Source organism: Nyctereutes procyonoides, unplaced genomic scaffold (genome assembly GCF_905146905.1).
Source record: "Nyctereutes procyonoides isolate TBG_1078 unplaced genomic scaffold, NYPRO_anot_genome, whole genome shotgun sequence".
Classification (NCBI taxonomy): Eukaryota; Metazoa; Chordata; class Mammalia; order Carnivora; family Canidae; genus Nyctereutes; species Nyctereutes procyonoides.
In genome coordinates this window covers 41403517-41691874 of record NW_026575052.1, presented here as the reverse complement: position 1 = coordinate 41691874, position 288358 = coordinate 41403517, and the positions used below count along the sequence as shown (strand labels likewise).

Sequence of the window (288358 nt, the reverse complement as noted above, 5' to 3'; positions counted from 1 at the left end):
AGCAGGCAACTACATTTCAGAGGAGCACTCTATTCCAATGACTCTTGATCATTGGGGCCCCTGGAGAGTAAGGAGGGGGAATGAGAGGATAAGGTAGAGATGAGCATTCCTCCATGCCAGACCTCAAGAATAGCAAAGGGAGAAAACCTACATAAGAATCAGCTTCCAGTCCTCTTTTCCACCTTGATATTTTCATTTCCACTATTTGTGTGGATGGGAAATAGGTATGTTAAAAAAAGGAAATGAGCATTTCTTAAATTCGTACCAGGGTTCAGGCATTGGGATTTTATGAATAAGAAAACTGAGACTCAAGGAAGTCAGATGAGGAACAAAGACAAAGGGAAGCAGGAAGAAGGTGCAGTTCTTAGCAGGAGCAAAGATAGGGAAGATAGATGGAAGTCCCAAAGAGTGTCAACTGGGAGTGGAAAACAGCCCTCTGTTCTCCGACTACCAATTTCTTATCCCTGACTGAAATGGGGATGACATTCTGAAGACTATTTCTACATATGGACTAGATGTAAGGCATGCATCTGTATTCTGATTTCCATTCAGGTGTTTTGGCGTGTACTCACCACCATGGCCCATTGCAGTTTCTACCAAAACAAGAGAGACTCAGAAGAATTTATACTTTAATGTTTGCAACCAGCCAGCCACCCCACCCTCTCCAGCCTGCACTGACAAGCTCTGAATTTGGTTGAAAGATCCATCCTACTCCAGTCTACAGTCTTCAATGCTAAAAATAAATTGCAATTTAAACATGAATTTAGGGATCCCTGGGTGGCGCAGCGGTTTAGCGCCTGCCTTTGGCCCAGGGCGCGATCCTGGAGACCCGGGATCGAGTCCCATGTCGGGCTCCCGGTGCATGGGGCCTGCTTCTCCCTCTGCCTGTGTCTGTGCCTCTCTCCCTCTCTCTCTCTCTCTCTCTCTCTCTCTCTCTCTCTGTGTGTGTGTGACTATCATAAATAAATAAAAAATAAAATAAACATAATTTATTATTTTCAAACAGAATGGTGCATGTCTTACTTTCAATTATTCTTATGTGAACTAACAGGCTTTTTTTTCAGGGAGCATTCAATTCTAAATTTCATTTCTTCTTTCGTATCCCTCTAGCTGCTTCTATCATTTTTTTCAATGTTTTAACCTCTTCGTTCTAAAGCTTTCCAATAAATCAAAGTTGTAGACACTTTCCTTACGATCTCTAGAAAAGCAATATTTCCTATAGTAACTTAGTCTTCTCATTTTAATAAATCACTTAGCATTTGTTGTTATTCTCATCGATGAACAGTATTATCAACAAAGACAGCAACCATAAAACCATTCCTAAGCAAAGGAGATGGATTGGAAAGTTCAGGCAAGAATTGATAATATTCTCTCATACTTGGGAAATTCCATGTTATTGATCAGTTCAGAATGTGGCATTACAAATGTTGTGGAAACAAAAATATGAGCATTCCTGGGAGAGTTTTGTTTTAAAAGAGTAAGAAAACATTTGACAATCATGCAGAAAAGGTCTAGACCTTCCAGAAATAAAACAGGAGGAAGGTATAGCTCTTACCAGCAGTGAAGACAACAAAAAGGTATATATGAGAAGAATCCCTGGACTGTCCATTATAAAGCAAAAATTCTTTGGGCTACTTCCTTTGCCCAACTGTCACTTCAGCAAAGAATATAAGCAACTGCTTTATTAGTACCACCATCACTTAGAAGTTCTTCACAATCTAAGCATAGTAGACAACTTTATTGCTGAAGGGAAGCAGGATCTAGTTCCTGGGTAATAGCCATGTCAAAATTCAGAAGTGAAACAAGATTTTCTTCATTGTTCTGATGGGACACAAGATGTTTCTGAGGTTTAGAGTTCAACTTTTACAGGCACCTTGTTTCTGCCTTAAAATTACTTTATATTTACATAGTACAGTCACTTAATTTCCACAGGCAAACTTATTACCTATTAAAGAAGTCAAAAAGTCAAAGATGTTTAAAAAGCTCACAGACTTCAGTCCTGAGACTTATGAAGACTTTGGATTTGATTTATATTTTCTGTGCCTTGGTGTTATTTATTTATATGGGTTAGGTTATTATGGATAAAGAGAACTTGTTCTTAAAATTAGATGAATGGATAAATGAATAAAGAAGATGTCATTCATATTCCATATATATATACATATATATATGCACACACACATATATGAATAATTTTTAGCCATGAACAGAATGAAATGTTACTATTCACAACAATATGGAGGGACCTTGAGGGCATTATGCTAAGTGAAATAAGTCAGAAAAAGGCAAATACCATATGATTTCACTTACATGTGGAATGTAAAAAAAAAAAGAGAGGCATAAATACTGAGAACAAACTGATGGTTGCCAGAGCATGGGGAGTGGGGGAATGGCAAAATAGGTAAAGGGGATTAAGAGGTACAAACGTTCAGTTACAAAATAAACAAGTAATGGAGATGAAAAGTACAGCCTAGGAAATACAGTTAATAATACTGTAATAACTTTGTATTGTGCCAGACAGTAACTACACTTATTGTTGTGAGCATAATATACATAATTGTTTAATCATTATGTTGTACATCTGAAACTAATATAACACTGTATGTCAACTCTACTTTAGTTTAAAAAATACATAAATAATTAGGTGAACAGGAAATTATTACAAGTATTTTTGGCATACTAGTAATAGCCTAATACAGACCATTGCTTTAGTTTCACTAATCACTAATAATTATATTTTAATAAACCCTACCTTTCATCATGTGTTATTTACAAAGCACACTTTCAATAGCTATACTTTTCCTTTCTAAAGTTTTATGTGATATTTTTCAAACAAACAAGCTCTCTGTTTTAGTATTCATTCATTATAATGTTCCCCTAATTTTATTTTTTATGATTTTTTTCACACCATCTTTTTTCTCAAAACTTTTTCTTATTGAAATACATTAGAAACTCAATGTTACATTAGTTACAGGTATATAAAAGTGATTTGACAAGTCTGCGCAATATGCTGTATTCACCACAGTAAGTGCAGCTACCATCTGTTACTATACAATGGCATTATAATACCACTGACTATATTCCCTATGCTGTATCTCTCATCTTCATGACTTCCTCATTCTATAACCAGAAGTTTGTAACTCCCACTTCCCTTTACTCATGTTGCCCATCCCTCACCTCCTATTTCCTTCATTATTTTAAACATACTTATTTTATAGTATCCTAAATTTCACAGTACTGTATTGAGTTCCTGGGATAGAAATTTTCCAAATTTTTATTCCCCTATTACTTCATTCTATGGCACATGTGTGTATGTATGTGTCTGTGTGTGAATTTTGTATGCTGTGAACTGCAGAAATGTACTTTGGGAATGATTTTGAGTTTTCCTATAAAGGAAGCCCCGGGGGTTTCATTACTCTACAGTAGTTTGTATATTGATTTTTCAGCTTGGGATTCCCGGAGATGTAGGGAGGGTAAATTTGGATTCTATAACCAGGCACAGCACTCTCATGCGGATGTATTTTTTTCACCAGAACCCAGAGTACTCATGAGCTGCATCAGAGCTTTGCTGGACCAATGAAGAGTTTTTAAAGTTCACTTTTTATTGAAAGAGAAGGCATGGGCCTAGCCTCATGCTAGGATCTCAAGAGCCTTGAGTAATCCAAGGATAGATCTTTGGGCATTAAAACTCCACCATCTACCTAGGCATTTGGGTCATAGATCAAGGTCTAATCCTCTTCTGGGTCACGGTGACATCTGTTCATTAGCTTACCACTCTGGATTTGTGTTCCCTCTTTGTTTCTGGTACTAGGAGATTTCCCTTTCTTCCTTTTAAGTACCACTTTCTATTTCTAATATTTTATGAGTTTTTTTAAAATTAATTATTACCGTGTGTTTGTTGTGTGCAGTTCTTCTACAATAGTCTGTCAGGATGCTGGAACAAAAAATCCAAAGAACTTTTTTTTTTTAAGATTTAGTTATTTAAGAGAGAGACAAAAGGGTCACATGCATGGAGGGGAGGGGCAGGGGAAGAGGGAGAGAGAATTGTAAACAGACTTCACACTTTTTTTTTTTCAATCTTGTATCTTTATTGAGTAAACCAATCCTCGGTAAAGAAAAAACAACACTAGGTTTTGCGACAGCAGTTAGGAAGGTGAGAGAAGTCCCCTTCCCTCCTCTGCCCTCACACCACAAGGTCTGGGTCACTTATAAAACTCATGCTCCTTCTCGTCCTTCTTGATGACTGTCTTGTATGCTTTCTCAAAGTCCCTTGCCAGAACAATGTAGCGGTTCTTACAGATGGCCAACACTGTGCATGGCACCCAACACATGGCTCAATCTTACAATCGTGAGATCACGACCTGAGCTAAAACCAAGAGTAAGATGCTTAACCAACTGCACCACCCAAATGCCCCAAAAATCTAAAGAACTTTTATGTGATTTTCCCATTTGTTCATCACAACAGTGAGGTAAACAGAATTAGTTCTCACAATTTTACAGATGAGGGAATAGAAAGGCACTTAGACCTATTAAGTCATAGAGCCAGTGCATGATGAATCAAGGCCTACAATATTTAGACCTACATTCTTTCCACTCTGCTAGAGACTCCTAAACAGGAAGTCCTTTAATCCTTTTGGGTCTAGGCATTATCTTTAGGCTGAATAAACAATGCCTTAACATATATATTCTACTACACTTTAAATATCTAGATTTTGTGATTAATAAATATAACTTGATTAAAAGGAGAACTCCCACAATTCCACTTCTTGGTACCTATCCCAAAAATGGCAAACTATACAATCCTAAGGAGGCACATATATACAAAGGATGTTTTTCTGCAGCACTTCTCATAACAGCAAAGTGTTAGGAAAAATGCAAATTATCAACATTAGGGGAATGGATAAACAAACAATGGTATTACATATAGTTTAAAAAGAATACGTGGGGTTCTCTATAAACTGACATGAAATGATTTCCAAGACAGAGTTGAGCTGCAGCATAATACATACAGTATGGTACAGTGTGTGTTAGAGAACATATGTACCACACATAAAAAGCAGCACCAAATATATACAGATTTTTATATATTAATAAGATAGCAGGAGAAAGGTATGGATGGATACAAGTTATAGTACTAATACCAGTTTCCTCCAAGGAGAGGCCCGGAAATGGGGCAAAGCTCAAGAAGTGAGAAGGAAGGTACAGCTTTATGAGATATATCTAATTTACCCAGTAAAAATGTAGACATATATTAATTATATAACTAAAAATTGATGAACAGTTATATATACATTTAAACAAATACCATGTACCTGAATTTGCAATAGCTTTTTTAATTTACATTTTGTAATTTCTCAATCAACAGATACTAAAAAGACATATGTTAATGAAAATTGTTGAAGCATAATGGGCCTCACAATCACATAACTGCAGGCCTCTGTCCTTAGCCACATGCCTCTTTTAGGTAATTAACGGCTATGCTGCTGAGGATGGAAAAGCAATATGGCATTATTGTGAATTGATAAGTCCTGGGTATGTCAAGTCCACAACTAAGGCTAGTAGATCACAATGAGGTGTGCACTAAGCAAGAAAGTGTCAAATGAACCTGCCATTGCCACAAAAGTTAATGTAAGAAAGGCAATAAATATATTAGAGGCCCTCACTGTAAATTCTCACATGGAGCAATAAAATGGACCAAATGCTCAAACAACCAAAAGCAAAATACACATCTTCTTGTGTCTTTATCACATTTTATTTTCCGTCTTTGGAGATTCTTGCTACCTGACATGGGTTAGGCATGCTGGGTATTTCTCCTACCACTGAAAACATAGCACTTATTTGTTTTTCCCTCAGCTTCTTGAAGTTTTTGTTTAAAAAAAAAAAAAAGGAGGGGGAGGGGGTTAGCCCAAACCTATTGAAACCTAGCCCTCCTTGTGGGAGAAATTCTCACAAATACAGACTGAAGGACCTTTAGATTCAAATCAATTTGTACCGACTAAAGACTCCATGGTACTTCAGAAGGGCTCATGGTGAAGAGGCCTAAGAAAACATAACAGGGAAAATGTGCAGCCTTAAACAATTAGACATCAACTGTGAAACAGCAGTGCATGAGCCGATGTATACCCACTGCTGACAAATGGTTCAGCCTCCCTCATTCCAATAAATTTTTTCAGAGCACCACGAATGTACCTCTGTCAGGAATGAAAAAGAAACACTGGCCAACATGTAACTTTAAGATGGGAAATGTCGGGGATCCCTGGGTGGCACAGCGGTTTGGCGCCTGCCTTTGGCCCAGGGCGCGATCCTGGAGACCCGGGATCGAATCCCACGTCGGGCTCCTGGTGCATGGAGCCTGCTTCTCCCTCTGCCTGTGTCTCTGCCTCTCTCTCTCTCTCTCTCTCTCTCTCTCTCTCTCTCTGTGCCTCTCATGAATAAATAAATAAAAAAGCTTTAAAAAAAAAAAAAGATGGGAAATGTCTTTAAAATGGGAAGGTCAAATTCTTCCATAAATACAAAGCCATTTATAGATCTGGAATTAGCCAGAAGGAAGTTCTACAATGCCAAACTAAAGCAGTCAGGTAAAATTTGACTCCTGCAATGATCTGCAAACTCCTCTTTAGAATATCAAGAAGCCTCAAGAACATGCAAGAGTCTAGCCTATCTGATAAAACCTCACAGAGAACCACTCTGCACTTTGAATGAAACCAAGTAAAAAACAAAACAAAACAGATCAATAGGCAAATCAAAACATTCATGGATAGCAGTGCCTGTAGTGAGATTTAGACCCATGTTTCTGAGTGAAACCCCAACACAACAGGATTTAGAGAAAGTCGTTCTTATCAAAAGAAAGAAACATGTTCAGAAAGCATGGGAGCAATTCTCCAAATGGTTGTTTTAGGAAACAATTTCCCATCATTTTTTTAAAATCGTATTTCCTGGTATATGAACATTTTCATACAGATTTAAGCACTTTATTCAATTTGCAAATGCAGCCAAAGTCATTTCTCAGATCTTGGTAGATGAACACGAAGACTTCCATACCTCATGGGACCATGGAAGTGCAAAAAAGCTCTGTTTTTTAAGATCCACTAACTTTAGAAATGCCAACCGGGCAAAGCCCTTAGCTGTTTTTTCAGTTTCTCTATAATAAGCACCATTGTACTCAAACTTTAATGAGTTTTAATATTATCCCTTCAAGCAAGGACAAGTCTTGGTCCACTTCTGGGTTCTCTGTTCTGTTCCATTGATCTATGTGTCTGTTTTTGTGCCAGTACCACACTGTCTTGATGAACACAGCTTTGTAGTACAACCTGAAATCTGGCATTGTGATGCCCCCAGATATGGTTTTCTTTTTTAAAATTCCCCTGGCTGTTTGGGGTCTTTTCTGATTCCACACAAATCTTAAAATAATTTGTTCTAAGTCTCTGAAGAAAGTCCATGGTATTTTGATAGGGATTGCATTATACGTGTAAATTGCCCTGGGTAACATTGACATTTTCACAATATTAATTCTGCCAATCCATGAGCATGGAATATTTTTCCATCTCTTTGTGTCTTCCTCAATTTCTTTCAGAAGTGTTCTGTAGTTTTTAGGGTATATTTTGAGAACCATTTGAATGGTAAATGGTTCTCCAACCTTTTATTTTCAGGTTGTAGGTGTCCTTCTGTCTAAAATGAGTCTCTTGTAGACAGCAAATAGATGGGTCCTGCTTTTTTATCCAGTCTGAAACCCTGCGCCTTTTGATGGGGTCTTTAAGCCCATTCACGTTCAGAGTTACTATTGACAGATATGAGTTTAGTGTCATCATGATATCTATTTAGTCCTTGTTTTTGTGGATTGTTCCACTGAACTTCTTCTTAAAGGGGAGTTTTAAGAGTCCCCCTTAAAATTTCTTGCAGAGCTGGTTTGGAGGTCACATATTCTTTCAGTTCCTGCCTGTCTTGGAAGCTCTTTATCTCTCCTTCCATTTTGAATGAGAGCCTTGCTGGATAAAGTATTCTTGGTTGCATGTTCTTCTCATTTAGGACCCTGAATATATCCTGCCAGCCCTTTCTGGCCTGCCACGTCTCTGTGGAGAGGTCTGCTGTTACCCTAATATTCCTCCCCATGAAAGTCAGGGACTTCTTGTCTCTTGCTGCTTTAAGGATCTTCTCTTTATCTTTGGAATTTGCAAGCTTCACTATTAGATGTCGAGGTGTTGAACGGTTTTTATTGATTTTAGGGGGGGATCTCTCTATTTCCTGGATCTGAATGCCTGTTTCCCTTCCCAGATTGGGAAAGTTTTCAGCTAGGATTTGTTCAAATACATATTCTGGCCCTCTGGCCCTTTCGGCGCCCTCGGGAACCCCAATTAAACGTAGGTTTTTCTTCCTTAGACTGTCATTTATTTGCCTTAATCTGTCTTCATGGTCCCTTAATTGATTGTCTCTTTTTTCCTCAGTTTCCCTCTTTGCCATTAACTTGTCTTCTATGTCACTCACTCGTTCTTCCACCTCGTTAACCCTCGTCGTTAGGACTTCTAGTTTGGATTGCATCTCATTCAATTGATTTTTAATTTCTGCCTGATTGGATCTAAATTCTGCAGTCATGAAGTCTCGTGAGTCCTTAATGCTTTTTTCTAGAGCCACCAGTAGCTGTAGAATAGTGCTTCTGAATTGGCTTTCTGACATTGAAGTGTAATCCAGATTTTGTAACTCTGTGGGAGAGAGGGCTGTTTCTGATTCTTTCTTTTGAGGTGAGGTTTTCCTTCTAGTCATTTTGCTCAGTGCAGAGTGGCCAAAAACAAGTTGTATTGGAACACGGGGGAGTATCACTGGTCCCTCTAGCTGGTCTTCTGGGGGAGGGGCCTGCTGTGCTGATTTTCAGGTGTTAGCACTTGGGGGAGCTGCTCTGCCCCTGCCTGCTGCAGGGCTCAGCGGGGGTTGTTTACCCCGTCGGGCCCCAGGAGGAACAGCCCCAGTGGCTATGGCAGCTCTGGAAGCCTGGATTCAGCCTCCGCAGGAACTACGGGGCTCGGGGCTCTCTGCTCTCCGTCCGCAGGGCCTGGAGGCTCCGGGGCGGGGCCGCTGATCTGCTCAGCTCGGGGCTGGAGCGTCCTTGCTGTCCTGGGCCCTCCCGGCCTCTGCCAGTCCCAGGGGAGGCCGGATCCTGGGCTGTGTCCCGGCGCCCTGTGCTCCGGGGCCTGCGCTGTGGGATTCGCGCTCCCGCCCCGCAGCTCCCTCCCTGGAGCCGCTCCCGCTTATACCCACAAAACATCCTTATGAATCTGAACAGAAGTATCTCAATTACTTTCACCCACTAGATAGCATTTTGGTTCAAAGGTTACAAAGAAAAGTCATATCATGTAGGGAATTCAACCTTGAGTTCTCATCCTTTCAATATGGCTTAGCTGTTTTCAGCCATGCATAATATCTCCACCTGATGTCAAATGGGTTGGCAGTTTTGCTAGATATGGCTAAGTACAAAATGGGAGTACGAATAAGGATCAGGATTCCATCAAAAGCATGTGTCATCATGCAAGTCAGACTACTCATCACGGGATCCTTACAGATCTACCTAATTTTTCCATCTGACATAGAAGGAAGGAGACTATAACCATAGCTATCATCAGTCAGGCATTTTGCTCTAGTGCATTCTCTGATTGAGTTCTCAATGCTACCTTGTGAGAATATCTTAATCTAAGAATATCCGATACTATCATCCCAATTAGAGACAAGGAAACTGTGGCTGGAGATGACCAAGGGCTTCCTTTGGATCTCCACTCAAACGTCATCTTATCTGTGAGGTATTACCCTTGCAAAATAGCAATCTCTCTGACACTCTCCCTCTCATCCTGCTTTATTTTTCTCCCTGCCACTTATTTCCATCTGCACATTTATATTTTCACTGTCTATATCCCCTTCTAGCATATGAGCTTCATGGGGGCTTTGCTTTGTTCACTGCTGTATCCCCAGCACAGAGAGTACCTGGCACATAGTTCATACTCAATAAATATGTGGTAGTTGATACTCATAAATAAATATGAATAAAAAAGTTATTAAAGAAACCTGCCCCAGGCCACAGAGCTTATAACTGATAGACCCAGAATTTGGACCCAGAATTATAATTCTCAAGCACGCACTTTTAACCATTTTGCTGTTACCTGACATTACTTCATTTTCTCTATGGAATCAGCTTACTTCACATTAAGATACTTTGCAGGAATTCCACACCATCTTTAATTATCTCTGGTTATTCCACCTTGCTGTGGCTATAAGTATACTTCTTTGAAGGAAAGAGGAACATGAGCTGGTGGTCCTAGAAGAGGCATCACGTTTAACTAACTGGTTATTAAACCAGTTACATATCACTTTCTACATATCACTTCATCAACAATGAGCATTTTTTCTGCTTGAGCTCTAACTCTATTCTAAATTCTTAGAACAAGTTTTACAATGTGCTAAAGAATAGTGATTCCCCAAATGATGGCAGAAGCCTCCTAATCCAAATTAATTTTAATTGAATTAAAACTTTAAAATAACTGTGTACATTATACCCACATTCTGCCTGCCCAAGACCTTCCCTGACAAAATTTTTTTAAAAAATTTTAATTCTTGATAGAAAAGTCTGTATGAAAATACAAAAAAATATTAACAGAGGTGGTATTTGAGACCAGTAATGATTTTTTTCTTCTCACTCTTCTGTATTTGCCAAATTACTTTTTTTTTTAAGATTTTATTTATTCATGAGAGACACAGAGAGACAGAGAGACAGAGAGAGAGAGAGAGAGGCAGAGACACAGGCAGAGGGAGAAGCAGGCTCCATGCAGGGAGCCCAGTGTGGGACTCGATCTTGGGCCTCCAGGATCACGCCCTGGGCCAAAGGTGGTGCTAAACCGCTGAGCCACCCCGGCTGCCCCCAAATTACTTTTGTATTGTAAAAATATACCTTATTTTAAAAATAAATCTAAAAGTAAAATAAAGGTATATTCGATATAATTTTTGAGGCAAATAGAGTTTTATCAAGAATGCAATAATTCGTTCATTCTATAATTTATTAAGTATCATTATGTGATAGGCACTAGATTATTCCTTTGTGTTCATCTCCCAAAAAGACTATCAGTCTTTAATTTAGTAAGTGTACTAACACCAAGAGTCCAGGATAAAAGATTTTGCTAGATTTTTCTTCACTTTACAACTAAGTTAGACTTAATGATAAGACAGGAAAAAAAGGGACTTGGCCACCTACTCTGACCCATAAACCCCCTAGAACTGCCTAGAGTTTCATTCTAATTCAGGTGATCAATAGATTCTAATTCATGTGAAGAGTCAACATAATATTGGATCAGTACTAGAGTAAGCCATGGATCTTAATCAGAAGCTGCATACCTTTCTAATATTGGGTGGAATTCTTAGTTTAGAATCCTTTCTCCTTCCCTTTTCCCATTCTGGATGTCCCCCTGACCCTCTCTCATTCTCCTGGTCCCTGAGTGTCTGCTCACTCTGATATATATTTTTATTTTATTTTTTATATTTTATATTTTATATTTTATACTTTATATTTTATTTATTTATTTATTTATTTATTTATTTATTTATTTATTTATTTATTTATTTATTTTTATCAACCAGTATTCTCAATTCTAACCAACAGCCAACTTCACAGTGCCCATCCTCTCAGATTTGGCCAAAGCAGAACAATGTGACTAATATGAAAAGGAGCAAGAAGAAAGCAGTCAGGTTTTTCTGTAGCCCAAATTTATTGAGTCATTAATGGTCTTGGTGTCACCTAGTCTTCCAAAAACAACAGGGCAGTGATTAGCTTGGCTTGGCCAGTTAGCAGCCCTCAATAAAAGGCAATAAAATGGAAAGACAAAAAATAAAATAGGTTTACAAGCAACATACCTTTAAACATTTTATTATCATTTAAAATGAAAAGGTTTAGACTTTTAATTACATAATTAATAGCCCAAGAAGCTACTTGTCTGGACACAAGGCATACCAACTTCAAGCACCAGAGTGAGGGTGCCTAGGAGCAACTGGGCACAGGAAGGTGCAAATTATAAATTCTTTTACAGACAGCAACAATGTCTAAAATCCTCTGATCTTCCTCATGAATCTTCTCTCAGAGAGAAATAAGTGTTCTGCTGTCCCCAAAGGAGTTGCCAGGACTGGCAGCCTAGGCACCTCACAAGGCAATTAGTAGATAATCTTTTACCTTCAGTAAAACAATACTTTATTTTTGGACTTGGTGCCCACTTCACAAACACCCCTGTAATGTTTTCAGTAAATATATAATTTCAGTACATATGTATTTATACAAAGATACATATAAATAAGTATTTTATAACACCCACACATATCAATACATGAACCAACCACAAAACCAAACATAAATATCACTTCAGGTTAGCATCAACGAATTTCAGTTTAATTACTCAGATTTTTTTTCTGTGCTCATCTTATCTTGACTTACAATGTTACAATGTAGAACTAAAGAAGCCTTAGATGTTTCAAGCCAGAAGTGAGACAGTTGGGTATTCTCAAAACCACTGTCTAGTTCATCTCCAAATCTTTATGAACAAAATGTTACCATTGTTATTAAGAATGGTGATGGTCCTGGTGATTTTGTCTCTCCTCATTGTCACATTTGAATGAGTACTGCTACTGCAGTATCTTGAGTGAGGGTAGGAGCAATGAGTTGTGCTGAGACCCTAATGCCAAACCAAAGGGAAGAAAGAGAAACCCAAGAAAGGAGGGAGCCAAAGCTAAGGGAATATGACCAAGTAAAATCTAAGCCTTAAGGGGAGTGGCCAGCAGTCCAAACTAGAGTGTGCAAAGAAGCAAAGTAATCTCAAGCACAGTGCAGAGCAGTATGAATGATGCTCTGAGATGCTGAGTGGACACAGCACCTGGAGACCCCAGACAGACAAGTATCAACCATGAATTCTAGAATATCTTAGTTTAAAGCAGAATCTAGTCCAGGGAAAAGGTCTCTAGAAAGAGTTAAGGAAGATGTGTAGGCTCCAGCTAAGCAGGCTTCAACCCTAGTTCTTTTTTTTTTTTTTAATTTTTTTAAAGATTTTATTTATTTATTCATGAGAGACACAGTGAGAGAGGCAGAGACACAGGCAGAAGGAGTAGCAGGCTCCACACAGGGAGCCTGATGCAGGACTCGATCCCAGGACTCCAGGATCACGCCCTGGGCCTAAGGCAGGTGCTCAACTGCTGAGCCACCCAGGGATCCCTCAATCCTAGTTCTAAGAGAACAAAAAATAAGTAATGAGAAGAACAAGGCCAAGGCTCATATAACAATGCTTACTTAGGCTCATGGCTGTAGGGAGGGCAGGGAAAGTCAGGTATAAGACAATGAGAACTCTAGTGGCTAATACCTTCAAAGCCTTAACTAAAATTGGCTCAGAACTGGAATCTGTTGGTAGAAGTTTCCTGATACTGTATCAGAGCTGAGGAGGACTGAGGGAAATCAGGGACTGACTTGGGATTCATTGAAATTCATGGGTGAAGGTTCCTAGGACTCTGGTATTAAGTAACTGAAAAGCCCTAATGGGGAAAAAATGTATTACAATAACTATGATACAGTTATTAAACTCTGGCATCTACCCTAGCCTGAGGATTGGTGGGAAACTGCTTTTAAACTTTTTTGTGTTTCCTAAAGGTGACCATTTGTGCGAAAATCAATACTGTGAATTCCTCAGTATATTTCTGCTATAATAGACAGGAACATGACTCTTCAGAGTACAGGCCTGGGTACATCTCCTTAGATACCAAGAAGATCCAGGGCAAGGACAACTGTCTTCTAAGTTCTACAAGGAGCCACCCTCTAAAGCCAGAAAAGAATAGTTGAGACTAGGAATTTTAATAAACTATCATCTTGACACAAGTGAATCCAGTGGTTACATCTGCTCCTGGCCAGGAGTTCCTAACCAGCTTCTGGATAAATGCTTAATTAACAGTATTTTCACTCTGTCTGGAATCTGTGGTTAAAAGGTTAGTCATGTTTTGTTTTACAATATGAGGGGAATTTGGTACCTTGGAAACACAGTGGCTAACACAGACCACAGGCCAGTGGTGTTCAACTCAGGCAGCATATAGAATCATCTGGACGCTTAAAAAAAAAAATTAGCAGTGCCAGGGCTCCACCCCTAGAGATTCTGACTTAATGCATCTGGGATAGACAATATGCCAAGGAATGTTTTAAAAGCTCCACAGGCGATCCTTCCAACCAGGTAGGTTAAAAGCAGCTCTTCTCAAACTCTAATAGGCATATGAATTCCACAGGACCTTACAAAATAAGCAGATCTTGATCCAGTAGGTCTAGGGTGGAGCTTCCTAGGTGATGCCCAAGCTGTCTGCAGGCCACACACTGAGATGTTTAAAAAGTGAGGGGAAAAGTGTTAGGAAAGAGGGTCCACACTCATGTCCTCCCAGAAGTATTAGTAGGTGAGCCCTCCCTGACCAAGGCAGAACACACCCTCACTCCCAGGTCTGTGGTTCTGCCCAAACTGTGAAGTTGAGCAGATGTTCCAGAGCTCAGAGATGACCTTCTGAGTTATGAAAATAAGCAATTGTCCAAATGTCTAGTAAGGCCTCAAATCAATCAGAGCAACACTAATGGGAATCCCAGAATGAGTAAATAAGAGTCAAAGCAATGAACTTTTAAAAAATGAATCTGCCTTTGTTTCACTTTGGCTCTGTGTTTGTGGGGAAACTCCACAAGCAGAAGCTTGTGTGGCCCTAGTTTAGTCAGATGGTGTGCACGGACTATAAGGGAGGAAGGGAGACACCAAAGAAGGAAGGCTCTGTTTACACAGAGTGTCTTAGTAGAACACAACACAGCGTCCACTAAATTCCACAGACCTAAGTCTTGGTCACTGAAGAACAGACCCTGTGATGTCCTCCTGCACTGACTGCCATTCTTTTCTGTCTTCACTTTCCTGACACCCTGCTTTTCTCATCTCCCTTACCTAATCAGAAATGTCTAGCAAATGAACTCCAAACTCTATGTGACCTCTAGATCTGTATAATTCCTCAGCCTTATCCACCAGGACATTCTTCTTTTCTTTCCTTCCAAACTCAGGGGTCATCTCTGCATCAGGGCTGTCAGCATGACATTTCCCCACCTAGAATAGTTTCCTTTGCACATTTCCTATTATTGAAATTCTCCCACTCTTCTCAAGGCCCAGCTCCAACCCACTCTTTCTTCTCATGGCTTCTCTCACCCTCCAGCCACCACACCTTCCTGGCCACCTCCAGAGCTTTCCCTCGTAGTCCACACATCTTACTTGCTCTCCTGCTCCCATCTTATCTTTTCATAAGAATATAGTGTATCCAAAAAAAAAAAAAAAAAAAGAATATAGTATATCTTTCTAATCACATCATAAACTTCTGGCTGGCAGTACTGTACCTAAACCTTCTTGTGCCTCCGATACCCAGTATGGTTTTATGTAAATAACAGATGCTGCAATAAGATTTGTCATCCGTTTACCAGAGAGCATACCACAGCTGATATAACTGAGATTCCCAGAGGCAAGATTCTCAAGAGTTTCCAATCACAGACAAGACTACCCACAACTAAAAAAAAAAAAAAAAAAAAAAAGACTACCCACAACTAACAAAAGTGTCAGTTGCCTCAATGCCTCAGATCCCTTCCTACTCCAGTTATGTTAGCCATTATGTGGCACCAGACAGTCCCTGTTCTGGATTCCCTCAAGGCCCTATGCTTTACACTTTTAGAGTCCTCATCCCCAGACAACCCTTGTGCTAGAGTATGCATCCAATCCTATAACCTAATCTTCAGGCCTGCCCAATTTTCAGTCCTTGTAAGGAAGTCAAAATTCTTTTCAGGATCAGGCCCTCAGTCCATTCCTCTAAAGAGAAAAACAGTAGGGTGTGGTCAGGAGAAAAGTGGAGACCCAGCCAAACAAATGTCTCCTAGAAAAACTACTCATACAGCTAGAACAAAAAGGTATGGCCACTCCACTAGCTCTGATCAGAATTATGCCAATGCAAGGCTGTAGATACATACAGTAGAATGCTGTCCAATACCATCTATACAGGAAACACTGAACCTTTCTATGGGGGAGGGGGGACCTGTCCAAAAAATAAATAAAAACAATGGAAACTATGGATGTGATCTTGAGAATGTATCAATGTGATCATTATCATTCTCTTGGGAGACACAATGCTTTCTTTCTGAAAGTAGACCTTGCCGAAGGGTCTTGAGAATATCCTAGTGTACTGGCAAGCCTTCACAAAGGTCAAAAGAAAAATGAGATTTGTTTGCTGTATGTTTTGTATTCTCCCCCAGGGCTCAGTGCATAAAGGCCCTGCTCCTTTCTCCCCCAGGACTCACAGCCAAAAGTGCTAGTCTCAGTGGCACACAAGGCTTGCCTTAGCTAGGTTGTGTTGGCCTTGGGCACCACAGGCTGCTCTGAACCCTCCCCCACTGCCCTCAGGCTCCTCTTTTGTTTCTGTCATACTTCTCTCAGGTCTCTGTCCATAGCATTTCAGACAAGTAAGAGAGTTAAGTTCAAGAAGGGAGAAGACTTTGCAATTAAATTGCTAATTGAGGAAGTACCAACCTGAAGTAGCTAATTTGCACTGACCTATTTAAAATATCTAGCAGCAGATCAGGCATGAATTGAGGTACAGCCCTTTTATGCATCAGCCAACTGGCCTTCTTTCAGAGTAGCAGCTATCAATAATTCCATACTGAGGACCATCTGATAGGAAATCAACCACAGGCCCCTGGAATGCCAGCATTCCCCACTGCTCTGTTTTCCCAGTTGTCAGATCTGTTTATAAATTGTCCATTTATAGCAAATCCAGCACCTGCTATGAACACCTCATCCTGCCAAGTGTTGGAGTGCATCTCAGGAAGAGCCACTATAGATTTTTTCAGTTCCTTTTAACCTTTCCCAACCCAAGAGTTTGAATATTTGCCTAGGAATTCTGAGGGAGGACATACTGTATATGGAAAAAGCTAGTCTATTAAAAGTTAGCATTTTGCTCCACTAAAAAGAAAAGAAAATTATCATTCTCTTGGGAGACACAAAGCTCTCTTTCTGAGTAAGTCTGACATTGGGACACATTTAAAATAACCCCTAAAATATTCAGCAGGGTAAAAATGCTCTGGGGAAAAGTTAAGGGAGGTTTTCTTTTTAACTCTATTATGTAGCTTTTTAGCTCACTGTCGGTACTTCCACTTAGCAGACAATGGAGTCTGCTGCTCCAAACCATTATGTAAAATATATTTAAAGACACCTTCCCAGTGCTGAAAACCCAATATATGGCATAGATTTGGTTTTTTTCTTGCCAGTTATCCATTTGCAAAGGGCCTTGAATTAACTCTCAAAGTTCCATCCTTCCCCCAATCCCAAGATCCTTCTGTTCATTTTTTCTTTGCAAAGCAAAATAGAATCAATGGTATACATATAATATTTGTGGAGTGTGGGTTCACGGTTTCTAGAGAGTTATGAAATTCAACCTAGATGCCATCATGGACAGAAATGTGTGGGTAACCCTCAGGAGTTGGAGTGACCCCTGGATGCTTACACCTTCCCTCAATAATCCTTCTCAAGCATAAAACTGTCACTTTTTTTTAAGCCATAGAGGAAGACCCTAATTAAAAGCACATGGCAGAGGCAGGTAGTCTGAGGGGGTAGCACTTTTGATCCCCAGTGCTGCATTCAGCCAAGAGGGCAGCCCCACATTTTTATAGGAGGACTTGATCACTTAACATTTCTTTAAAAAAAAAAATGCTGAGGTATCTGCATATAGAAAACAATTTTTGCAAGGTAATTATCATTAGTTAGGCAGTCATGAGATCAGGCATAACAGAAGTGACTCAAGAAACAAAATTAAAGGGCACGAAATTAAACACCTGTGAAATTAAAAATGCTTGCTCTAGGTAATGGGTTTTCCTTTGCAGGGGCTAGGGGCTTCAGCATTCCAGTCTGGGATAACTTGTAGCTTTTTGCTACAGTTTATATAGATTAAGCTAATCTTAGATTACATACGCATCAATTATTTATTTCCAAGATGGAATTGTGCTTAATCCGTTATATGCCACTCCAGTGCAAATCATCTTTGCTTACTTTCTGGTCATTTGATGGCCATCTGTTTTACCAACCTGGATTCTTTCACTCATCACAGAAGTCAGTCCCCATTACTTGAGATGATCTCCGAGATGCCCCTGCTGGAGAAAGGAATGTGCAAATTAGGAGACTACAAATCAGTTTGAAAACTCAATGACTCCTTCCCATAAATCTGTGTCCTTAATATTAAAAATCATTTGGAGGTGCTGAAAAGAGAACTGATAGCTAACAGAAAACAGCAGCCCTACTCTCTTCAGGGCATGGATTAGCAGCAGAGAGGGACTATGCAGATCTAAATCCATATTCTGCTACCAAAAATAGAAAAGAGGAAACCTTTGAAGCCAAAGAAGGCCTAAGAATAACTGTCAGCAAAGAGGGAGAGCTCCATGGGCAGGAAGCAATGTTCAAGGGCCGTTTTGTGCTGCTTTTTTTTTCCCCTCCTCGGTGGCTTTCACATTTATCCTGTTAGATAGCTTTCAAAGACTTCCCTTTAACACAGACACATAGGCCTTCACAACCCGCCTTTCTACAGCAGCTCAGGGGTTTGGCGCTGCACATCACTTCCACACAGCCCTTGGTTTTGGTGGATTTCCCCCCAAGAGTCATTTCAATCTGTTTAAGGCTGAACAGTGAACTCTTCATAGACCACATTACACAGAGAGCCTCAGTAGGAAATGGCTGGCCGAGCAAACATTTGTTTCCTGTTTTGCTTTTTATAATTTCACATTTCAACTCAACCTACCTTTCATCCTTTTAATTCTTTTTCTAGTCACAGAAATCAATGTACCAAACCAGTTAAGTTTATCTCATCTGCTTTGAATGACACTAGAAAAATGCACACTTGAATCTAGCTTACAAAAGGTATCCAAGTTAGGAGAGGTTTTTTGGAAACAAGGCAGTAAGGGTGCTTTAAAATGGCCTGTGGGACAGATGGAGAGGCACAGAGGCTGAGAGGGTTACTAGAAGGAGATCTGGCCAATGTGTGGTGATAAGCAGCTTAAAGGCCAAGCAAGGAATGGAAAATAGGGTATGGAGGGATCCCTGGGTGGCGCAGCGGTTTGGCGCCTGCCTTTGGCCCAGGGCGCGATCCTGGAGACCCAGGATCAAATCCCACATTGGGCTCCCGGTGCATGGAACCTGCTTCTCCCTCTGCCTGTGTCTCTGCCTCTCTCTCTCTCTGTGTGTGTGTGACTATCATAAATAAATAAAAATTAAAAAAAAAAAAAGGAAAATAGGGTATGGAGAACTGAGAGAAGTAAGACATTGAGGAAGACAATAGAGCCTCCCCTAGCCAGGCAGCACTTATGCAAGTTAGGCAAAGGCACCCCTTCTGAGCACATACAAACTTATGTGAAGGTGCATGGCTGGATTTCAGCCTTCACTCTTCCTTATCCTTTGGCCAACTACCCTCTGCAAGGCACAGCCTACACCATACCATATCTGGGGTTTGGGGAAAATGTGGGCAGGAGACCGAGAGGCTCAAATGAGGAACTTTAGACAAACTGACTAAAAAAAAAAAAAAAAAAAAGTCACGGATGCTTCTGGTAGCATACAGGAAATCCTGTTTTGAATCAAAGAATTTTGCTGACAAGTAGGGTTGGGGGAAGATGGCTGGCATAACTGCTTTCTCCAAACTAACTCTCTCAAAACATGCCGATGGAACATTTTATCTTTTGTCATGTTTCATACCATGCATGTATTGTTCAATTTAAGAAAGCTTTGTGTTCATCACATCTAATGAGTATCTTCCAGGATTGATACAATTTATATTTATTTGTCAGGATTACAATCTGTGCCCAAACACAAATTGCTAGAACTAGTTATAATATGAGCACAGTTCATAGAATGAACCATTGGGGATGCTTAACTGCCTTTATCTCAAAGTTTTTGAATGTTTAATTGAAACAACTGACTTTAGCCAAAAGAAAAAATATAATCGCCCCCACCACTCAGACAGATTGCTTTTTCAAGGTCATGGCCTCAATTTGTACTATGATCCTTTATCAGTCTGCTTGAGTTAGGTCCATGGTTGCATCATAGTCAGCAAAACTAAAATGGGCAAAAATTATAATCTCATAGAAAACAGAGAATCAAAGAATAAACAGTAAAATATGACATTTTGCTATTATTAAAATATAATCAGTATGTATCAAATGTACACTCTTGCTCTTGCTCAGGACCTGAGCATTCAATGACTATGAGGGAATCATTAATGATTATAAAAATTTACAGGTTTTACAATCCTCAACAACTGTAACATGCACCATCTCAGTGAATCCTCAAAAAAGTCCTTAGAAGTGGGGAGTCAGGGTGGCTCAAGTGGTCAAGTGAGGAGTCTGCTTGTTCCTCTCCCTCTGTTCCCACACTCCCACCCCTCTCCTTGAGCATGTGCTGTATCTCTAAAATGAATACATAAAACCTTTTTTAAAAATCCTTAGAAGTACGGTTTTGTCATCATATTTTGGTAGATGAGAAAACTGAGAATTCAGACAAGATGAAACCAATCAAACAGTAACAGAACCAAGACTCAGTGCCAGGCCTTCTGGCTGAAAGCAATGATCCTACTAGAATACTGGTTCTCTGGTTCAGAGACATTTCCTGATAGCTTTCTGCATCATAGACATGTCTACCTATTTCTAGGATGACAGCCTGAGTGGTGACGGGATCAGTAGTTATTTATTCTAGAAATCTCAATGACTTAGCTTTTGAGTATCTATTTTATTTTCTAAAAATTTCTTCTTCATGCACTCGCTCTGCCAAAAACATTTTTGGAGAAGTTAGAATGCTAACTGATTTCAGTTAATAACTGCCTCTGAGTTATCTGTTTCTATAACCCCGTATCTCTCAATTCTATGAAGATTTCTGATTAAAAATGCAGAACTATTTTTTAAAAATTAAAAACTTTTTAAAAATTAAGGATACATTTGTACTTATAATTGCATGTGTCTGAAACCAATATGATTAGCTTCAGAGTATCAGAGTCTCAAGTTGTCTAACAAGTGACAAAATAATTTGGGAGGTTTTAAGGTCAAGGCTGTCAGTGATCCATCAGAACTACTTCCTAAGAGATTTAGCCATGTGACCAAGTGATGACACCAGATGATCAAACTCATCCATCATCACATTTTTACAATGAAAACAGCATCTCTTAGAATAGATCTATTGGAAATGGCATATATAATCTAACCAATTACCTAATGATAGTTCAAAAAATGGTCCCTTACTGCTTATATCCAACTTAGTCCTAAAAGTTTAGGTTACATCATTAAAGGTATCATTCCCCAACCTATTCTCTAGCACCAGAAATTCTACTTCTGGTTTTCTACCCTACAAAAAATCTTGCACATGGGAGATGTACAAAAATGTTTGTGGCAATGCTGTTTGACGTTTTTCAAAAGTTAGAAACAACGTAACTGTCCCTCATTGGAGAAACAGATTTAGATACTTATAGTTAATGTAAATGCAGCAGATGCTATACAACAAATAAAATGGGGACATCTGGGTGGCTCAGTGGCTGAGCATCTACCTTTGGCTCAGGGCATGATCCTGGGGTCTGGGGATTGAGTCCCAACATCAGGCTCCTTGCAAGGAGCCTGCTTCTCCCTCTGTCTATGTCTCTGCCTCTCTCTGTGTGTCTCTCATGAATAAATAAATGTAATCTAAAAAAAAATAAAATAAAATGAATGAATTGAATATATACATCAGGATAGATAAATATATTGTTAAAGTTGAAGAACAAAATGGAAAAATTTATATTTAGTATGCTAGTTTTCTAAGTCCATTTTGGCCACTACCACAGACTGGGTAGCATATAAACAACAGAAATTTTTCACAGTTCTGGAAGCTGGGAAGTTCAACATCATGGTGTCAGCATGTCCAGGCTCTGGTGAAGGTGCTCTTTCTGATACAGATTGCAAACTTCTTGCTATGTTCTCACATGGTAGAAGGGACAAGACTCTGAAGTCTCTTTTAATCTCATTCATGATAGCCTTCATGACCTAATTACCTCCTAAAAGCCCCACTTTCTAATACTATCACCGTAAGGAGTTAGAACTTCAACATATGAGTAAGGGTAGGGACACATATATTCTAACCATTGCACTAGTATTTAAGTAAAAATTTAACACAAAAAAGAAGTTATAAAAGTTTTTTTATTATAAAAGACATAATAAATATAAGACAATATTCATGAAAATTATACATACTGACTTCACAAATGGTCACCTCTAGAGATGGAAAGAAAGAAGAGACGGAGAAGAGAGCTTTGTACTACCTGTAAATCTATCTTCAGATAGATTTACATTTTTTTTCACAGTAATGGTATTCACATAAAAACAGGCGTATAGATCAGTAGAGTAGAACAGGGAGCCCAGAAACAAACCTTTGCATATATGGTGAAATATTTTTGACAAGGGTGCCAACATCATTCAACAGGGAAAAAAGAGTCTTTTCAGCAAATGCTGCTAGGAAAACTGGATATTCACATGCAAAAGAATGATATTGGGCTCATACCTTATACCATATATTAAATTAGTTCAAAATGGATCAAAGGTACAAACATAGAAACTAAAACCATAAAACTCTCAGAAGAAAATAGAAAGGAAAAGCTTCCACTATGGAAGACAATATGTTGATTCCTGAAAAAATAAAAAATGAAGTTACTATCTGATCCAGCAATTCCACTTCTATGTATATACTCAAAAAAAGTTAAAAGAGGAACTTGAACAGATATTTGTAGAGCAACATCTTTTCATCTCAATAAAAATTTTTCTTCAGAGGGGAGAAAGAGATGAATCAAATATGGTGAAATCTCAAAATTACTATTTCTTTAAACCCAGTGGTAGATTTACAGATAGTCTATTAGTTTCTGTACTTTTTATGTACTTGAAGTGTCTAAGCTTAATTTTTGTTAATTTGTAGGTTTTGAAGAAAAATTTTCATAAAATTATTCTGACTCTCACTGTTAAGTAGAAGGATGAGACTCTGGGATAAGGTACTAAAAGCTGATGGCCACCTCTCAAATTATTTGATTAGTATCCTGTGCTGTAGAACAGTGCTTCTCAAATATAAAGTGCATACAAATGATCTAGAGTTCCCATTAAAATGTAGATTCTGATTCAGCTGATCTAGAAAGGTCTGAGTGTCTCCCTTTTTTTTTTTAGTCTCCCTTTCTAATAGGCTCCCAGTTGATGCCCATGCTGCCAATCTACAGACACATTTTAAGTAACAAGGATCTAATGAACGATTGCACTCTACATATATTATCTTTCATCTCAAGTTTTCTTAATTATGTACTTTTGGATGATAAAGAGCTGAAGCCAGCATTGAGTACTCTTAAATGGAAAATTCATCATCTTATAATTTGTTTGATAAAGACTACCATAAAGCAAAATAAGAATTAAACCCTAAACATCACTGAATATATTTCAGAAAGACTACACCTCTTTTAAAAATACTAAATTAGAGGATCCCTGGGTTGCTCAGTGGTTTAGCAAGGAGTGGCCTGTCTCCTCATTTAACCGGCCCTTTCCCAATTCACCCTAAGACTGCGGGGGTCGGCTCCCTTGTAACCAGCCCATGTGGGCAAAGAAAGCCTGGAACATGAACTTGCGGTCAGGAACTTGTAACAGAGCTACAACTAGGAAACTTAGAGCGGTAGTAGTCACGTATTTAAGAGTACATTCAGGTAAACAGCCAGCCGCACCCTGTGTACCCCTTCAGTGACAAAGAAGCTGTTCCAGTCTCCTGAAAATGATCACTACGAGTGCTATAATTCTGAATGTAATGTCTCTTAATTAGAATTCATACAAGAACCAAAAAAATAAATAAAAAATAAATAAAATAAATAAAATAAAAATAAAAATAAAAATAAAAATAAAAAATTCGCCCCCAGGGCATGATCCTGGAGTCCCGGGATCAAGTACCACAACAGGCTCCCTGCATGGAGCCTGCTTCTCTCTCTGCCTCTCTCTCTCTCTGTGTGTGTCTCTCATGAATTAATTGATTAAAAAAATTTTTTTAACTAAATTATAAACTTTGATTCAGCTATCCAAATATATAATAAATGTATGGTTTAGGACATATTAATCCCTCTTTCCCAAACAAGTTGTGGAATAGAAATTTCTATAGCACAAATTTCCACTGATGGCATGTTACTTCACTTAATTATACAGTCCTTAAATAGCCTCTTTTTACTTTGTAAATTCCAGGATAATCCTAGGTTGGGAGCTAATAATTTCACCTACTATAAAATGACTGATTAATTGCCTAAAATTTTAAGAGCCTCTAGGACAAGATTTCTTGCCAGAATGGTTTAGAATCTAGTCTGTCTGGTGGGCCCCAAGGTGCCAATCTAGTTAACTGAATTAAAGCTTCGGGAGATACACTGCTCCCAGAATTGGCACAAAAGTGATCCACCCCATGCCAAAAAGGAAGAAATCCTCTATATCCTTCAGTTAATCAACAGATCATCAAATTCCTCCTTGAAATCAAATAGTACGGTTCTCCAAATAAATATAGTTGATTAAGAATAAGCAGACTTCAGGCATAATGATTACACTGCTGAGCTGGTTTTAAATAACATAAGACTATAGTACTTGCAGCATACTAATCTTTCATCAGCCTCTCACTTCAGAGGCATGAATTGTCTTTAGTTCAAACTGAAAATTTTGACATATTTTCTAGGTCAATGGTTCTTTGGAATCTTATCATACTCTTCCAAAGTAATAGTTATTACAATAGTAATATATACATAGAACCCACTAAGTTTCATGGTACACTAACTCTGTGCCAAGGTCTGTTCTACATGGATTATTTACATGGATTATCTCCTTGAATCTTTATAACAATGCTGTGAGACATATTATAATATCCAACAGACTCAGAAAATTAAGTAACAAGTCCAAAGTCACAAGTGAGTGGCACTTTCTGACTCAGGAATACTGTTCTTCACCATGATGCTCACTTGCTGACTTTGTTGTTGCTATTCCCCATAGTGAATAGTGTCAAATAAGGCTGCTCCAAACTGCTTGATAGAACTACAGCAAATTGGAAGAATGGCCCTTTCTTATAACAACTAACCTCCTCTATGTCTTTATTCAATCTCATTTGGAGTAGTCATTAGAAATATATGGGTCTATGGCTAATAGAGCCAAGAAAAAAAATCATTATTTTTGGCAGAAAGTCTGCAATATTTAAGTGGAAGATCAGGGATCCCTGGGTGGCTCGGCGGTTTAGCGCCTGCCTTTGGCCCAGGGCACAATCCTGGAGTTCCAGGATCGAGTCCCGGGATCGAGTCCTGCGTCGGACTCCCGGCATGGAGCCTGCTTCTCCCTCTGCCTGTGTCTCTGCCTCTCTCTCTGTGTGTGTCTATCATGAATAAATAAAAAAATTTTAAAAAAATAAAGTTAAGTGGAAGATCACTCATACCTCTTTTGAATCACTCAGTTCAGTTTGCCTACTTAAAGCAGCGAGCTGCAGAGCTAAAACTTAGGGGTGTGTTGAGGTTTCTTTTTGAAGAATGGCTAGTTCTAATGGAAGCCTGAAAATAAAAAGCTGGGTTTGGGAAAATATCAGCACATTTTCATTTCTAAGGCAATTTGAATTCCCTCGCAAATGACTTATTTCCCTCCACAATACTAGGCTCTTAACTTTCTGGGCTTGATATACTTCAGTGAGTTGAGAGTAGTTCTATATACATAAAAATATTAACAGCCCCAAAGGAGGTCACATGGATTCAAGAATCATCTATTTACTGTGCCAGTGTCAGAAAGCTCACACTGGGTGAGTCAGAGGAAGAAAGGGCCAAGGGATATTGACACTATCAAGTCAGAAATCAGAAAGCCCAATCTATTTCAATCCCATTTGCAGTCTTAAATCACAACTTTTACTGACAAAGTCATTATTTCAAAAAGACATTTCTCAATAAAATGTAATTCAAGGGCAATTTGCTTGCCAGAGGCCAAATGGCTAGCTTATTCTACCAGACTGGCATAATGCATTTTCCTAAGGACCTGAAGGCAATAAAGATATATTTAACTTGAGAGAGGAAACCAAGAGACCACAACACTTCCTAAAGATACAGAAGAATGAGTGATGGTTCTTTTAAAATTAGCAATTGCAAATCAAACACTAGCAAAGAATCAAAGAAAAGCAATTATGTCATTAATCACAGTGATTAATTATAAAGGGACCTAAAGTACATTTCTCTTATTTATCTTCTTTCACCTCACAAACATAGGGAGAAAATAGCAAAGCTAAAGGTTGCATCATGAGTGGGGTCAGAAATACAGGATGACCAATAAGTATGAAACAACTTTTTTTTAACAGATTAAACCCTTTTGATTATTTCTTTTTGGTTATACTAAAAGCATGGGTTTACTTAGTAAAAAAGCAGAGTCACAAATCATTTGAGGCCACTCATCTGAGATGCCTGTGCAGAGATTTATGTAAATATCTGATTAATGCACAGGTTCATTGCGGTTTTGCACAGAGCACTGGACTATGTATTGCTGAAGAGAAACAATACAAAGAACACATCATATCTCATAATATAAAAATTATCTATTATGTGTACTTGCCATATTTCCAAACTTAAAGATTGCCCTACAGAATTCAACCAATTGTTCTAAAAGACTAGTGCTTGTAAAATATTTCAATCTTGGGAGTTTTTCACACTGTTAAAGACTAATGAAGACCTCAAATAAATTGTTTCTATGTATGTTATATCTATCAAGATTTACTATATTGGAAACTTAAAAATGAGAAAATTTTAAAATACTTATTCATTAAAAAAACATTAAAAAACAGTAACTATATTTTTCAAAAACAAAAATTAGTGCGAAGAGTGGCACTGTTTAAATGCTTGTCAATCTTTTTGATGTCTGACTTAATAGACAACCGAGTCCTCCTTTTTTTATTTTTTAATTTTAATTTATTTATGATAGTCACAAAGAGAGAGAGAGAGAGGCAGAGAGATAGGCAGAGGGAGAAGCAGGCTCCATGCACCGGGAGCCCGACGTGGGACTCGATCCCGGGTCTCCAGGATCGCGCCCTGGGCCAAAGGCAGGCGCCAAACCGCTGCGCCACCCAGGGATCCCCGGAGTCCTCCTTTTATATTCAATCTGTTCTGATATGTTTTGGTTAAAGTATATGAAAAAGATACACTCTCAGACACATACACAGGTGGAAAAGAGAGGAGCATTTTAATAACCTCTGCAGATAATCGTGAATATTCTTTTTGATACTATACTGAAACACAATAAATAGTTTTTTAAAAATTAGTTGCAATGTGGAATCTAAAAACCTTATCAACAAATTTTTCATACTGTTGGGGCATGTCGGTGGTGCAGTCTATTAAGCATCTAACTCTTGGTTTCGTCTCCAGTTATGATCTCCAGGTCATGAGACTGAGCCCTACATTTGGGCTGAGCTCACCACGGTCTGCTTGGGACTTTCTCCCTGTCCCCTATCCCTCTCCCCCAATAAGCGCGCACCCACTCTCTCTCTCTTTTTCTAATAAATTAATAAATAAATCTTTTAAAAAATGTCATACTGTTACACTAAAATCCATTGGCCTTATGCATTTAATTTTAATCTTTTACCCAGGTTATAATGTAAAACTATATACTATCATTTGGAAAGTGTTAGTTCACTAGAGTTACTAAAATCTTCCAAATGTTGACATATTTCTTTATGCAATAACAAAAGTTGACATTTGTTGATTATAATCATGCTAGCATATAATATTCATTAATGTAACACCGATCTCATAAAAAAATTTTTTTAAACATTGGGAAGCTATCAAGCTCACTGTGACAAACAGGCTTTTTAGAATTTTTGTTGGTTTGAAACCTCAGGTTTTTAGCACTGGCAAAAATACTGTCAGTTGTTTTTCTGAAAGTAGCAGAAATTTACCCAAATTCAAATATCCATAGTTTGCCATTCCTTCAGTAAAGATGGTGTTCCAAATTCAAAAAATTGTATAACTTCCTTTTTTCAAGATGATGTACTTTATAAAGGGGATTTCCATTTGATCACAATGGATATTAAAAATTGTGTCAACTGTGTGTGATGAATAATAAATACAATTACAAATACTCCAATTTGGTGCCTTTATTTCTGTTGAGACACTAGCAGTTTTACCAACTACTACTTTTGTGCCATCTGTGCAAATGTCAACACAAATACAAAGTAAGCTCTTACTTTAAAAACAATAAAGTACTGACCTTGCTGGCTCCCTGAAGAAGTCTCAGAGACCCTATTGGCCTGTGGGTAACACTCTGAGAAGCACTGGAGGAGACTACAGCTCACATAAAAACTCATCATGTATAAACTGTGTATTTTAGGAAACAGTAACTGCAATTCTGGAGTGTAGTTTCTGAACAGAAGGCCTCCCAGAATGAACTCTTGACTGAGAATCAAATGTTATACGTCAAAGTGTCATTTTCGTTTCAAAAACTGTGTTACTCTCTTTGAATGTCATCATATAGTAGATGATAATAACCATGACTGTAGAGAGGGATAGTTGCAGAAGATGGTGAGGAAGATAAGACTGGAACAACCCAGGAATCTCAATGACAGACCTGACCTAACTGATTTGGAGCCAATGCCCAATCATCCAATCACCCAATGACCACATCTCGTAGGCAGTGGAAATGCCAGGAGCCCCAGGAAGGGAAGAGAGGCCTGGTATTTGGCATTCCAGATAGGTGCAGCCAAAAAAGGAAGTTGGGCAGATATTGCTAGCATCTGTGAGTTACATATTTCCAATGAAGACACCGTTATGACAAATACCACTGGGGGTCCTCTCCTTGTCCCTCTGGCTTAGCTGGCAAGACTTCTTTGTTAACATCTTTTTAGATCTCTTTGAGCACATACATCCACGCTCTAGTCCCATATTTACAACAAAGTTTCAAAAGGGGAGTTAAGTGGCTCCTTACCTCCCTACATCCCAGATCTTGAATAAACAAACATCTTATTGTATCACTCCAAGAATTCATGTTTATAGTATAACTTTGTACTTTTCACTTTTTATGTGAATCTTTAGTTATGCTATATTTTTTAAATCCTCATTCTTATTACTCAGAAGTGGCATCTCTTGTTCTATTGATTCTGATGAGATTTTTGTTGGTGCTGTTTGGGTAACAAGAAGGAACTCCTGCGGTCAGACAGGGGTATACAAGGTCTTTCATGCTGTGTACAGAAAATACTAAAGAGGCACTGTAACTAAGTTTCCCCACATATCCTACATGATTTATCTATCAGCAATTCCTGTGGTATTAGTAATATCTGTAATTTCACTTTATAGGTGGAGAAAATGAGGAACCCAAGGTTTAGCTAACTCAGTTAAATCAGCGGACACATTTAAGATTTGGATACTCTCAACCTGATATATTTTCTCCTAGGCCAGTGGGTCTGGGGGATTTCAGCATCCAGGCTCATGTCCCACCTCTCTATCCACCACCAATCTTACACTATAACCCCACCAAAAAAAATCCGCACCATTTTTTAACCATTTGTTGTTAATATCTGGGTAGTTAGAGAAAAGTGATAATGACAGCGAATACTGAGTAAGTATCAGTAACAAGAAAGAAAGAAAATAAGCAAAAATTTACTAGAAAAACTTTTCCATGCTGGCTTTTAGTTATAAAAATATGTTCTAAACATGAGCTTGTTTTTTAAAAATACATTTTGAATATAGATTCACTTGCCCATTTCATCTCACCCACCAGTATACTGATATCTATAATTAATGACTGGAAGCAGAACTCTTTAACTTCTTTCAATTTGACTGTTAGGTCTATATTTGTATTATGGAAAGTGCTCTGTAATTTAATACTTATTTTTTAAATGTGCTGGTTTGAATTGATCTGTGACCCCAATTGTCTTGTTTTCCCTGTCTTTGTTCTATAAGAGCTTCTGTTGGATCCTAATTTATAGAACTAAATATATTCTGACAGAAGCATAACCCAAGTCCCAATGTTATTAAGGCTTCATTCAATTATAGGTAGGAATGAAATTAAGAAGCTTCCTGTAGTGCAGAGAACATTCATATTGGGCAAACTATATTATTAAAACAGTGGCAGTTTCTACTATTGCTTATTTCTACCTTTCCACTGGACCCTCCATCAGCTCATTATGGATACTTGAATTATTGATAATAACTACTTGGCACTTAATTAGGGCACTGTGCTAATGAGGCCAAATTGCAGCTGTGTGTCTGTGGCTATGATTGGTTTCACTCCATTTGCCCCAACTTCAGCTCACTATCTTGCATTATGCTTTCCACCAAGTTCAAAAACGGAACTTAGCAAGCAATCAAGAGTTGACTCAATAAAAAACTAACAACTGCTGTCAAATAACTTTCAAAATGCTTAATCTATGATAAGGAATCAAAAGCACTACCTAAAATTACTGTGTAATTCTTATTATGTCTTAAAGTTGTACAAGGCATTTCAACTAATAGAAACTAAAGTACTACTGAAGTTACTTTAAATTACCTTAACAAACACTCAGTGTCTATAATGTTCATAACATGCTAGCCACAGTAAGTGATTAAAAAAATGGATAAGGCCTGGTCCCTAGCTTATTATAGCCCAAAAGAGAGGTGGGAAGATAATTATAATGTGTATGTCATTATTAAACTGTATGTTGAAGATAATGTCCTAAGCACTGTATGTACATTACCTTATTTTCTCCCCAATCATTTAGGTAGGTATTATTATCCTTATATTACTAACAAAGAAACTGAGGCTCAGGAAGAGTAAGTGATTTACCAAAAGATATTAAATGCTTGAGCTATAATTCAACTCATGCCTCTTTGATTCCAAAATCTTGACAATTAACTACAATGCTACAAAGTATAAAGACTCAAAATGGTAAAACAAAGCACACCAAAAAACCTACTTAATATAGTTCACATTCCTACACTTTGCCAGTCCATTGATGAAAAAAAAAAGTCACAGAAACATCAATACTGTACAAATCCTGTTTTTTGCTTCACCTGCAAAAACCACAAAGGAGATGCATTTTCATATGTGCTCACAAACCACTCTTCCAGTTACAGTCCTCAGGAGGCACCTAACTGAGGCATTATGGAACATGAAGAGTTTGTATTGGACTTTTTAGAGCCAGAATCTTACCCTAGAATGGAGGAAATAGAAACTGGCTATCACAACAATGATGTTTAAAGAACACACAAATAATCCCACTAATATATACTTACTTTTGGGATTCCCTCAGAGATGGTCACTCACATACACACTCAGATTGAACCTGGTCCCTTAAATCTCTCAGTCATTACTAAGGGCATTCAAAGGGTTATGTCTGCAGCTTGAATCAAAAACAAGCATATGCAAATGTGTAACTGAGAAGTTGCTTTTTTTTTTAATAGGGAATTAGGGGTTTTATTTCTGTTACATAGACAATACTATATGTTCCCTATACTATTTTTTTGTGAGTACACAGAATGTATTGCCCAGATTTCTCTGCAGATAGGTTGGGAACTGGCAGGATTCAAAAGAAAGTACTGAAGCCACTTGTTACGTTGGTCATCAAAAACATCTCCCTCAATAGGCTAGCATTCTCTTCCCACTTTGTGGTGATCTGGGAAACCGTGTGTCTAGATAACATGGTCAAATGAGGAAAGTCCTACTGCATCCTTGAGTTATAGCCCCAAGGCAAGCTGCTAAGAAACACTATCTGATCTGAGTTAGACTCTTATGTGAGACAGAAATAAATCTGTGTGCCACTAAACCAATGAGATTTGGTGGGTTATGTTACTAAAACATTGCTTTATCTATCCTGACTGATATTGCCCCTTAGTGAAAGCCCCATGACTCTTAGTATAAAATATATCAACAATTTTTTTCCAATGATATCACTGTGTTTGAGATTTAGGATAACAAACAATGGGTTAGGAACTATGGAAGACAAAGAGTTGTGCCACCCAAAAACCCCATGGTAACAAACTGAAAAGGGAGGAAAGGGACTAGAGGGACTATACCATAAAGGACTGCCAAGAACTACTATATGTACTGGTAGGTCCAGGGAAGGACATGGATTATGGGGTAGGGATTGGATTATGAAGTACTTCATCAAGGGGGCTGGAACATAAAATTGGGTAGTGGATAGTAAACGGACTAGAGATTGTTTTTCTGAGATGTAGGATTTAACACCTTGGAGAAGACCCTAGGAAATGGTAAACCCACTACAATGATAGCTCCCAGAAGTTTGGAAAAAGGTATGGACATGCTGAATGAAGTTGAAATGCTAGAGTTACCACAGTGGATGGTGAACAAAGGGATTAAGAGGCGCAGGGAAATGGCCATACTGGAACGGATATATTGTTTATGGTCAGAAGACTCATCAGAATATTATGTTACACAGGAAAGCCCAAAGGACACACAATTTTTTTTTAAGGACACACAATTTGTAAAGCCATAAAGCATACACCAGTGAGAAGGGTAAAAAAAAAAAACAAAACAAAACAACAGTATTGGCTCCTTTTTGTAGGCCAGGGCTGACTAGGGTAAAAGATACCATTATAGAACTAGCCTGACTGACAGCCAAGGAGATAATAGGGCTCCAAGAGCATACAGTCCTGAACTGCCAGAACCCAGCACTTTACAGTCATTGCAGGAATCAGTAAAACTCAGGTGGCAGTCAAGGGTGCCTAACTCGGAGCACAGCATCCAGAGGAGCAAAATAATAAATGACAGACAAAAATACTATTCAACGGGCAGCCCCGGTGGCCCAGCGGTTTAGTGCCGCCTTCAGCCCGGGGTGTGATCCTGGAGTCCCAGGATCGAGTCCCACATCAGGCTCCCTGCATGGAGCCTGCTTCTCCCTCTGCCTGTGTCTCTGCCTCTCTCTCTCTCTCTCTCTCTCTCACTCTCACTCTCTCTCTCTCTCTCACTCTCTCTCTTTCTCTCTCTCTCTCTGTCATGAATAAATAAATAAAATCTTAAAAAAATACTACTCAACTTGTACCAGCAAAAAATTAAGGACAGATAACTGGCAAGAGAAGGCATACATCTGAATAAAATGTCACAGTCCTTGCCCAGTTTCTTGACCTGAGGTATTTTTCAGATCTAAACCCATGACTGAAGATGTGAACAAATCCACAGGAGAAAGGACCACCATGCTACATCATTAATAAGGAAGCACAAACCTGGTGAACCTCTTGAGGTTCTGGAGACAATGGGCCCACATGCAAGAATACTTTGTCAACCCACATGGGTGATACAAAAGGCTGTCAGATTTCTGGGTGGCCTAGACAGAAAAGGCTCTATGGCAGGTCCAGGCTATGGTAAAAGTAGCCCTGCCACTAAGGCCATATGGTCTATAAACACTATGGTGCTGGAACTATCAGTAATAGGAAAAGATACCATGTGGAACTGATGTAAAGTCTCAGTGGAAGAATTATACTACAGAGAATCACAGGTTTTAATTCCTGTCTCATCTATTTCCAGTGAACCCAATCCATGATCAGGGTAAATGGGATACTTAGAACCTTGCCATGTGATGAGGATGTACTACAGAAAGAAACACGAAAAAATATAAAGTTCATGAGAAGCATATATCGGTATATCTCTATGTTTCTGCATTTTAAAAAGGAAAATTGCACCCCAAAACAGGCAATTCATTACTTTATCCATGAAAAACTTTCTGAAGTGTATTGCCAAGATCCACTCCATGCACCTTTCATAGGAGGAGGCCACTATTCTCCCAAAGGCACACAAGACCCAACACTCAAGTAGCAGTGCCAAAGCCTGATCCTTGTATTCACTGAAGAAGAACATCAAAAAAATCTTGAAAATTTAAAGGATTTTGTGGGTCTTTATTCTCACTGGTAGAGCCTGACATCATACTAGGGAAGTGTCTAATAGTCACTTTCCCACCTTCCTTTGCAACTATGGCATGGAACCTATGGAAAGTTTGCCGAGATCTTCTATGAAAGGTTTCCTCCCTGATTAAAAAAAACAACAACAAATCTCACAAGAAAGTATTCTCTTGACGCCTGAAACCACAGCAGCCATCTGTAACCATCAAGAGAGACATCAAACTAAAGAAGATAGTACGATAAGACAAAAGTCTGTGTCCTTGATTATAACACTGAGCTGTTGAACCAATCCATGAAGTAATCTTAAGTCCAGAGTTTTTATTTTGACATTATATATCCCTTATTTTTAAAGTCATTTTTACTTGGGTATTATGATTTTCAGGCAAAAGTCCTCTGTTTTGGCATTATCTAATCCAATAACTTTGTTTCACGGATAATGAAACTGAAATTCCAAGTAAGTAAGCAACTTGCTCAACACTTACAGTGATTAAGTGAAAAAGCTACAGCTCAAATGCTGGTGCCCTGATTCTTGGACCAGGGCACTTTCTACCAAACCTTGGAGAACATTCTAGTCGGAATCAAAAGGAAATAGGAAGACCAAAGAAAGCAGCCTGGTAGGCTCTGAAAGGAAGTAAAGGCACTCAAGATTTGTGATAGAAAGTACAGACTAAAGGGACAGGATTCCAGCCAATTATGAGTGACTTCCTTGTCTTGTTTCTGACCTCAGGGCCCACCCTTGTATCCCCAGAAAGCCAATTAAAAATAAGCACTGACCATGTCACTGTCCTAGATACATAAAAATAACATTACTGTACATGACCAAAAGTGAACCAGATTCTCTGAATTTTTTTCCAACTTCCAAAAATAGTTAGGACTTTCTGCCAAAGACAGTGGGGCTTGAATTCCCATGAAAAAAAAAAAAAATCAGCCCATGGCATTTGCTCCAGTGTAGAAATAATTAAATACACACTCAAGAATGGAATTCTCCATGCTCTCTTACCCTACTAGCCTGTTTTCTGAAAACAAAGGGGGAAAAGTGGCAACCAAGACGTAGTGAAAAAAGCACCAGACCTGGAATCAAGAAAACTGGGTTCAAGACTCTAGGAAACATTTGCCATTCTTTTTAGTGAGCCAGGAGCTAATCTTTCCTTTACAGGCTTAAGGAATCTCTCACCTTACAATATGGAACCTATCTCTTATATAAGTTTCAAAGGCCAGAGATATTTATTATCCCAGCCTCCCTTGCAGCTAGAATTTGGGCACATGATGGCTCCACTGTGATGACTTACTTGATGTGTCAACTTACTGGGCCACAGGCTGCCAGATATTTGGTTAAACAACATTCTGGGTATGTTTGTAATAATATGCCTATGAGGGTGTTTCTGTATGAGATTAATATTCCAATCCACGAAATAAATAAAGCAGATTGCTCTCCAATGTAAGTGGGTCTTGTCCAATTCATGGGAGGCCTGAATAAAATAAAAAGGAAGAACAGAAAAAAATTGTGTTTTCTTCCTATCCTTCCTCAAGCTGAGACATCTATCTTCTCACATCCTCAGGCTCAGACTGGAACTTAAACCATTGGCTTTCCTGATTCTTAGGACTTTGCGTTGGAATGAACCTATACCATTAGCATTCTCGAGTCTCCAAGCTTGCCAACTACAGAACTTGAGACTTCTCAGCCTCTATAACTATATGACACATTCCTCATAATAAATCTCATTCCTTATTACCTAATTCCTTACAATATATCATATATATCCTACTGGTCCTGTTTCTCTGGAAAATCCAGACTAATACATCCACCAATCAAAAGCACCATCCACAGTTTTTCAACAAGAAGTCAGTGTGGCAAAGAAGGATCCAGAAAGAGGGGTTGGTGAAGAGAAGGGGAGGGAAAACAGACAATTGATTAGATCCTCTTAGTTGAGATTTGACCTGGAATCACAGGAAACAACCCTCAGACTTTACAAGAAACATGTAGGGTGTGGGGCTTTTATTTCTCGGTGTTGAGGCAGTGAACATCACTGATTCACAAGTCAGCCTTTAACTCTTGGCCAGACTGCAAGCTCCATGAAGAAAGAAATCTTCACTGGCCTATTCATCACTGTACTCTTGCACCCACCTCAGGCCTTGGAGCTAGTAGCTACTCAAAACTATTTGTTGAATGAAGTCATTTTCATAAAGGAACACATTTGACTTGCAAATAGAATCATTTGGCTTTAAGATTTTTTTTATACTGACCAAAATCAAATCTTGTCCAGTGTAGGAACTTTGGGGAAACCCCAGCTAAAAGAAGCACAATAATAACCAAAAAGGTTTGAATTTGGACTTAACCAGATTTGACTGTGGTGGGCAGAATTCACAACACTAAACATTTCTCTAACTATGATCTAGTGACTGGCACTTTGGCTAGGAGGCCATAACCTCCAGCTATACAAATTCTCGTAGCTCATGCCAAGATGAGCTGGGATACAGGGTGATAAGACCTGCCTGGACCACTTTTGACTAGACAATTGCACCAGTGGCTCAACTCACCTTCTAGTCTTGTATCTTGATGTTGCTATCAAAGGGCAAAAGGAGGATCAAAGGAGCAAGTAGATTCCCCCTTTATAATCTGCCTTGTAATCTAATCTCTAAATCTAATAATGCCCTTGATGTGTTTATTATATTACAAAACAGCTTTAGTTCAAAAGATAACAGAAGCCTACAGTAAAATATGTATAAAAATGGAAAATGTAGCTTCTTTTGTCAGAACTATACTTCAGGCCACTGTATGGGTGCGGCAGCACACAGGCAGGGCACAAACAGATACTTGACAGCGCTTAATTGGAACAGAAATTTCTCCCGGCTGATGCCAGGCATCCTAACAAGCTGCAGAGGTACAACTTACAAGCAGATATTGTATGTGGGTCACTATCTAACTTTACATGTACTAACTCAAATAATCCTCACAAATCCCAGTGACTATGTTACCATCATTTTATCATTTTACAGAGGAGGCAAAGCAAACACAGAAGTAATTTACACAAATTCACACAGCTAGATTGGGAAGAACTGAGATTCAGACCCAAGCATTTGGCTCTGGTCTACGCCCTTAACTACTATACAAGTGAACACTAACTGAAAAACCCAGTACTTCCTGCCATAGATAACATGGCACGCACTGCCAAAAGATGAGCCAGGGCTAAGAATTAGTGAGTGAGGGGATCCCTGGGTGGCGCAGCGGTTTGGCGCCTGCCTTTGGCCCAGGGCGCGATCCTAGAGACCTGGGATCGAATCCCACATCGGGCTCCCAGTGCATGGAGCCTGCTTCTCCCTCTGCCTGTGTCTCTGCCTCTCTCTCTCTCTCTGTGACTATCCTAAGTAAATAAAAATTAAAAAAAAAAAAAGTAAAAAAAAGAATTCTATAAAAAAAAGAATTAGTGAGTGAGGAAGGGGCTGAGGAACAAAGAACAAGTTTAAGGCCGTTAAACACACACACAGACACACACAGACCAAAGTCACCTTCAGTTTTTTTACTGATTATAAAATAATATACTTACAGGAGAAAAATGTGGAAAATATTAAGTATAAAAAAATTAAAATCTCATCTCCGTTGGAGTCTTTTATATTCATCCACCGATCTTGTTCATCCATCTTCCCATGTGGCCTATCAATTATTCAGTATACTTTTGCATTGTGCTGTGTGCCTGGCTCTGTGGAGCAACTGTAAGTCATATAAACAAACTAAGCTTGGTTTAGAACAAGAAATAAATTTCACTTATGAAATGTCTATTACCTACAATTTTAGGAAGGTTGTTATTAAAAGTGATACAAATGGAACACAAAGGGTTTAAGGCAGCAAAACTAGGCTGCATGATACTATAACAGACATTTGTCAAAACCCAGAATGTACACTACTAGGAACTAATCCTAATGTAAATTATGAACTCTGGGTGATAAGGATGTGTCAATTGTAGATTTATCAATTGTTACAACTGTGCCAGTCTGGTGAGGGATACTGATAGTGAGGAAGCCATACATATTTGGGGAGCAGAGGATAACGTGGATATCTCTGTACCTTCTGCTCAAGGTACAGGTTTGTTGGAAACCTAAAGTGCTCTAAGACAATAAAATCTTTTCAAAACTCAAAAAAAAATTTTAAGTTTGAAAAATTGATACAGGGATCCCTGGGTGGCGCAGCAGTTTGGCGCCTGCCTTTGGCCCAGGGCGCGATCCTGGAGACCTGGGATCGAATCCCACGTCGGGCTCCCGGTGCATGGAGCCTGCTTCTCCCTCTGCCTGTGTCTCTGCCTCTCTCTCTCTCTCACTGTGTGCCTATCATAAATAAATAAAAGCTAAAAAAAATAAAAAAAGAAAAATTGATACAAAGTTAAAATAACTAATGCATTGTGTTTATTGTGCGCCATACATAGTCCTAAGAAGCTACATGAATTAACTCATTCAAACCTCTCTACAACCAAACAGATGAGACTATCCTTTAAATCCTTTTTATAGATGAGAGAGCCAAGGTGCAGAGAAACTACGTAAGTTGACAAAACTCACAGGTATTAAGTGGTAGAGGCAGACTTTGAATCTGAGCAGGGAGCTATAGAAGCTCCACCCCTGATTTCATGATGACTTGGGACAGCAAAGGATGGTGGGATTGCTTTGTTGAAGGACATGGGTGAAAAGAAGGGGGGAGCTCTAGAGTGGTAGGAGCAGGGCGGAGGAGGATTTGAGGCAGATGAAGGAGGAATCCTCATTTTCTTGTTTCTGGAGTATTTCAGAGCCTCCCAATACCTTGTGGGTTCACTTCCACCAAGGCACAATGCTAGATTTCTGATCACTGGGTGGAAGGTTCACACCAAGCAAAATGACAACCATTTCCAGAAAGACAGTCACAGTGGACTTATGCTCGCTGTTAGATAAACAATATGGAAGTACTGTATCTTTAAGCCAGAGTTGAATATCTCTGCCTCAGTCACATGGTCCTGTGCCTGCCCCTTCCCTCCCCTCATAGCCCTATCTCAAGTCTCTTTCCAGTGCCAGCTTGCCCTCCAGGCCTGCCCCAGGACAATGTTCTGCCAGCATTCCCCACCTTTTCTCGGGGCACTGCTGCTCAGGTTGAGGTTTGGCCCTGGAGGTCTACACTGGACAGGGACAGCCTGATCTGAACTTCAGATAATGAGAAAGTTCTGTGTTTGCTCCAGGCATGACAAGTCATTCAACAGAATTTCCTAGTAGTTAGTACTCCACTCCAGCTGTGCCCTCACTGTATCTTTAGGGCTGCTGAGCGCAGCCAATCTTGACAGGCCTGCTTCTTTACTTCATTCTTCTTTAAGGGGCATTACTAAGATTTCTTTCTGACAAAAATTTCTTTCTGATTTTATGATATTTCAACCACTTCACAAGTTTGCTTAAAACTATACCAAATTATATTTGAATACATTTTCAAAAGTCATCTGGTAACTTGAGTCCAAAGTTACTGCCATTAATTCCTACCCTCCCAGCAGGTACACACCACCTTTCTTCCATCACAAACTGTAATCTTAAGAAAACAAAACAAAACTGTAATCTAGGCTGGTTGTTACTGCTTTCAATAACAAAATATGCTAGAAGTGACATTGTGCCAGCTCTGGCCCTGGCCTTGAAGGGACTGATAGCTTTCCTTCCTACTCTCGGAGCCCTGAGTGCCATGGAAGAAATCTCGGCCACTTCACTGGGGAGAGGCCATAGGGAAGAGCACAGAGACACAAGACATATGTAAAGAAGCTCTGTTAAATGTCCAGCCCACTGAAGCCTTCAGATGACTCCAGACCCTGCCTCCACCTGACTGCATGCGATCAGAAACTAGAACCGTCAAGTTCAGCTCATTCAACCCACAGAATCATGAATGACAATAAATTTTTTTTACGTCTCTTGGTTTTTGGATCAATCTATTTCATAGCAACAGATAACTAAATTATGATCATTCATTTTAATCCAGTAATTCTGGCAATCTAGAAAAAAATTCTGAAATATGGACCAAGATTCATTAACAAAGAGGTTTAATATATCATTGACGCTTGCTATAAAAAAGTAGAAAAATGTAGTATAATAGTCAAGTAAACTATATTTATAATTTATTATGTAGCCTAAGAAGAGTTTTTAATATAATAAAATGCTTAAAACATATGTATCAAAAAAAGGAAAGAAGGAAAAGAAACTGAGTTCCCCAAATTGTACATACTCTATGATCACAGACATATATAGAGAGGTGAGTGAAAGTAAATCGGCCAAAATGTTAGCATTTTTAACTAAGTGGTAGATATAGAATGACTATTATTTTCTTCTTTATACTTCTCTGGATTTCCCAAATTTTCTACAGTGGACATGTATTTTATTTTTCTTATCATAAAAGTAATACATGCCTATTTTAAGGAAAAAAATTTTCAAATACAAAAGGTCATAAAAATAAAGTGATAATTAACCAAAGCCCACCTTATAGAAAATAACCACTGTCAATATTCTGACATTAACATTTAGGATTTACTTTCTTCTATACATTTCCATGTGTAAATGCACATTTTAAAATAGGCAATGGTACTCTATGCTGTCTTATATTCTAATTTTTGTACCTGTTTTACACTAAAGAAATAAATCTTAAAACATAGAATCAGTATTATTTTTCTCAGGACTTCTCATTGCCTTTTTATCCCTCTTCTTACATACAGGTTTTCAGAGATGTGCAGATATTCATAAATAATGTAACCACAGGAACATAACATACCACATCCAAAAATAGCAGTGTAAAAAGTTTGCCATTAAGCAGTAATTTATATATGTCAAAACTGATATTTAGCAACTTGGAGAAAAAGGCTTCTTGCTGCTCCTTTTTCCTTAAAGTTGCTTTGGAGGATCTTGAACCTGACAATGACCCACAGCAACTGAAGCCTGTTTAGCAAAGAGGTTATGGGCAGAGCTATGCCCAGCCAGCCTGATCTGGCTTAAACCCCACTGAGACAAACAGGATTTAGTCCTTTGACTATTCCACCAACATTAAGAAAAAAAAATCAATGGGCAAAAAACATTACACATTATATAATATATATCTAATAAAGTAATGTTCCACAGGGGTGCCTGGGTGGCTCAGTCGGCTAAGCCTCTGACTCAATTTTGGCTCAAGTCCTGACCTCAAGGTCATGAGACCAAGCCTCATGCTGGCCTCTAGGCTCAGGGTAGAGTCTGCTTCAGATTCTTTCTCTTCTGCTGCCTCTGCCCCTCCTCTCACTCAAGTATATACTCTCTAAAATAAGTAAATAAATAAGATATTTTTAAAAAAAGAAATGGAAAGAAAGGGTAACATCTAGATTTTTATACATTTTGTTAGGCATTAGATATAATAATAACAAGAGGAAGAGAGGAGGAAGAGACCAGCTATAATTTTTGCAAGCTTTCCATGTCAGGTAGCATACTCAGGGTAGTTAAAATACCAAATGCTCCTTACAAGTATTTTTGCCTCCATTTTACAAAATGGGGAAACTGAGGCTTAAGGAAATTAATTTGCCTGAGAATACACACCTGGTAAATGGATTTGAACTCAGTGTTATTTAATTCCAAACATCTGAGCTCAACCACAAGGATAATCTTCCCAAAAATTCCACCAAGCAGGCATGAGCTGGAGTGTTACTCAAGGTTAACACCTAACAGTCTTTCCACGCTGGAATTTACAAGATCTTTCCTGGAATAGTCACACTCTGAAAACCTACCTGCTAGTTCCCTGATCAGAAGCTGATTCCACAGCTGCATGGACAAAATTACCTAGACAGGATTTTGTTTTTTATTTTTTTTGTTGTTGTTGTGTTTTTTGTTTTTGTTTTTTGAGAAACAGCAGGGAGAAGGGGCTTAGGGAAAAGGAGAGAGAGAAAATCCCAAGCAGGCTCCACACTCAGCCCAAAGCCCAACAGGGAGCTTGATTTCAAGATCCTGAAATCAAGAGTCAGACACTTAACCAACTGAACTATGCAGGTGCCCCTGGACAGGATTTTAAACACAGCGAATCTCCCTACAGAGATTCTAATATAACTGTGTCTGTTGGCCCCAAACTCAACTTAGCCCAACTGAGCCAGCAGAGAGAAGCACTGCACTAAATGGTGCCAGAAGCACCCATGGCTTCAGAATGGATTCTCAAGTGGTTTCCCCATCGCCTCAGCTCCCCAGGATTCCAACTGCATCCAGCAGCACTTACAGCTCTTGTCCTGGGTTTGCTCTTCTCTCTCTCTCTCTCTCTCTCTCTCTCTCTCTCTCTCTCTCCCCTTCATTCTCTCCTCTGTCACCAATGACCTTAAATCACTTCCCTGGATGATCTACTTCCCTCCTCACCCTTCCAAAGTTTCCTAGAAAGCTTTGGTGAAAGTATGTTCTATTCCTTTGTTCCAGTGAGTCTGGGAAACGACTCTTTCTGTGGTTTCAACAAAAAAAGGGGGGGGGGAATAAAAGAAAATAAACTGAAAAAAAAAAAAAAAGAAAGAAAGAAAAGAAAAGAAAAGGAAGAAGGATGCTCAAAATCACCATTCCTTGTTCCTGGGAACCTATCCTGTAAGTGATTTTTAAGAATAAAGAAAGGAAAACTTGTCGATCTCTTCTGCTCCAAAACTGCCTGATAGGAATTTTGTTGGTTTCTTAGGTGTTTTTCTGAATACAGGATCTTTCAGTATCTTGGGGACCGAGTGACCCTGAGAGATAGCTTCTTTTTTCTAAAAGTTACATTATATAGTCTGTGGAAGACATTTATCACATGGTTCTTACTGCTCAAAGAGTGTTCAGTTCTTGAAAATTTCAGACCTTCTAGCTGCTAAAAGAAAAACCACACTGATTTGTTTACCAGTAAAAACGTAATAACATATGGCCTAAAACGGACATATCTAGTTTTTTGCTTAAAATGATATACCACTCATTACTACTGACTATTCCCTTAATCTTTTTGTATATGCATGTATGGAACACAATTCTGAAAACACTCCTTTTAACCTATCTAAATCTTTATCTTCCCATTTTATTTATTTAACTCCACCTCAAATCGCTCACAGAGGCATTAGTCAATGTAAAACTTTCACTTCTTTTCATTGACAAATCCATAAAAAAAGACTTCTGAGATGAAGTGACCATTCTCCCCCCCCATCTTTGACAGTTTAACATCTACGTTGCCAAAAGAAAAAGCCTTAAGTAGCTCAACCTTCACCTCTGCTTCTAGTGAGAATCAGGAATGAGAATGACTTTGTCTGAACAACCTGAAACGGATTTTAACCTCTAAATAAGGGTTTTGCAGTTTTGCATCTGAGGTTTTAAGTAGAATGTAAGAAATGAAACCATGATATTGCTGTAGTCTCCTCTTGAAAGGACTTTGGCTTGATTCATGTGCATCTCATTATTAATTCAGGTTTTGATGGAGAGACAGAAAGAAAAATGCACAAGCACCAAATCTCAAAGAGGCCATACTGAAAGAAAAGGACAGGGTTTGCCCTGTTTCTGGAAAGGTGTTCCAAAGAGCACAGAATTAAGAATAAATTGTTTCAGCAACACAAGGCTGCTTCTTGTCCAAATTGGTCTTAAAAACAAAACAACACAACAACACAGAAAAACAAAAGTTAAACTATGGCTCAAAAAAATCACAAAATTAAACAAATGCAGCTAAACTGGAATAAGCAGTTACTTAGGGATAACTTACGGCTTTGAAACATAGAATTCTAAAATCCTAATTTACAAATTATATAAATTATTAACTATAAAAAGTCACTCAAAATCATGTTTGTTGTAATTATCACCTTTTGGAAAAGACAATAAAATGAATGAGATGTACTCAGCTTTATAGATGATGTGGAATAAACTGAAATTAGAATAAGTTAACAAGTAAGTGGATGAGGTCTATTTTCTTATCTAAATACATTTGTTTAAAACTTCTCCATGGAGGGGCTCCTGGGTGGCTCAGTCTGTTAAGCATCTGCCTTTGGCTAAGGTCATGATCTCAGGGTCTTGTAATCAAGGGCTCTCTGCTCAGCAGTGGGTCGGCTTCTCCCTCTGCTTCTGCCCCCCTCCCCTGCTTGTTCTCACAAGCACACTCTTTCTCTCTAATAAATAAATAAAATCTTAAAAAAAAAAACTTCTCCATGGATACAGATATATCTGTAGGCGTGTAAGATATATACATACAATTTTTTCTGGTAATAATTATGAATACTTATGTTTAGTTTTCATCTCACATTTAGTTTAAAGCTGTCCAATTGAGTTTTTAACCATATACTAGTGAGAGTTCTTTTTAATAAAAAAGAAAACCTGGGCAGTGAGGATATAGCCCATTTTAATTTTTTCCTGTTTTCTTGGGTTAAAAGCTGCATACATACCATTTTAAAATTAAATATCATTATCTCTTCTATTATTTAAAAAACTGGGGAAGGGGGCAAGGTTATCACATTAAAGTTAGAGCTGGTTTAAAAAAAAAAACATGATTCAAGACATCCTCTGGGTATCCAAACAGATTTTTTTTTCCTGTTCACAAATTTCACTGTCCATTCACATCTGGACTTTAGTTTTATATTATATTCTAGTAAAAAGAAAAAAGTCTGAAAAAAAGTACCTCAAGACCTACCAAAATAGACGGTTTTTATTTTATTTTGTTTCCAATGCTAACAAGTTATTACATGGTCTTATTTTAAGTAGAGCCATGGGTGTGTTGGGGGAGGGAAGTGGGGTAGGGGTTGGCAAGGGATCTACATTTTCATGAACTGTACTCAGATTTCAAGTATAGTATGCTGTTCCTCACAACTATGGGTACTTTTATACTTCCTTTTCCTCACAAAGTATAATTGTTTCATGTTTTCCATTGTCCAGCCCCCAAGAACCTTGACTAAAGAACCAGCAGTCTGTGCCGGGTTTGAATTCATCATTAGCACCCAGGGTAACCTCAGTCCACAGAATGTAAGAAGACAAGTGAGGCAATGTTTGTGGAGTCCAGTGGCTGAACCCGCTCCACAACAGAAGAAATGCCCCAATTGTCCTTTCTAAGCAAAAATTGCCATGATTCCCCATAAACAAGCAGTTGTCCGTTGACTGTTATAAATAGACTTTAATATACAACCAGCTGTCTGAGAAAGAGTTTATAACTGTTGACCAAAGACACAGTAAGGAAGAGAAATGGGAGGTTTCCACATAGCAGGAGAATGGCTTGTCTGCAGTGAGTGAGGGTACACACAGATCCCTCATTTAAAATATGTTAGCATGCCTGATTTCAAGCTAAAATTAGGAGATAGCACAATGGGCTTCATGTGGGAGTCTTTTCAATAGAGGCTGTATTCTTCTCTGATGGGCACCCTTGAATTCAGGATTGTGAAATAAGTAGGAGTTACCAGCAGACATCCTATAAAGTGCCGGTCAAAGGAGATATTTCAGAAGATGCATAGCAAGATGCACCAATTTGGCTGTGATAAGAACTAACTTCTGTTCCTCTCTTCCCCATTTCCTGTACTGCTTTTATCTTTTCCCAGATGACTGTCCTTCTATGCCTTCTTTCCCAACCTCTCCAGATAACAACTCTGTGAGAGTGTTCTGAACAGTTTATTTTAACCAGGCCCAATTCCTGGGGCAAGATACAGTCTCAAAAATCTGATGGGCTATGACAGAGAACAAGGCCCAGAGCAGCCAGCCAGGGCACATGTCTCTCTGTACTGCAGCAGGATCCCACCCACGGCTGCTCTGAGTTCTGATCAGCCAGCTGGAGATAACTGGATGTGGCTGAGGCTGAAGGCTGTTGCAAAGCTCAGTAAAACTAAGCAAAGAAAGACTAACATGCCTCAGAGAAGTATGGAAATAGAAGGGTGGAGACAGCAGACAGACACAGGAAAGCAGAATGTAAAAGGAAAGACTTATCAGAATATTTCTCCCTCCCGTAAAATAAGTAAGGATGAAGAAAGGAAAGGACATTTTAACACAAAATAGTACAATGTGTACATTTTTAAATGTACATTTTTTTCCAAATGAATTTCTAGTTTGATCTGCACCCTCTAAAAAATTTTAAAGGGATAATAAATTTTTAAAAACCATTTATATTAAAAAAAAGACTATCGTAATTGTTTTTGAACTTTCCAGAGCTAGCACCATTCTATGATCACAGCTTACCCTGAAATTTACATGAGTGGGAAAGTTTGTTTGGTTTAAACTGGATAATTATTTTTCCTTCTGGTTGAGACACATGTAATTTAACACCAGGTCTTATTTAAGGGTTACAAGTTCTATTTTAAAGATTCTAAAACTTAAACTGAGTAGGCAAAAGAATATACCAGTAGAGATGTATACCGTGAAGATCTGAAATATTTGGTATCTCCTACTACAAACTTGTAAATGATTACTCTTTCCTTGGAAATCGCCATTCCTCAATTTCCTTTCATAAAGCAGCACTTCCCTCAGAATGTTGTAATAGAGCTAAGCGAGTGGGAGAGTGCCTTGCACATGGCACTCAGTAGCATAATATAGCACAAATTTATACTCTTTAAAACTTGCCACTGTTTTCTTTTTCTTTGCACTTTAAGATTCAGACGCAAGCACACGTCAGTTTACAGCCTAATGAATTTTCACAAACTGAACATATCCGTGGGACCACCACACAGATTAAGAACATTCCCCATACCTAGAGAGCTCCCTTCATGCTCCCCTGGGGCCACAACTACCCCCACCTGCCAGCTAACAGTATCCATTATCCTAACAATATCATTTTTGCTTTTTTTAAGATACATACTTTTAATTGTGGTAAAAAGACAAAATAAAATTTGCCATCTTAATCATTTTTTAAGTGTACAGTTCTGTGACATTAAGTAAGTTCACATTGTTGTGGACCATTATCAGCTTCCATCTCCAGAACTCATCATCATCCTAAACTGAAACTCTGTACCAATTAAACAATTTCTCCCTACTCCCTGCTCTTCCCAGGCCTTGTCAACCACCGTTATATTTTCTATGTCTATGAATTTGACTCTTCTAAGGTACCTCATATAAGTGGAATAATATATTATCTATGTTAGTGTCGCCTAAGAGATACATATCCAATGTTAAGAGACCACAACTCTGGTACTATGGTTAAAGAAGGTTATTAATGATAATTAAAAACCTACTATAATAAAATTAAGGAGTCATTAGGAAGCTCCTTCAATGACAAAGAGAAACTTAACCTTTCTATGAGACCAAAGGCCCACCCTTCAACCAAAGATGGGTGTCAGGCAACATCTTCCAAACCCAGAGATTCCCAGGCTCTCAACTGACACTAATAGTTAATGCCTTAGTGTCCTGCACCCAAGCTAGCCCATGACAGAGTCCTCCAAATAGGTTGGGCATGCTAGATGGTGAGGAGCCAATAGCCCGAGGTCCAGGTCAGCTCTGGGCCAGCCCAAGGTCTATGACACAAAGAAGGACAAGAACAGGGGACTGGTTGTATCCCAATCAGAGACCTGTTTGACAACAAGTTTTACCCTCACCCCAAAGGCAAACACACCCATTCCAGCTCCTCCTTCCCAACCTAAGTGACCTTGAAGGTGGCACCAAGCCTGGCTAACACATAATCCAGGGCAGAGCACTAGTCAGACGCTCATACAGAACAGGCCCAGCTCCCCGCAGTGAAGGGGGTGATGAGATCAGCACTAGACGGGCCTCCACCGTATCAAACACAAGTGTCCCGTGAGGCGTTACTCCCATAAATTCATCCATTTTTGAGAAACAGAAACCCAATTTCACTCTCCCTCCGAAAAGCTCTCGTCACGGTGAGGACTCTCCAGTCCCTCCCTGAAGTCCTGAGACTTGAGCGGCTATGGGGCCACAGGGAGCCTCCAGAGAATGTCAAGGCAGCCACACTTTTCTATCAGGCATGTGTTCAGGTGGTCCACACACGTGTCGGGTTTGTCATCAGGGAGAAGCGTCTGACCTAAGGGACGACGGACAGACCTGGGGGAGCCAGGAGCCGGCAGGGGCGCCCCTCGAAGCAACACAGGACACGAGCGAGGGCAGCACCGCAGCCACAGCCCATACTTACAGCATCGGCAGACTAGGTGGTCATTTACATCCCACTCCCCCCCACCAGTCCACGAAACGCTACCGGGAAGCTCTGGAACATTCCTGACCCCTGACAGGGACCAGACAGAGCAGCAGTTACTTACCGGCGGACCTGAGGGAAAATGACCTGCCACGTCATTGGGCAGGAGAGCTCCCATTCACCTGGGAAGGCTGGGGTAATCCAATGGCTCCACCCCGCAAAAACGCCTGACCAAAATCTTCAGCGCCCCTCCCTCCACACCAGTCTCGGGGGGTGCTGCGTCGGACATGGCAGCGCGGCCACGACACTGCGAGCTGCCGGGGAAGGCGGCGTGCGCATGCGCAGCTGCTGCCGCAGACAGCCGCGTGCGGGACAGCGGGCTTCCCGAGGACGGCAACGTGGGCGCCCTGCGCCCCGCACTTCCCGCCTTGCTTCTTGGGGGCCGCAGTCTACTTCCTCAAAGGCTTTCCGTTCAGAATATCCTGAGGGCTCCATGGATGTAAAACCCATTGCACGAGAGGAGGTTGAAACCAAGAAAGCCCTCAGGAGCCAGTGCAGGAGACCAGCGCGCAACATCAGCTGCAGGCCTGCTTACGACCAGGACGGCCCAGATGCAACCCTTCCGTTGCTCCACCTTGGAAGTACCTGCCGTGCTTGCAAGTGCGAGCTCTTGGCCAACACGCGTATCACAGCCCTGCTATGTGTCTCCCAGCGGACATTGGAATCCTGCATGGTCCACCTGCGGTACAAATGGATCCCGTGTAAGACAGTCACACGGCTGACATTAGCTCCCGCTAATTTTAAGAAGCAGTAGGCTTCACTAAGTCAGGGAAAGGGGAAGCAAGGCTGGGGTCCCCCATTCACACACCATCTGCGTGCATGGCTTACCTAATGAAGACCAAGCAGTTCTGCCTGAAGGATGCCTTTGATCACATCCAGCAGAGGAGGAGTGCGGTCTTCCCCAAATTTGGCTTCATAGGCCAGCAGCTCCTGCGATACGAGTCTGAGATCCTGCCTTCCACACCCACTCCCCAGGATCCCTCTGCCAAGGAGAGGCAGCCAGCTCTTTATTCATGGCCCATTTGCAGATGCTGAGCCCTGATATGCAGGGTTCCTACTGCACATTCCCTACCTCAGTGATGGTTTCGGTGCCCATCCATTCAGCAGGAGCCTCGTGGCCACAGCCACATCCTACAAAAACTGGGCTGGGGGAATTAGCCCAACCCCAGCAACTGCGATTTTATTTTTTGAACTCAGACATTTCATACCTTTGCAATACAGAAAAACTCACTCTTTTCTACCATGAGTGATAGTAAGTAGTCACCAGGCCTGCGAATGAACTTCAGACCAACTTTAGGGATAGATTTTTGGGACTAAAGGAAAGTCAAGCTATTATGAGAGCACAGCATGTGCTGACTACTGTACTTCCAGACCAGGTGCCTTCTCAGGACTGCACAGTCCGTACACCTCCTAGTTCACCTTTTCATTTCAAGCTTAAGGCAATAGATAACTTCTAGCAAAATGGAAAAAAGCAGTTGCTAGATTAAGAAAAAAAGTGGTCATGAAGCCAATGCATTTTGAAGGAAGCATAATTTCCACCTTACTTTAACTTTGGCAATCTCAGAATCTGTTTCCGTTGCTTCAGGGCACAAGCTTATCATTATCCAGTCAGGAAAATAAACCAACAGCGTTTGTAGGGACAGTCTATATACTGATTTGAAACCTCAGATGTTTTTGAGACTCCTTCATGGGCCCAATGGAGGCAATTGGTTGAAGTAGGGAGACATGGACCTTTCTGAGTGTCCTGTCCCCTAGAGATTCTTCCCCGATTTTAAACTTTGTGTGATTCTTATTCATACTTGAGTCTTTCTTATTGCACCTCTCCTCAAACCATCTCTTGTCTCATTTGAAGAAAGTTCTTCAGACTTTAATCCAAATCAGGCCTGTGAGGTGGTCGCATCAGGTAGAAGGAGAACAAAAGTACCTACTAAGTCAGGTGGAATTGAAATATTAGTTTCCCCCAGCTAGTTTCCCTCAGCTAGTTGTCCTTGTATGTGCTTGTCTCATCTCTTACAACAGGCATTTTCTTCTCTGCCCCCAGGGTTGTCTTCAAGCTGTTGATTTCTGGGATTTACAGATGTGGTACTACTATTTTTTTGTCTGCAGGTTATTTCTTCAAAGGTAAAAGCAGTAATTCCATGAATATCCTTCTACACAGATGTGGGCCTTTTTCTAACCCCTACAGTGTAGGACTGATTATGAATCCTAGAAGAATTGAATTTAGGTAAGAGAATTTTACATTCCCAGGGCGACATCAACACCTACTCCTGGTTATAGAGGTGCAAGAAGTAATAATACAGAGTGCTTCTTAAATTAAACCCCAAAGCACAAGTATATCATAGTAGATAGAAGGTGTGCATTGGCAGACTATATCAGTTCAAATGCTGACAGCAAACACAGATGTGGACAGTTTACAAGTTATGAACACTCTAACCCAACTCTCTATCCTCCAGAGCAGTGCTTCTTGGACTTTAGCAAACATTAGAATCACCAAGACGATTTGTTAAAGCACAGATTGCTAAACTCCCTCCTCAGAGTCCCTGATTCAGAGGTCTTAGGTTAGGTTCAAAATTTACCTATCTAACATGTTCCCAGGTGATGCTGGTCCTGTGACTACACTTTGAGATCATCTAACCCACATTACCAAGAACAGGATTAGTAGAAAAGTGTTCACTCAATGTATTAATTCATTGACAATAGGCTATGCCTGGTGTGTTTTGCAGCTCTGGAATTTTTTTTTAGATTTTATTTATGTATTCATGAGAGAGAGAGAGAGGCAGAGACATAGCCAGAGGGAGAAGCAGGCTCCCTGTGGACCGCAACCTGAACCAAAGGCAGAAACTCAACCACGGAGCTGCCAGGTGCCCCTGCGGCTCTGGAATTCTTAAAAAAAGAAACCCAACAGGTAAAAAGGATAAAATTTACTAAATCTGGAAAATATCAAAGGAAGTATCAATGGAAAGAATATAGCATTTGAAATTCATACTCCCAACATTCTTTTGTTCAAGAAGAGGAAAAATTTGGATCTCCAAAAATTAAAAAACAGCAAAGACATAAGAAGACAGTTCAATCCTCTTCATGCTTCCCAACACTTACTGCTTATTCTAAATATCATAGAAATAGTCTGTTAATTAAACATTCAAGGTAAGTCAAACTTTATTAACAAACTGGCGGCTCACAATATTTGTTTTTCTTAGAAGATCAAATCACATTGACACACATATACGAAAGAAACTTGAGGTCTATTTATTCTCATTAAAAATTTCAGAGGAAAAAAAATTTCAGAGGTCTATTCTCATTAAAAAATATCCCAAATTATATAAATAAATATATCAAAAGTAATGATAATCAGTACATTCCATCTTTAGAAATGTTTTACCAGCATTAGCTAATGAACTCACACAGCAAGCTTATGAGGTAGGCATTATTATCCTTGTTTTGCAGTTGGAGAAACTGAGGAAGGAAGCGGTAATGACTTGCCCAAGGCAAGCATGAGTCAGTAGCAAATGCAGAGTAGACTCTAAGTTAAGACAAATGCTTTGGATTTTTGTCTCTTAAAAGTCAAGACATACAAAGCAAAACCAGAGAATAATTCAATTTAGGGAAATGAGCTTTGGTAAAGGGAATAGATTTTTTGTTTTTTGTTTTTTTGGGGTTTTTATGGGTTTTTTTGTTTTTTGTTTTTTACTGAGAACAGAATTTCCAAAGCAAATAATTTGTATGTCCCAAAGTTTCCCACTAATTACCACCATCTCCTCTGTGTTATCTTTCTAGTAAGTGAGAAGTTGATAACTCTTTTGGCTTGAGAAGCTTTGGTTTTTAATGAACAGGATCTTATGGAACCTGAATTAAATGAGTAGTGAGCTTATGGAATTTCTAGCAAACATGGCTTTCCTTTTGGTTACATAAATTAATCTTCACATTATCAGTGAAGGAAGAGGAGGTTGCTCCTGTAATAATCCCCAGATCTTCCCTAAATGCCTTCAAAAGCTATATCAAGTGTGAATGTATTAAGTGAAATCCTTCCTGAATTTGAAAATTGCTTTAAATAAAGCCCTTCAATAATAATTTTGCAAGAGAGGCTTGTTTTTGTAATTTATAGCTAAGCAGCTGTTGTTTTTGGTGGCGTCTTCAGTTTCTTTTACACAAATCTGAAAATGAGTCATGTAGTCAGGAAGACCAGATTGTTTTACATAGTAAATGTTTTTGTATACTTGCCTCTTAGGACTTTTAAAATCTCAAGAAAGTAAACACCAAAAAAAGATCATTCATTACCCATCATACTGGAGAAAATGTTAAGCAATAATATGTGCAGCTCATACTCCGATGGATTTTTGTATTTCATGAGTATTGCCATGCAATAGCTGAGTATGTATGCTGAGCACATAGGCTAGCAAAATACGAAACAACTTCTTTGAGGCCCTTCAAAGACTAGCAAATGCCTCATCAAAGGTGTAGGGATTGACCTCAGATCATTTACTCTAGTATGCCTATGTCTGCACCATTCACTTTTGTCCACTTGGATGTGGCAAGAATCAGAAGCTGATAAAAAGTACATAGTTACTAATATGCTTAGTATATTCCTGGCACTTGAGGTGATATATGTAACGATGCTTTGAAAATTATAAATTACAAGTCCCTTCTGTGGACAGAAGTGTCATATACTTGAGTAATGGGATCATTTCTAAGCTTCTGAGTACCAGTTACAAGAAATTAACATCCATTGCAATATCTATATACATGTTAATTCATTGATTAATAAACTATATATGTATACTTCTCTACTAATATATTATACATTTTATAAGACATACAAAACTAGAAATTGAAAAGGATAGTAGAAATAAATAGGAAAGAATTTCTAGTATTTTCTTCCTGCTTCCAATGAGATTATCTTTGGAGATTACTACTCTAATGGAATGTTTAGTCTATTTTGAAAATAAGGCGTGATAATTATAATTAACATTTATATAGTATCTATAAACACTGCTAAATATTACTAATTCTAGTGTTTTACATATATCAACTTGTTTTATCTTGGTATCAGCCTTATGCAAGAAGTGTAATTATTATCTCCACTTTACAAATGATGAAATCGAGCCACACGCTAGTCACCTAACTTGTCTGTGGCCACACAATTATGAAGGAGAAGGGATGGGATTTAAATACAGGCAATCTAGAGCTAGACTTTAGCTAATCTGAAACTCTGAATGCCTGGCATATTATTATTATACTAACCAGTAAGTAAAGGGGCTCTTATGCATTAGTTTCCATAATATCTTCATAATGGCATGTATCTGACCATATTATAACTTTTGTTTTGAATGTTTGGTCTCTCCCACTAGAATGAAAACTTCTCGAGCTCAAGGACTAAAGTACTTTTATATTTGAATCATAGCTTTGATCACAGTGCCTGGTATCTGGAAAGCATCTTTGAGTAAATGACTATATGAAAGAAAAAAAGATTTTAAAAATGGGCATATGGATGAATTTACCCTAAATTACTCTATATCCACTGAAATTTGTATGTCCTTAAAATAGGGATAGGAGGGTATCCTTTCAACAAAGGTCTTCTCAGACTTTCCTCTTAATGGGATATTGTTCCATTGCCAAACCAACATGTAGAAAAAAATAACTTTATATTATCTGAGCCCGTTCAGGTAGGAATACTGTCCTACCCATGGCCCTTCCAATCCTTTGATCCTAGAGAAACCAAAAAGGTGAAAGTAGAAAGATAGGAATGTTATTTATAGAAATAATGTCTCTTGGGAGCCTCATTCATATTTCCTCTCATAAAAAAAAAAACAAAACAAAACAGAAAGAACCTGCCCTCGTGCTCTAGAATCAATAGGAAACCTATTTCATTACAACCTTAGCCTGGATACCTGCAGGGGGAAACAAAAAACAAAAAACAAACAAACAAACAAAAAAAAAACAACAGATGAATGAATGATGATGAACTGTGGCTTCTGTGATGTGGAATCCAGTTATCCTGGTCTCTATCCAGTCTTAATCAAGCATATATGATTACACTTCCATTAGCAGTATGATTTATTACAAGTTATCCAGACTGCAGGACTGATATCCCCAAACCACGACATTTCATATGCTTCCTTTTCTTCATTCTGAGTGATGCAAACCAGCACCAGGATGCTAGCCAAATCTTAAAATTTTCCTTCCTATATTGGATGTTGAAAAAACTTCAAGGCGCTCTGACCGAAACACACACTCTAATAAATGTGTGTTATTTTCATCCCAGTTACTTGTCTATAGCTTAAGGTACGAAAGTCTCTGACAAAACGATGACCGTAGAATTGCTTTAACAAATCTAATGTACTTAGTGTAATGTAATGGGTTCCATCTAAATACTATATAATTTTGTCTTTTTGTTTAACATTTTATTTATTTACTCATGAGAGACAGAGAGAGAAAGAGGCAGAGACAGAGGCAAAGGGAGAAGCAGGCTTCACGCAGGGAGCCCTATGCGGGACTCGATCCCGGGACTACCAGGATCACGCCCTGGGCCACAGGCCGGCACCAAACCGCTGAGACACCCAGGGATCCCTAATTTTGTCTTTTTTTCATTGCTTTATAAGCTTCTTATGCTAGATATTCTTGCTCTATATTGCTTCATATGTTTTATATTGCTTTATATTCTTTCAAATAAAAGATGATTTTATAGAAGTTGGATTTTGGACTTTCTTGTAATTACATAAGTAATATAATCATACATATTAATATTAACTGTATATATATTACATATAATATGATAATATAATATGATCTCGGGACTCCAGTCCCGGGATCGAGTCCCACATTAGGCTCCCAGCATGGAGCCTACTTCTCCCTCTGCCTATGTCTCTGCCTCTCTCTGTGTGTCTCTCATGAATAAATAAAATCCTTTTAAAAAAAGGCTATTCTGTTTTTTCAAATGGGCAAAGGATAGGAACAGATACCTCACACAAGAATGATCAGTAAGTATGTGGGAAAAAAATTCTCCTTCTCATCAGTAAACGGAAAAACATTTCATACACAATTTTTAAAAAAAATAAAAGTCTAATAAATAAGAATGTGGGGAAGCAAGCACCTTCAATGTACTCTATAAAATTCGCTAGTAAATTTTAGTAAATATCTAGTGAAATTAAAAATGCATAAATCCTACAAACTAGCAATTCTACTTCTAAGAATTGATCTAGAGTTCTTCATTCCCATCTTCACTGGAAATCTATACAAGGATATTCCAGCTAGCATCCCTTACCTTAGGGGAAAAATGGAAGCTATCTAAATGTTCATTGATAAGCCAATAGTTTAAAAAAAAAACTGAGGTAGGGGATCCCTGGGTGGCTCAGCGGTTTCACATCTGCCTTTGGCCCAAGGCGTGATCCTGGAGCCCCGGGATCGAGTCCCACATCGGGCTCCCGACTTGGGCCTGCTTGTCCCTCCTCCTGTGTCTCTGCCTCTCTCTCTCTGTGTATCTATCATAAATAAATAATAAAAAAATAAATAAATAAAAATAAATTAAAAAATAAAATAAAAAAATAAAATAAAATAAAATAAATAATAAATAAATAAATAAACTGAGGTATATTTACATAATGGAACACAATAGAGTCTTACAACATATGAGATAGTTCCACATGCTTCAACATAATTAAATCTCAAAAGAACAAATGTCAAAACATTTCAAGATACATTCATGAAAATTTTTACAAACCATGAAACTATTATATTTTGTTTATGGATGCAAACACATGCAATAAAAGCATAAAATATAGACCAGCTTCAGGACGGTGATTACCTTTGGGGTTCAGGGAAGGTAATAGGAAAAGCAGGCCTTCACATTTATTTGTTATGTCTTATTACCTCAAAAAAAAAATCTTTGTGAAGCAAGAGCAGCAAAATATTAGCACATATTACATAGTAGCTAACTCTACTATTGTCACCAATTTTGTAATTTTTTTGATTTAATGCAAAATTACAAGAAATAAAACATAAGCTTCATTTATTTATGTTCTTAAAATTTTGTTCCAAGTAAAGTCATCAGCTAAATTTACAAGCATACATGAGAAAAGTATTCCTTAAAAACTGATAAAAAAAAACTGATGATAAAAAAGTCACAAACTTTATTTTTCTCAATTGTCACTGCGATATCAGATCTATAAAATTGTGAAAAAAATATGAAATGTACAAATAAAAACATTTTTAGATGATTCTGGAGTAAGGTGAATGGCAAAGAGAATTATCCATATCTTTATACTACTTTATACTACTACTCATCCCCCTCTGTCTGGCTACTGGCATCCACTAATTAGTCAGTTAAATGCTTATTTTGTTTTAGTTTACTTTTAGTTTATTAATTGATTTACTTATTCCCTTTCATTTCCATGTTTCACTCCCTTTTCCCTCTTACCTCAAAGACAGCCATTCTGACATATTTAACCTATTTAAAATAAACCCGAAGGATATAAGGAAGAAAAGAGGACTATAATTTATTTTCATGGATCCATCTAGAATGCACTGCTTAAATGAAGCTAGAAGTGGCTGTCCAGAGCATCAGAGCTTTTTCTAGAGGACTTGAGTGACTTACTTAGATACTTAGCTATTTGAAGCAGGATAACAAACTTTCAGCCACATCTAGGACTTCATTCCAATGGATTTTTTTTTTCTGGTAGGAAAAGTTTCCATATGCCCAGCTGCTAAAACCTTATCTCAATCTCACCTGCAAAAATTAATTATCCAATTTACACATGGGGTATTAGAGAATTTTCACTTGACTTTGTACATACAATATATGGCTTCTTGGAACTAGTGCCCTTTGGAGATTGAAAAGATTATGGGCCCTCCCACCCCACTCTATTGGTAATTTAAAATTTTATACTGACACAAAAGCTCCATGAATGCCAAAATAACGAATTCTTTTCTAGTGAGTATAACATAATGTATAAATGTGTTGAATCACTGTGTTGTATACCTGAAACTAATGTAACACTGCATCAACTATACTTCAATAAAAAAATTTTAATAGCTAAAATATAAATTTAAAAAAAGAGTTCTTTTCTATGTTTTTGAATGTAAAATTCTAGACAAAAAATGTCAAAGTTAACTTAGTTATTTTTAGGGAGAGGGTGCCCTTTCATTGCTGCTGCCCTAAACACATCATAATCTGTTGGTTAGTCCCACACTATCTCAGTTATCAATAAACTAAAGGGCTTTTTAAGGCAACTCATTATTTTACACTTTCTAAGTAACCAGGAAAAGCTATTAGAGGTTGTTAAGTGTTCTTACTGGTTTCAGGACTCAGATTCTAGTCTGAAACAGCAAAGGCTCACATAATTAAATGAGTAGTACCATGTGGCTGAAACCTAAGATAATATAGAAATTTTCATTTCTCACCCTCTCCCACAAAACTAGATATAAGACATCAGTGGAATTCGGACTTACAACCTTCTGAATATGCTACATGAACTCTTTTTGAAAAGATCATCATCTTCAGCTTTGGGACAGCTTTTGTTGTGTTTGCTATGGTACCATTATTAATATGAGACTGCTGAAATGCCTTTCCCAGTCAGCGCTACAGATCTTTGGAAATAAAAGTCTTTTAGGAATATGTGCACCCAGGTTTCAAAAATAAGGTTGCTTGTAAGAAGTGTGTATGGCTTTAACACAGTTAATCTTAAAATCATGCAATCTTACCAAAGAAAGGGCTTTATATTTTTATAAACTTATTTAGCAAACTCAGCAAGGGAAGATTCTATGATTCTCTATATAGTCCCCAATTAGGTGGATGGATGAACTGTTCATTTGTTAATTGTAAATTATAACAAGTAACTTGTTTTCCAGTTCTTTAAAGACATTAAAAGGTATATATGCTAAAATGCACATAAATCTAAATAGGTCAATATACTGATTTTTAGAAAGTAATTCACCAAAGGAATCACACACAATAGTAAAGTACCCTTTATGACATTTTTTTAATCTTTTTTTTTTTTTTTGAGACTGCCGTTTGGTAAATCCAAAACACAATCTGTCAACTTATCAGTGTTACGGAGTTCCTGTTATATGAAAAGAATCATGATAGTTACTGTGTGAAATATTAAAGAGCACAAAGTATGAGTTTTTCCCTTAAGAGTTTTATAATTTGGTCAGGAAGAAAAGATTTAAGTACATTAAAACATAAATTACAATATATGAAAGCAACAAAAAAGCAGACAGAAGGCAGTTCATGACCAGTCATCCAGTCAGTGATGTAAACTCTAAATAAAAGTAAAGCTTTCATAAATGGAAGAAATAATTACAAAACAAAATTTTGTACATGAGAATTTCATTATTTAACCAAAAAAACACTGAAGAACAGGCAAGTCACAGACCAGTTAGGCAAGAGCATTTCCTTACCCCAATGTTAAAATCCAACTCTCAGTTAAAACTATTTGCAAATTAAAGGTAGGGCCAGGGTGTAATCTCAGGAAGACCAAAAACACCTATCGCTTGAAATATTAGAAATACAGTGCCATTAAACTCAGTTTTTAAGCTTCTCTTTTTTCTTTTTGAAGCATAGGTGTAGATGGCTGATTTAATCATACACCTTGGTTCATACACACTATCATTGGACCATGCAACGCCCCTTGCTTATTTTGTTTTAGTTTACTTTTAGTTTATTAATTGATTTACTTATTCCCTTTTATTTCCATGTTTCACTCCCTTTTCCCTCTTACCTCATAGACAGCCATTCTAACATATTTAACCTGTTTAACATGTACGGTCATATTTGCATATGTTCTTACAAAATGGATATTACTGTTTTGTCTGCATGTATTTTTTAAGAGCCTTATCAAGATATACTTCTTGTACCATACAATTCACCCACTTAAAGTGTACAATAAATGGTTTTTAGTATATTCACAGAGTTGTGCAACCATCACTACAGTCAACTTTACAATACTTTTATTGTCCCAAAAAGAAACTGCACCTATTAAGGAACTACTACTCCTCATCCCCCTCTGTCTGGCTCCTGGCATCCACTAATTAGTCAGCTTTCTTTCTCGAAGGACTTGCCTCTTCTAGACGTTTCATGTAAGTGGAATCATAAAATGTGTGGCCTTTTGTGTCTGACTTCTTTCACTGAGCATAATGCTTTCAAAGTTTACCCATGTTGTAGCATGAATCAGTGTTCCATTCCTTTTTATGGCTGGCTAATATTTCATCATATGATCATGTTTGTTTTATCTGTTTATTAGTTGATAAACGTTTGGGCTATTATGAATAATGCTGCTATGAACACTCATGCACAAGTTCTGTGTTTTTTAAAAAGATTATTTATTTGTTTAAGAGAGAGAGAGCACAAGCAGGGGGGAGGAGCAGAGGGAGAAGGAGAAGCAGAACCCCCACTGAGCAGGGAGCCCAACATGGGGCTCTGTCCCAGAACCTTGAGATCATGACCCTAGCCAAAGGTAGATACTTAATGTACTGAGCCACCCAGGTGCCCCACATATACTAAGGTTTTGTGTAGACTATGCTTCCAGTTCTTTTGTATATATACCTAGGAGTAGAATTGCAGGGTCATAAACTCTACATTTAGTATTTTGAGAAGCTGTCAAACTTTTTCAAAGTGGCTGTACCATTTTACATTCCCATGGCAATTTCTCCACAATCTCACCAATGCTTGTTATTTCTATCTTTTTTATTATAACCATCAGTGGATATAAAATGGTATTTCATTGTTTTTTTTAAAAAAAGATTTTATTTTTAAGTAATCTCTACACCCAACATGGGGCTCACATCACAATCCTTAGGTCAAGAGCGGTACACTCTACCAACTGAGCCAGCCACATGTCCTCTCATTGTGCTTTTGATTTGCATTTGCCCTACAGTTAGTGGATAGGTATCTTCTCATGTGCTCATTGACCACACGTATATCTTCTTTGGAGAAGTGTCTATTCCAATCCTGAGCCTGTTTCTAAATTGGGTTGTCTTTTTATTATTGTGCTGTAAGAATTCTTTATGTATTCTAGATACAAGTTCCTTATCAGGGTTGTCCCTTTAATTTTTTTTTGTACTACCCTGTGAAACAGAAAAGTGACTCATTTTGGGATCCCTGGGTGGCGCAGCGGTTTGGCGCCTGCCTTTGGCCCAGGGCGCGATCCTGGAGACCCGGGATCGAGTCCCATGTCGGGCTCCCGGTGCATGGGGCCTGCTTCTCCCTCTGCCTGTGTCTGTGCCTCTCTCCCTCCCTCTCTCTCTCTCTCTCTCTCTCTCTCTCTCTTGTGTGACTATCATAAATAAAAAAATTAAAAAAAAATTAAAAAAGTGACTCATTTTGATGAAGTCTAATTTGTCTAGTTCTTCTTTTGCTGCTTGTGCTTTCAGTGTCATACATAAGAAAACAATTATGAAATACAAGGTCACAAAGATTTACTCCTATGTTATCTTCCAAGAGTTTTATTATTCTATCTCTTAGACTTGGCCTTTGATCCATTTTGAGTAAATTTTTATGTATGTTGTAAGGTATGTATTCAACTTCAAAATTTTGCATGTGGCTGTCTGGTTGTCCCAAAACCATTTGTGAAAATGCTATTCTTTCTTCCATCTAATTACCTTAGCACCTATGTGAAAAATCAGTTTACTGTAAATGTGAGGATTTATTTCTGGGTTATCAGTTCATTCCACCTATCTGTATGTCTGTTTCATATGCCAGTAGCATAATATCTGGATTACTGTTGCTTTATAGTAAGTTTTGAAATCAGGAAGTATGAGTTTTTCAATTTTATTCAAGGTTGTTTTAGTGCATATGTTTTTAAATTTATAGCATGTTTAATTTTAATAATTGATTTTTTTTTAAATTTATAACTCATTTTGAAACAAAGTCTTAGTGATAATCCCATGTAAAACTGCCTGTTCTTTGTGGAGGTGCTCTGCCCTTCTCTTCTCTGGGTTGATTAAAAGGCAAGGTTCCTCTTGCTGAAACTGACTAAGGCAATGTTTGCAAACAATGCTCTTCTGTGAGGTTTGGTAATTCTTCCTTCTTCCTCAAAGTTTCTCATACCAGGTCTCATCTCTTTGGATTGTTTTTTAAACTCCTGAGACTTTTTGAATAAATGCTCTGTTTCGGATGATTCCAGTTTTAAATGCTCAAATTGAAACAGTGAATATTGTAATAATTGGCTTTGGGGGATATATTTTTTAAAGCTTGTGTATACAAAGCATATACACAGAGACAAGCATGAGTCATAATGGTACAAGAGTGTACATTTATTTTTAACATATGAAAGATACTATGATAGATGTATATATATAGAGTTATCTTACTTTTTTTTCACAGAAGTTTCCACACACAACTTTCATAATTGACAAAATGTGGACTTGGTTTCACTCTTTTACCAGAGTAGAGTATACATCTTAATTTAAAAACAAACAGACCTTCCCTCTCTAGGCATTAAGCTATCTCTGTTGATTGTTTTTGTGTCTTGAGGAATACAAGTTCCCTGATGCCACTACACTGCCTATCTATGCCACCAACCCTGAGACCAAATGCAGTTGCCTCCAAGGAGGGGGGAGTGGTGGAAAGGGAGGCAGAGAAACACTGTTTTTATAATAAAACTCATGGATCTATTTGAGTCCTTTAATAATTTTTATTGATAAAATTTTTTTAAAGGAGGAAGAAGAAGGGAGAGGAGCTTGGAAAATAAATCAGTGAACAATTATAATAATCCAGGAACAACTGAATTCTGACAGAAAGGGTGGAAATGGGGAAAAAGTGGAAGAGAATTGCAAGAAGTTTCTTAGAAAAAAAATTTTTTTGTCTTAAGATTTTATTTATTTCTTTATTTAGAGAACACAAGCAAGGGGATGAGCTTAAGAGAGAATCTCAAGCAGACTCCCTCCTGAGCATGGACCCCAGCCTGGAACATCGATCTCACAGCCCTGAGATCATGACCTGAGCTGAAATCAAGAGTCAGACGCTCAACCAACTCTGCCACCCAGGTGTCCCTTCTTGGGAAAATTCTTAGGAATTAATGCCTGAATGTGGAGGAGAGACACCAAGAAGGCCAAAATCTTAGTTTACTAGGAGAATAGTGTATATTTAGAGGAAAATAAACTACACTATATTGCATATTTTGTCCACCTCTTATGATCAGTGCATCATTATACATAATCATGTTTTCTAATTATGTAATGGTAGAATTTAGCACCTGTTTGTACAGGGCTGTCATCTGCATGAATAGCTTCATGTTCATATCATCATTTTTTAACAACGGTAAAACCTTTTTGCTCTATATTACTTTCGAATGCTTTCTTGGTTCCACATAGGTAGGGATATTACAGATACTCTATAAACAATCCATACTCAATTGATGATGTAAGGTAGAAAAGACAGGTTTTAAATGTTGGAGCCTGGTAATTAAAAAGAAATCCAAATCTATAATTCTAAAGTTACTTTATAAGTATTTTATATGTGATATTTTATAGAGAAGTAGAATAACTAACACTTATATAGTATTTTCTGTGGTCCAGACACTATTTTAAGTGCTCTGTATGTTTAAACTCATTCACCCCTCTTACTGACCCCATAAGGTAGCTATGACTATTATGCCCATTTCATAGTTGAGGAAACCAGTGCTCACAGAGATTAAGTAATTTGCATAGTTACGCAGCTACAAAGTTGCAGAATCAAGTTCAAACCCAGACAGTCTTACCCCCAGTTTACATTTGCATATATATATGTCATATGTTCTTACCAATTTGGTATGATACTATGATGTGGTATAAATAAAGAATAGCACAGCATATCATAATGTACAGTATGATTCAGAGAGAGGACATTCAAGCAACCAGAGAAGAGAGAGGTCCTTATGAATGGAAACAAGTGGAAAGGAATTTCCTAAGGAAAAATGTTATGAGCAGATCATAGGTCAGTTTACCGTAAGTCAATATACCAAATGAGTAATTTGCCAAATGACAAATTCGCTGAAATTTTTCAGAAAATTCATCGCAGCTATGTAACTATATGAGCCACCCGCATGGCCTGGAGCAGAAGGGACAGAGATACCAAAATTGTGAGACTGATAACCAAAATTGATAATTTGACAAGTCTAACAAATCTGCAGCTGTAGAACTATAGAAAAGCTTTAAGGAAACAAAAATAAAGAAAAAGTCACCAGTAAGGCAATGAAATAACGAGTCCATGAATAAATGATTCATGGAATGGATTTTCAGTGAACTGGCATGTGGTGAATTCACTCACTGTCAATGAATAGACTTCTGCCACATGGACCTGACTCAGCATGTAGAACTGAAATGTATAAATGTACGTTAGGTCCTACGGTCCCCACCACAATGATCTTGAATCCCACTTTATTGCAACCTATGGTAAGGAATACTCTTTACAGTGGGGCTTCTTACACACACATACATGCAAAAGATTCATGTTGCCCTTACTCCAGGCAATGCACTCTGATATATTCTAACCTATCGGGTTTTTTTTAAATAATAATTACAACCCAATAACATGATCCTAATCATTTAATTGGTTTTGACCTGCAGTTTAGAAAACCTTGTAACAGAAAATCTGTTGTAACTTTGAATACATAATACAAGGTAAATAGTCCTATAGCACCAATCTAACATGTCTAATACTGTTTTGGAGAAAATGATGGATATAATTCTAACTCAGTGTTCCAGGATACAACTCTTCTCTGCAAATAAATGTTCTATCTATTCTAAATCCTGTTGTGGGACTGAAGGGAGATCTTGCAGCTCCAAATTGCTAATATGGAGCCCGGGCCTGATAGGTCATCAAGGAGCTAGTTAAAAGGCTGAAAGGAGAGAGAGAGAACTTGGTCACAGATGCCCCACTAATGGAGCCATTTCTTTTCCTCTACCAACCTATCTCTTTCATCTTCAGCTGCCAGAACTTCCTATCTGCTGCCCATAGGAATTATTCTCTCCCTTTTTTCACTAGTAAGCCAAATACCATCTTACGCTTTTCACTTCCTCTTCTGTTCTGTCAACAACCCTAGAGGCTTCCTAAGGGTATCATGCTGGCAGTTAGAATGTACAGATGGGGTAGAAAAGATGCCTTTTCTTTTTCCCTTGTGCTGGCCAGGAAAAGCCAGAATTGCGCATAGATACTTCTGAGTTTTTAAGTGCAGCAGCATTGATTTATCTTCATTTTAAGGAAAACCGGACTTGGGTTGTTCTGACTGAGCTTTCAGGTCATCCTAAAACTACTTTTTATGATACTGCTTCTAATTCAGTGACATAGAAATATTGGAGGGGAAAATGATAAAAACATATGCCGTATGCTATTATATAATGTCTCATCATTTAGCCATGCATTTAAACAAATTAGATGCTGATTATACTTCAAGTGTAAAATGCTGAGGGCCTCTTCTGCCCTTTTGAGTTCAATTAAATTTTTAATTACTTGGTAAAGGGAAGCACTTCAGGAAATAGAGGTAACATTTCACCCCAAGGCTTTTGTAAAATTAAGAGTTGAAGAACAATGATATTTTTATCTACTATTGTTCACTGATGGCCAGCTAATGTTTTTGTTTGGTTTGTTTTTAACCATCTCCACATATCCATCCCCAATAGACTTGTGTCAGCCCTCCTGAATGGTAATAAATAGAAAAGATTAGAAATCAAGGATGAAAAATAAATAAAAATCTACCTGTTTTCAGGTATTTGCAAATTTCTGGGACTCATCCTTTCTCACTAGAGCTTTCCACATTGAAGTCAGTCCAAAACTCAATTTAGGGAGAACATGTGATTAGCGTTCCTTCAGTTATGAGGCTTTTACAAAGCAAAGTATTTTCTTGGCATATTTTTTAGATTTTTTTTTCTTCCTTGTCTACGTGAGCATCTTTAGAGGATGAAAATGAAAGAGCTGAACTTCGAAACTAGGAAGGTAAATGTGAAGTACTTTATTTGCAAAACTGAAAAAATATAAATCTGAGAGTGTTATAACAGTATTTGAGTATCCTGAATGCCTAGTGTGTGTTGGTAACTCTTATGAAATGCCTAGGAATCTGTTATGGAATTTCAGGCCCACCTTGAAGACCCTGATAACTTAGTGAGTTAGAACATAATGCTAACGAGCTGAAATGACAGTCATGGTCTTTGCTTGAGTTACTCAGCATCATTAAAAAAAATTTTGTTACTTTTACCACCCACTAAACTTCTAACCTCAGTGACCTGCTAGGAAATTTTGTGCTACTGCTCAAAATAGGAGTGTTTGAGAACCATGAGTGATTACACTATCGTTACACAGTAAACTTTCAAGTGCCTGGTACCTGATAGGGATTTGATAAACATTTGTTGACTGATTAGAGATGCCTGATTGTTATACAAAGAATACATTTATTCTTCCTGGAAACAGTGATGTATTATGGTTAGAAGACCGAATTTAGAGTTAGCAGCCTATCCTGCCAATTTTCCAGTTAAGTGATTTGCAGCAGGATAAAAAATATCTCCCTATGGCTCAAATTCTAAGTCTGTATAACAGGGAGAACTATGTGTCCGAAAAGATCTGGGCAAATGTTGGTTGAATCGAATCCTACATTTCTCATCATCACAAATGAGTTTGTCCTTAATTTTAGTCTTTCCACCAATAATTTTAATCTATTTGTTTTGTTCTTTGGATTATATGTTCCTCCTCTTATCGTAAAAATAACTTACTTTTGGCAAAGTACAGGTACAAGCAAAAATAATAGGAATATTAAATATTACAGTGCCAATATAAAGGATTAAGACTGACTTTGAGGTATTAGTAAGCTCACAGAGCGGTCCTATGCTCCTGAATGTGTGGAGTGGTGAAGGAGGCAGCGCATTCAATAGTAACTGCCCTGGTTAAGGACAAGTTGCAGCATTTTTCGCAGAGAACTCAGCTGATGATGATTTTATGCCATCCTCTCATCAATGACAGCCTCTGGGTGGTTACCTAAGCTGACATTGCTATTGTTGGTTAGATTAATATAGAAAGTTATGGCAGATTCTGTGATACTTTCCTTCAAAGAAAATGAAAATAGAATTCAGTGAAAAGGGAAGAGATACAGGGAAGGAGCCAAAAATCACCTGAGTTAGAAGGGACCACTCTGAACATGTGCTTGGCTTCTGAGGAGACTGACAGCTCCAGTACAAGACAGGCCAGACTATTTGGGAACTGCCCCTTCTCTCTGCCAGACCCGGTGGGTGATCAGTAACTGTCACATGAATAGGTGGAGCTGGGCTTGGCCCTGAAAGCGCAGTTAGGACACTGGTCCCAGGCAACAAGCCTACAAAGCAGTTGGAGAATAGAAAAATGTAAACGTCCTGTGTCTCCTCAACCCTCAATACTGTATATTCCAAGATATGGTCAACTGTTTCAGAAAGGTTAAGAATTACTTTTAGGAGAATCTGGTAATTTAAAAACCAGTTTAGGAATGTTCTTATACTTCAAAAGCTTTTAATCTCCAATGATATTTCCATATAATTTTCATCTCTGATCATTTTAATACATTTTTTTTTCAAAATGTCATTTATTTATTCATGAGAGACACACAGAGAGGCAGAGACACAGGCAGAGGGAGAAGCAGGCTCCATGCAGGGAGCCCGATGCGGGACTCAATTCCGGATCTCCAGAATCACGACCTGAGCCAAAGGCAGATGCTCAACTGCTGAGCCACCCAGGAGTCCCATCATTTTAATACTTGAGAAATTAAAAAAGAAACAAAGCCTAAGTCTTCAAATTAGTTCACTTTGTCAATATCCCATTTCGAAAGAAAGAATCTTTAAAACATAACTATGAGACCCTCTGCAATATGAAAAGTGATTTAAAATAGGATGAAAAGTTTGTTTCCATGGTCTTAGCCTGTCTAGTCCAGTATTTTCTTGTCTTAAAATAAGTTGGCATTGAATGTTTTCATATATACTAATAAGGTGGAACAACAATGCCCACCCACTTTACACTGATCTCTTTAGCAATAAAGAGGATGGTTCTGTGGTTTTTGCCACCATTTGGAGTACTTCTCCAAGAAAAGCCATTGCTAGTTTACCTTTTCCTCTCTCAGACTGGGATACAACCCGATTTGCTTTGTAGTCTACAAACTGGACGAGAGTAAACGCTTCCGCTTAGCTTCTTCATCTTGCCGTGTTCTCCTACAGCCTGGCCCAGCAGATTCTCTGCCAAAAATCATCTGAAGCAACAGATGCATCCTGGAATTGCCAATAAATATGTGTGAAGGCAAGAGCTCTCCAGAGAGATGGCCTGTGTTTTAGAGCTGTTGATTCGATGATACTTTTTCATCTCAGAAATTATTTTTCTTTGTAATTTAATTAGAGATGGAAGTTAGTGATAGGTGTCCCCTAAGGAAATGCAAAGAGCCACTAAACTAGTCCAAAAATGAAGATTGTTGAGTTGTATTTCCTATCTGATGAGTTGTATTTCCTTTTTAGTCTTTTTTTTTTTAAGTTAGCAAAAAACACTTAGTTACTTACTGTGCTGAAAAACATGTTGTGTCCACAGCATATAGTGAATATATTGCAAGGATTAGTCTTCAGTGTTGTGATTTCAGCCTGAGGAGCAAAGACTTCATAACCAACTCAGCTTCACCACTAGAGTTTGGGGGAAATAAGTCAGTAAAGTTTTATATTTCCAAAAGGGAACCTGACATTCTAGCATTTAATGTCACCCTGACTATTCCTCTACCCAAAATGTAAACTTCCCAATTTGTGTAAATTAATGGACTTATTATAGAAACACTTTTATTTTCAAAAAGGAGGCAAGTTATAGGACTCTAACTAAAACTTAGCCAAAACAAAATCACTGATAATAAGGCATACTTTTTTGGAAAGACTTATTATTTCATATTAGTATGTATTATTTGAATTTATTATTGAAAAAAGATCTATATCTATTTTTTGTGGGTTTTTTTAAAGATTTTATTTATTCACGAGAGACACAGAGAGAAAGAGAGGCAGAGACACAGGCAGAGAGAGAAGCAGGTTCCACGCAAGGAGCCTGATGCAGGACTCGATCCTGGGACTTTGGGATCATGCCCTGGGCCGAAGGCAGGCGCTAAACCTCTGAGCCACCAGGGATCCCCATGTATCTGTTTTAAGATGGAAAAACAACATAGAAGTAAAAAACTGAAGTTCCTTCATCCAACTCCCAAGAATTGCTATTAACCATTTTATATGTATTTGAAATAAATAAAAATGTGTCATCTTACATTAACATCACATATATATATATAATAGGCATTGGCTTCACAAAAATGGAATTTTATTATATTCTGCTACTTGCTTTTCCACTTCACTACATCTTAGACATCTTTGTCAATACAATAAATAGGTATAAGTTATTTCACTCTTCTCCATGAGTGAATATTCATTTGGGTGGCATAATTAAAAAAAATCTAACCACTACCAATTGGCATCTGGTGCACTGTTACTCTTTCATGAATATAAACACTGCTCTAAAGGACATTCTCAGTTTTCTGTAGAATAGAAATGGTTTGGGCAGCCTGGGTAGCTCAGCGGTTTAGCGCCGCCTTCAGCCCAGGGAGTGATCCTGGAGACCTGGGATCAAGTCCCATGTCCAGCTCCCTGCATGGAGCTTGCTTCTCCCTCTGCCTGTGTCTCTGACTCTCTCTCTCTCTCTCTGCCTCTCATGAATAAATAAATAAAATCTTTTAAAAAGAGAGAGAATAGAAATGGTTCTCTGCAGTGTAGAAAACTATGCTGACTCAAAGCATAGTTTTATTTAAATTTTTGCAAGCTATTTCACATTGCCTTCTATGGTTTTGTATCGGATGCCTCTTGTTCCCACCTTGCATCTCACCCACCTTTTTTTCCCATTATTGCTGCAGCTTTCTGCAGCTGTCTGCAGTGTGACAGCACCTGGCTCTATCTAGCCTGACCTCATTATCTCTCATTTCTCCCCAAGGTTTCTCAAGGCTGTGTGATCAATGCCTGTGGACATTGATCAGCTTTTGCACATGTGCACACCTTGAAATGTGAAAGGCTAACATAACACTTCTTGTTGCAACTCTTATCCAATGAAGAAGGCAAGGGCTGGTGGGTAAATGCTCCCCTCCCCTCTCCCATTCTTCAGGTGGGCAATTATGAGGCAAAATCCACATAGCTCCTCAGAAGGTCCCTGAGGGATCCAGCCCAGACTGCCTACAAGAATGGTGACCATCTAGAAAAGGCTCCCCTGGACTGGTTTTATCCTTTCCTTTTCACTCCCCCACTCCTGTTCCCCTGTCTCAGGCTCTGATTTGGGGGGAACCTCAGTTAACATGGGTGGTGACTGTTTCTTCTTATCCTCAGTCACATCAGGCATTGTCCACCTTTTTTTTTTTAACATTTTATTTATTTATTCATGAGAGGCGGGGGGAGAAGCAGGCTCCATGCAGGGAGTCCGATGTGGGACTCGATCCCGGGACTCCAGGATCATGCCCTGAGCCGAAGGCAGATGCTCAAATGCTGAGCCACCCAGGCATCCCCAGTTTCTGAAACCTTTTTAAATGTTGTCAATCTTCTAGGGGAAAAAATAGATTTTACTGGTTTTATTTGCAAGTCTGAATAATAATAGTAAGTTATGTATAAAAAATGCTTTAAAACATCAGCAAGTAAACCATAATCATGAATCTGTCAGTTCTTCTAGCACTAAAACCCTAAGGAAAAAACACTTTATTGCCTTTTTTTCCACAGATGAAGTTAGTACTTTCTAATTTTCACATGGTAATTGATACAATAATGACAATAATAAGTATACAACAGAAGTAGAAGTCTTTTCCTACTGTCTTATAGCCCTTGACATATTAAGACAGGACTAGCAAATTATGGGTACATAATCTGAATTGGGGCTTTTGGTCCATGTGTGTCAGACTCTGATAAAAAGCTAAACTTTCATAAAATGCTAGAGCTGAAATAGGTGTTAAATACCATCTTGTTCAGGATCCTTACTTTGAAAATGGGGACACCGGATGCCTAGGTGGCTCAGTGGTTGAGCGTCTGCCTTCCACTCAGGGCGTGATCCTGGGGTCCTGGGATTGAGTCCTGCATCAGGCTCCCCACGGGGGGGCCTGCTTCTCCCTCAATCTATGTCTCTGCCTCTCTCTCTCTGTGTCATGGATAAATGAATAAAATATTCAAAAAAAAGAGGAAAGAAAACAGAGACCCTAAAATCTAGGGAAAGGAAATGACTGAATGACTCACCCAATAGAGAACTGAGACAGGAAAGGCAGCTAATAAAAGTTGTATTTCCAAGCTGGTGATCACTATGGGTAACTGGAGCTCAATTCTGCTGGGAAAAAAATCTGGAAATCATTGTGGAGCACACTCCTGAATTATCCCACCCCAAGGGTAAAAAATTCTGGTATATTGGTCAGTGTTTAACAAACTGCTCTGGTAGAGGATGGGAGAGTTCTGATTTGTAGCATTTGCTGATAATTCCCATGGTATAAATACACCTATCACAGCCAATTTTTAAGTTTCCAATGTGACATCACTGAACTTGCAGTTGGGGAGACACATGTACTCCAGGTTCTTATAAATTGGATCAGAGCATCTGCAACCAATGTACAGTGTACAACACTGCAACCCTCACACTGGTTAAGGACTGCTCAGGATAGAGGTGTGGGGCCCACCTCCAGTAGGTTATATAGTCAACAAAGTGAGCTTCAGAGGCCAGAGAGGTGTAGTGCTGGCATGGAAATCTGGATGGTGCATACCAAAGTATCGGTAACAGTGAGAGGAGAAGGGGGAGGCTCCAACAGAAAATCCCCATGTTTATGATGACTAAAATGTGTGCAACTTGCCAAAGGTCGTGCAGCTCATAATGGAAGAACTGAGATTCAAACGCCAACCAGGCTGATACTGAAGTCTTCTTGTGTCTGTGTATTGCTGCTTCTCCTACTGGAAGCAGTAACACAATGAATCAGTGAACAAAGAATATTAGGTTGTATTATTTATGGTAGATTAAATTGTTATAACAAATAGATCTAAATAAGTATGGCATGAGACAATAGAATTTTAATCCTGTGAATGAATTCAGGTTATCTAGAGGGGCTGTCCTCTACATAGTCCTTCAGAGACCCTTTCATTCTGTGACTCTAGTATCCCATGGGGCATTGTAGTCATCTGTATACAGCCAGTGCCATTTCTTTAAAAGCCATGCATTCACATTCTCTTGATGAGAACCAGTCACATGGCCATATCTAACTGCAAGGATGGCTGGGAAACAGTTCCTAGCTGGGCAGCTACTTCCCAGTTACAACCTTATCGGGTGATCCAAGGAACAGACACTTGTAGGCTGGAGCCAGGGCCTCTGGACAGGGTGAATGATGACAGCCAAATAATTAATGATGGAAAGCAAAAGGAAGAGATAGAGAGGTCCAGGAGGATGGAAAGCAAGTCTACTTCAATCCTATGGTATTCTTGGGCCATATATGGTCTCTAGCACACAGAAATTAATGCATTTAATATTTGTTCAATGAATGAAAGAAGGAATTTAGATTCTATTCTCTATGTAATGCGGAATGTAAAAGCTTCAGGAGAAGGGACAGAATCAGAACTGTAGTTTAGAAAGATAACTGACAATCGTGCCTAAAATTTATTTGAAAAGTTAACCACTGGAAATAGAAAGTAATTTACTTATTATATGCTACCAATTTCTATCTGTGGTGATTTTATTTTTTGAACACATAAATGTGGATATTTTTAATTATACCCCAAATCTGGCCTAACCAGGCTTTTAAGAGTTCATAAAACTCATAAGTGTTAGATAGAATGTCTCTGGGACTGTGCTGTCTGATGCACAGCCACTAACTATATGTGTCTTTATAGCACCTGAAATGAGGCTTGTCCCAAATGATGTCTGAGATATTCTGAAGTATAAAATACACAGCGGATTTTAAATATCTAGTACAAAAATAAATGGTAAAAGTTATCATTAATAATATTTTATATACTGATTACATATTAAAATAGTAATATTTTGGATATATTATGTAAAATAACACATTATTGTAATTAACCTCACTTGTTTCTTTTTATTTATTTTTTTATTTTTAAAAAGATTTTATTTATTTATTCATGAAAGACACAGAGAGAGGGAGAAAGAGAGAAAGAGAGAGAGAGAGAGGCAGAGACACAGGCAGAGGGAGAAGAAGGCTCCATGAAGGGAGCCTGATGTGGGACTCGATCCCGGGACTCCAGAATCACGTCCTGGGCTGAAGGCAGGTGCCACCCAGGGATTCTTTTTATTTTTTTAATGTGGCTACTAAAAATTTTCAATTACATACAGTGATTTGCATTTGTGGCTTGCATTATATTTTATTAGCACTGCTCTAGTAGATGCCAATTTTGTACTCCTTCTGAGCAGCTTTCACTCCAAAATAGTGCAAATCAATTGCAAAGTAGAGATGCAAATGTTGCAAAAGATGCATAAGTTACCTAAGCCACTGGAAGTGGTACTGAACTTCTCAGCTCATATATAAAGCCTTTTCAGTGTAGGATTCAACAGAGTTGAACCAGCAGACCACAAAGTAAGAGGAAATCAACCAGGACATCAATTCAAAGAAAGTAATGGAATAGTACAGGAGGACCTTGGGATAATGTAAAGCATTAAATTAACAAAACATGGGTATGTGAATGCAAAAAGAATGCTATTCCAAAGAAAACTAAGTTAAATGTTTTGGAAAATGAAAGAAGGTAAGACACTGAAAAAAGTCTCTATTGGGGTTGATTAAGCCTCTGACTCTTGATTTCGGCTCAGGTCATATTTCAGGGTCATGAGTACCTACTTATTTCTGCAAAACATATTTGAAGATTTTACATTATCAGTTTAATAGTGCTTAATTAAATTTCATAAGGACAGTTATAATAGGTATAATCAGATTTGGGAAGAAGTACGATAGATTTTCTTGGGGCTCACAATTCACCTGGAAGGAGAAGTATACAGGTGCCATGAGTATTCACTGTGCTCTGGCATCCCTCTGGTACGGTGCTCACCACACCGGGAAATGTTGCCGGATGAGTCAGCTAAATGGAGGCTGCTTAAGAAACTTTCTACTATATAGTCACCTACAGTGTCCTTGTAGGGGGGCCAATTACCCCCTAGATGACAAGATTTCTTGACTTAGAACATCTAGAAATACCTGAAAGTATGGTATCTGAAAAGTATGGATAAACCAAATTTTAGCCCAACTTTCCTGCAAGTATACTGTATTAAATATGTAAGTATATATAAGCCTGATAGAACACAAGCTTTTGTTCCATTCTCCAGGTTACATTCATACTCTTTATGTCATCCTAAGACATAGATCTTACAAACAACCATTAAAACACACATATACACATGCAGCTGGGATCTGAAATCCTCTCAGAGTCAGCTCGATAAATACCTAATAAAAATATTTGCAGATATGAATGTTTTATTTATTTTTGCAGATATGAGAAATAACATACAATATCCCCAGAGAAGAGGGAAAATCCTTGAATGCGCAGAGTAAGCACCAGGTCCTTAATAAATCTATGATGAATGACATACAGTCTGTAATAATTCTACCAGTCATACGAAATCTGCTCATTCTAATGTCAGTGACATTTACGTACAACCAAGAAATGCCCCAATATTAAACGAGATCCTCTAAATGAATGTGTGTAGGAACTGAAGTGTGGGTTAGGCGATTCCCAGAAGCACTGTATAGAGGCAGTGATCTGCAAAGCACTGGTACAAAGGTTAGCAAAGTCCTTATGGCATAAATGTAATCACTGCAATGCTTATATCTGAGAGAGGATAGAACTAGAGTGCTTGGGAACAGTAATTGGAGTTTTCAGTACACAAGCAACCTTTGAATAGACACAAGTCTCCTTTATATTATTAAAGAAATCACCTTAAGGCAATTCAAGATATGCAATTCAAGATATTCAAGATATGCTTTAACATAAAGCAGGATCCAACAGCACCAAAACCAGAGCTAGAGTCCTAACCATGCTTAATACAGAGAAAGTACAGTAGCAATCCAATGGGTTAAATTCTCCTCAAAGGAGACTTTGTATTAACATATGGCAGAGGAAGAACATCTTTTGCAGTCAAGCATGTCCTTTGATTATTTCTCTCTCCATCTCTTTCTTTCTCTCTCTCTCTCTCTCAAAAAAAAAAATCAGTTTGTCAGTGGATAGATGCATAATGACAACCCGAATATTTATATAAAAGATCAAGGGCAAAATGACTTAAAGCATCAAAAACAAGGCAAAAGACCAGTACTTGCGTTTCTCCGTGGTGGTGCAGAGAACTGGGGCTAGTTGAGTGTTGAGTTTGGTATACAAATAAAGACTCCTGCTGGAATCCTGTTCTACTTTGCTACTATGGCCAAACTTTAAAATTGGAACAATTTTGAAAGGCTAGGGCATCCGCTTGTTTTTCTCATTTACAAGGTACCTGAATATGTGTGTGCAATTTAAAGGTTTTTCAATCTAAATAGGAAAGTTTATCCTTTTCAATTTAGGATTTGGTGGGTGTGGCAATCTTGGAAGACCTGGGAAACAACTGGTGTTTAGTTTGGATGATACACTTGGCTACCATTAAAAGTGTATAATTATAGCCTATATGTAGACTTTAAATTTTTAACAGATTTATCTAAACTTTCAAAACTTGTACCTTTGAATATAACCCTCTAAAACTATCTTGCGGAAGAAGATGCAGCAGTATTCAAAACGTTGAGCTAATATAAAATCAGAACCATTTTTTAAAATCCCTCGAATACCACCACCCTCCTCAGTTAACATTTATAGTCAGGAAGGAGGCTTTCATTTTATCGAGTTCCAAGAAGTCAAATGAATTATTTTGCAGAGTTCAGACCTAATGTCTAATTCTATGAAGACTGACAAGATAGTCCTCTTTCTGTTCGTGAAGAACCCTCCCCCTCCCTCCTACCCATCCCCATGTCTTAATTAACATTTTGCAAAATAAATCTAGGGATGCGTGTCCCGAGTTGTAGGAGCCCCCCCCCCCCAACACACAAATCAGCTGGAGGAAAATAAGAGAGGGGAGAAATAAACGCCTCACAGAAGAAGCTCTACTCGCCAGAAGAAAAAGGTCGAAAGTCATTAACATGTAAATGGTGCTTTTCCCATTCCAAGGCACCTTAGCGCCGAGACTGCCCCGGGGACTGGACCGGCTCCGAACGCCGCGTTAGGCAACTCGGGGCGGGGGCGGGGCGGGGGCGGGGGCGGGGGCGGGGGCGGGGGAACCCGGCCGGTGGCCAGACCCTGCCGGGAAGAGGGACGTGCCGCCAGGGGCACTGGGTTCGGGGAGGGCCGAAACCTGGCCGAGGGTGACATTGTCGAGCCCTTTCCGGCACAGCCTAGGTTCCTTCCCCCTAACGCGCTCCACTGGTCCTGTACACTGTAGCCTTTCCCAAAAAAAAAGAGCGCAGGAAAAAATAAAGATGTACAAAGACTGCCGCTCCTCCTCGTGCGTCTCTGGCGGAGGCGGAGGCGGAGGCGGAGGCGAGAAGGGTGTCCCACATCGCTGACTCCAGGTTGTAAACAAGATATCCCAGGAAACTCTGTGAAGTTTTATTTGCATATGTTGGGAGAGAGGAGGACAAAAGGGGAGAAAAGCCTTAAAAGAAACACACACACATTTTTTTATTTTTTATTTTTTTGGTTTGCAGCTGCACGTCTGCTGAACACTGGGTTTCTTTCGCTTTGCACCAGGCAACGACCCTGGACGCCACCTGCGCGCCCCGCGCGGGGTCGGGGGTGGAGGGACGGTCCTCGCCCGGGTTCCCCGACGCCCACTGCAAAGGGCGGTGAGAATGACAGGCCGTAAGCCTGGTAAGCCCTCTCGCCGGCACCCGCCCGACGCACCAGCACACCGAATTTCGAAACGCAACCTCCCGACCGGCCGGGCCGAGATTGCGGCCGGGAGGAAGCGGCGCACGGCCGCCGCGGAGGCTCCTCCTCTCGCCGGTGCAGCCCGGGAGCACCTGGCGGCCGGGCGAGGGCGGCATGCGAAGCCCGGGGCGCCTCTGCGGCGGCGGCGTCCCCGCCCGCCTCGCCGGGCCGCGCGGGCGCCGGGCCCACTCGCTCCACCTGCTCCCCGCCGGCCCCGCGGCCGGGCCCCGTGCGCCCGCCCGGCCGTCCGGGCCCAGCGCCCGGCGGGCCCGGCTCACGCAGTTGGCGCAGGCTGCCCTACGCCAGCGGCGCAGCGCCCGCCGGCCCGCCCTCCCCCTGCGCTCTCCCCGCCCCCTCCCTCCCTCGCAGGGGCCGAGCGAATGTAGCCCGCGAGAGAAAATGGCGGCGGCGGCGGGGAATCGCGCCTCGTCGTCGGGATTCCCGGGCTCCGGGGCGGCGAGCCCCGAGGCGGGCGGCGGCGGAGCGGCTCTCAAGGCGAGCAGCGCGCCCGCGGCAGCCGCGGGGCTGCTGCGGGAGGGGGGCAGCGGGGGCCGCGAGCGGGCTGACTGGCGGCGGCGGCAGCTGCGCAAAGTGCGGAGCGTGGAGCTGGACCAGCTGCCGGAGCCGCCGCTCTTCCTCGCCGCCTCGCCGCCGTCCTCCTCCCCTTCCCCGTCGCCGGAGCCCTCGGACGCCGCGGCGGGCGGGAGCGCCTTCCAGCCTCTGGCGGCGCCGCAGCCCCACGGAGCCGCGAGCCGTGGCGGCGCCCGCCCTCCGGAGCCCGCGGCCGCCCCGGACGGCGGCGCCCCGAGCCCCGCGGGGGCCGAGCCCGGGGAGAAGCGGACGCCCGCCGCCGAGCCGCCTCCTGCAGCGGCCCCCGCCGGGTGAGCAGCGCGGCCGGGGGCGCGGCGGGGACCCGCGGGGCGGGCGGGCGAGGCAATGAATGAACCCCGGGCCCCGCGCCGCCCGTCGGGATCCGAGCCCTCGGGGACCCCCTCCGACCCCCTCCGGCGGCGGGCGGCGGCGGGCGGCGGCGGGCGGCGGCGGGCGGCGGCGGGCGGCGGCGGGCGGCGGCGGCCGGGGCTCGGCCCGGGGGGCGGCCCGGGGCCCCGGGGCGGGGACGCGCCGGAGAGTTTGTTATTGTGTGCGGACATGTGACAGGCGTGCGAGCCGCGCCGCGCCGCGGGGACCCGTAGAGACGAGGTGAGGGGTCCGGGGAGCGGGACTCCCCGAGGTGACCCGGCTCGGGCCCGCGGCGCTGCGCTCGGGGCTGGGCTCGGGGGCGGGCAGCAGCTCGGCGGCGGCCCTGGACGAGAGTCCCGGGGATCGCGGGCGCTGAGGCCCGAGCCTGCAGGCTGGCGGTGGTCCGGAAAGGGGCGGGGTGGGTGCGGAGCCCGGCCGGGGGCCGGGGGTGGCGGGGGCCGGGGGTGGCGGGGGTGGCGGCGGGGGACGCGGTGAGGTCCTCCCGACCTTGACAGGCGGAGCTCCTCGGCAGGTCCCGGGCCGGCGGGGACCCGGACGCCGGCAGCCGGGCCGCGCGGGGCTCGGGGCTCGGGGCTGCAGGCTCCGTCCGCCTGTCAAAGCGGTGCGGGCGGGCTGCGGACTCGAGGACTTGGGTCTCCGCTCTGCGCCCTCGAGGGGCCCCGCCTGTTCTTGGGAATGCGCACAGCGCCTCTGAGGTTTGAGTGACTTCGGTTTGGAGTTTGAATCTGGCCTTTGAAGTGTGCGTTCGGCGGAGCGGTGCGAGAGCCGGACCGGATGCGTCAGCCATTCAGTCGCGCCGCGGCGGTGCCGGCTCCCCGCAGCCTGTGCGGCGCGGCCGGGGTCCGCGGCCCGGGTGCGGGGCGTCCCGCGGGCTGCGGCTGCGCGGGCTCCCCGCCGGCGGCCCCCGGGCCCCGCTAGTGCGGCGGCGCCTGTGCCTCACGGTACGTGCGACCCAACGGACCCGCCGTTCCAGGCCTGACCCTTTCTGTACAACTGGAAAAAAAAAAATCTTTATTTTAAAGAAAATTCTTAAGTGTGACAGCGGTAATTTTTTTTTTTTAAGGGAATTTGGGGAGTGTTTGCACAGCATAGTCCTGATGAGTATTTCGAGTTGCTGGAAATGTTTTTGTGATACTTAACCGTTGCCCCGTGGAGTCTCCTGACCTTTATTCTGAGTATTTTAAACACTATGCCTTATATCTGTTTCCCTTGTGAGACGAATTTGGCAATAGGAATCCTTGGTTTAGCACTTTGTTGAGCTCGATTTCTTTATTTATTTAAAACCGCAGTTCATTTATTACCAGGGAGTTGCACCCCCCCCCAAAAAAAAAAAAACCTGAAAATTATGGTCAACGTTGGGCCGTGGCAATCTTGAGAGGAAAGGAGATTTGTGGCTGTGATAGTTTACTGTGTGCACTTGTAAATATGACTTAGTCTAACAAGAGTTAGGTTCCTCTATGCTTTCCTACTTCTGTGAAGATTGAATTAAAACCTCACTAGAATAATTCTTTGAAGGCAATTTATAGTGCAAATGAGCTCCAGATAAAAATATTAGGCATTGAATTTTAAAAGTTAATTGCATCTGTTCTCGTGAGAGCAACTTGAGAGCATAATGTTAGAGCATAACATTGCATCTGTTCTCCTGAGGGCAACCACACACCATAAGAAGACTAAGGTGGAGGCAGATCGAATTCAGGACGGAGTAACCCACGTTTAGTTTTTGCATTTTATAACACAGGTTTTTTTACCCCTCTTTGTAAAGGAGCTATTTGTTTAATGAGGTAATCAGCATTATCTATTTTTTAAAAATGAATTTCATTAGCCAGTATGCTAATGTCATACCTACAGACTTCATTTATAGTAAAATGTTGATTCTCTAATCTTGAAAATACAGTGATTTCTCCTTCCATTCCTTGTCTGTGGGATTGAAATTAATTTGCACCTATTTGTATAGATACTTTGATTATAAAGAGTTCAGTGAACTTTACATTGTACTTTTTTGACAGTTTTTTTTAAAATATTTTATCTATTTATTCATGAGAAACACACAGAGAGAGAGAGAGAGAGAGAGAGAGAGAGGCAGAGACACAGGCAGAGGGAGAAGCAGGCTCCATGCTGGGAGCCTGACATGGGACTCGATCCCGGGACTCCACGATCACACCCTAGGCTGAAGGCGGCGCTAACCCGCTGAGCCACCTGGGCTGCCCTTGACAGTAGTTTCATTTGTACTTCCTAGAGGAAAATAAAGCACTGATATTTTGAAGTATTTTTATGTTTCAGTAGTAGTATAGATCTGGAGCTCCCTTCTGCCTAAAGACTTACCGTACTTTTTAAAGAGAATTCTATTTTAATTTCAGAATTAACTTCAGTTTTTTTTTTATCTTTGATGTAGAAACACAAAATGTAGAAAATACATTTGCAGAGTATAAATTATGTAAGTTATACTCATATTAAAAGATTTTATGTCTCCCTCTCCTTTAGGGTAATAATTGAAATCAATGAAAGTTTTGTGCCTGTAAGTGGCGCCCAAGGGTTTGGAATTTTAACTTCTATTACAGAATTAGGAACTTTTTCTTCCTATTTATTGTCTTTGAAGAAAAATTACAGTGTTACTCTCCATTGAACAGGCTGTTGTGAGTTTGGTAGATATAATTACTCTATCCTATTTTTGTGACTTAAAAAAACCCTAACTATCAATTTGCTGGCCCCATGAAAGAACAAGATATGCTGTGCTTGTTAATGTTAGTTTTTGCTTAAAACTAAAGCTATTTCATAGGCTGCTTTTATATCCTCATATAGCCTTCAGCTTTCACTTCCTTTTAGAAGCTGCTAGGTTAAAAATATAATTTAGTGACTTTTTACTAGAGTAGATATAGGAACTTCATTGCCCAAAAATAAGTTATAAAAAATTAAATTGATGATTTTTATAAAACAGTATAAGTAGTTACATAAAATTAACTTAAGTGAATTTGTAAGTTTTGTGGTTTTGAATTGTCTCAGTTCTGTTTTAAATCAGGTAAGAAGGGGATCCCTGGGTGGCGCAGCGGTTTGGCGCCTGCCTTTGGCCCAGGGCACGATCCTGGAGACCCGGGATCGAATCCCACGTCGGGCTCCCGGTGCATGGAGCCTGCTTCTCCCTCTGCCTGTGTCTCTGCCTCTCTCTCTCTCTCTTTCTCTCTCTCTCTCTCTCTCTCTCTCTCTGTGACTATCATAAATAAAAAAATAAAATAAGATAAATTAAAAAAAATAAATCAGGTAAGAAAATCAATGCATTCTTTATTGTATTTAACCTTATTAAATATAATTCTGAAAGAAAAATGTCAGAGCTGTAGTTGTCGCCAACTTTTATTTTCTTTTCATATCTGATTTTGGCAAGGGTGACTGGTTAACCAACATTCCTTAATGTATGATTTCCAATACTCTATAATAACTCCATTTTGTTAGATACAAAGCCCAGGAAGTAGCCCTGTTCATTGATATTCTTTCCCATCTTCTATCGTACCTCACGCATATGTGGCATGTTTTAAAAATGGTCATTGCCTTACTGACTTGAAGATTTCAAAATAAGAAAGGAGTGTTCTTTGTTTTCAACAAGAGCAAAATTACCAGCTACAGCTTGCCTAGGCTGTCTGCTCATCAGTCCTTGACACTGGCTGTGAGCATTCCAGAAGAAGAAATAATGGGGTGGCAAGGCAGTTATGGAGAATGGATTCCCCTGAGGGAAGATATGGGGCATTCAGAAGTGCTCTGAGTTAGAAAAGCACAACTTTTTCATTTGTAACCCATTTTCTAGGGTTGAGAAGTATTTTCTCTGTAAAGAAGGCAATAGAAAAACTGGCATAGGAAAGTAATAGTCTCCAGAGGCTGCTTAAGAACTACACCATATTGCACCTCTAACCTTGGGAATATTTTGCGTATATCAGATATACCAAGTATATCCTTAAACTTGGTTTTTCTCTGTCCTTGCCTTTTTATATCCTAAGTCAGAAGTCAGAGCTACTTAAAAACGTAAATGGGTAGAAGATTAATGTGAGGAAATGTGCAGTTGAGGAACAGACCCAAGTTGTCTTTAACAAATAATTTAAGAATATTTTTAAACATGAAAGAAGTAATCAGGAACAGAATTAAATGGTTCAATGCAAAACAGTGAGATTAGTCAGGTGCTCTTCTTATAGCAAGATTATAGGAGGATTTTAGCTGTGGCTGAAACACATTCATTGAGCATACAGATACATTTGGATTCCTTTTATGTAGTCATCTTTCTTGCCTTCTGCAGGTCAGGCTAGTTAGTTATATATAGTATCTCATTTCATTATCACTACAGCCCTCCAAGGCATTGTCATTTCTATTTTCAAGAGATGGAAACTCAGATTTGATGCTAAAGCCCTGTGATCACATAACTAGAAGAAAGACCTGGATCAGTCTGACTCCACAGTTAATTTCTTTCCACCTTCTATGCTGCTTTTATTTTTCCAAATTAATAATAAATTAATTGGTAATTTTTTTAAGGAGGAAGTTGTTCTGCAGGAATCCTAACAAACACAATAAATAGAACTCTACTCAGTGCCTTAGCCAATATAGTTGTTTCTTTGTATGTGTATATATTACATAGTTTTCTGTAACGTGTTAGGCAAGGAGAATAATTGATTCATGCTCAGTGTTTCTTAGATTTTTTGATTTGTGCTATAAGTGGGGGAAAATAAAGCTGAAAGTAACATCACTCATGAATCTAAACCATCACACATGGAGAGAAACTGTTTCAGTATAGCTGTACCTTGTTCCTTTGTTGTTTTTTTATTTCATTCATCCAAAGTTTACGAATCTCTGTAAGACGATGGTCTGGGTTGTAGAGAAAAAGATCATTAATGCATAGCCTCTGTTTCTCTTGGTGGGTTCTAATATGAATGTGTTTAATAGAACCATGTTAAGCGCTTTAAGAGAGACACCCAGATTAAAAATTAGTGCTCTGAATCTCATCCACAACCTTACACACTGTATTCCTATACTGAATACAGTGGTATCTCCCTAACTTTCTGAGCAATTAATTGGCCTTCCAGGTTAATAGTCAAGGGTAGTGGCTTTGTTCTGATTTCTGCTTGTATATTTTGGTCTGCTAGTTTTTGCTCCTGTCCTTTGGTCTCTTTCCCCTTTCTTAGGTCAGGTCTGTGCTGTAGTTTTTCCATTTCTAGAATAATGGAAAAAGGAATCTAGATACAGATTAATTTCAAACTATTTCTCCTTATACTTTTAAGAGGAAAGTCATGAAATTGCAAGTTCAGATGCTATTTTTTTTAAAGATTTATTTATTCATTCAGAGAGAGACAGAGAGAGAGAGACAGGCAGAGACACAGGCAGAGGGAGAAGCGGGCTCCATGCAGGGAGCCTGACGTGGGACTCCATCCCGGGACTCCAGGATCACGCCCTGGACTGCAGGCGGCGCTAAACCGCTGCGCCACCGGGGCTGCCCACGATTTTTTCTTTTTTTTTCTTAAAAGAACATTGAGAGGGGTTATAGGGACCAAGAAACTCAATACATGCCAATGGTGGTTTTAAAACTTAGTCTTTATTATTAGTAACAGCAACTCTGCTAGTTAAGAAAACCTTAGGAAATGTCAAATATGCTCTAGAGTATAAGATAATAAAAAAAATCCTTATCTTCATTTACTTTATGGCATATCACAGTTGGTTTAGATATGTTAGGTATGGAAGGGGGTTCTGTATTGTTAGTGATTGTGTCCTTTGGAATACCAGTCTGGTTAGTTTTGTTAAGAGATTGAGATGTCATACAGTACAAAGGACTGTTAAGTTATTAATACCCACAAAGCACATATTTCTGAGAGTAAAGTATGATACCCGAGAATTATTAATGAGGCCATCGGACCTCTTGAAGACTGGTGGAAGTCCTTGGAGCTTACGCAGTGCTGTAGTTAGTGCATTAACTAAGTTTATCACATGAAAGTATAGTGATGATGAGTGTATGTGGAGTAAGGAAAGAGTAGATACTGGGTGGAGACTTTACTGTTGACAGATAGACTGGATCATTACCTTTTGTAATTGCCTATAGTCATTTAACTGGTATATTATCAAATAATCTTCAAACTGGTCTTACAGCATTCTAAATACTAAATATCAGTTGTTAACAAACAAGGAACTCTTATTATTCATACCATTGCCCGGTACCTAGACTAGTGTCCAACACCCATGAATATTAGGTGCCCATAAATGTTAGGATGAATTAATTTCCTGAAGTGATTATTTTTAAATTAGTGTATCTGAAGATTATAGTAATTTACTTCGATATGGTTTTAATCATCATCTAGTTTAAGGTAAGTTTTGAAGGCAAGGACTGTTTCTTATGTAGTTATATATAACAGTAGTTGGTATTTAGCAATCAGTGGTTGATAATATTGAATGTATATAATGTATAACTTAAGTTAGCTTAATAGCTAAGTGTAGTTACAAAGAAATTAGAGCCATGCTCAAACTGTCAAATGCTAAGAAAATTGAATTTCTGATATTTGAAGTGGTTAGTTATTTGGGCCAATGGGTAACCCTCCTAATTTTCTTCTTAGCCCTGGCAATTCTTCCTTGGGGGCCCATCATCACCATCTTGAACATTAATATGAGAAGATCCTTAGGGTGATCCTAGGGCTTCTGTCATTGTGTCTTCTTCATCCCCACCACTAATGCCTTTAGATAATTATTGATCATTCACAAGTGATTGCCAAATTTATTTTCCTAGCCACGATCTCTCCTAAACTCCACACCTATGCTTGTCTGTATGAGATTTCCATACTCAGATATCTAAAACCAAATTCAGGGTTTTTTCTACACCTGGTCTTACAAATATATTCTCTGCTCATGAAATGGCAGAACCAGAACCTAGGAGTTACCGTTGATGACTCCTTGTATTTAGTCCACCATCACAGGCTGGGGATTTGACCTTTTTACCACATTTCTAGGCCAGGGTTCCATGATCCTATATTTATATTGATGTAGTCGCCTCTTGACTTGTTCCCAGTATCCTTTCTCCCTTCCAATCTGTTCTCCATATATATTTTTAAATTTTATTTATTTATTCATGAGAGACACAGAGAGAGAGGCAGAGACGTAGGCAGAGGGAGAAGCAGGCTCCATGCAGAGAGCCTGATGCAGGACTTGACCCTGCATCCCTGTTCTCCATATTATATGACCAGAGTGATCATTGTAAAATGTTAATTTGATTATAACAATGTTACTCTAGAAAAGTAAACAAGATTAAGTATAAAAACTATTTTTTTAAAGATCTTATTTATTTAAGAGAGCATGCGCACGCGGGAGAGAGACAGGCAGACAGAGTATGTGAGCAGAGGGAGAAGCAGACTCCCCGCTAAGCAGGGAGCCCCATGCAGGGCTCCCTGCGGGGCTCTATCCCTGGACTCTAGGATCATAACCCAAGTCGAAGGCGGACGCCTAACCAATTAAGCCACCTAGGTGCCCCCAAGATTAACTATAACAACTTTGTAAAGGGGCGCCTGGTTGGCTCAGTTGGTTAAGCATCTGCCTTGGGCTCAGGTCATGATCCCAGGGTCCTGGGATTGAGCCCCACCTGGGGCTTCCTGCTCTTCTCTTCAGGGAGCCTTCTTTTCCATCTCCCTCTGCCTGCCAATTCCCCTGCTTGTGTGCTTGCACTCTCTCTGTCAAGTAAATTAAAAAAATAAATAAAACTAAAAACTTTCAGAAGCTTGCCATTTGGTTAAGGACCAGGGAATCCTTAACTTCCCCTACCCAGTCCCTGCCCTGTCTGGCCCCTGCCTTCCTCTCCAAGTCTATCTCAGATCGCACTTGCCCTTGTTCTCTGCAGGATTGCCTTCTTTCATTTCCTCAAACTCAGCACACTACCTCCTGCCATAGGGCTTTGGCATGCACTGCATGCTCCCTCTGCCGGGAACACTTTCCCCAGTCCCAAGTCAGTACTTAATAGTTCAAATCTTAGCTCACTGGTACTTCCGCAGGGAAGCTTTTCTTCCCTGATCTCTCAGACAGGCTTCATAGCAGTGTCCCTACTCTCAGTGTTGTGGTTTTACATTTGTTATCTCCTCTGATGAATGGCTGCCTTCTCCAGAAGACTGTAAGACCTGAGTGGAGAGTGCCTGTGGCTGGACAGGGACTCAGCACCTAGCAAAATGCCTGGTCCAGAGTAGCCCCTTGGTAAATATTTGTGGAATAAATGAGTAAGGATAATAATGACACGACAAGTTCAACTTAGTAGGTTGTGTGTTCTTCACCTTTGGTCAGTTGTAGTCTGGGACCTAGCTGAGACAGGATTAAACAGCAAAAGGCTTGATGATTGGTATTGCCACGTTCTCAGTTTATGATAGATTCATTGGGAGGTGTCTAGACTAGAAGACACGCCAAGTGTTTTGAGTAAGGTAGGACAGCTTAATGTGGTATGGAGGAAATAGCTATATAGTAGTCCCTGCCTCCCATTTCCACAGTTTCACTTTCGGAGGCTTCAGTTACCTGTAATCAGTCACGGTCTAGAAGCAGACTATCCTCCTGACACTTCATCATTAGTGAGGTCACTAGTAGCTTAATGCTACATCACAATGTTTATGTCATTTATCATGTTATATCATCACAAGAAGGGTGAGTACAGTATAGTAAGATTTTGAGAGTGTGACCAAGTTCATATAACTTTTATTAAAGTATATTGTGATAATTATTATTACTATCTTACCTAATTTATAAATTAAATTTTATTGTAGGTATATATGTATAGGAAAGAAAACATACTATACATAGGGTTCAATATTATCTGTAGTTTCTGGCATCACCTGGGGTCTTAGAATGTGTCCCTTGTGGAAAAGGGGAGACTGCTCTATTGCATGATAATCTGCTGTAGGTTAGAAGAACTTACTATCTGTATGTAATTCTTTTGTACTTACTAGGGGGGTGAAAATATGTGTGTATGTATATTTATGTATATGTGATATCTATATTCATGTTTATACTCATATATACATAAATATACATATAAAGGTATTATGCATTAATACAATGATTCATTTTTTCAAATTCTTAGAATGTTATGTAAACTTAAGATACCATTTTAGGATTCTTATCCCTTGAGTATATTTATATTTTGTGTATAATTATACTCAAAAAAGTGTTATGCGTTAATTTTTCTCTTTTAAGTACTCTTAATGTAAACTTAAAATACCACTTCTGGGATTCTTTTTTTTTTTTTTTTTTTATTTATTTATGATAGAGAAAGAGAGAGAGAGAGAGAGAGGCAGAGACATAGGCAGAGGGAGAAGCAGGCTCCATGCACCGGGAGCCCGATGTGGGATTCGATCCCGGGTCTCCAGGATCGCGCCCTGGGCCAAAGGCAGGCGCTAAACCGCTGCGCCACCCAGGGATCCCCACTTCTGGGATTCTTATCCCAATAATCCTATTTCATGCAAAATATATTAATTTTTTATTAATAATAATTCATCTTGGAATAAATAGTTCACATTTGCATCAAAGAAAAAATTTGCGGGAAGCCCGGGTGGCTCAGTGGTTTAGCTCCGCCTTTAGTCCAGGGCGTAATCCCGGAGTCGCGGGATCAAGTCCCACATCAGGCTCTGCATGGAGCCTGCTTCTCCCTCTGCCTGTGTCTCTGCCTCTCTCTCTCTCTCTCTCTCTCTCTCTCTCTCTGTGTCTCTCATGAATAAGTAAATAAATAAATTTTAAAAAAGAAAAAAATTTGCTAGGCAAATACTGTTTAAGATTTTACGAAGCAAGAGCCCACGTTAACATAAAACATTTTAAAGTTTACTGATGGTAACTAAACCCTGCAACCTCCCTTATCTAGAACATGGTTTAGCACTAAGAAGTAAGGAAAAAAGGCTCTCAGCTGCCAAAGGGCCTGTAACAAAATCTGTCCTTTGAAGTTCTTTGATTTTACACTTAACGAGTTCCAGGGGCATTGGCTCAGGATTCACTGACACTTATTTAAGATATTATTCTTGTAGTCTTATCCATTTGGTATCTCCCAACACACAGCAATCAAAAAGCAGCCAATTGGAAGGACTAACAGAATGAGGAAGGGACAGGTTCCCTGATGGCAGCAATATAGTCAGAGAGAGAGAGACTTGACGGCAAGAGAGGAGAGAGGGAGGGAGAAGAGGACCACACAACCTGGCTGTCGGGACACCTGGTATGGGATCTTTCATTTCTACATGTCTGGATAGCTTCTCAGATTATGCATTTTATTTATTTGTTTGTTTATTTAAAGATTTTATTTATTCATGAGAGACACAGAGAGAGGCAGAGACATAGGCAGAGAGGGAGGAGAAGCAGACTCCATGCAGGAGCCTGATGCGGGACTCGATCCCGGAACTCCAGGATCACGACCTGAGCCAAAGGCAGACGCCCAACCGTTTGAGCCACCCAGGTGTCCCAGATCATAAATTTATTAAATGACAGAACTTTCCATATTACTTTTTGGGTACCAATTTCCTTATATGTAGAATGAGTGTGATCAGGGTTGTGTTTTGTAATGGTGAGTGTGGTGGCTCATCATTGTAAGGTTGTGGTGTTTCTTTCTACTTGGTGAACTGAATTAGAAGGCTTATTATATATCAAGATTTCCATTCAAGATAATTGTAGAAAGTATTTTGATCCTTAATGTGGTAAGCTTCTAAGTTACCTAGAAGAGATATTCCTATGACCTTGTTGATACTGCGTAAATGAAATGTTCTTTAGAATTGCATAAAGTTGGATGGTACTCATTAGAAATGTCGTGTGGATTGTGGGGAAAATCTTTCTTGCTTTATTTGTTGGTCTGAGTCACCTTATAGCTGTAGCCTGTAGTTTCTTTAAGAAACTTGTTAATCACCACCACCACAACCACTGGTATACACTGACCTTTCTCCTAGGAAGACTGAGGAGTTAGGCAGTAAACTCCAACTTTGTAACATTGATCAAGTTACTTGATGACTGCAAGATTTTTGGTTTAATTTCTTGCAAAAACATTCCTCATGTCTGTATGGTCTAAGATGATAAGTGTTTTGAAACACATTTCACATTTCTTCTTTTTGCTCCTTCAAGACAATGAGTTGATTGTATCTCATTAATTTTCCAGGTTTCTATTAGTATTCTTAAATTCTGCTTTGGGTAGTAAGTAAGATTATTTTCATTAAAACTTAGATTTTAGAGATTCCTGGGTGGCTCAGCAGTTGAACGTCTGCTTTTGACTCAAGTCCCACATCAGGTTCCTTGCATGGAGCCTGCTTCTTCTCCCTCTGCCTCTCTCTCTCTCTCTCTCTCTCTCTCTCTCTCTCTCTCTGTGTGTGTGTGTGTGTGTTTCTCATGAATAAATGAATAAAATCTTTAAAAATAATAAATAAATAAATAAATAAATAAACTTAGATTTTATAAAAGATGTGACATTAATGTAGATATTAACATTCCTGAAAAATTTTAGTGTTATAAGTTTATTTTGAATCTTGAAAATATGTTTCACTTCTGATGCACTGACATCTCTTTGCCATTGTACAAGGTCCTAATGATGTTTCTGGGATTCAGAATTTACAGAATTAAACTTCATTAATAAAATTATTGGGCAATCCTTTTAAAAGCAATAGAACAATTAATTTTTAAAAATTTATATCTTTATCATTTAACAAAAAGGACTATACATTGTAGACTACTATACAATTTTCTTTTTTTCTTGACAGTGTTATCTGATAACAGAGCTGTCTTTTTAATGACTGAATAATATTCCATCATGTGAATGTCACATTAGCCAGTTTCCTATTTTTAGACATTTATATACTTTGTTTTCGGATTGTTCTGTTAAGCTTCAGTGACTATCATTGTACATACATTTTCAAATATTTGTGCATTTAGTTCTATAAACCAAATATTCAGAAGTGGAATTGCTGAGTCAAAGAACACACATATTTAAAATTTGACTCCAGAGCTCAGTTGCCCTGTCAAACGGTGTACCAGTTTATATTTACCTCACAGTATGTGAGAGTGCCCATGGCCCCACATTTTGGCCAACATTAGGTATCATTGATCTTTCATTTTTTTGCCAGTCTGGTGGCTAAAAAAAATGGTTTCTCACTCAATTTGTAATTCTTAGCTTTTTAGATCATTGTACAATTTGTCCTGTTTATTACTAGTTTCATATTTCTTTGGTATATTTCCTTTCACACATGGGTAAGAATTGTTCATTTTTTCTTACTGGTTTGTAATCATCCTTTGTATATTAGAATTTTAGCTCTGATATGTATTATAATTGTTTTCCTCCACTTCTGTGAGTTATGAATTTCAGTTACAGTATTTTTCCATAAAGAAGCTTTAATTATTTTTTCAAATTTCAGTTCTTTCTTTTCATTATTTCTATTTAAGTCTTATAGAATGGCTTTCTAGAGATGCAGTGTTGTATAGTACTCAAGAGTACAAGTACATGAGTTCTAGTCACAGTTTCACAACTACAAGCAGGGTAACTGGGCAGTTACTTAGCTTCTTTGCACTTCAGTTTTCATAACTATGACATGATAATGCCACTTCATAGTTGTTGCAAAGACTGTTTATTATATAGTTCTTCAAACAGTGCATGGTGCATGGGGAACACTATGTAAGTAATAACTGTTATTATTCCCTAATTGCAGAATTATCACACTTCATCAGTGTTTTATAATATTTTTATGTATTTTTAAAATATATGTATATTTATTCAAGAGAGAGAGAGAGGGCACAAGCGGGAGGGGCAGAGGAAGAGGGAAATGAATCTCAGACAGACTCCATGCTGAGTGTGGAGCCTGATGTAGTGCTGGATCTTATGACCCTGAGATCAGGACCTGAGCCCAAACCAAGAGTCCAACACTTAACCATCTGAGCCACCAAGGCTCCTGTTTTTATGTTTTTAAAAAAATAATCACTGACATCTGAAGTTTAAGAGGTGACAGAGGGCTCTAACTTTATTTTTCCCAAATGACTAACAAGGTGTTCCAGTACTATTCATTGATGAAAAACATCCCCTTTATCATATACTAAATTTTCAAACATTTGGAAATTCCCAAATACATTCCTTTATTCCAGATCTTTTCTTATTAGGAGCCTAAACTCCTAAATAACCACATTTCAAATTTTTTACAAAAATTTAAAAGAAAGTCATTGACTAGAGAAAGAGGAGGTATCAGGAGACCATTAACTGTATCTTTGCTGACTCATTCTGATGGATATTTTGGTTCCCGAAATGTCTTGGCTTCAGTGACAGAACCCTGCATCCAACTACCTCTGGGATGGTTTCTCTAGAAGATGCAGCTCTGGCGTCACTGCAGCTTCCACGTTTCCAAACTGATTACTTTTCCTCTCCAGCATTCCCATCCTTTCCCTTCAATCACTTGGTTGTTCTGGATTCCTGTTGGTAATGCCTGCTACCATCTCCCAAGTTGCCGTGCTCCTACTCTTCTGGCTTTCTCCTTGTCAGCGTCCGAGCAGCCTCCAATTCTAGTGTTGCCAGTTCTCTGCGGGCTTTGGAATCTACACCACAGCTGCTAACCCAGGGTGATACCACTGTCACCTCATCCTGATTCTTGCAAAGCATCCTTCGTAACTAGTCTCCTACTTTTAGACATGTCTTCCTGTCTTTTCCCTACACCGCAGTTAGACTGAGGCTTCTACAGTTCAGGTCTGACCTTGACACTTTGTCCATGAAACTTTCCTTCATCTTCAGAATGAAGTTCAGACTCCTTATCATAGCTCAGAAGCCTCTGGCGACCAGCTCTGCTTCCCTCTTAGGTCCCCCTTCCAGGACACCCTGCTCTAGGCATTCTAGGGCCATGTTCATATTTTTGTTTTCCCAGCTTGCCCCTTTTTTCTTAGTGTGCTGTTTCCTCTATCTGGAATACTCATTTTATTTCCACTGTGAGATTTTTTTAAATTGTTTTTTTTCCCTTTGTAATAGTTATTGGTATTCTGCTAAATATAAACATGGCTAATTGTAGAAGTCAGTACTGTGTTGTAAATTTTGCTGAACTCTTTGTGTAAAGTTCTTCAGTATCTGTGTTGGATTTGCTACTTTTAAACCTCTTCAGTTTTTCTTCTGTCAGTGTGTTGTGGTCATGTCTTAACTGAACAACAGTGTTTTACAAAGAGTTGTTTGTAAAGTGCACATTTTTATAAAGTGAGCCAGATTTTTCAATTTGTATTAAAATTTCAAAGGTGCAAAGTTTGGAAAATATTTTGGTACCATGCAATGTATTACTGTCTTTGAGAATAATCCCAAACCATCATTCAGAGAACAAACATGCTAAAATGCTGCAAGCACAGACAGGGCTTGATTGTGTCCTGGGCACATCATCACAAGGTTTATATCAGCTGCCTGGCCTCCTTAGGAAAGGTCCCAAGGTGCTGACGGGCTATAGGAAGACAGGCATATCAGATGTGGGAAATCTCTTTTTGTCTGGTCTGTGGGTACTCTCTCTAGAGAAACCAAAAGACAGAGCAGTAAACATGCCAAGGTGAATGCCTATTGCCAGTACTCTTATCCCCCTCCCCCACCTTGACACTGCCACTGTCCGTGCCTTCAGGAGCACTCTGAGTCACTGCTGTGAACCAGGCACCAAGGTGCTGGGAACCCAGCAGGGATGATGCCTGTGAAGGAGTTTAACAAGTTAACAGTCTCCTGATGACACGGGGTGTGCAGGCCTTAGTCAGCTGGGAGTGAGGCCGGTATAGGGAGGGTGTTCTGGGAAATGAGAGGTCTGTGCCAAGTCCCAAAGAATGCAGAGTTATTAAACAGGTGAAAGGAGCTTGCAGGGAGGTTTCATGACTGCAGCGAGCAGGCCCTCTGCTACCATGAAGAACTGCAAGTATAGTTCAGGTAGCTCTGGGTGGAGGGCAGGGTGTAGATGGGGCTCAGGAACGAAGCTGGGGACAAGATTTCTGTCTCTGTTAGAAAGGCATGCAGAGCTCCCTGCTTCCATATTGCTCTCAATGGCTAGTCTTTACATTTTTGTGCATAGGACAAAACTTTTGTAGTTTGACAGGTTATCACAGTTTGCTAGGAAGTGGATCAGGAGACCCAAAGGAGTTGCATCAGAGCTGGTGCAAGATAGTCTGCAGCCACCTTTGCACTGCCAACAACTCCCACAGTTTCAAAAGTTCACAGATTGGGAGGTGTTCTCTTGCAAAACAAATTCCATCCACTTTGATCCTGAATGTGGTTTTGGAACTGCACATTTATATTTCAGAGATGGCACAGCATGGTAATTAGGAACCTGCATCCTAAGAGTCAGATCTGTTAGCCATTTACTACTGTTGGTCTCCAGGGATCTCACTTAACTTCTCTGAACTTCACATTTCCTACCTCAGAAATGGTGTAAGTGGAGTGATTAGATGAAATAATGAAGCATGATTCTTGACCCAGAAATGTACTCAGGAAAATTAACTGTCAGTAACATCACTGCAAGTAACCATGAAGACTCACTAATTAATAATTTGTGCAGATGAGGATAAGGTTAAGAGATTCAAGGTTACCTTACTAGCTACCATTAGTTTAGCAAAGGTAGTGTGTGTAGATTATACATCATCTTGAGAGCAATTTATTTTTCCTTATTATTTTGAAATTATTTACTAGAATACATAAAAACATAACTTTCAAAACTATATAAAATGGTATAAAGCTATCACTGGTAGTACATAGATCTAGAATCTCATCACTTTATGAGGACATAAGGCTAGTCTCCTAGGTTTGGTTTTTCTCATCTGTGAAAAGAGAAGGTTGACTTACATATTCTCTTGGTTCCCTTAAAGCTCTAGCAACTTCCCACTAATTTAATTTAAAAGTTACCCCAATTATTGAAACGACAGTTGGTTTTTTGAACTTACAAACTCTTAGAATTTTAAATCTGGATATCAACTCTAAGGAGAAATAGTAAGGAAAATCAGTGAAGGCTCAGAAAAGAGAAATCATATTTGTTAAATGACCTTAAATGATGAGAAAATATTTACTGTTTTAAAGCCTATAACTATACTGGGAGAATAGTGTTTTACAAAGTCAAGAGAAATTAGGACTGAGTAGTTAGCATGTTTGTGTTTAACAGATACTGTTAGAGAGTTTTGAAAATAACTTTAAATATAATTTTTGGTAACTAAACTGTTAAAAATGGTCTTTTTTAAACATCAGCTTTAATTGTATAAGGAACAGATATCCCCAGGGATAACCTCTAATAAGCAAAGCCCTCCTTGGACTTTTTTTCTGTGTTTATAAAGTTCTTTCCATAAATGCCCATATGTATACATACTTAACTTTTTACTTAAAACTTTATTTTGTGTTGTTTGATGACACTTAATTGTATTTTTTCCTGATTATGAAAATTCAAATTCAATTGTACGGGGTGGGGGGTCTTTTCACATAAATTGGATAGAGTTGGCAATTCTTAGTAAGTATGAATTTTACTATGAATTTTTTAATCTAATAATTTGGGGCTCAAGTTATAGAAAAATTAGACTTTCTAGTAGATTTGGAATAGGACTTTTTAACTGACTTAATCATTGTGATTGTACCTAATTGAAATGTATCTACAGAAAACTCTTGCCCATACACAGAACTGAAGCTGCTTTAATTCATTGCTGGGTACATCCAATACTAATTACTGTTTGTCTTAGATACCTGGTAGTGAGGAATACTTGACCCTTTCTGCTTCCATCACAACCCGTACATTTAGTTCCAGTTGTTGGGATCAGTTATTCAGATATTTGGGAGTAGTTACTACATGCTATAGGCTCCTGATTTATTCACAGACACAGCTGTGATGAGAAATAAAGGAAGTTCTTTTCAGTCTCGGTTGCATTAACACCATTCTTCTAGGTTATTGTGACTGATTGTGATAACTAGCAATAGTTTTTGTTACCACTAATAAGGTAGGTAAGATTGTCATTTGCACAATGCAAACTCAAATCATCCTGCAGTTTTATAAGTGCATGGTGGAACATTCCCTCCACTGCAGGAGGATTTGCTAGGGGTTTTAAATAGTGCCAAAGATGCAGGAGAACAAAGCCTTCCTTCTTGGGGCTTAGATGCATAAAGACAGTTTTGGCACCAAAGAGAAAAGGTTTATGCTCAAGAACTTCTTGCTTTTTCTTCTCCCTCTTCCTGGGCCAAGTTTTGGTGATAAGACATAAAACCGTTGGTGTCTGAAGTCAGCTTATCTCTAAATATAGCAACTTGGTAAAGAAATGTGCTCAGAATTACACTGTGTAATAAAATGCTTTATTCTTATCAAAGGTTCTCCAAAATACTGAATGTCGCAGATATTAATTACTAAAAACAAATTAGTAGAAGTTTCTTATCTGAGTAGAGAATATGGTTGGCCAAACACTGAGCCAAATGAAGTATTTTTTTCTGAGTTGTGTCTGTTTCATATTCCCCTGCCTACAACACATACACACACCCCAACCCCTCAAACACACACTTGGGTCTTGCCTTTTCTTTCACCCATACAGACAAATTGTTCTGGGATTTGCTATTACAAGATCTTCAGTAAGCCACCTACACTGAATTCTTTGAGATATATATATATATATATATATATTTTTTTTTTTTTAAAGATTTTATTTATTCATGAGAGACAGAGAGAGAGAGGCAGAGACACAGGCAGAGAGAGAAGCAGACTCCTTTCAGGGAGCCGGATGTGGGACTTGATCCCTGGTCTCCAGGATCAGGCCCTGGACTGAAGGCAGCGCTAAACCACTAAGCCACCCATGCTGCCCGAATTCTTTGCTATATAGCAAGGTTCCTATAATGCCACTGTATTCACACATTTTCTTGTATTTCTCAGTTCTTATTAAAAATAAATCTTACTTTATAAATCATTTATTGAGCATTGATAGGATTTGCCTTTGTGATCAATCTGCTCGGCACTTTGAATTACTTATACCATACTTTTACTACTAGGCTGATTATCTGTTCTCATGTTATCGAGTTACTTCTGCCCCAGTATGTTACTTCATGGAAATGCAGAGCACAGGATCTACATTTTATACTGGCTGAAACCGGTTTGTTTTTAAATCTGTCACAGAAGTTAGCCCAGAGATCTAGAAAAATATGAGCTATCAATTATTGATTTTTTAAAATACCTAATCTAAGATTGATTTTTTTAAATTGTACTAAGGGAGATTGCATGTATTAAAAACATAGATAATAGCACTTCTATTTTGTTAAAAGTTTCTACTTAAGGGGTATATTTTAAATGTTCATATTTTCCCATATGCTTCGTGACCCACATGTGTCAAATCTTCTTAAGTACAATATTGTATCTTTTTTCCATAAACCATTGAAATATCCTTGGAAATTTTATAACTTTACCATTCTAGCTCTTTCTTCTACAACTCTTTACCTGTGAAAATGGGACAAAATCTTGGGTTCTTAGGATGATGTGTAAAAATTTGGGGTTTGGACACTGTGAGGACCTGATAGCCATCACCACCCCTCCCCCAGGATTATATGTCATGGAGGAAATGGTAAAATCAGCGCTTTTAGCTGTTGTGGCTTTCAGTTTCTGCCCAGCAGCCCAGTAGTTATTTTGGGGTCTCTCCTATAAACTGGGAAGTGAAACATTATTGAGTCTCACCCTGGATCTTGAGCAAAGAGGGGTCCTCTGCTATGCTACAGCTAAAGCCAAGTAGACTGCCTGGCCCCAATGAGTTCAGATACCCCAGAACTGCTGTTAGATAAGACTCACTCAGGATATTGACTTGTTCTGCCCTGCTGGAGCATAGAGGCCGCCAACCGGACTTTTTTAGGAGACTGGATCAGGAATAGGTGGGATGGAGAACAGAAGGGACTGTTGCTAGTGGCAGTGGTAGCAGCATCATCCAGAATCAATGTTTACAGCCCGTGAACTACAAAACTTAATCACTTATTATAAGGTGATTAGACTCTGACAGACGGAGATGGACCACAGAAGACCCAGGCCTTAATTTTTTGTTAACCTCTGATTTGTAACCCAATGTTTTTCTAATTGTTCCTTTTGTAATTCAAGTTCATTCAGACTAAGTACCAGTGGGCCTTTTGACTCTCCTTCAGAAACTTGGTAGATTGTTCATTTCACTTATTAAATAATATTTGGAATCATTAACTGTGTCTTTCTCTCAGAACTTTAAACATTTAAAGATTTTTCGTATATTCTAATCTATTTCAAGATATTTACAATTGCTTATATAGGACTAATTAGAAAAAAATAGGAACAAATGAATTTGATAAGAATTTTTCTTTGACTTCTCAAGAGTCAAGTAGCCCAACATAAAGGTGAAAAAAAAGGTAGAAAATACTTTGAAAACCAAAATTATTCTGGTAGAAAACTTCAGTTTTCTTTCCTGTTTCAGTTAAAATGAAAAGCCTAATCAAATTGCAGTTCAAATTGAAGATTTCTTTATGAACACATCTGATTCCTTCTTTTTCCTTTCAGCTATTGTATAGGGAATTTTCTCATGTCTAGTTGAAAGGTATTTAACCTGCTGTCCAGGAGCTGATTGTGGTAGACTAAGTTTTAGCATTGCCTCACACCAGCTGGCCTGTCCCCAATACCATTTTCCCACCTCTGCAGGACATTGAGTCAAGTAGTTTAATGACTTTGAGTTTGTCCTTATCTGTGAATTGGAAATAATACCTTTCCCACTTCGAGAATTTGAGAAGATCAAATGAAATGATGGATATGAAAGTGCTTTCAAAGGGTAAAAATGAAGCACTAGGATTTAGGGTCCCAGCATTTTAGAATTCCAGAGTGCAAGCACCTGCCTCTCTAAATATCACAGTGGCATTAGAGATGTTCAGTCACCAATTGGCGGGGGGGGGGGGGGGGGGGGGGGGGGGGGGGGGGGGGTTGCTGAGGGAAGCCATGGAGTGCAGGGCTGGGGTGGCTGGCCAGTGCTGATTCCCCTCAGCTTGTCCTAGTTCAGCAGGGTACTCCTGTGTGCGGATCTTATTGGAAAGAGCAGTAATAATTCACTTCCTCTATGCCTGGTCCACTGGTTTCTCTCGTTTAAGCCTTGCTCTGTCCTTGTGAAGTGCAGTTTTATTCCCATTTTACAAGTGAGAAAGAAGATACTGTGAGAGGTGAGATGACTTGGCAGCTATTAGGCAGTGAAGCCTGGATGTGAACTCTTTTAAGTTTGAATCTAAGACTGTGCCCTTAACTTTTATAATAATCTTTCTTTCTTTTTTTTTTTTTTTTTTTTAGATTTTATTTATTAATGAGAGACAGAGAAAGAGAGAGAGGCAGAGACACAGGCAGAGGGAGAAGCAGGCTCCATGTAAGGAGCCTGACATGGGACTTGATCCCCGGTCTCCAGGATCAGGCCCCAGGCCAAAGGCAGCGCTAAACCGCTGAGCCACCTGGGCTGCCCTGGTGATAACTTTTTAAATTATGTTTAGGTCTCCCAAAATATACAGGAGGCATCAGTGAAGCATGTTGATACTTTTCACTGTGATATGAAGTTCTTATAAAATAAGGACAGTTGTAAACACAAAATCTTTTTTTTTTTTCCTGTGTTTACTGTCCTAGAGAAGAGAGTTGGCTCTAGGCTGCAAATGTGGTTGAATTCCTTAACACACAGACCTTTGCCCACAGAATGGGAGATGTACTTAAGGTGCATGTGCATTAGAAGTGGTCATTGTTAACACTGGAACCTTCACCCTTAAGAGAGTGCATGCACAGACTTTGTCTCCCCTGTACCCTGTGACATAGCCCTCATTCCCATTTTGCAGTTGGTGGGAATACCTCAGAACAGTTAGCCTCTCCACACAAGTGAAGTAGTAAGAGGCAGAGTGAAAAATCTGACCCTGTTTTGTATATACACACACACTCCCTCCTGTGCTGCTTTTCCTCAGCTTACACCTGAGTGTCCTAGAGTGTTTCAGACATTTTGAAATTTCTTTATACCTAAATGTAGTTATTAGAACTCTTTATAAGTGAGTCTTGAAAAAAATTGTTTTCATGTCCAGTGATTTTAAATTACAGCTCAGTTCAGACTTCAGCATTCTTTTAGTTGATATATTTTAATTGTTGGTTATTCCTATTTACTAATTTGCATAAAGATGTCAATATCTAAGGCTAACATCTAATACAGAGGTACGCCTAAGTGAATTTTAATTTACTTTTTCCTTTTCTAAAATTTAAATTCAATTTGCGAATATACAGTATAGCACCCAGTGCTCATCCCATCTAAGTGAAATTTAGTCCATTTATTCTCTTGTTGATATTTGTTCTCACCTAGTAATATAAGTTAACAAATACCTGCCTGCCAAGTGTGGGATCTTTAGTTTGTGTTCAGCAGGCAGCTTCTTTGATAATTAAAAGAGCTTAGTGGCTTTGAGAGAAATCAGTAATCTCCCTGACCCTGTGCTTCCCCCCACCCCCAAACAAAGGAGATTATCTTTGAGTTTAATTATAGAAAGGCCACTCAGGTAAAAATGAAGCTCCTGCAGGGCAAGAAAAATATCTTTGCCCTTAACTGTTTTCCCCTTATTTTGTTTTCTTAAAAATAATAGTAATGCGTTTGCTGTCCTGTAAATCTTACATATGTGCTCCTTATATAAACTTACACTATCACTTCAACTCAGTCCGTGTTTACTGGTGTACTATGTACATACTGCTGTGCTAGGAACTCATTTGGGAAGATAAAGAGATGATTCAGTTCTTGTGCAGTCTAGACAGTTATTGACTACTGATAGCTAGTTTCAGGAGAGACTCTTGGAGAAAAAAAGTAGTTGTCCATTCTACTATGGACTTGACAGTATTCATGTATATACTAGGTATGAGGACAGCTTCATAAATGCTGCCTGTTGATTATCCTTTTAAGGTACAAATGATGTAGGCAGTAAAGAAAAAAAAATGAAGAAAGAAATACTGTTATGCTTTAAGAAAGCCCTCTTAATAAAAATGTATGTTGGCACACACAAACACACACCCCAGAAAAAAATGAAGAATGATGCAGTGTCAAACTCTTGAAAATGATTTTATTATGTATATTTTATTTGTATACATCTTTTAAGAAAATTTCTTGTGGACAGTAAGATAGGCTTAATCTTACATCTTACTACGGTGATAATGATTCCAGCTTTGGGAATGAAGTTTCAAGGCTTCTCATGAGTGTTTCTAAGGATACCTTTGCTCAGCTAAACCCTGGGTTATTCAGAATCTTTCACAGTTGCTGAGAATTGAGGAATGAACTTGGTGGGCAAGTTTAATTCCTTTACAGATAGGCCCTGGCTCATTTCTGGACCTCTGAAAGAGTAGTAGGGAAACTGTAACTCAGGTTCCTCCTTCTGAGGAGTGCCAGGATTTCCTAGAAGAGAGCAGAGGAACCTGCAAAGGAGCCTGAGATATCATAAGACACACCCGAAAGGCAGGGGAGAGGACATTGTCTAAGGAGAAAATGGTCAGCAGTAGCAGTGCCACTGGGCAAGGAAATCCAAGGGTGGCAGAGTATGTCTCCTGACCAGTTTTTGTGGAGTGAGTGGTGGGCATCCGAGCCGCTGTGCTTTGTTAGGGGGTAACAACAGTGAGGAAGCACAGGCTCCTCTTGAGAAGCTAGTAGAGGACAGAAGGGGAGTGAGGGGAAGGCCTAAGGGCTAGCAAAAGGAAAGAAGCATTTTAGAATTGATTTGGTTTGTTTTTATAGAAGGCTAGGAGAGGGAAGAACGTGTATAGGCTAAAGAGATGGAGGAATGAAGGTTTTGTTGTTCAAGCAGCAAGTGTGCTTTTTTTTTTTTTTTTTTTTTGCAAGTGTGCTTTTTTGAAACACTGACATTTCTCCAGGAGGAGGCTTGGAGGGTACTTGACTGAATGATGAAGAGGAAGCCAGTCTGTGATTAAAACTTTGCCATGGTTATGAAATATGTAGATAGGCATTTTTTATGTGTTTAAATTATTGTAATTCATGACGTAACAAAACACTCAACAAATTTATTAAGAACCGGTTATGTGCCAGGTACTAGGACTACACCAGTGATGGAGCAGACAAAAATCCCTGTTCTTACAGAGATTATGTTCTAACAAAACATGGTTGTAAGTGTGCTTGGAACCCATTTCGTGGTTTCTACATGCAGAGTTTGTTCATGTTTTATGGACTTCTCTGTGGATGGCAAGAAACACTTTTTTTTTTAAGTGACTTTCCTGCCACAAGTGTTCAGAAGATTGTTTTTTTCCAAGCCCTCTTGGTGACTCCTTACATCTCTCGATACTTTCCTAGAAGTAGTGTCTTTATCCCATTTTTAATTTGGTCAGCATACATACCTGACTGCTAGCCAGTCAGATTTTGATGTTTGAAGGTGTAGTGTGGCTGTGCACTTGGGGAGGTGATCCAAGACTACTTTCTTGGTAATAATAAAGTATCAAAATTTTAAAGTATTTTCAGAAAAATAGCTTAGGACAGATTTAGAAATATCACTATAACTTATTATGTTGCATAACTGGTAGGCTTTCTTGAAAGTGGTAGAGAGATGGTTTTTACTTGGCAAGTATGTGGTTTATCTTATCTCTGCCTTAGGTAAACGGTGACTTATTGCTTATCTATGGCTGATTGCTCTGTCATTGACAAATTATGCCCTCTAAACAATTTTTTAAGTTTTGTATCTTGTTTATTATGTAAACTTCAAATCGTGATTGGAACGTGGTTGAGAACAGCTACTTTATGTAGCGTATCCATGAAGACTTTGGCCATCTATTAAGTTCTGTTGAAGAGAAAGAACCTAGGAGTATCCCGTACAATCTGCCATCCTGAGAATGGTTACTTGGAACAATGAACAAAATTGATTATCAAGTCTCTAGTTTCATGGTTTACATTAATTAATTATTTTGAATTTTATGTTTTAGTCATCTTTGTATTTTTAACACAGAGCTTTCATTGTACTATTCTCCCAAATCTTAAAATAAAATTGGCATTCTAGAAATAGATGGTCTGTTTTTCATGCAATTCCTGTGGCTTCAAATGCATCCTGCCAGCTGTATCCCCCTAAACTAGGAGAACCCAGGTTTAAGAAGTCTGGGCTTGGGATTCCAGCACTGCCGCTTCCCTGGACACACCCATTTATTGGCTCCCTTAGCTAGTTCCTTCAACTATGAAGGTTGCTTCATGGTAAGATGTAGTCTTATGGCTTCTGCCTCCCCTCCCAGGAACAAAACCTGTTGGGGTTTTCCTTCAAGACTTCTTATTCTTATTAACCATGGGGAAGTCAACAGGCATTAACAAAATAGAGTCATGGACAAGTTCCAAAGTATGGGAAGTTTTTTCACTGAAATATAGATGTCTAGGCTCATGATTCTTGGCTGCTTTTACTGGAGATGAAATCTTTCACTCCACAAGTAGTGATCCCAGCTCTGCTTTCTTTCTGCAGCCCCTAGAGGTAATAGTGTGTACTTGGTTTAAACTAAGGCCTCAGTGAAGCTTATTTACATCCTAGAGATCTTTCTAGTCTGGAGGCTTTTATTGAAAAGACATTGCTTCCTCCCAGCCAGCCATGTGCCGGTACTAAGCATTATAAGCTCCATAATATTAGAATGGAAAACCAGTAAGACGTGGGCCTTATCTACAAGAAAAATAGAGCACGAGAGGAAAGATCAATCTTTTCCTTTAGTAAGCACATGTTTCTTAAGTACGTCCTGTATGCCAAGCTTTCTGCTGGGGCAAGGGACATGTTGAGACCCATTTCTGCCCTCAAAGATCATTTCTTGCCCTCACAGTCAAGTGTTGGAGACAAATAAGTAAGAGGCCATTATAATAGTGCTATTTACTCAGGATAGAGGAATCCACCCCTCCTCACTCCAACCTCAGACTGAGTTAGAGGGACTGTGCCTGGTGGGGAAGGCTGAAAACAGCATTTGGGACAGTTTCTCTAAGGTAGAGATGACTCTAAAACTTGAGTGCTAAGAGCATTGAGACCAAGAGATATGCCTAAGGAAACTAAACAAATTTTACTTTTAATTTTTCCTTTTTCTGTATAGTAGATAAATTACGTTTTATTATCAGCTTTGTTTCATTTTTCAACTTAAAAGGTTTGAGGTTGAGTATCAGCCAGAATGGTAATGAATTGAGTCAGAGTTATTCCAGGAGAATATTCACATGCATGCTAATGAAAAAGAGACACTGCCACAATTTAAAACAGGAATATACACAATAATACAGTTTATGTAAGTAGAGTCTTTTGCCCCATTTCCATTCAGATTTTTATAACTGAATTGATTAAAATTAGAAATGGTTATAATGACAATCTTTTTAAGCATATACTAAACTAAGTCATAAGTCAGAACCAGCTATTTTAAAATGAATGCAATTATTTGGTTCTACTGAATTGTAGCTTTTGCTACAGTGAAAAGAAATTGTCACATTTATTTATAAACACCTCCAGAATTTTGTTGAAATGAGGGAGATATTATTTAGGTAGGCAGAAAGTAATGATTCAGACTATATCTGGGACAGGATATGTTGGAATTAATTAATGTGCCTTCTCTTTAAAGTGATTAGTAGTGCAAATGACATCTTTGATGTTAATATTCGCTTAAGTGACATTTTTAAGGAAAGAGTGCCACCTACTGAATGAAGATTTTCTTCCCTGCCTGTCATTCCATTCTAGAATGTTCAGTTTCATTTTGAATTCTTATTTTTTTCAACAACAAATAGTTTATGCCAGCCAATAAACAAAGAATTTAGGTTCATTTCTGATCTAATCATCCAGTGGATTAAAATAGGGTAGCTGGTATTCTTAGGCGAATTTTGTGCCTCCAAAAGTAGTTGTAGAGAACAAAATATAAACATAAATATGATTCAGTACTTCACAAGTTTCAAAACCTTCCCATGATTTTAATGTATTCATTGACCCAACGGTTTTTGTTTTGTTTTAAGATGGGTATGTGTACAGTCAGTGAGTGGGAATAGGTGAGCAAATGGCTGGAAAGAAATTATTCCAAGGAATAACTGACAGGGTTTTATAAGAAACATATTACATTAGTGTACATCTAGTGGAGAGACTTCAGTAACCTTGAGAATAATATTAGTACAGACATTTTTTGATCACAACTTGGCCATAGGTCGTTTGGGGAAATTGCTGAAGTCAAGTTGGAAATCCAAATACCTATTTCACAATAATCTATATGGTACTTTTGGTAGTTATTAACAAGATGTTATCTTAATAGTGAAAGGTTGAGAACATGAACAATTAGCAAGCACACCAGTAACAATTAAAAGATTTTATTTGAGAATTTTACATGGCCATTATTTATGGTTTATTGGCACATTTGTGGTGTTTTGGCTTAATTTACTGCTGGGCATCAAATGTTCACAGCTTTTTCCTTTTGTTTATTGGACTATGTAAGTAGAGAGTGATTTTTTTTTCAAGAGGAGCTAAACTGTATGACAAATTGGTGTATACTTGCTGTTGTAGAGTGATTATACAGCCCACTGAAGAATGATATTTTGGGTCAAAATCCTGAACTGAAAAACAAAAATACAGTGCAGGGTATTAGAATTTATTCCATATAAAATGTTTTTGTCATCTAATCCAGAAATGTCAAGCTTATGTTGTAAATACCAGATGTAATAAACCACAGGTTAGTTATCATGTTTTCAGTTTAAAAAATAAATTGGCATCTAAGATAGTAGATCTTTTAAAAAGAAAAAGTTAATTGTAGTGATATCTACTCTTATATAAATAAAGAGTAATAATTGGCCAAGTGAGTGATAGGCATTCTCCGAAAACAGTTTTTTTAAAGATTTTATTTACTTATTCATAAGAAACACACACACACACACACACACACACACACACACAGACATAGGCTGAGAGAGAAGCAGGCTCCATGCAGGGAGCCTGATGTGGGACTCAATCCTGGTACTCTAGGATCACGCCCTGAGCCGAAGGCAGGCGCTCAACCACTGGGCCACCCAGGCGTCCCCGTAAATTTTTTTTTTTTTTAATTTGAGAGAGACAGAGAGAGAGAGAGCACGCTCACAAGCAGGTAGGGGAGGGGTAGAGGGAGAGAAGGAGAGAGAATCTCAAGCAGACTCCTTGCCGAGCACACAGTGCTCTAACCCATGACCCTGAGATCATGACCTGAGCTGATATCAAGAGTCAGATGCTCAACTGACTGAGCCACCCAGGTGCCCCTCAGAAAACATAATTTTTAATAATACAAAATAAAACTATTTTAGCAGTAATTGGGTTTTCAGCACTCCAAATGACACATTAAACATTAATGTATCGGGCAGCCCCAGTGGCTCAGTGGTTTAGCGCCACCTTTGGCCGGGGGTGTGATCCTAGAGACCTGGGATCGAGTCCCACATCAGGCTTCCTGCATGGAGCCTGCTTCTCCCTCTGCCTGTGTCTCTGCCTCTCTCTCTCTCTCCCTGAGTCTGTCATGAATAAATAAAATAAATAAATAAAATCTTTAAAAAAAAGAATTATCCAGAAGAGAGATTTTTAAAAAAATATATTAACGTATCCTAGATTTTCTTCATTTTAAAAAAGCAAACTATCACTTTTGTGACATAGATCAAGGAGCATTTCTGAAATGATGACATCACATGATGAAAAAAAAAACACAAAAACCAGGCTGTGTGGCTGCAGAGAGTTCTGGAACCATGGGAGTTATAATTCAGATTGAGCCCTTGTCTCCAGTGCTGCTCGAGACTTGGCCAGAAAGCATTCATGCTTCGTTTCTCATTTCTGGCTACTACTTCACATCTTTTTTACTTATGGAACTTAAATATGCAAAAGTGGTTGTGTCTTTTAAGAAAGAGAAATTTATGGTTAATTTGTTTTAAAAAAAAAACTAGAGTTTTTAATGTAAAACAACCTAAAAATCCATGTTTTGTGGTCTCTTCTTTCTTGAGTGTTCCTCCTGACAGTTGTTTGATATTTCTAAGAGAGCTTTGAGAGAATCTTTTAAAAACAATACTCCCCCCTTTTCATAATTAGGTTTAAATTATTTTATGATAGTGACCATTGAGTGTATGGAGGCTGAAAGTTTAGTATTTCCTAGCCTAAGTTTTCACAGGGTTTGTGGATCTACATATGTACTTTGCTAATGGTGCTAATGATGTTAAGAAAGGATTCTCACATTTTAATATACTAGGAGCCACTAGTTGATAGGAGTGGCAAAGAATATTTTACGCAAATAAACTATTAGGAGGTACTCTCTAGATTTAACAAATAGGGGAGTTTATGAGTCATGTTGAGCTTTCTGTTTTTTGATATTATCTTTCCCTTGCAGAACTAGAGCACATATATAGTGGCATATTAATAAATAAGTCATAATGTTCACACTGGATGACCTTAATGTATTGCCTTGTAGTCTGATCTGGTCTGGTAAATTCTGGAATTCCAGAAAGGTTATGAATTACAGACAGTCTTGTCACTGGGTAATGGTACAGTTAGGACTTGACTGTGAGTTTCCAAACTCCCCAGTCCTATTTTTCTTTGGTTCTTGAAGCCTCCCACAATGTGGAGAGAAGTAGTATGGCCAAAATCTTTTAAAAAGCACATGGTACTGAACATGTACAGAAAAATACAGAGGGAAAACATTAGGAAATAATATGATGAACAGCCATAAAACTTGCCTGTATTTAATAAATGTTAATATTTTATCATACTTGCTGCAGTTTGGCGTGTGAATGTATGTACTTTACAAGAATAAATACTAAACAGTTGGAGGCCTCCTTGTCCCCCTGCCTCCATCCCGGCACCTCACAGATAGCAGTCTACCTGGTAGATTTGTATAGCAATTATCTCCTAAAACTAGAAAAAAAATTTATTTTGCTGGTTTCATCTGTTTTTCAACTAACGTATTATTAAAAAAAAAAAAAGAAAAAGAAAGACAAAAAGAAAAGAAAGAAAAAAAAAAGAAAAGAAAAAGAACCAGCATAGTGTATAAGGGGAAGGATGGGACTTTGAGGCCAAAGAAACCCAGTTTTAAAACTCAGAATTTGGGCAGCCTGGGTGGCTCAGCAGTTTAGCGCCTGCCTTCGGCCCAGGGCCTGATCCTGGAGACCTGGGATCGAGTCCCGCGTCGGGCTCCCTGCATGGAGCCTGCTTCTCCCTCTGCCTGTGTCTGCCTCTCTCTCTCTCTCTCTCTCTCTCTCTCTCTCTCTCTGTGTGTGTGTGTGTGTGTGTGTCTCATGAATAAATAAATAAAATATTATAAAATAAAATAAATCTCAGAATTCCCACTATGAATTCTTTTTTTTTTTTTAAGATTTTATTTATTCATGAGAGACAGAGAGAGAGGCAGAGACAGGCAGAGGGAGAAGCAGGTGAGCCCAATGTGGGACTCCATCCTGGGACTCCAGGATTACGCCCTGGGCTGAAGGCAGGCACTAAACCGCTGAGCCACCCAGGGATCCCTGACTATGAATTCTTAATCCAAGTTAATTGATCTTTCTGCAAGAGTTTCTTTGTCCCCACCGTGAAGTTGGTGTGCTTCACCTTGTAACCACTGTGAGAATTAGAACCACTATATGAACAACATCTAGCATAATACCTAGTACAGAGGAGGTGCTCCCTAAAGAGTAGCTTTAATAAATATCATCATAAATAATAATAGTAATATATTTAGTAGTTACATTTATTGGGTGCTTACCATGTAATTGGGACTTTTTAAGTGTTTTATTCATGTTCATTCACTTTAAAACTGTGAGATGAGAACTATACGCAAAGGGCTTAAAACAGTGAAAGACACATAGGAAAGTGCATCATAAATATTACCTATCTCCATTTTGCAGCAGAAATTAATAGGAAATTAGGGAGGTTAAATTCCTTTTAGGCACTCTGCATATATGTTAACTTATTTAATCCTACTAGTCCTCTCTATAATAGGTATTACTATCCCCATTTTACAGTGAGGAAGTTGAGATATGAGAAGTTAAACAACTTGGGCCAAAGCCACAGCTAATAGCATCAGACCTTGGATCTGAACCCAGGCAGTCTAACTCCAGAGTTCACTGCCCTTATCACTGTGCCATACTTCTTATGTATGTGGCATGACTTCTGTATCTCCCATCCTAGAAACATATCCTTCAAATTATGTCATCTCTGGTGAATAAGACACCTTTTTGGTTTTGTTGTGTGTGCAACCCAGATTTTACTGGTTTGAGTGGCTATTGTTCCCAAGTACTCCTAAGATATCCCACCCAGCCACCCCTTGCAATACTTTTTAAACTCCCCAGTGTGGGTCTGACATGGCTCGTGAATGCATTTGGTCTGTTGCCCTGTAGCTGTCTCTGAACAGCACTGCCTCCTTGTCCATTGCCTTTACCTCCTCCTGCTACACTGGTCTGACTGCCTTCCCACCAGTTACTGCCAGGAACAAGAGTGCTCCCACTGTGCCAGAGCTCTGGGAGTTTGCAGTGAAGTGGACTTGGGCCCCAAGTCCCTTTTTTATTTCATATTCTGGGACTGTAGTCTAGGCATATGGACATTAGAGAAAATGACTTGTGGGTTTTTTTGTTTGTTTGCTTGTTTTCCTTTGGCTGATGTCTCATCTTCACCCAAGACCTAAGTCCATCACAAAGAGTAAGTAGACGGGCAAATTTTAGTGACAAACTCTGGCCTCTGCTAACAATTAGACGAGGCCAAGTTTGAACGTCTGACACCCACTTCTCTTAGGATGGGTTCATATTGGGTGATTTTATCCATCTCTGAAGCTGGCTGTCAAATAATCTTTTCCCCTCATATTTTGAATTTTTAGAGCATTTGTTGCACTAAAGACATGCTGAATTTTGTGATAGCTTGAGAAGTCTTGTATTAAGACAGTAAGACAGCTAGTGTTAGTTTCTTCTCTAGATTTTTCTTAGACATACTAACTTGAGCCAGAAGGGACTATAAAGATGATTCAGTACAGATTCCTCACAGTATATCCTCCAAACCACTACTCTATCAAAGTTGTTCTGCTAAGAGGGACTTCTGTGCCAAATAAGTGTGAGGAATGCTGTGTACCTTTTTTCCTCTCTTGGAAAATTAAGTGCACATAGGTTTTTAAATAAACCTGTTTAACTTCATTTTATCTCCTGTTTCCTAACAGCAGGATCATAAACTGTTTAGTATTTTATAGAACTTTATTTTCACCAAAGTTATATCTTTTGTCTTTTAAAATTTTCAGCCTTTTTCAGCTCCATGCCTGCCAAACCTGTTCTTCCCTTGAAAATTACTTAGGTAGTTTCCTCGGATCTTTCCAGGACTCCCCTAGATAAAATAAAGGAGGGAGATCCATCCTTGCAATTATTTATAATATATTGAAATACTTCTATTATAACAGAGATGGCATAATATTTTCTCTGTTGTGCTAGACTGAGCACCTGGAGGGATAGAGGGCCTGTCTTTTTTTATCTTTCGTTTCTTTATCCTGTTTTGTATTTGTATATCTCTTGCCTAGCACAGAGCTTACATGTAGTAGATGTGCCAACATTCATTGAACAGAGTGGTTTTCTAGCATTAAAAAAATAAAGAAGAAAAGCAGCATTTGTCAGGAAGTCATTCTTCCTCATTCTGAGCATCCCAGTTAACATGCCTTTCCACCAGCTAGAAGGAAGTACTATAGAAATAGTATCAGCTGTTCTGCGGCATTTGAAAGAAATCATTCTCCTAGCAAAGGCTGTAAGAGGGCTTTGTGCTCTAATCCAGTGCTATATCCTCTTCTCCATTAATCTGGGAACATTAAAAACAGCTCAAGGGTTTTTATTAACATAGATGGTATTCACTCAAAATGTTATATTTTAACTGTAAACCAACTTTTCTTACAAGAAGGGAATATGTACAGTAATAGACCAATTTCCCAATTATTAGCCTTATTCATTTGATCTCTTAAGAGAATACTCAAACTGAGCTGCCATGGTTTTTGAAAAATAATGGACTCTGTAAAAATGTAGTTACACACCCAATGGAAAAGATTCCAAAGAAAAACATACACCAGAGCTTCCAAATAACATTGATTTGGGACTTTTTGATAAGAAGCAAAATGGTGACGGAACAGCCATCCCTTCCAACAAACCCTTGCCCCTTTACCTGCTTTGTACCATGAACTATATACTAGATGGAGGACAGAACACAGTGCTTTGCTAGAAACTGTCCCACAGTAGTGGTGTAGGGAGTTCCAGTGTACTTCTCTAATGTATTGTAAAAGCTCACTATACTTACACATCATTTCATTTAGACATTCTCTACCCTAGATTTGTTATGTAGCACAAAAGGGGAATTCTTAAAAGGAAATACACATTTAGCCAAATACTATAAAATATTAGCATCCTTTTCCTTGCTTACTGGTCTGTGTTCAACAATTAAGGAAAAGGATGCTCATACGTCCCATTTTTTTTTCAAAGGTTTCTAAAGGTTCTTCGTCAAATATCAAGGACACACAAACGAAGGAATAAACAGTGGAATTTTTAGCAGTGAATACCAAAAGAATACAAGCCTATGGGATTAAACGTTTTTGAAGCTTTCATGGGTTTTTGTTGGAAATGAATGAAAAATGGGACCATATTGGTTTTAAACTCCCTCTGTAAACATTGGCTCTCAGAAACTAGTTTACATTAAGCCTGGTAGATCTTCCAGTTTGTGGTTGTGAAGAAAATAATAGCGTGAATCTTTCCCCCAGAAAGATAAGTAGAAGGGTAGTATTATTTAGAAATATTGTTACAAAGGTCATTACTTTGATGAGTAAAAAAAGTATTTTTGAAAAATATTTAAGTAATAAACATTCCACTGGCAGCTAGTTAGCTTTTCAGTCCATTTGTTTTGTCTGTCATTGTTCGCAGAATAGCATTCATTGTTTTTCTATCAATAAGATTTTCATGTATTTTGTGAATCGATGAATCTTAGAAAATCACAAAACTCATTTCTCTCCAATTCTGACCAATTTTGTAATTTTCACATGTCTACCATAAATATTACCATTTCAGGACACCTGGGTGGCTCAGTGGTTGCGCATATGCCTTTGCCTCCGGGCATGGTCCCGGGGTCTTGGGATTGAGTGTCGCATCAGGCTTACCTGCTTCTCCCTCTGCCTCTCTTTCTGTGTCTCTCATGAATAAATAAGTAAAATCTTTAAAAAGAATAAATATTACCATTTCATTTTAGTTCATAATTTATGTGACAAGTCAGTGAATTTCACTAACTTGAGTCATTATAGAACTGAAAGCATATTTCAGTTTCACTTTAGTCTAATTTGTTTTTTTATGCCCGTACATGAGGGGTGTTACCTTGAAAAGATGTCTGCCCTCACTATCTCTGCTTTTTTTCTTTGAGTGTTTACAAATGTATTTTATAATTTCAAATCGCTAATATTGTAGGATTTTTATTTCTTTGCTAACTTGATTACTGACTTGACTTGTCTTATTTCCTTTAGTTTTCTTTAAATTCGTATTGCCTCTTGACAGATTTTAACGTCTTTTGTAGACATTTTCTTGACCAGTCATTACTTGTGATTATTATCTTATATATTATCTAGCTTGATAAAATATAATTATTTTCATTTGATATAAATTGATTTTCAGATTCATCTGTTAGTACATTTAGAAGGAAGAGTAATTTTTTCCCCCAGATTTGGATAGAATATCACAACTCCATTACCACATGATGTCATCAGTAATGCATATTAGACTGATCTCTTTGTGGTAAATTAACTTGAAATTGGTAGTTTTTAATGGAATCTGCCAGCTGCATTTCTGAGAGATAGGGATGTACCAAGGAAACCTCTTAACCAAGTTTTTGCATTGCTGTTTTATATTCTTCCTGGGACTAGGCAAGTGTTGAAGAGGTGATTTTGAAAGATATTTTCCATTGTATCTTTTTCTTAGTTTATCTTGTTCTTAGGCATAGGAAACACAGCTCCTTTAGTTTGATGATATTTATTCATGAATAAGCATGTCTACCTGAATGTCTAACATTGGTGTTTTACCTTCAGTATGTCAGTAATTTTGGAAGCTACTGAAGTCCATCCAGAAGGCTTGTGTATTAGTTACACAAGATTTACTTTTCCTGCAAAGCAGTTTTATCAAATTCATATTTGAATATTTCTACGAATATTTGTGATCAAGAGGTGCCTTTTAATCATAAAACAGTTTCAAGTCGAATTAAAAATGCGGTTTATAAAAGAAAACCTAGAATTTTTTTCTTTCTTCACTTAATAATGCATCCTCCAGGGGCACCTGGGTGACTCAGTGATTGAGCTGTTTGCCTTGGGATCAAGGTGTGATCTCAGGGTCCTGGGATTGAGCCCCACCATCAGGCTCCCTGCATGGAGCCTGCTTCTCCCTCTGCCTGTGTCTCTGCCTCTCTCTCTCTCGGTGTCTCTCATGAATAAATAAATAAACTCTTAAAAAATAAATATAAAAATACATTTTTTTGTTTGGAAATGTATCCCTTGCAGGGAGCCTGATGTGGGACTTGATTCCAGATGCTGGCATCATGCCCTGAGCCAAAGGCGGGTACCCAACTGCTGAGCCACCCAGGCATCCCTCATTTAAAAATATTTTTAATTGTGTCTGAATTTATAACAGTTATAATTACCAGTATAATTGGTTTCCTTACCAATCCCTTAGACTTTATTCAAAATATTTTTTTAAGATTTTAAAAATTTATTCATGAGAGACATACAGAGGCAGAGACACAGGCAGAGGGAGAAGCAGGCTCCATGCAGGGAACCTGATGTGGGACTCAATCCCAGGACCCTGGGATCACACCCTGAGCCAAAGGAAGATGCTCAACCACTGAGCTGCCCAGGCACCTCATGGGGCTTGAGCTTAAACCCCAAGATCAGGAGTCCCATGTTCCACTGACTAAGCCAGCCAGGTGTCCCAAAATATGTTTTTCTTTTTAATTCACTTGAATTCTCTAGAAGGAGCCTATGAGGCATGTAGTTTACTCTATAGCCTAGGTCATAGGTAATTGACTGCCAAAAAAAATTCCATGTGGAGTTGCTACCTTTATGAATACTTTGATGGTGGGGTGGCTGGGTTTTGCACTTGGTTAAGGTCCAACTCTTGGTTTTGGCTCAGGTCGTGATGTCACGTCAGGTCACGAGATCGAACCCTGAGTGGGGCTCTTTGCTCAAGATAGAGTCTGCTCTCTCCTCTCCTTCTGCTTCCCCTCTCTAAAATAAATATTTTTAAAAAAATGCTTTGATATTGTCTAATAACTCTCTGCTTTTTTGGTAAACTCCCTGTTACTATATTTGCACAATGACTAGTAAGCTAATATTTTACAGATTACTAATTTAGAAGTCAAAACCTTTTGAATATTCTTCTTGTTCTCTTTGAAATTGTTTTATGTCTAAGAGACACTATGGTAGAAGTTATGGGTTAAATGTGTTATGTGTGTCTGCTGATACAACTGCTGCACAGTGTTATTTCCCAGATACTTGTTTATTAGAAGTGATAGCCAATTACTTCTGACTGAATCAGCAATTGTTTGGAGTCCGTGGATGCTCTCTTGGTAGCTGCAGAACATGCCAGGGGAAAGGCCCTGCCCTCAAAGCACTTGCACTTTCCTTGTCTAGGTTGGCTTAAGTCAGCTAGTTAGCAAATAGTTACAGTATGATTACCCATTAATATATTATGTTGGTTTAATTCTGATTAATTTCATATATACTCTTCACGTTTCTATACTATATTCAACTTTTCAAAAATCCTGTAATTTTTGCTGAATATCTTTAATCTTAAAACCTGGATTAGGTGACATTTTAATAGAAACTAATCCATGATATCAGATACACTAATTTTTAATATGTACAGATAATTTGGAATAATTTTTTTAAAGATTTTACTTATTTGTTTGTGAGAGATATAGAGAGAGGCAGCAGAAACCTAGGCAGAGGGAGAAGCAGGCTCTGATGTGGGACTTGATCCTGGGACCCCAGGATCACAACCTGAGCCAAAGGTAGACGCTCAACTGCTGAGCGACCCAGATGCCCCTGGAATAATTTATAAATAGGAATCAAAACACTGAGGTGGTATTACACTACTTACAATCATTGCTGACAATAAGTTATATTATTGTCTTTGTTATTTGGCTTCCATATTATTTAATTTTTGATGTTGTTAATTAGAACATGAGATTTTGAGGGTGAGATTCTGTGCCTGTATCTCTCGAAGGACTAATTAGAAAGATTTGTGTAATACTAGAAATAGCTGCCCCCCCCATAAAGACTTCAGATGGAAATTCCACATATTATAAAACTGATTATACCATGGCCATATCCATATTAAGAAACCAGTAGTCCTTTGTTGTGCCAAAGAAAATGGCTACTCCTTATGGGGAAAAAGAAAAGCGATTGCGTGTTTCTCATTGTAAATAAATAGCTGTGCCACTGTGAGTTCTCAGGGTCAAATATTACTGGCATAAGTTGGAATAAAATCTTTTGGGGACTAATTATCATACATACATGAGCCATTTCATATACCATTACTTCTTATGTAAAATTAGGTATGTTGCAATTATTGTATTATAAAATGGAAGGGTTGGACCAACCATTGATTTTATTTAATTCTTCCTGCTTAGAATAGGGAAACCATCAGTAGTAGCCTGTGTCTCTTGAGAATTATCTTATGGGAAAATAGAGCTATTACGGATAGTTTGGCTTCAGATCTTGATCAACAAATTTTAAACACTTGTAAATACTCATTTTCTTTTTGACCTGTAGGATATGAGAGACTCTGGAATCATTGCTATCTGGGTTTAAATCCTGTGTTTTTCACATACAGACTTTATCACCTTGGACATATAACTTAAACTCCTTGGGGGTTTTTGGTTGTTTTTCCTATCTGCCAACAGGATAGTAAAAATCCCGTCATGAGAATTGACTGAGGTGACCCATGTGGTGCTGTTAGCACAGTGCCCTGTCCTTGGTTAGCGTCTGTTGTTAACTTTATGCTTATTTTTGTTAGCTATGTTGTTAGCTTTTAGCTTTACCATATACTCTCCCCATTCTTACCTAAATCATTTCCTTCTCTTGACTTTTACCTGGAAACTCAAACTTTAAGGGTCCCACAACAGAGTAGTTTTGTTTTGGAAGATAGTTCCTCTCTTCTTCTCCTCTCCCCTTGGTCACAAAGCTTGTGGATTTTAGTATATGAATTCCTCCTCTCATGAGAACTTCCCAAGTGGACCTCAGTTGGGTGGGTCTGAATTGTGCCTATCCTAAACAATTCACTGTATTTTTCAGGGTTCCTTGAGATTCCTTGGACACTGAAGAATTGACTTTCTTTCTATATAAGTTGCCTATAATGTGAACTGTTCTGGAAATCTATATACACTAAAGTTTAACTTCATTAATCTCTAGAAAGGTTTCATATGATCATTATATATTCTTACTACAGGGAAGTGTTCTATTAATGAAGACAATTAATGTGCTGCTTTAATTCTTAAAATAATCACCATTGTAAAAATGGCTCTTTGAATTCTCATCAAGTAGATAAACAGCACAGATAACCTCCTATTGAGTCATTGTAAAAACAAAATCAGAGTTGACAGTGACCTGCCATAGCAGTCAAAGTCAGACTGACCAGGATTTGAATACTGCCCCTGCTCCACATAGACTGTGTGACCCCAGGCATGTAAATCAGCCTCTCCAAGCCCCAGATGCTAATAACCTCATAGGCTTATTTGGAGGGTGAAGTACATGTAAAGCACTTAATACCATGCCTGGCATGTAACATTAATTTTTCCTATTATGACATAAGTCTGGCAGTTATTTCTCCATATCACTAGTAGTTGACTAATAGACATTTTCATGCTAAAGATGAACCATTTAAGAAATACCTTTTAAAAATTATAATTAACTTGGTAGGATTCTATTTTTGAGTGTTTTTAGAATATCTTCTGTGTGCCATAGCAAGTGTGTTGTATTAGTGCTGTAGTCAGGCTCTTTGGAGATGCAGGGAAGAGAGACCTATTAGGGTTTATTTCAGCGCTATGTAAAAAGGACCCATGAAGTTTCCTTTCCTCCATTCAGCGCATACATTGGGCCTCTGGAGAACTTGGTTATTCACCACCCAGGGAAGTTTAAAAGTAGTTCTAATTGTGTAACAGCATATCAGGGTACTTGGGTACAACTCTATGTTTATTTGCATTGCTTTTTCCCTTCTCTCCATCGCTAACCATATCTTCCTTCGAATTTCTTTTTCTTCTCCCTTATTTCTCACTGTTCCTACTTATTGCTTTGCTATTTTTCTCTATTTTGATGCCATTCTTCCTGCAGTGACACTATCTGTGTATCTTGCAAACACCCATAGTGGGCAGATCTGGTTAAAATGTACCATCCAGTATAGAGGGTCTTTGGACCAGGGTTCGTTCTTGCACTGGCCAACTGTGGACTGCAGGATGGGTTCAAATGTATAAAGCATCGTGCCCCCCAAACATCAGGCACCACCACCCTTGGAAGAGGAGGTGGCTTTCGCTGGTTAGGGCCCCTGGCTTCGGTTCACATGCCTTTTGTTGAGGACATTTGCCACTGATGATAGAAAAATGAGTAAAATGTTGTAACCTGTCCCAGAGAAGCTCCTGTTGGGATGAGGGAAGAGGCAGATATATAAACTAATATTCAGCTTTCTGCTGTATTATAATTATTGTGAACTAAGCGGGGGAGAGAGTGGCAACTGCTATAAAATGGTAGGAAATTCTTCACTGAAGGCATGTAAGATGATAGGGTAATTCTGTCAGGGAAGAAAAATCATCTGCAATAGCAGCTATGAAATGCCTTGGGGTGCTTAAAGAAGAGAGTATTTTAGTGCTTTGAGAAATAGTGGTTAGTTTTTTTTTTTTTTTTTTTTAAGATTTTATTTATTGGGATCCCTGGGTGGCGCAGCGGTTTGGCACCTGCCTTTGGCCCAAGGCGCGATCCTGGAGACCCGGGATCGAATCCCACGTCAGGCTCCCGGTGCATGGAGCCTGCTTCTCCCTCTGCCTGTGTCTCTGCCTCTCTCTCTCTCTCTCTCTCTCTCTGTGACTATCATAAATAAATAAAAATTAAAAAAAAATAAAAAAAAAGATTTTATTTATTTATTTATGATAGAGAAAGAGAGAGAGAGGCAGAGACACAGGCAGAGGGAGAAGCAGGCTCCATGCCGGGAGCCCGATGCGGGACTCAATCCTGGGACTCCAGGATCGTGCCCTGGGCCAAAGGCGGGCGCCAAACCTCTGAGCCACCCAGGGATCCCCAGTGGTTAGTATTGAAGGGGCTCTGGGAAGAGGGTCTAGTATATGAGGTCAGTGAGGTCAATCAGAGAGTTAGAAGCAGAACTAGGAAAAAAAATCACCTCCTAGAAGTTCAGGGAGAGGTGAGCTGGAAGAGTGACAGTCCAGTCAGTAATAGCTGCTACCACAGGGCATTAGCAGAGAGAGGACCGAGTGGCTTCTTTAAGAAGTGGCCATTGAACTATCTCATCTGTTAGCAGATAAATTCTGTAGATCTAGAGAAAGGGACCAGAACAAGAAGCCTAATAACCTCAGAAGAGAAAGGTTCTTTGAACCTCTACGTTGATCTCGGGTTCATTCTGAGAAATGTTTAGAACCCCAAAAAAGCAAGAAACATGTTTTCTAAATAAACAGGAAAAGAAGATAAAGCTTAATATATGTAACAATATTTAAGTTGCTTATATTTGTCTGGCTAAAATTTCATTTATTTTTAAAGTCTTCAAAGTAATTTCTCAAAATATGTATATTTTGTCAAAGAGTCAAATAAAAAAAAAGAGTCAGAAATGTACAAGCTATTACTTTAGTTAAAATAACAGGTATTGGTTTTAGCTACTAATGCAAAAATAACTCTCCAAAACACTCATGTTTAACCAAAGTGAATTAGAGGCCTTCTAGTCTCCTGGTGATTTAGCAACTATCTGTTTAGATTAGTTTATGTTAAAAAAAGATGTTTCCTGTTAGAGCTGTAGTATTAATTGGATAGACATGACTGCTATATACACACACGCATGATTTTTTTCCTAGCAAGTAGAATAGGATTTACTGTATATTTCATTGAATCTAAGATTTCATTGGTTATAAATTGAACCATTACCTTATATAAACCCTACCATAAATTTTTTTTAATTTTATTTTATTTTTATTTATGACAGTCACACACAGAGAGAGAGAGAGAGAGAAAGAGAGAGAGAGAGGCAGAGACACAGGCAGAGGGAGAAGCAGGCTCCATGCACTGGGAGCCCGATGTGGGATCCGATCCCGGGTCTCCAGGATCACGCCCTGGGCCAAAGGCAGGCGCCAAACTGCTGCGCCACCCAGGGATCCCCCTACCACAAATTATATTTGATTGCAAGAAGCATTCAGATTTCACAGATACTAAAATGCAACAAAATATACATTTCAGAATTAATGATCTATGATTATTATTTATGGTTTGTATTTGCATATTAGGAACAACAAAAATTCCTCTACTTAATATCTAAATTGCAAATGTAGTCTTAATTAAATGCAGGGTGTAGTCATTAAATTTTAAAGTTAGGAAGGTCCTTAGGGCTGTCAAAGATGTTCACAAATGATCATTTAATATATGCTTTGAAACCTACCATAAGCCAGACATTGTTAGATGTTGGATATATAATGATGAATAAAACAATGGTCCCTGCCTTCAAGGAGTTTATAGTTCATGGTGGGGAAATAGGTTTGCAAATTGCAATGAGCACTTTAAAGGAAAAGTACAGTGCTATGAAGAAATTCCTAACTGAGATTGGGACCTCCGAGGTATAGAACAATAGTTAAAATGAGTAGAAATGAACGAGGTGTAACGAGGTGAAATTTAGACAAGAAGCAGTCTGTGCAAAAAGCCTTGAGCAGGAGAGATGTTGGAGTATTTCAGGTAGTGAAATAAACAGGGATAGGGTGGAGGTCTAGGTGACTTGAGTTGAGGTAAAGACCTTATAGTGCATGGCCACGTAGGACCTGTTAAACTGTCAGACTTTTGGTCTAAGCCCAGGGAGTGCCACTGGAGGATTTTAATAGAGGAAGTGACCCTGGCAGCTCTGTAAAGCCTGGACTGGAGTAAGATCAAAGTGAAGAAGCCCTGGTAGGAGTCTGTTGTTAGTACAGACAGGCTAAGTTGGCAACTTGACCTGGGGGGTTGTGAGTAGAAGATGCATTTTCTTGACAATAATTTGCCAGTATTACCAAAAATCTTAATTTGTGTTCAATTTGACACAGCAGTTCAGTTTCATGGCATTAGTTCTAAAGAAATAATCTTAGATATATGTAAAAATTGAGCTACTAATATGCTCATCTCTATTACTTATTAAGAAATGGGTTTAAATTACAGTATTTTTAAACAAGTGGAAAGGAAAGAGGCAAATCATGCAGACTTTAAGGAGGCCATATCATTCATTTGTTTAGACAGGGAGAGTCTTACTTATGTACTCAAATAAAACAAATTTGGGGGAAGAGAGACATTTAGGACCAAAGGGAAGATAGGTTCTTTTTGTCCAGGAGTGCTGGAGCTTCTGGGGTAAAAATGCACTGCAGTTCTGCACTGTGACTTATTTTTTGAGAACTAGCCTGGGAACATAGCCACGCCTTACAACATTGTTACTGGAGGGAAAAGTGTTTGCTTTTCAAACCAGAGAGTTGTAAGTGAATTTTTGGTTATGCAATCAGCCATAAATTGGGTTGCCTGTAAATCCGAGCTTCCTTGGGTAAGTAGTAACTGAACAGGATGAAATTTGAGGAAAACATTTCTCTACTTGCCCTCCCCTTTTCCTTCTCTTTGCTCCCCCACTCCTTCTCATTCCTCTTCTTTTCTTCTCCTTTTCTTTCCCTTTCCCTTCCCTCCCTCTCTTCATTTCCCTCTCCTCCCTCCCCCTCTCCCTCTTATACACCCCAAAAGTTTATATTTTATACTATAATCAGAGCAGGAAAAACAGACAGGCACTTATAAGTAAATAAAAGAATCTCCTTCCTTCCTTCCATTCTTTATTTACTTTTTTTCTTATATAGCCTCTTTCTCTTGGACAATTTTTTTATACCTGTGTGGTGGAAATATTCTACTGTATCCTCTTAATGCCCATTTGCAAGTTTCAGATATTTTGTGCTCTTTGCATTCCTCAAACTATCTAGACCAGTCTCTGCACAGAGGTGTTTAACTTTTTGATTTCCACTCCCCTCACAGAATGGATGCTTCAGGAAAAGCAGTTAATTAACCATTTCCTTTCTAGTGCATATTTAGTTTTAAGTAGGTTTTTTGCTTGTTCTCTGAAGATACTGCTGCTCTGTGGTTGTAATTAGCTGGAAAATTCCTTAGAGCAGTTTGCATTTGACTTTTTAGTAAGCTTGAGGTTATCGTCTCTGGTATTTCCTTGAGTATTTCCTTTTCCTATCTGTGTAAGAAAAAAAAAATCACTCTTTTGTAGCTTTATAAAATGTCCAAAATAGTTATTGAAGCTAGTGTAGTATTTTTTAAATTGTTACTTCTCCCAGAGTGCAAAACTCTTTCCTTATGAATCAGGTTTTAAAATCCATGCTTATGTATATTGTATTTGTTTTATATATATATATATAAAACTATATATAACTATAGTTATATAGTTATATAATTTCAAATATATCCACATGTGGATATAAGTATATTTGAAATTAGCAGATACTTTACTACTTAGGCTCTGTGGCATTAATTCTCAAAAGTACTAGCTTACAGATTATTTTATTTTCATAACTCCACACTATATTGAGTAAAGGTCAAGTGTTTGTACCAGTTTTTACTTTTTATATACAGAGTATCCCCAATGCTTTGATGTGGAATTATTGTTGTGAGAATACAAATTTAATCATTTAGGCTTTGAACAAATATTGTGGAATCATAGAAGATGGATTAGGTTATACTTAGCTTATTAAATATTTAACTTTTTCAGAAAATGAGCATATCCAGATTCAGTCTGTATTGACTTAAATTATTTTTTTTAAATTTTTTTTTTTTTTTTTTTTTTTTTTTTTTTTTATTTATGACAGTCACAGAGAGATTAGGAGAGAGAGGCAGAGACACAGGCAGATGGAGAAGCAGGCTCCATGCACCGGGAGCCCGACGCGGGACTCGATCCCGGGTCTCCAGGATCGCGCCCTGGGCCAAAGGCAGGCGCCAAACCACTGCGCCACCCAGGGATCCCTTGACTTAAATTATTATAACTGTTTGGATAAATTATTAGAAATCCTGGAAATCCTTAAATTATTGGAAATCCTACAGTAGTAAAATACTCTTCTAAATAACTGTCTTAAATACTTTAGGATGTGCAAGTGGTATAATTGGCAACAATGCAGTGCTCATGAATGTGTTCGTAAATGCCCTGCTTAATGTCTTGGGATCCGTTTTGTTAACTACCTGGGAACAAAGGTTCTGCATTAGTATTATTAGTAAGTCTGTCTGCACCTTCTAAATATATTTTCTTTTTAAAGGCATTTTTAAACTCACATTATCATGCAGTGTTGAACAACAATACGGGGATGATTCACAGCAATACTTTATTCTTGGCTTAAATCATTTGAGGGTTTTTAGCAGTTATCTTTTTAGTTATATGTCCATTGAAAGTATAAAGTACTATTTGCTCTTGGAAATTATTCTTTATATATTAACCTCATTCTTGTTTCTCCCTGCATTTTAGTCGTGAGATGGAGAATAAAGAAACTCTCAAGGGGTTGCACAAGATGGACGATCGCCCAGAAGAACGAATGATTAGGGAGAAACTGAAGGCAACCTGTATGCCAGCCTGGAAGCACGAGTGGCTGGAAAGGAGAAACAGGAGAGGCCCTGTGGTAAGTCACTATGGGTTACCTGCTGTAAGGAAAAAAGTAGGAAGAAATGGGAAATTAAGTATCCACAGATCCTCTTGTAAGCTTTTTTTTTCTTGATTTTAAATGCAGTTGTTTGATTTGCTTGATATTCTAGCCACTTGGAACAAAATATAACTAAAATTATGCTCACTAAGCATCTTAAACTGTTCGAGAAACTAAGCTGGCTGGGTTGGGGAGGTAATGCTTAAAGCAACACTGCCCTCTACTGTCAGTATCTAAAATCCTTTTAGTAGAGATTTATATTGTACCTTAGAAAAAGAAAAGCATTTTTTTTTTCTCATTTTATTTTGATAGTCTGTCTCTAAGGGAGGATCCAAAGATCTGAGTTCCAGAAATCAATCCAGAAAACCAAACAGGTTGAATAGACTCATGGGGTTTGAGGTAAATTTAAAAGATACCCAAGGTTTGGGGAAAGAAAATCTAGATCCTGGGATTAGGAAAGCCATACTCTATACTTTGCCATAGTTATTTTCTTCTAAAGCATACAAATACTATGAAATGTGCTTGTCTTTCTTTTTTTTTTTTTGTCTTTCTTATAAAGGATGTAGATCTTGATTGTTAAGTGACCCAGTTATCTGTCTGTATCAGCAGGTTTTTTTTTAAGATTTATTTATTCATTCATTCATTCATTCATTCATTCATTCATTCATGAGAGACACAGAAAGAGGCAGAGACACAGGTGGAGAGAGAATCAGGCTCCCTCTGGGGAGCTTGATGTGGGACTTGATCCCAGGACCCCAGGATTATGACCTGAGCCAAAGGCAGATGCTCAACCAGAGCCATCTAGGTGCCTTGTATCAGCAGGTTTTTATTTGCTTTTTGTTTGTTCTGTATAAACAAAGATGACAAGTTAAAATTTATTACATTTGGGGGAGGGCAAAGGGATGGTGGGAATAACCATAAAAGTTATTGAGTAAACTATTCATTTGACATTTCCCTTAGCAATATGATCATTTAGGCCTATATTCATCCTACTTGCCTTTATTTTTTTTAAGAGGGGGTGGGAGAAGCAGAGGGAGGAGAGAGAATCTTAAACAGGCTTCATGCTCAGTGCAGAGCCTGACATGGGGCTTGATCTTACAACCCTGAGGTCATGGCCTGAGCTGAAATCAAGAGTGGGATGCTTAGCCAACTGAGCCACTCAGGTGTCCCCCCACTTGCCTATTTAAGTAAAAATGTAATTCCTCAGCCACATTAACCATGTTTCAGATGCTCAGTAGCCACTTTGAACTGCGTTATGTGTTGCACATTTTACCCACTGGTGCTAACCCAGGGACCTAATATAGAATATAACTGTTCCTTTATATACCAACTTTTTAAGCTAAGCTACCACATTACCCATGAGTCTTTTCCTTTCCAGCTAAGCTTCCACATTTCTTCCATTTGTTTTTCATGTGAAGTAGTACGGTGAGAACCCCCTACAGTTTCAATAATCATATCAGAGGATTCAGATGAAGAAAGAAATACAGAATTTATCTTAGAAAAGAGAAAGTTCTAGGGATCCCTGGGTGGCTCAGCGGTTCAGTGCCTGCCTTTGGCCCAGGGCGTGATCCTGGAGTCGCGGGATTGAGTCCCACATCGGGCTCCCGACATGGAGCCTGCTTCTCCCTCTGCCTGTGTCTCTACCTCTCTCTCTTTCTCTATCATGAATAAATAAACTAACCTTTAAAAAAAAAAAAAAGAAAAGAGAAAGTTCTGTTTAAACAGTTTATAGAAGAGGTAAATTTCTGCCCAATTGATATAAAGAACTTTAAGCCATATGAAGTTTGAACATGCTGCTTTCTGGAGCTCCCTGTGGTGGTGGAAAGTCTAAGTCTTTTGAGAATACCATAAAGCAGAAATCACAACTTTTTGAAAAGCCAGTTCTTTATTACATATAAACTAAGGACATTCACTTATCTAAGACCAAATTTTGTTTTTTCTCACTGAAACCTTTTTGTCAAATCCTCAAGTATGTTACCTGTATGTAGGACAGAGGTAAAGAGGGAAGAGATTTGTGGAATAAGACACACAACACGTAGTCCTTAAGTTCAGTTATACTACCCTACATCTCATAGTTTACAGATTTCATATTACCCTTTAGAAGTTTATAATCTACTTGGAAAGTCTGATTTTGTTTGTTTTTATTATGTTTATATATATATTAAATCAGGTCCTTGAAACATAAGTGATGTACAAATATCTCCAATTATGAAAATGTAACTTATTAAATAAAAACAAAAGCATGAAATACCACAGAACAGTATGTGACTGAATGCAAAAAACAAAAAAACATGTGGAGTGGGCAGAGAGCAGTAACAGATTAGAAAGAAGAAAAATGTGTTAGGCTGATAGAGTTAAGTGTGCATTTGTAAAGGGAGTTAACCAAAATGGCAGTTTTCACCAGGTGAAGGCTAGAGTGTGCTGGTGTGCTGCAGGCTAGAGATGTGGATTAGGAGGGAGAGTAGGAGTGGAAGCCCAGGAAGAGATCAGGTTAGTCATGTTTGGTAGGCATAGCAGCTGGCAAGTAGAACAGTAGGAGAGTAGTGGAAGAAAGGCAGGGAAGGTTGGCTAAGGCTATAGTGTTTTAGTCACAGCTAGTTTAGGTCTGTTGAGAAACAACAGATCTTGCAACCTTCATTTCTGCTTGACAGACTGCTCTTCAAATGTGTAGCTTCTTTCAGTCATTCTGAAATATATGTCCAAACTATTGTCATAAAACATTGCCAAAAAAGGCAAAATATATTAATCAGACTATTTGGGCACTTAAATTATGCCCATTATTGTTTTCAAGATCCTGCATTTTGTCAATACAAATAAATAAGAAAACGTCTCCTTGAATCTAGTTGAATAAATTAACTGTAGAAGGTAAAAGTACTTATTTTTCACATTTGTTTACTAACCTATGATTGTTGATTTTGAATGTTAAGTAATTTAGGGCACATGATAACAGATCATACTAAATTCTAAAATTATGTATAACGTCTTAACTAGTGATGAAGCCTAAATGAATGAAATCTGTGGATAAAAATAGTCTTAACATTTATTGCTTGAAGTAATACTAAATGAAAATTGATATACTGTTACATTTGTATAGCATTGTGTAATGAAAAGGACTTTATTTCTTTGTTGTATTTACTTATTTTTCTTATATTTTTAAGTAACCAAACTAGTAAATTTGTTTAATTTAGGTGGTAAAACCAATCCCTACTAAAGGAGATGGTTCTGAAATTCACAACCTGGCTACTGAGTCTCAAGGAGAAGGCCAGCCAAGCACTGCATCACCCACTGCTAAAGGCCGACGCAGTCCTTCTCCTGGCAGCTCCCCATCTGGTCGCACAGTGAAGTCAGAATCTCCGGGAGTTCGGAGAAAAAGAGTTTCCCCGGTGCCTGTAAGTTAACGTTTCAACAAGTATGTTAACTTTCTACAATTTTACAGAAAAGTTTGACAGCAATCTGTTAGAGCAGCATTTCTCCAGGTGTGGCCCCCAGACCCTTGGTTTGGGGAGGAATGCAGGTCCTGAGACCCTTCCAATGGATCCATTAGATCAAAACAAATTTTCTTTTTTTTTTTTTTAATTTTTTCAAAACAAATTTTCTAAGAAAACTGAGATGTTACTTGCCTCTTTCACTGCATTAATATTTTCAGTGGTGGGTAAAGCTGATGCATTCATCTAAATTAAAGCTATAACAACAGAAATTGTAGCCTTCCTGGGCTGGGGTATTTGTGGCATACTTAAGACAAGTGAAGGAAGGAACTTCAATAAAGACAACAAATTATTTTTCACTAGTGAGATTTATTTTTTTAAATATTTTATTTATTTATTTATTTATTTATTTATTCATGAAAGACAGAGAGAGAGGCAGACACACACGGCAGAGGGAGAAGCAGGCTCCTCGCAGGGAGCCCAGTGCAGGACTCAATCCCAGAACCCTGGGATCACGCCCTGAGTTGAAAGCAGATACTCAACCACTGAGCCACTCAGGTCCCTTCACTAGTGAGATTTCAAACAAAAATTAGAATTTCAGGAAATTCATATCTACTACTGTAAACTTGACAGTTTCCCAGTACTTAAAAGAATTTTATAATGAGATTAGTGATGCTATCAAATGTGATTATTTTTCATATATAATCGCACAGTAGGAAAAGTTGGTTGTTGTGGTTTCAGATTCTGCATCACAGTCTTTAAGAAACCGTTTCTTGGGAGTTATCAAAGAACTGTGTTCATAATTATTGGAAGAGTCTTTTAAAATACCTTTTCCAGCTACATATATTTGTGAAGCCACGTTTTCTTCATGTATTGTAACCAAAACATCATTATCACAGCTGGCTCACTGTAGAAGCATGGATGAGAATCCAGTTGTCTATATTAAATTAGACTTCAAAGAGATTGGCAAAGTGATAGGTGCTGACTTTCTGAGAGAGAGAGAGAAAGAGTGGAAGAATGAGACTTCTAGTGGCAGAAATGCAAGTTACAATTTACTTTATAAACTTGAAGAGCAAATGAGTGGATAATAGAATGATTATGATCATGACCACAAGGGGGAGATTTGGTTTTCCTCAGATCAGCGCATAAAAAATCCTTCTAGAAGTAGCAGCACCTGGGTGACTCAGTCATTTAAACTGCTGCTCAGGGTCTTAGGATTGAGCCATGCTTCAGGCTTCCTGTTCAGCAAGGGGTCTGCTGCTTTCTCTCGCTATTTCTCTCTGTCTCTCAAATAAACTCTAAAAAAAAAAAAAAAAAAAAAATCCTTCCAGAAGTAATTTTTAAGTAAATCTTTTTACATTAAAGCCCAAGATACTAAATAAATAAATAAATAAAGCCCAAGATACCCAACAGTATTTATTTGCTTTATGTTGACACATCTTTAAATGAGCTATTTTTTAAAAGCTTATAAAGTCTTGTTATTAGCTCATGAATCTCTAAATTAGGTGGAACTCTGCAGGAATGACTTATGTCTGTTCCCCCATCATACCTGCTGAAGCTGGAATATCCAAGATTCTTCCTTATCATGTGTCTGGTACTTCAGCTGGGATGCTAGAACAGTTGGAGGCTGTTGGCATCTCTTCTTCATAGCATGGAAGCTGGGTTGCAACACCATGTTTTGCAAGCCAGGAGAGCGTATGGAACAGATTTTTTCTTTGTCCTCAGAGAGAACCCTGCTGACACCTGTTTTTGGACTTCTAGCCTCTGGAACTATGAGACAAATTTCTATTAAGCTCCCCCACCCAACCTCCCCAAAAAAAAGGCTATCAAGAGGGCAAATCCAGTCTGGAAGCTTTTATGAAGCCACTTTGTTTCCTAATGCCTTATTGCCCAAAAGTAGTAACATGCTAGTTGCAAATACAGAATTAGTGTGGTGGGGGACCACACAAAGGTATAAATGCTGGGAGGTGTGGTTTATAGGGGCCATCAAAATATAAAAGTCTACCACAAGTATATACGGAATTGCATTTCCCCTTCCCTCCCTCACTTTAGGATATATGTTAGTCAGTTATCCCTCATTTTTTTAAACACCAAGTTAGCATTTCATTATCTGGATAAATCATAGTTTATTTAATGAACTCTACATACTAATGGATATCATGCATTTTCCTCTTCATTACTAAAAAACAGTATTGCAAACATACTTTTTATATATGTATCATTTTACATATCTGTGAGCATATCCATAGTCTGAATACTTAGGTCTATAGCATGTGCTTGTGTACTTGTTTTTTCTTTTACTTTTTAATAACTGCCCATTAAAAAAAAATCAGTATTTTTTTTGGATTGAGATATAATTCCTGTACTATACAATTCACCTCTTTAAATTATACTATTGATTGGTTTTGGTCTTTTCAGAGTTGTAGCCAGTCATTACAGTCAACTTTAAAACATTCTCATCACCCCCATAAGAAACTCCAGGCCAATTAGCAGTCTCCCCAACTCTAGGCAACCATTACTCTACTTTCTGGAGTCTATATATAATTTGCCCACGCTGATTATTTCATAAACAGTAAATGGAATCATGTAGTGTATGTGGTGTTTTGTTACTGGCTTCTTTCACCTAGGATCATGTTTTGAAGGTTCATCTGTGGTATAATTTGTATCAGTACCCCATTTGTTTTTGTTCTGTTTTCTGGGTTTTTCCCCCCACAAAATATGTTTATTAATCAGTGTATGCATTGATTTTTGCCATATACATATATATTTTAAAACAAAAATTATCTATGCCATATCATTCTTGTTCTTTTTGTTTGTTTAACATTTAGAATAAATTTCCAATCAACATAGTTCTCTAATTATATTTGGAAGTACTCCATTTTTAGCTATAGAATAACATTCTTTTGTATGGATATGCACATCTGGTTTGTCCATTCATTTAGTTGGACTTTTGAATTGTTTGTATTCACGGTTATTATGAATAATGCTGTTGGGAACATTTGTGTACAAATCTGTTTGTGTATATATCTTTTCACTTCTCTTGGGTTTATACCTGGAAGTGGAACTGCTGGTTCATGTTTTCCAAAGCAGCTGTACCATTTTGTTTTCCCACCAGCACTGTATGAGGGTTCTAATTCTTTGTTCTCACCAACATTTATTATCTTTAAAAATTAAATTAGGCATAAAAAGAACTAGAATTTCCACTGGGCATTGATGGAAAAACCAAGTTCTAGGAGAATCAGTGAAGTGGAATGAGTGGTATATATCACCTTTACCACAGGAGTTTTTGTCAGCCTTCAGTAAAATAAATGCCTTAGTCTGGGGAGAGTCACTTGCCATTAGTTCTCTATAGAGTCTACCACAGGAGGAATTCCATGTTAGTGTTTATAAATTACCAGTTGCAAAAGAGCATTTAGTAACACCTTAAGTGGAAGCCAAGAAATTGGATTTTAATTTTTATCACTAGGAATAAGTCATCTTTATGCTTTTTTATCTTGGTTTACATACTACTTTTCAAAGTACTCAAATATTTACATTTTGTAAAATTACCACATTTGTCTCAATCAGCTAAGTATCATTAGTTACAGGGATAACTGAGATTTTAGAAGTTTGTGATGCGGTATGTCAGATAAAAGCATTTATAAAATGCATTTTGTTCCATTATATTTTGGAGCATTTTTTCAGAATATAAAATGCCACATGACCATCTGGTATGACCCTTTTTTAGGTAATTGAGTCTTATCAAGAAGTAAGCAATTTACTTAATACAAAAACAATGTTGTGAAGTTTCAGAGTGGGAGAATCACACCACCTCGAAGAGCCCCTTCACCAGATGGCTTCTCACCATATAGCCCAGAGGAGACAAACCGCCGTGTAAACAAAGTCATGAGAGCCAGGCTGTACTTATTGCAACAAATAGGACCCAACTCTTTCCTGATTGGAGGAGACAGCCCAGACAATAAATACCGGGTGTTTATTGGGCCTCAGGTAGGATCTTTGACCATTTTACATTTTATTAGTATCTGGTATTAACTCAGATGTATATACCATAACATTCTTAAAGTTACATCACTTAATTTTCTTTAGTAAACTAAAGTGAATTTAAAATATATTTTGTGTTTACTTAATAAACATTTTTATTTAATGTACTTGTGAAGGTCTCTAGTATACTTAATATACTTAATATACTTTTCTTGCATATCCTTACATATCTTACCATATAAGAATAATGAAGCAAATTAGTAGCAACTTTGTTAAACTCAAAAAGATAAAAAAAAAAAAGTGATCATCTTAGAACCACAGATTTATTATTCATAAGTTCTCTTTTAACTCTAGAACTGCAGCTGTGGGCGTGGAACATTTTGTATTCATCTGTTGTTTGTTATGCTCCGGGTATTTCAACTGGAACCTTCAGATCCAATGTTATGGAGAAAAACTTTAAAGAATTTTGAGGTAACTTTTAATAAATGCTTTAGAGTAAAATTACTAACAAATTTTTATGGCTCATTCTTGACAATTTTCCATGAGGTGTAAATTTAATTAGACAGTAGTCATTTTGAAGGCATGAAGATATTTAATTATTATTTGAGGCTTATCTCTTATAATCCACTAATTAGTTTTTTCTTCCAGACTGTAAAGAAAGTAAACACTGACCTATAAAAATACTGTCTTTAGTAACCTATATATATTACTTTTGAAGCTCTTAAATTGGCTTTGTGAAAAATTTATGAAATAAAAGACAAATAATTCAACCTCTAGAACTCTTCATATGTATATTATGGCACGAATGTCATTGTCACTGTCTTTTTTCAATGTTAGGTTGAAAGTTTGTTCCAGAAATATCACAGTAGGCGTAGCTCAAGGATCAAAGCTCCATCTCGTAACACCATCCAGAAGTTTGTTTCACGCATGTCAAATTCTCATACATTGTCATCATCTAGTACTTCTACATCTAGTTCAGAAAACAGGTTAGTACTTTTTAAGGAATTAAAAGCATTAATCCAGTGTTACTTCCTAATTTTAGAGGTATTTTTTTAAATCTACTTGTTAAATTGCTCTAAATTAATTTACTTATTGAATCTTGACTTTTAAAGTTAAAATCAGGGGTAAGCAATATTAAAGGTCATCTAAGTATGTGTGTATATACACACATATATGCATACATATATAGGGACTTTTTATCCTAAACAACTACACTGTTGAAAACTGGCACCTTAAATATCAGAATATAATAGTCATTTCACAAGAAAAGTCAGGTGGCAAGTATAAAATAGAAGTGGCTGCTGTTTATCTGTCATTACTTTGTGCCTAGCACCTAAAATGGTGTCTAATTCTGTTCATATACCAACCTGATTATCACTTTTGCAGACAGTGAAGCTGAAGCACTGTATAAAAAATATTCTGTAGTTCTTTTATAAACAAATCATATACAAGCCAAAGTGGTTTTCCAAAATCACTTTCAAATGTAGGACCTTTAAATTGAATGACATCACTTCTTTTAATGATCTTGCCGGAGAATTCTCATTACAGGCTATTTTACTTGTGAGAATACAAGGATGCTCTTCTAAAAAGACTAATTGTTAGTAATTAAGAGATAAAGTAGCCATTAATCACAGTTATTTAAAATCTGCGCTTCTCAAACTCTTCCATTTCCTAACTGCTGATAAGAATGAACACGTAATGCTAAAGGGTCTGAATGAACATGTAATGGTGAAGGATTTTTACACTCAAAATGACAGGTGTAAAAAAATTTTCAAATCTGTAGTATTATTAAAACACCTGTGAATTTTCTTTCTTTTCCAAGTTCTTTATTGGGTTTCTTCATTGGTTTTAATGTAAAAATGAGTTTTTTAAATTACTCCAGAAAGGAGTGCTGCTTCTCTTAAAAGGGCACTTCTGATATGTTCCTGAGGGACCTGTTTGAGAAGCACTAATCTTAAGTGATTAAATCCCATCTTCATCCCATCAGTTTTTTTAAGTGTTGTAACTGCTTCAAAATTCATGAAGAATAGAATGTAATCAGGCCAAGGGATTTGTGAAGAAAAGAATGGAGAGACCTATGGGAAAAGTAAATGTTTGAATTTTCTTATTTTTGATTAAATGAATTGATTTTAGAATCATAGAGTTTACAAGTTTTTTGGGAATTAGAGATTTCTACTTTACATGGTTCGGTGATAACTGAAGCCAAAAGAGATCATGCAACAGCTCAGTTGAGTAAAGGCAGAACCAGAACCTCAGTATCTTGACTTCTTGTTCAGGTCTCTTTCCCTTAACTCCTTATCTCTTCAAAATAGATGAAAAAAAAAAATGAACTTTGTTAAGCTTCCTGAGCCAGACTTATTCTGGAACCATCCTCCCTTTGATTCACATTCCTGTAGTTTTTTATTTTGGAAAAAAAAGTTTAAAACCAGGTAGTCAAAGTCAAAATAGAAAGTTTCTCGCTAAAATGAACAAAGATAACTTCTAAACATGGGCTAGTCATAATATGGAGGTTTTATTAATTTGTTTGGTTTACTATATCTGTGGGGGGGGACACCACAGAAGCTATAATCTTGATATACTGGGATTATGCTGTGTAGCTAAATAGATTAATGTTTCATGTAATTGGAAATTTTTATATCTAAAGACTACAGTTTTTTTTTAAGACTACAATTTAAAAAACAAAACAGGAAATTTATCTGGAGACCTGACTGCATTGTATTAATTTTAAATTATATAAGAAACAATTAAAGCCAGAATTTGGACAAATTGAATATACTTTAAAAATTTTGATGCAGTAAGTGTACTTTTAAGAAAAAAAATTTAATCTGAGAAATGCAAAAGATTTATATATATGACTCTTTGTCACAGTATAATATAAAAAATTGAAATACCCAGCAAGGGAATGGTTAAAATATACTCATATCAGGAATAGTTCATACAGATATTAAAATTATGCTTCTGGGGTGCCTGGTGGCTTGGTTAAGTATCAGACTCTTAATTTCAGCTCAGGTGTCATGATCTCAGGGTTGTGAGATTGAGGCTGTGCAAGGCTCTGTGCTCAGCAGGGAGTCTATTTGGAATTTTTTCCAATTTTTACCACCCTTCCCTCTGCTCACACTTGCTCTCTCACACTCTCTTTCTCTCTCAAATCTTTTTTTTTTTTTTAATTTATTCATGAGAGAGAGAGAGAGGCAGAGACACAGGCAGAGGTAAAAGCAGGTCCCACACGGGGAGCCCAACACGGGACTCGATTCCGGGTCTCCGGGATTAGGCCCTGGGCTGAAGGCGGCGCTAAACCGCTGAGCCACCCGGGCTCCCCTCAAATAAATAAATCTTTAAAAAAATTAATGCTTCTGAAAAAAAAATGCTTCTGAAGAATACTGAATGGCATGAAACAAAATGTAAGTTATAATACCGTATATTACGCACGAACCCAGTTTTTACCTATAAAGGTATTGTGGGATCCATACATATTTAATGAGAAATTTTAATGGTTATTAATAGGTGGCATTATTATGAGTGACTTTTATACTTTAAATACTTTGGGCTTTAAGATTCATCAGGTCACAGATTCATCTCTGTCACAACTACTCACCTCTGCCCTTGCAGCTCAGATAGCCACAGAGGATAAGTGAAGGAATGGGTGGGGCTCTGTTCCCGGAAAACTTTATTTACAAAAGCTCACAACAGACTAATTTGATTTCCTTGTAGTACACTAATACCTGCTCTCTACTCAAATGACTTTACTTCTGATAAAACTTGCTAAAAAGGGGATCCCTGGGTGGCTCAGCGGTTTAGCGCCTGCCTTTGGCCCAGGGTGCGATCCTGGAGTCCTGGCATCGAGTCCCATGTTGGGCTCCCGGCACGGAGCCTGCTTCTCCCTCCTCCTGTGTCTCTGCCTCTCTCTCTCTCTCTCTCTCTCTGTCTATCATAAATAAATAAATAAGTCTTTTTTTAAATAAACAAATCTTAAAAAAAAACTTGCTAAAAAGAAAATGTGAAATGTAGAAGTGAGAAATGTTCCTACTGCTTTCTTAAAATATGAAAATACAGAAACAGTTCATGTCCAACAATAAATGGATGCTGAAGTCAGAAAGCATTTAAGAAATAAGTTGTACCTGCAATTGGACTGAATTGTGGAATTTTCTTTTTTCTTCTAAATCTTTTGAATAAGCTCACTTTGGTGTAATTTGAAAGTTACTTGACCTGGGATCATCACTGCCATTAATATTTTTATTTTAGATTATTGTGTAAATCATTTCTGCAGTGTTTTTGTTAATTTTTATCATTACTGCATGCATATTTTGACAGCATTTCCTCACTCAATATAGCTTCATTATCATGAAGAGAGCTAGAAGGGGCAAATGAGCAGGAGGGAGAGAGACTAGTACGTGTGCCTTTACCTCAGGAATCATCCATCATGACTTTGCTGGGCCTGTTCAGCTTTTATGAAAGTTTTTTAGGAAACTGTTACTTTGCTGTCAACTATTCAGACCTGTTTTTCAGGAATTATAGCTTAAAGTTGTAGAAGTGTAATATTAGGCTCAGAGAAAAGCCTGAACTTAGTAGGGACTCAAATTTGTACGAGTAAGTAAATTATGAGTTATTCTCCTGAAATTAAAGCCTACCATGAAGTGATTTTATGATCTTTGGCAGCTTCTTTAGTATTTCAGAGCCTAATCTTTATATTATAAAGGAAAATACTGACTTTTAAAAGCTACTCATGACATCATGAAGGTTCAACAAAACTTTATGAAGTAAAAAAAAAAAAAAAAAAACTTTATGAAGTAGAAAACAAAACCCCCGACTCTAGTCTGAGCTGCATACAAAACTAACTACTGTTTAACAGTTTAATACAACTTTTAAAAATTACATAAAATCGAATTCTTCTCTGTACTATTTGTTTATACTCACACACTACTACTACTCTCATCTTTGTTTTTTAAACAAATATAAAAGTCATGCTTTATATTTTGATCTGAAACTTGTTTTTTTTTTTTTAAACTTTTGATACCTGGAACAATTTTCCTGGGTCAGTACAAAAATAGACACTACTTTTTTTTTCATGGCTGTATAAGATTATATAGATATGCTACAATTTATTTTGCTATTGCCATAATTAATGAACATTTAGTACACCTCTAATTTTTTTGCCTATTAAATGCAACAAATTTTCTTTTTCTGTTTATGTATTCCAAATATCTCTGTAGGATAGCATCCTACAAAATAGGTTTTTTAGGTCATAGATATATTATATTAAGTAATTTAAGAAATACTAGCAAATCCCTTTCCAGAAATTTCATTTTTTACTTCCACTAGCAGTATATATGAGAACTTGTTTTCCTATGCCAATACCCAGGCCAGATGTGACCAACCTATACAATTTGTGTCAATCAGGTTTTAAAAAAAAAAAAAAAAAGGTTTTCATTAAAATGCATTTTGTACTTCATTTTTCATACTTACTGGCCATTGGTATTTTTCATTTCAATTGCCTTTTTATCTTCTTTGCCATTTTACTATTAAATTACTAGTATTTTTCTTGCTGATTTTTATTTTTTTTATTTATTTTTATTTTTTTTATGATAGGCACACAGTGAGAGAGAGAGAGGCAGAGACATAGGCAGAGGGAGAAGCAGGCTCCATGTACCGGGAGCCCGACGTGGGATTCGATCCCGGGTCTCCAGGATCGCACCCTGGGCCAAAGGCAGGCGCTAAACCGCTGCGCCACCCAGGGATCCCCTCTTGCTGATTTTTAAAAGCACTTTCTGTATTAAAAATAGTCTAATACATAGAGTATCCTTCACATATACCTGATAAAGTTGCAGGTTCACCATAAATGGAATCATTCTGTACAAATTAGAATTCTGGCATGGTGTCTGGTGTTCTTTACCACATAGTATGTTGTGGATGTATGTTTTTGTCATTGTTTGTGAATGTCTTCGAGACTTTTTTTTTTTTTAAGATTTTATTTATTCATGAGAGAGCGCACGCACGCGCGCGAGAGAGGCAGAGACATAGGCAGAGGGAGAAGCAGGCTCCATGCAGGGAGCCTGATGTGGGACTCAATCCCGGGTCTCCAGGATCACGCCCTGGACTGAAGGCAGGCGCTAAACCGCTGAGCCGCCCCCAGGGGTCCCGAGCCCTTTTCTTTTTTTTTTTAAAGGCTTCACAGTGTGTGAGTGTACTGCTTTTTAAACTTTTTGATGTTCATTTGGTTTTTTCTTTATGCTAAATCCTGCAGAGAACATTCTTTCATACTTATATAATCTATTATATAGATTATAATATAAAAATAATAAAATCTTATTTTGTCTCTTTATTTTCTTATGATCTATTCCTGGAAGTTTAGTTGAAAGGTTTTGTATATTAACAATGTAACATATGTTTCTAGCTTTGTTTCTAGGAAAGTTGGACCAGTTTATGGACCCACACAAAGTGCTTCTGATGGGCCTTCAAACTTAACATGGAGTAGATGAGTTCTAAGGTCCTCTCCAGTAATTGAAACCTTAGAACTATTGGCATATAGCATGTTTGTATATAGTCAAACCTTACAACAGTTTGTTTAAAAGGTACAATAAAAAAAATAAATAAAAAAAATAAAAGGTACAATAGCAGAATTATGGGACTACATGGGTCTCTTAGATTGTATTTCATATATTGAATTGTATTCATAGCAAGAAAAGGTTAATTCATACCCACAACCTATAAATATTTAGTGGTGCGAATCTTATCTAAAATTAGTATACTAATGGGAGAAATAAATACTTCCCAAATAGTTCTATAGAAAATGCTCTTAACAAGCATTTCTAATTAGTTTTTTCATATTTAAAGAACCCAAAACTGCTTTTAGCTCTGGTGTTAATCCTTTATTATATTCTTTTGTGTCTAATGCTTTCCTCTCCCCTTCCTTATAGTATAAAAGATGAGGAGGAGCAGATGTGTCCTATTTGCTTGTTGGGCATGCTAGATGAAGAGAGCCTCACGGTGTGTGAAGATGGCTGCAGAAACAAGCTGCATCACCACTGCATGTCAATCTGTACGTGGCTCTTCTCCCCGTGCTTACCCAGCACAGTTAGCACATGAGCCCACTATGTGATTTAGGGTTCTAACATGACTTTTAGGGAGACTAGGGAGAGAAGAAAAATAACTTTAGGCCCTTATTTAAAGTTTTCACTAGAGTTAAGAATTTGTTAGGAGATGAGGTGTGTGAGCAAAGAGATCTAATACAGTGTGATATGTGTAGTAACGGAAGGCAGGCACAGAATTTAAAACAAAATTCTGGTCTGGAAGATGTATGTGGAGGTGAGGAGGTGAGAAGATCTGGGCAGGCATGAACAGGGTAACATGAAAGCAAGTTTTGGAATAACATAAGTAGGTAACCAAGTAGGCAGAATGTTTTCAAAAACAGCAAAATACATGTTGTAACTTTAAAAAATAGCATTTGCAGAAGGTACACATTAGAATAATTTTGCCTCCTGTGTTTGCCTGCTTCTACATAAATATATGAAATTATTTTTTGAGATTCCTTCAATATAAACCTATACAAGCCATTAGCAACAGTTATTATATGTAACTACTTAATGTTAAGCATTTGTATTTTTTTAAGTGTTTTCCTTTCATTTTCAGGGGCAGAAGAATGTAGAAGAAATAGAGAGCCTTTAATATGTCCTCTTTGTAGGTCTAAGTGGAGATCTCACGATTTCTACAGGTAACAATTTTGAATTAATGAATTGGATATGTTTAATAAAAAATTAAAATGTTCTCAGGGTGTATTTTAAATCTTTTAATTTTTTTTAACAAGCTTTTGTTAATTTTTCGTTTAGCCATGAATTGTCAAGCCCTGTGGATTCCCCTTCTTCCCTGCGAGCTGCACAGCAGCAAACCATACAACAGCAGCCTTTGGCTGGATCACAACGAAGGAGTCAGGAGAGCAATTTTAACCTTACTCATTATGGAACTCAGCAGATTCCTCCTGCTTACAAAGATTTAGCTGAGCCATGGATTCAGGTAAGTAGTTCTTGTTCTTCATTTCTCAAATAAACCTTTACAGACCAATTAATGTAGCTGTCTACCAGTTGTTTATAATTTAAGGAAATACTTTTGCTTGCCTCCCTCATGACCGATAATTTGATCGAAAGTTTTACCTTTGGAGTTAACACTCTCCTGCTTATTATAGAGCTTAAACTTTGAAAATTGCTGGAGTCACACCTCCCAGCTCTAGAAAAATCTCTTTCTAAATAATCAGACATAAAGGATTATCTAAGGATAGACACTAGACCTTCTCAGTGCTAACCTGTTCAAATGTTTAATCCCATTCCTACTAAGAATTTCTATCATTTTTCTTGTTTATTACCATTTAAACTCAATCTTGGCCTGGGTGGCTCAGCGGTTTAGCGCCACCTTCGGCCCAGCGCGGGATCCGGGAGATCGGGTCCCATGTCAGGCTCCCTGCATGGAGCTTGCTTCTCCCTCTGCCTGGGACTCTGCCTCTCTCTCTCTGTCTCTCATGAATAAATAAATAAAATCTTTTAAAAAATAAAATAATTAAAATAAACTCAATTTCTTTTTTCTGTATTCTCATGGCATATAATAGGTGCTTGATAATTGCTGAGTGGATGAATAAGAATAAAAGTATAGTGTTTGCCTTATATTAGCTAGCCATTTTTATTTGTAAGGGCAGTTTCTGTTCCTTCACTTTCTCTTCTGATGAAATGCTTTTTCTTCCACAGTAAATTGGAATTTTTTTTGGTGGATTGGTGGGACTCTAATGATTTTCTTTGTTGTTGCCTACTTTGTCTATTATTTTTAAAAATGTAGAATCTCAAACCAGTCTCTCCAATAAACAATAGTGAAGTAAAATATTTTCAGTAATCTGTTAAATTCTGTTCAGTACTGCTAAATTTGTAAACAGAGACACTGACTCAGCTTGTATATCATAAGGATTTGTTTCCTTTTTCTTTTTATGATTTGTATCTTCCTGTAGCTTTTGAATTCTCTTTTCTCAGTAATGTGTTATGAATCTAATAAAATCTGCAAACTTAATAAACACAAATAATTTCTTTTATCTGGTTCACTAATGGTACTAAACGTAAGTCCTCACCTGCCCCTTCAGGAGTCCTCAAGAGAACTTTCAAGTTGATACTTAACTATTGGATGCTATCTTTCAAGGTAGTGGTATAATCACTTTTGCTTAAGCTTTAGGTTGGACTGTGCCTATATACTCCTTGTTTTTTTATTGATGCGATACAAGACAGAATTAAGCCTTAGATTATGGTATGCTATTTAACAATGAGTGCCAGCCATATATAACAAGTTGACTGTATTCTAGTTGACTTATTCTCCTTTACTATCACCTTAGAACACATTTAAATAAATTATCATTCGTTTTTCCTAAAATTGTGTTTATTCATCTCTAAAATTCAGAAATTTTTCATATAAGTTATGTAGGGTATTAAGTTTACTTTTAGCTAATGAGCCCATAATGTCAAGACCATGTATCCTTTCCTTGATTTAGGGACTCTGGCATTGCAGGCATGGTAATGATGACTGTAATGACATAATTATAGGCATATCACTATTCTTTGCGGATTTGAACACAAGAGTTTTTTTCTTTTGTCTTTAGATTTTTCCACTCCATTTATAATAGTTCTATTTTGTTGAGTGTTTTTCTTTAACCTTTTTCTACAAGACAAAAAGCACATTAAAAGTTTTTGACTTAACTGTTGTCATCTAGAGGAGAAATACTCTCTTGGACACTACAGTGCCTTTTTTGGTCTGGCTTTATCTTGCTTCAGTTTCTTCTCTGTAACTACCTTAATACAAAGTTTGGATACTTCATAGATTTTTTTTTTTGTCATAAGCATAGGAGTACAGAAGCATATATAAATATATATGAATTTTAAGTGGCTGGACATATTTGAAACTGTAAGATTGGTGAAAATTTGAGAAATGTCCACAAGTTTCCTTTCATAATAAAAAATCATGTTTATTCCCAAATACTTTAGGTTCATTAGTTTTTCTCCACATTGAATTTATTGTGTTTGTTTGATTATAGGTATTTGGAATGGAACTTGTTGGCTGCTTATTTTCTAAAAACTGGAATGTAAGAGAGATGGCTCTCAGGCGTCTTTCACATGATGTTAGTGGGGCTTTGCTCTTGGCAAATGGGGAGAGCACTGGAAACTCTGGGAGCAACGGTAGAAGCAGTCCAAGTGCTGGAGCCAGCAGTGGGTCTTCCCAGACCAGTATCTCAGGAGACGTGGTAGAGGCATGCTGCAACGTTTTGTCAATGGTCTGTGCTGACCCTGTCTACAAAGTGTACGTTGCTGCTTTAGTAAGTAGCTTTATTACATAACTAAAGCATTATGGGTGGTTTTTTTAGAGCTTGTAGATATCACTCTTAAGATGCAATGAAACTTCCTTTACCTGATTTAATTTTGGAAAATCCAAATTTTTATTCCATAATCCCAAGAAATTGCAATTTTCCGTTAATCTCTTCATTCGCATTTTACTTGTTTTAATCTATTCAGGTTTTAATCTATTAAGGTTTTCTTATACACTGTTTACTTTTTTCCCCTAAAATAGCCATGTCTTGCTTGTCATCTCTTTAAATTTTCCTTACACCTTACACATGGTCAAATTAAAAACACTTTATGGGATACCAAGTGATTGTAGTTACTTTGATTTTTAAAAAATTTTCTATTAGTTAGACATTAAGGAGAACTGGTTATTAATAAACATTGTACAGAAATTCAGAATCCTTTTCACAGAGGAGGGCTTCATGACATAGATGACTGAGTTTTTCTAGTTGAAGCTATTAGAAGTTGTCTTTCATGAGTGGGATGGAATGATGAAGAGGTTGTTTAATTTGCAATTTTTGAGGCTAATTTGACTTTCTCCATTCTGAGTATCCATATCTTAAGATAGGGTTTTTCAATCTTAGCTCTATTGACATTGAGCCAGATAATTATTTGTTGGGGGCAAGAGTACTGTCTTGTGTACTGTAGGATGTTTAGCAGCATCCCTGGTCTCTACCCACTAGATACCAGCAGCAAACATCTCTTCTTCCTCCCATCCCCTTCATGTCAACCAAGAATGTGTCTAGGCATTGCTGAGTGTCCACTGAGGGTCAAAATTGCCCCAGTTCACAACCACTGCTTTAGAACCATTCTTACCTAGTCACTTTTTAAAACTCCTTAATCTCTCTGCTTATTCTGGCTTTTTCTAATCCATTCTCTAGCAACTATGCTAATGCATAGCCTGATGGTTATGAACATGAATTTGGAGTTAGAACTGAGTGATCTCATAATTTATCATCCTGAGATACTTGAATAATCTGCTAGTTAAACTAGGACTAGCCTAGGCAGTCTGAACATAAGGTCAAGATTATAGAGACCTTAATTCAAATTCTGGTTCTTCCATTTGCTAGCAGTGTGACTTCAGGACTCTTTAAATTTCAGCTTTCTCACCTATAAAAATAATGAAAATATTACCTCCTTAAAGACCACTTTGATTATTTCCTAGCTTAGAAACCTTTAAAGGATTTGCTTGCTTTAGCAGCACTTCCAAAAGTATATTTCATGGCAGTTTGGCAGGATTATGAAAAGTTCCCTGAAGAAAGTTCTGAGTTAAAACTGATGAACATTGAATTATAGAAGTTCAGTGAGTCTGTTCACTGCAAGGCTCCCAGGAACCTTCAATAAGCTAATGTACATTAGGAATTTATAAGAGCAAGAGGTAGAATGCATTATTTCCCAAATCTATCTTTACCGTGGTCTGTTTTTTCATGTAGAATATCCAGGGACCAGCATACTGTAAAGACCAATGTTTTGGGCCCAACTTTTGACCTGTTCTTGTTACTGTTTTCCAACACAAACCTTCAGACACACTTGACTGTTCAATGTACTGCCTTACTGTCGGGTTTTCTTCTTAAGTTCAGATGCTTTCCCATCTAGTTTGTGAGCTGTGGGGTGAAGGGACTCTGAGAATCCTACTGTATTCTGATTCCTCTATAATTAGTGTGCCACGCATAATGGAGGCAGAAATGGCTCCTTCTCTTAAAGCTCTCCATTCTCTTTCTCCTCTCCTTTTTGTCCTTCCTCTTTTCCCTTTCCCCTCCCTCACCATATATAATTCTTCGCTGAACCACTGAGAGTTAAAGGAGTCATGACATGACATTTCACCTTAAATATTTTAGCATATATCTCTTAACAAATACATTCTTCTGTATAATCACAATGCAATCAGCAGACTCATGAAATTTAGCATTAATAACAATACTCTTATGTACTTATAAAGTCCATATTCATATATCCCCAGTTGTTGCAACCGTGTCTTTTACAGCTAAGTCGCAGATTTTACTCAGTTTTCACCAGTTCTCTCATTAATGTCTGTTTTCTATTTTAGCGTCCAGTCTAGACACTCACATTGCATTTAGTTGTCATGTTCCCTTAATCTCTTTCCATCTGTGACAGTTCCTCAGTCTTCCCTCATCTTACATAGATCTTGACACTTGAAATGTGCTGGCCACTTATGTTGAAGAATGTCCCTCATTTTTGGTTTGGTATTTTCTCATAATTTGATTGAGTTTATGCATTTTTTGTAAGAATACCAGAGATGATGTGCCATTATTAGTGCACTCTATCAAGGGTACATGATATTACTGTCTTATTATTGGTGATGCCGTCATTTATCACTTGGTCAAGGTGATGGCTATTGTGTTTCTTGCTATAAAATTACGGTTAATAAATGTCTTGGGAGAAATACTTTGAGACTAAGCAAATACCCTATTTCTCTTTTTTGCCCATTGATGTTAGCATTTGTCAGTGGGTCCAGTTATTATTGTGGTGTTCAGTGGTGATTTTCTGTTTCCCTCATTCCTTCTAAATTTATTGGAATTCTTCTATAAAGAGGAGCTGTCTCTTCTCTATTTATGTATTTATTCAGTTTTTATTTTTTTATTCAGTTTTTAAATTTCTAATCAATATAGGCTAATGGGTATTTATTTTCACCTATGGATTATAATCCAGGACTATCATCATTTAATTTGTTGCTTATATTATTCCAGCTTTGGCCACTGGAAGCTTTTTTTTAACTTACTTTGAAATTCATACTTCAAAAATAGCAGTAGTAGTTCAGAGAGCTGCTTTCTACCTCATGTTTTGTTATCAGTATAGATTCATGGATTTTTTTATTTGTGGGTTATAATCCTTTCCTGTCATTATTTTATTAAATTATCTCAGATTTTGCCAGGGTCTCTGATGTTTCTCAAATGCAGTTAAACTGACCTTCAGTTTTTTTCCTCCCAGAAAACATTGAGAGCCATGCTAGTATATACTCCTTGCCATAGTTTGGCAGAAAGAATCAAACTGCAGAGACTTCTCCGGCCAGTGGTAGACACCATCCTAGTCAAGTGTGCAGATGCCAATAGGTAAGGCCCTAGATGAACTACTTCATACCCTCTTATATTAAAAGCCTAGCAACAAGCCTCACACCTGGTGAGTATTTGATACATGTTTATTAAATGAGGCTCTGAATATTGTTTTCTAACATGAGATTTGAAATTAAAATATAATACTTAAAGCTGTTGAACACTAGGGAGAAGTACTGATGGCAAGTAAAAACCAGGCTAACAAACTGCATGGATAACCATATTTTTGTGTTGTGATTTTCTTTTATTTTAAAATAATATTTCTTAATCTCAAATCCAGATGAAAGAACAATAGCTATTATATACATAATCTCATTTTAGAGAATGAGTTACACAGGATAGGAACCAATAAAATCATTACACCTGCTTAAAAAACCAAACCATTCCATATTTGCTGTGTTTACTGACAGTTTATGCTAAAAAAAAAACCAGCAACAAATTGCATATATCTGTGCAACATCCTCCAAAACTGACAAGGAACAAGAATAATGCTAACTAGAGGGGTAAAAACAATAAGGTAGAGAAGTGAGGCACAATTGTAGTGAAAATAAGCTCAAACTCTGCTTCAGTGGGACCACTGGTTTGTTCACTATTCATTTAATGAGGACAGCTCCCGCCAAAGGTTGTCATTTAATGAGGACAGCTCCCGCCAAAGGTTGTCAGTTGTCGGGCATTCTCACCACTTCACATCCTGCCCATCTGACAGGAGAGGCCGCACTGAACCGCCATTGTTGTGCCCCTGCCATTACATTCATTTGGAACTTGCTCAGTCACACGATGTACATTGTAGGTGTGTAGCCAGTCTCAAAACCTAGGTGCTTAGATTTGACTTCTCATTTCATGAAGTTTGTCTCCACTGTTTTCTCTACTCAAGCCTATGGATGGATTGAAAGTATTAGAAATTATCTTATTTAGAGAGAATACTATAATACCTGAACAACATTAAGCAAATTATCAAATAATTTGCAAGATGCATAGAAAAATTATAGTTTTTCAGTATTAGAGTACATATTTTTCTGAGAACATCACTGCTTTTGTGACATTTGTTGTATTGTGGGCTTTCTGAAATGCTAAAATTAGGTTGTTTACCTGGTCACTTCAATGACGGAACATTATAAAAAAGAGTAAAGAGATTTTAAAGTATTTGGAACTCACTCTGGCTATTTAAGAGAATATAAAGTTTTGGATGGGAAGGTATTGTTTTTAATGTAAGAGACTCTTACTGAAAATTCAGAAATTAAAATGAGCCTTATTTTAAATGAATTAATCAAAATATGCCTTTCATCTGGTTTATTTTGATATCAGTATTTGTTTTCTAAGAGCCACTGCTAAAGATTCTGTGTTTAACACAGATAAAATTTATGTAATTAGACCCTAAATAATGAATACAATTATTTGTAGGGACATTGTTAATGTAATTTTAGTGATGGAAAAACAAATACCTGTGGAAACTTTTTTTCCCACTTTTACACATAGCATCACATTAGTATTGTCCTTTTAATGTGTATTTTATCCAAGATCCAAGTCTGACGTTGCTTCTTTCATTTTTAGTCGTACAAGTCAGCTGTCTATATCAACACTGTTGGAATTATGCAAAGGCCAAGCAGGAGAGTTGGCAGTTGGCAGAGAAATACTTAAAGCTGGTAATAACTTTTTACTTAATATAGCAGGTCTTACCATTTTCCTTAGCTGACTATCGAATCCTATAATCTCTGATAGGGCAGTTGTATACAGGACTTTGGAGTAATTGTGTAAATGGATTTAGTCACCTAACAGTAGAAATATGAATTAACCAAAGAAGTTCTTTTTTAAAAGATTCATTTAATCTGGGGGGGGAGGGCACGTGCGCACATGTGTGTACATGCATATAGAGGGAAGGGCAGCAGGAGAGGGAGCAGACTCCCCACTGAATGCAAAGCCAAACACAGGGCTTGATCCCAGGACCCTGAGACCATGACCTGAGCTGAAATCAAGAGTAGGATGCTTAACTGACTGAACCACCCAGGCACCCCTAAGGAAATCTTAAAATAAATGTAATTAGAGTATTATTCTTGGCATTATGCTCTTTTGATGTTTTGTTTTAGATTTTATTTATTTATTCATGAGAGACGCAGAGAGAGAAGCAGGCTCCATGCAGGGAGCCTGATGCAGGACTTGATCCTGGGACTCCAGGATCATACCCTGGGCTGAAGGCAGGTGCTTAACTGCTGAGCCACACAGGCGTCCCTGTTTTAGATTTTAATATTACTGTTTTTCAGTTATTTTAACTTTCCTTTTCATAGGATCCATTGGTATTGGTGGCGTTGATTACGTCTTAAGTTGTATTCTTGGAAACCAAACGGAGTCAAACAACTGGCAAGAACTTCTGGGCCGCCTTTGTCTTGTAGACAGACTACTGTTGGAATTTCCTGCTGAATTTTACCCTCATATTGTCAGTCCTGATGTTTCACAAGCTGAGCCTGTTGAAGTCAGGTAATTTTTCTTCTGCAAATAGATTACTTTGTTCTTCCTTCCTGCCCCATCCCTACCCCCTAAGAAAGACACATTAGATTTATGAAAGACTCAAACTACAGAGCATATATAAGTTACTAATACCTTAATCTTCAATTGACATAAAAACCTCAAGTCTAGGCTAATTAAAAATTTATAGATCCTCCCCAAAAAATTATCAATCCTTTGTTCTGAAATGACATTTTTAAATGTATACGCTTTAAAGTAGTACCTTCTTTTTATGTGCGTACATTTTGCAGTAATTTTGACTTGTCTAGTAATTGAATGTGTTTTTTTTCTTTCAGGTATAAAAAGCTGCTGTCCCTCTTAACTTTTGCTTTGCAGTCCATTGATAATTCCCACTCAATGGTTGGTAAACTCTCCCGAAGGATATATTTGAGTTCTGCAAGAATGGTTACTGCAGTACCCCACGTATTTTCAAAACTATTAGAAATGCTGAATGTTTCCAGTTCCACTCATTTTACCAGGATGCGTCGTCGTTTGATGGCTATTGCAGATGAGGTGGAAATTGCTGAGGCCATCCATCTGGGCATAGGAGACACTTTGGATGATCGACATGACAGCTTTTTGCAGGCATCTGTCCCCACCAGCTATTCAGAAGCCACAGAGAACAGCCCCCTTGAGCGTACAGACCATTTAGAGAAAACTGGAAAAGGACTGTGTGCTACAAAACTGAGTGCCAATTCAGAGGACATTACTGACAGACTGGGCAGCATTTCCGTAGGACTTCCCAGTTCAACAATGGAGCAACCAAAGCCAATGGTTCAAACAAAAGGCAGACCGCACAGTCAGTGTTTGAACTCCTCTCCTTTATCTCATCATTCCCCGTTAATGTTTCCACCCTTGTCAACTCCTCCTTCATCTGCCCCATCTGCACCACCTGGCACTGGAACAGATGTCTCTAAGCATAGACCTCAGGGATTCACTCCCTGCAAAATACCTTCTGCATCTCCTCAAACACAGCGCAAGTTTTCTCTACAGTTCCAGAGAAACTGTTCCGAAAACAGAGACTCAGATAAACTTTCCCCCATTTTTACTCAATCAAGACCCCTGCCCTCTAGTAATATACACAGGCCAAAGCCATCTCGACCTACCCCAGGTAATACAAGTAAACAGGGAGATGCCTCAAAGAATAGCATGACACTTGATCTGAACAGTACTTCCAAATGTGATGACAGCTTTGGCAGCAGCAGCAATAGTAGTAATGCTCTTATACCCAGTGATGAGACAGTGTTCACCCCAGTAGAAGAGAAATGCAGGTTAGATGTCAACACAGAACTCAACTCCAGTATTGAGGACCTTCTTGAAGCATCCATGCCTTCAAGTGACACGACAGTAACTTTTAAGTCAGAAGTTGCTGTCCTCTCTCCTGAAAAGGATGAAAATGATGATACCTACAAAGATGATGTGAATCATAATCAGAAATGCAAAGAAAAGATGGAAGCTGAAGAAGAAGAAGCTTTAGCAATTGCCATGGCAATGTCAGCGTCTCAGGATGCCCTCCCCATAGTTCCTCAACTACAGGTTGAAAATGGAGAAGATATCATCATTATTCAACAGGATGTAAGTATAGTCTTGAAGAGATTAGAGAATTTCCTTGGAGCAAGCTAAAAGAAATCTAATTCAGAAATGATGCTTTTCACATGAGTTAATCATTAGAAGCAGTTTTTCACATGGAATTATACGAGAGTTTTGTATCGTTACTTTACCACAAACACTCCTTGCCTATTTCAAAGGCATTTCTGAATGATTCTGTAATGGTGATCACTTCTGCTTTTGACACTGGTCACCAGCACTGTCCCTTCAGAACTTTATAGGTGGTTTGGGAAGCCAGACTGAACAAGAATAATACTTTGCCAGACTAATTTTACAAACTCTTCCTCTTTTAACTTAACAGTAAAAAGATTGCTTTCATTTAATATGTAGACACCGGAAACTCTACCAGGACATACCAAAGCAAAACAACCTTACAGAGAAGACACTGAATGGCTGAAAGGTCAGCAGATAGGCCTTGGAGCATTTTCTTCTTGTTACCAGGCTCAGGATGTGGGAACTGGAACTTTAATGGCTGTTAAACAGGTAAATATCTAGTGAGCACATAATGACTTAAATTATAAAAACAAAGCATGAGCAAGTAAGAAAAAGGATATGTCACTGTGTATATATGCTTTAGGTTCTTTAATTTTCAGAAACCCAGATTTCAAAATAAATACTGCCAGCACCAAAAGCATCATTAATTCCTTTTTTTCTTTTAAGGTTTTATTTATTCATTCATGAGAGAGAGAAAGGGAGGCAGAGGGAGAGTCAGGCTCACTCTGCAGGGAGCCTGATGCAGGACTCAAGCCTAGGACCCTGGGATCATGACCTGAGCTGAAAGCAGATGCTCAACTGAGTCACCCAAGCACCCCTAAAAGCATCATGAATTCTAATGAAAAGCTAAAGCATGATTATTTTAACAAACTATAGAAATGATCCCTGAAAGTATAGTCTTGAAGCATGATTATTTTAAGATGCAACATCGGGGATCCCTGGGTGGCTCAGCGGTTTAGCGCCTGCCTTCGGCCCAGGGCGTGATCCTGGAATCTCGGGATCGAGTCCCACATTGGGCTCCCTGCATGGAGCCTGCTTCTCCCTCTGCCTGTGTCTCTGCCTCTCTGTGTGTCTCTCATGAATAAATAAATAAAATCTTAAAAAAAAAAAATAAGATGCAACATCAAGATGGACCTCCAGGTTCTTGGTCTTTTTTGTGCTTTTTATAAGCAAGAGTTATGGTTTCCTACTCCTTTTAGCAGTGTTACCAGTGCAATATCATCTTGGGATCTCTGTAGCTTACTTTTTATTAATGAGATGTTTATGAAGATAAATAACAAAGCTTTCATTTTTTTAAAGAATTTTTTTTAATTTTTATTTATTTATGATAGTCACACAGAGAGAGAGAGAGAGAGGCAGAAACACAGGCAGAGGGAGAAGCAGGCTCCATGCACCGGGAGCCTGACATGGGACTCGATCCTGGGTCTCCAGGATCACGCCCTGGGCCAAAGGCAGGCGCTAAACCGCTGCGCCACCCAGGGATCCCAAAGCTTTCATTTTTTTTTAAAAAGATTTTATTTATTCATGAGAGACACAGAGAGGCAGAGACATAGACAGAGGGAGAAGGAGAAATGGCTTCCTGCGGGAGCCCAGGACTCCGGGATCACGCACCCTGAGCCAAAGGCAGATGCTCAACCACTGAGCCACCCAGGCATCCTTAAAACTTTCATCTTTAAATTCTGTTGGTTCTTCCACGGATAGGCTTTTCTTATTCTATCTTTAAACAGTTTTGGAGAATTGGCTATGTCCCAGTTTTTTCCCTATTTCAGTGCTTCTTAAGCTAGACTCTTTTCTGTAGAAGATTTTGACTTGGTTTTTAATAAATTATCTACATTGCATCCATGAACATAAATGCCAACTTCTGTTAATATATAAACTGATTTGAATTTGTCCATTTCAGATCAGATTGTTAGTAAAAATTGTAAATGGAAATTCATCAGAATTCAAAACTTTGTAAACATGGTTATTAAAACAGGTGACATATGTCAGAAATACATCTTCTGAACAAGAAGAAGTAGTGGAAGCATTAAGAGAAGAGATCAGAATGATGAGCCATTTGAATCATCCCAACATCATTAGGATGTTGGGAGCCACATGTGAGAAGAGCAATTATAATCTCTTCATTGAATGGATGGCAGGTATGTTCCTGTTTTAAATTGCCAGTGATAGTACATAAATTTAACTTTCTGGCTGACATTGAATTTAGGAAAAACAGTTTAATGAACACTTGTTTTTAATAAGTAGTTTGAATTTCTAAAAGCAAGTCACCCCTACCTAACATAATATGAACTGTAAATACTTTGTTCTGTCTTACATTGATTGATGGATTGATTGATTGATTGGCAGCAAAGCAAAGTTTACAGAGTGATACTACAACGCTCCCAAAGAGGGAGGGAACCTGAGAGGGTTGGGTTGCCCGTTTTGTCTTACATTTAAATAAAAATAAGATATTGTCTCTACCTTTCAGAGTTTTTCAGTGTTTCTTTTTAAATGATTGTATAGCACTGCTTTATAGGAATATTTTTTTTAAAACCTGCTATGTATAAGACCCATATTTTTCCAGGCGGCCATCATCAATGAGAGATGTTCTAACTTGACAGTATAAAAATGAAATCAAGATAGAACTTGGAAAAATTATTGTAGGTCAACTAGCACTGACAGAGAAAACTGAACCTTATTATCTGCTTGAACAAATACAGACTAGGTTTTATGTGGTATCATATCATACATACAGTAAGACAAGTAACTTAGGATGTATTGAACGAATAAATGCTTGGTTTAACTTCTTAGATTTTTTTTTTACATTTGAAGAGTGGATTTCTATTCACATATCCATTCTTTAGTATGTTCCCTGATGTTGGTTGTAGCTGCGTTGATAAGATTGACTATTATAAATAATTCTTAGTGAGGTTTATTGAGTTTGTGACCTCTCCCAGGTCAGAGCATTCCCAGGAGAATATGAAGCCTAACGCTGGATCTTCTGGCTCCTCCCGTTCGCTCTACCTTCTGCTAAATAACATGTTTAGCACTGTTTACTTAAGTCTTATTTTTTAAGATTTTATGTGTTTGAGGGAAACACAGAGATAGCGACCAAGATAGCACAAGCGGGGAAGAGAGGGAGAAGTAGGCTCCCCGCTAAGCAGGGAATCCCACTCGGGACTCCATCCCAGGACCACAGGGTCATGACCTGAGCCAAAGGCAGATGCTCAACTGACTGAGCCACTCAGGTACCCTACCCTGCAGCTTAAGTCTTATTACGAAAAGTATTTTATACATATTTGTCAAAAAGACAGGTGAATTGTACATTGCAAAAATAGTTTGGTGCAAAACTGTTAAGTTTAAAGCTTTCTGAAATCTTGACCTTTCAAAAAAAACTAGTTCGTGAAAGTTTGATGAAAATGTTTGACAGGTTTTTTTTTTTTGTTTGTTTGTTTGACAGGTTTTGAGATGACTGGAATGTGTTAGTTTTTAAGTCCATTTCGCTTCTGATGCAGAGTATAAACTTAACATTTCAAATGTGAATGTGAGCTCTTGTGGTGCAAGCTTATGTAACCAAAGTGTAATAAGCAGTTTTAATTTTGGCTTAAGTTTATGATAATTAGTATTATATGTTTGTCTTCTAGGGGGATCTGTGGCTCATTTGCTCAGTAAATACGGAGCCTTCAAGGAATCAGTAGTTATTAACTATACTGAACAGTTACTTCGTGGCCTTTCCTATCTGCATGAAAACCAGATCATTCATAGAGATGTCAAAGGTAGGAATTCTTTTAATTACTACCTACTAACAATAAACCGAAAACAAATGAGAGTTTTACAACTTGGACCTTTATTGGCAGTTTCTAACTTAAGATCAACTATCGGATTGTTTTTCCTGAGTAACTCAAATTACTAGAATTATTAGAAGTGAAAGGAACCTTGGAGTCATGAAATCTGCCTTCCTCAGAGAGACTGATTTTTCCAGTTTCACTGCTAATTGATGGCAAACCAGGTATAAAAATCAGGTTTCTAATTTCTTGGTCTCATGATCTACTACTGCCTCCCCAAACGTTCCTGTTTCTAGTTTTATCTAGAATAATTGGGGTATCATGAGCTTCTTTTGAGAAAAATCCTTTAAGATCTTTTGCAGTTTATCTTATTAAGAATAACTGGTTTTCTGACATGTATGTGTGACTAGTATTCAAATAATTTTATAACATTAACTTTTATGAGTTATAATTAAGGAATTATACTATTTTGAATTGGTCTAGGTGAGTATGTTTCAGTAGAACTGTCTTAAAATGGAAACCACTAAAATTTTAACTTTGAGGGAAGATTTTTGTTGGGAACATTAAAGGTTTTCAGCACTTAGTAACATTTCATTAAATGTCTGTCTTGATCTCCTTCTGCCTTGTTACTTTGATCTTTCCCTCTGAAGATTTGGATTTTATTTTTACATTGTTGATACCTGTGTGCCTTTTTAGCAAGAATGAAGTGAATCAAGAGGGGAGATTTTTCTCTGAACCCTTCCATGCCCACTTCCTTTGTTTCTGTCCTATTTCATTAGTAGTATTTTACTGAGTTTTGAATCTATTCTTTTGCTTTTTAACATACAAGGTCATTTGCTCTTTTTGTTGACAGGTGCCAATTTGCTAATTGACAGCACAGGTCAGAGACTGAGAATTGCAGATTTTGGAGCTGCAGCCAGGTTGGCATCAAAAGGAACTGGTGCAGGAGAGTTTCAGGGACAGTTATTGGGAACAATTGCATTTATGGCACCTGAGGTGAGAAGCAGCTGTGAATGTGATGGCAAAGTAGCTGGCATTCCATGTGACAGAATTATAGCAACTTAGGTTGCAGTGTTGTTCCCTATGTGCTTACCAATGAGAAGATTATGGCTCTAAAATAAGGTTTTAATGATATCCTTGATTTCAGACTCTTAATCCCTGACTTTCCATCTTTGTCTTGACAAAATTTTAAAAGAGCAGGCTTTAGTAGACTTGCTTATAAGACCGTTGCCAACAGAGAATTTTGGGGGTAGTTGTACTACTTGTTTTGTAGTATGCCCAAAGTACACATAATTAAAAATCTTAACAATTGCTCTCTCTCTATTCGAAAGGAAGATGAGCACACAGAAGCTAGTCTTCACAGTAGTGAAAAAATTTCACGTAGTATTGCTGTTCTGAATCAGGCTTCTTCAGTTGTGTTCCACACTCTTCATGTTTATATGTAGTGATAATTGGTTGTCCTTTGGCCCCACAGTGACTTAAGTACACAGGGGCTGCTTGGATATTCTGTGATCTGACTCCTTTTCACAAAGTACTTTTGTGCCATGTAGGAGATTAAGCTTGTTAATGAAATAAATGAGACATCAAGGTAGTCCATGGAGTTGCTGTCTGTATCATTGTTTTGGTCTGAAATAAAAACCTAGAATACATAACTACAGAATATTTTTCTCTTTTGTTAATGAGTCATATTTCTAAATTAACTATTTTAGGTACTAAGAGGTCAGCAGTATGGTAGGAGCTGTGATGTATGGAGTGTTGGCTGTGCTATTATAGAAATGGCTTGTGCTAAACCACCTTGGAATGCAGAAAAACACTCCAATCATCTTGCTTTGATATTTAAGGTAACTATAATATAAAAATTACTTTCTCTGCTGTAATTGGCAGGAGGCAGATTTTCATGGGTTCCCCTTAACTCTCAATCTAATGTCAAAGCACGTATCCTCCTTGAAATAAATACGCATATATGTATCTCTCGGAATTCATACGGTGTGATGAATGTTGGTGGCATGTACAGTCGGTCCTCATTTTTCAAGTAGTTAGGCTCTATAAAGTCACTTCGAACAATGAGTTAGCAAATAATGAATCATTGTTCTTAGGTGAAATATGTAAGTAAGTATATTCAACTTTCAAATGTAAAAATGTAGAGCTCTTTATGGACACAATCCACAAATCTTTAAAATCTGATTTACTATTTTCTGTATTTAAAAAATTTACACGAGTCAGGTCCCAAATCCCATCTGTTCTACCTTTCTGACAACTCTCAAATCCATTCTGTCCATTTCCAGCGGAGAAGAGTATAGTAGTTTAGATTTTTAGCTTTTGATCCAGACATGTGCCAGTTAAAAGCTCAGGCTCTGGAATGATACAGACCTGATTTCAAACCGTGGTTCTAGCCTTTAAACTTTAAAAAGCCATGTGACTCGGGAAATGACTCCGTCTGCCCTCTGTTCTCTTGGTTATAAAACGAGTATAATTACAGCATCTACTTCATGGGATTATTATGGGAATAAAATCTCTGGGCCTGAGTAACTCGAAATCCAGTGCACCAGTACCTCAGTACCTCCCAGCACCTCCCCCAGTCCTTCTCACACTTCCATACCTTCCCCATTCAGTGCAGTTGAGTTTCTGATGTACTAAGCGGACTGGCCAGGTGTGGTCTCAGTAGCTTTGAATAGCTCTCTGTGCTGAATGATAGAACATGTATGATGAAGCAAAGATGACAAACCATCATACTGCAGAGTATGAGGAGAGCATATAGTATGAAGTGAATACTTTACCTGTCTAATCATTTTGATGTACTTAGTCATGTTCATTTGAGACAAGGAAAACCATAGATCCATCTACTCAGGATGTGTTTGATTAAATTCTGAAATCCTAAAATTGAAGATTCTTAGAGGAAGCCTCCCATCCAGTGGGTGAGTTTTTCCAGAGACTCCCTGTCAGAAGCAAGTCCACCAATTTCAGCTTCAGTTCTTCTATGTACAGGATGCACGTGTACTTCTAGATCAGAAGCTCCTATTGTGGAAAGTTTAAACACGCTGGTGGTTTTTCTTACAGATTGCAAGTGCGACGACTGCTCCATCAATCCCCTCACATTTGTCTCCTGGTTTACGAGATGTGGCTCTTCGGTGTTTAGAACTTCAACCTCAGGACAGACCCCCGTCAAGAGAGCTACTGAAGCATCCGGTCTTCCGTACTACGTGGTAGCCAATTATACAAATAAACTATAATGGAGACAGGATGCTCAACGAGAGCAAAACTTTTGTGGGGAACCACGCTGATAATCTGCTGGCCTTCATGCCACTGAACAGCTATGAACAAGACCAGTGGGGAACCCTTACCTAAGTATGTGATTGACAAATCATGATCTGTACCTAAGCTTAGTATGCAAAAGTCCACAATTTATGCACAAACTGTAAACCGTGCCTTTCAAAGAACTGGCCATAGGTAAACAGGAAAGCAACGAAGTTTTGCATGACTAAGAAGCATATTTTGGTTTTTTTGGAGCACTTTTTCAGCAATATTAGCAGCTGAGGGGCTCAGGATCTATTTTAATGTTTCAATTTTTCTTCCATTTCATATCGTGATGACAAGCAGGGGGTTCTACAATTCCGTTCAGTTTTTTTTTTTGTCACTGGCTATAAATCAGTATCTGCCTCTTTTAGGTCAGAATATGCTATAAGTAGCAGTAAATATATTTTTAAAAGTTGATAACTTCTTTATGAACCACAGTTGACCTTTATTTTTTAAATGCCTGGGCAGTTGTGGTTCACTGTGCATTTTACTGTTGGCCCATTCATTTCGTTTTTGGAAATTATGGTTCTGTATTTTCATTTTACCTTCATTTTGTTTAATATTCAGGGAAAGGTGATCTTTTCAAACCAGAAAAAAGAAATAGAACTAGGTGTGAACTAGGGTTTATTAAATATCTTGCTATTGCAAGAGGTTTTTTTTTTTAATACAGATTGAATTTTGTTTGTTTTAAAAATTGGAATATAATAAAATACTACCTTCACTGAGTCAGTCACTGCTCTTTTCATGCAGGTTAAATATAAATTAAGTGAAAATCAACTTTCTCTGTGATGCAGCTCACAACCAAGATCAAGATTACCTTGAAATTGTTTTTTTTTTTTAATGCATTGGTTTCTCTTGTAGGAAACTTCACACCACTGAAGTCTTACTTTGTATGTAACAATCCATTGTTCATCATCACCACTAATAATATTATTAAACTGCTATTTTCCTTCTACCATGCATCATCTTACAGTAGGCCTGGCTGATACTTAAAGGAAAATTAACTAATGACTCAACTACCAATGAGTAATAGTGTTTTTACAAAATAAATTTGCTTGTAACTTTGAAAACATGATCAGAAAGAAAAGTGAAATTGAATTTCACTTACACACTAACTATTGGATTTTGCACAATTATCTAATGGTTTTCATCTGAGTTGAATTCAGATGCATGGAATCCTGAAGGAAAATGGCAGCTCTTTTATCTTTTTGTAAGTCTTTTAAATCAAGTACTGATTAAATATTTAATACAACTTTTTGAGATGTTAAATTTTAACTCTTCAGAAGCCAGTTGAATTATTGCAGAGTGAAACAGAATTGGTTATTCTCAAAGACTCAGGATAAACTAAATAAGCTATATAGAGTACATTTTAAATGTACATCACAAATTGGAAGTAAAGTAAGTTACAAGATAAGTTTACAGGGATATATTGCATATAATTTTTAAAGAGCAGTTTTTTTTTTATGTGAATGTGTCTCTTAGTGAAATTTTACATTCCTTTGTTTTGGAAGATTGGCAATATTTGAAGAGTTAAAAATAGTACCGAAATGTGAAGTTTGGTAGCTCTAAATGTGTTGTACTTGACTGCCTTTTTTATTTTCTTTTTTTTGTGTGTGACTACTTAGAATTTTCACAACCCTAATAAGACTGTTTTCAAGTTTCTCATGTGCAAGCTTTAATGGATGCACTCTTGCCATTTTATGTACTGGAAGATCACTGGTCAGATTAATACTGTGTCTGACAGAAATGTAAACTGTATAAACTGAGGAACCTCAGCTAATCAGTATTACTTTGTAGATCACCATGCCCACCACATTTCAAACTCAAACTGCCTCTAGATGTCCAAATCCATTGTTTGAGTTTGTTTGCAGTTCCCTCAGCTTGCTGGTAATTGTGGTGTTTTGTGTTTTGTTTTGTTTTCAATGCAAATGTGATATAATCTTATTTTCTTTGGATCAAAGCTGGACTGAAAATTGTATTGTGTAATTATTTTTGTGTTCTTAATGTTATTTGGTACTCAAGTTGTAAATAACGTCTACTGCTGTTTATTCCAGGTTCTACTACCTCAGGTGTCCTATAGATTTTTCTTCTACCAAAGTTCACTTTCACAATGAAATTATATTTGCTGTGTGACTATGATTCCTAAGACTTCCAGGGCTTAAGGGCTAACTTCTATTAGCACCTTACTGTGTAAGCAAATGTTACAAAAAAAATCTCTGGGTTAAGAAAATTTGGCTTAAATGTATCCTTTGTTATTTTAAATATATCAAGATATTTTAATTAAAATTTTTACCCCATTGAACCAATTTTATAGTATTTGTACCTATTTTGGTGTTTGTCTTTATAGTAAATAAAAGTTTTTGAACAAAGGTTGGAATTTTGTTTATTTTGCCAGGTGCCCAGTTATGTCCTGTATAGCTAAAGGATCCAGACCAAGATCATATGTTCCTCCTACTTGTCAAGTTTCTTCAGTTTCATTCCGTCCAGACTCATTCCTCAGTTTTCTCTTGACCTTCAGGACCTTAATATTTTTTAAGATTACAGGCTAATGTTTTATAGAGGTCCTTCGCTGGAGTTTGGTGCTTCCTCATGCCTGGATTCAGAGTATGAGTTTGTGACCGGAATATGGGAGGGGTGACTAGATATTAAGATATATATATCAAGATATATTCATATATATGGATCTTAATCTGTTCAACAGTCTACCTTATATGACTTGGTATGTTACATACTTTCACATAAATACTACTACTATTCCAAGGCAGTATAGATTAAACTTAACTGATTCCATCCACACAACTCTTTATATTGTATAGAATTGAAAAAAAACAATAAAAACTGCCCTCTTATGTTAAACTGATTACAAGAGGAATGAAGAATTACTCACTAGCAAGTATTTGTCAGGCATACATTAGAACACAGTGATTATACTCCATTCCACAAATGCAGAAATGAGCCAATTTCAATCATTCTGCAACATAAGCTACAACAGGGAGCTCCCTTGGCCTGCCCCACAGTTTCAGTCTTAGATTGTACCTGTGCTTGTGTACTCATTTCCACTTTATTCTTCATTTTTCTGCCAGTAGTCATTTCTCACAGGATCAAACTTAATCAGAAACAAGATGAATTAACCCTGCAAAATAGGTAATATCATGGAGTAAGCGTGAGTTCAGACAGCATTTTGTTTTAAAGTTTCTGTATAATTTGAAAATGCGCATCTTTTTTTAAGAGAGGAGGGGGAGCAGAGATGAGGCACAGGGAGTTGGGGGGGAGGGAGAGAGAAAGAGAGAATCATAAGCAGGTTCCATGCCCAGTGCAGACCTTGATGTGGGGCTCTATCTCACAACCCTGAGATCATGACCAGAGGTGAAATCAAGAGTCGGACGCTTAACCAACTTAGCCACCCAGGCACCCCGCAAAATGTGCATCTTTTAAACAGGCTCTAGATATTACTATTAAAGTGTATACTTCTGTCATTTCCAGAAAACAATACCTTTGAGAACAGGTTTTTGCCTTAGAGGAATTAAATTCTATTGTTCTTTGATTCTATTTAAATGGCATTAATAATTGTGTAAAAGGACCATATCTGCAATTTTTAGGTTTCTCTTTTCTTGATTATAAGCAAAAAACTCAGGTTGAATTGACATAAAGGAGGAAAGGATGGGCCTTTTAAAGTAGGTCATAAAGATGGACCTGGAAACCACAGAGCATGAAACATACCCTGGGTCAAATCTGGCTCTGCCACTTGCCATTTGACCTTTTGAACCTCTATTTATTTCTGCCTCTATAAAAGTGACAGTGTTGTGTGAAGTGAAGAACCTATGTAAATGGCCTAGAACATTGCCAGGCACGTTGGATGCACAATATATGTTTGTATGAGTGCATGAGTGACACAAAGGTTCCACACTTAAATACCTGTGTGGCTAGAGGTGTCCTTAGTAGGGTGTGTGGCCAGTCTGACAGTCCAAGCTAAACTCAGGTTCAAGAAGGTCCATGCTTGCCATGTTGGGAAGAAAAAAAAATAACAGTGCCCAAGCCTTTAAATTTTTAAAAGAAACTGGAAATCTATATTTTATCTACAGTTTTCTGGTATTTAAACACTGGGAGAAACTAATTTAAAATTTGGATTAGTAATTATAGGCTAACAGAACTCATATGCTAGATCTGACCTGTGGCCAACCACGTTTTGATCTCTGACCTTAGTCCAGACTTATAAAACAAAAGTAGAATATTGGAAGAGAATCTCGGCTTTGGAAAAGTGGATCCGGGACTTTGACTTCTAAGAGCTACAAGAAGAGGGGAAAGTGGAGATGCTGATCATTGATGCTAGAGAAGAAACCTCTGAAGAGAGAATTGATGTCTAATTATATGCACTAATGTGAAATGTTTACCACGAGCCTCATCATCAGGTAGCAAGTTATGCATATGTAGCATTCAAATACGCCATCATCACCGTGATACAGTTGTCGTGAATTTTATTTGACAACAGATATTCTGTCTGTATTATGTGAAGAAAGAACTCCATCCGTGACTGAAGCCAGTCTCATCTTGGCTCACCTTGTAGCCAAGCTGGAGTCACTGTAGCCCACGCCTCATGGCCCTCATAGTTTGCCAGCCACATAGAGATACAATGAGGATGGCCTGACGGTAGAAAAGGCAAAGCCATCACACCCCAAAGTAGCTTTTCTGACAATGCTGACACATTCCTGTTATAGTTTAGAGATAAATAAATGTTATTTTCCTTTAAAGTCAATTTGCTGAAGATTTCTCAACATGCATAAAGACATAATAGGAGGATGAAGGTGTATCTAGGGTGAAAGGGAAAGAAGGAGAAATAAGATGGGATGGGAAATACTGAGAAATCCTTGGCAGGAAGGAGCATGAAACAATTTTGTGAAGATCACTCTAGTAGCATCTTGAAGAAAGATCAAACAGGGTGGTACAAGAAGTGGAGACAAAGTCAGGAGATAACTGCAGTGTCCAGATAAATTATGAACAGGGGTGACTGGGTGGCTCAGCTGGTTAAGTGTCCGACTCTAGAGCTCAGCCCAGGTCTTGACCTTAGGGTGGGGAGTTCAAGCCCCACACCGGGCTCCATGCTGAGCTTGGAGCCTACTTTAAAAAAGAATTGTGAAGGGAGAGAGTGACATCAACAGCATAATAGGTCCTAACAAAACTGAATCATGAAGAAATAAAATGTGAACAGACTGATAACAAGTAAGGAGACTGAATCAGTAATTTTAAAACTCCCAAAAGTGAAAAGCCCAGGACCAGATTATTTCACAGGTGAATTCTATCAAACATTAAAGAATTAATATCCTTCCCAAATTTTTCCAAAGAACTGAAGAGTAGGCAACACGCCCAAACTCAATTCATGAGGCCAGCATTACCCTGATACCAAAGCCATATGAAGACTCTACAGGGAAAGAAAACTACAGGCCAAAGTCTCTGATAAATATGGACTCAAAAAATCACATCAAAACATTATCAAACTGAATTCAACAGCACATTAAAAGGATCATACACCATGAACCCAAGAGGAATTTATTCCTAGGATACAAGCATGGTTCAACATATACAAATCAAAAAATGTGATATGCCACAGAGATACAGAAAGCCTTTGACAAAATGGCAATATTGTTTTATGATTTTAAAAAAAAGCACTCCATGATTAGGGTATCAAAAGAACATACTTCAATATAATAAAGGCCATACATGACATGTACACAACTAACACCATACTTGACTAAGTTTTCATATATGTAACTTCTTTTCCCTTAAAGTCAATGTACATAAAGATACTTTTCAACCTTTATGTAAATATACTGACAGGATGAGGGCTGCATATGGTTGTGTAGATGAGAAGTTGAAAGCTTCTCCTCTTAAATCAGGAACAATCAGGGGTGTCTAGTCTCACCAATCTTACTCAACAAAGTACTGGAATTTCCTGGCCAGAACAATAAGAAAAAAGAACTAAAAGGCATCCAAATCAGAAAGGAAGAAGTAAAATTGCCATTGTCTGCAGATAATATAATCATATATATACAAAATCTTAGACTCCACCAAAAACTGTTAGAATAAATGAATTCTCTAAAGTTGAGATACAAGATCAATGTAGAGAAATGTGGCATTTTTATACAGTGTTAAAAATTAGCGGAAAGAGAAATTAATAATCTCATTTACAATTGCATCAAGAATACTGAGGAGTAAATTTAACCACAGAGGTAAAAGACCTGTACTCTAAAAACTATAAAACATCAATGAAAGAAACTGAAGATGAATTCAAGGTGCTCTGGAAGAATTAATTTTAAGATGTCCATACTATTCAAAGCAGTCTATAGATTCAATGCAATCCCTATCAGAATACTAATAGAGGCACCTGGGTGGCTCAGTCGGTAAGCGTCCCAGACTTGGTTATGGCTCAGGTCATGACTGCACTAAGTTTTGAGATTGAGCCCAGCATCAGGCTCCCCACTCAGTGAGGAGTCTGCTTGAGAATCTTCCCTTCTGGCCCTTCCCCTCATGTGTGCACTCCCTCTCTTTCTCAAATAAATACATCTTAAAAATACCAATAGCATTTTTCACAGAACAAAAACAAAGAATCCTAACATTTGTCTGAAACCACAAAAGACCCTGAGTAGCCAAAATAATCCTGAAAAAGTAACTAAGTTGGAGGTATCACAGTCCCAGATTTTACACTATACAACAAAACTATAGTAATCAAAATGGTATGGTACTGGCACAAAAACAGAAACACAGATCAATGGAAGAGAACAGAGAGCCCAGAAGTAGAGCCACACTTATATGGTCAATTAATCTATGACAAAGGAATCAAGAATACACAATGAGGAAAAGACAGTCCCCTCCCCAATAAATGGTGTTAGAAAAACTGGACATCTACGAGTAAAAGAAAACAATCACTTTCTTACGCCACATACAAAAATAAACTCAGAGTGGATTAAAGACCTAAACACAGGAGATAAATCCATAAAAATCTCAAAAGAAAAAATAGGCAGTAAATTCCTGGACATTAGAATTAGCAATATTTTTTGGTTCATTCTCCTCTGGCAAGGGCAACAAGAGCAAAAATAAACTACTGGAATTAAAACAAACTAAAAAACTTTTGGACGGTAAAGGCTGCCATCAACAAAACAAAAAGGCAACCTACTAAATAGGAGAAGATGTTTGCAAATGATATATCCAATGAGGGTATTGGTCAATATCCAAATATATAAAGAACTCATACAATTAAACACCAAAAAACAATATGATTAGAAAACGGGCAGAGTTCTATAGTATACAGAATAGTTATTTTTCCAGATAACATGTACAGAGAGCCAACACACATCAAGAGATGCTCAAAATCATTAATCATCAGGGAAATGCAAATCAAAACCACAATGAAGTATCACTTTACACTGATCAGAATGGCCAGTATCAAAAAGATAAGAAATAATAAATGTTGGCAAAGATGTGGAGAAAAGAGAACCCTTATGCACTGTTGGTAGGAATGCAAAATGGTGTAGCCATTATGGAAAATAATATGGAGGTTCCTCAAAATATAAGAAATGGAATTACCATATGATCCAATAATTCCACTTCTTAGTATTTACCACCCCCTCAAAAAACCCCACTAAACTAAAAGTATATATCCCTTATGTACTGCAGCATTATTTTCAAAAGCCAAAATACAGAAACAACCTAAGTCTCCATCAATAGATGAATGGATACAGAAGATGTGTGCACATGTGCACATACACACACACTGGAATATTACTCAGCCATAAAAATTATTTTAATAATAATTATTTAATATATAACATTTAATATAAATATTATTCTCATTATGTAATAATAAATGGTTATCTTAACCATCTGTGATAAAAAGGCTGCACCTAGCAGGTATACTATGCTAAGTGAAATAAGTCAGAGAAAAGACAAATACCATATTATTCCACTTATATGTGCAATCTAAAAAACAAAACAATGAACAAATGGACTCATAAATACCAAAAACAAACTGGCAGTTGCCACTGAGGAGTAGGATGGTGGGGGTTAGGGGAGGCGATAAGCAAAAAAGGTGAAGGGGATTAAGAGGTACAAACTTACAGTTATAAAATACGTAAGTAATGGGGCTCAAAAGTACAGCATAGGAAATATACTCAATAATACCAAAATAACTGTTTGATGAGTGACTAATGATAACTATACCTATCATGGTGAGTATTTCAAAATATATATAAATATATAATCACTATGTTGTATACCTCAAACTGATACAGTATTGCATGTCAACTATACTTCAATTTAAAAAAATGTTTAAAGCTGCAGGATACAAAATTAATATACACAAATCAGTTGTTCCTATACACTAAAAATGAAACATCTGAAAAAGTAATAAAACATCCTCATTTACAAGTGCCTTGAGAATAACAAAAGGCACAGGAATAATGTAACCATGGAGGTGTAAGATCTAGACACTTAAAACTAAAAAACTATGATGAAAGAAGTAGACACAAATAAATGAGAAGATCATCTGTGTTCATGAACTAGAAGAATTAAAATTGTTAAAATGTCTATACCACCTAAAGCCATCTATAGAGTTGATGTAATCTCTATCAAAATTCTGGTGACAATTTTCACAGAAATAAAGAAAGCAATTCTAAAATTCCTATAGAATCTCTAAGGACCCCTAATGGCCAAAGCAATCCTGAGAAAGACAACAAAGCAGGAGACATCCCATTTCCTGATTTCAAACTATACCTCAAAGCTGTAGTCATCAAAAGGGTATGGTACTGGCATAAAAATAGATCCAATAACCAATGGAACTATTAAGAGTCTAGGCATACACCCTCACATATACAGTTAACTAATATTTGACAAGGGAATCAAGAATATTCATGAAGGAAAAAAATACATCTTCAAAATGGTGCTGGAAAAACCTGTAACCATTTTCAGAATAATGAAACCAAACACTGCTCTTATACCATTCAACGAAATTACCTCAAAATAGATTAAAGATTTAAACATAAGACCTGAAGATGTAAAACTCCTAGAAAAAAACACAGTAATAAAACTTTTGATGATGGTCTTGGCAACAATTTTTGGGCTGAGACACCCAACTGGAAGCAAGCAACAAAAGCAAAAATTACTAAGTGGAACATGAAACTAAAAACTTCTATACAGCAAAAGAAAACAATCAAAATGAAAAGGCAACCTACTAAATGGAAGAAAATTTTTGCAAATCATGAATCTCATAAGGGGTTAATATTCAAAATACATTAAGAACTCACAACTCAATAGCAAAAATCAATCTGATTAAAAGATGCACAGAGGATCTGAATAGTTTGTTCCAAAGAAGACATACAAAGGTCAACAGATACATGAACAGGTGCTCAACATCACTCATCATCAGGGAAATGCAAATCAAAACCACAAGAAGATACCATCTCAGGGAATGTAAGTTGGTGCAGCCACTATGGAAAAGAGTATGAAGTTTCCTCAAAAAATTAAAAATAGGGATCCCTGGGTGGCGCAGCGGTTTGGCGCCTGCCTTTGGCCCAGGGCGTGATCCTGGAGACCCGGGATTGAGTCCCACGTCGGGCTCCCGGTGCATGGAGCCTGCTTCTCCCTCTGCCTGTGTCTCTGCCTCCCTCCCTCTCTCTCTCTCTGTGTGACTATCATTAAAAAAAAAATTAAAAATAGAACTTCCACATGATCCAGCAGTTCCATCACTGGGTATTTATCCAAAGGAAATGATATTACTATCTCAGAAAGATATCTGTATTCCCATTTTCACTGTAGCATTATTTTCAATAGCCAAGACATAAAAACAACCCAAGTTCCATCAATTGGATGAATGGCTAAAGATGTGGTAAATGTGTGTGTGTGTGTGTGTGTTTGTATGTGTGTGTGTGTGTGTGTGTGTGTGTCTATTATTCAGCTGAGAAAAAGAAAGAAATCCTACTATTTGCAACAATATCAATGGACCTCCAGGGCATTACGCTAAGTGAAATAAGTCAGAAAAAAAATAGACTGTATGATCCAATAAAATGTAGCATCTTTAAACAAACTCACAGATACAGAGAGTAGATTGGTGGTTGCCAGGTGTTGGGAGACTGTAGGTAGGCCAAATGGGTAAAAGTGGTTAAAAGGTACAACCTACGAACCAGGTATAAGTCCTGGGGATGTAGGTATTGAGTACAACATGGTGACCAAAGCTAATGATACTATATTGAATTTGAAAGTTGCTAAGAGAGTAGATCTTAAAAGTTCTCATTACAAAAATAAAATTGTAACTATGTGTGGTGATGGATGTTAACTAGTCTTACTGTGGTGGTCATTTTGCAATGTATACCTATATCAAATCATTATATTGTGCTTATAAAACTAATACACTGCTATATGTCATTAAAAAAAAACTTATGTGGAAATAAAGAGAAGTAGTCTAGGTGGCTTAAAAGATTTTTTTCATGGTCAACTTCTACTCAACTCTCATCTCCTGAACTATCGCCTTCTCAAGACCAAGGTACCTTCCCAGTCACTGCTATTCCCCAACACGGGGAACGGACCCTTTTATAATCATACTCCTCTACTAGGACATTCTGTCCCTCTCTTCACTTGATTCACTCCAACTAATTCTTCAAGACTTACTCTTAATTCCTCTACCCCTACCCATGCTGAGTCAGATGATTCTCTCCTGTAAGGTTTTGGCGCCCATAACTAAGCTTTTTGGTCCTTCCCCAATTGGGCTATAATCTGTAAGAGACTATGAGTTTTGCAGCTGTATGAACAGTATCTTATTTATCTCTGTGCTCTCACTGACTAGTGCAGGGGCTGAAACAGACTCAACTTCACTTTGTTGAACTAAATGGCAAGGAGAAATCATTGACTAAAAAAATAGTTGATTTCCAACTTAAAATATTTATAGCTTAAATAACTGATGAGAACAGTTTTCTGACTGTATATTCTTAGTGGGATATATATATATTCAAGAACAAAAGAAAGCAAATAAATGCTTGGTTTCGGTAGCGGTGTTGTAATTCTCAAAGCATTTTGTATATTGTAGGACAGAGTGAATTAGTAAATATATTGATGCCACTGAAACAGTGTTTCCAGTGTGGAATAAGGAAGATATAAATATGAATGGGAAAAGGTGGTGGAAAATCAAATGCTATTAAATTTCAATTGGATATGAACTCATGGTTTTTAAAATATAGTTTTCAAGAGCACCTGGGTGGCTCGGTGGTTAAGCATCTGCCTTTGGCTCAGGGCATGATTCCAGAGTCCTGGGATCAAGTCCTGCAGCAGGCTCCCCACGGGCAGCCTGCTTCTCATGCTGCCTATGTCTCCACCTCTATGTCTCTTATGAATAAATATATAAAATCTTTAAAATAAATAATATATATACATATGTATTATATATATATACATATATATTATATATATATATATATATAGTTTTCAGTAACAATGAGCATATCTAGCTTCTCAATCTTGGCTTCTAAGGCTGACACTGTAAATGAAAAGAAACAGGGCTCCTTATATAAATAACCAGTTTCAGATCTGGAACAATAAAATAGAAAGTGAGCCTAGTACATAAGCCTAATGGAGCAAATCAAAAGGATACAACTTAACAGGGCTCCTACAGAACAATTTGGGGTAATTTGATCATCAAATGTTAGAAACACATCATTTCATGAACGCCAGTGTAGCAATGGGCTCAGGCAAAAATCCTCATTGATGCTGAAACCACTGAGTGAAATATTGAGAAAAAGGATCCTCTCATGGCCACAGAACATCACTCTAGAGATTATTTAAAAATACAATGGGAAACCAATATCTTCCAGTGGAGGTCTGTTGTCACTAGAAGTGGTCACAAAGAGCATCACAATACCAGAACAGACTGAAATGATGTGACTCTTGATGTGATGCAGTAAGAAGTATACATTATATATATCTTTATCATCAAAATTAGAAGTCTACCTTTTGCCAAAAGTGTCCAAGTTGAATTATGAAGAAACAATCAGAAAAATGTTGAACATAAAATATTATGCAAAACACCAGGTCTGATATCTTCATAAAAGTTTTATGTCTTGGAGCATCTGGGTAGTTCAATCAGTTAAGTGTCCGACTCTTGATCTCAGCTTTGGTCTTGATCCCAAGGTTGTGAGTTCAGACCCCATGCTGTGTCCACATTGGGTATGGAGCCTACTGACTGACTGACTAAATAAATAAATAAAAGTTATACGTCATGAAAAACAAATAAAAGCAGGGTAGACTAAATTAGACCAGATTAAGAGACTAAATGCAATACATGAACTCTGATCCAATTTAAAAAACAAGTAACAACTTGATGGGATGAGTACTGGGTGTTATGCTATATGTTGGCAAACTGAATTTAAATAAAATAGTAGGGACTCCTGGGTGGCTCAGCGGATGAGCGTCTGACTCTAGCCCAGGGCGTGATCCTAAGTCCTGGGATCGTGTCCTACATCCGGCTCCCTGCATGGAGCCTGCTTCTCCCTCTGCCTGTGTCTCTGCCTCTCTCTCTCTGTGTCTCTCATGAAAAATAAATAAAATCTTTAAATAAATAAATAAATAAAATATTTAAAAATATAATAATAATTAAGAAAAGAAAAAATAAGAAACAAATACCAAAAGTCATTTTTGAGACAAGAGAAATGTAAGTGTGGACTATATATTCATGATGCATATGATATTGGGATCACATAGGAAAATGCCATTCTTGTAAAGCTGATGCCTGGAACTTACATTCAAATGGAAAGGAAAAAAAGAGACAAAAGGAGGCAACGTTGCAAAATATTGACAACTGGTGAAACTACTTAAAAGGTTGCTCATTGTACTTTTCCATAGGTTAAAAATTTTCAAATAAATTTTGGTAAAATATGTCTAAGTTTGTATGTTTTTTGGTTTGTCATCATTTCTCTTTTACATTTTACCTTGATTTCCTTCTTTTGCAGCTAAGTTCCCGTATTTGAGTGGCAATTCTGCCCCACAGGAACGGACTGACCACCAGTTAAACTACTTAGACAATTACATAATATCCAGAAGAGGGCAGCAGAGTAAAACTTTTCTTTAACGAATGCTTGGTGTGTTAACTTTGCCAATTATCTGAAAATCAGACTTTACTTCACCTCTCTCATGAATAAAGCAGTTGTGTTAGTATTCCTCTTAGAAAACTGAAAAACTCAAAAGGCAATCACTGAGACTTCTATTTTTCCAATCTAAAATCTAGACTCAATGTTTATTATCTGATAGGACATTCCTACTCTCCCATCCCCTCTGCTAGACAGTTACAACCAGACAGGTTATATCAGGACACCTGATAACTTTTTTGACGTTCTCCTGTTCTGAAGAGCCCTCTTGCTCCCAGCTTTCCAGCCCTGCTCTCACCCATCCATCCACCATCCATCTACCCACCCACTCACCACCTATCTGTCTTGGCAACCACTATTCCTCTGAGCTTCCTAAACTATTTCTGCATGCTAGTGCTCTGGAACCTTCAATGACTCCCTATCACCTACTACCTCAGATCTCAACATTTCCAAAGGTGTAATCTTACTTGGCCTGAAAACTTTATTTCCTACTACTCCAAAGGCAAATTTTTGCTTTACTCAGATCATTCTATTTTTGCTCTGTATACCAACTGGGTTCAATCCCATCTCTGTACTTTTGCTCATGCCAGTGGTTCTCAAACTTCTTGGTCTCGTAATTTGGTGTGAGAGGTAGCTGAAACTAAGTGCACTGAATCTTCTAGTTGATATTCAAAGATGCCACAACCAACAGTGTACCACACAATTCTTTAAGGCATCATTCACACTACTGTCCTAATAGATTTGTGTATTTATTACTTTCCACTAGATGGCAGTAAAGTGTCTGGAGGAAGCGGTGGCTTTCACTAATCCAAAGACTAGCAGAGCTCCTTTCTTTTCTTCTCCTTTTTATGGTTCTAACACTCGATTTTAAAAACATTTTCGTCTTCAGGCTCTATTACACTTTTGAAAATTATCAAGAGTCCCCAGGGAGCTTCTGTTTACATGGGCTGTATCTACTGATATTTCCCATATTATATGAAAACTAATGCTTTAAAATATTTACCTGTTAATTCATAAAAATAAAAATTCAACATCCATTACATCTTAATATAGATCACATACCTTGATGAAAAAACAGCTAATTCTCCTCACCCTGCCAAGCAGTGAGAAGAATGGCATTTTTTATATTTTTCCACAGGTATTTTATTTCTAGCTTAATAAAAGAACTAGATTCTCAAGACAGGGGAAGATGGCAGAATAGGAGGACCCTAGGTTCACCTCACCCTATGAATACAACTAGATAACTATCAGATCATCCTAAATACGCCAGAAATCGACTTTTAGGCTGGCAAAACAACTCCACAACTAAAGGTAGAGGCCACCCTGAAGAAAGTAGGAAGTGCAGAGATGCAGTTTGATAGAGAAAGAGACTGTGGCCGTTGTGGTGGGGAGGGAGCCATAGTCGCAGAGAAGGGCTACAGACAAGTTAAAACACAGTGGAGGGCAAGGGAAAACAAATCCCCTGTAGCAACTGGCGTAAAAAGCAAGCAAGCCTGAATTTCTTGAGTTCTTCCTAGCCTGGCTTAAAGCCTGGAGTTCTAAAGGTCAGCATGCTTGGCTCCAGAAGAGCTCAGAGGACATTGGGGCTGCTCTTAGAGAAAAGTCAGGTCAAACATCCTGCAGACTTACAGCAGAAAGAGCAATCTGAAGAGCACCTGGGGCACACATGTTGAGGTTAGCTGCTCATCTCAGAGCATGTCACAGAGAGGCAGTGTTCATGGTGAGACTCCTCCTGGTAGAAAAGAACTCACAGGCACCATTTCCCATCCTGCCCCTCATAAGAAGCACAGGGCCACCTGCAGGAACCAGCACAGACACTACCTAACTTACTTACACCAAGCCCTGCACCCCTGCTTTGGTGGAGCTGCCCCTATCAGTCAACATTTGCTTCAGTTCCAGCTCAGTGGGCCCTTCCCCCACAAGACTAGCTCAAACCTATGCTCACACTTCACATCTCCTGATGTTATAGAGTTTTGGGCACCCTCAGTTCTGGTGGCACAGTGGCAACAGGTCTCTCATTTCATAAGCAGACCAGAGTACACCTACTTGAAACTCACCACATTCAGACCAGACACCAAACACTGCCCACAACAGGCAAAGAGCCTCTGCAAATGACTGGCCTGAAGGATAAGGCAGCCAGGACACGAAAGCAGAGCACACACAGCACACAATGGAGATACCCTCGGTAGCACCAGGCCTTAGGAAACAGATGACACTACACTGCAGGGACCTCTTCTTCATAAAGCCATTACTCTCAAGAATAGGAGCCATAGCTGACTTTCCTAACACAAAGAAACAGGCACAGAGACTTAAACAAACTGAGAAGACAGAGGAATTTGTCCCAAATGAAAGAAGAGGACAAGGCCACACTAGGGATTTAAGTGAAAAAGATAGAAGTAAACATGCCTGATGGAGAATTGAAAGCAGTGATAAGGATACTCCCTGGGCTTGAGAAAAGAATGGAGACCACGAGTGAGACTATTAACACATAGATAAGGAACAACACAGAACAGATAAAGAGCTCAGTAAACAAAATGAGAAACACACTTGACAGAATAAACAGCAGTTTGGAAGAAGCAGAGAGAAAAGAATTATGCAAAATGAGAATAGACTTAGTGAACTCAGTGATTCCATCAAACATAGTATATTTGTATCACAGGAGTCCTAGAAAAAGAAAGAGAAAAGGTGGCAGAAACTTTACTTAAAGAATAACTTCCCTGATCTGGGGAAGGAAATAGACACCCAGATGCAGGAGTCACAGAGAACTCCCCAAAAATCAACAAAATCAGATTCACACCAAGACATATTATAATGAAAATGGCAAAATATAGTGATAATGAAAAGATATTAAAGGCAGTGAGATATGGGGCACTTGGGTGGCTCAGTCGGTTAAGAGTTCGACTCTCGATTTCAGCTTAGGTCATGATGTCAGGGTCCTGGGATTGAGACCACACCAGCTCTGCCCTCAACAGGAAGTCTGATTTTCTGCCTCTCTCTCTTTGCCCCTCCCTGTGTACATGTGCTTGCATGCATATTCTTTCTCTCTCAAAAGAATAAATAAATCTTTTTTAAAAAAGCAGCAAAAGAAGATAGTTATCTACAAAGGAAATCTCATACTGCTATTGCCAGATTTTTCGCCAGAAACTTTCCAAACCACAAAGAAGTGGCATGATATATTCAAAGTGCTGAATAGGAGAGTAGCCTGGCTGGCTGTCAGTAGAGCATGTAGCTCTTGATCTCAGGGGTCATGAATCTGAGTCCCACAATGGGTGGAGAGATTACTCAAAAAAAAAAAAAAAAAAAAAAAAAAGCAAAGTGCAAATGGGAAAATCCTGCACCTGCAAATAATCTATCCAGCAAGGCTATCATTCGAAATAGAAGGAGAGAGTTTTTCCAAACAAAAACTAAAGGAGTTGGTGACCATTAAGCCAGCCCTCCAAGAAATACTAAAAGGGACTCTCTGGGTGGAAAGACAAAAATGACAGTAAAAACACAAAAGCAGTAAAAATTAATATTTCTGTAAAGTATTGGTCAAGGAACTCACAAAATAAAAGTCTGTAAAATATACACCATATACCTAAAACATGGGGAGGAGATAAAGAACAAATTCAAACTTAAACAACCATCAACTTAATATAGACTGCTATATGCAAAAGATGTTGTTTTTCTTTAAGATTTTATTTATTTATTCATGAGAGACACAGAGAGAAGCAGAGACATCGGCAGAGGGAGAAGCAGGCTTCCCATGGGGAGCCTGATGTGGGACTTGATCCCAGGACCCCGGGATCACGACCTGAGCCAAAGGCAGACGCTCAACCACTGAGCCACCAAGGCGCCCTGCAAAAGATGTTATATACAAACCTAATGGTAACCACAAATCAAAAACCACTAATAAATATGCAAAGAATAAAGAGAAAGAAATCCAAATATATCACTAAAGAAAACCAATAGACCACAAAAGACAGAACGACAAGAAAGGACCAAAGAAAATCTTCAAAACCACAAAACAAGTAATAAAATGGCAGTAAATACATGCCTATTAATAATCACCCTGAATGAATTTATTTATTTATTTATTTATTTATTTATTTATTTATTTATTTATTTAATGATAGTCACAGAGAGACAGAGAGACAGAGAGAGAGAGAGAGGCAGAGACATAGGCAGAGGGAGAAGCAGGCTCCATGCACCGGGAGCCCGATGTGGGATTCGATCCCGGGTCTCCAGGATCGTGCCCTGGGCCAAAGGCAGGCGCCAAACCGCTGCGCCACCCAGGCATCCCAATCACCCTGAATATAAATGAACTAAATGCTCCAATCAAAAGACATAGGGTGACAGAATAGAATAAACAAATACAAGACCCATCTATGTGCTGCCAAAAGAGACTCATTTTAGACTTTTTAAAAACACCTGCAAATTGAAAGTGAGGGAATCAAGAAACATATCATGCAAATAGAAGTCAAAAGAAAGTTGGAGCAGCAATATTTATATCAGACAAAACAGACTTTGAAACAAAGACTAACAAAAGACAAAGAAGGACATTATAAAATAATGAGAACAATCCAACAAGAAGGTATAACAATTGTAATTACTCACTCACCCACCTGTTTATTAATATAAAACAGTTAATAACAGGGGCACCTGGGTGGCTCAGTGGTTGAGCATCTGCCTTTGGCTCAGCTCACGATCCCAGGACCCCGGGATCGAGTCCTGCATCGGGTTCCCCGCGAGGAGCCTGCTTCTCCCTCTGCTGTGTCTCCACCTCTCTCCCTGTATCTCTCATAAATTAGTAAATTTTTTTAAAGGAGTTAATAACAAACATAAAGGAACTAATTGATAATAATTCAACAATAGTAGGACACTTCGACATCCCACTTGTATCAATAGACAGATGATCCAAACAGAAAATCAACAAGGAAACAATGGTTCTTAATGACACACTGGACCAGATGGATTTACCAGATATACTCAGAACACTCCATCCTAAAACAGGAGAATATACATTCTTTTCATGTGCACATGTAACATTCTCCAAAACAGATCACACATTACATTCCATTACATCCAGAAAGCTCTCCTTCATCCCCCAGCTCAAGCCCCTGGCAACTAGGGGTCTGTTTTCTTCCCTATAGTTTTGTGTTTTAAACGATGGCCTGTAAATGAAATCACGTATGTAGATTTTGAGTCTGCTCCTTTCACTTAAGTTAATCACTTGAGATTCATCCACATTGTTGTATTATCAGTAGTTTGATCCTTTTAATTGCTGAGTAATAATCCATTGTGAACATACCATGTTTTGTTCATTCATCTACTAGCTGAAGGAGATTTGGGTTGTTTCCAATTTTTACTGATGACAAATAAAGTTGTTGTTAACATTCTCCTGGGGAAAAAAAAAGCATCCACAACAAAGCAAGCCTCAACAAATTCAAAAGACTGAGGTCACATCATGCATCTTTTCTGTCCGCAACACTATGAAACTAGAAGTCGACCACAAGAAAAAATCTGGAAAGACTACAAATAACATGGGGGTTTAAGAACATGCTACTAAATAATGAATGAGTAAACTGGGAAATAAAAAAACAAAAAAGTACATGAAACAAATGAGAATGAAAATCCAATAGTCCAAAACTTTTGGGACACAGCATAAGCAGTTCTAAGAGGGAAGTTTACAGGAGTACAGGCCTACTTCAAGAAACAAGAAAAATCTCAAAAAAACCACCTAACCTTATACCAAAAGAAACTAGAAAAAGAACAAACAAAACCTAAAAACAACAGGAGAGAAAAATAAAAAGATTAGAGCAGAAGCAAATGATACAGAAGCTACAAAAAAAAAACCAACAGATCAATGAAACCAAGAGCAGGCCTACTTCAGGAAACAAGAAAAATCTCAAAAAAACCACCTAACCTTATACCAAAAGAAACTAGAAAAAGAACAAACAAAACCTAAAAACAACAGGAGAGAAAAATAAAAAGATTAGAGCAGAAGCAAATGATACAGAAGCTACAAAAAAAAAAAACAACAGATCAATGAAACCAAGAGCTGGTCCTTTGGAAAAAATCAGTAAACTGATGTAAACCTCTAGCCAGACTTATCAAGAAAAAGAAAAAGAACCCCAAAAAATCACAAATGAGAGAGGAGAAATGACAACACACACCAGAGAAATACAAACAAACATAACAGAATATTATGAACAACTATATGCCAACAAAGTGGAAACCTAGAAGAAACTGATTAAGTTCTAGGAACTTACAACCTACCAAAACTGAAACAGGAAGAAACAAAAAATTTGAACAGCAGACTAAACCCCAGCAAAGCTTATCAAACTTTTTAATTCTTAAAAAAAAAAAAAAAAAAAAAAAACTTCCAACAAACAAAAGACTTCACAGGCAAAATCTGCCACACTTTTTAAAGATCTTATTTATTTGAGAGGGCACACAAGCAGGGAGAGGGGCAGAAGGAGAAGGAGAAGCAGACTCCCATTGGGCGTGATCCCAGGGCCCCAGGATCATAACCTGGGCTGAAGGCAGATGCTTAACTGAGCTATCCAGGTGTACTCCATCCCTTGTGAAAAGATTTTAGAATTCTACCAAATATTTAAAGAAAATCTAATACTTATTCTTCTCAAACTACTCCAAAAAAGGGGGAGGGGGTAAACTTTCAAATTCATTCTAGGAGGCCAGCATTACCCTGATATCAAAACCAGATGACGATACCACAAAAAAAGAGAACTACAGGCCAGTATCTCTGATGAACATAGATGTAAAATCCTCAACATACTAGCAAACCAAATCCAACAATACGTTGAAAAAAAATCATTCACCATGACCAAGTGGGATTTATTTTTGCAATGCAAAGGTGGTTCAATATTCACAAATCAATCAGTGTGATACAGCACATCAATAAGAGAAAGGATAAAAACCATATGATCATTTCAATAAATGCATTAAAAGTATCCAACAAAGTACAACATCCATTCATGATAACAACCCTCAACACAAGTTTACAGGGAACATACCTCAATATAATGATCATATATGAAAAACCCACAACTAACATCACCCTCACTGGGGAAAAAATTGAGAGCTTTTCCCCTAAGGTCAGGAACAAAATAAGGATGTCTCACCACTTTTTATTCAACATAGTACTGGAAGTCCTACCCACAGCAGTCAGATAACAAAAAGAAATAAAAGGCATGCAAATTGGTAAGGAAAAAGTAAAATTTTCACTATTTCCAGATGACGATACTATATACATAAAACCTAAAAGACTCTCCCAAAAACTGCTAGAACTAATACACAAACTCAGTAAAGGTGGAGGATACAAAGTCAACATACAGAAATCTGTTGCACTTCTAAATATCAATAAAGAAGCAATAGAAAAAAAAAGCAATAGAGAAGTTAAGAAAACAACCCCATTTACAACTGTAGTAAAAATAATCAAGTCTCTAGGAATAAATCTAAACAAAGAGATGAAAGATTTGTACTCTGAAAACTATAAAAAATAGTAAAGAAAGGAAAAGTACACAAAAAAATGGAAAGCTATTCCACATTCCTGGACTGAAAGAACAAATATTGTTAAAATGTCTATACCACCCAAAACAATCCACACATTTCATGCGAACTCCATCTAAATACTACATTTATTACTTTACATTTACTACATTCACTGCATTTTTCACAGAACTAGAACAATCCTAAAATTTGTACAGAATCACAAAAGACCCTGAACAGCCAAAGCAATCTTGAAAAAGAAAAGCAAAGCTGGAGTTATCACCATTCTGGACTTCAAGTTTTATCACAAGCTGTAGTCATCAAGACAGTGTGGTACTGGCACAAAAACAGACGCATTGATCAATGGAACAGAATGGAAAATCCAGAAATGGACCCACAATTATATGGTCAACTAATCTTTGACAAATCAGGAAAGAATATCTAATGGGAAAAAGACAGTCTCTTCAACAGTGTAGGGAAAACTAGACAGCAAAATGCAGAAGAATGAAACCGGACCACTTTTTTACACCAAACAAAAATAAATTCTAGGTGAATTCAAGACCTAAATGTGAGCTCTAAAACCATAAAAACCCTAGAAGAGAGCAGAGGCAGTAATTTTTTTTACATGGATCACGGCAACTTTTTTCTAGATTGGTCCCTTGAGGCAAGGGAATCAAAACCAAAAACAAACTACTGGGAATACATCAAAATAATGTGCTGTCCTCTGCACAGCAAAGCAATCAATCAATCAACCAAACTAAAAGGCAATCTATGGAATGGGAAAAGACATTTTCAAATGACATATCCAATAAAGGGTTAGTATCCAAAAAATATAAAGAACTTATCAAACTCAACACCTAAAAACCAAATAATCTAATTAAAAATGGGCAAAAGACATAAACAGACATTTCTCCAAATTAGACATCCAGATGGCCAAGAGATAGATGAAAAGATAGTCAATATCACTTATCATCAGGGAAATGCAAATCAAAACTACAATGAGATATCACTTCACTCCTGTCAAAAAGGCTAAAATCAGGAACACAAGAAATAACAAGTGTTGGTGAAGATGTGCATAAAAAGGAACCCTCTTACACTGTTGGTAGGAATGCAAACTAGTGCAGCCACTTTGGAAAACGGTATAGAGGGTCTTCAGAAAGTTAAGAAAAGAACTATCCTACAATCCAGCTATCATACTACTGGATTTTTTTTTTTTTACTACTGGATGTTTATCCAAAGAATACAAAAACACTAATTCAAAGGGATATATGCATGCTTATTTTTATAGTAGCATTATTTACCAAACTATGGAAGCCTACCACTGATCAATGAATAGATAAAGAAGATGTGGTATAAATATACAATGGAGTATTATTCAGCTATAAAAAAATAATGAAATCTTGCCATTTGCAACACAAATGGCAGCTAGAGACTTTAATCCTAAGGGAAATAAGTGAGTCAGAGAAGACAAATACCATATGGTTTCACTCATATTTGGAATTTAAGAAACAAAAAATAGCAAAGGAGAAAATGAGAGAGAGAGAGAGCGAGCAATAGACTCTCAACTATAGAGAACAATTTGATGGTTACTGGGAGGGTGAAGTGTGAAGTAGGTGATGGGGACTAAGGAGTACACTTCTTTGGATGAGCACCAAAGGATTAAAATAATTTTTTAAAAAGAAAAGAGAAAAAGAAATTAAAAATGGTCCATGTCAATATAGAAATGGATCAACCATAAAAAAAAAAAATTAAGAGCTGGATTCTCCTATACACCCAACGTGTAACCTCTAGAAAACTTCACTGTACCCTTGAGAAGATGGGAACAAACAAACACAAATAACATCTTAATACTACTATGAAAATCGTTTTGACCTTGCAGATCTCTAAAAATCCTAGAGGCCCCCAATGTCCACAGGGTAAATTATGAGCACTACTGGCTTATACTATCCCTTCTCTTCCACCTCTTTTCTACCTATTCCTTTCAAGGACTCCTTAACTCCAATAACTCATACTATGGTAATTAATATTTAATTTTTCTAAATTATATGTTTTTCCCATCAAAGTGTAATCTTTGGAAGCTGGATCTATGCACATAGTTATGGGTGAATAAATACTTGCTGGTTATCTTACCCACATTAGACAGTGTTGGTATTCAAATAGCCTCCAGAATACCTCCCATCTTTAAACATCATCTCTCTTCCATCAGAGAACTGTTAGGTTCTGCCTCCAATCTACTGTTACCTTCCACACACGCACACCAATACACCACACACGCACACACACACACCAATAAAATTCCATTCAGGGAACAAGGAAAAGAGACTAAAAATGTATCATTTAATTCACGCAAAATAAGCCTGCCTGTCCTCTAGCTTATCATTGGAAACACTTTGTTTTTGAGAGAGAGAGAATGCATATGCATGTGAGTCGTGGTGAGGGGCAGAGGGAAAGAGAGAGAATCTTAAGCATGTTCCATGCCCAGTACAGAACCGACTCAGGGCCCAATCTCATGACCCTGAGATCATGACCTGAGCCAAAATCAAGACTCAAATGCTTACTCAAACGAGCCACTTTGGTGCCCCAAGTTTGAAAAACTCTTCTTTCTTCAACAAACTCAAAGTTAGTGATTCTAACCATAAAAAATTTCATAAAATGTCAGGATATCTAGTAGTATGTCAACATAAACTCAGTCTTTTCCTCATTTTCCACAAACAAAAAACCTAAACCCCCTCCTCTGCAAGTGGAGAAAGGGAATAAGACCCCTCTTTGGTTGCCAGAATAGGACAGACAACGGTAGGTTCACTCAAAACAGCTCAGCAATTCCCTCCTGCATTTCCCTACAAGGTTGGCTTTCTCATTCTAGGCTATTTAACATCTCATCTTCTCATCTCAAACCTCCTTTATTCCCCCAATAACTTCTCAGTTAACGATTTTACCTCACAGGTTGCTAAGAAACTAGAAGCTATCAAACTTAGCTCATCTTTCTTTAGTCAAACCCACGAATACACCTTCTTCTGAGGCCACATTTTCTTCCTTCCCTCTGGCTACAACTAAAGATGTGCTTCTACCCCTGTCAGAGAACAACCTCTCCACCTGTGCTCTCATTCAGCTCCCATCTTCTCAAAGATTTTATTCAGGAAACTATTCATACATCTTTATTGATTTCTTTCTCCTTGTTGGATCATTCTCATTGGCACACAAATATGCCAGAGAGGTTTTCATTTTATCAAATTCCTCTCTACTTGTAGCTCCATTTCTCTGCCTCCCTTTCAGTAAAACTTACCTAAAACGTTGTGGATGCTTCTCCTTTCTAACTTCACATTTTCTCCTCAACACCCTCAAACTTGGGAAGCCCCGGTGACGCAGCGGTTTAGCGCCGCCTGCAGCCCAGGGCGTGATCTGGAGACCCTGGATCGAGTCCCACGTCAGGCTCTCTGCATGGAGCCTGCTTCTCCCTCTCTCTCTCTCTCTCTCTTCTCTCTCTCTCTCTCTCTGCATCTCTATGAATAAATAAATAAAATCTTAAAAAAAAAAAACCTCAAACTTTTCACTCAAACTACTTTTGCCCAAATCATTATGGGACCACATCTTGCAAAACTCATGGTCATTGATCAATCTATGTCCTTTACTATTTTTTCTTCCCAGGTGACATACAGCCCTCTGGCTAAAGATTCTAATTTTATCTCCAGGTATGGTTTCACTTTCATGCTATCAGGTGTGGATGTCAAACTAGTTATCTGACATTTCTCACAGACATTTCAAATCTTCCCCCTGCCACATCCATCAGCAAGTCCTATCAACTCCACCAAAAAATAATCCTAATCCATCCATCCCTTCCACCTCCACAGTTGCCACTCCAGGCCAAGCTATCATCATCTTGCACCTGAACTACCGTATCAGCCTCTTAATGAACCCTCCCTGCAGGGTGACTGCCCACTTATTCTCTACAAAAACTACTCAAAGTGATCTTATAAATACAAAAATCACACCATTCACTGAGAATCCTGACTCCTTATCTAGATCTGCAAGGCCCTATGTGATTTGTCCTTTTCCCTGACTTCATCTTTCCCTTCTTCCTTACTACCATGTTCTAACCACACTGGTCTTCTTTTCCTTACTTGAACATGTCAGGGTCCTCCCTTATCACAGTGCCTTTGCATTTCATATCCAGAGACTCTTCCCCACAGATCTTCCCAAGTTTGGTGACTCCCTGTAATTTGGTCTCAGTCATTCATGTCACCGTCCTATCTAATGTTGCTATTGCTATTCTCACCAGGTGAACCTTATAAAGACAATTAAGTCCCAGCAGGAAACAGATGATACACAAATAAGTTATCCATCATACTTTCTTGTCAGTACCCTGTCTCATTTTCAGGCCACTAATTACTTGCTGACATTATTGTTGTATTTATTTTGTATCTGCTTCCTATACTAGAGCCTTGAATGTAGAAGGTATTCTATAAATTACGTACTGAAATCTCATTTTGAATTCTAGAAGCTACAGTATGTCTAGAGACACATGCCCTACTTGTGGGTTCTTAGGATATTACTCATATAGATTATCTTTCTACATGGCATTTTTGTGATTTATACCATAAATGGGCATTAAATGATAAAATATTGCACATGTATCTTATTCTTAATTGTGTAGGGTCTTTGGAGATTTAAAACAACAATAAGAAGTAAGGGTAAAGAATCTGAGAGAAGTTAGCAGTTTGGGACAGCAGCACATTTCCATACCTATCAATGCTAACATTTCACTTGTAACCTATATTATAAAATTGTCCACCAGTCTATTTCTCATTTATTTCTCATATATTTCAATTCTTATGTAAATCATTACAGACACAGATGATCATCTAATCATCAACACTATCAACCACCATGACCCAAAACACTAACCCTAACAATTACAGAATATACACTCTTTTCAACTGTGCATGGTATTATCACCAAGATAGAATATTACATCCAAAGACAAGTCAAAAAATTTAAAATAACGGAAGCCATGCATTTTCTCTAACCACAACACAATTAAGAACCAATTACAATAGGATATCTAAGAAAGCCCCAAATAGGGATGCCTGGGTGGCTCAGCAGTTGGGCACCTGCCTTTGGCTTAAGGCATGATCCCAGGGTCCCAGGATCGAGTCCCGCATCAGGCTCCCAATGTGGAGCCTGCTTCTCCCTCTGCTTGTGTCTCTGCCTCTCTCTCTCAGTCTGTCTCTCTCATGGATTAATAAATAAATCTTAAAAAAAAAGAAAGCCCCAAATATTTGAAAATCAAAACACACCTCTAAATAATCCATAGATCAAAAAAGAAATTATAAGGGGAACTTTAAATATATTTTGTACTGAATGATAATGAAATTACAACATCTTAAAATTCCTGAATGATCCAGAATAATGTTTTGAAAGAAAGTAATAACTTCAGAAGCTTATATCAGAAAAAACTGGATAGAGCTAAAACGGCAGAGTAGTAGTAGGACCCCAGGCTTGTCTTATCACTCAAACATAGCTAATTATTGAATCATTATGAAAACCTAAGAAATCAATCTGAGGACTGACAGAACGAACAGCCCAAGTAGGTGGAGAGAAGAGGCCAAACTGTCAAGGTAGCAGGTGCAGAGATGTGATTTGGGGAAGAAAAGGATGTGGGTGTTGCAGAGGGGAGGGAGCACTAATCACCCAGAGGCAAGAGAGAGAAAGAAGTGCACAGGGATCACACAAGGAAAAATTTCCCCAAAGCCATTCACTGGAAAAATGAGAAGGGTTGAATATTTTGTTTTTATTGGTGTTCAATTTACCAACATACAGAATAACACCCAGTGCTCATCCCTTCAAGTGCCCCCCCTCAGTGCCCATCACCCATTCACCCCCACCCCCCGCCCTCCTCCCCTTCCACCACCCCTAGTTCATTTCCCAGAGTTAGAAGTCTTTATGTTCTGTCTCCCTTTCTGATATTTCCCACACATTTCTTCTCCCTTCCCTTATATTCCTTTTCACTATTATTTATATTCCCCAAATGAATGAGAACATACAATGTTTGTCCTTCTCCGATTGACTTACTTCACTCAGCATAATACCATCCAGTTCCATCCACATTGAAGCAACTGGTGGGTATTTGTCGTTTCTAATGGCTGAGGAATATTCCATTGTATACATAGACCACATCTTTATCCATTCATCTTTCGATGGGCACCGAGGCTCCTTCCACAGTTTGGCTATTGTGGACATTGCTGCTAGAAACATCGGGGTGCAGGTGTCCCGGTGTTTCATTGCACCTGTATCTTTGGGGTAAATCCCCAACAGTGCAATTGCTGGGTCATAGGGCAGGTCTATTTTTAACTCTTTGAGGAACCTCCACACAGTTTTCCTGAGTGGCTGCACCAGTTCACATTCCCACCAACAGTGTAAGAGGGTTCCCTTTTCTCCGCATCCTCTCCAACATTTGTTGTTTCCTGCCTTGTTAAATTTCCCCATTCTCACTGGTGTGAGGTGGTGTCTCATTGTGGTTTTGATCTGTATTTCCCTGATGGCAAGTGTTGCAGAGCATTTTCTCATGTACGTGTTGGCCATGTCTATGTCTTCCTCTCTGAGATTTCTCTTCATGTCTTTTGCCCATACCATGATTGGATTGTTTGTTTCTTTGGTGTTGAGTTTAATGAGTTCTTTATAGATCTTGGAAACTAGTCCTTTATCTAATACGTCATTTGCAAATATCTTCTCCCATTCTGTAGGTTGTCTTTTAGTTTTGTTGACTGTATCCTTTGCTGTGCAAAAGCTTCTTATCTTGATGAAGTCCCAATAGTTCATTTTTGCTTTTGTTTCTTTTGCCTTCATGGATGTATCTTGCAAGAAGTTACTGTGGCTGAGTTCAAAAAGTGTGTTGCCTGTGTTCTCCTCTAGGATTTTGATGGAATCTTGTCTCACGTTTAGATCTTTCATCCATTTTGAGTTTATCTTTGTGTATGGTGCAAGAGAGTGGTCTAGTTTCATTCTTCTGCATGTGGATGTTCAATTTTCCCAGCGCCATTTATTGAAGAGACTGTCTTTCTTCCAATGGATAGTCTTTCCTCCTTTATCGAATATTAGTTGACCATAAAGTTCAGGGTCCACTTCTGGGTTCTCTATTCTGTTCCATTGATCTATGTGTCTGTTTTTGTGCCAGGACCACACTGTCTTGATGACCACAGCTTTGTAGTACAACCTGAAATCTGGCATTGTGATGCCCCCAGATATGGTTTTCTTTTTTAAAATTCCCCTGGCTAGTCGGGGTCTTTTCTGATTCCACACAAACCTTAAAATAATTTGTTCTAACTCTCTGAAGAAAATCCATGGTATTTTGATAGGGATTGCATTAAACGTGTAAATTGCCCTGGGTAACATTGACATTTTCACAATATTAATTCTGCCAATCCACGAGCATGGAATATTTTTCCATCTCTTTGTGTCTTCCTCCATTTCTTTCAGAAGTGTTCTATAGTTTTTAGGGTATAGATCCTTTACCTCTTTGGTTAGGTTTATTCCTAGGTATCTTATGCTTTTGGGTGCAATTGTAAATGGGATTGCCTCCTTAATTTCTCTTTCTTCAGTCTCATTGTTAGTGTATAGAAATGCCACTGATTTCCGGGCATTCATTTTGTATCCTGCCACGCTACCAAATTGCTGTATGAGTTCTAGCAAACTTGGGGTGGAGGCTTTTGGATTTTCCATGTAGAGTATCATGTCATCGGTGAAGAGGGAGAGTTTGACTTCTTCTTTGCCAATTTGAATGCCTTTAATGTCTTTTTGTTGTCTGATTGCTGAGGCTAGGACTTCCAGTACTATGTTGAATAGCAGTGGTGAGAGTGGACATCCCTGTCTTGTTCCTGATCTTAGGGGAAAGGCTCCCAGTGCTTCCCCATTGAGAATGATATTTGCTGTGGGCTTTTCGTAGATGGCTTTTAAGATGTGGAGGAATGTTCCCTCTATCCCGACACGCTGAAGAGTTTTGATCAGGAATGGATGCTGTATTTTGTCAAATGCTTTCTCTGCATCTAATGAGAGGATCATATAGTTCTTAGTTTTTCTCTTGCTGATATGATGAATTACACTGGTTGTTTTACGAGTGTTGAACCAGCCTTGTGTCCCGGGGATAAATCCTACTTGGTCATGGTGAATAATTTTCTTAATGTACTGTTGGATCCTATTGGCTAGTATCTTGTTGAGAATTTTTGTATCCATGTTCATCAGGGATATTGATCTGTAATTCTCCTTTTTGGTGGGGTCTTTGTCTGGTTTTGGAATTAAGGTGATGCTGGCCTCATAGAACGAATTTGGAAGTACTCCATCTCTTTCTATCTTTCCAAACAGCTTTAGTAGAATAGGTATGGTTTCTTCTTTAAACCTGGGAAGCCATCTGGCCCTGGACTTTTGTGTCTTGGGAGGTTTTTGATGACTGCTTCAATTTCCTTCCTGGTTATTGGCCTGTTCAGGTTTTCTATTTCTTCCTGTTCCAGTTTTGGTAGTTTGTGGCTTTCCAGGAATGCGTCCATTTCTTCTAGATTGCCTCATTTATTGGCGTATAGCTGTTCATAATATGTTTTTAAAATCGTTTGTATTTCCTTGGTGTTGGTAGTGATCTCTCCTTTCTCATTCATGATTTTATTAATTTGAGTCTTCTCTCTCTTCTTTTTAATAAGGCTGGCTAATGGTTTATCTATCTTATTAATTCTTTCAAAGAACCAACTCCTGGTTCTGTTGATCTGTTCCACAGTTCTGGTCTCGATTTCGTTGAGTTCTGCTCAAATCTTTATTAACACTCTTCTTCTGCTGGGTGTAGGATCTATTTGCTGTTTTTTCTCTAGCTCCTTTATGTGTAAGGTTAGCTTTTGTATTTGAGTTCTTTCCAGTTTTTGAATGGATGCTTGTATTGCAATGTATTTCCCCCTTAGGAATGCTTTTGCTGCATCCCAAAGATTTTGAACGGTTGTATCTTCATTCTCATTAGTTTCCATGAATCTTTTTAATTCTTAATTTCCTGGTTGACCCTTTCATCTTTTAGCAGGATGGTCCTTAACCTCCACATGTTTGAGGTCCTTCCAAACTTCTTGTTGTGATTTAGTTCTAATTTCAAGGCATTATGGTCTGAGAATATGCAGGGGACGATCCCAATCTTTTGGTATCAGTTCAGACCCGATTTGTGACCCAGTATGTGGTCTATTCTGGAGAAAGTTCCACGTGCACTTGAGAAGAATGTGTATTCAGTTGAGTTTGGATGTAAAGTTCTGTAGATATCTGTGACATCCATCTGGTCCAGTCTATCATTTAAAGCTCTCGTTTCTTTGGAGATGTTGTGCTTAGAGGACCTATCGAGTATAGAAAGAGCTAGATTGAAGTCACCAAGTATAAGTGTATTATTATCTAAGTATTTCTTCACTTTAGTTATTAATTGGTTTAAATATTTGGCAGCTCCCACATTCGGGGCATATATATTGAGGATTGTTAAGTCCTCTTGTTGGATAGATCCTTTAAGTATGACATAGTGTCCCTCTTCATCTCTCACTACAGTCTTCGGGGTAAACTTTAGTTCATCTGATATAAGGATGGCTACCCCTACTTTCTTTGGAGGACCATTTGAATGGTAAATGGTTCTCCAACCTTTTATTTTCAGTCTGTAGGTGTCCTTCTGTCTAAAATGAGTCTCTTGTAGACAGCAAATAGATGGGTCCTGCTTTTTTATCCAGTCTGAAACCCTGCGCCTTTTGATGGGGTCATTAAGCCCGTTCACGTTCAGAGTCACTATTGACAGATATGAGTTTAGTGTCATCATGGTATCTATTCAGTCCTTGTTTTTGTGGATTGTTCCACTGAACTTCTTCTTAAAGGGGAATTTTAAGAGTCCCCCTTAAAATTTCTTGCAGAGCTGGTTTGGAGGTCACATATTCTTTCAGTTCCTGCCTGTCTTGGAAGCTCTTTATCTCTCCTTCCATTTTGAATGAGAGCCTTGCTGGATAAAGTCTTCTTGGTTGCACGTTCTTCTCATTTAGGACCCTGAATATATCCTGCCAGCCCTTTCTGGCCTGCCAGGTCTCTGTGGAGAGGTCCGCTGTTACCCTAATACTCCTCCCCATAAAAGTCAGGGATTTCTTGTCTCTTGCTGCTTTAAGGATCTTCTCTTTATCTTTGGAATTTGCAAGCTTAACTATTAAATGTCAAGGTGTTGAACGGTTTTTACTGATTTTGGGGGGGGGTCGTCTATTTCCTGGATCTGAATGCCTGTTTCCCTTCCCAGATTAGGAAGTTTTCAGCTAGGATTTGTTCAAATACATATTCTGGCCCTCTGTCCATTTCGGTGCCCTCGGGAACCCCAATTAAACGTAGGTTTTTCTTCCTCAGGCTGTCCTTTATATCCTTTAATCTATCTTCATGGTCTTTTAATTGTCTGTCTCTTTTTTCCTCAGTTTCCCTCTTTGCCATCAACTTGTCTTCTATGTCACTCACTCATTCTTCCACCTCGTTAACCCTCGTCGTTAGGACTTCTAGTTTGGATTGCATCTCATTCAATTGATTTTTAATTTCTGCCTGATTGGATCTAAATTCTGCAGTCATGAAGTCTCCTGAGTCCTTTATGCTTTTATCTAGAGCCACCAATAGCTGTATAATAGTGCTTCTGAATTGGCTTTCTGACACTGATTTGTAATCCAGATTTTGTAACTCTGTGGGAGATAGGACTGTTTCTGATTCTTTCTTTTGAGGTGAGGTTTTCCTTCTAGTCATTTTGCTCAGTGCAGAGTGCCCAAAAACAAGTTGTATTGGGAAACGGAGAAAAAGAGAGGAGAGAAAGAAGGAAAGAAAAGAGAAAAAGAAAAAAAAATGAAAAAAAGAAAAAAAGAGAGGGAAAAGAGAAAGAAAAAGAAAGAGGAAAAAAGGGTGGGGGGAGCAAACAAATCAAAAAGAAAAAAAAAACACGGGGGAGTATCTTCTGATTCTGTATACTTTAAGTCCCTTGACTTCCCCTGGAACTGGTCCCTCTAGCTGGTCTTCTGGGGGAGGGGCCTGTTGTGCTGATTTTCAGGTGTGAGCACTTGGGGGAGCTGCTCTGCCCCCTGCCTGGTGCAGGGCTCAGTGGGGGTTGTTTACCCCGTGAGGCCCCAGAAGGAACAACCACAGTGGCGGCGGCCAGCTCTGGAGCCCTGGATTCAGCTCCCACAGTAACAGAGCTCTCCGTCTGCAGGGCCTGGATGCTCCGGGGCGGGGCCGCTGATCTGCTCAGCTCGGGGCAGGAGCGTCCTTGCTGTCCTGGGCCCTCCCAGCCTCTGCCTGTCTCGGGGGGAGGCCGGGTCCTGGGCCATGTCCCCGGTGCCCAGTGCTCCCGGGCCTGTGCTGTTGGATTTGCCGCTCCCTGCCGTGCAGCCGCCTCTCCGTGAGCTGCTCCCCGAGCTGCGCAGCCCCCCCTCCGCGGAGCCGCCGCTGCCCGAGCCCCTCCGAGCTGCTCCCGGGTAATACGTGCACGCTACAGCCCTTTAGAGAGCTCGGCACACTCTCCCCAGTATGCAGTCGCTCTGTTAGTGTCCCAGGGAGCCTGAGGGCATCCCCGCCCTCCTGGGGTCCTGCTCTAACTACCTGCGAGCGCCTTTCCACCCCGGGAAGATTGGTGAAGCACCTGCTTCTCTGGGACGGGGCTTTCCTGTCCTGGGGGTACTCACCCTGCCCTTAGCCCGACTCCTCGCGGGGCCCCTCCCCCTCGGATGCCTTTTGTTTCTTCATTTCTCACCCCCCCCCCATCTTCCTACCTTGATAGAAGCGCAAACTCTTCTGACTGTAGCATTCCAGCTGTTCTCTCTCTAAATCTCAGGCCAAATTCATAGATTTTCAGGATGATTTGAAGGTTATCTAGGTAATTTGGTGGGGACAGGTGATTTGGGGACCCTATTCTTCCACCATCTTGCCCCTCCTCCGGGTTGAATATTTTGAGTTTTGACAACCAGAAGAACTCGAAGACTAGAATTTTAGAGGTCAGTGCCATGGTTGATGTGGAGCCTAGCGGACCCTGCAGTGCGCCTGTAAAGGAGGGCAGAGAGTCCAGTAGTGGACAGCACAATCTGAGGATCCCCTAGGACACACTGGGAGAAATGGTTCCCCCTTCTTGGAGCACATTTGGAAGAGGTGGCATTGCCTTACCACGGACAAAAGGGCCGTTGGGCGCCATTACTTTCTCCTGTCCCTCAGGCGCACAGGCACAGAGACACCTATCAAGATTCCTCCAAATTCCAAGCTCCTATGATTTGGTGTGACTGTCCTTCTGGGAAAAACCTGCACCAGGCCCAGAACGAGACCCTCCCATTGAGGACCACTGTAGGTCTGTCACATGCCACGTCCTTAAAGTTTGGAGTTTTAAAACTCAGCCAGCCTCCCTGGGATAGAACACAGGTATACTGTGCTGCAAGGCAGCAGACAAACCAGACACAGACAGGGTAAAGGCAGGGATCTGAGGGAGGCCTGGGACACATGAGGGGAGATTGTTCACTCTCTTGTGAAGGCTTCCTGAACAGTGATGGGCACGAACTCCATTTTTCAGGGAGAAGGGAGAGGACCTGTGTCATTTCCCTCCCTACCCTCCTGTGGTGCAGCGAAACACCAACAGTAGAGGGAGGCATAAACCACTTATATCAAGCGGTTTACCCTCCCCCTGTATTCTGCATGTGCTTCTTTAATAGGACAAGTGTGCATGAGAACCAGAGCAGCAGGCCCCTCCCCCAGAAGACCAGCACAAACCCACCACATGCACCAAATCTACTGACCATAGAGTGCTGCGAAGCTTCAGCTCTGGGAGCAGGAGCACCAGGTCTCTTTGAACAAGGAGACCAGAGCACACCTAGTTAAAACTCACCACACTCTGGCCAAGGTACAAACACTCCCCACTGCAGGCAAGGAGAAACTCTGCAGAGAGCTGCTGATCAGAGGGAAACAACAGCCAAAACATAGCAGTAGAGTGCACAGAGCATACATCAGAAACACTTCCTGAATTGGCAGGCCCTGGACAGTTTATGACCTTTTCTTAAAAAGTCATTACTCTCGGGAGCAGGAAACATAACAGGCTTTCCTAACACAGAGAAGATGAGAAAGACCTACACAAAATGCCAACATGGAGGAATTCATCCCAAAGAAAAAAAAGGTCATGGCCAGGGATCTAATTGAAACAGATATAAAAAACTATGCTTGATCCAGAATTTATTTATTTATTTATTTATTTATTTATTTATTTATTTATTTATTTATTTATTTATTTTTGATCCAGAATTTAAAACAATAATCATAGGACACTAGTTGGGCTTAGAAAGTAGAGAAGACACTAGGGAGTCTCTTACCACAGAAGTAAAAGACCTAAAAACTAGTCAGGCCAAAATTAAAAGAAAAAAAATGCTGTAACTCAGCTGCAAAACCAACTGAATATGATGACTACAAGAATGGAAGAAGCAGAGGACTGAATAAGTGATACAGTGATAAAATTATAGAAAATAATGAAGAGGAAAAGAAAAATATTGGATCACAAATGTAGACGTAAGGAACTCAGTGACCTCATAAAAGCATAATATTCATATCATAGGAGTCCCAGAAGAAAAAGAGAAGGGAAGAGGGGCAGCTTGAGGAAATTATAGCTGAAAATGTTCCCTAATATGGAAAAGAAAACACATATCCAAATCCAGGAGGCACAGAGAACTATCGTCAAAATCAAGAAAGGCAGGCCAACACCAAGACATATCACAGTAAAATTTGCAAAACATAGAGATAAGGAAAAAATTCTAAAAGCAGCAAGGGAAAAGAAATCTCTAACTTACAAGGAAAGACAAATAAGGTTAGGAACAAATTTCTCCAAAGAAACTTGACAGGCCAGAAGAAAGTGGCATGATATACTCAAAGTACTGCATGGGAAAAATATGCAACCAACAACACTCTATCCAGCAAGGCTATCATAAATAGGAGAGAAAATGAGCTCCCCAAACAAAACTAAAGGAGTTTGTGACTGCTAAACCAGTCTTGGAAGAACTATTAAAGAGGACGCTTTGAGTGGGAAAGAAAGACCAAATGCAGCAAATACTAGAAAGGAACAGAAAAAATCTTTAGAAATAACTACTTAACAAGTAACAACAGCACTAAATTCTTATCTATTAATCATCACTCTACATGTAAATGGACTAAGTGCTAAAACAAGATCTATCGATATGCTGCCTACAAGAGACTCATTTTAGACCTAAAGACACTGGCAGATTGGAAGTGAGAGGGTGGAGAACAATTTATCATGCCAATGGACATCAAAATAAAGCTGGAGTAGCTATACTTATATCAGACAAACTAGACATTAAACCACAGACTGTAACAAGAGATTAAGAGCAGCACCATATCATTACACAGCGATCTATCCAACAAGAAGATCTAACAATTATAAATTTTTATGCACCCAACGTGGAAGCACCCAAATATATAAAACAATAACAAAGGAACTCATTGGTAATAAAACAATAATAGTAAAGAACTTAAATACCCCATTTATAGCAATGGACAGATCATCTAGTCAGAAAATCAACAAGGAAACAATGGCTTTGAATGACACAGTGGACCAGATGGACTTAACAGACATATTCAGAACATTTCAACCTAAAGTACCAGAATCCACATTCTTGAGTACATTCACTAGAATAGATTACATAATGGGTCACATTATCAGACCTCAACAAATACAAAAAGAAGATTATACTGTGCAAATTTTCTGACAATGCTATGAAACTTGAAGTCAACCACAAAAAAAAAAAAAAAGGAAAGAAAGACCACACATACATGGAGGTTAAAGAACATCCTACTAAAGAATGAATGGGTCAACCAGAAAATTAAAGAAGAAATTTGGGGACCCCTGGGTGGCTCAGTGGTTTAGTGCCTGCCTTCAGCCCAGGGTGTGATCCTGGAGTCCAGGGATCAGGTCTCGCATTGGACTCCCTGCATGGAGCCTGCCTCTGCCTGTGTCTCTGCCTCTCTCTCTCTCTCTCTCTCTCTCTCTCTCTCTCTCCCCCCCTCTGTCTCTCATGAATAAATAAAATATGAAAGGAAGGAAGGAAGGAAGGAAGGAAGGAAGGAAGGAAGGAAGGAAGGAAGGAAGGAAGGAAGGGAAAAGAAAGAAAAGAAAAGAAAAGAAAAGAAAAGAAAAGAAAAGAAAATTTTAAAAATACATGGAAACAAATAATAATGAAAACAGGACAGTCCAAAACCTTTGGGATGCAGCAAAGGTGGTTTTAAGAGAGAAGTATATAGGAATACAGACCTACCTCAAGAAGCAAGAAAAATCTCAAATGCACAATCTAACCCTATACCTAAAGAAACTAAAAGAACAACCAGGAGAAGGGAAATAATAAATCAATAAAGCGAGGAGAAGGGAAATAATATAAATTAGAGCATAAATAAAAGACACAGGAACCAACAAAAATTGGTAGAACAGATCAATGAAACCAGGAGTGGTTCTTTGAAAGAATCAATACAATTGATAACCCTCTAGTCAGACTTATCAAAAAGAAAAGAGAAAGGACCCAAATTAATAAAATCATGAATGAAAGAGGAGAGATCACCACCAACACCAAAGAAATACAAACAATTTTAGAAGAATATTATGAAAAAATTATATGTCAACAAGTTGGGCAATCTGGGAGAAATACATAAATTCCTAGAAACATATCAACTACCAAAACTGAAACTAGAAGAAACAGAAAACTTGAACAGATCTATAACCTGCAAAGGAACTGAATCGGTAATCAAAAGCCTCCCAACAAACAGAAGTCCTGGGTCAGACGGCTTCCCAGGGGAATTCTACCAGACATTTCAATAAGAGTTAATACCTGTTCTTCTCAAATGGTTCCAAAAAACAGAAATGGAAGGAAAACTTCCAAACTCATTCTTCAAGATCAGCATTACCTACATCCCAAAACCAAAGACCCCACTCAAAAGGAGAATTACAGGCCAATATCCCTGATGACCATGGATGCAAAAAATTCTCAACAAAATACTACCAAATTGAATCCAACAGTACATTAAAATTATCATTCACCACAGTCAAGTGGTATTTATCCTTGGACTACAAGGGGGGGGTTCAATATCAATGTGATCCATCACATTAATAAAATAAAGAATAAGAACCCTATGATCCTCTCAAAAGATGCAGAAAAAGCATAGGACAAAGTACAGTATCCATTCTTGATAAAAACCCTCAAAAAAGTAGAGATACAAGGAACATATCTCAACATCATAAAGGCCATATGTGAAAAATCCACAGCTAATATCATTCTCAATGGGGAATAAGATTTTTCCTCTACAATCAGGAACAAGACAGGGACGTCCACTCTCACCATTGTTATTTAACACAGTACTGTTAGTCCTAACCTCGGCAATCAGACAGCAAAAAGAAGTACTAGGCACCCAAATTGGCAAGGAAGAAGTCCCAACTCTTCACTATTTGCAGATGACATGATACTCTATATAGAAAATCTGAAAGACTTGACCAAAAACTTGCTAGCACTGATACATAAATTCGGTAAAGTAGCAGGATAGAAAATCAACATACAGAAATCCTGCATTTCCATACACCAATAATGAAGCAGCAGAAAGAGAAATAAAGGAATTGATTCCACTTAAAATTGCATCAAAAACCATAAGATACCTAGGAATAAGCCTAATCAAAGAGGCAAAGGATCTGAAAACTATATAACTTTTATAAAAGAAATCGAAGAGGACACAAAGAAATGGAAAAATATTCTATGCTCATTGATTGAAGAACAAATATTGTTAAAATGTCTATACTACCCAAAACAATCCACACATTTCAAGTAATCCCTATCAAAATACCATCAACATTTTTCACAGAACTAGAACAATCCTAAAATTTGTACAGAATCACAAAAGACCCTGAAGAGCCAAAGCAGTCTTGAAAAAGAAAAGCAAAGCTGGAGGTATCACCATTCTGGACTTCAAGTTTTATCACAAAGCTGTAGTCATTAAGACAGTGTGGTAGCAGCACAAAAACAGACACATTGATCAATGGAACAGAATGGAAATTCCAGAAATGGACCCACAATTATATGGTCAACTAATCTTTGACAAATCAGGAAAGAATACCTAATGGGAAAAAGACAGTCTCTTCAACAAACGGTGTAGGGAAAACTGGACAGCAAAATGCAGAAGAATGAAACTGGACCACTTTCTTACACCAAACAAAAATAAATTCAAAATGAATTCAAGACCAAAATGTGAGCCCTAAAACTATTCAAAATCCTAAAAGAGAATAGAAGGCAGTAATTTTTTTGACATGGGCCATGGCAACTTTTTTCTAGATTGGTCCCTTGAGGCAAGGGAAACAAAAGCAAAGATGAATTATTGGGACTTCATCAAGATAAAAAGCTTCTGCACAGCAAAGGAACAATCAATGAAACTAAGAAAACTTTTTAAAAATGGGTTAGTATACAAAACCTATACAGAAATTATCAAACTCAACACCCCGAAACACATAATCCTGTAAAGAAATGGGCAGAAGACATGAACAGACATTTCTCCAAAGAAGACATACAGCTAACAGACACATGAAAAGATGCTCAACATCACTCATCATCAGGGAAATGCACATCAAAATTACAATGAAATAGCATCTCACACATGTAAGAATGGCTAAAATGAACGACTCAGGAAAACAGGTGTTGGTGAAGCTGCAGAGAAAGGGGAACACTGTTGGTGGGAATGCAAACTGGTGCAGCCACTCTGTAAAACAGTTTGGAGGTTCCTCAAAAAGTTAAAAATAGAGCTATCCTACAGCCTAGCAATTGCACTACTAGGTACTTACTCAAAAGATACAAAGATACTGATTTGAAGGGACACATGTACCCCCATGTTTGTAGCAGCATTATCAACAAATTATGGGAAAAGCCCAAAAGCCCACTGAGCAATGAATGGATAAAGAAGTTGTGGTATATATGCATACACTGGAATATTAGCCATAAAAAAAGAATGAAATCTTGCCATTTGCTATGACACAGATAGAGCTATGGTGTATTATGCTAAGCAAAACAAGTTAGAGAAAGACAAAAGTCATATGATTTCATTCATATGTGGAATTTAAGAAGAAAACAGATAAATATTGGGGAGAAAACGGTAGACCACGAAAGGCAAACCATAAACAGACTCTTGGGACACGGCTCAGTCAAACGTTAGACTCCTGGTTTCAGCTCAGGTCATAATCTCAGGATCAAGAGATCAAGCCCTATGCTGGGCTCCAAGCTCAGTACGGAGTCTGCTTAAGATTATTTTCCCCTTCTCTCTTCCTCTTCCTCTGCTCGTCTCCCTACTCTCTCTCAAATAAATAAATAAATAAAATCTTTTTTAAAAAAAGTCCAAAAACCACTCTTAACTGAGGGTTACTGGAGGTGAGATCTGGGTGGGGGTATGGGCTAAATGGGTGATGGGTATTAAGGAAAGTACTTGTGATAAGCACCGGATGTTTTCTGTAAGTGATGAATCACTAATTCTACTCCTGAAACTAATATTCCACTATATGTTAACTAACCGGAATTTCAATAAAAACATGAAACAAAAAAAAGAAAGGAATAAAGAAAGGTCTAAAATCAGTGATGTAAGGTTCTACCCATAAAGCTCAAAAAAGAGTAAAACCAAAGTAGAATGTATAAAATAATAGAAACGGAAATTAACAAAATAGAAAATAGACAAACATAAGACAAAATTAATAAACCCAAAAGCTCTTTCTTTGAAAAAACAGAAAACTCCCAGTTACAACAATGAAGACAAAGGAAGACACAAATTACCAACATCAGGAATGAAAAAGGGATTTTCATTAAAGATCAAAGAGATAGTAAGACTATATTAGCAAAAAACTTTATGCCAGTTTGCCAGCATTAATGAACAAATTCCATGAAAAATATCTTACCAAACCTGAAAGAAGATAAAACAGAAATTTTCAATAGCTTTCAAAGAAACTGAATTCAGGAGCGGGGGATCGAGTTGGCAAAGTACGAAGATCCTGAGCTCACTTCCTCCCACAGATATACCAAAACCCACAACTACATACAAAACTATCTCTGAAAACAAACTGAAGACTACCAGAATAGATCTTCTACAACTACAAAGAGAAAACCACATCAGAATGGGTGGAAGGGGCAGACATGTGAATTAGTCAGGATTCACAGCCCTTGCACAGTGATGCCCTGCAGGAGGTATAACACAGACATATAAGCCTTCAAAAAGGAGTAAGAGGTCCAAGCCCCACATCTGGATCCCCAGCCAAGAGACATGCTTGGGAAAGAGGAGCCTCCATAACACTTGGCTTTGAAAACCAATGCCAACGTATGGGAGACCCAGATGGCAATAGGAAACCAAGACTCTGCGATTAATGGGCAGGTGCATAATCTGGGGAATAGCCCTGCACACCAGTGAGTCCACACCAAGTCCAGCCCAGGAGGGGGGTACCTGCAACTCAAACAGGGGAGACCACTAGGGAACCTTGCTCCAGTAATGGATTGGGGATGGGGTTGCACAACTGGGTCTGACAGGATACCTTTTGCATAAAGCCATGCAGATGGAAGATATGACTGATCTACCTACAAAGAAACACATACAGTTAGGCAAAAGGAAGACATGGAGGAATAAGTTCCAAACAAAAGACAATACCTCAGAAAAAGAACTAAAGAAAAGAGAGATAAGCAATAAACCTGAAAAAAAGTTCAAAGTAATGTTCATAAACTCAGGAGAAGAATGGATGAACAACACTGAGAACTTCAATAAACACACACACACACACACACACACACAAAAGAATCAGAGCCCAAGAATAACTGAAACGAAGAACATATTAGAAGAAAACAACAGATGAGATGATCCACAAAAATGGATCAGGAACCTGGAAGACAGGGTAATAGAAATCACCCAATTTGAAAAGCAAAAAGAAAAAAGAATCAAAAACAGGATAGTTTAAGAGACCTGTGGGACAACATTCCCAGCAACAGCATGCTGGGAAGCACAGAAGTATTTGCATAATGGGTCGCAGAGGAAGAAAGACATAAAGGGGCAAAAAACCTATTTGGAGAAATAATGACAGAAATTTTCCCTAACGTGGTAAAGGAAAGAGACATCTCATTTCAGGAAGCACAGTGTCCTAAACAAGATGAACCCAAAGAGACCCACACCAAAATATATTATAATCAGTGTAAACAGTTAAAGACAAAATCTTAAAATCAGCAACAAAAGCAACTAGTAATGTATAAGGGGACCCTCAAAAGACTATCAGCTGATTTTTTTCAGCAGATTTCAAAGGCCATTAGGAAGTGACACAATATATTCAAAGAGTTGAAAGGAAAACATTTATAACAAGAATACTTTACCTGACAAAGTTATCACTCAGAACTGAAGAGGAGAAAAGGAGTTTCCCAAATAAGCAAAAGCTAATGGAGTTTATCAACATCAAAACCAGTCTTACAAGAAACACTAAGGGAACTTCTTTAAATGAAAAAGAAAAGGCATTAATTAGAAATAAGAATATGTGAAAGAAAAAATAACACTGGTAAAGGTAAACACATAATAAAGATAATGGGCCAATCACCTACATAGCTAGTTATGAAGGTTACAAGACAAAAGTAGTAAAAAAAAAAGTAGTAAAATCATCAAGACCTAAAATAATTAAAGGATACACAAAATAATAATATGTAAAATATAACATCAAAAACATAAAATGTTAGGGATGGGGGGACTGTAGTGTTTTTAACATGAACCTAAATGGGTTTGAGCTTAAATGACCATCAACTTAAAATAGACTGCTAAATACTTAGGATGTTACATATGAACCTCATGTTATATATGAACCACAAAACTAAATACTAAAAATAACAGATACATAAAAAATAAACAGAAAGGAATACAAACATAATACTAAGGAAAATCACCAAATCACAAAGGAAGAGGGTAAGAGAAGAGAGAACAGCAAAAACAACCAGAAAACAATTGACAAAAACAGCAAGAAGCACTTATCTATCAATAATTACATTAAATGCAAATGAACAAAATGCTCCAATAAAAAGAATTAAGATGGGGGTGGCTGGGTGGTTCAGTCGGGTGTCTGCCTTCAGCTCAGGTCATGATCTCTGGGTACTAGCATGGAGCCCCGCATCAGGCTTCCTGCTCAGCAGGGAGTCGGCTTCTCTCTCTCTCCCTTAGCCCCTCCCCACTGCTCCTTCTCTCTCTCTCTCTCTCTCTCAAATAAATAAAATCTCAAAAAAAAAAAAAAAAAGACATAAGGGGGAAAATGGATAAAAAAAAAAAAACAAACAAGACCCACTTACAGGCTGCTTACAAGAGGCTCACTTCAGATCTAGACACACAAAGACTTAAAGTAAAGAGAGAAAAAGATATTCCATACAATTAGAAACAAAAAGAAAGCTGGAGTAATACTTATATCAGGCTAAAACACTGTAATACACATGCTGTAACTAAAGACAAAGAATGGCGTTACAAAAGATAAAAGGATCAATCCAACTAGAGGATATAACACTTAAAAACATCTACGCACCCAACACAGGGGCACCTAACACATAAAGCAAATATTAACAGACACAAAGGCAAAAATGGACAGTGATAAAATAATAGTAGGGGACTTTACCACCCCACTTACATGAATGGATAGATCATCCAGACAAAAAAATCAATAAGGAAACAATGGTTTTAAATGACATGTTATACCAGATGGACTTAAAAGAGTATTCTATTCCAAAACAGCAAACTACGTATAAATAATAAATAAATAAAATCTTAAAAAAAATCACAGAGGAAAAAATGAAATAGCTAGTTCTTTGAAAAGATAAACAAAATTGATAAACCATTACCCAGATTTAAAAAAAAAAAGAAGAAGAAAGAAAAGCCCAAATAAATAAAATCAGAAATGGTAGATATAACAGAGAAGGTACATATAACACCACAGAAATACAAAGGATTATGAGAAAACTGGAATTAATAGGCTAACAAATGAGATAACCTAGAAGAAATAGGTAAATTCCTACAAACATACAATCTTATGAGATTGAATCAAGAAATAGAAAATCTACCAAACCCATAACTAGCAATGAATTTGAATCAGAAAAAAACAAAAACAAAAAACAAAAAACCTCCCAACAAATAGGAATTCAAGACCAGATGGCTTCCAAGTGAATTCTACCAAACATATTTTTTTATTTTATTTATTTATTAGAAATATATAGAGAGAGGCAGAGACACAGGCAGAGGGAGAAGCAGGCCCCATGCAGGGAGCCGAACATGGGACTCAATCCCGGGCCTCCAGGATCACACCCTGGGCTGAAGGTGGCACTAAACCGCTAAGCCATCGGGCCGCCCCTCTACCAAACATTTAATGAAGAGTTGAAACCTGCCCTTCTCCAACTATTCCAAAATATTGGTGAGGAAGGAATGCTTCCAAACTCATTCCACAATGTATTAGCCTGATACCTAAGAGCAAAGAAAAATGCCCATAAAAAAGAAAACTACAGGCCAATATCCCTGATGAACGTGATGCAAAAATCCTCAACGAAATATAAGCAAACTGTATTCATTAATACAATAAACATGCAGCATGATCACCTAGACTGTATTCCAGGTACACAATATTTGCAAATCATCAATGTGATATACCACATTGACAAAAAGAAAGATAAAAATCACATGATCATCTCAATAGACACAAAAAAGCATGTGATAAGAATCAACATCCATTATGTTATGTTATGAATTTTTATGGTAAAAATTCTCAACAAAGTGGTTAAGAGGGAACATACCTCAACATAAAAAGGGCCATATACCAACAACACAAAAATAATGTCATACTCAATGGTGAAAAGCTGAAAGCTTCTCATCTAAGATCAGGAATAAGACAAGGATACCCACTCCGGAAAAAAAAAAAAAAAAAAAAAGATGCTCACTCTGGACACTTTTATTAAACAAAGTATTGAAAGTCCTAATGACACCAATCAGACAAGAAAAAGAAATAAACAGCAACCAAATTGGAAAACAAGAAGTAAAAATGTCACCATTTGCAGAAATGTGATTCTACATATATAAAACATAATAATACCACCAGAAAACTATTAGAATAAATGAACCTAAAGTTGCAGGATAAAAAAAAAATAATACACATAAATCTGTTGCGGTATAGAACAATAATAAAGTAGCAGACAGAAAAACTAAGAAAACAATCCCATTTGCAATTTCATCAGAAAGAATACCTAGGAATAAATTTATTCAAGGAGGTGAAACCCACACACTGAACACTATAAAACAGTGAATAAAAAATTGAAGACAACACAATTAATGAAAAGAAACTCCATGCTCTTGGATTGGAATAATGAGTTGTTGTTTTAAGATTTTATTTATTTGACAGAGAGAGGGGCTACAGATTCAGTGCAATCTCTATGAAAACACCAATATTTTTCACAGAACTAAGTTAATTAATCCAAAAATTTTCTGAAACAACAAATGCCAAATAGCCAAAGCAATCTTGAGAAAATACAACAAAGCTACTAGAGGCATCACACTCCCTGATCTCAAACTATACTATAAAGCTATAATAATCAAAAAGTGTGGTACTGGTACAAAACCAGACACACAGATCAGGAGAAAGAGTCCAGAAAAACACTACACTTTGCAGTCAATTAATTGGCAACAAAGAAGGTTAGAATATACTATAAGGAAGAACCAATCTCTTCGATAAATGGTCCTGGGAAAACTGGACTATTATGCTACATGTAAAACAATGAAACTGGGTCACTTTCTTACACCATATACAAAACCAAGTCAAAATGTGTTGAAAACTTAAATGTAAGACCAGAAACCATAAAACTAGAAGAAAACATAGGCAGTAAGCTCGTGGATATCAGTCTCAGAAATATTTTTTTGGCTCTGTATCCTCAAACAAGGGCACCAAGAACAAAAATAAAGACATCGGACTACATCAAACTAAAAAACTTTTCCATGGTAAAGAAAACCATCAACAAAATGAAAGGCACCCTACTGAATGGGAAAAGATATCTGCAACTGATAAGACAGATAAGGGATTAATATCCAAAATATATAAATAACTCATACAACTCAATATAAAAAAAAACAATCCAATTAAAAATGGGTAGCAAACCTAGTCATTTCTCCAAAGATATATAGATGGTTAACAGACACATGAAAAGATGGTCAACATCACTAATCTTCAGTGAAATGCAAAGCAATACTACAATGAGATATCACCTCATACCAGTCAGAATGTTGAGTCTCAAAGACAAGAAATAACAAGTGTCAGCAAAGATACAGAAAAAAGGAACACTTGGGTACTGTTGGTGGGGATGGAAAATGCTGCAGTTGCGATCGATAGTCTGGAGGTTCCCCAAAAAATTAAAAATAGAAATAACTATACAATCCAGCAATTCCACAGCCAGGTATTTACTGGAAGGAAACAAAAACACTAGAAGAGATATATGCACCCTCATGTTCACTACAACATTACATACAACAGCCAAGATATGGAAACAACTGTCCATCAAAAGATGAATGGATAAAGAATATATGGTATACAAATATACAATGGGATACTACTCAGCTATTTAAAAAATGAAATCTTGCCATGTGGACAACATGGATGGACCTAGAAGGTATTATGCTAAGTGAAATAAGTAGACAGAGAAAATCATCTATCACATGATTTCACTTATAACGGGGAACCTAAAAACAAAACAAAACAACAAAAACAGAAACAGACTCATAGATACAGACAGTAATCCTGTGGTGCCACAGGGAAGACAGGCAAAATAGGGAAAGGAGAAGTTTGTACCTAAAAGAATGTGAGGCTTGATCCTCACATAAGGATAAAGACAGATAAGATATAAGATAAATAAGAAAGCAACGTACACCATAGGGAATATAAGTAATAATAAAGTTACAACTTTGTATGGTGACAGATGGTAGCTACATTTATGGTGATCACTTCCTTTTTTTTTATATATGTGTGTATGTGTATATATATATATATTTTATATTATTTATTTATTTATTTATTTATTCATAAGAGACACAGAGAAAGAGGTAGAGACACGGAGGAAGAAGCAGGCTCCATGCAGGGAGCCCAATGCAGGACTCAATCCCCGGGCCCCAGGATCACGCCCTGAGCTGAAGGCAGACACTTAACTGCTGAGCCACCCAGGCGTCCCGTCCCTGGTGATCCCTTCCTAATGCATATAAATGTTGAATCACAATGTACACCTGAAAATAATATTGTATAACAACTGTACTCCAATAGTAAAAAAATGAATTCATTATCAAAGAAAACTACAGGTTCAACGGTTACACTGGTGAATTCTATCAACAATCAAGGAAAGAATAAAAGCACTCATATACAAATTTTTTGCTTTTTTAGAAAGTAAAGAAGAGAACACTTCTCAATACATTTAAGAGGTCAGTGTAAACAAGCCTAACACCAAAACCTGAAAACAAAACTACAAATAAACCATGAGGCTGAAAAATTTAAAATACACTTCTAAATAAATATGAGACAACAAAAGCAAATAAAAACCTATAGAGTATGACCAAAGTGTTACTCATAACTGAGTTAGCTCCAGACTTCCAGGATGGCACAACATTTGACAATGTGTCATTGTAATTCACTACATTAACAGAAGAACATAGAGAAATTATGTTATCATCTCAATAAACAGCAAAGAAAGTCATGTGATATTCAACATTTAATATTAAGACAAAAATTCCTGACAAATCAAAACTAAAGAGAACTTTTTAAACTCAAACTAGTCCTACCAGAAAATTATAGTAAATATTAAACTTGATGGTAAAACTTTAGAAATAAACAGAATAATAAAGCAGAATTATACAAACTAGTATGGGGAGACACCAAAATGTATTTCTTTTTTTTTTAATTTTTTTTTATTTATTTATGATAGTCACAGAGAGAGAGAGAGAGAGAGAGAGGCAGAGACACAGGCAGAGGGAGAAGCAGGCTCCATGCAGGGAGCCCGACGTGGGACTTGATCCTGGGTCTCCAGGATCGCGCCCTGGGCCAAAGGCAGGCGCCAAACCGCTGCGCCACCCAGGGATCCCCAAAATATATTTCTGAATAAACAAAAGAAGTTGCAGATATTGACAGTAGTTTAAAAACACTCACACATATTTCTATGATTTTCTGTAGGAATATGCACAGGTATATAAATACATAGAAATAAGACTTGCAGAAAACCCATCAGTCTGATAACTTCTGAGGAAACCAGGTGAGGACCAGAATTGGTGTAAGCACAGGTCAAAGGGAGTGATTAAATGAGATTTTAGCCTTATTTACCATGTTTCTATTTGTTATTAGAAGAATGTTGTTTTTATGAATAACTTAGGTAATTAAAAAGTAATTTTAATACCATAAATTTAAGTTCAACATAATACTGGCCAGAACAATTAGAAAAGAAACAAATTAAGACATCCAAACTGGAAAAGAAGTAAAACTGTCACTATTTGCACATTACATATTATATACAGATAATACATCAAGAAAACCTTAAAGACTCTACCGAAAAACTGTTCTAATAAACTTGGTAATGTTACAGGGTACAAAATCGGTATATAAAAATCTGTTGTTTCTATATCCTAAAAATGAACTATCAGAAAGAAAAATTAAGAAAACAATCTCCTTTACAACTGCATCAAAAAGAATAAAATAGAAGGACATCTGGATACGTCAGTTGGTTAAATGTCTGACTCTTGATTTTGGCTCAAGTCATAATCTCTGATCATGAGATGGGGTGGCACATGGGGCTCCATGCTGATTGTGGAGCCTGCTTAAAATTCTATCTCTTCCTCCCGCACCCCAAAAAAGATTTTCTCTCTCCTTCTGCCTCTACTCTCCCTCTCTCTTTAAAATTAGAAAAAAAAAAAAGAAAAAGAAAAAAAAAGAATAAAATAAGTTGAAATAAAATTAACCCAGGAGGTGAAAGATCTATACCCTGAAAACTCTAAGACATTAACGAAAGAAAATGGAAGAAGCAGCAAGTATAGGAAAAGATATTCCCTGTTCAGGGACTGGAAGAACTAATACTGTTAAAATGCCCTTAGTACTCAAAGCAATCCACAGATTCAATGCAATTCCTTTCAAAAGTCTGATGGCATTTTTCACAAAAATAGAACAAGTAATCCTAAAATGCGTACAGAACCACAAAAGATCCCGAACAGCCAAAGCAATCTTCACAAAGATAAGCAAATCTAGAGGCATGCTCCTTGATTTGAGTATATTACAAAGCTACAGTAACCAAATAGTATAGTGTCAGTATAAACATAGATGATAAAGGGAAGAGAATACAGAGTCCAGAAATAAACCCACACTTACATGGTGAATTAACTTATGACAAAGGAGCCAAGAATATACAATGGGGAAAAGATAGCCCTTTCGACAAATGGTGGTGGAAAAAGTGGGCAGCCTTGGGCAAAAGAATGAAATTGGCCTACTATCTTATACTATACATGAGAACAAACTCAAAATGGATTAAAGACTTAAATTTAAGGCCTGAAATCATAAAACTCCTAGGTAATAAGGAAAATACAGGTGGTAAGCTCCTGCACATCAGCCTTGACAATAACTGTTTTGTTAATCTAACACCAAAAGCAAAGGCAGCAAAAGTAAAAATAAACAAATGGGACTACGTCAAAGTAAAAAGCTTCTGCACAGCAAAGGAAACCATCAACAAAATGAAAAGGCAACCTATGGAATGGAATAAAATATGTGCAAATCATATATCTGATAAGGGGTTAGTATCCAAAAAATATAGAGAAATCCTACAACTCAACAGAAAGAAAAAAAAAAAAAAAAAAGCAAAGACCACAATCCAATTTTTAAAAATTGGCAGAAGACTTGAGCAGAGAGAGGGCAGCCCGGGTGGCTCAGCAGTTTAGCGCTGCCTTCGGCCCAGGGCCTGATCCTGGAGTCCCAGGATCAAGTCCTGCATCAGGCTCCCTGCATGGAGGAGCTTCTCCCTCTGCCTGTGTCTCTGCCTCTCTCTCTCTCTCTCTGTCTCTCATGAATAAATAAAAATAAAATCTTAAAAAAAAAAACTTGAGTAGACATTTTTTTCCAAAGAAGATATACAATATGACCAACAGACAAATGAAAAGATACTCAACATCACTAATCTTCGGGGAAATTAAAATCAAAACCACAAGGAAATAACACCTCACACTTGTTAGAATGGGTATTCTGAAAAAGACAAGAAATAACAAGTGGGAAGTTCTCATGCACTGCTGGTGAGACTGTAAGTTAGTGCAGCTATTAGGAAAAACAGTATGGAGGTTCCTTAAAACATTAAAAAAAGAGAACTATCATATGATTCAGCAATTCTACAGCTGGGTATTTTTCCAAAGAAAATGAAAACACTTACTAGAAAAGATATATGCACCCCTATGTCCACTGCAGCAATATTTACAACAGCCATGACATGGAAACCATGGAAGTGTCCATCAATGGATGAATGGATAAAGAAACCAAAGTGTGTACATGTATATAGACACATACAATGGAATATTACTCAGCCATTAAAAAGAAAATCTTGCCATCTGGGACAATAGAGATAAAGCCTGAGGATATCATGCTAAGTGAAATAAGACAGAGAAAGACAAATACTATATAATTTCATCTATATGTGGAATCTAAAAAACAAAACAATATAAAACAAGCTCATAGAGAATAGATCGACAGTTGCCAGAGGTTGCCAGGGGCTGGAGAGTAGAGGATGGTTAGAAAATAAGAAAAAAAAGAAAAGAAGATCTGGGGATGTAATGTACAGTGTGGTGACTGTAGGTGACAATACTCTACCGTATATTTGAAAGTTGCTAAGAGAGATCTTAAAAGTCCAAGAAAAAGGGACGCCTGGGTGGCTCAGTGGTTGAGCATCTGCCTTCAGCTCAGGGCGTGATCCTGGGGTCCCGGGATCAAGTCCGGCATCAGGTTCTACATAGGGAGCCTGCTTCTCTCCCTCCGCCTGTGTCTCTGCCTCTGTGTGTCTCTCATGAATTGAAAAGAAAAAAAAAAATAGTCCAAGGGAAAAAAATGTAACCATGTATGGTGACCAATGTTAGATCTATTGTGATCATTTTGCAATATATACAAATATAGAATCATTAGTTGGACATGTAAAGCTAATATAATGTCGTAAGTCATTATGTATCAATCAATGAATAATAAATCAGGTCTACACAAAATGGTACTGGATGGACAACACAGATGATTACACTACATGATAAAAACTTTTAAAACACTAGAAATAAATACAAAAACTGCTTTAAAAAAAAGTATATTACCACAGCTAAGTATTCTACTAGTTCTTTTCGGTTCCTTTTAAGTGTAGAGACCATAAAATCACTTTCTTTGAATGCTGTTTATCAATGCATCCTGGAACTGAAGTGACTCCATTTAGCAAATCAGGTAAATCTGGGTGATGCCAATTTACCAAACACAAGCACCTGACCGCAGAGCCTCCAGAGTTTGCCGACATCCTTATACTATTATTTTGGAGTGAAACAGAGACTCTGGCAGATATTCTTTCCTTCCTTGCATTCCTCTTTTGGAATTGAACAAATTGGTCCTAAAGCTACCTGCCTTTACCTGGATTTTCACTAGGTCTCACCTGTTCATTTTTAGACTTCTGTTTAGGATTTCACCTTCACTCTCTCAGGCAAAGTCTAGGAGAGCATTTGGCGGCCTGAGGAGAGGGCACCGACACACGTTAATGAACACTTACTGATTTGCAGGTAGTTGGAGGTTCTTGTAGCCGGCGTCCCGGAGCCGAGCGTCTGTCCTAAGTGGGTGTGCGAGCAAGTCCACGAGCGAACGGACAAAGGAAAGGCGGACGCCTCCACCTCCGACTCCGCCGATTCGGCCCGCGCGGCAACAGGGGCCGGCCCGGAGCCCGCCGCAGCGGCACCCGGAGAGCGAGCCCCGCCGCCCCGGAGCAGCGCGCTCCCGGCGGAGGCCAGGAGGGGCGGGACGGCGTGGCCTCCGCTCCTCCCCGGGCCGGGGCGGGCCCGAGGCCGCGGCCCTCCTCCCCGCGCTGGCCTCGTCACTGCGCCGCGGGACCGCCATGCCCGGCCGCCTGCTGCGGGGCCTGTGGCAGCGATGGCGCCGTTACAAGTACCGCTTCGTTCCCTGGATCGCGCTGAACCTAAACCACAACCCCAGGTGAGAGGGCGAGACCGGCAGGCCAGCGGCGCCATATTTCGGCCCCACGACGCCGACTCGGCGGCGGGACGGGAGGCCAGCGGGCCCCGAGTGGGCGGGGCCTCCGGCGGGCGGAGCTTCTAGCGGACGAAGTCTCAGGGGGTGGAGCTTCGGGCGGCCTCTGGGGCCCGAGGCGGGCGGGCCTTGTGGGTGGAGCCTGGGGGCGTGGCCCGAAGGGGGCGTGGCCCGAAGGGGGCGAGGCCGAGGCTGGCGCCGTCGGAGGAGAGCTGGGATACGGAAGGGGGCGGGGAGCCGGGGGGCGGGGCTGTGCCCCAATCTCCCAGGGTACCCCGCGCCGCCGGGTCTGCGAGGAGGGCGTTGCCCGCTGGCGGAGGCGCGTTCAGTCCCTTTTTCCGTCTCAGCTGATCTCGGGCTTCTGTCCCGGCAAAAAATAGAAACTTGTCAAAAAGAACAAAGCTCTTATAGCGTGAGGGTGCGTGGTCTTGTCTCCTCCAAGGCACAGTTAGGCGCTTGAAATCCCTTAGAAAAGCCAACCCGAGGTTTATTTTCGCAGCTCCGTAGTTCACCAGGTGAGGGTAACAGGTTGGACTGACGCATAGAAACGAGCAAAATGCCACTAAAAGCACGTCGGAGTGTTGGGTTGAGGTCAGGGACGTAGCGAGCGGCGGCCCTCGGCAGCGGCGTGCTAGCGACCTGCACAACCTGCAAGAAGTTGGCTGAGCGCTCGCTCAGTGGCACGCCAGCTCCACGAAGGCCAGTTCATAACCAAAGAGCTTTTCCAAAGTTTCATTCGGCGGAAACGTGAGTTCAGGGCCATCCTTACCATAGCATTGTGAAGCGGGAATTGTTTTCCTTTTGTTAAGAAGTAAAAATAATACCATCATGCAAATTTAAATGATGCAGCCGCTGAAGAAGTACGTACCCCCCGGGGAGAATGTGACAAAGTGTATCATGTTAAATTTGTCTTTGAAATTACACGCCTATAAAAAGAGCCATTGCAATAGGAGGATTCTTATGTGATGTTCACGTAACAGCTGTATAGTGGAAAAAAGAACTATCTAGCTCTGTATGGGCTTCTGGCTGTTCCACTTAGCAGCTTTAGGATGTTGGGCAAGCTCCCCAACATCTCCAAGCCTGTTTCCCTGTCTGCAAAGAAGAGATCATGTAAGGACCCAACAGCATTTGGTACAGTTAGAGCCTTCACAGATACTGACTGCTGTTAACTTGGGTAGGTATTGTCTGGAGTTAGGTAACTAGAGCTACTACCCCCAAACAACTTTTTCTGAACATCTTAGTTTTATCCTCTTCAGACACAGAATAATCGTCATTAAGGCCAGTTACTCAAGGCATGAAGGCATAAAGCCGAGCTTTTATCAGTTTAAGAGTAGTGAACGGAAACTTTTCCCGTTTTCAGGACCCTCCGATATGTTCCAGAGGAATCCAAAGACAAAGTTATCTCAGATGAAGATGTCCTAGGAACATTACTGAAAGTTTTCCAGGCTCTATTCATAAATGATCTCAATAAGCAATCAGATATCTTGACTATGCTTCCAGAAACTGTTAAATCAAACTATCAGGACCTACTGTCAGTTCAACATCCAAGGGTGAAACTGCTTGAATACAGACATCAACAGCAAAATAACTTTAAGCCAGAAGAGATTCTTTATAAGACATTGGGTTTCAGTGTTGCCCGAGCAACTAGCTCATTGGTTTCTGCTGGAAAAGGTGTCTTCGTTACCAGAGGATTGGTACCAAAAGGCGCGGTTGTATCTATGTATCCTGGTAATTGCACAATTAGTGCTTTGCCAAGAGTTCCTGTTTGTTGATTAATATAAGTTCAAGTAAATACATAGCCCTGTAATCCTTCGTGTAAGCAGTTGAATTGGAAACTCAGACTTCCACAATTTTTAAATCTTGATTTGGAAATTAACCATAAATTATTTTATGTGTTAGAAAGCATCCTTGAATATTTGTTGGAATAAATGCACTTTTTACCGAAATTTTTCTAGTCAGTGTTTAAAAATGGAATATAGTATGGCCTACTTTGATAAAAAGAATTACTTAGAAAGCACTGTAGAATAAGTCAGTTGGCTTACATAATTGATAACTAAAGGTAAAAATAGTATGGGTTAAATGCAGGAAAGGTGGAATTTAAACCCATAAATTGGTGAATAAAGACCTTCCTGTCATTTCTACACTTGGGAAGTAAAGCAGCCTCTAGGCAAAAAGACCATTGTCTAGGATGCTCAATAGAGAAAGATGGTATTATTTGGTGTAGCACTTAATATGTGTGAATGTTTGAGTCAGACCAATATTTTCAAAAGGTCATTCTACTATTTTCTAATTTTACATCCCTAAGCAAGAAAGTTGGTTTCCTCCTACACAACTAACCTAACTTTACAAAGACTAAATGGAACAAGCTGGCAACAAATGAATACTAAAACAAATTTGGGCAGCCCCGGTGGCGCAGCGGTTTAGCGCCGCCTGCAGCCTGGGGTGTGATCCTGGAGATCCAGGATTGAGTCCCACATCGGGCTCCTTGCATGGAGCCTGCTTCTCCTTCTGCCTGTGTCTCTGTCTCTCTCTCTGTCTCTGTCTCTCTCTCTCTCTCTCTCTGTCTCTCATGAATAAATAAATAAAATCTTTAAAAAATAAATAAATAAATAAAACAAATTTAATAGATTAGCATGCCTGGTACACAGGACAAGCCCAGTAAATATTTATTTTCTCCTTTCCTCGATTGCCGGTGAAAAGAAAAATAACCTGAATGACAGGCTCATTTGTTCCTGTTTTGTGTACATTATTTGATCGGTTAGTAACAAAATACATTTCTTAAAAGACTTTTTAATAGATGTCAAATCACAGTCTACTTTAAAAAGCAAAAGCAAAACAAAACACCCCCACAACTTTGTAAAACTGGACCTCAGGTGTGGTGTTCACATTTTAATTAAACTAGTCACATTTTATTTGGCTGGGTGAGCAAGTTGGTCCTCTGCTCCATTTACTATTAAGCACTCTTCAAAGGAGGAAAGTAGACAAAGAGAATGTGATAATCTAGGCTGGAGGTGAAATATTAGAAAAAGGTAGAGAAATTAAAACACTTCCTTTCATGTTATGTTTCATCTTATGTTTTTCATATTATGTTTCCTTTCATGTTATGTTTGTTTCAAAGAAAAGTCCATGTTTATGATTTTTACATGTTGCTATCTCTTTATCTTATTGTGTAATAGGTACAGTATATCAGAAGTATGAGCCAGTTTTTTTCCAATCCATTGGAAATGCATTTATTTTTAGATGCCTGGATGGGGTACTCATTGATGGAAATGACAAAGGAATATCAAAAGTTGTATACAGGTAAGTTAGTGCCCATGTTCAAACTTAATATAGGACCACAGCAAGATGACTATGACCACTGGCTTTTTTACTTTAAATAAAAATCTGTTCAAGCAGCTGCTCATTGGCAACTCAGTTGTCCTATTGGCAAGACAAAACTTTTTAAAGAGAAATTGAACTTGTTCGGTTCTAGGGCTAATTTTACACTTTGGGATTTTATTGTAAGATATAAAAGAATAATCCCTAACCAATGCTTTCACCTGTTTCAGATCTTGCAATGGGAGGGATCGACTTGGTCCCTTCAAAATGAGTGATAGTACTTGGCTAACATCAGAAATTTGTAATCCACTGGCTGTAGGGCAGTATGTCAACAATTGTTCAAATGGTAAGTTGGCATCATGGGTCTGTGAGACAGGATATAAATACAGCAGTGCTAATTTTCTTCCTTTGCCCTATAATTGAGTGCCACAGGCAGTTAAATTTAACATCTCAGCTTTTCAAAGCCTGTAAGTAAACTATAACATTCTGGGGGCAGGTAGTAGAGAATTTGGGGAAGTAATGTATACATTAATTGAGTAAGTTACTGTTTTTCTTCTGGTTTTGCAACAAATGTAGACAATTGGTAACTGCTCTTTTGATCATCATTATTTTAGCATTGTTTTAATAGTTAACTTAGAGATCATTTTGTCAGTACTTCAGTCGAGCCTTGTAAGTTAAACTGGTATCCCCTTTCTGCTGCTCCATGTCTGAGTCTCTTATAGGGCTTGACTTTCCCAAAAGTCTTAAGTTTGATTTGGCTACATTTAGCGTAGCTTTTGGTGTTAGGGAGATGTGAACTTGAAACCTGACTCTTCTACTTAATCTTTAACCTTTCTGAGCCTCTGTAAATAATAGGGTCACCTGGGTGACTTAGTCCGTTGAGCATCTGACCCTTGATTTTGGCTCCAGGCATGATCTCAGGGTTGGAATATCGAGCCCCAAGTTGAGACCCTAACTGGGCCCTGAGCCAGGTAGGCAATCTGCTTGAGAGTCTCTCCTGCTGCCTCTCCCCGCACTCACACATGATGTGTGCACTCTTATCTCTAAAATAAATTTTTAAAGAAGTAAATAATAAAACATATAGATAATCTGGTAATGCCTGGAACATATTAGTGATTATTAATTTGAGCATGTACTTCTGAGAAAACCACACATCAAGTGCCATAATTCAGTACTATTTTCCATGACCTTGTAAAATGACTGTTGCTAAAAATGATGTACTTGTTCCTAGACAGAGCAGCTAATGTCTGCTATCAAGAATTTGATGTGCCTGCAGTTTTCCCTATAGAGCTGAAGCAGTATCTTCCAAACATTGCCTACAGCTGTGACAAACAAAGGTCAGTCTTTTTCTATCTCTTATCTTATGCTGTACTTACAAAGCATTTTCCAGGGCACCTGAGTGGCTCAGTCCATTAAAGTGTCTGATTCTTGGTTTTGGCTAAGGTCATGATCTCGGGGTCCTGGGATCAAGCCCTACTTGGGGCTTTGCACTAAGCTGCTAAGCTTGTCTCTCTCCTTTGCTCTCTGCTCCTCCTCCAGGACCTAATATCTCTCTCTCAAATAAATAAACATTTAAAAAAAAGACACATTTTTCCAGAAAAAGCTATATAGAACTGGAGGTAATTTTTTTTAGTCAAAATGTATAACTTAAATTTTGATTTTCATCATACCTGAATGTGTTAATGTAAGCTTATTTAAAATTTAAAATTATCCATTAACTCCATTCATTCTGCTTATTAGCCATCTTTATGTGGTCATTTAAAAGTATCAACCTTGAAAAGATAAGGTATCAACCTTAAAATTTTTTTCGTGATTCTGTGTTTTCTACTTAAAAAAAATCTTCAAATACATTCTTACTTTAATCATTTTAAGGATCATGTTCTTCATCTCACCTGAGAGCACCCAGTTGAAGGAAAAAGCCAAATTACACTATTATTTCTCTTGCCAATTTCATTAGGTTTGGAAACTTAACAATGAAAAAAAGATAAATATTCAGAAAATATGTATTTGTAATGTAATGTTTATTTTCTATTCATTAAATGGAAAGTCTACTGAAAGTATTCGAGTAACAATTTCTAAATATAATTATGTAGAGTATTAACAATGCTATAGGAAGATATAATGTTAATGCCATTGAGCTGCCAGTTGTTAGTAAACTTTATTTTGTATGGGCCCCATTAAATTGTAAGATTAATGAGATTTAAAACAGACTATTTTCTGTGCTTAAAACTTGATAACTTCTATTTGTGTGTATTTGTATATCTAACAGTTTAGTTCCCAAACTGTTAGCCATATATTCTGGAATATAGTGTCATTACTGTTCAACAAGTATAGGAAATGTTAACTGAGTAGAAACATTGAAGGTTATATATGTCTTATGTCCATAAAAGTATTTTTAACTTTAATAAAATATAATATTTTAATAAAAGTATTATTATTTTTTGAGAGGGAGAGAGGGAATCTTAAGCAGGCTCCGAGCCCAGCACAGAGCCTGACACGAGGCTCAAATTGACAAGCCTGAGAATAAAACCTGAGCCAAAATCAAGAGTCAGATGTTTAACCCGTTGAGCCACCCAGGAAACCCAAAATTCCAATAGATTTTAAGTAATGTTTCCAGCTTTGCAGAATACAAAATACAAATTAATTTTAAAGTGCTAAACTATCATGTCATTTCAAAATGCTTTTTGTGATACCAGTTTTGGGAGCCTGAACATAAAAATGTTCAGAAGTAGTCAGTTATAAAAACTTACTGACTTGTGGTCTTTTTAAATGATATGGAATAGACATAATGTACTTTAAAACATAATTAGTTAACTGATTAATTTTTAAAGAAAGAAAGAAGATAACCCCATCAGGGATAATCCTCATGGGAATCAACTAACTTAGACAGTGGTAAGGAATTTGCATAAAATTATGTCTGTAAAATCTGTATTGGTTATATTAAAAATATGAACTTGGATCTGTTAACACTTAGAACTTTTGTATATTTTGCTTTTTGTTTTCAGCCCACTTCGATGTGTCATTCTTGTAGCACTCAGGGACATCAAACAAGGAGAAGAGCTTTTTTCAAATTACTATACAATTGTCAGCTAACTGTGAATTAGAAAGTAGGTTTTCTACTCAGCTGTTAACTCTAAATGTTTTTGTTAATTTTATCTCCTAGTTCCACCTATAGAACAAATATTTTGAGGCCTAATTAGAATGTGAATTTTTTGTTATTGATACTGTGTTTTTGATAAAAGCTATTTGCTTCATTACAACTTCAAATTTGTAATGCAATTTCAATTTTAATTGGCTTTCCCCTACACAGTAGCTTATTAAAACCTACTGCCTGAACTTAAATTTTCAATTTTTCTTTAATTTTGTATATCTTTGTGGTGGTTTATAAAATTTCAGCCAAGCCATCATTTTAACTGTATTTTTATGTAATAAACTAAAGCCAAAAATATATGTTGTGTTATCATGAATTGTGTGTGTATGTGTGATTTAAAGATTGTTTTAGCTAGGTAAGGGGGAATTGCAATTCAATCTTATTTGAACATTCACACACATATATAAAGTTTGAAAGTGAGAGGTACTCTCTCTTTAGCATGGAAATACAGGTAAAAGTGGTGTGAGAGAGACATGTATTCCCCCATTCTCTTATTTCAGTGGGGAGCGCTGACATTAGTGAAGTTCCTGACCTCACTCTCCATCCATTGGAGGAGGAGTGATTTTCTGAGATCCTCTCTGGAGAAGAACTAGGCCCCCATGGTTCAAACCGCTCTAGTTCCTTCTCTGTGGGCTTTCTGCCCAGCCAGTGACAGAGAGTTTGGTTCAGAGGTGGAATATTAGTGAGCTGGCCACAGCTCTGAGGCCACCTTCTACAGTGAGTTTCATTCGTAATACTTACTTTGATCTCCATCCACCTGACTCCTGCATCTAACTCAATTACAAATCTGGATGGAGTGGACGGTTTACTTATTGGACCCCTCCAATCCTAACATGGAACCTGTATAACCAGATTCTAACCACCTGAACAACAGCTTTCCTCTCTTCATTTATTGCAATTTCAATAGCCTTCTAATTGCCCTCCGTTTCCACTCCTGCTACCTCTACGAATGGATCACCAAGAGAGGTTCTTGTAACTCAAATCTTGACCCACCTCTGCTCAAAATCCTCTGATTACCCTTCAGATAGTGTAAGAAATGCCCAAGTGCTTCGCATATATGATATAGTCACTCACCACCTCTTCCCTCATCTCTTGCTCATTCTACCCCAGGCACTTCTCCCTCCTTGCCACTCCTTGAAGCTGCTGGGCGCACTTGCACTTTGGGCTTCTGCACTGGTTTTCTCTGCCATGGTCTTCCCCCAGAGTCACGTGGTTCATTCCCTCCCTCCTTCACCTTGCCCCACCATCCTACTGAAATTTACAATCCCCAACTGCCAGTCCTGAAAATTCCCATTACACTTTCCTTCTTTGTATCAGATTTTTCATGCATGGACAGTAAATGTATATTTGTGACAGCATCTGATTCTTTTTCTCAGCCTCAGTTTTTGAGTCACCAAGATCCTGGGAAAACAGGGAGACTAAGCTTATCACAAAAAAAAAAAAAAAAAAAAAAAAAAAGCCAATCTACTAATCTACTTGACCAAACTTGACCAAGAAGATCCTGTTACCCAGAACCTACCATAAAATACACAAATACTAACTCCTGTGGACACATTTGGGGGGGCTAAAGTATTTAGGAGTGAACTCTTGCAATATTGAAAAATTTAAAACTAGTTCAGGAAAAAAAAAGGCATGTTATATAAGAAAATAACAAGTATGGTAAAATGTCAATTGTTCAATCTGGATTTTTGTTTATTCTGTTCTTTTAACTTTTGTCTTAAAAAGTTTTTCTTTTAAAGGTAGGAGCAAAGTCACCACTAGCATAAGGTGACTTTAGGTCATCATGTTTTTAGTGAATACCTACTATGTACAGGGTCCTGAGTGAGTCAAAAGAATAAAACATGGTCCCTGCTCATAAAATGCTCATGGTGGGAGTATAAAGGTTGCCTAGTGTCATGATTTGGTCTGCACTGGAGAGGTGACCGAATTTTTTTGACATAACATAGATATTTTAAAACAATCATAGATCTTTCTTACTAAAATGATTGTTCAGACTTACATTTCATTTCTGACATACTTCTGAAATGCTTTTATGAGTCCTATACCAGAAAACAACTTTGTGGCAGTACAGGCTTTACCTCTATAATAGCCGTCTCATCAAAACTAAAGTGAATGTCAACTAGTGTATTAAATCTAGGAACACATGAGCACTTTTGGTCTAAAACCACAAATGCAGTGCCCCTGTGCACAGCTTTGTCAGAGAATCCACACACAGAAAAGGAGGATTTGAGAACACCTACCTAGTTGAGAAATCATCAGCAGTCTATGTATGTCCTAGGGATGAGGACAAAGTGTATATAATGAAATACCCAACTTACAGACGCTCTGAGGCCTTTGAGAAGTCAGTGAAGCAGCAAGCTCAAAGCCCATCACTGACAGACATTATGGCCAACAAGGATGTCTGCAAGTCACAAGACATTCTGTTCCTACAAGGCTTTCCTCCCTCCCCTAAAAGCCTGAAGTACTTTGTAACCCTCACATGTTACTTGGCTGCACTCTTGGCTAGATTCAAAGCACTGGTGCCTGTCCCCACCTGAAGGCACTTGTGTTTGTGTCCACCACACAGTCTGCACACTAAGGTTCTGTGGTGGCTGTGCATGAAAGAATGTGGTTTTAGACAAGTAACCAAAGCAGAGGAGTCGGAGGGCTTGCTTTCATTTTATCCTCTTCGTGTCCTTATACAAAATCTGGACCTTATGTGCAATCTGATTACTGCATATTAAGAATGGACTAGAATCTCTCTCCCTCTTCCTCTGTCCCCTCCATGCTCTCTTTGAAATTTTTTAAAAGAACGGACTAGATAAAGCTCTGCTCAGAGCAAATGAAATGGGGACAAATTTGTGAAATTAGGCTAAAACAAGATCGTCAGCTTGAAAAGATGAAGGTTTAGAGAAGATATTTTCTAGTCTACTAAACTATGAATACTATGGATAATAATGACTAATTTACAATATGTCAAATAATGTCTGATCAAGCTTCAGATATGTCTTCCTAAAATACAAAGTTACCTAGAACAGTGTTTGAAACATAATAGACATCCAATAAGTATTTCCTGAATTAAAGTATAATAAGCCTCACTTTGGAATGGCTGCTTCATTATAGATGGAAATTTGTCATAGATGATTTAAAGAAAACTTATTTTTATCTACCAACTTTGACACTTACCTATCATATTTACTACAGCAAAAAACTGAAAAGTTGTTAAGTTTCTACCCATGTGTTATAGCTTAAGATCATTAAATAAAAATTTAATTGCCGCAAATACTCACACGAACCAAGAAAAAAAAAAGATTTCCAGATTTTTATTTCTGGAACTGTACACCAGGTATTAAAGTACAACAAATACAAAATAATGCTCAAAAAAATCAGTGTTTATGTACAAATATTAAAATCAATGCAACAATAGCAACTTCCTCTTGAACATCTGATACTAAAACTTGTTGTGATTGTCACTAATTAATCTCATACTCACAGGGTACTTATTTCAACCTGGGACAATTGGAATCACTGGTCATCTAAGAGGAATTTTTAATATCTACCATATTTAACAATAAAACTAATAGTTTCCTCCTTTTAGTGAAAAAATTAAGAACTTTTTAAAAAACATAGTAATGTCAATATTTTTATAAATTATTTCAATTTCCATTTGTAGACAATGTGCTTTGAAACTCTGGGCAAACAATCTCCTTGGTGGTCAGGTTTATTCATTAGTTTACATTCAAAGTTGAAATATTTACTAGAGACTTTGGTTAAATTAAATAGTATCACTATGCTCTATTAGATCTGACGTTCTCAAATATTTATGACCCTCAATTTTAAAAATTAAAAAGGAAACAATTGCACAATTCTTTGACCTAATTGTACACACTTTAGTATTGTTTAAACAGTATTCTACATCCTTCAAGTAAATTCAGCAGTTGACCATGACAAGAGGAAAACCAAACATTTAAAAAGCTAGCATGGAAAAGATGCAGTACGACCAACAAAAGTAAAGTATTGCTATAATCACAGCACCAGTTACACTTCTAAATGAATCCGCTGTCCTCTTCAAATTCCCTGTACAGAAAAGATACATCAGCCAACAATGCAACAGCTCACCATGGATTTTTGGTTTGTTCATAAGAAAATAATGTGGCAAAAGAAAAAAAGAATTTATCACAGTTTGTTATAAGAATTGTGCTTAACACTTGATAATAAAGGCATTATTGTTTCTTCATAAAATTGCAAATCAGTAATTTTCATGCTCTCAAACGCAATTCTTCTAATAAACAGTAACAAATTCTCTGTTAAGATGCTTAACTGGAGGGGGAAAAAAAACCCAGTAAACCCAGCGTTCAAAAGAAAATTCAATAAATAGCTATTTTACATGGATAAAGTCATAGTGGTACAATTTATGAATGTCACATCAAGCATGCACAAAAATGGTATTATACATGGCAGAAGCAGTCAGAAAATATTGAATTAGATCTAAAAAGATATGAAGAATTTACACATATATATACAAAAATCTTGCAAATTATTGCCTCATTTTAACAAGGAATTAAAAGTAAACGTTACCAGCTAGTTAGCACTCTCTAAGAGGCTAAAATCAGATTGACATTTAAAAATCTATTAAACTAGCTGGAATTTATTTTTCTCTCATATCATTTTCTGGATTTTGGTCAAAAATCTTTATTTAAATAACTAAAGTGTCCATTCAACTTGCTGATAATCAAAACTTTAGATAAGAAACACTGTTTCCATCTTTTATCAAGATCCCAGCAATGCATAGATAAACTGAATATGTTACTGCATCAGCTACTGAGAATGGGCATGTTCATTTAAGTGCAACTGGTATTAGCATTCAGTCATCTTTGTGTAAATTACTTTATACAAACCAGCCACTGTAAACCCAGAGTGAAAATCAAAGTTAAAACAATGGAAGATTATGGCCAGTATCTTACTAAATTATAAAAGGTATACTGATTTTTAACAAAAGAAATAAGGTTCAAAGTTTAGCACAACACCACAGCAATAAGAAGCTGATAACTTGGATAAAAATATCTTAAAGCAACACAGAGCCCAGGCTACCCATTATTTACTGTGTGCATACAGGAATGCTAGACTTTAGATGTATAAATTAGAGACTGATTTTAAGTTATTAATTTAACTACTTTTGTCCACTGTGCTAAACTAAATTTTATAGTAAATATGCTACTGCGTAAACACTTCAAAGCAATCTTCATTAAAATGCTGCAAAGAAAAATAAGAATACACATCATCCAAAACTAAGGATGTCATTGCAGTTCACAGTTTGTATAATAAATACCCTCCCTTTCCATCACTACTAAGGTCACTACAACCTATCTATTCATCAGCACAACCTTGAAGCAACTTATTCTTACAAATATGAGCACTGCAGCCAAACATTTAAGTTTTTTGCAAAGCAAGACACTAGTAGCAATTGAAAATTAAGACGGTGCAAAAAAAAAAAAAAAAACCAAAGCAAAATTCTGTTTTAAACTAAATTCTAAAAGCAAAGCTTATTACACCCTAATACTGTATTACATATTGTTTGATTTCACCTTTTAACTTAAAGAGCAAAAAGGCCAAAGTTTAGGACAATGGCTTCTCATTCACAATGTCTGGAATAAAGATAAAACTGAGTCTGAGATGCATCTGAACGTCTCTCACTTTTTAAAACTTAAAGTGGTAAAGTACCATTCTATTTCAGATAGAAACTCACATTTTTCTTGCCAACTGTTCAAGCTAAACAAAAAAGTTTAAATATACTTCAAGGTTCTACTGCATTAAGTGTAAAATCTAGAAGTCCCTCCAAAATATTAACACTTTGAACTGCAGTGCTACAAACAACTTAAGAAGTGTCCCAAAATGTAAACCATTGAGTGGCAACATCCTAGGCTTTGTAGACTGTGTCCTGTAAGTCAGTTGCCTCAAGATACACTAAATTATTAACGACCAGTATGATTTGTACAACAATCTTGACAATGGTGGACAAAACCCCATCTGAATACCACATCTTCAAATGCCGAATTTTTAGCCAATAAATGAGGTACACAGAACTCTTCCCACAGTAAAATGACCGATTCTGTGTAAGGTAGCCCTGGTCTAGAATTTTGAAACAGGATCCAAGCAAGCGTCTTCATAATGTGCACGCGGTTCCTTGTGCTGGCTTCCATAAAGATGGACTTGCTGTTTTGTAAACTGAAGTGCTCTAGTTGAGTAACATGAGAGAAGTTTCCATTTAAAAAAAAAAAAAAATCCTTGCATGTTTGTGCAGTTTAAAGAAACCTACCCCTGCTTTTATTTAATTAAGAAAATAAAACCAAAAAATGCTACATTGAGCAGGGATTGGGATCGGTACCTGTAAACATTGTGATTCCACTGCATCCATTACGGCAAAAGGAATTTACACGAAAAGAAGCCACTCCATTCAGTTCAGAACATCTGTGCTGGTTTTGAGCTGGTGGCCTCTGTCTACAGGTTTTAAAACTGGGAGTGAGGGCAGTGGGGAACAGAAAAGAATAGAAAAAGAAGGGAGTGGAGAAGAGGTACTGGGGGATGAGGAAGAGATAAGCAGAGCTTAAAGCTGCACCACAGAGTTCAATCTTAGTTCCCAACTCTGCTAATCATAGTTCATTTCCACATTTATGGATTGAAAAATGAAAATACTCTTGATAAATCAAGATATAGTTCTATACATACTGACATCACTGATGTCATAGTGAAAAAGGTTCAAACTTCCAGTGAAAGACTAAGCAAACCTGATTCTTTCCTCAAGTTTACTGGTACTGCACACCCACTGTTTCTGGGCCCTTCACTCCTGTCACTCTGAGTGAAGGGCGGCATGCTGATGCAGAGCATGGGCACCGATGAAACCATTGGTCTCACTGGCAGACAGACTGCCAAAGTCAGCCACGGAGACAGCCATTTTGGCACTGGTGATGTGATGCGTGTGATTTTCAAAGTCCACACCCAAATTATTTACAGAAACCTCATTCATAAAGGATTCAGGAACAGCAATGCCCATTTTCAATCTCTTTGCTGGTCTTTCTGACTCTTCACTGCACATGTTCATGGGGTTTAGCTCCGAGTGATAAAATCCAGTCTCAAATAAATTAAAACAATCACTTTCCCCATTGCTAGGCAGGGTGAGTAACTCCTCTGTTACCACAGGCACATGATTGACTTGTCCACGGGGTGTGTTGCCCAGTGGAGGAAAGCTATCATCCAAACAATTCACATCCGTAGGGTTGCACACAGTTGCCACACTGTTGGTCAGAGCTAAAAAGAAAGAGAAAATGGTTTAAATACATGGTCCCAAGTCATGAAACAAAGAGGACACAATTTTGCCCTAAGCCAAAGAAGAAAAAAAAGATGCTCATTTTACCTGTCAAGTCACTGGCAGTGAAAGAGTTGAGAATGTTCAGCTGTTGATCAGGAAGCGGCTCAGGTCGACTAGAAGTTAAGGCTGAAGAATTTACGGTTGAACCCAAAGCTTCTGTTTCATCTACCAAACGATCCATATAGTCCCTAAAAAATGTACCCCAATAATTTCAAGACTGCATATCACAGTTAAAACCAGAAGCCTTTAAAATCAAGCCCACGGTACTTACGTAACTCCAGGGTGATGGTTGTATCGTTTCTTTCCAAATCTTGTCTGTTGAGCAAAGTAATCATAACGTTCAGATTTCTTCCACATATAGTAGAATGCTACACATTCAGCAACTGTTCTAGTTCTCACCTAAAAAGGTTAAAATTTTAAATAGAAATCAACAGACCTATTTTTAAGTAACTTTTTTTTTAAGATTTTATTTACTTATTTGACGGAGAGAGAGAAAGCACAAGCAGAGGGAGAGGGAGAAGCAGGCTCCCCACTAAGCAGGGAGCCTGATGCAGGGCTCAATCCCAGGATTCTGAGCCAAACGCAAATGCATAACCAACTGACATAACAAAGGCACCTCACTAGCTTGTTTTTTGTTAGTTTCTTTTTTCTTTTTTTTTTTTTTTAACAACACTATAGCTTCAATCTATGGGTCTTATTTTCTATCCTCCCAATTACAAATTCTAAACATTTTACTTATAAAAAGTGTCCTTACATTTACACTATTTAATCATAAGGATACCTTCAAAAGTCCAAGGTTATTTAAGTCAGAATATTCATTTATAAAAATGTGTATCCAGAAATGATCTTCCACCTTTACTGAAAATCTTAAAACACTGGCAGCCTTTACTTTTCCTCACCGAGTTCTCACTATGACTTTGACTGCCACAGGAGTTCTTAACCTCAAGAAGTCCACGAACAGAATTCACTGGTATCTATTAAATTTCAAAATTATATGCAGGTACACTTTCCTGGGGAGAGGGAATGCAGCTTCATCAGCTTATCAAAAGGCTCCATAATGCAAAAGAGATAAAGAACCCTTAGAAAGGGGGGCAGCACTCAAATGCATCTGCAATTTAAGATGATTTGCTAGCTAAAGGCAAGGTGTTTTCCTTCAACATGAGTTTGGTTCACAGCTCCAACAGAGTTTCTCAAAAACAACCACCACACAATAATAAAATTTGAGACTTGACAACTTGGCTCCACATCCAGACTAGAGCTGCTCAAACTGTATATAGCTCCATGTATGAGTTCAGAAATACAAACTTCCGTGTCCTTATCTAATACACGCTTTCTCCACTGCTTAATCAGTATCCAATAAAGAAATTTCAGGGGTGCCAGGGTGGCTCAGTCGGTTAAGCCCAGAGACCCACACAAATGTAAGTCTTCCTTTGGCTCAGGTCATGATCCCAGGGTCCTGAGATCAAGCCCTGCACAGACTCTCTCCTCTCCATCTGCCTACCGCTCTGCCTGCTGATCTGCCTACTAGTGCTCTGTCAAATCACTAGATAAAATCGTAAAAATAAATTATACATTTCAATAAACATCATTCACTGTGTTTGTGGTGAATGTAGGCTTCTTGGGGACAGAGACCTTTCCTGTCTTATTCACTGATGTATCTCTAGCACATAAAACAATGTCTGGCAAATGGTAGAACTTAATTATTTATGGAATGAATGGATAGATTTCATAAATCACTGCAAAACTTATGTTTTATTTTGACTTAAACAATCCAGACTTCTTTAAAAATGTCTTATCTACTGACTAAATTAAATATTTCATTTCATCTTTGAAAAAACATTAGGTGTTCATACATACAAAAAAGGCATTAAACTATTCAACATCTTACTGGAAGGTCTAGCCAATTCAATAAAACAAGAAAAAAGAAAGGTATACAAATTGAGAAGGAAGAAATAAAACTCTCTTCACAGATATGATTGTCTACATAGAAAATTCCAAAGAATCAGCAAAACACTCATGGAACTAATAAATAGCTAGGTTACAGGATACAAGATTAATATGCAAAGGTCAACTGCTTGCCTATATACCAGCAAAAAACAACCAATATGTAAAATTTAAAAATACAGTAACATTTGCATTAGGACCCCAAATATGAAATATTTAGGTACAAATCTAACAAAGTACATGTAAGACCTATGTGAGGAAAACTATAAAACCATGATTAAAGAAATCAGAGATATAAATAAATGGAGAGAGATTCCCATTCATAGGTAGAAAACTCGTAACTGTCAGTTCTTCCCAACCTGACATATAGATTCAGGGCAATCCCAATCAAAATCTCAGCAAGTTACTTGGTAAAGACTGACAAACTAATTCTAGAGCTTACATGGAAAGGCAAAAAACAGAATAGCAATACCATATTAAAAGAGAAGAACAAAGTTGAAGGACACTACCCAACCAAGACTTACTATAAAGTTACAGTAGTTAAGACAGTGTGCTACTGGTGAAAAAAACAGACACAAAGATTAATGCAAGAAACTGGAGAGCCCAGAGACCCACACAAATGTAGTCAACTAATCCTTAACAAAGAGTAAAGGTGATGCAATGAAGAATAGTCTTCTAAACAAATGGTGTTAGAACACTGGATATCCGCATACAAAAACAAAAACAAGGAAACTAGACATAGATATTAACAACTTTCACATAAACTAAAAGTGGAATATAGACATAAATGTGAAATGCAATACTATAAAGCTCCTAGAAAATAACGTAGGAGATAAAGCTAGATGACCTTGCAGATAACAATAACTTTTTAGATGTAACACTAAAAACATGATCTTTTAAAAGAAAATTTGATTAGTTGAAGTTTAAATTAAAATCTTCTACTTTGCAAAAGACACTGTTAGGAGAATGAAAAGACAGCCAAATACAAGGAGAAAATAGCTGCAAAACACAGATGTGATAAAGAATTACTATCCAAAATATGTAAACAGCACTTAAAACTCAACAAGGCAACAAATCACTCAATTAAAAAACAGGTTAAAGGTCTTGACACCTCATGAAGAAGATACACATATGACAAATAGGCAAATGAATAGATGCTCCACATCTTATGTCATCAAAGAATTTTTTTTAAATATGGATTTTTTTTAAATTTCTATTTATTTATGATAGTCACGCAGAGAGAGAGAGAGAGAGGCAGAGAAACAGGCAGAGAGAGAAGCAGGCTCCATGCACCGGGAGCCCGACGTGGGATTCGATCCCGGGTCTCCAGGATCGCGCCCTGGGCCAAAGGCAGACGCCAAACCGCTGCACCATCCAGGGATCCCCTACACACCTATTTTAACAGCCAAAATCTAAAACTCTCACAACACTGAATGCTGGAAGAATGTGTAACAAGAGGAACACAGTGCTGGTGGGAATGCAAAATGGTAAAGCCACTTTAATGGACATTTTGAAGGTTTTCTACAAAACAAAACATATTCTTACCATAGAATCCAGCAATCCCACTCACTGGCATTTAGCCAAAGGAGTTGAAAACTTAAGTCTGTGCAAAAACCTTCATACTAGATATTTATAGCAGCTTATAACTATCAAAACTTGAATGAGACCAAGATGTGCCTCAATTGGTGAATGGATAAACTAGGTATATCCATACAATGAAATAAAGAGAAAGGTGTTAAAACAAAATACACTATCAAGCCATGAAGACACAAAGAAATCCTTAAAATGCATATTGCTAAGTCAAAGAAGCCATTCTGAAAAGGCTACATAGTATAGGATTCCAACCATATGACATCCTGAAATGGCCAAAGTATAGAGACAGCTACGTGTTGGGGTAGGAGGGAATGAGAAAGAGATTGGAACTGGTTGGAGTACAAGGGATTTTAGGACTGTGAAACTATTCCATATGATACTATAACAGTGAGTATCATTATATATGTAATGGTAAAGTTATTACACATTTGTCAGAACCATAAAACACAGAAAGTGAACCATTATGTAAACCATTATGTATCGAGGCTTCAGTTAATAATATATCAATATTGGTTCATTAGTTGTAACAAATGTATCCCACTAATGTAAGATATTAATAATAGTGGAAGCTGCATATGTGGGGATAAAGGGTATATGGGAACCCCGTGTACTCTCTGGTCAATTTTTCGGTAAACAAAAATTTGTTCTAAAAAATAAAATTAATGAAAAATAAATATGATCTTGACCTACCCACCTACATACTTCAGAATCTCATGTTCCTTTAGGATGAAGATAATAATAAACAAAGCATATTTTAATTATTCAAAACTATTAGAATATACACATGTAGACACTTTTTTAAAAACTGAATTTATTTTTTAGAGCAGTTTTAGGTTTACAGCTGACGCGAGCAGAAAGCACAGAGTTCCTAGGAACCATCTCCTGCTTCCAAACATGCATAGCTTCCTCCACAGCGGTACATGTTACAGTCAATGTATCTACACCGGCACATCCTTAGTACCTAAAGTCCATCATTTGGATTAGAGTTCACTCAAGTATTAGACATTATAAGGTACTGACAAATATATAATGACATATATCCACCATTATAGTATTATGCAAAATAGTTTCACCATCCTAAAAATCCTCTACACTGTGTCTATTATTCATCCCTCCCTCTATGACAAATCTTGAAACCATTGATTTACTGTTGCCACAGTTTTGCCTTTTCCATAATATCATATAGTTGAAATCAAACAGTATATAGCCTTTCCAGATTGGCTTCTTTGACTTAACAATATGCATTTAAATGTTCCCCCATGTCTTTTTGAAGCTTGATAGCTCATTCCTTTTAGCACTGAATAAAATTCCATTGTTTGGATGTGCCACAATGTATTTATCCATCTACCTCTCAGGGTGTACTTACCCATCCACCTCAAAGGATATTTGAATTGTCTCCAAGTTCTGGCAATTATGATTAAAACTGCTATTTGCATAAATACCAATGAGTACAACTGCTAGACCATATGGTTAAGAGTATGGTTAGCTTTGCAAGAAACCTCCCAACTGTCTTTTAAAGTGGCCACACTATTTTGCATTCTCATCAGCAATCAATGAGAGTTCCTGCTGCTCCACATCCTCACCAGCATTTTATGTTATTAGAACATTTATAGTTGGTTCTAGCAACCAATGTTTCCTCTTTGAGCAACTATAGTTCTAGCTGCTAAAGAGAAAACATTTTGAGGCCACAAACCTCTGAATAGCTTAGAAAGAAATCAAAGTCAAGAAAAATGGTATAAGGTATACTATATAAATATATAGTAAATATATTTTCCATGAGTAAAGGGTAACAATTATGTATGTCTCAAAAGACAGGTGAGTACACTATCAGCCATACCATGAGCAGGCCATGGCAAATCCCAGTCATGTTTAGAGCAATGTTAAGAAATGTTAATGTCCGGAAAGCATTAGCAAAATCTTCCCTTTTTGCTACCCAGGTGACTTAAAACATATTTGCATATATTCATTGTAATTACTAAGCAATCTGTACGAATTTGCCTAACTTACCTTATTCTTCTGTATAAGATGAAAATCTTTTCCAAAAAGCATGAGTGCATGTTCAAAGCTCCGGCATTCATCTTCTGTCCATGCACTCATTCCTTCTAAGAAATTTAAAAAGAAACTTCATTGGCCTCAGGGCTCTTTTATATGAATTGCTAGTTTACTTTCAGTACATTTCCCCTATAAAAGGCCATGAACTATCTCTCCCTCAATCTCTCTCTCTCTCTCTCTCTCTCTCTCTCTCTCTCACACACACACACACACACACATACACACACGAGTTCCATATGCAGGTTTCAGTTAGGATTACCAAAAATAAGCACAATACAAAACTTATTTAAAAACAACAATACCAAATATAAACACTGGTGTTTTTTTCTCTGCATGGTAGGATAAGAATGTAATGTTTTTCTATAATTTATGCTCATTGTTTTTCTGATTTTTTTAAACAATGTGCATCTATTTTTTCAAATTAGAAAAAAAAAGGTTATTTCCTTTATGAAAAAAAAAAGCCTATTTTGGTATTGTATCAAAACCATAGTGCTTTTAACTAAAGACCATAAAAAATCAAAACATACTTATTTCAAGTCAGTTTGCAGAGTGCTACACTCTGGAAACCCAATGGAAATAAGAAACAGCCCATGCTCTCAAAAGACTAAATCCCATTCAACTTCTCAGAAGACACTAATGTTAGTGCCCTCAACTCTGGGGCAGAGGAAACTTGAAGTTCTTCACTCAAAGACACTGGGGACAGGTCCCCATTAAGAGTAGTCTACCATGAAGATAAAACATAGTTTGAACTAAAGAAAAACCCATATCTAGTTTTTGAGATTAGGAGGAAATAAAATAATTTTCTCAAAAGAGCAACTTTTACGAAAAACAATTCAACAGACTATCTCAACCTACAAATTTAAATGTACGGTTTTCAGCCTATTTTTCCAGATCATTTATAAAATATTACTGAGTATCATTTCATTCTATATATACTTAATGAAAGCTATGGTGCATGCAATATAATGACAAAACTACTGAAATTAAAGTTAGGTATTTTCCTTGATACACACAAAACAAAGCCTAAGCATTATAAAAATTTCACTACATGATTACTAAAAATACCCTTCTTATAATAAATTTGATGGAATATATTATACATGTTTTTTTTTTATCTTTGATCTCCTTTTCATTTCCTGTTTGATTTAAAAAAAAAAAGAAAAAACTTTTTTTCCAATGAAATCATAAAATCATTCTTTTTAATTACTTTGGATATATTGTCATCTCTGCTTTGTTCTGTAACTATTTCTTCAAGAAAGTGGAGGTAACAGGGGGATAACTAATTTGTATTTGAACAATCTCTGGTACGTCTAAAAATAGAGGGCAAGAAAAGGAAAAAATTATTGGCTATGAAGATGAATACCGATCTTACAAAAGTGATACAGGACTGTTCCATCCTTTACAATACTTTGCTTATTCTAATCCCCAAATGAGCATCCCCTATCATTTCCCTGTCTTGATTCCAAGTGTTTCTTACCTTGAGATGCCTTTCCATTGCAGCAGTACCTTTCAATTGCTTCTTTTATATTATGGTTACACTTGAGAAGTTCATATAATGCCTATAAGAGAAAGGGGGGGAAAAAAACCTATTCAATAAAAATTACCAGAAATACACACTAACAGCATTAAAACAGGAAGAAAAACAAAACAAAAAGAAAAAACGAACAAGACTAGTAAGAGTCCTGACAAATACTGCCTGAAATGCTCTCTAAATGCAAGACATTTGGAGCTTTTGCTTGCCCAAACATTTACTCTACTTAACTATCCTGGTGATGGCCTCTGGCATACCAGGGGTCTGTTCATTTTCACTCTACCCCTCAGAAGACACCCACCAGTATCATTCTTAACTTTTGTTTTTTAATTGCCTGCCCATCTGAGCCAGGGCAAATTTCCCCATTGTAGATGATTTTTTTCTAATTGGGATAAATTAGAACTGTGGTCTTGTTTCTTGATATCACCTACTCCCTGCCTTTCAGAGGGCTAATAAAAGGGAACAGAAGCAGGCCTAGAATAAAAGGATGGTACTTGATGGCTAGGGTTTATAATGGTCTCATGGTCTACTATGAAGGGTGTCATTTTCTAAATATTAGGATTTCTTCTCATTAAATGTTTGGAATTATAAATACACTAAAGAGCAGCAGAGAGAACTTAACTGAGAGTTAAGTAATAATCTACCTTCCCAGGTATTTCCAAGGAAGGCAAAGATGGCTCAATATTAGTAAACCTATTAATACATCAATAGGTTAATGATCAGGACATAAGTAATCATTAAAATATAATCTAGCTGCTAAAAAAGCATCTGATAAATCAGTATCCATCTTTAATTTTAAAAAGACGATAACCATTATAAGTGTAAGTAGATGACTGCTATTTCACTTAGGATCACTGAGGTTGTTAAAGATACAAAGTGAAAAGTATATGAGAGGGGGAAAATGATATCAGAAGACAAAACTAGGGGCATCCAAAAAAACCCTTATTAGGCAGTATTCCCAGCCCCATCCCACATACAATTAATAGTAACCTGCCTCTCTAGGTACACAGTGCTTAACAAAGCAAATTTATACAATCTTAATAGATAATACTTTCCAACACTTCCTGAATAAAGTTCAAGAATAATCCAAAAAATACCTTTATTATAAAATCTACAAGTCCAACCATAGAGAATGTTTAAATGACATTATAACCACAGGATGGAACATACTATCATCATTGAAAAAATTCTCAATGGCAAAGGAAAATAAGTGATTCAAATTAAGGTATGTGCATATGAATAGAAGAAAAAAACAGAAAAGAAAGCGTGAAACAATGTGGGGTGGTTATCATGAGGACTTGGGACTTTTTTTAAACCAGTATTTTCCAAGTTTTAAAAATCTCTCAGAAAAAAAAGATATCCTGTTCACATGCAAAAAATATTTGAGCCAAATATAAAAAAATTAAGAAGGGCACCTCACTGGCTTAGTTAAGAATCTGACTCCTGATTTCAGGGTTGTGCGACTGAGCCCTGAGTCACACTATGGGCTGGGCGGGGAACCTGATTCTCTCTCTGACCTCCCTGCCCCCTCCCCCTTAAAAAGGAAAATCAAGAAGAGACCAGTTAGCAGCTGTTTCAACAGAAATTGGAGTATACCTGTTCATTGTCCCTTGTGTGTGTTCCTGCGGATATCCTATCCATAATTTTTTCATTTCCAGTTCTTAATGAGGTCTCAACAAGGTACTCCTTAACTTTGCTCTCCAAAACCACACCAGGACGCCAAAGTAACTGGTCTTCATTTTCATACACTGATAAAGAAAATTCCATTAACACATTAAAAATAGTGAACACAACTCACAGATGTATACAACTGTTCTTCCTTTTCTTTGATATGCTTTACACTGGAACAGCTAACTTTGAGAATAACAGCAATTTGGTTGTCAGGCAAGGTGACTCTTGCCTTAGTGAAGATATAAAACATTTTTTTAACTTTATTAAGGGCCAAGTGTTTCAGTGGCTAGAGCAAGAGATTTTTCAAGGTTGGATTTAACTAACCTATCAGAAGACATCTATGCCTAGTAAAATCTAATGTAAAACCCTGAAAGGTGTTTTATATTCTCCTAATGAGGGGGTAAAAATAACATGTATAAATTCTTTAATAACCTCACTGGAATATCTTGAGGTTATCTCTTAAACTCCCTAACTGCCTCTATGATGTGTATACAGGTTTAAAACTGCAAACAAATAAAACAAACAAACAAAAATAAATAAAAAACAAAGTATCTGCGAATAATAAAATACCTAACAAAGGTAGGTTTTTACTTTACTGATTTTCTCCCAAAGGGTGAATTTTACTTACAGGAGGATGCAGATTAATCAAAAATGGAAAAGAATTATTAACAGTAAGAGAAGTAAACTTTCTAAAATCTCTTAAAGAGGTTGATATATTAATAAGTGAAAGGTCACTAAAACAAGATGTATAAATCTATTAACACACACATTGCTACCATACTTAAAGCTTCTACTTCACACAATAAAGTAACACAGATGGCCAAGTATCTCATTGCTTCAAGTACAATGCATTCTTCCAGTATATGATAAGTACTAAATATAGCTAATAAAATAATTTACCGCACTATGTACCAAAGAGCAGGATAAATGCTTTATATATTCTCAACTGTGTGAGGCAGGCATTATTGTTCCCAGTGAGCAGGAAAGTTAAAAATAAAATGTGCCTGTGAACCAGTAAGAATGACTTTTGATGTAAATTTCCTTTCTTCTTTGTTAAAACTGAAATAGGTAAAAGAGTTTGAGTTTATTCCCTTCAAGTACGGAGAAGGTACACCTTCCCTCCTGAATGTGTACCACTGAGAGATGATTACCTCCATTATGTTTAATCTAAGAACTGAGAGCAGCTGAGCATGTTCTTGACTTCAAGGGTTTGTGTCATTTGGGTGGGGAATGGAGAGGCTGGTCATCTGAAGATCAGCTACTGTTTGCCTTCCTAGGACATCATTTCGAAAGCAGTTTAGGAAAATGTTGTTGCTAGGGGCTGCCAACGCTAACTACCCTAAGGTAGCCAGTCCTCCCTTCCTTTAAATGGAGGATAACCTAACAGAGCAAAGGAAGAAAGAAAAACTCAGGAAGGGTTGTGCAGCTATGCTGCATTGGCCCCATGATATCACATGGACAAATCAACTCTACAGAAAACACACATGGCCAAATCTTCAGGCTTCCCAAGTTCAGCTAGGGAAGTGGACCTGTACTTTTATTCTCCACCACACTTTCAGAACCAACTATAACTAGCATCTGACAAAAACGTGAAGAAATACTGATTACACTTAAGTAGGGGTGTACAAAACATGAAACAGAATCCTTGTATTCCACCACCTTCTCTCTCAGGGCTTGCAGAGGAGAATTTCTTCTAGATTCTTTATTCATCAACGGTTTTCTTTCCAAGAAGATTTTATCTCCTATGTGCTATAATCTCCTATTATCTCAGGTCATAACATTCTACCCACTTCTACCAGACTGAGACACAGGCCAAGCAGATGCACACGCAGAGGCATTCTACTACTTTACTGGGGCCTTAGCATCCCTGTAAGGCTACGCAGCCTTACTACACAGGGAGAGAAGTGGTTCTGAGTCTCAAAGTTAATTGTGATATATTATTCCCAAGTCGGGTCTAAACCTTTGCTGGTTCCAAATCTATCTTTACACTGCAAAGTTGAGAGGCAGCTGGGCGGCTCAGTCGGTTAAGCATCTGCCTTTGGCTCAGGTCATGATCCCAGGGCCCTGGCATCGAGCCCCACATTGGGCTCCCTGCTTCTCTTCTCCCTCTCCCTCTGCAGCTCCCCCTGCTTATGCTATCTCTCTGTCAAATAAACAAATAAAACCTTTAAAAGAAAAATTCATATATACTGCCAAGGATGGTATATTATCAGATAATTAAACAAACATATTAAAGGGTAATTTGGCCTAACATATATTATCAAAATCAAAATCAAAAGCCTTACTTACCTTTCTCATCACCATCATACTCTCCAAGGTAAGGGGGGATCTCTGCCTGATATTGTAAACCGATCATTATTTCCTATAAGAAAATTCAGATGTAAAAACAACTTATAAAAATATACTGAAAAACAATTAATTAGTTATTTAACAATTAATCAGTTACTATGAGTCAAAAGAAATTTCATCTTGCAACAGCAAAACTAACTTAAATTACTTCACTAATGTTTTAAAAAGCTATTTCAGTCCAAACTGTCTACCAAGTTATTATGATGGTAACTCAACTTACTTTCCTCAAATCTTCAGGCGAGTTACCACTGTCCGTTTCAACATCTTCAACTTCTGATTCCTTATCTCCATCACATGTAGTATTTGCTTAAAAGAAGAAAATTAAATTTAAAAAAAGTTTTTATTGTCTATTTTTGCAGTACCCAGAAGAGTGCCTGGCACATGGGATTTTATAAAAATCTGTCGAATGAGATCATACAAATATACTCAACTTCTTATAGTATGCTCACATTTTAACACTAAGCAAAGTAAGACACTAAAAATACTAAGAAAGTGCATAGTATCCTTAAAGTGTTTTGGTCTACTATCTAATAGTTTGGGAAGGCAAAAGGAAAACCACTACAGTCACCTTAAAAAAGAACAGAAAACACTGAGGTTCTTATTATGCTCACCCAGAGTTAGCAGATTAAGTCTATCAAAATTATGCTTTTGTACACATGTACCTGCATGTGTATTTGCATTTGTTAAGTGAACAGTTCTTCGACAATCAAAATACATTAAAAAATAAGCAAGGTTGCAAATAAGAAATTATTTCACTTCAAAAGCCTTTTAAATATTGCTGATTTTTACATTAAGGGGCAGCGCCAAGAACTAAAAAGAAAAAAAAAAGAATCAAATCACTAAAAAAATTTTTAAATACTTTTTAAGCACCTGTTTTCAAAACCAGGAAAGTAAAGGGTCTTTTATTTTATTTTATATTTATGATAGTCAGAGAGAGAGAGAGAGAGAGAGAGAGAGAGAGAGAGAGAGAGAGGCAGCCAGAGACACAGGCAGAGGGAGAAGCAGGCTCCATGCACCGGGAGCCCGACGTGGGATTCGATCCCAGATCTCCAGGATCACGCCCTGGGCCAAAGGCAGGTGCCAAACCACTGCGCCACCCAGGGATCCCGTAAAGGGTCTTTTAAAAGAAGTCCATAAAATTTCATGGTTGAAGAACTAAGATTGGTTACCATAGCAACAGATGAATCTTGGGAAAGAAAATACACAGCCTTGCAAAACTAACCAAATGTTTTAGGTTTTCAAATAATGTTGGTTCTCCTCTATCCCAATAAAAGGTTACAATCTTATTTGGATTGTAAGAAAATTGTATTTCCATTCGGCTAAACACTGAGAATATTCTGACAAAATATCTTTTTGTCTTTTTTTTTTTTTATGTCTGATAAACTAGTGAATACCATAAAATGTACTTGAGCCACAGTATCAGTGCTACTATTCATCACTAATGACTGAGCTTCTTACATCGTAAAGGCCGAGGGAAGAAATCAGAAGTTTCGTGGGAAGTCACAGACGGTGTCAGGTCATCCGCAGAAGATTGAGTTTCTTCATCATCACCCGACAACAGGTCTTTCGCTATCTCCTCCTATAAGAATTAAGAATGCAGCATTAGAGTTAGAAGTTATTACATCTCATTAAAAAATTTTTTTAATAAAAAAAGAAATTACACCTTACCAATTTCATTTTAGTCATAAACATATTATGTATTACAATACAATTAAGAACTTGGTGAAGTCCCCTTAGTTTTGAAAGAAGTAAATCTGAAATGCTCCCATAATGTACATAAATATTTTAAAACACTTAACATTTAATTATATATAATATTTAATAACTATACTATTATACACTTAAATAATCTACTTAACTTACAGATAAGCAGAAAGCTTATCTGAACCTGTAGGCTATTTTTTAGTGAATTTACAACAAAAGTCACCTAATTTCTAAGTGATTAACAATTAAATTCACTTTCTGCTAACATAAATAAAACCAAAAAATTCCCCAAACCCCTCTCTTCCAAAAATTTAAAAATCTAATGAAAAACTCTGACTAGTTATATTATTTTAAACAAAACAAAGAAATGGGTCTTTTTAAGATTTTATTTATTTATTTACTCATGACAGAGAGAGAGAGAGACAAAGACAGAGAGACAGAGACATAGGCAGAGGGAAAAGCAGGCTCCATGCAGGAATCCTAATGTGGGACTTGATCCCAGGACTCTGGGATCACGCCTTGAACCAAAGGCAGGTACTTAACCGCTGAGCCACCCAGGCGTCCCAAAGAAACGGGTCTGAATTAACTTGTATCTAAGTATATAGTCATCCATGTACCTGGTACACAATAGGCACTCAATATTTGCTGAGTGACTATGGTGATTACGGTGTACATTAATATGATCTTTGCCTGAAAAGGGGGAGCAACAAAACTCACAGGAAGAGATGTGGATTCCTCTCCCTGTCTGAGATCTAAAAGGCAAGGAAAGCCTTCCAGAGACCACAGAAAGTTAGCAGAAACCACGGCTGTGTGAACCTTCCTCAGCAGGGACTATGCCTTCCCCACAACCAACAATGTTACAGACATATCACCAAGGCCTTGGCTGCTGTGGCTGCTGTCACCCACAGAGCCCAAGAAAACAGAACTTCTCTCCAACCACTCCAATACTAAGCCGGCTTGGTTTGAAGGCTTCTGGGGGATTTATTAACCAATGGATTCAAGTGTTCAAAGAATCAAAAAAAAAGGGCAAAATCTAAGTTTAGATACAGTAGGTCAACATAGGAAAGAAAAACTTCATGGGAGAACACTCAAACAAAAATGTTTTAGGAAGCTATTAGTACTTTTAAAGCAGTGTAGTCAGAGCCAAACAATATTTAAATAGGTTGCCAAAATGATAAAGAGCAATGGGTCAATAAGAAGTTTGTATTTCAGAATTTTAAAATGCTTTCAGTTAAAATGAAACCAATCAAATGCCAATGATAATGGATCTGGAATGTTTCTTTTAAATGCTTGTACTCACTTTGTCTAGTGTCATGTCTGGTAGTTCATCAGCAAGTTCACTTGGGGAGCTGTTTGCACTGGAATTTGCCACTGCTGGAATTGTAGGTTCATAGCCATAGAATGCCAGTAAATCTTCTAGAGGCATGTTTCCTTCCTATTCAAAGCCAGGGCACAAACATAAACTCAGGAGATAACACAATAAAGAAGCATAGATTAACTGTGATGCCCTTAATGTTCATAAAACACATTATCAAAACTGCAGTATCAAATTAAAGCCCAGTTTTAGTTTTTCTTTTTGTACTACTGCTAGAAAATAGGGTTAAACACTTAGGACTATTATTTTTTTAAAAGATTTTATTTATTTATTCATGAGAGACAAAGAGAGAGAGGCAGAGACACAGGCAGGGGGAGAAGCAGGCTCCATGCAGGGAGTCCGATGTGGGACTCAATCCTAGGACCCCAGGATCACGCCCTGGGCCTAAGGCAGGCACTAAACCACTGAGCCACCCAGGGATCCCCATAGGGCTATTATTAATATATTAACAAAAGCCTAACAATTAACATCTTCATTTTTATTTCTAGTATCATTTCACTCTTTAAAAAATTCCTCAAATATTTGCTTTAGTGATTTTTTTTTTAGCATTCACATTAGTATAAAGATTTGCCGTGAAAGAATTTACAATTAATCAATCAATAACTTCACGTAATTTTCAGCTTGTTTCCTTACAATTAACAGTTGACCATTTAGTTTATCTTCATGTTGACGAGATGATATCTGAAGGCCAACCACTGCTGAGCAATCACTAACACCAACAATTATTTATATATTACTGTTCAAAATTATCCTTTATATACAAGTACCATATCTCTGTTCTATACAACTGTTTTAGGTTTCTCCTCCAAAACCACTTACGGAAGTCTGTATCTATACCACCATCTTACAGGTGACAGAAGCTTAATTCTGGGTTCAAACCCCAGTACCACCAGTTCACTTAATGGCAGCAGTACTTTGATAAAACTACATACTCTGGCTGCAATGCTTCCTGTGTTTTACCTACGCGAGGCCACATTTTGGCCACCCTTCTCCCCCAACTAATTAATCTGAAAATAAGTTGTGTATTTTCTTTTTAAAAATATCTTAATTCAACTATTAAAGTGTATACAACCATTTATAATTATTCCGATATATAAATACAAAATAACATATCTATGTTATTGAGACTACTCAATTTGCTCTATGTTTTAAAGATGTTTATGCTCATCTATGAAAAAATTCATTAAGGTTGCTTATGGGTTTAGTTTCCCCTTTAAGGTGAAATGCCTAAGTCATGAATCAAAAGCATGAAAGTGGTAAAGCAGAGTATGTAAAATATGCCCTCAGCTGATCACAAAGTGAGCTGAAATAAGCCAGTGATGATTTCTAGAAAGCCAGTGGTTGCTCACCAGGGCCCACAGGATATTCAGGCTCTAGAGTTGCCCAAGATTCTGGCCTTCACCCTTACAGGTCTAGAACTTTTATTTTACACTGTGCCTGATTAAAAGAGATCCATGCTAAATGAACTTAGAATAAGGTTTACTACAGAATGTGACTTTGTAAATTTGCAGTAGGAGACATGTGGCTTTCCAGTGACCATACCAATCATGTCACTCATGAAATCCTTTCAGCTTGGGATTGAAATCAGTTGAAAAGCTGCTTTGGTAGCATGGAGTCAGCACAAATGGAGTTGGGATGGTCAGGATGGCCAGAAGTTTGTCCATGCCATGGGGAAACCTCGTGAATTATTCTTCTCCCAAATCAAAGTACAGAACCCCTCAAATGTACCCAGAACCAGATTCTGAGTCTCTCTAAACCTGCTCCTTGCAGATTCCATGCAGCCCACTCCCTGTGGCTCATACTGGTTCTAAAAAGAGATTAGGTTGCAGCTTTTGCAAACCACCTGTTTGTAGTATTTCTTCAAAACCTCATGGTCCATGGGCTGAGGAGATGTCAATTCTCACGCATCATACCCTAATAGCCCACCTTTCCATCAAACATTTACTGGGTTTTAGGTATTGTGCAGAGGTTGCTAGCTGTGGATACAGAAAAGAAATTTATAGAAAAATCCCTGTTCTCAATGAGTTCAGTCTTGATGGAAGAAACTGGGAAGTTAACAACTATAATACAATGTGTTGGTTGCAATCATTAATTCTGGAAATGGTAGTATACATTTGTAGGTACAGAGAAGAGAAGAACTACACTCTAGAATAAAGGCATGCATGAGGGTAGGAGGTGCCACATAGGGTGCAAAGACTGAGCTAAGTCTTGAAAGATGAATAAGCATTTGACAGATGAGGGCTGTGTACTAGTGACTTGTGGAGTGTCACAGAAACACTGACTGAGCAGTTACTGGGTGCCAGTAGGCCACTGTGCCAAGTGCCAGGATGAAAAATAGGTCTTACCCTTCTGCTACATACAGTCGGGGGCGGCGGTGGAGGGGGCGGGGGACAACAAATAATGACAATACACAAAAAACAAAACTGCCAATTAAATGAATGCAAAGGAAACACATAGGGTCCTGAAAAACAGAGTAATATAGAGAGTTTACTTTCATAGGGTCAAAGGGAAGACAGAGAGTGCTCCTTACTCCCAGGGCAATGGGAAGTGAATGGAGACTAAAAACACAAGTGGCGGGGGTGGGGGTGGGGGTGTGCCATGACTTTACTTCTTCTTAAATGTTGGGCAGCTACCTAAAGAAAAATTTGAAGAGGTGGAGAGACAAGAAAAGACCAGGGAGACCACTTAAGGGTCTCATGATGAAATAAGGTAGTGATATAAACATGGAGACATGTAAATAGATGATATATATTATAAAGTGGAATCAAATGGGTTCCTGGATATAGGAGTGAAAGGGGGACAGAATGAGGTCTCTCCAGATTTCAATATGAGCAACTCCATAAACAGTGGTAACTTTTACTGAGACAGAAAGGACTGAAGGAAAGGCTTCTGAAGAAAAAAAATTAAGAATTCTGTAGAAGACCCAAGTTTGAAAGGACTATGAACCATCTCAGTAGAAGAGTCAGGTTGGCCAGCAGCCTGGTACTCAGAGGATCAGGCTGAGCTAAAGATATAAATCTGGCATTCGTTAGCATCTAGATGTATCTAAAAGCCAAAGAAAGTGGGAAGGTAGACAAAAAAGAAAAGGGAATATATGCTTTCTTAGAAGTACTTCTAGATATGTTACCCTACAGGCAATAGGATATATCTGGAAAATTTTAAGCATAATATGCATTTTGAAAGTAACATTCTAGGGGAAATAGAAGAAAGATAGCCTCAACTAAGGAAGGGAATTATTTGAGCAAAATTAAGAAAAAAAAAAAAGAATGTTTTTCTTGACCTACTTGATAAAGTGAATAAAAGTGATGGAGGAGTCTAAATGGATTGCCTGTATCTGGCCTGGAAGGCTAAACACTTATAGCACCGTTATGAGGCAGAAATATCAGATAGATAAACTTGAGGGTGGAGAGCATGGCAGAAATGATAATTCAAGGCAGAAGCCGAACCTTGAATACGATCATCCAGAAAAGGCATATAGAATGAGAACACAAAAGCTAGAAACCAGGGGAATGCCATCAATTAGAACATAGGCAAAGAAAGAAAAGCCCATAAACACAACAGAGGGAGATACCAGAGAACTAAAAGAAAGCAGAATTACATAAGCTAAGGAAGAAACAAGTGTGGAGAGACCAGGGATATAGTCACTTAGGTCAAATATCAAAGAGAAATCAAGCAAAATAAAGAGAGACAGGAATTCTCTGTACCTGTCAAGCAGGAATTATTGGTGACCCTACAGCCTACTAGGAGAACCAAAGCTGAATCAATGAAAAGGAGAAAGTACATACACTATAAAAGGAGACTCACTAAGGGCAATACAGTGTTCAAAGAATCTCTTCCAAATTTAGGAAACAAAACGTATGAGTGGGATTTTCTATGCTGAAATAAAAAGATAAGTGGAAAGAACAGACTCAGGGATGGAATTAAGAGTCAGCCTAGGATGTGGCATATACTCTTGGAACTGTACAGAAAGAATGAATATAAAAGTCAAGTTTGTACGTATGGGGCACACAGGAGATTCTAGGTAGTTACTCATGAAAACCTTACTTTCTCTATAAAGACACAAGTAGAATCATCTGTTGAGGAAGCAGGTGACTACCTTAGTAGAACTTTATCAACACATTTAAGGAATGACACTAGTTACCTAATGGGAGCTGATGCTAAAACAGAAATTATTTGTACTAAAACTTGTATAGCAAAACTAGAAAAGATGAATCCAATCTCTGAAGCACTTCACAAATGAAACTTCTTATTAGACCTACTAATAAAGGCCTTAAGTCCTATGAAGCATAAAAGAAGTTTTTTCAAAATCGAATGAGTAAATCTGTCTCTGAGATCTGCGGTGGCTAGATCAGCTTAGAAGTTTGATCCAGCATCTTATTCCAGGTACAAGGATTTTTCTCTTCTTTTTCTCAGGTATTATGTTGACCCTATTTTAATTTTAAGGGGCACATCTGAGTCTAGTCACACTTATAAATGAACTATTTTCTCACTCAAAAGTTTTATATCAGGAAGAACACAAAATCTAGAGGCAGAGGACTCATTAACTGCCTCTAGACTACCATAGTCAAATGACCTAACCCCTCCCACCTCCATTTCTTCATCTGTAAATAGAAAAGCCTCAAAATTTCCTTGATCCTATGATGCATAACTTCACATACCAGAAATTGGGATGCATTAGATTACCAATGTATAGATTTCCCACAGTACTGTTCATCTCTGCCCCTATCTATATTATTTCTAAATATACTATACATTTCACAATCAACAAGACTTCTTAACCAAGGAAATAATGCTAATACTCATCTGATACACTTAATGGTATTCCTGGACTGATGAAAAGAAATTGTCTAAGTATAGGTCAATTTCACATAACACCAGTCTTATATCTTAAAATATGCATTGAGAAACAGTATACACATAGTTTTAAAAACATAATTTTTAAAAAAACTCACAAAACAGGAAGGATCTATACTAAAGCGTAAATGGTAGAAAAGATGATTTTTACTTTCTTATTTCACAATGAATATCAAGGGAGAAATCTACCTATTATTGTAAAGAACTTCCCTAAAAGTTATAGCTCTAGACTAGTAATTAAAGCCTCAGGAAACAGTAACATGAATAAACTAAAATATAGAAAGACAGGACACAAATCTTATTTTATACATTTAATAACATAATCTAGTCGCATAATGTATTCTCTATACCAAAGTACTACTATACAAAAACTGTTTTTTTACCTCTTATTTTCCACAATACATAATGTACTAAAAATTTGTAAGCACTAAAACACAAAGCCATATTTATTTATTATGAGTATAAAAACATTATACTTTCTAAAAACAAATATTAACATCAAGTCCCTAAGACTGTGAACATGTATGAATTCCTAAATCAATGTTCGAATAATAAAAGATTAACAGAGTACATTAAATGATATAGAAATAATTTTAAATTTCTTCTATAAATGATCTTTACTTTTTTTTTTAAGATTATTTATTTGAGAGAGTAAAAACAAGAGAGATCACAGAAGGAGAAGCAGACTCCCTGCTGAGCAGGGAGCCTGATGTGGGGCTCAATGCCAGGACCCTGAGACCACAACCCAAGCTTAAGGCAGACACCTAACCAACTGAGCCAAACACCCCTAATTACCAGCGTTTATTAAACAAAATGAAAATCATAGCAATAGGACTAGGTATTTTTGTTAATAGCTGAGAATTCTTTACTGTTCATTATTTCTCTAGATCTTTCCCAATGTCCTTTTAAAACCTACTAAACAAGGGGCACCTGGGTAGATCAGTGGTTAAGCATCTGCCTTCAGCTCAAGTCATGATCCCGGCGTCCTGGGATCAAGTCCTTCTCCCCCTGACTATGTCTCTGTGTCTCTCATGAATAAATAAAATCTTTAAAAAAAAAAACACTAAACAGGGGCATCTGGGTGGTTCAGTCAATTAAGCACCTGACTTTAGCTCAAGACTCAATCCCAAGGTCCTCAAAGGGACCTCTGCTTCCCTCTGCCCCTACTGCCCACCCACCCTACCCCCACTCCACTCATGTGCTCTATGCTCTATTAAATAAAATCTTTAAAAACACCACTAAAAAAAAAAAAAAAACCTCCACTAAATACAGATTAAAGTAGCTATTACTACAATCTCTAGAAGTAAAACCTATAAGTCTGAAAAATAAAAATCTTACCAGCCCATAAAAATCTCAACCAGATTACATACTCAAGTAGTAACTGAGTTAACACATTAAATGAAATTTTAAGTTCTTATTTTACTGACAAAACAGCTATTTGCATGTCTAAAATGCAGTCCAGTTCATTTATACCATTTTCTTATTTCATGTTGTAACTATGCTGTCTCCCTATGTTTAACAAACACGTGTTCAAGGCAGGGGCCTTATGAGACCACCTCAAACTTTTGCCATGGGCCCAAGGTGGTCTTCTGACTTATAAATGTGCAGAAGAGGGTGCCTGGGTGGCTCAGTCAGTTAAGCATCTCCCTTTGGCTAGGGTCATGATCCCAGAGTCCCAGGATTGAGTCCCACATCGGGCTCCCTACTCAGGGGGATTCAGCTTCTCCTTCTGCCTCTCCTGTTTGTGCTCTCCCTCACTTTCAAATAAATAAATAAAATCTTAAAAAAAAAAAATACAGGAGAGAAGTGTCTATTCTAAGAAGCCTTCCATGAACATTCACACTAGGCTAAATACCATTTACTATACACATCCTTTCTCCCATAGCTCTCATCGCTTACTGCCTCCATATACAGTTAACATATCATATTAAAAATCTTTGTTCCCTTTTGTCACTCTACTTTAAACTGTAAGCTTCTAGAGCTCAGACACATTTTCAAATTGCTCATTTTTGCAATCTGCTTGTAATTCTCCGTTATTCTAGGTTACCCATTCATAAGAGGTAGGAAGGAAGTGCCTGAATAAAGCCAAGGCAGAGCTCAAGACTCTTGGGAATCTTTTCTTATCAAAAAGCAACATTTTATCATCACCCCTTAAAGGAGCAATACCCAAAGTTTTTCTTATTTTCCAACCATTTTATCTCTATATTCCCAAATCTATTTGACTATAAGCTGGTTTCAGTTTTTTTGTTTGTTTGTTTTTTAATGATTAAATCTAACAGCAACTGTGTTGGATTAATTTGCCAAAATTAGGAATCAGGTCTACCAGAGTAAGCCTGGGGTCTAGATCCTGAAGAATGCCTCTATTTCCCTGTATATTAACATGAAGGGAGAAATACAGTAAAAACTCATCTCTGCCTCACAAGGACAACAGAAGAGACTATGTAAGAATATGTCCTATCTTCTTCAAGAAAAAGAGGTATAAAAACTCAAAGGATTAATCTAATTCAATAATATTCCTGAAAGCTTTTGTTACTCTGGGCTGATCAGAAATGTGCAAATAAGGTTAATTTATAGGTAAGTATAATCCTACATTTTTTCAAGTGATCCCTATGGAGACCTCTCTCTGTAGTCCTGGTATAAATATGTGTTTACAAATCCTGTTCATTTCCATTTACAATGATTTGGGGCTTAAGAAATTATAAATTACATTTACTCTTGTCAATTTTTTAAAAAATGAGGGGTAGAAAATGGGACATTATTACTTTACAATTAAAAATAGAGTAAAACTTTTTCAATGTTCTTTTAGTACTCTACCACAGTACAAGTTATTTAAAGGAAAAGACTTCTCCCTGTGTCTACTGCAGTGTTTAATTAAACTCAAGTGTGACTCCCCAGTAGAACAGTGTGGTATAATGCGCTGGGCTGGGCTACCATTCAGAAGCAAGTTTAGGGCCCACAGGTCTCTCTATCTCATTATTCTCACCTGTAAGATGACCAGATGTACTTCACTGTGCTTCAAAAACTTAACAATCAGATTAAGAGATATAAAATAATTCTGAAAAGTCAAATGAAAATCTACTCATTTATTAGGCTTTCCTTCAAAATAATGAGAAAATCAGTGACTGAAAGGTCAAACACAAAGATGCGGATTCTATTTTTATTTCAGATAGATTGTAAAATAACTTATAACAGAATTTCAAAATCTTTACTATGAGTTTGCTATTAAAATATGAAAGTTAAATCCTTTACCTTTTCTAAGTCTTCAATTTCAGAACTGAAGTTTTTACCCTCATCCATCATTTCCTCTTCTTCAAGAGTTCTTTCATCATCATAGTCATGGACCAACATCTCAGCAGTGGGGTCAAAATCATGATCCTCAGAAGACAAAGACCCAACTGGAATGAAACAAACTGAATCACTTTACACATTCACAACGCTACTTACAAGAGAAAATAATTTGTGTTCTTCTGCCAGTTCCTTTTAATGTCTATGTGTGAGCTTTATTAAATGCATTTACTATATACTTAACAGGTTATAAAGACCATACAGTTCTGAAAAGGTATCTAAATCAGCAAAAGAACAAGGCAGAGTAATTTAAAAACACTTTAATAAGAAGTCCAGTCCATGAGAACAAGACTTATAATGCCAGCAAAATGACTCCATTTAGGAGAAATACTAAAAAAATGTTTTAAAGCTCAAACCTGTTTGTCAGTTAGCTTAATGCATTTGTTCAAAAAGCAAGAGAAAAATGACAGAAGGATTATGAATGGAAGATTTCACAAGAATCTGTTTTACCATAAGGCTCAATACTTCAGGCAAAGAAAATATATAAATTTCACTCAACTTATAACCCTCAAAGGTACAAAACCCAACAGAAATCTGGTTCATAGAAAAACACAAGTTTTTGTTTAGCAGCTATACAGCAAATCAGTCTCTAAAGGTCTATGTCATTTTTCATGTCCCTAACTGTATTTCAAGCTCTCCACACAGGCATTAAACTATAAGAGCATACTTTTCTTTAGACTACTAATAAAGCAATTAGTTTTTAAGATTCTGTGAAGGAAATATTAAAAATCATATCTACAGGTTTTTGAAAGACGTAACCTGTTGTAAGGTGTTTTGGCCAATTCATACTGGTTTATAAAATCATAATGCTTTTTAATGGCAAATGTGAAGTCACCAGAATATGCTGAAAACCAAGCTGAGAAATGAGTAAGATTCATAATGCCAAGATAATGAAATCGAATTTATGAAAAAATGGAATTTTCTCCATTTTACTCTAGTATCTAATTCAATTAGACCAGTAACTCTCAGAGCAGGAAAACAAAGAGGTACCAGAATCTTGGTGTAGTGAAAGCAAGAGGTAGAAGGTCGCACATTTAACATAAAAAGGTTTTTTTTTTTTTAAGTAAAGCTATTTAACATCTTAAATTTCAAACATTTAAGGACAGTATGAGATCATTACCAAAACACTAATCTACACCAAAGATTTTTCACTATAAAAAGAACAAAAAACAAAACCACACAGACATAATTCAAAGATTTTGATTCTGAGTTTGGAGAACTCTAATCATTAGTCTTAAAAATAACACAATTTCTCTGGAACTCAATTCCTTAGGAAGCTTACATTACGTTATTTTTTTTACCATTGAGAGATATTATCTGTGTATTTCAAAACCTGTTGAAGTACAGATGGTTTAACTTAATTTTAAGGAGAAAGACGAATATTTATTAAAGAGCTCAAAAGCAGAACATCCACCATCATCGATTTCCTATTTTGAGGAATTCCTGGAAACCTCTGCGGTATACAAAGTGTCAGGGATGAAACAGATGGTAACTTTTCCACCTCTTTGAGGGCAGAGCTCTCTCTGTCCTTTTTTTGTAATCCCCACATCACTGGTCACAGCTCTTCTCTCTTAAAATGGAAGGTATTCAGTAAAGGGCCAGAAATCAAAGGGCCTGAGGGTCTACTCCTTGCTTTGTCCCTGGCTTGCTGAGACCTGAGGCGAGTCATTTAAACTTTCTGGGCCCAGGTCCAGTTTTTCATTTGTAAAATGATTAGTGTTGGCTTAGATGACCTCAAGAGCCTCTTCTAAGCTCTAAAATTTTCTTTAAAATTGGCTACATGATTAGAAACAGGTTATAAAAGTTTGTTTAAACACCAAAACTACACTGTCTTCTTGCTCTTTAGATTGCAACTTCTTAAAAGCAGACAGTGATGCAAAATGGAAAAATTCCATTATCATCCAGATGTTTGGCATCATGTATATAAATATTCTCTTCCTGAAATCAGTTATGACAAAGAAATGTTTGTCTCAAAATTAGAAAAACTTTTTAAAAGTTTTTTTAAATGTAAAGATGTAAACAGCTACTTAAAAAATAACCACAGATTTCTTCTGCTTAATGATTATTTTATAATACCTTGAAAGATAATCAAGTGAGATCTTAAAAGTCAACTAAATACACAAAGTAATATGCAGGGAAATGGGCTGTTCACTCTAAGGCAACATGTTGTAAGGGAAGATTTGGAAGCTTTTCCAGGCTCTATTAACTAGGTGACCCTCAGTAGAGTTATTCAAAAGTTTTCTCAAGTGTAAAATAAAGGACTTGGAGTAGTTCAGAGGTACTTTTCCTGGAGACTATTAGAGGGAAAAGAGGCAGCCAAAAAAGGGCTGGAAAGAGGGTCAGAAATTGAAACAAAGCTGACCTGTCCATGATGGGATTCAGGGGTGCCAGAAACCCCAGACTGTATGCAATTATGCACACGTGGAGAATTCAGGAGATGATCCCTTGCTTTCATCAGAACCTGACGGTCTTTCCCATTTAAAAAAGGTTAAACCCTACTAGATGATCTAAGGATGGGTCACCTCAAAAATTCTGTATTACCACTTTTCTGTGACAAACTTGGAAATCCTATTTCTTTTAAGGTAGCTTTTACCTAACCCTCAAGTTCCAAGTTAAAGGTAGAAGACAAAAATAAGGAGAGACGAGGAGTCATGGTTAGTTAATAAGTAATATAAGTAATCCCAAAGTTTCAACAAATTAAAGAGTTGATTTCTCAAAAAAAAAAAAAAAATTTGAAATCTCAACTAACCTGCGAAAGTTAGTGGAAAGTTAATTTGGGATTAACTGTTTCAGGCTTGGAGAAAAAAAGGATATATGATAATTAAAGATATATGACTTAAAAAAGAACACTTGTCTGTTGGCAGCTTGGTAACAAGGTTTTTTTTCCTTCAACATGCAAGAAAAAAAAGAGAGAGAAAAGTATAACTTGTTCCTTCCTCAAACAACTGCATTACCAAAATGTACGTTGAAACTTAAAAACAAATGATGCAAAATTCGCAGGACCAATTTGTGTGTGTGTGTGTGTGTGTGTGTGTGTGTGTGTGTGTGTGCGTGTGTGTGCGCCCGCGCGCGCGCACGAAAACCTCTGGCAATAGATCTCTGAGCTCCCCATTATCCTTTGGGACCCACTGAAGAGGTAAGAAAATAGGACAGACCTGGGCTCGAACTTCCAAAAGAAGCCTAGGAGAGAGAAGAAAACGTGCGGTTAGATCGCGCAGCCCGGGGAAGAGGCAGCGCCGGCAACAGGGCGCAGAGGAGGCGGAGCGCAGGGCTGCTCGGCCGCTGCCAAAAGTCCGAGACGCAGCTCCGCTCCACTCGCTCCCGGCCCCCTTCGGGCCCCTCTTGGCCGCCTCGCCTTCCTCCCCGGGTCCCCCGCGCACAGACTCGCAGCCCCGGGACGAAGCCCAGAGTCTAGCAGGCAACTCCGAGCCGCCCCTCCGAGCTCCGCAAGTTACAAGGCGGAGAAGCAGAACCCCGAGCGGCCGGCTCACGGCGTCGGTCCCCGGCCGCCGGCATCCCGCGAGTCCCCCGAACCCCACCCGGCTCCCCACCGACCCGAGCAGCGCCTCGCGGCGGGATGCCCTGTCCTGGAAGGACAGCGTCCTCCCGGCACCCAGTCCAAGCTCGGGGGCCCGGCAGCCCCGATTCCGAGGCTGTCCTCCGACCTGAGCCTAGGCCAGCTCGAAACTGGACACCCGCCCCCAAGCCAAGCCGCAAACCCCCCGTTCTCCCTCCCGAAATCGGAGACGCGGCCCCGCGGTCCCAGAGATGCTGGTTCCTTCCAGGGCGCTCGGTCCCTCCCTAGGCCCCCGGCGAGCCCCGGCCCCAGGGGCTCCTGCAGCGGCGCCACCCCCTCCCCCCAGCTCGCGGGTCCCGGGGGACCAGCCCCGGGCCGCTCCGCTCGCCCTGCCTCCTTCCACCGCGAGCCCCCGGGGTAACGTCCGGAGTCCGGGGCCGCCGCCTTCCCACCCCCGGGGCTGCGGGGCGAGGAGTCCCGCTCGCCCCCCGCGAAGCCGGCGGCCGTACCTGCCGCTCGCCTCGGAGCCCGGAGCAAAGTGGGGCGCGAGGCTCGCGGGCGCCGCAGCCCGGACCCGCCGGCCGGGGCCCCGCGCACTCGTCCCGCAGGACAGCGGCGCAGCCCGCTCCGCGCGCGGCGATCCGGCCGCGGGGGGGGGGGGGCGGTTTCCACCCACCCCGGCCCCCGAGAGCGGCGCCGAGGCTCGGGCAGCCGCGTCAGCTGCCCCGGGGCGCCGCGCCGCGCCGTCCGCAGGCCCGGGCTCGCGGCCGCCGGGCGCCGCCTCCCGTCCGGCCCCACCGCGCAGCCGGCTCGGCGCCGGGGCCGGAGCCGCCGCGGCCTAGTCCCGGAGGGAGCCCGCGCCCGCGCCCGCTCCCGCCCCCCGGCCGGCCCCGCCACGGCCCGCCGCCGCCCCGCCGCCCCCGCCCCGCCCGGCGCCCCCCGCGGGCCCGCGGGAAGGGCCCCGGGCGCCCCAGGCCGGCGCCGGGCCACGGGGGGCCGCCGCAGCCCGCCGCAGCCCGGCCGCTCCTGCCCGGTTCCTCTGCTCACCTCCGCCATATTGGTACCTTTAGGGCGAACGAGCAGCGCCGAGCCCAGTCCCCGGATGGGGCGCCTGAGCCAATCGCAGCCGCCGCCGCCGCCGCCGCCGCGGTCCGCCCGGCACCCGCCCGGCGGCGGCGGCGGCTCGGCCCCTTATAGGGCAGGGCGGCCCGCGACGCCCCCGGCCCGCTCGCACGCCCACCCCGCCCGCGCCCGCGCCGCGCCCCGCGCCGCCCCCGCGCTCGCCGCCGCCGCCCGCTGCGCTCCGCGCCCGCCCGCCCGCCCGCCGCTCTCGCTGCCGCGAAGTTCTGCCCAACTGGAGGCAAGTGGGGGACGAACGGAAACTAGGGCACGGGACGGACCCGCGTCCACGGCCGGGCCGGCGGGGCCGACGCGGAGGACCGAGCCCCGGACGCTGCGGCCCGCGGGGGAGGGGGCGGCCGCGGGCGCGGAGGGGCCGCTCGGCTGACTCGCCCGCGGGAGGAGACCGGAGGCGACCGGCGCCGGAGACCGCTGGACGGGAGCGCCTCGGAGGACGGACGGACGGACGGACGGACCGACGGCAGGGTCGTCCCGAGTCGGAGGACGGCGACCCGGCACTTTGCGCCCCGCCCCCAAGGGATCTGAGGACTGCGGGGTGCAGACCTGCATACCCCGGCTCTTGGACCGGCCCGTGGAAGTGGGATTTGCCAAACAGGCTCTGAAGGATCGCGCCGGTACGGAAGAACGGGCAAAGGATCAACAAGGCAAAGCGTTTGAAAAGACTTGCACGATTCAGAGGAGACACTCATAAAATATAAACTGCGCACGCACCCATAAAATCAGAACACTCCTAGGGGCTGTTAATTACTAAGTAGTCCAGAGCATGACCCAGGGGTGCGCACACTCGATAGCAAAATAGTCTATCAGAGGCCCTGAATGGAGTCTCCGTCCCAGAAGGCCGAACGTTTGCTTAGGATCAAAAAGAAAAGTTCCATGGGCAAGCAGATGGGTGGAGAAGAGAGTGGACGAGGCTTAAGGGATATACCAGCTCTTAACAGGTGCCTTCTGGCCATTTGCTCTTCCAGTGGGAGAGGTAAATCTAAATTTGTTCAAGAATGCATGAGATCTCAGTTAGGCAAAAATCATTTTCATGTGAATAATACCTACTAGTCCATCAAGATCTGACTCTTAACATTCCAAAGACCATTCAATTCGGAGTAGGGTTGCTGAACCAAAGGCCTACAGAAAGAAAGCAACACTGAGCCAAATACGGTCAGACACTAACTCCTGGCAGATCCATATCCACGCTGAACAACTTTAAGCAAAGTACGCAGAAATATTCACTAACAAGTCATGGGTACCCCACAGAAATGAATCCCGTAAGTTCAAGTCAATGTGCCAAGTGGACTTGCTCTTGAGGCAGAAAGCCGGAAATAACTAAGTATGGAAAAGAAAGTTTAAAAATGTGGAAAAGTCGGGGATCCCTGGGTGGCGCAGCGGTTTAGCGCCTGCCTTTGGCCCAGGGCGCGATCCTGGAGACCCGGGATCGAATCCCACGTCGGGCTCCCGTTGCATGGAGCCTGCTTCTCCCTCTGCCTGTGTCTCTGCCTCTCTCTCTCTCTGTGACTATCATGAATAAATAAAAATTTAAAAAAAGTGTGGAAAAGTCTCCTTTAAGATCCATGGATAAGTCAGATGTCAGATGCAAATACTGAGAAAAGTGTGGCAGATGCTACAGAGACTTGCAGAGGAGAATGCTCTCAGAGCTCTCCTCCCAGTTGTTGCTAAAACATGTAATATTAAATGATGGAGCTGAGGTTTTTGCTCACAGGTTGAGAACCTTTATAGAAGCTAAAACTCTCCATACTTTTAATGCAAACATGACGTCTGCTTTTATGCTGGGGTCACCTTTGATTCCCTCCTCCAAGAGAACATACAGAGAATGAGGCTGAAGACTGGAGGGAAAAGAGTTACTGTCAACATTTTTGCGAAGGCATCTTAAAATTCACATTACTCCACTGGTAAACGTTATTTATTTATGGAAATTTTGGGGAAAAAATCAACCATTTCAAAACATCGTAAAGACATGGAAAATTACACTTTCCCTGCTGTGAAAGATATCTTTTGACCTTTTGTCCAGCCAAAGCTGAACTTTGAAACCAGAGGCTTGGCACACATTGTATGTACTGTCCTCAATGAGGCGTTTAGAGTTTTCAAAGTTAAAAAAAAAAAAGCAGCTTGAAATTAAGCGCAAGTGATTAACTTTAGAAATGTTGCAGTGAGCATGGCCTGTGGACAGAGCCATTAAACAGTGCCCTGATCTGCTTGACCACAGCATGAGCCACCACAGACCAAGTCAGGGATCTGAATCATGAAGAAAGAGCCTCCAACAGCCTGCCTTGTACTTAACATTAGGAAACATGTTTTCTTCATAGCAAAACGTGGCTAATCCAAGCTATAAATGGAGTCTTAGATTCCATATTGCCACGTCCAGGAAGTATAGAGACTCATGCAATCACTTGCATGAAATTAGTAGGGTTTCTGCAGATTCTTTTTTTTTTAATAAACTGTAAAGATTCCATAGAAGTATTTATAATTTTGACTGTTTATATTCTCATAGTTTATGTAGTCCAGGGTATTAAATAAGGATTCACGGAAAAATAGTGAAGCTAAATTTTCAGTTTAAGGAAGCAGAGCTATTTTCTCGCCTTCTAATCACTAGAGAAAAAGTTTACTGCCCAGTCTTACATAACACATTCCTTTTATGATAAAGTGTGTAAAGTCTATGTATGTACCTGGATCTTTCACTTTTTCTGATGACAAGACTTCTAGGAGTTGGTACAGACAAAAAGTCTCTTGTTCCATAGAGTGGAATAAAAATATTACTTTTTACTGTTGTTTTTATTAACCTGTCACTACACAACAGATGGTATTATAGAGAAAACAAATCCTAAGCTGAACACTACAGGATCACCATGAGATTTCTTGTCTCTGAAAAGCTTGTACTGTAACTGTATTCTTGTATGTGGCATGGATGGGAACAAGAGGAAGGAAAACTCAAAACTGAAACCATGGTAACCCTTTAAGGAGAACCAAAATGTAGTAGATCCTCCAGCCATCTTTAGAAATGAAATAAATCAGCCTGGGTGGCTCAGGGGTTGAGCATCCAACCTTGGTGATGACGTTGGTGTGGTGGGATCACACTCTCCTCTCTGGACCCCTTCAGTTGTGATTCTCCTGCCTCACCCTCTGCTCCTCCCACCGCTCATGCACTCTCTCTCTCTCATAAAAAAAAATTTTTTAAATAAATAAAAACTTAAATGAAATAATCAAGAAAAGTTTACAAATGTGTACTTTGAGACATTTTATTAAAAGATACATAAGATAAAATAAGAAAATGTAAATATAAAAAATGAGGACCAGGAAGTTAACACCAGAAAAAAAGAACAAGAATATTCAGATAATGAGATGTAACACAATAGGAGAGTTAAACCATAAATTTTGGCTCACAGCTTTTTGAAGACAAAGCAAGTAAATAAATAATTGCAATTAGTTGTTTGATTCTCATTGTCTTTGAGGAGAAATATACAAATTTTTCAATGACAACAAAGCTTTCCGGGACACTTTAAAAGAAAATAAATTGCCTGAGCCACATATTAACAAAATAATGTAGAGGTAAATACCCCCTACCAGATCCTCAAACTCATTAGCAGTTTTTACAACACTGTTTCTTTTAGTGACCATCCATGAAAGTTGGGGGTACTATCCGGCTGTGTGGCCTACTGAAAGCAGTTTTAGTAGGTCCACAGTAATGCAATGCAAGTATTTAGCTTTCTGCAGATTCCATCTAACCCAAGGGAAAATAATAGGCTATCCAATATTAATGTCTATGATAGTTAGACAGGCATAATGAATGGATGAAGTAGGCTAGTATGAAGGCAAAAGTGGGGGCACTAGGAAACCAATAGATAATAATCCTGTCTGAATGGGGCAGCCACCAACTGAGTCTCAGATGGGCTCTTGCCTTGTAAGAATGTGGGCCCAGTGCTTCCAGACATTTCAATTCTCCACAAACAACTTGAAAGTTGAATTTTTATGAAATCTGTTTATAACACTTGCCAACTGGGCCGCCCGGGTAGCCCAGGGGTTTAGGGCCTGCCTTCAGCCCAGGGTGATCCTGGAGACCGGGGATCGAGTCCCGCATCGGGCTCCCTGCCTGGAGCCTGCTTCTCCCTCTGCCTATGTCTCTGCCTGTGTGTGTGTGTGTGTGTGTGTGTGTGTGTGTGTGTGTGTGTGATGAATGAATAAATAAAATCTTTAAATAAATAAATAAAAATAAAATAATAAAAATAAATAATTAATTAATTTTTTAACACCATGTAGGCCAAATAATCTCATTAAATCATGCTGTGAGCTTCCAGTTTGCAGAACCTAACCTAGAGTATCCAATTAATATTACCTCTCAAAATGGCTTCAGATAAGACTGTCATGCCAACAATTCAGCTCTCCATTGGATCAAATTACTGGCATTTTTTTCTAAATATATCTACTTCTGTGAGATTCTTAAATATTTTTTGTTGGAATGAATGACTAGTCTCTAAGAAGGCTAATTCATTTTTTTTTTTTTTTGGCTAATTGATTTTAACAAGTTTTGACTAAGCAAAGATTGTTAACAGAGGGGAGATGCTCTTTGGGGGAAAAAAAAGTATTCACAGAGATGAAAAGAGAGCAAATCCTCAGTTCATTAGAGGAGAAGAGAACCTGGTCCACAGACATGAGAATCTATCTGACCCATGAGTCAAAGCCATCCTTAAAATATGATGGATACATCATACCTTTGCAAGGTGTCTAAGGTGATCCAATTACATCTTCAAACTTGGTGACTTTAAATTTAAGGTATATTCTCAAAAGAAGAATACTTACAGTCCTCTCCACATATCCAAGTTGACATTTAATTTTTCTATTATAAGTATAAAGAGTTGCAAAGGATATACTTCCCAATGTATTGTAATGGTGGTCATTTAAAAATAAAGCCTTTATTTTGTAGACAACGGGGTGGGGGGGGGTGGGGGGGGTGGGCACTTGGGTCATATAGTAGGTTGAGCATCTGGCTCTTAGTTTCAGCTCAGGTCATGATCTCAGGGTCATGGGATCAAGCCCGGAGCGGCGCAGAGTCTGCTTGGGATCCTCTCTTCCTCTCTCTCTGACCATCACTCCCAGATAAATAAATCTTTAAAAAATTAAAAGGAAATGTGTGTAATGGAACCTAAATACCATAACAATTTGACATGTCCATCATTCTTTTTTTATAAATAGAGAATGTGTTTCTTCTTTAACAGTATGAAATTTTATGATCCCCTTTTCTCTCTGAACTCATATTCCCATTCTATTTCATCCAAAGAATTTTATCCCAGTGTAATATGTTTAAAGCCTGAAAGTCTTTTAGTGATGCCCTACTGTCTTTTCTTGCAAAAAAAAATCTCTGTAAACTGACACTCAAAATTAATAATTTCCCTCCAGATTATCAGTCCAATGATTATCTTTTAGTCCAATTATTAATTCATAATTAACCAAAACAATATATATATTATAAATTTTGATTAAAGCTTATTGGACAAAATCAAAATTGCACTGAAATCAATCTCTTAATAAGATAAATGGGACCTTTAAAAAATTAGTCTATGTACCTATGGATAAACTTTATGTAATGCTGGAATGAGAACAAGTTAACATCTGTTCCATTCTTATTCTTTATGTGTGTAGAAGTAAATTCCAAAAAACCGTGTTCAAACAATAAGAGTTTTATTGTTAAACCATCATGGAATTCTTTGAACCTTTAGTAATATATCAAGTTGTAATCTTCCATCAAACATTATTGTTAATAATCTTATACTCGGGCAGCCCCAGTGGCGCAGCGGCTTAGGGCTGCCTGCAGCCTGGGACATGATCCTGGAGACCTGGGATCAAGTCCCACATCGGGCTCCCTGCATGGAGCCTGCTTCTCCCTCTGCCTGTGTCTCTGCCTCTCTCTCTCTGTGTGTGTGTCTCTATGAATAAATAAATAAAATCTTTTAAAAAAATAATAATCTTATACTCTTATTTTGATTGGCTTCAATTTTGTTGAAAGCAAAGAATTAAAAGCTACCTGATTCCAAAAGAATTTGTTACACAGTCCTTACAGTCCTTCACTACAATTCACTTCAATCTTGATGAATATCAAGAAATACCAAGCCTTTCCTAAAGCTTATCAAATGATTGTATTGGTTATTTTTTTTTCTGTTAGAGGTGAATGTTGAAGCCAATACACTTAGAAAAGGGAGAAAAATGGAAATATTCTTAATTTTAATACTTTCTGGTCAATATAATATTTTTAAATAAAATCTTTTCTATCTTGTCACACATTTTAAATATATTTTTGTCAAAACCATGGAGCTATAGATTCAGCCCAGTTTGTGGAAAATATTTGCCAGACAAGAAGCTAGCAAAGACTGTCCCCTTTGTCAAACCAAACTGCCAGGTCAGATTTACTTTCTTTCAGAAAAAGTCTGACTTCACTTTTCAATTCTAATGAGTGTGTTAAATCTTATTTTGAAGCATATTAAAAACCATTGAGAAATAAATCACAAACCATGTTACTACAAAATAGATTACTAGAAGCAGGCAATTCAAGATTAAGATGATGTAACATCTAAGAGAATTTATTCACTGTAACATAAGTTATAAAAACAAGAGTAATCAATACACAGTTCCTCATTACTTATTTTCACTCAATGTAATGTGTAGCTAAAATTGATAAGTTATTTTTATTGCAAGGGATGTGGTAAAAGGCACAGTAATCCTTTGGCAAATGTGTACATGTGTGTATTGAATTTTGGTATTTGCTTGGGAAACAAAAGAATCATGAGTAAAAAAATTCAGAAATATTCCACTAATTTCATTTGTATTCAAACTTACATATTTGATGATAGAGAAGGCTATGTGCTGCTAAAAATAATCAGTCCAGGAGTTAGCCTTTCTTTTTATTCTTAATATGAAATGGGAAAATATTATAAGGTGAAGTTACATGAGGATCTTTATCTGTGAGTTTTATCTAATGTTCATAGAAATGTGGAAATCTGAAAAAATTTCAGTTTCCTCTCAGAGACATGGCCTACAATGTGCCTCCCACCAGGGATGCCTGGGTGGCTCAGTGGTTGAGCATCTGCCTTTGGCTCGAGATGTGATCCCAGGGTCCCTCATGGGACTACCTACGGGGAGCCTGCTTCTCCCTCTGCCTATGTCTCTGCCTCTCTTTGTGTCTCTCATTAATAAATTTAAAAATCTTAAAAAAAAAAAACTAGTTGAAAATACTTGCTTAAATAGTGTTTACTATTGCCTATCAATGCTGGTTTCCTTACTTTGCTCTTTCCAGAACCCTCCTTCAAGAGCAATGTATTTTTTGACAATGGTCAGGAGAGAAAAGAAAGAAAGTCATTAAATGAAAATTATTCTGCCTACATTCCACAACATACTCTCTGATATCAGAAGATCCTGACAAAGACCAAAATATTCCATTCTTTACACCATGCTTAACCTAAGAAATATATCTGACAGGAAGATTTAACATGCATTAAATAAGTTCTATAAGCTTATTATATACCCTTTATTTTAATGTTTCTAAAAATATAATGTGAAGATTTCTTTTTTTATCTTAATAATTCTAATTGTAAAAAAAGGGGGGGGGGATTCACTTCTTTAAGTGAATTGACCAAAAAGGTTGAACAAACCAATGTTTAAGTACTGACAAGTGCTTTGTAATTCTATGTTGTGCTGTATTGGCATGGAAACTAGAAAGAGTCTTGAAAAAGCTTAAGTTGACAATTTCAGAATTTCAGCATTAAGTAACAGGCAACAAATTTGGAGAACTGGGTTTGTGATGGAATGTACAGGGCAAGAATAAACAGGGTCTTCTCTCAATAGAGGATCATTAGCATCTCCCAGGGTATTAGCAGAACAAGACTTACAAATGATCTTGAAGAAAGAATGTACAATTCAAGGAATGCCAGTAACTTTGTTCTCCATCTCCACAATGAATATATTCAGGGTTTAGCTCCACGTGAAAGACTTGAATCTTCTATACTCTTCGTTGGCTTCTCACAATGTGAGCATCTTGCTGCACTAAGTGCAATTCTGGTGTTTAAAGATAAATTGAGGGAAGGGGGCTAGTATAGCTTGGCCTATAAATACAAGCCAACTCCTTCATCTGGTGTTTAACAAAAGAGATACCTAATACTGAAGAAAAATAGATGCCATTGGACTTTTTGAGAGGCTGTATTTCCATTTTCAATGTGTTAGTTTCCTAATGCTTTTTTTTCAGTCCAATTTCTTTTCTTTTTTTTTTTAATTTATTCATAAGAGACACAGAAGGAGAGGCAGAGTCATAGGTAGAGGGAGAAGCAGGCTCTGTGTCAAAAACCTGATGTAGGACTCGATCCCAGACCCCAGGATGATGACCTGAGCCAAAGGCAGACACTCAACTGCTGAGCCACCCAGGCATCATTCACTTCAATTTTTAAAAAATTATTATCAGGGCACCTGGGTGGCTCAGTCAGTGAAGCATCTGACTCTTGGTTTCAGCTCAGATCATGATCTCAGAGTCATGAGATCAAGCCCCATGTAGTCAGGCTCCAAGCTCAGCAAGGAGTCTGCTTGATATTCTCTCCCTCTCCCTCTGCCCCTCCCCCTGTGCTCAATAAATAAATAAATAAATAAATAAATAAATAAATAAATAAATAAATTCGAAATTATTACGCAGGTGCCTAGCTCACTCAGTCGGTGGAGCACACAACTCTTGATCTTGCAGTTGTGAATTTAAGCCCCATGTTGGGTATAGGGATTAATTTGAAATAAATAAAATATTTAAATAAAATAATTATGAAGTGTTTCAGGAATATCAGAAAGTATGCCATTTAAGTAGCTTTTTATAAAACTTCCTTTTTCTTAATTTAGTTTGCACAAACTAAACGTAAATGCAGTGTGATTCCACATTATAAGCATGTATTGAATACTTATTAAGTGCATATTATTTCATTTAATCCTCTCAACTACTTTGGAGGTAGATGTTCTCTATATTACACATAAAGAAACTAACAGAGGAATTAAAACTTACTCAGCTTGTAAATGACAGAGTTAAATTTGGGGCCAAATCTGCCTGAGTTTTCTTCATATCAAGATGTCAATGAGTACACCAAGAACTATTTTTTTAAAAAAAGCATTTAGTTGAAACATTGATAATTGTGAATGAGACCAAGCAAACTCTTTTGGAGGAAAAAACAGCCTAAACTAAAGACCAACTTTGGGATTAATCCACAAAACTGGATAAAAGAAATAATGTGTATCATATCAACTTATTGTAATGATGATTCAGTTAGGTAAAATGATCTGAGTTATTTAGTGCTTAAAAGATAGTAAGCCAAGAGAGCATAGACCATGTCCATCTGAGTCCCTCTTTGCATGCACTTGGCCTAGCACACTGCTTGGCACATAGTGCACACACACAGTAAATATGTGTTGAATGAATGAATGAATGAATGAATGAATGAATGAATGAATCAGGATCTAGTTCAACTATAGCCACTTCTAAATGACCCAAGGTATAGGTATACAGTATGATGATAATAAGCAATGTGTCCTAATGCATCATTTGGAAGGGTGTTCTAGAGGCAGCATTCACTTATTGATGCATTTACAGATCATGTCCATGCCTGGCCTTTGGTTGGATTGGGTCTACCCATGTAACACAGGTACCAGGAAGTCCAGCCAGAGACCTGGGCCCTCTGATACACTGTGCATTCAGGCAGCCCTATTGCTTACCAGTTCTGACTTGTTGCGATCCTTCTCCCTCCCCCACCTCAGATATCTAACTGCCCTTGATGTCGCACCAGAGAGTAATGTCCTCAGGGCCACCTTACTTGTATGACTCACTAGAACATGCTTCCTTGGCTTTCACCCTCCAGGTTCCCTCTGGAACCTCCACTCACCCATAACATAACTGTAAGTTTTTCCTGGTCCACACAAGCTACCTCAGCTCTGCCTGGCCTTCCATCTGGAAGAGGAAGGGACATATTGAACTCACTGTGTTGAGATCTGTAAGGGATTCACTACAAAGCTACAAGGTAAAACAGCTCTCCTCATTCACCAACTTGTATTTCAATTTTGGAAATACTTACACCCTAACACTTAGCTTTATACACACAAATGAATCCACCCCACTACTGAGTGTATTTCTAGACAAAATTACCACGTCAAAGTTGTACAAGAACAAGCCTATTTTTTTAAGATTGATTGGTTGATTGATTGATTGATTGATTGATTGAAGAGAGAGTGTGTGGGAGCATGCAGGGAGGGGGTAGACAGAGGAAGAGAGAGAGAGAGATTCTCAAACAGACTCCTCACTGAGCATGGAGCTTGATATGGGGCTTGATATGAGACCCTATGATCATGACCCTGAGCCAAAATTAAGAGTTGGATGCTTAACCAACTGAGCCACTCAGGTGCCCCAAGAAGAAGCCTATTCTTTGGGAGAACTTTTTGACATAGAAACAAGGACTTCTGGAACTGGTTATATCAGAAGTAGTTAGGTGCTAGGGCTCCCATAACAAAGTACCACACACTGGGTGACTTCTGACAGCAGAAATTTATTTTCTCATAGTTTGGTTTCTTCTGAGGCCTTTTTCCTTGGCGTTTAAATGGCCACTTCCTTGTGATGTCCTTACATGACCTTATGACCTTCCCTCTGTGTGCATATATTTCCTCTGGCATATATCCTTTGTGTATCCAAAAATCCTCCAGGACATCATTCACACCCGAATGGCCTCATTTTAACATAATCACCTCCAAATACGGTCACATTGCAAGGTACCACAGAATTAAAACTTCAGCGTATGAACTTGGAGGGACACAATTCAAGCCCTGACATGTGCCCCCTCAGATTCTTTCTGCCCAATCTGCCTATCAGACTTGCAGCTTCTGCTATGGATGACCAATTCCACACAGGGAACTGTGTGCTGGTGTCTGGCTTCTTGTGCCACTTCTGTACTTGGACAATTTATAAGCTGTAGAGCACAGAATTTGGCTTCTTGAGTAACTGCTGGAGGGGGTGGATGGTGTAAGGCAGAAATGTGAAAGTGTTGATTCTGTATGAAACTAATTCTGATGAGTGCAAACATGGGAGACTGAAGAGTGTCAGACAATTACATTTCTTCTCTTCTTCCCTCAGATGGATGACTCTTGGGTGCTGGTTCTCCAAGCAACCTGTCCTAGGATGTCCAGTGTGGGTGAGTAGATGCCCCTGCTGAACGACCTGCTGGGCCTTCTGTGGCTTTGTCATGAAATAATGACCAACATAAGTATACACCATCTTGCATTGCTTCCCGTGCTTCCCTGTTTGACTTCTCTTTTTCCTCCCTCTTGTTGCCATGGCTTTGCATCACCCAGTTATTCCCAAATACATCATTACTTAATCCTTGCCTCAGGCTCTGTTTTCTGGAAAACCTAGGCTACACCACTGGCATACTTGACAAATGGAAAATGAGACCAAAAGAAAACCCTGTGAATTAGAGACAAACATTGACAAGGAATCTTGGGCTGATTCTTAGTGGAGTATTAATTAATCAATAACATGGTCCCGCATTAATGTGTAGAGTTCAGAAGACTCATCATCATTCTTAATGATGTATAAGATAATACATCAGTCAGTTCCAAAAGAAAGACAGAAATCATTCTAAGATTTAAAACTCTTTTCCTCTTTTCTAAGAGGAAATTCAAATAAATAAATAAAAATAAAATAGAGGAAATTAAATTATGAGCTGAGGTTCCAAACAGAGGGCCGTCAAGTTGTCTGGGGATTTGCAAAAGCAGAAAGTGGTACCATTCCTAAACTGGAGAAACAAAACAAATAATCAGTGGTACCACAGCCCAGGGGCAGGTCAGTGGGGGAAGCTGAACTATGGTATGCTTGCCTAGCTAGAGCTGTACTGAGGATGTAACTAGAGACAGAAAGAGGGACAAATATTCTAGCTTCTCTCTTCCTCTCTGTGATTTTCTGGCAGTGCCACCCATTACCTGAACCCAAGAAGATGCCCCATGACCCAGGAGCCTGGAAAATAGAATTTCTGCCCCTGCCATATGGAGGAGTTCAAGGGAATTAATGGCAGAGGCTAAGGACTAGCCCAGAAAACAGAATAGGTTGGCTTGGAGAAATTGTTAGAGGTCAATAACTTTATGGGCCAGGGAAGGGTACCTTGGGAGAAAAAATGTAACACGGATATAGCATAGCGGACATTGGAATAAAACAGATCTGAGTTTAAATGTTACTGGCATGTGACCTTGGACAAGTCATTTAATTTAACCTAACCTCAGTTTCCTCTTTTCACTCTATGATGCAATCCTCTCAGAAAGTGTGTGTAATACTTTAAAACTGTTCCTCTGAGGGATAAGGAAGCTGGAACTATACCCAATTCCCATCCCTGTTGGAAGCTAATTCCTGGCCCTAACTCTCAGGCACTTTTGTCCTGAGCTTCTGGGGTGCCAAGCACATTGTCTCAGCCAGATACCATTCTTAGGAAGAGAAACGCAGAAACAATGTGTGCGAGGCGCTGTCTGAAAGTGACTTCAGGAGAGACTGAGGAATGTGTATCAAGCACCAGCAGTACCTATTGCTGATGGGGATTGCTGCAAAAGCTCCGAAGATCCTATTAGGCCACAATCCAGCCTTAAATCAGCACAGTTGCACTTTCATGTTTCCCTAGACCAGTACTTTTTCAACTTTATTGACTAATACCCACACTTAGAAATACATTTTTGTGGGTTTTTTGTTTTTAATATTTTATTTATTTATTTATGAGAGAGAGAGAGAGAGAGAGAGAGAGAGAGAGAGAGAGAGAACAAGAAGGGGGAGTTGCAGAGGGAGACGGAGAAGCAGGCAACCTGCTGAGCAGAGAGCCTGATATGGGGCTCGATCCTAGGACCCTGGAATCATGACCTGAGCAGAAGGCAGATGCTTAACAGACTGAGTCACCCAGGCACCCCTACAGATATAGTTTGACATTGTGACTCAGTACACGTGTGCACGTATATATACGCATATACAACTGAAACAAAAGGTTCATAAAATTATACTTATTCTGAATAGCGTATACTCTGATATTTTTCCTTTTTATTAGATTTTTTTAACAAAGGGTTGCAAGGTTTCATGACCCTCTAAAGACCCTTGGTTCATATCCTAGCTATGCAAAGTGTGGACTGCTGCCATGACAAATTAAAGAACTGGAGCCAGAATATGACTAGACTATGTCACTATTACTAAAGTCATTAAGCACTAAACTCAACTGACATTTTTTCATAGTAAGATATTCTCAGTGAAGGAAGCAGTATGTCAATTGATATTTTGAAAAGTAAAAAAAAGGAAGTTTTCAAACATTTGCCCTTTTCTGTTATTAAAAGATCCCTAGCCTTCCAAAGTCTTGTTCAGTTATTTCTTGAGATCTCTAAGGAATATTTGGGATGCTGTCATCAAACTACATTTACAGAAGGTCCCCACCCTCTCCTTGGTGCTGATGGCTAGAAGCAGGGTGAAAACCTCTGCCTGCTTTCTCTGCTCATCCCTGCAAGAAGGACCACTTGGCCCATACTCCTGGGATCCCTGCTCCTGGTGCCATCTTGCCTCATGGAAATAAGATTCAAATTCCATTTCTGTAGACTAAAAAGAGAAGGAAAACTGGGTCTGCACTACGACTGGTTTTCAGGTTGCAGATGAGTTCTGTGCAGTTACCATCTTCCAGGACAGCAATTCTCAAATGGGAATACCCATCCTGGAGTATGTTGCTACTCAGGTGGACACGTGCCAACATCTGAAGACAATTTGGTTGTCACAGTGTGAGGCAGGAGCTTGCTACTAGGATTTGGTTAAGGAGAAGTTAAGGATGTTGCTAAATACCCTACAATGCACAGGACAGGCCCCCATAACAAAGAATTAAACGACCGAACCCCCGTCAACAGTGCTTTGAAGGAGAAACTGTGCCCTAACCACGCATGCGGTCTTCCCTGTGGTGAGCAGGCACAGACTGTTTGAAGCTGACTGGTTACATATCTTTATTTTTTTCTAAAGATTTTATTTATTCATGAGACACACACACACAGAGGCAGAGACATAGGCAGAGGGAGAAGCAGGCTCCCTACTGGGAGAACAGTGCAGGACTTGATCCCAGGACCCCAGGATCATGACCTGAGCCAAAGGCAGACGCTCAGCCACCAAGCCACCCAGATACCCTGGTTACATATATTTAATTTCCATTTGTACTCTTTCCTAACTTTGGTCTGCAACAGCCTGCCAGTTCTCCTTCCCAACCTCCCTTTCTTGGTGACCCTTCTTCCAAATCTGCATGCCCAGGTCTGAAAATTTAAGAGGCACCTAAGAGCACAGTTTGAAAAGGTGTGGCTCTCCCCTGTGCAGAGAAGCAGTGAGCCCTTTGTCCCTGAGGACAAAACAGAGGAGCTTCATACGAATATGAAAGCATCAGTCCCTTGTTCCACGCAAGTAACAAACATCTGGCAAGTCTCTGAGTTTTATGCACCCATCTCTATGTTTTAGAATCAGAATCCAAAAGTAAGATAAATCTGTCACAGGGAGATATATGAATATTTTTATTCTAAGAGTTGATAAATAAAGTCCGACTTCTGACTTGAAATTCAACCCGGCTAATTGGTTTAACAATGAAGACTGACTTTGCCATTTAGATTATACAGCAGGCATTTCCATAGACGAAATTGGTTAAATCTGTGGGCCAAGGTCCAATATATAATATACCAGAAATGACATCGTTTGCAATCCCTTAGATTTATAATAGAAAAATCTTCACGTTAACTTAAAAAAATATGAGAGGATGGTGATTGAAGTCAGAATACTGATTACCGACAGGACAGAGAGGGCAAGAATCAAGAAGTGAGTGTGAGGGAGCCTGCTAAGTGCTGGAAATGTTCTACATCTCGATCTTTGTGGTGATAATGTGAGTGTGTATAAATATGATGGAAAAGTTCACTGAGCCATACAGTCAAGATTTGTGGATCTTACATAGTTATATTTTAATAAAAACAACAACAAAAATAAAGGGGGATTTTCAAAATTCTTTTGTGAGACTATTCAAGCAAAAAAGTTTGAAGACCACTGCTGTAGGAGACAGAGAGGACTAAGTTTTCCTAAAGCCAGGGTTCAAAACACGTATCTCCTCTCCTCTATCCTCAGGACCTCTTCATCCTCACGTGTCTCACTTTCCTCCCAAACTCTCACCAAGTCCCTGGAAGTTTTACTCTGTAACCACACACCCCTTACATTTTTGAACCACTTCCCTGGGCATTTCTCTCTGTCACCTGCCTTAACTGAGATCTCTTCTCTTCTTGATCCTCCCTTCCCCATCCACCCAGGACACCCTCCTTTCAGACTGCACAAACCTAGAATGAGGAAGTGAGGTCCCTCTCCTTGCTCCTCTGATAGGAAGTCAGGGTGCTCCAACCTGAGAATCCTAATATTCATCATACTGTCTTCATTCCTGGTCACTGTCATTTACTGACTACCTGGCCACTGCCCTTCACCAATGGAGGGTCTGGTATACACACCGCCTTCTCCAGCCAGATCCCTGCTATTCTCTTGGTTGCATTTATACCTGAAGAACAGAAGATCTTAGTTCTGATGAAGTCCAATGTATCATTTTTTTTTCCTCTTATGGTTGGCACTTTTGGTAGCCAATGTGATTTTTGTCTTCTCAAAGTTTTCCAAGATTTTCTCCAGTATCTTTTTTTTTCCCCAAAAATATGTTACAGTTTTAATTTTAACATTTAGGTCTATGACCCATATTGAGTTAATTTTTATATATGGTATGAGCTAAGGGTCAAGGTTCTTTTTTTTTTTTCAATATAGAGATACACAGTTGTCCCAACACCATTTGTTAAAAAGCTTTCCCCTATTGAAATAACTTGGCACCTTTGTCAAAAATCAACCAAATATATAGATAGATAGATTTTTGATGGTTCATATATATACATATATATCAAAAATATATTTTTCATTCATATATATATTATATATATATTATAAACCTATTACTAGGTTTCATGTTTTATTTCATTGTTCTATGTCTGTCAAAAGGTAATTCTTGAGGGGCCTCTGGGTGGCTCAGTCATTTAAACATCTGCCTTCGGCTCAGGTCATGATCGCAGGTTCCTGGGATAGAGCCCTGCATCCGGCGGAGCCTGGAGCCTGCTTCTCCTTCTCCCTTTGCCTGTTGCTCACCCTATTTAAGCTCACTTTTTCTCTGTCAAATAAATAAATAAAAATCTTTTTTAAAAAGGTAATTCTTGATAACTTATAATAATAAGATTTATAATAAATCTTGAAATCAGACAGTATAAACCCTTCATCTTTGTTCTTTTTCAAAATTATTTTGGCTATTCAATATTCCTTATTTCCATATGAGTTTCAGAATCAATTCATCAGTTTCTACAAAATGCCTGCTAATACTTTGCTTGAGATTGTGTTGTATCTATAGATCAATTTGGAGAGAAGTGACGTCTGAGCAACAGTGAATCTTTCAACCCATGAACATTACATATCACTCCCTTTACTTAGGTCTTATTTACTTTCTCCTAGCAATGTTTTATAGTTTTCAACATACGTCTTGTAAATATTTTATTAAACTTATCCCTAAATATTTTATAAATAAAATAGTATTTTTGATACTATTTTGGATGGCATTTAAAATTTTCATTTTACCATTGATTGTTGCTAGTATATAAACATTTAATTAAATTTTGTATATTGACCTTGTATCATACTACTTTGCAAAATTTATTTATATTTTAGTGGCTTTTTTGTAGACTCCTTAAAATTTTCTGTGTTCACAAACATGTCATCTGAAAATAAATACAGTTTTACTTCTGTCTTTCTGATCCATGTGCCTTGTTCTTTTGCTTGCTGTATTGCAATGGCTAGGAACTCCAGGACAATGTTGAATAAAAATATTGAGAGTATTTATTCTTCCTTGCTCCTGATATTCCTGGAGGAAAGCATTTCACCTTTTACCTTTTTGGTGGTTTTAGAAACATATTCACAATTTCTCTTATACTTCTCCCCTCAGAAAATGGAATCTTTTTCCTTTCCCTTGAATGTGAGCAGTAGTTAGTGACTTGCTTCTAATAAATAGATTCTGGTAGAAAGGGTTGTATGTGACTTCCAAAAGATCAGGTCGTAAATGGCATTGTGACTTCCTTCTTGCTTTCTTTTTTTTTCTTGAATCACTTACTCTGGGGGAAGTCATTTGCCAAGCCATGGGAACACAAAAGAAGATTTATGAAAAGATGTATATGGTGGGGACCTAAGGCTTCCTTCAAATAATGAGTAAGGACCTGAAGCCTTGTCCCAACAGCTTTGTGAATGAACTATCTTGGAAGCAAATATTTCAGCCCTAATCAAGACTTCAAATAACTATCATCCCAGGTGGTATTTTGAATGCAACCTCATGAAAGAATCTGTCAGAACCACTTTACTAACTTGCTTTCAAATTCCTAGCCCTCAGAAATAGTGAGATGATAAGTGTTTATTGCTCAAGCTGGTAAGTTTTGGGGTAGTGTTTTACACAGCAATAGATAACTGATATAGCCATTAAGTATCATGTTTCCTTTTATGCCCTTTATCACATTAAGATATTTCCCTTCTATTACTAGTTTGCTGAGAGTGAGTAGGTCATCATGAATGGATCGAATTTTATCAAGTACCTTTTCACATATATTGAGATAATCATATTCTTTTTCACCTTTACCTGTTAATATGGTGATTTCCAATGTTTTTTCAACCTTTCATTCTTAGGATAAACTTTCTCATTTTGGTACATCCATATACTGAGAATAGTATCAAACAGTAAAAAGGCATAAAGAACTAGTACATGCAACAGCACGGATGAATCTTAGAAACACTCTGGTTCCATTTACATAAAATTCACAAAATGGCAAAGCTAACCTAGTGACAGAAAGTATATTAGTGTTGGATGGGAATTGACAGTAAAAGACAGGAGGAAAGGACGATGGAAATGTTCTATATCTTGATCATAGTAGTGGTTATACAAATATATAACTAATTGATCGGTACCCTTAAAATGGGTGCACTTAAATGTAAGTGAATTAACTATATCTCAAGAGATTGATGTGTAAAAGTTTATACATGAGGGGCACCTGGGTGGCTCAGTTAGTTAAGCATCTGCCTTTGACCCAAGTCATGGTCTCGGGGTCCTGGATTGAATCCCATGTGGTGGGGGGCTCCCTGCCTTTCTGTCTCCCTCTGCCCCTCTCCCCAACTTGTGCTCTTTCTCTGGCTCTCTATTTCAATAATAAATAAATAATAAAATCTTTAAAAGTTTATACTTGAGGGGCACCTGGGTGGCTCAGTCAATTAAGCATCTGACTCTTGATTTCAGCTCAGGTCATGATCTATGGGTGGTGAAATTGAGCCTGCATCAGGCTCTGCACTCAGCTCAGAGTCTGCTTGAGATTCTCTCTCTCTCCCTCTCCCTTTGCCTCTCCCGACGACACATGCATTCTCTCTTTCTCTCTCAAACAAATAAATAAATCTTTAAAAATAAAATAAAACTTTGTACTTGAATTCTATAAAACTATGCAGGTTGAAAATGTATTTCCCAATCATGCCCATTAAAATAAAACTGGTAAAACAGTGGGTCTAGGTTATCTTCAAACATGGTTATCTGTGTTGCAACACTAGCAATTTGGTTAATAACCACAGTGAGGGAGAAAACACTAGCCTAGTTAATGGATTTAATCTATTCCTGAATCTAAATGGTTGTTAAGTAAAGGCTTCTGCTGTGTATAGAATTGTTACTGAAATAAGTGTGCTCACTGAGCCTGGTTTCCTAGGGTAAAATTCAGTATGCTTGAGAAATCCAAACCCAAGTCAATTTTCCAAACCAGAAACCTGTACTCAAGTTATCCTGGCCTAAGAAAAGGAGGTTAAACAGAAACACAATCCATGCCTTTTCTGATGGCTTTTCTCTTTGTGCTGACAGCATTTCTCCTTTAGCTATGATAATATTGAAATCTGTCTCACCCTAAATTGGGACTCTTCAGCCTGGAACACACAGAAATGGTACAAATGCTAATAGTTGTTTCTAAATAAACCAACCATAAAAGAGAAGTCACTGATAAGAGAAACGATTAACATTATCAATTGTAAGTTACTGTCAGTAAAAACAGTTAGTTATTATTACCATACCTAGGGCAGAGACCCCTCTCCCTTATCTTTCCTTTTGCAGAAAATAAAAAGAACAAAGGAAATGGGAGTCTACCTCTAAACTGATAATTGCACCGGCCATGCCATCATCCTTGGCACACTCAGGTTGGAATTCCAGAATGATTGCTGTCCCCATGTCAGCCCCTCCTTGGCCCCCCAACTGCTCAGTCCAATCACTGGAGTAGAAGAGAAAGAAAAGCATTAGTGTCCTTCACATCCAACGTTCCTCTTTCTCTACTCTTATTTTGGAGGTAGAATCTGAGAACCCTAACGCCTGCAAGCCTTTTTCCTTCCTGGGTGAAGTCAAGGGCTAATTCTGCCATTGTGATGGAGAATCCCCTTTAGAAGAAACCCCAAGTGTCCCTGAAATCAAGGAAAGGCAGCACACCTGAGGTCAGTAAGCCAAACAGGAGCCGGGAGCCAGCAGTGAGAATGAGGAGACCGTCATCAAAAAGACAGATGATACTGAGTGTTGACACGGATGTGGAAAACTGGAATCCTTGTCACTGCTGGAATAAATGTAAAACGTGACAGCTGCCTTGAAAACCAGCCTGGTGGTTCCTCAATAGCTTGAGTATACAGTTACCGCATAACCCAGCAATTCCACTCTTAGGTGTAAACCCAAGAGAAATGAAAGCATATGTCCACCCAACAACTTACACACAAGTGTCATGGCAGCAATATACATAATGGCCAAAACCTGGAAACAGCCCAGATGTTCATCATCTGCGGAAAGAACAAATAAAATGTGGTATATTCACATGATGGAATATAATTTTTCAATAAAAAGGAATGAAGCACTAAAACATGCTACAACATGGATGGATCTTGAAAACATTATGCTACATGAAAGAAATCAGTCACAGAAGAGCATATGCTGTATAATTCCATTTATATGAAATGTCCAGAATAGGCAAATCTATCCATACACAAAGTTAAATAGTGGTTGCCTAGAGCAGGGTGGGGAGAAAGCTAGATGGCACATAGAAGGGCTGGGGGTGGCCGTCTTTCTTTTTGGGATGATAAAAATATTCTAAAATTGATGGTGTTGATGGCTGTCCATTTCTTTTGACTATACTAAAAGCCATTGAATTGTACATTTTGCTTTTTGTTTTAAGATTTTATTTATTTATTCATGAGAGACACACACACACACACACAGAGAGAGAGAGAGAGAGAGAGAGAGAGAGAGAGAGAGAGAGGCAGAAACACAGGCAGAGGGAGAAGCAGGCTCCATGCAGGGAGCCCGAAGCAGGACTTGATCCGGGGTCTCCAGGATCACACCCTTGACTGAAGACGGTGCTAAACCACTGAGCCACCCAGGCTGCCCCCTGAATTGTACATTTTGTATGGGTGAATTGTATGGCGGATGAATTACATTTCAATAAAGTTATTTAAGTGTCTGTGGGGTGAAGAATCATGGGACCAGGGCAGGAATGGAAAGCCCAGGAGCTAGCCAGAAGGGAAGGTGAGGAGAGAGAGAGTAGGCAGGTGGCAGGCTAAGGCAGTTCCTTGGCTAGTGCTGTGAGGTGCTGTTGCTGGTGAGTCTGTATTTGCAGCAACTCGAGGCAGTGATAGGTTGAGCTAAATTTGAAGGACTAAGAGTGAGCTAGGTGGTCTACTGTTTTTAAAACAGAAGACTGCTTCTATAATTGGGATTCCAGAACTTCAAAGAGGGTGCTTCTGTATTCGGGTATTTTTTAGGGGGCAGATGGTAGGCACTACATTGACCTGTTTATTTAGGTATTCAGAGTCATGAAGCTGAGTTACTCATGCTCAGTTTGAGACACTTTATCTTCCTTTACCCCACGTAAGGCCTTTTTTGAAACATTCCTTTACGTTGATTCCTTTTTAGTCCCATAACTTACCCAAGCAGCCTCTCTAACCGGCATGATGAATGTCTTTCGATTTGTATGTATACACTTGCATTTTTTAAAAAATATTTTATTTATTTATTCATTCAGAGAGAGAGAGAGAGGCAGAGACACAGGCAGAGGGAGAAGCAGGCTCCACACAGGGAGCCCGACATGGGACTTGATCCCGAGACTCCAGGGCCACGCCCTGGGCCAAAGGCAGGCGTCAAACCGCTGAGCCATCCAGGGAACCCCTACACTTGCATTTTGAGTGTTACTGTTTTGTAGGCATGCACTCTTAAATTTAGTAAATATTTTTGTGATAGATGGCTCATTGTTTCTTCTTTTTCACTCTACTTTGTCTTTTAGACTCATCCATGCTGTTAGGTGTGCCTCCAATTCTTTGCTTCTAACTGCTCACTGGTGTGTGTCCAGTACATATTACCTATCTAATCTCCCCAAGATTGACACACAGGTGGCTTCCTCTCCCTGCTACGCTCAGTGATGCACACCATCCATGAGAATGCTCCTCACAGGCCTCTAGCCCCAGGGAGTGTAAGTGACCAAAGGCCCCAGCTGCAATGCTCTGAAATCCATCTCTGTGTTTCACTTAAGATCATACTTCCCACAGGCTTCTCCCAGCCAGTGACTGAGTGAAGCAGGGACACTGAGACAGACCCATTTCTGGGTGACGTGGGATTCCTCTCAGAGCTGATTTTGCCTGGAGGATGTCCTGGTGGACTTGAAAAACCTTCCTTCAGCCACATGGCAAGCCAGGACACTTGCACCAACCTTCTTTCCCTCTCTCCTTCACTCAGGACCAGACTTGCATTATGGTATGATGGTCCTCCCAGCCTTCTCAATTTCCTCTCACAGGCATCTCTTCTAGTAAAATATTTGCATTTAATTGGTTTAATTCACATCTTGGTGCCTGTTCCTTGGAAGACCCAGGCTAATCTATAATGCTATACTGAACATCCTCAAAATGTCCCCTGATAAAGTTGTGTAAAGATTTCTTTTTTTAAAAAAAGATTTATTAATTTATTTGTGATATATATATATATATATATATATATATATATATATATAGAGAGAGAGAGAGAGAGAGAGAGGCAGAGACACAGGAAGAGGGAGCAGCAGGCTCCATGCTGGGAGCCCGACATGGGACTCCATCTGGGGACTCCAGGATCGCGCCCTGGGCCAAAGGCAGACGCTAAACCGCTGAGCCACCCAGGGATCCCCCTGTGTAAAGATTTCTTGAGGATGTACATCCAGGAGGGAAATTTTTGGTCACCTGGTGGGGCCGCATTGCCCCCAGAAGGGGCTGCCCCCATCTCCATTCTTACCGGCAGCACTCAGGGTTCTGATAGCTTCTCACACCTGCCTCCTTGTGGTATTTTCCAGCTCATGTTTGCCCATCTAATGGACAGAGTTGTGTCTCTTTATTGTTTTAAATTTCTTTTTTCTGATCACTAAAATTATGGATCATGTTTTCAAATGCTTATTAGCCTTTAGGGATTCCTCTTCTGTAAGTTACTTGTTACATTCTTTGCCTATTCTTACATTGAGATTGTCTTCTTTTTCTTTTGGGTTTCAGACATTGCAGACATCTCTCAATTTACCATCTAGTAACTTTGTCCATGACGTTCTTGATTGAACACAAATCCTTGGGCAACTTGGGTGGCTCAGCGATTTAGTGCCGCCTTCAGCCCAGGTCATGATCCTGGAGACCTGGGATCTAGTCGGTCGTCGGGTTCCCTGCATGGAGCCTGCTTCTCCCTCTGCCTGTGTCTCTGTCTCTTTCTCTGTTTCTCATGAATAAATAAATAAAATCCTTAAAAAAAAACACACACACAAATCCTTAATTTTTTTGAAGATTCTATTTATTTATTCATGAGAGAGACAGAGAGAGGCAGAGATATAGGCAGAGGGAGAAGCAAGCTCCCTGTAAGGAGCCCTGTAGGGGACTTGATCCCAAGACCCTGAGATCACGACCTGAGCCAAAGGCAGACACCCAACCACTAAGCCACCCAGATGCCTCCATAAATCGTTGATTTTAATGTAATCAAGAGTATCTTGGTGAGGGGGAGGCAGTGTTTACATGTCACATGGGCAAGTTACCTCTCTATATTTTAACTTTTCATCTCTGAAATGGTGGTAATATAAGAGAATCCCACTCATCTGAAGTAAGTTGATATGAGGCAATTGATCAACTAAAAATGGAAAATTATAAAATTCCATATGTGTGTTAAACACTTTCTAAAGATTTTATTTATTCATTTAGAGAGACTGAGGCAGAGGAAGAGGTGGAGAGAGAATCCCAAGCTAACTCTGCGCTGAGCACAGAGCCTGATGCAGGGTTCTATCTCACAGCCCAGGGATCATGATGTGAGCCAAGATCAAGAGTCAGACACTTAAGCAACTGAGGCACACAGGTTCCCATGTGTTGAACATTTCTTAACTTAAAACATGTAAGTAAGCCTTTTTTAAGAGTGGGGTCCATGCTGGGTATGGAGCCCAAAGCAGTGCTTGAACTCAGAACCCTGAGATCAAGATCTGAGCTGAAATCAAGAGTTCAGCTTGATAACTGACTGAGCTACCCAGGCACCCCCAAATAAGCCTTTCTTTATACATCCTTATGTAATGCTTAGACCATTTCTTAGGCTAACTGTACTTCACATTTTTTTTCTTGTCTCATCTAGATCCATAAAACATTGGTAACCATTTCCAGTTTGGGATTCTTCAAGGTGTAAGCAAGAACTTACATTATCTAGCTTGTTACCATTTTTTCTCCTATTATAATTGTTATTATTTATACTTAATTACACAGAGAGGTTTTAAAATCATCTTTCCAAAGCATTCCAACTTAATTTTCTTCAGAACAACTCTTCACACTCATATTTAGTCAGTTTATGTGCCATTTAACCAAATTGCACAATTATAACAAATACAATAAGCACAAATAGGTTTGGAAACAAAGACAATTTTTTTGTAAACATATGACTCAACATGCCAGAGCAGAAGCACAAGGGTTAACCAGAGTCCTTGGGTGTAAATGTTCCATGTGCATTTGGAATTCCTCCTTATGGGTCATGGAGGAAATAAATGAAGAGGCTTGGAGAGTCTTATGAGTTGTTCTAGTAGGATCTGCTTACAAATTTCCACCGTTATCTACCTTTTGGCTGCTTGTGCTCAATACTGCACCTGGCACGCAGTAAGAGCTCAGTAATTGTTAATCATTAATAGTATTGGACGAGTGGTTCTCAGCCCTGGATAATCTGTCCCTCTCACCTTCCTCCCTCACCTTAAACACATTTTGCAATGTCTGGAGGCATTTTTGGATGTCTCAGCTAGAGAGGTGTTATTAGTATCTAGTGGGTAAAAGCCAGATATGCTGATACACATGCTACAGTGCCCAATACAGTCTCACAGCAAAACATCTATAGTGCCCAAGTGGAGAGCTCTTCAAGAGAACAGGAACCATATAGGTGTTTATTCATGATTGTATCTTTAGCACCTAACATACCTCATGGTCCACAGTAAATATTCAATAAATACATGTTGGCACATTTATGCAAACTGACTCAATGAGAGGAAGTTTTTTGAGATGAATGAGGGCACATCCTCAGAGTCAGGCCTGAAGATTTCAAAGGGGTCACATACCCCTTTCCCAGAAAATTAATCCAAACCACTTCAGCAACTTAAGTGTCCATCAACAGATGAATGGATAAAGAAGGGGGGAGATATATATTTTAAAAAATGAAATCTTGCCATTTGCAACAACATGGGTGGACCTAAAGGGTATTATGCTAAGTGAAATAAGTCAGCAGAGAAAGACAAATACCATATGATTTCCCTCATATGTGGAATCTAAAAACAAAACAAATGAACAAACAAAACAAAACAGAAACAGACTCATAGATACAGGAAACAAACTGTTGGTTACCAGAGGGAGGAGGGGTTGAGTGGGTGAAATAGGTGAAGGGGATTAAGAGGTACAAACTTCCAGCTGTAAAATAATCAAGTCATGGGATGTTATGCACAGCTAGGGAATATAGTCAACAATATTGTCATAACTTTGTATGGTGGCAGATAGTAACTAGACTTATGGGGATCATTTCATAACACATAAAAACATAGAATCACCATGGCATACATCTGAAACCAATAGGATATTATATTTCAATTACACTTCAATAAAAACAAACTAGAGCAAAACACAAATAGCTAGTGTGTTCCAGAGAGACTGGACCTGAACACAGGCCAGAGCTTTATCCACCAGGATACCCTGCTACTAATCAGGCTCGTTGAAGACACATGAAAATGATTTTGAGGGATCCCTGGGTGGCGCAGTGGTTTGGCACCTGCCTTTGGCCCAGGGCGCGATCCTGGAGACCCAGGATCGAATCCCATGTCGGGCTCCCGGTGCATGGAGCCTGTGTCTCTGCCTCTCTCTCTCTCTCTGTGTGTGACTATCATAAGTAAATAAAAATTAAAAAAAAAGAAAATGATTTTGATAAAGTAATACGAAACAATCACATTATAGAGAGGGTTGGAGGGACGCCTGGGTGGCTCAGTGGTTGAGCATCTGCCTTCGGTTTAGGGCATGATCCCGGGGTCCCAGGACCCAGTCCCACATCAGGCTCCCTGCAGGGAGCTGGCTTCTCTCTCTGCCTGTGTCTCTGCCTGTCTCTCTGTGTCTCTCATGAATAAATAAATAAAATCCTTTTAAAAAATGAATAAGGAAAGAAGGAAAGAAAGAAAGAAGAAGAAAGAAAGAGAGAGAAAGAAGAAAGAAAGAAGAAAGAAAGAAAGAAAGAAAGAAAGAAAGAAAGAAAGAAAGAAGAAAGAAAAAAAGAAAGAAAGAAAGAAAGAAAGAAAGAAAGAAAGAAAGAAAGAAGAAAGAAAGGATTGGCATAAAAGGGAGCTGCACAGCACACATCCTAAGGACATTTTTAGGGTCACATTCCAGAATATAAAATTAGGAAATCATAAAAGTACACGACGAGTTGTCTTTTCTTTGCTTGGAGACATTTCGCAGAGAGAAGTTTTGCATATGGTCCTGAAATTTCATATGGTCCTGAAATTTCTCTGCTCATTCAAAGTTTTGGCTCTCCTTTTTATGGTGTGAATCTACAGAACAACAAATGCCACAACCTTTAGTTCACGCATGACTGTCGCCTGTGTCACTCTGGGATTCAGCCAGGCCTGGCACTGCTCACGGATGGGTGGAAGGCAGCAGGCCTTGGATGCATCTCGGTTGGTCCCTAGGGGTCAAACACAAGGGAGGGAGACGGAACTCAGCAGCTGCAGCTGCAGTGAATTCTGGTTTCGCACGCAGGGCAGGCAACTTCAGACAGCCTGAGCAGGGAGCAGGGGAGCAGGCAGTTGAGAGGGAACAGGAGCCCAGCAGGTGTGTGAAGCCCCATACTGGGGCCTTCAAAGTGGATCACCCGTAGAGGTTCAGGACACCAAGCCAGCAGTCGGTCAGCCCTGGGGTATCCGTGATTCTGACCCCTGGGAGCTGGACTGGCAGGGCCAAGGAAGGCTCCTGTTCTAAAAGATAGGGCACCAGCCAGGTTATTGACAACAGGCTCAAATACGGAAGCCCACATTCGAGAAATGGAGCCTGCGAAAGTAGGTGGAGAATTCAGGAACCAAGTAGTGGCTGCTGAAGGATCTCTATGTGGGTCAGTCAGAGCTTAGCTGGAGTAGAAAGGCTGCACTGTGGGGCGAGGAAAAAGAGGAAACCAGGCTCCAGACTGGACAAAAGGAGATGGGCAGTTAACAACTGTCAGGAAGCTGTGGGATCTCTGCTAGTTTCTGTTGCTCCATTGTGAGCACAGTAACAGGCAATCCAGGAGCCTCAGGATTCCAGAACATTCCCTTTCATATGCTACTGTTACTCTACCTGGAGTAGACTCACAGGTCATATCACAGAGCTACTCTCTCAGTGGAGATTTTAAATATTTACAGTATTTTTTTTTGCAACTGATTGTTAGCTAACTTCTTTTGCTCCTTGCTGCTACCTTACACCTGCCCCAGCCCCTAGAGCTCTTTCTGCATGGCCAGCCCTGACCTCTTAAACTTGTGCACAATCTCCTTGAACAAAGCCCATCAGAGATGTCTAAATAGAGAGAGGATGAAATAAACAGGAGAAGGGAGAGAAAGGGACCAGTTCTAGGTGAGGTCTAAGATGGAAGAACACTGAAAAGGAAGTTGTGTAAAGAGAATGCTAGTGTGCTCTGAAGCATTTTGTGGTAGGATTGAGTCACCCTGTGCATAAATCTTTTCAATGCTCATCTATAGAGAAACAAATAAATGAATAACTGAATGAGCAGACCAGTGAATGAATCGAAGAGTTAATGGACTGATAAATGAATGAATGATGATGATAGGAAAATGGCAATGAGTAGCCATCATTACACAGATGTGTATGTGTGTATGAAAGGGGAAAAGATCAAAGGGTTGATGGGTGTAATCAGTACACAGAGGGCTACTCAGGCCGTTACAGAGGGATTGGTGAAAAATTATAGGAGATTGACAAGTCCTACAGGGCCTCAGAAACCCTCACCCCCAGAATGGCGACAGACATGTGTGGCAGGTGCACCCTCAAAACTGGCAGCTGTCACATTCAACTCTCCCCTTCCCCCATCCAACCATGGGGTGTGAAGCAGAGAGGCCCAAGTCAAGGGACTCACCACTCACCCAGTCCTTTCTCCAACAATCCCTCATTTTGACTCCCTGACAATATGAGAGAAACAGAATCATTCACAGAGCATATAAGTAATGCTTTAATGCAAAAGAAATCCTGTGCCTCCGAAAGACCAGCTACCTAACATTGGCTATACTGATACTCTACGCATGTGCTACATGATGGATGGTGAAATTGAGGCTATATAGAGTTAGATGACCTCCAGCTTGATTTTATTCTAGCCAATCCATAGGGGAAAAAATGTCCTAATGATGTGTTGTGGCTGATCTTTTCAAAGTGCATATCAAGTTTTCAACTGATAAAGGGGGTGAGTACCAGGATCACCTGGGGAGCTTTGTCAAACTTCACATGCCCAGAAGTGCTGGCCCTGTTCTGTTTTACCCTGCTTGAGACATCAGCTACTAGAGAGAGGGCAAGGAACTAGTTCTGAAGTTGTTTGCACTCAGTACAATGCCTACCACTCAGTGTTGGCTCAATATGTAGTTCCTGAATAAATGGATGAATAAACTAACCTTATTGTTTTTATAACTACAGAATTTGGGGATGCCTGGGTGGCTCAGCGGTTAAGCATCTGCCTTTGGCTCAGGGCATGATCCTGGAGTTCCAGGATCGAGTCCCACATCAGGCTCCCTGCATGGAGTCTGCTTTTCCCTTTGCCTATGTCTCTGTCTCTCTCTCTCTGTGTCTCTCATGAATAAATAAATAAAATCTGAAAAAAAAAATAACCACAGAATTTGGAGTTTGAAGAGATATTACAGTTCAGCTAAACATCTTATTTAATGACACTTCAGCCAAACAAGGTCCAGAGTAGTAAAGTGATTTGCCTAATATCACACATTTAAATACTTAGCATGGTTACTAAAATTGCAAGAGTATTCAGAGTAGTCAGTATAAAAATGTAAATTAATCAGCAAACTTTTTTTTTTTTGCAAAACGCAAAGCACCAGTTTGAGAGCACTGGTCAGATGGTATGATTGAGAGAGAGAAAAAAAAAAAAGATACGTTAGGATCACACATCAAAAGTGGGACATCGGGGCCAAGGATCTGTCCTCTCTTTATGTTCTTCCCCTCCACAGTCTGAAAAGCCCAACTGCCAACTAAGCCTTGTCCTACAACTCTAAGCCTACAAAGTACAGCAGATGGACATGGTTTATCAGGAAAGTATCTCCTTCAGCAAGAGAAAAGGAACCAGTGTCACACGCCAATTAGGTGCTTCAAAGAAGATTCTGAAAGAAATGTTCATTAATTGGGAATGATTTAGACATTTCAAGACATAGATCTCTATTATGAAAACCCTCATCACTACTGAAATGTCTTTTCCTGAAGCAACAGCAAAGTGTCAAGAACATGGTTATTAGTTTCAGAGGAAAGGCTACTTATTTCTACTGTGAAGAGCCAAGAAATCACTCAACACTGAAACAGCTACACCTTTTTCATTGTGCAAAGACCAAAATAAAAACCAGTCTCTGCTTGCAGGTTAAGTTCTTGTCAATACTCTGCACTCCAAGGATCTATGCATGAATCAACTTGGCTTTAGGTTGCCAGAGAGGAGGGTGTTATTTAAAAAAAAAAAAACACCACCAAAAGTGATGCTTTCCACGGGGCCACTAAGACACCACCTAGAGAAGATAATGATGAAACACAATCATCTTCTTAGACTGTGCTCTGGTGATTGAGCAGTGGGAAGGAAACACTGATGTGTCAACCAAATGGCCCAGACCTTTAGAAAGCAGGAGCACTTTATGAAACCAGGCTCCATAAAGCAGTTCCATCATCTGTCTTCAGATTTAATCCATCCACCCAAATGGTTTAAAACAAAACCAAGCATTGCAATAAAAAATATTTTAAAAATATGTGCATGATCCTAATTAAAAATGTTTAGGGGAGGGGCGCCTGGGTTGGTGGCTCAATGGCTGAGCGTCTGCCTTTGGCTCATTTCGTGATCCTGGGGTCCTGGGATCAAGTCCCACATCAGGCTCCTTCCAGGGAGCCTACTTCTCCCTCTGCCTATGTCTCTGCCTCTCTCTGTGTCTCTCATAAATAAATAAATAAATTATTTTAAAAAGATGTTTAGACTAGTTTGTTCTTAGCCACTCTATTTCCAAAAATATCTCTCGCATATGCCAACAAAATTGAGCCCACAACCTGTGTTATCTGTGACTTCAACTGCTTGCACCATTCTTCATCTTTGAAACCAGCTGTTAAAAGGCATTAAGAGCAAGGTCACTTAGCCTCCAAAGAGGATCATTTGACAATGACACACAAGGTCATCCACAGATGCAAAATAACAGTTTTTGCAATGGTGGGTGGCCTGCACCATTGCACAGTGTTATTGAGAGCAGAGACGTCACCAGGGACTCCTTTCTGAAATTAAAAAAATGCATTCTGCTGCCTTGTTTGCCCTGAGAGAACTGATTTTGAAATCTACCAGTCACATTAGATTTAAAAACCTTCAGATGGCAAGACTTGCAGCATATACAACATTCTATGAGTTCACCCTAAGATAAAAATCATCCTTCATCCCTCATATTTTCATCTAACTCTGGTGTTAATAGTTAAAATAATACAATTTTAAGGAAGTTTTTAAAAATCTCTTAAGTGGGCAGCCCAGGTGGGTCAGCAGTTTAGCGCCAACTTCCTCCCAGGGTGTGATCCTGGAGACCCAGAATTGAGTCCCACATTGGGCTCCCTGCATGGAGCCTGCTTCTTCCTCTGCCTGTCTCTCTCTCTCTCTCTCTCTTTCTCTCTCTCTCTGTGTCTCTCATGAATAAATAAATAAAATCTTAAAAAAAAATTTAAGTACTTAAGCAAATCTGAAAAAAAAAGTTTTTGATCAGAATGATTTCCACAGAATGTTAAATGCAACACTTATGTTACTATGTGTGTCTTAGGATCGAGTTAACAGCATCCTTCCACGCAGACCTTGACATAGGAAAATGTGGAAGAATGGCAAGAAGCCTGTCCTCCTCCAGGAAAGGCTCACATCTCATTTTCCAAGGAATTTCCATTGTAATAAACTCTCTCTAAAAATATTTTGTGGTGAGATGTTGTAATTCTAAGTAATGAGACATTTTCTTTTATTGCCCATGATATAACTATTAAAGTTGGCAAACCCTCCCTTGGTCACACTTAACAATCTATGACATTAAAATATGGCTGTGGTTTGGTCAAGGCCAATGAAATTAGGCAACCCTGCACTAGTTGTAAGAATGGAATGTTAAGTTAGAAATTTCACTTTAATGAATTTATGTTAAGAAAATAAAGATATGAGCAAATATTAATATACAAAGATATTTATGGCACGATTTGTCTTCTATGAAAAAAAATTGAGACCGATTCTAATGCTCAATAACAGGTCGCTAAATAGACCATGATACTGCCATAAAAAATGATGATTGAGGGGTGCCTGGGTGGCTCAGTCAGTTATCTGCCTTTGGCTCAGGTCATGATCCTGGGGTCCTGTAATGAACCCCGGGCATTCAGCTCTTTCTGCTTAGTGGGGAATCTACTTCTCCCTCTCCATCTGCCCCCTGCCCCACTCGTGCACTCACACACTCTCTCTCTCTCTCTCTCAAATAAACAAATAAAATATATTTTTTAAAAAAGATGATTGAGGGACACCTGGGTAGCTCAGTGGTTGAGCATTTGCCTTTGGCTCAGATCGTGATCTCAGGGTCCCGGGATCGAGTCCCACATCGGGCTCCCTGCATAGAGCTTCCGTCTTCTGCCTGTGTCTCTGCCTCTCTGTGTCTCTCATGAATAAATAAATAAATAATTTTTTTAAAAAAGATTATTGAAATATAACAATTTTACATTAAACTTTGAATAATGGAAACAGTTATAAAATGCTGAAGACAGATGAACTTATTTTGAGAAAAAAAAATCATATACAGAGAAAATAGTCCAGAAGAATATATGGTATAATGATGGGTTATGTTAACTTTCTTCCTTCTTTCTAAGTTTTCAAAATAAATATGCAAGAACTTACAAAACTTCATTTTTTAAAAACCCATTTTATAGAAAAGAATAACATTGGAGGCCAAAAATGCTATTTGCCAGATGTTTGTCATAGATACATGAAAAGCCAGGATGGGCTAAAAGGATGAAACAGATAAACCCCACATCTCAGTGACTAAATCCAATTAGAGGTTAGTTTTTATAAATGTGATGGTCCAATGCAGCTAGCCCTACATACATACCTTTTATAGGTAACTTTACTTAGTACATGGAGGTGAGAATGAGGTATCCTCCCAAGAAGTAGAAAATGAAGAAATGAAAATTAACCTAGCTGAAGCCAAACCAAATTTATCAAATTTCCACCTATTGAGCACAGAAGAGAATTAGATGGACATTAAAAAGGTGGGCATAGTCACCTATGTCTTATATTCCAGGACTTATTTTTTCAACTACCAACTCATGATCACGATGCCAGAATAGAATGTTTCATGTGATCCATGACAGAGATCTAATAGTTTGGTTAGATGCAGATGACTAAGGATCTGATAACACCCAGATTGAGTTGGTTGACTCAAAAAAATGATTGTAGCAAGAGACCTGAAATTGTGGCACAACCAAACATTAATGTAGTCAAATATTTTAACCTGAAACCGAACGGGTTGCAGGTTAAAATGTGAAGCACTCTATCTGAAGAAAGAGTGTTAATAGAAAATGATCTTCAAAGAATTCAGTAAAAGAAAAGGCTAGAAAAGAAGAAGAGTTTGGCAGTTTTTTCATCGCTGTTCAGGGCAAGACAGTAATTCATATTCCTTGAACCCTGTGGCTCTCATCCTTCTAAATATTTCACTCACATTGTATCATTTAATTCCATAACAACTCTATGAAATAGCATCTACTGTTATATCCTTCCAACAGATGAAGAAACAGGTGGTCAGGGAGTGCAAATGACCTGCTTTAAGTTTTCAACTTCTAAGTGTCAGAGTCAGAAGTCAGTCGATGGTTTCTGACACCAGAAGTTGAGAGTCAGTGAGCTCACTGACCCACAAGGGACATGAAAACCATGGTTACTCAAGAGGTACAAAAAAATTTAACCTATAGAAAATTTTAATGTCACCAAGTATTCCCAATCAAAGAAGGTCCCGATACCTCCCTCCTTGACCCAATGCCTCTCTGACTTGGGGTTCAGGCTTTGTTACCCATCTCTCACACTGGCTGATTATGTTTCAAGTGAGTGACCAAAAACAGTGAGTTTGCCTAATGGATTTCTACTTTGTTTTTGAGACCTTTCCTTTGTGCAAGAATTGGTGAATGATGGGTCAGTTGTTTATACATTAACACATTTGAATATTCATAAACAGTATCAGCTTTAGTGTTCCCAAACTGCTTCATGAATAATTCACATGTTTGACAGCAACCTATGTTATTCAATTTATTTAAAGACTACAATCAATATAGCATGCTGCTCCAAAACATAGCAACCAATCCTTTAACCGTAGTGTGCTTTAAAATTTCTTTCCAGTTATTTCTCCATCACACTGAACTACAAATATAGGGTAATTACTAATAATTCTATCTCCATTTTGCATGTCACCACAATCAACATATTGATTGCTTTTTGATTATAATAAACGGTTGGTTAAATTGAAGGTTTGCGATTAAGAATGTTAAGCTCTGATATTTATTTAATTCAGCTGCACCAATTTAGGCTCTACATGGTAATTTCATAAAAGCTATTGAGAATCAGAGTAGTTATTTGAATCAAGTTATAAAGAGAGCCCAGTTTCCCCAGGAGAATCTGGCATTTGAGTAAATTACACCAAGTAGGGGTTTGGTTTTGCCTCTTAGAGCATACAAATCACTCCAGCATTATGCTCATTTTGATATGTAAATATCAAAGCAGAGGAAAACAGGAAATTTCTTAGGTTAATTTCTTATTTTAGGATTTACAGAAGAAAGCTTCAGAGAAACACTAAATGAAGTCTCATTTATAAAAACTTTGTCCTGGGTCCCAACTGGCTGAGTAAAGAGAAAAACAAGAATTATGAAAGAAATATGACTGAATGATCACTTTTATAGAGAATTTGAGAGGTTATCAAGATTTTGGCTGAAGCCGGGAAACCCATTTCGAAGGACTGAAAATCTTACATGTTGTAGAATCCCTTAGGAGGGGATACCAAGTTTTTGTACAAAAACAGTACTGTGATTACAAAGCACAGCCCAACCTAGAATGATCTGTGACAGGAAACTCTTGCTAACATCGTACAGACTTCACTTTCATCTCTTTCCTCTTACTCTCTTTGAACGGCCATCTCTCAATACCTTCTTCATTTATTAATTTAAGAAACGAAGTATGTTCCATTGAAACCTGTGTCTCCCACCTCTAGCAACCAAGAACGTGATGAAGTTATACAGAACCAGCTTTCATATTTTCTCAACTCTAGGGCGTGCATACTTTATACTATAATGTTTCTTTAATCGGAATGTGTGATTAATACATTCTTTCCTTATATCACCCTTAAAAGCTGTTATTCCCTGCATGGTCTCATGATCCACACTGTCTTAAAATGAAACTATGGTACTGTTATCACTCATGGGCTCATCTAAACTAGCGTTCTCTTGAAAGTATAATCAGCCTGGGCCATGCCTGACTTTGTACAGAAACCCAAGTCCCTCCTATTCATAAAGCCACTATGGGGACTAAGTCTTCCATATATCCTACATTTAATACCACATGGTTCACTTCCATGTCAACTTTTTTGTCTCCTCTCTTCCAGACTCTTCCCCATACTATTTTGTCCTTCCTTTCTCTTGCTTCAACCACTCCTATTCCTCTCCCTCCCAAATCTTCCCATTATGCTCTTAGGAAACTATTTCTTATGCAAAAATTCCACAGGATTTTCAACATCAAAAGGTGTTGCCTTGCTATCTTGCCTAAACCAAAATCCAGACCTTTCCAAAGGAAACCACTTGCCTTGCCACCCTCTGAGGAGTTGCTTCTCACTTTTTCATATCCAATGTACCCTGAGGTCAAAAGATTAGCTTGAGAGCATCTTCCTTAAACAATGATACATTCAGACCATTATTCTTCCATCTTTGAGTAAAATCTTCTTTTCCTTTAGGGCCCATAACCTGGCTTTGCTGTCCTCCCTTCCTCAACTCCCTGACTTGTTGACCTCCTCATATCTCCCATTACTCACTATTAACCTTGCCTTCTTATCTATCATCTCCCTCTTCCATCCAGTTTGTTATCATTGATGGTTGCTTCAATGTCCAAGTGAGAGACCATCCAGCACTTCGGTGTCTTGTTGCTTTATTTATTCAACTTCAAATACAATCACTTTCACCTACTTTAAATGACATATTTTGGACCTCGCCACCACCTAAAATTATTTCACCTCGAAAATCTTCAAATATCCCACTAAAAGGATCATAATCTCCTATCTTGTTCTCTCATTCTGAAATTCCCACTGTTTGTTCTTAACTCTTGTTTCTTCATCCTCTCTGCATTTCCTTTTATATCTAATTTATATCCCATAGCCCATCACTTCTACTGTTCTCCGTCCAGTTTCCTCTACTGTATTCCTCTTTAATCCTTCCATCACATATATCCAGCAAAACTCCATGACTGGAGAATACAATCACTCTGTAGCATTTGACCATATTAACCATGTAATCCTTTTGAAGATTTCTTTCCTGCAGTCTGTGAAGCCACGGTTTCTTGGTTTCCATCCTACTTCTTTGGCCAATTGTTATCAATCTCTTTCCTGAGGCATCTCTTCCTCAGCCCAGTCTGTGAATGTAGGTGATCCTCAGAGCTCTTCTATTCTCCACTGGATGATCTCTGCTATTTCTATGCCTACAGTTATCATCCATACTGTGTCCGTTTGAGTTTTCTAAGAAGCATCCATCAAGATGTGATTAGATGTGCAAGAGATTTTGGGGGGGAGTCATCTGTGAAGGATAAAAGGGAGGCAAGCAGAAGTAGGTTGGGAAAAGCAGATAGATCTGATGTCATTTTGACACCTGTGAAAGAAGTGGGCAAAGGAAAGATCAGTAGGAAGAGCCTCAGATGGCCACGGAGTTCTAAGACAGTTTGATTCAGCAAATCTGGAACCAAAGTTGCCTATTAAGTAGTCCTGGGGTTAGCTGGAAAGTGTGGCCTTGGTGTGAACCCAGTGTAAGATTCAAAGGGGGTGTCAGCTGGGTCTGTCAGTCAAGTGTGCCTCTCATAGCAGGTTCTCTTGAAGGAGGTCTGAGTAGTGCACTTTCATGGCTATCATCCATGTCAGTAAATTTCAACCTTGGCAGGGCATCAGAATCCTGATGGAGCTCTTTAAATAGATTTGTACCTAGATCCTGCCTCCTGAGAATTTTGATTTAGTTAGACTTAGATGAAGTCAGACATGTTATTTGCAAAAATCTCCATAGGTAATTCTGATTCCTAGCCATGTTTGGAAACAAAGATGGCTTGAATTGCTCTATTTAGTCTAGGTCTCCATCCTAAGGTCCAGACCCATATAATCAACAGCCTATTGGATCTTTCCATTTGGATGTCCCAAATTAAAGTCAATATAATCTGCCCCATGCTTGTTCCTTTTCCTGCATTCCCTGCTTCAGTGATTACCAATAACTTTCACCTTTTAGTGAATCAAAAAGTCTGAATCAAAAGCCACGGCATCATGATTGACTCCTCTTTCCTTTACTCCTCACCATCTCTTCGACACCAAGTCCTGTTGATTCTGCCCTCTTGATACTTCCTGAAAATCTCTCTCTCCCCTAGTGTCACTATGTTAGTTCAAGCTATCATTCTTGCCACCATTCTTGTCCCCTCCAATTCATTCTTTGAACCACAGCCAGTGATCCTTCCATAAAACACATTTGGTAGTGTCAATCTATTGTCTCCTCATGGCTCACAAGATAAAGTCCAGAATCTATTATAAATTTATTACACAAAAAAAATTTAAAAAATAAAATAATAAAAAATAAATAAATAAATAAACTTATTACACAAAGCCATACACATTTGGACCCTTGTCTATCAGGCCTGCCTTAACTCTTGTCAGCATCCTACCTCCTGCTGAGCCACTGGCAGTTCTGGGAGATCTTCAGGTATCTGTATCAGCTCTAACTTCTTCCTGGAATATACTGCCTACTTCCCTTCCTTAATCCTCAATCTGTCAAAGCTCCATTTGAATTCACTTCCTTTGTATACCTTCCTTAAGGTCAATGTTTCTTTCCACTTCCACCAAGCTGAGTTAGATGCCCTTGCAATCCCATCCCATCCCACCATTGCATGTTTCTCAAAGATTAATGTGATTCTTCAGGCTATGAACGTGCCTTCTTCACTAGCATATCCCCAGCACTTAGCACATTGGTGCTCTCAGCTACGTACCTTGTGGGCTCTGAGCCGTAGAAAGAGCACAGGCTTCAAATTTTACCATGGCCCTAGAAAGAGCACAGGCTTCAAATTTTACCATGGCCTATTTCTAGATAACCTTGGGCAAGTACTTACTATCCAGTTTTCTCGTTCATAATCTGAGAAGTATCCCTCTGGATTGCTGTAATGAGAAAATGGATCATTATCTAAAACATGGTGCCTGTCATCCGGGAGTATACCCTAAAATTCCAGTTTTTTTATTCTCTTCACTTTTGCAAGATCTCTGCTTAACACTTCACCTAAATGAATCTGATATGCCATCTTCATTGTTTCCCTGTTAGAGCTGCTTCCTTCCTGTATATTAGACCATCTTCCCACAACTCATTCACATAGCTACCTTCCTTTTTTCTTTGATTCCTTCCATAAGCCAATTCCTGTCCCTCATTGCTGAGGCAGACACCACTAATGGTTTTTGCAGAAACTGTGGCGTCAGACATAGCAGCAGATCCATAAGTTACTGCACATCCATGGGAGCAAAGGCTAGGGCTTGAATCCCCAGGTGGGAAATGATAAATATAATTGCTGAAGTGGACACCATTAATGGTTTTTGCAGAAATCATGCTGTAAGATCCTCCATCATATGGACACACGAACTCTCCCAAGAGCAACCAGGATAATAAATTCTGGTGTATCAGAAGTTCTTAGCCAGACCTTGGACATTAAAACACAATCTCGTGTAAGCTTTTGCTAGGGACAAAGCAAAAGCTAGATAACAAATCCTTCTCATTCATATGTTCTTAAAAAAAAATGACTTAGGACTCCTATACTACATACACTAATTAACTAACTAATAAATCCTCTAGTATTTACTGAGTACCTTCTATGTACCAGGCATTGTGAATGGTCTATGGATAAATATAGTTTGGAACTGAAAGTGGTTTAGCACAGTAGTTAAGAGCATGGGTTCCAGCTCCTGTCAACCTGAACTCAAATATATGTCCCAACACTCATTACTTGTATGACCTTAATCAGTGAACTGTGGTGTGCCTCAGTTTCCTTGTCTGTAAGTTGGGTATAATGATAGTACATTTCTGACAAAATTGCAATGAATAAATGTGTTAACACATAAAGCTTACTTAGAACAGTGTCAGCCACAGCATAAATTTAAATATATTAACCATGATTATTGTAGGAACACAGAGGAGGGGTATCCAGCCAAGCCTTGGGGACCAAGAAGGGCTTTCTAGAGGAAAATGATGTCTAAACTGATACTAGAAGGATGATGGTAGGTGAAGGAAAGGATGATTTAAGACAGGAACTGAATGTACGACAAAGCAGGTGTGCCACTTGTCTTCCATTTGTCCCTCCTATTTTCACTCTCCTCCACTCTGCTCTTTGTTCAGAGGCTAACTTCTTTGGATTCTTTTTGTGGCTCTTGCTTACTGGTTTCTAGTTGTTATTTGGCCACTGAAATCCCTGGAAGGCCATTAGAGGGAGGTAGGAGAATAGGGCGGGCTTACTCCCTGGTTCTGCTCCCAGGAAGCCACAGCTTCTGCCAATCACCCCCCTCCTCATCCCACAACCTTTCCCAGGCATAAAGAAAGAATCCCAGCCCAAGAAAGTACCTGGGGAAGGAGGTCACCAAGCCTGATATTCTTTAAATCCCTAGATATTTCTAATAATCACTAGATATTTCTAACCCTATTCCAAGTATCAGCCCTGAGGAGCAAAGAGAAAAAAAAAGCTCTCTTTCTCTTTCTCTTTTTTAAAGATTTGATTTGATTTTACTTATTTAGTTTTTAAAAAGTCTCCACAACCAGTATGGGGCCTAAGGCGAGGCTTGAACCATGACACTGAGATCAAGATCCAAGCTGAGATCAAGAATCAGATGCTCAAGCACCCAGATGCCCCTATTTATTTTTAAGTAGGCTCCATGCCCAATGTGGGGCATGAACTCACATCCCTGAAATCAAGAGTCACACATTCTACCAACTGAGCCAGCCTGATGCCCCTATCTTTCTCTTTATATACCCCCTTTTTCCTTAAAATCTCTAAGGACCAAAAAGTTACATTTAAACTTTTCACTTTTTCTATGTTGTATCCTCTTTCTATCTTGGGGCAGATGTCATCGATAGCTTAACCATTTGATGGAAGTAGCGTCTGCTTTATGCTATGACATTAACCTCTTTGTTCTGAATGCCTCAGGAGGGGTTCTGGAAATGGGATCCATGAGATGAGTTAGCCCACAGACTACCTGGGACAAAAATATACTGGTTCAATATGCTCATGATATTTTACCTGTTACACAAAGATTAGCAATAATGTATATATAAAGTACTAGATGAATCCTGGCACAAAAAAAAGCACTCATACAGTACCTGTTATTACTTCATAAGTTAGAGATGATGGCTGATGCATGATTATTCTAAATTCTTAAGCAGTGATGCTGAAGAGCTTTCTCCACTGCACCCAGATGACTACAGCCCCACTTTCACAGCTTTTATTCTTTCTCATTTTATATTTGTTAACTCTGTATCTGGGTTCTCTGTGTGGAGCTGCGGTAAGAGTTGTCTCAGTCCTATCACCACCTGCCACTCTAATCTGTTGACTATTCTGGTTTCCACCATTCTTCTGCTCTGCCCTTGGGAAACACATTTCCAAGTAGGAAGGGGCCAGCCACTGCAGCTGTCCCTGATTCCAACCCTGCAAAGCTCTCACCAATATAACTTCCTCAGGGCCACCTGAACTTCAGCCTTTGCCAGACCTGAGAGCTGCTGGCACTACCAGGCATGGCCTCTAGGGGCACTCGGGTCTCTGTAGTCATGGGTACTGAAGCTGTCAGGTAGAGATCACAGGAACGGGCTCCTTTACACAAAACAATTTTTTGATCCTAATGTAACTAGAAAAGCACTAAACTGATTTTATTTGCACAGTAGTTCCCAGGTTCTGTGGAGTAGCAGGAAATATTTGCAATCTTGACAAATGAATAATATCTACAATATATAAGGATCTCTGAAAACTCAACAGTGAAAAACAAACAATCCAATTAAAAAATGAGCGAAAGACATAAAGAGACATTTCCCTGAGGAAAATACACAGATGGAAAATAAGCACAAGAAAAGATGTTCAACATCATTAGCCATTAGAGAATTGCAAATTAGAACCACAATGAAATATCACTCTACACAGCTAAAATCCCAAACACTGACAATACAAAATGCTGTGCTGTCTTCACAATATGGATGTGGAGAAACCCAATCACTCATATAACTGGTAGAAAATGCAAAATGGTATAACCACTCTGGAAAAGAGTCTGGCAGTTTCTTTACAAACAAAACATGATGGGGCACCTGGGTTGCTCAGTGGGTTGGGTGACCAATTGTTGGTTTGGCTTGGGTCCCAATCTCGGATGGTAGGATTCCTCCCCTCAGGCTCCACCCTCAGCATGAGGTCTGCTTGTCCCTCTCCCTCTGCTCCTCCCTCCACCGCTCTGCCCCCCTAGCCCTGCCCCGCTCATGGATGCAGGCATGCACTCTCTTTCTCTGTCCCTCTTTCTTGAAAATAAATAAATGAACAAATGAATAATCTCTTTTAAAAATGAAATATGCAACTACCATACTACCCAGGAGTTGCCCTCCTGGGCATTTACAACAGAGAAATGAAAAATTATGTTCACATAAAATATGTACATAAATGTTTACGTAGTTTTATTCATAATAGCCCCAAACTGGAAATAGTTCAAATATCCTTTAAAGAGTAAATGATTAAACAAACTGTGGTACATCCATATCATATAATACTACTCAAAAACAAAAGAAAGCAAACTAGTGATGCACACAACTTGGATAAATTTCCATGAAATTATGCTGAGTGAAAAAAACAACCCCAAAGGTTACAGAATATAAGCTTCCATTTATTTGACATTTTTGAAAGACAAATCAGACCAACAGAGAACAGCAGTAGGCAGGAGTCAAGGAACAGGGTAGCCGGTAGGAAGTCAGTTTGACCACAAAAGAGTGACGTGAGAAATCTTTGTGGTGATAGAAATGTTTTGTTCTGTATCTCAATTGTATCAATGCCTATACCTGGTTGTGATATTGTTCTGTAATTTTGTAAGATATTACCACTAGGGATGAGTGGGTAAAAGGATTATGGAATCTCTGTGTTATTTCTTGCAACTGCATGTAAATCTCTAACTCAAAAAGTTTGATTTAATAATGGAAAAATGTCACTTAAAATTCAGCAATTGTTCAATATTGTCATAGTTTATCAGTATTGGTCATTAGCTACTTTGGATTTACCTGTTATGCCCTTATTAAAGTCATTTTACTCATTTAAAAATATGACCAAGCTTCCTACCTTCAGCCCGCATACACACACATAAATGTACACACATTTACCTAGATATTAAATACTCCTACTCTGGAGGTCTAGTGTGGTGCCTAGAAATCTATATTTCTAGCAATGAGATAATTCTGATATATACTGAAACATTTCTTCAGGTGAAATTTCCTTATTAATCTAAAATAATATTTCAAGGTCACCTATAAGTGACCATGCAATGTCAGTGGTAAGATAGAAAAGTCCTTGAGCTTTGCTAGGCAAACATCTTCCCAGGAAGTCTGGGTCCTACTATTTCATAGGACATGCTTCCTTTTGGAGCACATATCCTCCTACTTCCTGTGTGCATAACATCTTCATCTTTGCTCGCCTCTCCAGACTGCCCTTGGTGACCTATTCAGTTTTACATGGAGGAAAAACATGGTATTGAGAGTCTTAGGGTCAAAATGAAGGTTTCTTGAAAAGTACAGATGTTCTGATTTTAAAATAAAACTCCTACTGTTACAGTTCTGGATCCTGCAAATGGTAAAAAATGAGAAGAAAGTGCCTTGTCAAAACAAAAGCTCTGGACTTGTGTAATGACACATTCTTGTCTTGGAGTAAAGGTTCACAGCTAAGCTAAGGGATAGCATTCCCTCCTAAAATCTATTTAAGGTAAACAAGGATTTTAAAAAGACATACAAGTTACCTCTGGTACCAAATAGAAAGAATTGAAACCTGCACTAGACAGCTGCTTGCTTCCCAAAATGTCTGGGCAGGATCACAGCTGCAACTTTTCTGAAATCTGAGGAATCAAAATCAGAGAGAAAGTTGGGGGCTAAAGAATCAAGACTTTAGAATACCAAAGCATTAGAAAGATGAGAGGAATCTTCATTGACTAGGCAAATAATTCATGCCAGGTCAATTTATATCAAGGCAGGGGAGCAACGCAAAGTCTTTGGGAAAGGGGAGTGGATATACTTTTACATCCTAGAAACTTGAAGACTTTTTTCCAGCATATTTCAAAGTCAAGTATAGACTCTTCTATAAAGCCATTAGACTTTCTCCCAGGGGACAAAGAGATAAACTGTATGTTTTCTTCTCTCTGTTAGAGGCAGGTAGGAAAGAATGAATAGGGACTGGACATTCCTAAAAACTCCGCTTGTTTTTTGTATTGGCCAGAGGACTTGGTTTCACACAATGAAGATTTGGGGTAATTAAGCAAAATAGGAATGTATCACCAGGAAACCTGAAGAATCTAGTTCATAAAAGGAATGTGAACCAAGGTGGACTTAGCTGCTAGGTCCACTGCCAAGGTCATGCCAACCTTGGGTGGCATTGCTGCTGCAGCTACCACTGCCATATACTGAACACTGCCAATGGCTCCACTACCGTTGAACCCTGATGGGTACCACTATTGTCAACATCACTAGGAAAGCTGTCTCTCCTGAGAACAGGATGAATCAGAACTAAAAGTCCTAATGATTCAGGACCTCCTGAAGTATAGCCTATACATTTATATTTTATTTATTTTTTTAAAGATTTTATTTATTTATTCACGAGAGACATAGAGAGAGAGATAGAGGCGGAGACACAGGCAGAGGGAGAAGCAGGCTCCATACAGGGAGCCCAACATGGGACTTGATCTGGGTCTCCAGGATCACGCCCTGAGCTGAAGGCGGCGCTAAACCACTGAGCAACTAGGGCTGCCCTAAATTTATATTTTAAAATATAATACTCAAGGTGATTTTAAAGATCCCCTGATTTGAGTAGCAATTACTTAAATATGGAATATTAATTGTGTTATTGTTCTCCTCAAAGCTTCCCTGTTTGTTTCATGTTCAAAACTACTCAGTGGCTAATTATTACCTATGGAAAATAAAGTTCAGATTCCTCGGACTAGCATTCAATACCCCAGGTTCTCTGACCCTATCCCATTTTTCCAGACATGTCCTCCTCTCCTGTGTACCCAACACAGCAGTCCCACTGAACTGCCTGGATCATTCCACAGCTGTGCTGATACTCCTCTTGGCTCTGCTCCCATCTTTATCTGCTGAAATACTCTTCATTTTTCAGGTCACCTCTATGACATTTCCCTTAATTACTTCTCAGCTTCCTCTGACACATTTCTCTTTTGACATATCACATTATGACTCTGATATAGATTTTTGGCATTTATCGTATTTATAATAACAGATAACAATCTTTGCATCACCTATTATAGATAGAATAGTTCCTGATTCATAGTAGATATTCAATAAATAGATAAACAAAAGCCGTCTTGGAAAATTTTCCATGCAGGTTATAAAGTACAGTAACCCTGAAAAATGCTTCCAGTTAGGGGCAGGGCTTGCCACAAATTCTGGTATCCTAAACAATAGTCTGTTTTTCAGATTTATAGATCATGATTCTTTAAGAGGGATGGATGA

General features: G+C 38.6%; 4 protein-coding genes and 2 pseudogenes across 7 annotated transcripts; 3 read left to right on the top strand and 3 right to left on the bottom strand.

Annotated features, from left to right (window-relative positions):
- Positions 1-48116: 48116 nt before the first annotated feature.
- Positions 48117-49284, top strand: LOC129514091 (dual specificity protein phosphatase 5-like; annotated as a pseudogene).
- Positions 49285-75836: 26552 nt separating this feature from the next.
- On the top strand, positions 75837-155050 carry MAP3K1 (mitogen-activated protein kinase kinase kinase 1). 2 transcript variants are annotated; one of them, XM_055332033.1, is made up of 20 exons: positions 75837-75859; positions 120515-120665; positions 123875-124075; positions 127898-128098; positions 128447-128563; positions 128930-129078; positions 135007-135128; positions 135719-135800; positions 135916-136099; positions 138147-138425; positions 141400-141521; positions 143073-143164; positions 143804-143993; positions 144317-145595; positions 145959-146111; positions 147598-147760; positions 149246-149377; positions 150240-150382; positions 151096-151227; positions 152444-155050. In XM_055332033.1, the coding sequence occupies exons 2-20, from the start codon at positions 120522-120524 to the stop codon at positions 152591-152593; spliced, it is 4035 nt and encodes a 1344-aa protein (XP_055188008.1). In that variant the 5' UTR covers positions 75837-75859; positions 120515-120521; the 3' UTR covers positions 152594-155050. The 2 variants fall into 2 exon arrangements, with proteins under 2 accessions (XP_055188008.1, XP_055188007.1); XM_055332032.1 differs by lacking the exon at positions 75837-75859 and adding an exon at positions 76288-76800.
- LOC129513746 (translation initiation factor IF-2-like) lies at positions 141590-203461 on the bottom strand. Its single transcript, XM_055332039.1, has 3 exons — positions 203121-203461; positions 155717-155813; positions 141590-142396 (listed from the first exon to the last, which is right to left on the bottom strand). Exons 1-2 carry the CDS (start codon positions 203459-203461, stop codon positions 155792-155794), a joined length of 363 nt encoding a protein of 120 aa, XP_055188014.1. The 3' UTR covers positions 141590-142396; positions 155717-155791.
- Positions 146342-146523, bottom strand: LOC129514322 (small nucleolar RNA U3; annotated as a pseudogene).
- Positions 203441-230077, top strand: SETD9 (SET domain containing 9). Of its 2 annotated transcripts, none has more exons than XM_055332038.1 (6): positions 203441-203557; positions 204972-205339; positions 206788-206911; positions 207160-207275; positions 208161-208266; positions 229953-230077. In XM_055332038.1, exons 1-6 carry the CDS (start codon positions 203460-203462, stop codon positions 230005-230007), a joined length of 867 nt encoding a protein of 288 aa, XP_055188013.1. In that variant the 5' UTR covers positions 203441-203459; the 3' UTR covers positions 230008-230077. The 2 variants fall into 2 exon arrangements, with proteins under 2 accessions (XP_055188013.1, XP_055188011.1); XM_055332036.1 differs by lacking the exon at positions 229953-230077 and adding an exon at positions 209935-210364.
- Positions 213362-244492, bottom strand: MIER3 (MIER family member 3). Of its 2 annotated transcripts, none has more exons than XM_055332035.1 (13): positions 244425-244492; positions 242999-243023; positions 239748-239893; positions 231570-231704; positions 230024-230144; positions 228786-228871; positions 228506-228578; positions 226142-226293; positions 224492-224573; positions 222970-223064; positions 217697-217824; positions 217471-217613; positions 213362-217364 (listed from the first exon to the last, which is right to left on the bottom strand). In XM_055332035.1, the coding sequence occupies exons 3-13, from the start codon at positions 239844-239846 to the stop codon at positions 216907-216909; spliced, it is 1572 nt and encodes a 523-aa protein (XP_055188010.1). In that variant the 5' UTR covers positions 239847-239893; positions 242999-243023; positions 244425-244492; the 3' UTR covers positions 213362-216906. The 2 variants fall into 2 exon arrangements, with proteins under 2 accessions (XP_055188010.1, XP_055188009.1); XM_055332034.1 differs by having other exon boundaries at positions 244408-244484.
- Between the last annotated feature and the right edge of the window lie 43866 nt (positions 244493-288358).

Excerpts from the sequence above, each read along its gene's own strand:
- MAP3K1 (XM_055332032.1), top strand. The coding sequence starts at position 76,319 with ATGGCGGCGGCGGCGGGGAATCGCGCCTCGTCGTCGGGATTCCCGGGC. Across the intron at positions 129,079-135,006 it reads ACATCTAGTTCAGAAAACAG|TATAAAAGATGAGGAGGAGC; the intron begins GTTAGTACTTTT and ends CCTTCCTTATAG. Across the intron at positions 136,100-138,146 it reads TAGCTGAGCCATGGATTCAG|GTATTTGGAATGGAACTTGT; the intron begins GTAAGTAGTTCT and ends GTTTGATTATAG.
- SETD9 (XM_055332036.1), top strand. The coding sequence starts at position 203,460 with ATGCCCGGCCGCCTGCTGCGGGGCCTGTGGCAGCGATGGCGCCGTTAC. Across the intron at positions 205,340-206,787 it reads GGTTGTATCTATGTATCCTG|GTACAGTATATCAGAAGTAT; the intron begins GTAATTGCACAA and ends ATTGTGTAATAG. Across the intron at positions 208,267-209,934 it reads TACAGCTGTGACAAACAAAG|CCCACTTCGATGTGTCATTC; the intron begins GTCAGTCTTTTT and ends TTTTGTTTTCAG.
- LOC129513746 (XM_055332039.1), bottom strand. The coding sequence starts at position 203,461 with ATGGCGGTCCCGCGGCGCAGTGACGAGGCCAGCGCGGGGAGGAGGGCC. Across the intron at positions 155,814-203,120 it reads CTCCAACTACCTGCAAATCA|GGTTAATTCATCTTGTTTCT; the intron begins GTAAGTGTTCAT and ends CCTATTTTGCAG.
- MIER3 (XM_055332034.1), bottom strand. Across the intron at positions 226,294-228,505 it reads GTATGATGGTGATGAGAAAG|TGTATGAAAATGAAGACCAG; the intron begins GTAAGTAAGGCT and ends TTTCTTTATCAG. Across the intron at positions 217,365-217,470 it reads CACTGCCAGTGACTTGACAG|CTCTGACCAACAGTGTGGCA; the intron begins GTAAAATGAGCA and ends CTTTCTTTTTAG.